The 288,358-nt window shown below is 42.8% G+C and overlaps 1 protein-coding gene across 2 annotated transcripts; it reads right to left on the reverse strand.

Annotated features, from left to right (window-relative positions):
• Positions 1-11,589: 11,589 nt before the first annotated feature.
• On the reverse strand, positions 11,590-127,621 carry PTCHD4 (patched domain containing 4; the record flags this gene model as incomplete). Of its 2 annotated transcripts, none has more annotated exons than XM_084622326.1 (3): positions 11,590-13,223; positions 86,575-87,055; positions 127,196-127,621. In XM_084622326.1, the coding sequence occupies 3 exons, from the start codon at positions 127,619-127,621 to the stop codon at positions 11,590-11,592; spliced, it is 2,541 nt and encodes an 846-aa protein (XP_084478452.1). The 2 variants fall into 2 exon arrangements, with proteins under 2 accessions (XP_084478452.1, XP_084478451.1); XM_084622325.1 differs by having other exon boundaries at positions 127,022-127,621.
• Between the last annotated feature and the right edge of the window lie 160,737 nt (positions 127,622-288,358).

Here is a 288,358-nt window from a genome sequence, read left to right on the forward strand (position 1 = left end):
TCCTCCTGGGGAGAGGATGAAGGAGAGAATGAATCGTACGAGGGCAGTATACGAACCTATATAGGATAGAATAGGAAGAGAGGTCCCTTCAGTCCCAATCCAGTGTCCTACCTCTCTTCAGTGGCTGTTTGTGGCTAGGAGACACTGTAAGATACATTCAAAGGTGCAAGATGGTTTCTGACATCATCCCATTTTCTGCATCACTGAAACTTCCCGGAACATTCATTCGGGGGGGGGGGGGGGGGGGGATTTTCCACACTGGTGTTCTGCTGGCAGCTGAATTTGTTTGCAAAAATTAAGGCAAAAATCACTTTGACCATTTTTGAGTTACCGGAGAATTAAAAAAAGTACTGCCCCATTATAAGACTATTCTGTCCACCATATTTACATATTTTGAACAAGGCAACAACAAAAATAGCTGAAGTCTGAAATTTGGGAAGGATACACAGCTCACTCCTGCTGCCTTTGAAGTCTATGGATGTTTTGATACTGACTTCAATAGAAGCAGTCAAACCCATATCCCATTTGTTTTAATGTTATATGCAATTGTATAAACACTTCTGAGCATGCTTATGAGGCCTCTGCTCAGATTGTTAATGGCAGCTAATGAAGCTCCTGTTCTTTGGTGATATCTCAGTGCACATCCAGCAGGGGTTGTCAAACACAGGAGTTACTGTCAGGATAGTTTACTTTAGGGTGATTGTAAATGTTTCATAGAAACTTACACAGAAAAATCCTCCAAGCCTCTTTGCTCCCTTGGCATCAAGGAAAAGAGAAAATAATTCATCCCATGATTTTGGGGATTATTTTTTTCTGGATCCTAGAATATTGCAAACTTTTTCAACTTTCATTTTAAAAAAAAAATTATTTTCCATTGCAGAAATACAGCTCTCACTGTGGGCCCAATTTGACCATCCTTACCAATGGGATTACTCATGGAGTAAGATATTTTATACACCTTATCAACAAAGATCATGTTACCTTGTCCATCCCATCTGATAGAAAACCATTTCAAGTTAAACAACAAGAGTATCAAGGGCAGAAACTTTGGCCCACCACCTCATTGACTTCTGCTGAAGTGTGAATTTTGTAACCTAATTAAGAGCATGCAAATGCCAACATTAATAAGCACTGGACATTTCTTTCACCTTCAAAAATACATTAAATTCAAAAAATGAAGTTAATGAAAGTGTATATTTTTTGTCTGCTCAGTTAGAATCCATTTTGCTCTCCTGCCCAAAATCAGGAAAAGCAAAAATTAAGGTTCCAAAACCAATATTAAGGAAGATGCAGGCCAAAATCTTCAAACTTAAGGTCTAAACATGCCTATTATTAATGCTTTTAATTCAAATAAAAAGGTTATTTTGAAAGAAATGAACCTTCCTCTGCCATGTTTGCAACCAATAATATTTTGCAGAATTGTGGGAGTACATGAAAACCTAAAAGTGCAGCTGCCTCCAGAGAAAAATGAGTTTCACTTGCTAGGTTTTCTTCTCCTTGCCCAAACTGATGGGACTGCTAAAATGAACAGACAGCATGGATAGTGAGAAGAAAACCAGATGTTTAACACAAATGGTTGCAAATGTAGTTATGTTGGCCGATCCTACGCTTACTGAAAACAACGATCAGGTCCGCATCTTCAAAGGTATTTAGGTGGGAGTTAGTGGCCTAAATGCCTTTGAAAATCTGGGCCCCCACTGCAGGATCAATGCCTAATTGTTCATGCATTTGTTATTCGTAACTTCACTGGAAATTTGGAGGACCAGTTTTCAGTTTATGGGAAATAATTTGTTTGTGTATTTGTTTCTTAAGGTGCTTTATTGGTCACCACAGTCACATGGTAATGTTTTTTGGTCCCTGATAGATGACACAACAGTAGTACAACTAATAACTGATAACAACTACACAGAGGAGTGTATGAACACGGCTGAATGATTTTGACAAAACACTGCAGATTAAGGTGTTTATGTCCATCTATTTGTAACATAGACAAGGTCCTTTTGTTTTTGTTTTTTAAAAAAAGCATATAATTTTCACCCTTTCTGTGTCCCTTTAATTTTCATTATTTTATTTAATGTTAGTTTGTGTGAATTTAACGTTAGATGTTGTTAATTAATAGAATTGTTTAGGCTACAGGCAGTTTTACCATGCTGTGAATAAACACCTCACATCATAACTGTTCTTCTTTTTGCCCCATCAAACTGCCTCGTTCCTGAAATCTGATTATTTTTTCTGAAATTATATCATAAGAATAACTGAGTTACAATGTAACAGAGTGCTCGGAGGTAGCAGGTAAGCCAGCACTTTGGTACCAATCAGTTTCTCTGGGGAAGGCTGACTGGGGATATGCAGCTAATTAGCTGATCAGGCTGGGTGGGCTGATGAACCGAGTAGCCTTCAGATGAGGGATATAAAAGAAAGCACAGGAAGGAAATGAGAGGGGAGGCTCTGGGTTAGCTGAGCCCCTATATGTTCTGAGGTCTTAAGGATGAGAGACGATTCCTTTCTGGTTCTGTGGGAGAAAAGTAAAGAGCAAGGAACATTGTAAAAACTTTACTGCACAAGACTATATAGGTGTTGGTGATGGGAATATAAATAAAGTCACATGAAGTTGCCACTTGCTGGAGAATCTGAGAGGTTTCTGGGGTACCAGTGGATGGGGATCGTATGTACCCCCTTACATACGATCTTTTACTGAACCTGAAATTCTGTACCAAATGTACTATGCTATTCAGTAAAAAGATATATTAATATTTGAATTCTCCCTTTCTTCAAATAGAAAGACACCTTATATTAACATACATTCCAGTTCTATTTGTGTCAGTGAGTGTCCTGTCCATATTTAATTTCTGCATGAATGAATGATTTCTCTACATTCTTAAAAGAAAACACAATTCACATTTTTTTGAAGGCAAATGTAGATCTCAGACTTAGGCAATGCAGAGAACTGAAACCTCCTCCCACACAACCTATCTGGTGAAGAGGGCATGTCAGGAACTGGAAGGGGCAAGTTTGGGTTAAGGAGGAATGTGCAAAGGGACTGTCTGAAATGCAATGTGCTCCGGCGATCTCCAGCTGCCATATGGTGCCGAGGAGACTATAGCCAGCAGGCCCAGTTTAGTTTGCTATATTCAGCCAGAATCTCTGCTGATGTAAATTTGAAGTCAATGCAACTGTGCCGGTTTACAGCAGCAGAACATTTGGCTCATTGACCAATAGGATATTTTAACAGCTCAAGGACAATTTTTAATATGCTAAGTAGTTTCTTTTTTTAAAATGTGAAATTATAGCTCCCACTCAGCAGGAAATGAAATCAAATTGATCAATTGAATGTTATATCATCATCAAATGCTAGGCTTACACCAAGGGGCACTGTTTTTTTCTTTTGGACTAAGATAAAGACCTTCTTCTTTTACAATTATTCCTATTAAAATGTCCATGCAGAGATTTAAATAGATATATCTACAGAGGCAGTTAATAATTTTTTATAGTTTGTCTCAAATGGCTCATACTAACTAGCTCTCAGTGCTTTTCCTCAGCAGTTCTCAAAACAATATACAATGGAGGTTAGTATCATTATCCCCATTTTACAGCTGGGAAAACTGGGGCATAGAGAGGGGAAATGACTTGCCCAGGGTCACCCAGCAGGACAGGTCTCCTGAATTCTAGTCTAGTAGCCTATTCACTAAGTCAGATTTCCCCTTCTGGACCAGCATACCTGTTATTAATGTTATCTCACAAAACCCATGCTAATCTTGTCATTGCGTTAGTACACCCTGGCCCAATACAAGTCCAGCAAGGATACATTATGCTGCACACTTAGTACTGCCTAGGAGCTATTGAAGACGCATCTTACAAATAATGGGGACATCATTATAAGTCACCTTTTATAAAGCACTGCCTTGGGCAGACGCGGGGGGGGGGTGTCAACGTTAAAAAGCCTGTTGTGGAGGTGGCATTCATGCTTCTGTAGTTAAAGCGGTGTCTGCATTTCCATGACAAACCTCTACTTCTAGAAATGCATAAATCAGCTGTAAAAATGGGCTCAGGCTTGAAACTTGGCACCAAATGTCCTAGCTGGCTGCAATTACTTTTGAGAAATTCGAAGAAAAAGTCGTTGTTTTTTTCTCTGAGGTATAAAGACGCAGAAAGAATGGAAGTTTGGGGGTTGCTGAACATTTTTCTGTGCTTTTTAAAAACAAAACCCATTTCTGTTTGAAGGGAATTTTGTAGCCTATTGGACACTGGGGTGAGAGAGCCTGGATTTGTGCTGGAAATGGCCCACCTTGATTATCATACACATTGTGTAGAGAGTGGTCACTTTGGATGGGCTATTACCAGCAGGAGAGTGAGTTTGTGTGTGGGGGGGCGGAGGATGAGCAAACCTGGATTTGTGCTGGAAATGGCCCAACTTGATTATCATACACATTGTAAGGAGAGTGATCACTTTAGATAAGCTATTACCAGCAGGAGAGTGGGGTGGGAGGAGGTATTGTTTCATGGTCTCTGTGTATATAATGTCTTCTGTAGTTTCCACAGTATGCATCCGATGAAGTGAGCTGTAGCTCACGAAAGCTTATGCTCAAATAAATTGGTTAGTCTCTAAGGTGCCACAAGTACTCCTTTTCTTTTTGCGAATACAGACTAACACGGCTGTTACTCTGAAACCTATGATGTGAGCTAGTGACTTTGGGCCACATTTCTGCCCTTTGCTGGATCCACGCTCCCTCATTTACTTTCGTGGGGCTGGGAATAGGAGAATTTAGCTCATTATTATTATTTGAATGACCGTAGTACCTAGGTACCTTAGTCATGGACCACATGCTAGGCACTGTACCAATACAGAACAAAAAAGACTCCCCGGCAGGGAGAGAGGTGGACTGAGAGCTCGGGGAAGGCAGCCGTGCTTCCAGCGGGGTGTGGAGGGGACAGCTGTGCTCCCAGCAGGGTACTGAGAACCCGGGGGGACAGCCCCTGTGCTTCCAGCAGGAAGCCAAGAGCCTTGGGGGCAGCACCCAGGCTTCTGGCAGGGAGTCTAGTTGCAGCCGGGCTTCCAGCAGGAAATGGGGAGCCGGGAACCAAAGGGGTAGCCTGGCTGGGAGTGGGGAGTTGGGCAGGCGCAGCCCGGCTCTGAGCGGGGAGCTGAGAGCCTAAAGGCAATTCAGCTCCTGGGGGGAGCTGTACGCAGAGCTGAAGGCTCAGGCTCTCAACCTCCTCCCCCTTTAAGTTGGTGGAAGTGCTCCTGGTGAGGATGTGCACCACCCACAGAAGAAGGGCAGTGTGGCCATGAACCACCACAGTAATTACTGCCATGGCTGTAAGTTGACCTAACATAGGTCGACTTAACTTTTGAGTGTAGGCGTGTCCTTAATGTTTTGAAATCTGAACTGGAGAGGTGGGGGGAAGGGAAAGGGGCATGGCAGGGGAAAGAAGCCTAGCCTTAAAGGGCAAATGGCCTCAGGGAGAGGCCAGTAAAAACTTCTGCTCCTCCACTGGGGTGGCAGAGAGAAAATGGGAACACTTCTATATACATGTTACTAGGGGGAGTTGGTTTTCGCACAGGGGAGAACAAAGAAAGAGAGCAAAGATGAACTCCAGCACTCCACCTTGACCGGGGCCGGCTTCAGGTACCAGCGTTCCAAGCAGGTGCTTGGGGCGGCCCTGTGAAAGGGGCGGCAGAGTTTCCACGGCAGCGGCAATTCGGCGGCAGCTTCTCCCTCTCTTGCCGTCCGCGGCGGCAATCAGCGGTGACTGTTTATTTCACTGCTTGGGGAGGCAAAAACGGTCGAGCCGGCCCTGTCCTGGACTGCTAGATTTAGGCAGAACACCCAGTTAGACTGTTGGCCAGAGCAGAAGATCTGTACATTGGAACTAAAATAAGGTTGACACTGTGGTCTATGGCAGCACTGTGCGCTGCTCCATGGGGAATGTAAATCTGGGTCTTGAGTTTGGTTCTTTGCTTCCTACTCCAGGAAGGGCAAGGGGTGTGTGTATCATGAACAGGGGCACTAGGGGACAGTATGCTTAGCCTCTGGGGGGGGAGGGGAGACTTTCCCAGGGCTTCCCAGAACCTCCTTCCAACTGACTGAAGTTTCAGAACCAAGAGGCTCTGGGAAAAGCTGTAGCCAGCCCTGTTTCTGTCAGGAGGGGTGGGATGTATAGGGGCTCTGATGTGGGAAATAGAAGACATCTTGAAGGACATGCCTAAAAAATCCCAAAGACCCCCCCCCCCTTGTGAAGTGCTGAATGCATCCTGTGAGCTGCTAAGTGCTCTGCGCTCCCAGTAACTTCAATGGGAGTTGCAGACACTCAGCACCTTGTACTTATTTTTCAGCACCCAAAAGCGTTTATGATGATGGTGCTTAACATGGGGATTTGCTGGATACAAATGCAGCATTTTCTAGTCTGCACACTCAGTTTAATGTGTATTCCATATGGACCCTTCTTAATACAGGGAGAAATGCTGGCTGTCCTTTCCAAGAGTGTGTGCAGTCCAAGATAGAGCTATAATGACATGTTCCTGTTCCAAAGGGAGACTAGGTTGCAGAGAGCCTGCATGGGGTGGGGGACTCTGTCACCCCTTGTTCTGAAGTGTTCCTCTATCTAGGGCAATTGTGTGGGTATTTTGGGTGATGGATGAGCTGGGGGGAAAGGACAAGATGCTTCTGTTCTCCCAAAAAGCTTGCATAGCTCCTCTCTGCAAAATCCTCTTACTGGGTGAGATGGGATAGATCAGGATTTAGCCTTAAAGTGGCCATATTCCCATTATATGATGGCATTGCAGGACCTAGGTTATATGTCACATGACATGCTTCACACATGTTCTAGTTCTCCCTTAACTCTGAATTTCCTCCCTAGTGATATTTTATTGTTTTGTGTCAGAGCCTTAACTTTCTTCCCATACATTTGGTTTTGGGTAGATGAAGAATAATTTTCCCCTCTCATCATGTTGTGGTGCCTTTTCCTAGCACTGCTTCCCTAGCTTTGCTCACGAGGGGCCGAACCTTAGTTGGCCTTAGTACCCACAGGGACATCAGTGGGAACTAGAAGCACTCAGGACCTTGCTCTGTTTTGAATCTGTATAACCTAAAAACAATTAAGCAGTAAACCAAACAACATAATATTATAATTAATAGTAATGTACTAAATTGAATAGTTCAGGAAATATATAGAGATTATATCAAACAGATTTTGTGTTGTACCTCCTTAAAGACAATGGGATCTTAGTTCAATATGGAGTAACTCCACTGAAGTTGATGAAGTTACTAGGGTTGCCAGGTGTCCGATTTTAAGGGGACCTGTACAGTCTCTGGTCGGAAGTATTGACTGGACACCAGAAGTCTGGTTACCACAATTCTGATGTTGCCCCCCGCCCCCCCCCACACACTCAGCCAGCCCAAAGCCCCTTTAAAACCCGAGCACTGGTCCCAGAGCTGGAGGGACCCCAGCTGTTAGTCCTGGCTGGGTTGCGGAAAAGACACATCCTTTTCCCCTACATGGGCCGCTCCCAGGGCTGGGTCAGACCCACCTCCGGGAACCTCCCCCTGCTGCAGAAAGCTCCGCCCCCTGCTTCCTGCCCTCATCACTCCTTGCAAACTCTTTGCCTCTGAGCCGCTGCTGGACAGAGCAGGAGAGACATGGTCTTCCTCTTCTCTTTTTGGTGAGTTGAGCCTTTGGTTGGGGGTGGTTCAAGGAAAGAGCAAACGTAACAGCCCCTCATGTGCTGGGAAACTCCCCTTGCTAGTCCCAGCAGCTCACAGTTGTTTTGCTTTGCTGGGGGGGGGTGGATTGTTAAAGGAAGCCTCTGAACTTTCAATGTGAAGCCATTCTATCAAAGTGGCATTTCAGGGCAGGATATTGTGGAAAATGAAGGGCTGGAGCCCCTTCCAGGTGCTTGGGCTCTGCCCTGGAACACAAGTGCTGCTAAAAATGGAAGGGTTTGTTTGGTCTGAAGCGTACGCCAACAATGGCAAGTCAAAACCAGTTTCCCTTCTCCCCATGGCCCCCCTCATCCATCCCATTTGTAATTGTCTCTTGCTAGTATCTCCACTGCGGCTGGCAAGTCCATGTTGTGCCTGTTTGACAATGTATATGCTGGTAAGTATTTGGGGAAGAAAATTTTGACCACAGCTGTAGTGTCCAGTTTTGAGAGATTGGAAAGTTAGCAACCCTAGGAGTTACACCTGAGTCACACTGTGTAATTTAAGAACAGAATATGGTACTGAGATGGAAAAATAGCTGATCAAATGATACTGAACTACTGTATTGCATATACATTCCTATTTTTCCCCACTAAAGAAAATGTAAGCGTCTGGGATGCACATATAAACCCGGATAAGCATAAAAGGTTGGTGGGTAATTTCCTAAAGAGAAATAGTATGGAATAAAAAGATGAGAATAATAACCCTGAAAACAGTATCTTGAAAATCTATTTAGTATCAATAAAATTATGCATGCAAAATGCCATGCATTCATACCTATTTTGGCCCTAAAAATTTTTACTCTATCAAGTAATAATTTATGAAATACCCAGTTCTGGACCTAGGGTTAATCCCGTAGTTCAAACATAAGTGATCAAGGATTAGATTAGCTGGAATGGGAAAGTGCAAGGGGTAATTACAAAATGAAAAATGTCCTCATCACAACCTCCCGAACAGTTCTGCATAAAGGCAGCAAAATGTTAAAGGCCAAAGTCTGATCTTAGCTACGCTGGAGAATTTGGCTCTATGTTTAAATGGTGGAAAGACAAATTTCCAAAGTTTTCTCCTTTTCTCTTCCACAAGGTACCTAGAAATGTTTATGAGAATGCAAAATGTTGTTCACTTTAATACAATTAATGCCTTTTTTAAAAGGAGGGAATAATTAGGACACTCTTCCTGACAGAAGGGATGAACACTTGCAGTTTTCACAGTGAGAGACCTGCATTTTTGGAGGGAACATCCAAAAATGTCCCCCAAATGTCACACTTGTTCCTTAGAGGTTCAGGTTTAGTGGGGAAAGACTGCCAGGTACTGGTGAATTTTCTTTTAAGGACTGGAAACTACACATCTTAAAGGTACAGACTGAAGTCAGTAATGCCCTGCAATTAAAGATGGGTCCAAACCAAAACCTAATATTCCCACCATCCAAACTTTAGTAGAGGTTTTTATCTGGATCTCAACTTGTGCAGATGGCCCCAATGTCTTTATATCTTGGGCCAAACCATGGGTCTAGGTGCTCCTGAACTTTGCATATGATCTCATTTGCAATTTGGACCCATCTCTTTTTTGTACCATAAGGCCCACGATTCCTCAAGTCCTGCTGCAGGCAAGAACTGGTATTGTTTTAATGGGAGTTTTGCCTATGTATAGAATATAGAGGTTGGGCCAATGTTTAGCAAATGGTAATGGAAACCTCAGAAAAACAAAGAGGGGAAGGGAAAATTGCATTCCCTGGCCAGAGATGCAGTTAATGAACTTTCAGAACCAGGGAACAGATGGCTTTTTGAGGGTAAGTGGAATTTCCCAGATTCCCTCTAAACATAAATCAGTGCAGGAAGGGAAGACAGGCATCAGGGAACAGAGAATAAGCTTCTTGTAGAAAGCCTTCTAGAGAAATATGTGAACACATGCTCATCAGTAACTCTCTTTGCAGATCGACACTAAAATCTAGAGTAAGCCAACCATGAACACAAATATGTGCAAGTGTATCACAGTTCCAGAGGTAAACAGCTCAGACATCTTTTAAAGGAATCCTAAAGTGGACATAACAAACATTCCCTATAAACATTTCATCTATATACTGTCCAGACAGATCCCATATATTCAGGAAGCCGTCACTCATTGATGAGACAAGGTGGATGAGGTAATATCTTTTATTGAACCAACTTCTGTTGGTGAGAGAGACAGGCTTTCAAGCTTACACAGAGCTCTTAAGCTTGTCACTCTCACCAACAGAAGTTTGTTCCAACAAAGGATAGTACCTCATCACCTTGACTCTCTAATATCCTGGGACTGACACAGCTACAACAACACCGTATATCACTCCTTGACGTGAAGCTAGATTGCATTTAAGAGCGTATAAAACAAGCCCTTTTAAAACACTATTTGAGATGGGAGACATACATGACATAACTGGGTTCAGAATTTGGCCTTAAGTGTTAACTTAATAACTGGCTAAGTCTCTTTTCGTTCTTTTTCTTGAGCTTCTAAGCTGTATAGTTTACAAAGCAGGGAAGGTCATACTGTAATACTTTATGGCATAATTCTAGTGTCATGCATTAAGTGCAGATTTACTACCTTCTATTAAATTTCAACAGCCATAACAAAGCCTTATGTTGCAGACATTCAATCAGACACACAAATATTTAGTAATAATAATAATCAACACTCCCCCAAGGGGCTGATCTGGCTCTTTACAGCTAGAAGTTCATTCAGTCTCACTCAAACATTAAAACATTCTTTTTTGAAGATTGTAAAAAGCATAGTCTACTGATCATTTTACTAACGGAAGTAGAGAACCCCATATTGCAGAGACCAGCAAATAGGTACCTTTGGACCTTGAACCAAATATAGAAGCCAATATAGTGCATGCTCCAGAACTGATTCAGCCACAGCATGATCACATCACTGAGTCTACAGTATGTGGTCTGTCATTACATCTAAAGCTCCTGCTTGATTAATATTTGGCATTTAATGTTAACACTGAGAACTTAGGAATCTAGAGGCTAACACTGCAGTAATTTCAATTACCATTGTAGTGGTAATGGCCTGGGTTAGTTTTACAAGATCTGTTAATGGAAGGGGAATTCCAGAATTCACAGGTATCAAAATATATTTATACTAATAACCATCAGTTATGAGGTCCTTGATAACCACATTGGGAGAAAGGTCAAATGTCAGTTTTCAAGAAACCAAGCTTTGAGTTTCCAAATGGCCTACACTTATTTCCTCTTCCATATACCCATATATCCAGTACCTGTATCACATGGCAGTATAGCTTTACCATCGGAATTAATGATAATGTTTTAACTGTGGTATATAGTTACACATTGTATATGCAAGTTGGGAAGTACTTTGGCTGAGACTGATTTAAATATCTACTTCCCAAGTGCATAGGTTTACTTTAACCAACCCGCTTAAGAAAAGCAATACGAAAAATATGGCATTTTTACTCTCCCCTACATTTCTTCTTTATTTTTTCTTGTTTGAAACCCTTGTTGCTTTTTGCGGGGCAACTTTATCAAACCATCCTAGCATACACTATTTTCTTCTTGATAACTCTTCCCCTCCCCAACTTCAGTGTTACACGGGGCAGATTGAACAATTCACATTTAGAGATAGAGTTTTAAATTCAAGACCACTTGAAGGCCCATAGACTCTTCCTTAGTGGAGAATGAGAATTCAAAGACATTTTTTTAGATTATTTTCACTTTTGCTAGTTTGTTTAAACGAGTTCACCTTGATGTGTCATGAAATACCCCTTCTTGGTCTTCGTTTTCCTTGTTATACCTGGCCAGCGCAAGCAGCTGAGATCTTTTCTCTACTTTCCCTGCATCTCTGTGCAACGCTTTGTAATATATCTCTATCTGTATTATTTTTTCTAAGCCTTTCAGACTGCTGTTACATGATCAGGATTCTCCTGAATTTCTATGCATTCAATCTCTTCCCGCTCCTTCCTTTTGGCCCGTTTCTTTTTCTTGTGGTGCTTTTTGGAGGGTGGGAAAAAAGTTAGGAAGACGGGTAAAATAACAAAACAGTGCAGTAGTGTGCAACTGCTGGTGAGCAGCAAGCATTTGAACAGTGTGAAGGTCAAGTTTGAAGGCACAAAGAGAAGGGGGACCAACCCAATAAGAAAAGAAGTAACATTTTGCAAAATGGCTGTCCCGTGCTCTTGGAGGGAGTTTTTTATACACTGAGTTCGGGTGTGCTCAGTTGCTAGTACAAATGTGTAAAGCAGGGGTGCACAGTGATCTATGGCAAAATTCAAAGTGTAGATAAGGCACAGTATAGAAATACAATCCATGTCTACATTCCATAAAGTCATCAAGCCTAGGACACCCAACTCTATTGAGGTGACACTGAGAATTAACCAGAAGTTTCCCAAAGGATGAATAACCAGGAAAAAGGTCAGTATTAACACCAGCAGGATGCCGAAGCCAGAAATCAGGACAGGCATAGTTACTGATAAACCATAGTGGTCCATGAAAACAAAGGTAGGATTGAACACGATGAATTTGATGCTCTGTATTAGAGATAGTGGCCTTAACTTCTCCAGCAATTCCACCACCTCCCTTTGTGTGTTTTCACTAGTCCTGGCCACCAGATACATGCGGGAAGCAATGATGTTGTTCTCGTCTCCAGCCTTGGAGAAAATTATGTCATTTTTGAAGTGCTGGAATTCGGATTTTTTTAAAAAGGAGCTCTGGAGGATGCTGATAAAGTCACTTTTGTTGGTGGTGCTGATGTTGCCAACTCTCAGGTACTGATAGTATTGTTCAATCCAGGACACTGTATTGAAACCATGGCTCAGTGTTTTTAAGTCTTCTTGCACAGTGCCATTCCAATATTCAAGAGGTTCATAGATGTAGAATCCTATCACAGGACTGTAGTTGCTGAAATACTTCTGCTGAATGAGGGCATAGGAGACGCTTGGAGACTCACTGGCTAGGAGGTTGATGATGTTGGCCCCCTCACTGATCTGTAAGCACCCCATAAAGGAGAAAGAGGCATAAATGAGATACAGTATCACTACAAATGGCTTGACGTAGATGTTAGTAATCCATTCATTGTAATGCTCTCGTAGGAAATGCTGGATGAAGTGATTCTGGTAGGGGTCAGTCTCATGATGAGAAGTGTGCTGATGGCCGTCGCTCATCATGGTTTGGAACCACATAGGTTTCCTTTCCAGGTATTCTGCTGAAGGGATTTTACAACAGAAGATACTGTGGTAACGGTTCTGCTCCAACTGCCCAGCAAAGACCAAGCAAGAGCCAAAGAAGGAGAAGATATAGAAGTAGTTCAACAGGATGGAGATGCACATGTTCTGGCAGAAAACTTTCACAGCCTCGATGTTGGTGAAAGGACTGGCACCCATGCCAAAGGCTATGAAATACAAGGAACTCGTCATTGTATAGGAGACCATGACATCGGAATAGGTATCTGCTACCCTATCCTTGAATGGAAGGTTCTCTCTGGTTCTGCGCCATCCTGAAAGAAGTTCAAACACTCCCTTGGTTCCATGACCTAAAACAATAACAATAACAACGTATAAACACAGGGTTCCACTTTTCATTCTGCAACGTTCATGTGAACTTTTGGCAACTACGTTTTAGTAAACAGACTTTTAAAAAAAACATTTGTATCATTTTACTAGTTAAATACAAATAAAATTTTCAGATCTGTAGGTCCAAAGTTAGACACTTTAATCATAGTTAGGTACCTAAATAAGCTGTCTGATATTCAGAGGGGCTGCTTGCCCAGCACCTCAGATAGGAGCTGATCCAATGCCCTTTGCAGAGAATGCAAAGACTTGGGCTCAAAACAAAGTGAATTGTTTAGCTGCCTAAATATGGATTTAGGTTGCCTATCTTGAAGTGTCAGAGCTTAAAAATGTTTTTTCAAATAATTATATATATATATACATGCACATACATTTTCTCCTTGTCTACACTTCTTTCTTTCTCTCTCTCTGCTATTAGGGACTGACCCTGTCAGGTAACGAGTGCCCTCAGTTCACACAGTAGGAGGTGCTCCAAACCTCACAAGAACAGGTTCTTATTTATTGTTTAATCATGGGATGCATTTTGGGGTACATTTTGTATTGAACATGGAAGGTCATTCCAGCTATGCTCCTGGCAACCTTGGTTACTGAATATCGTCAGAGTTCTGGGATTCCCCAGCTATCAAATTTTGGCACAAATTGTTTGGCTAAGATTTAATTATTGTTTTTAAATGACATCTTTAGTGAATCAGGTTAGAAAAAGTTTTTTTTCTCTGTGGAAATTGTCAACATTTTGTTCAAAAAAGCAAAAACCTGAATGCAAATGGTTTCTTTTCTTTTCTTTTTCTTTTTTGGATGAAAAGTGATAAAAATTCCAGAGAATGTCTGAAATAAAATGTCAATTTTGGAGCTTTTGGTTTTCCAGAATTAATTAACATTTTTGGGGGAAAGCAGACACTTATTGTGAACATTTTAGTTCAGTCAAAAACTCAATATTCTGCTGAAAACAATTTTGATGGAAAATTTTTGACCAGCCCTAAATCTTTAGCTGTCACTGTAGTGAAGAGAAACTTCCACACACAAATTGAATGTGCCATTTTGAGACTGTGGAATTAACTCCCACCAGTACTGAGGACTATCACAAACCTCACCACCTTCTGCTCCAAGTGCAAGGTGGACTTCTTCAACCAGCCTTCTCTCACATAAACATACAGCAGTGTGTTAGAAAAATAACAACACAGACAAAATCAAAGTGCTATGAAAACAAAACAGTCCACTGCACACACAATTGTCCTTTGGGGAGAGCAGGAGAGAGAGAATGAATCACATGTGACAAATGTGTAATTGTAGCATAATGCACCGCTGGAAGGTGCTCAGATATTATGGTTATGAAAGCAGTGTAAGAAATTATATAGAATAGAATGTAACCCATATGGTCTCCTTGAGTCTGAAAAAACCCTAAAATAATGAATGAGCCATGTTATGATCTCACAAAACATTGGTTTCACAGCATTGTTGTGCTATTTTAGTGATTATTCAGCAAAAAACATTCACTTTGGTCAAAAAGCCACTTTTCTTTGAACTAAGATTTAGATGAACATTTTTTGACTGGTTCAAGTGTTTGCTAAGTGCTAAACCAGTGATGCCGCACCTTTTCCATAATTTGGCCTCCTGTTACAGCACACAAATATTTTGGGACTGTCTTATAACTAGTCATAAAGAAAGGGATGGTAGTTGCAACTCTGTTATGACTCGCCCCCACTCCCAGTTGAGAAGCCATGTTCTAAACTATCTTACATCAAAGCCCTAAGCCAGTGTCTGCTGATGTCAATGGAAAGTCTGTCATTGAATTTATGGGGCTTTGAATCAGTAGACTAAAGAGAATTGCAGACCACGGAAGCAGACATACCACTGGACAGAGAGAGAAAGGTGGAAATTGGAAACCAGTAGAAATAGAATGTTGATATATATATATATATATATATATATATATTCACTGAGCATAGCAAAGGAATTATAAACAGCAAGACAGGAGGAAAAGCCCTTGTAATTGTATCAGAAACACGATGATAGGGAGACCCGCAGTTGGTGACTGGATAACGAAGTGTGCTGAAAAGTCTGTTGGGTTTATATTTTTATTTACTTTTTTCTTATCCACACACTACTTCTGGTGCCAAAAGCAGACCCTTGACAGCTGTTCCGGGCAGGGAAAATTACAGCATAAAATGTCAGGTGCTGTGAATGTTCCCTGTTTTACTGGGGTGCACTGTAAATCAGTGTCCCCCAGCGATATGTAAACATTTGGCCTCACAGAAATTTTCTAGTTAACAAAAAATCTTAATCGAAATGCTCCCCTCCTGTTAACTTAATTTTGATAACTGGTGACTTTTACATTCCTGGGTAAGTTCATGATGAGCCAGGTCAAAGTCGCAGGCTACTTATTGCACATTATCACACAACATTCCTGGGGAATTAAAAATCCTGTGCACGATATTTTAAAATTCTGCATATTTTCTTTGTCAGAATAACACAGAATAATCACACCAGTTTCAATTATTTTTGGTAATTTATTTCACAATACCCATCAGCAGGTATGTCTGTAACAATACAGACAACAACAAAAATTCAAGAAATGCTTTTTGACAAATAGATTCCTTACTAGGCAAATTAATACGGAACTCTGAGTAATAATTCATTTAAACTACAATACAGAACCATATTTCCCACACCCCCTCAGAAGCAGTGCAAAGGCTTGGGGGAATCAGGGGTAACAGCGGAGCTGAGGGAGAGGGACATAAATTGCTGGGAACTTGGGAGCCTGGGTGGGACATCCCACATGTTTTTCCCTGCCTCACGACTACCTTTACCCCCTTATCTTTGGTACTTGATTTCTGCTATTTTCCTGATGACTAAATATGCTAATTTTATTTCCCATATGCTATCTAGCAACTATCATTTTCTGCAACACATACTTTGGACTATTCCGGTTCTTATTGCTTTCTCGCTGCTCAACTGGGGCATCATCTATACTTTATGAGATGGGTAAATGAAGCTTGACTTCTCATCAGGTGACATAGCAGAGCTAGGAGGCAAATGAGTGCGTGAGAGCTAAGATCTTTGTTAGAGCAAACATTTTGTTGTTTTGTGTGAAAACAACCAGCAAACCTTTTTCAGAGTCAATTCTTCTCTGGATTGAATCCCCCATCGTATATGTGTAACCTATATTCTTTGTTCCAAGAAGTATACATGTTTGCCTTTTCATGTCACAAAACGTGAAATTTTGATGAAATGGCTATTTTCCCATCAAAAGCAACCCCTCCCCCCCCCCAAAAAAATCCTATACTGGCTAATTTCCACATGTCATTGACACGGACCTGTGGTGGTCCAATCAGCCTCTATTATTTTTTTCTGTAAAATGGTTCATTGCCTTCCCCTGCACTTAGCAAACAGAGTCATTTTCACACACACACGTGAGTGAAAGTTCAGATGATACGAATGGCATCTGGAATTCGTAACAACATGATTCACAGCACAAATATTTCACCCTGCTCCCATAAGCCCTCCCAACTCTTTCCCCCTGCCAACTCCCAGTAGAACACTGAGAACTCATTTATGGATTCAATCCTGCAAGGTGCTGAGCACTCTGGCCTGATTCAGCAAAATACTTAAGCACACACTTATCTTTCACAGATTAATAGATTCCAGGACCAGAAGGGATCACTGTGATCTTTCTAGTCTGATCGCCTGTATAAAACAGGCCATAGAACTTCTCCAAAATAATTTGTAGGGCATATCTTTTAGAAAAGCATCCAATCTTGATTTAAAAATTGTCAGTGATGGAGAATCCGCTATGGCCTTGGTAAGTTGTTCGAATGGTTAATTATTCTCACTGTTAAAAATTTACAACTCATTTCCAGTCTGAATTTGTCTAGCTTCAACTTCTAGACATTGGATTGGGTTATATTTTTCTCTGCTGGATTAAAAGACCATTATTAAATATTTGTTCCCCATTTAGGTACTTATAGACTGTAACCAAAGCACCCCTTTCCCTTTGCTTTTTTAAGCTAACTAGGTTGCTCTTCTTGAGTCTAACACTATAAGGCATGATTTCTAATCCCTTAATCATTCTTATGGCTCTTCTCTGAACCTTCTCCAATTTACCAGCCTCCTTCTTGACACCAGAACTGGACATAGTATTCCACAGATGGTCAAACCTTGCCAAATACAGAGTAAAGTAATCTTTCTATTCCTACTTGAGCATCTCCTGTTTATGCATCCAAGAATCTCATTCGCCCTTTTGGGCACAGCATAGTACCGGAAGCTCATGGCTAGCTGATTATCCATCACAACCAGCAAACCTTTTTCAGAGTCAATTCTTCTCTGGATTGAATCCCCCATCGTATATGTGTGACCTATATTCTTTGTTCCAAGAAGTATAAATGTGCTTTTAGCTATGTTAAAATGCATATTGTTTGCTTGAGCCCAGTTTACCAAGCAATCCAGATCACTCTCTATCAGTGACCTGTCCTCTTCCTTATTTACCGCTCCCCCCATTTTTTGTGTCATCTGCAAAGTTTATCAGTGATGATTTTATCTTATCTTCTGTGTCATTGAAAAAATGTTCAGTAGCCAAGAACCAATCCCTATGGGACCCCACTAGAAAAACATCCATCTGATGATGATTCCTGGTTTGCCATTTCATTTTGAGCCCTAACAGTTAGTCAGTTTTTACTCCATTTAATGTATGGCATGTTAATTTTAAATCTTTTTAGTTTTTTTAATCAACATGTCATGTGGCACCAAGTCAAATGCCTTACAGGAGTCTACGTGTATTACATCAACACTATTACCTTTATCAACCAAACTTGTAACCTCATAATAAAAAGATATAGTTAGGCTGACAGGATATATTTTCCATAAACTCATGGTGACTGGCATTAACTAAATTATCATCCTTTGATTCTTTATTAATTGAATCACATATCAGCTGCTCCATTATCTTGTCCGGGATCAATGCCAGACTTACAGGACTATAATTACCCCGGTCATCTTGTTTACCCTTTTGAAACATGGGCAAATTTATCTTTCTTCAAGTTTTCTGGGACTTCCTTAGGGTTCCAAGTTTTATTGAAAATCAATATTATTGGTCCAGCAAGCTCCTCAGTCAGCTGTTTTGAAACTCTTGGATGCAAGTTATCTGGACTTGCTAATTTAAAAATGTCTAACTTTAGTAGCTTCTATTTAACATTCTCCTGACATACCAGTGGAATGGAAAGAGTATTATCATATGATTTGACTACATCATTGTTTTTTTCCCCAAATACAGAACAGAAATATTTATTGAACACTCCGGTTCCTATCTTTTCTACATTATTATTGATAATTCTGCCATTTCTATCTAGTAATAAACTAATATCATTGTTGTCATTCTTTTTGTTCCTAATATACTTTAGAAACTCAATCGTATTGTCCTTAAATCTGCTGCCCATAGATTTCGCCTTGTGTCCCTTTGCTTCTAATTTATATTCATTACTATCAACTTCCCCTTTCTTCCATTTCTTTTCTGTATATTTTATAGTTACCTTCACTTCCTCTCTAAACCAGGTATGCCTTTCTTCTTCAGTTGTGGCTTTTGGGGCATCACATATTTGGGGCATCACATTTTTCTTCTTAAATTCTTCCTCTCAGCTTCTTTGGCTCATATTTTCTTTTGTTTTGTGACACTGGCCCTGTTAACGTATATATTTCAGTGGTCCGAGCTATATTCTCTTTGCACATTATAAATATGATAAAATCCGGATCACTTGGACTTAAGGTACGATTACATTTTAGTTATGTGATCAGTTCCTCTTTATCTGTCAAGACAAGGTCTAATATAGAATCCCACAGTGTTGGCTGCAATACTTTTTGAGTTAGGAAATTGTCATCTATCATATTTTGAAATTCCAGTGATGTTTTAATACATGAGACATCCAGCATATAGTATTCATATTGAAATCCCTCATGATCATACCACTTTTCCCCCTACATACTATAGAAGAAGCTATACCAGCAAAAGTTACTTGTATAGACCTGCCTTTAAGGGCTCACTTTACTATACAATCCTCTCCACTACCTATCCCCATTCCAGTGATTCTATCCCAGTTCTGCCTGGGCGGGGGTGGGGAGGGGAATGTTTTCTACATTGTGCATCCTTTTAATACTCCTTTTCCGGAAACTATGCAATTCTCAGAGCCTCAGGTGTCAACTGATTGCTAAGTGGCTAATCATTCTTTTACATTTGCAGCATTTAAGACCATTTCCCTCTGTTTAAGCAGTCGCACAGACACAGCTCTTGAATACATTTCTGCATAGGTCATAACACCTCTCAGCAGACATGTCCAGGGTTTTCATCTGATAAGAAGAATTTTGTACTTATAATAGCAATTTTCAGCTCTATAATGCTTTGCAAATATAAATCCTGTAAGCCCCTTAGACCCTCCGGTTGGATAAGTATTAGTATCCTCATTTTACACGTGGGGATACTCAGGCAAGTCACTTAACCTTTGCCTCAAGTCATACAGTGAGAAAGAGGCATTGATGGGAATAAAGCCCCAAACCCACTCTGCCATAGAGTAGCTACAGGACAGGTGACATATGACATATATAGTAGTAGTGTGAGACTGGGGCCTTACAATGCTAAGCACCGTACAAACGCATAGTAAAAGACAGTCCCTGACCTTAGACTATGAATGAAAAATGAAGGTAGGCGAATGGACACATTTCTATTACCCCACCCCCATTTTACAGTTGGGAAACTGAAGCCCATTGGACTGAAGTGACTGGGGCAAGGTCACAAAGGCAGCAGTAGCTGTGAACCACAATATGCGGAAGAGTGAGGAATTGAACCTGGTTCTCCTAGAGCCATAGTGCAGTGCTTTAATCACAAGCTCAGCCTTCCTCTCTAAAGAGGGATCCTGCGCCCCGCACTGGAAACACCCACTAGCGAGTGCAGTAAAACACCTCCGTTTTATGAATGTAACGAAGGAGACATTTCGAACCACACACACACCTGGAATCATATGCGACAATATGTAAAATCCAGCCAGAGGCCCAGTGACAGCACCCTGCTGAAATCATCATCACACTATGGACACTTTCCTTTCTCTCATTTGAGATTGCTCCAGATCCTCAAAGGTATTTAGTCTCTTAATGTCCTTCGGTTTCAGTGGAATTTAGCAGCTTTTGAGGAATGGGGCCTTTGTGACACTTTCAGGACTGAATATATGCAATACTTTAAAAATACGATGAAATAGACTTGCAGGTGCATTGCCCTCTTGATGGCATTGCGTGTAGGATAACACCCACTAATGCTGATTGGATTTATACAGACACACTGAGAAAGGTGCTTGTACCCTGCTGTGTCTCTCTTTCTTGAAAAGTATGCAGTACAGAATTGCTCTTTTAAGTCACACATCCCTCTAATAATAAAATGGCTAGTTAAAAAAGCTGGCTTCTATAGCAGGAATGTTAAATGAAGCGTAGTGAAATATCATCCAGCAGAACTGCACATCTTTACTGAAGTGGCCCTGCAGGGAAATCTGTCTCAGGACATTGGTTTTTCTATAGTTTAGCACTTTGAGCAAAAAACCCCCCACCCTGAACACATTTATGCCTAAAAGGTTTTTCTCTGCCTTAACATACCTGTGCCAGCCTAATGATATTTTGCATGCCTGAATGGATGGTTTCCAGCTCCTGCATTGTATTCCACTTCCCATGTGAACCCCAATTAGAAAAAATCCTGGAATGAATTGCTTTGCACTCTCTGACAGAGGTGAGCAGTAGGGCTAGTGCTGTCATCTTTGTTTTAAATGTTTGCATTTATTTCTATTAGTGTTGATGTTTCCTGAGGTCTTTTGAATACCCCTCAGAGCCATGGAGGGGCCCAAAATCATGCAGGTCTCTTCACTGCATTTTAGGAGTTCTTCACTGATAGAGATACCATGAGCAATTCAAGTTTTAGTCCTTGGGCCAAATTCAGAAGATGGAGTAAGCTAGACTCCCCCTTACACTCACTTGAGGGTGAGATTTTCACAATTGCTCTGCTGTCGTTGGGAATTTCACTATTAGAGAGTCAGGTCAACAATGAATACTTCCAAAGAGCCTACTCTCAGTTTCCATTAAACTTATTTAAACCCAGTCTACCGCTGTGTAAGGAAGGCTGAGCTCCCACACTGAGGAGCTGGAAGAAGATGTAAGTTAAAAGAGCCCTCATGCTAATTTTACTTTCACCTACCTATGGATCCCTGGTATGTAAATTACACCCCCTCACACTGCCAGATATATCAGTAAGGCAGGTGACAAGCAGTGAGTGTCACTCTTCCCCTTCTTCCCATTTCCTGCTCTCTTACTTTCACCAGCTCCCTTTTCTTGCCAGTCCCTCCATCCTGGTTTTACCGCCAATTAAAAATAGCAACAACAAAAAAAAACTACCAACTACAAAACGTGTGACTAAGAAAACGATGCCAATCACCACCATGTCCATTTGCTTCGGTGTTACAGCCGTGCCCCCAACCTTCCATTTGTTTGTGTTTCTCAGACTGTGTGCCCGCCAGGGGAAGGACTGTTTATATGTGTATCTGCACAGAGACAACACAATGGGGCCTTGATCCTGATTGAATAATAATAGCAATAATACACAGAGACTGGGAGTGGCTGGGTCATTACACATATTGAATCTATTTCCCCATGTTAAGTATCCTCACACCTTCCTGTCAACTGTCTAAATGGGCCATCTTGATTATCACTACAAAAGTTGTTTTTCTCCTGCTGATAATAGCTCATCTTAATTAATTAGTCTCTTACAGTTTGTATGGCTACTTCCACCTTTTCATGTTCTCTGTATGTATATATACATATCTTCTTACTATATGTTCCATTCTATGCATCCTATGAAATGGGCTGTAGCCCACGAAAGCTTATGCTCAAATAAATTTGTTCATCTCTAAGGTGCCACAAATACTCCTGTTCTTATAATGAATAAAGGAGGCCATGTCATATTAAAAACAGTTGAAATATTTACTGTAGATGTTAAAAAGCAAATGTTAAATCAAAATCTTCAAAGTCAAACCCAGCCAAGGCTTGAATGGGAAAAGCATGCAAGGAATCAAAGTGTACAAAATCTTTATGTCTTTGCAGGTAGCACAAGACTCTAGACGATAATTTAGCAACTTCGATTTCAAATCTTTCCCTAGTTATAGCATCTACAACCACTTTTTGGAACTGCACTGCCATTGGTATTGGGTATGAGATCAGGCTTTAGCGCTGGATTTGAACCAATGACCCTGCAGAGAATGTGTTACTAACAGAACCATGCTGGCATTTTTCTGTATTCAAGGTTAGCCTGGCACTTTTTGTTTTAAAGTCACATTTTGCAACCTCACAGATTTTGGATGTTCTTTCTTTCTTTGTTCAAGGAGTACTAAAATACCTAATCATAAAAACCACTCTGAGTTGGAGTAGATCGAAATGTAGAGTACAGATGCAGATGGATTTGTTTAACAATTACCTTGTCATGTGATTTACGTTTGAATTAATACATACAGCTTGAAAATTGTATATATCCCCGAATACCACTTATTTTTCTGCTGTGCCTTAGCAATGATTAAAATCCTTTTTTTCTTTTTCTTATCTATGCCTCTAGATTAACTTTGTAAATAGCGATTATACAAACAGAAATTGTCATCAGATGATGCAGCTTTAAGTGACACATAAAGAAACCTGAGATGAATTTAGATCAAATTACTAATGAATTAATTATTTATTCATTTATGCCAATACCACTGGACAGATTTGTGAAGCTGATTAGAAGACTGAAGCTGCTAGGTACAAAATGGATCTATAACTAGAAAGATCAGGAGGAAGATTGGGAATTTGAGATTACCAATGGGGTCACAGGAAATGGAAGCATTTAAGTATCAAATTGGTTAGTCCATGTAAAATAATGTGATGCAATCTATAAACTCTGATCATAATTGAAGCAGTGAGTTTGGCTATTTACTGTTCTTCAGTTCTAGTAGGCGGTAGGAAAATTTGTGGTATTCAAAGAAAAGCAACAAAAATTATCAAGGGGCAGGAGGAGAGATTAAAAAGAGCAAGTCTGTAGAGCTTGGCTGAAGGATGACTGAGATATTTGTGAGTGTGACAGGAAGGAGAACAGTCCATACATTTTTGAAGGATGTATTCACAATGGAAGGGGAAGAACTGTTTAGAGCAGTAGTTCTCAACCAGGGGTATGCAAATGCCTAGGGGTACACAGAGGTCTTCCACAAGGTACATCAACTCATCTAGATATTTGCCTAGCTTTACAACAGGCTACATAAAAAGTACTAGCAAAGTCAGTACAAACTAAAATTTCATACAGACAATGACTTTTTATACTGCTCTATATATTAGACACTGAAATGTAAGTACAATATTTATATTCCAATTGATTTATTGTATAATTATATGGTAAAAATGAGCAAGTCAGCAATTTGTCAGTAACAGTGTGCTGTGACACTTGTGTATTTTTATATCTGGTTTTGTAAACAAGTAGTTTTTAAGTGAGGTGAAACTTGTGGTATGCAAGACAAATCAGACTCCTGAAAGGGGCACAGTAGTCTGGAAAGGTTGAGAACCACTGGTTTAGAGGTATCCAAAGAGGAAGGGTATAACTAGGAGCAATGGGATAAAATTAAGGGAAATGTTAACTGCTATTCAGATTAAACTTTCCAGTAATGAGATCCATTAGTCTGTGAAATAGTCTCCCTCGGGAGGCTGAGGTTATCCCATTGCTTGAATAATTTAAAGCTAGACTGATAAAGCGTTGTAGGGAACAATCTCCCATTGGCAGGGAGCTAGGTTTCCAGCTCTGACTTCTATGAGCCAGATCCTCAGCTGGTGTAAATCAGCATACCACCCTGGAGATCAATGGAGCCATGCTGATATATACCAGCTGAGGATCCGGCCCTATGACTCTATAATCATCTTGTTTTTGTGGCTTTCATAATATACCAACTAGTCTAATGAAGGCTGTCTTTGGTGCATAAAATTGGTGTGTTCTTACAATGAGATGGCCAGTTCAAGATAGCTCTCTCAATGTAAAATCCTACTGGACACAGGGCACCAGTAGTTGTTACTCCCTTGATCCAGCTAGTCAAATCAACCTCATACCCCTCACCTGGAGTCCACCTCAGGTAGCGACACTGATGTAAAATCTCCAGTGCCTTGTTTCACACTGAGATATCTATCCTGAAGTAAAACCACTCCCCCCTGTGACCCCATATGCCAAGTTGCAATGCTCAGAGTGGAGAGCTGGGTCCAGCCCCATGAGGCAGGAGCTGCCGGCAGTGGGGGGTGGGCTTGCTCTCCAGCTCACAACCAATGACCCATCACCCCCCACCACCCTCCAATGCAAAACCTGGCTCCACCACTGAGTGCACCCCAGAGTAGGTGAGCTTTTCTGGGCAGCCTGGAAAGTGAGGTAATAGTTTTTGAAGTTTTAAATGATTATTTGTATTATGGGAGTGCCTATAGGCAACCACCATCAGGGACCCATTGTGCTAAGGGCTGTATATATGTAAAGCAACAGGCAGTCCTTGACTTGAAGAGTTCTAAATTGACAAGACAGACAAAGGAAAAGAAGGGAAACTGAGTCAAAGACACTCTCCCCATAGCAGAGTCAGGACTAGAACACCGCTCAGTTCAGTCCCCGCTCCACTAGACCATTATGCCTCACTAAAACACATGTACATAAATAATCATAATACTGTAGTATACATGGTATACTGAAGATTTCACCTTGATGGGTCTCAAAGTGTCATAGTACCGTGCATTACAGATAGCACAAGTAGTCAAGGGGATGGGGGACTGGGACAACTAGCTGAGTGGGAAGGTTGGGATGGATGTCTGAAGGAGGCAGGCATCCTATGGAAAAATAATATGTGATCATGTTATTAAAGACTGTATCATAATGCATATGCAAAATGCCAGAATTAAGGTCATACAGACAACCTTAAGTCTGGCATTTCCTAACTTCTGAACGCTTGATTAGCAACTTTAGTAATGTATTTTTAATGGAAGTTTTATGAGTATCCTCCTCATTCAATGTGTGGCCCTAAGTGTTATTTATTGCACACCGTTCAAATCCTGCACTCGACACAGAATTATTAATAGTCCCCTTGGTGATTCTAAGGTGGTCTCACCACGGTGTCTGTGTGCATTGCATACATCAACGAGTTTATCTTCACAATATTCCTGTGAGATTAAGTAATATGATCCTCCCCATTTTACAGCATGGGAACTGAGGCACTGAGAGATTAAGGCTAAAATTGTCAAATATCCACTAATTCTGGGAACCCAACTTGAGACATCTATGCTGTTATTTTCCAGAGTAATTAGCATTTTTATAGCACTTGATATGCTCAAAGCACAGCGCCAATCAACTTCAGCTGCAGCTTTGAGTGCTCAACCCTGTCAGGTGTCTCACCCTGGGCACCCAGAAAATGAGAAAGACACAATTAGTGACCACGTGGGAACATTTTGATTTAAGTGACTTGCCCAGCATCACACAGGAACTCTATGGCAGAGGCATGGATAGAATCTTAGCCATGAGACCATCCTATCTCTTTTTGCAAGCCTGTGCCCCATACATTACACATCTTCCAGCTTCTGCAACGAATGAGGCAGGGGTCCTACAAGTAAGAGCCTCTTTCACTACACAACCCTAAATAATCTCCAGATGACTGTTGAGTGTGCCTGGTGCAGAGCTTGGAATTATATTGAGGAGTTCCTTCCTGGAGAGTAGTCCCATGTTCAGTCCCCTGGACTCATCACGCAGCTTGATCAAATCCTCCTATGTAATATCAGTTGCATAAAACGGGCTAGTTTAGCATATACTGCAGGGCAAAACTCCCATGGATTTCAGTCATGTGCGGTGTTGGCTTTATAACCATGAGCTGTGTTGGCTTGTGTAAACCTTGAAAATCACCAGCCCTTCCCCACGCCACACACACGCTGCAGTTAGCAGCATTTAGCAGCTTATTGATAGCTTATTAATATGAATGAAACCTGACCATTAGCAGTGTGTCCCAACAGGAGATAATTAAGTTTTTGGCAGCATTCTAATAGCATCTGAAAACTGCTTCCATTTTCTCTGTGGCCTCCCTCGTTAGGGCAGTGCGTTAGGGCAGTGTCAGTCTGATGAGTTGTCCACCATTCTTACATTTTATTTTGAATGTGTCCTTTCCTTCTGAGAAACATAAGCTGGGGGTGGGGGGGGTGGGGAAATGAGGGAATAAGGATTGGAGTGGGAACCCTGTCTCTGTTGCTCTGTGTTTCACAACAACCTGCAATAGAGATTCCTAAGGGCTGGTTTACACACACGTTTTGGACCAGTATAACTATTTTGGTTAGAGGTGTGACTTTTTACTGACATAATATACTGGTACAAACCTAGTGTGGATGTATTATACCAATATAAAGGTGCCTTATAGCAGTATAGCTTATTGCCCTTCCTGTACAGGAATAGCTATGTCAATATAAAACATCTTTATATTGATATAACTGTGTTCCCACTGGAGGTGCTGGTATCATTAAAAAAGTATAGTTTTCTAGCATAGGCGAAGCTTTAGGTTTAAATAATATTAAAAAATACTGACAGTTTTGCAAGCTGAACAATTGATTTTTGCTTGGGCTTGTAATATTTGAGGATGTTTGGGTCTGGAATTTTGATTCAGGCTCATCTCTTTCTTCCATTTAAAGAAACTGTCAAGCAGGAGATTTTTCCCTGTAAAAAACCCTGTACAATGAAAAAAAATGAGGGGAATAAGGAAATTGATGGACTCATAGGCTTATACACTTTATGGCCAGAAGGGACCATCATGATCATCTGGTCTGGCCTCCTGCACATTGCAGGCCACAGAACCTCACCCACCTAATCCTGCAGTAAGTCCATAACCTCTGGCTGAGTTACTCCACAAATCTTGATTTAAAGACTTCAAGTTACAGAGATCCGCCATTTACTCTAGTTAAAACCAGCAAGTGACCCATGTCCCAAGTTGCAGAGGAAGGCAACCCCTCTGCCCCCAAGGTATCTGCCAATCTGACCTAAGGGAAAATTACTTCCCAATCCCAAATATGGCAGTTAGACCCTTCGCATGTGCTGAGACCCATCACCCAGACACCTGGTAAAGAATTTTCTGTAGTAATTCAGAGCTCTCCTCATCTAGTGTCCCATCTCCTGCCATTGGAAATGTTTGCAGATGCAGATGGGCTATATGCCATTGTAGGCATCCTCGTCATACTGTCCCCTTCATAAATGTATCAAGCTCAGTCTTGAAACAAGTTAGGTTTGTTTGCCCCCATTACTCCCCTTGGAAGGCTGTCCTAGAACTTCACTCTTCTGATGGTTAGAAACCATTATCTAATTTCAAGCCTAAACTTGTTGATGGCCATTTTGTACCCATTTGTTCTTGTGCCAACATTGACCCTTAACATAAATAACTCCTCTGCATCCCTGTTTGTCCTTCTAATGTATTTATATAGATCTATCATATCTCCCCTTGGCCTTCATTTTGTTAGGTTAAACAAGCCAAGCTCCTTAAGTCTCCTCTCATAAGGCAAGTTCTCCATTCCTCTGATTATCCCAGTAGCCCTTCTGTTCACCTGTTCCAGTTTGCATTCATCTTAAGCATGGGAAACCAGAACTACACACAACATTCTAAATGCGGTCTCACCAGTGCCCTGTACAATGGTAATAAAACTTCCTATCACTACTGGAAATACCGCGCCTGATACATCCTAGGATTTCATTAGCTTTTTCCCAGCTGCATCTCAATGGCAACTCATAGTCATCCTGTGATTGACCAATAGTCTTTCTCCTCTTTCGTTGCTTCCAACTGGTAAATGCCCCACATATAGCAAAATCTCTTGTTCTTAGTCCCTAAATGCATCACCTTGCACTTTCCACGATTAAATTTCATCCCATTTCTATTACTCGAGTTTACAAGGTCATCAACATCTTCTATAATATTTCAGTCCTGCTCCATATTAGCAATACCTTCCAACTTTTATCATATAGATTTTATTAGCACACTCCCACTTTTTGTGCCATCATTAAAATGTTAAATAAAATCTGTCCCAAGGCCAATCCTTGAGGAACTCCTCTAATTACCTCCCTCTAGCCTGACACTTCACCTTTCAATATGACCCATTATACTCTCCCCTTTAGTCTTCCATTCTCATGTTAATCCCCATCTTCTCCAGTTTAACTAATGATTTCCCATCTGGCACTGTATCAAAAGCTTTACTGAAATCCAGCTAGATTAGATCTACTGCATTTCCTTTATCTAGAGAATCAGTTATCTTCTCAAAGAAAAAGATCAGTTTGGTCTGGCATGATCTACCTTTTGTAAAACCATGATGTATTTCATTCCAATTACAATTTAACTCTATACCTTTAAGTACTCTTTCAAGATTAGTTTCAAGACCTTGCATACAACTGAGGTCAAACTAACAGGCCTGTAGTTTCCCAGATCATTTTTTCCCCATTTTCTCTGCAACCTTTCCCTACAATTTTTTCTCCTTGCTTGTGATGCAGGGTTCAGATTGTTTCTGCAACTTGGACTTAAAATAATTCAAAGCCTCCTCCACGTTCAGATTCTTGAGTTCTTCAGTCTAGTCAACTTCCCTAACTAATTCTCTTAAATTTGTAAAGGTTGCCCTTTTGAAATCAGGGACCCTTATTGTAGACCTATTTTTGTTTATCCTTCTATTTAATTTAAGCTGAATTAACTCATGATCACTAGAACCAAAGTTGTCCTCTACAGCCAGTTCTTCTATAGGTCCTCGCTACTTACCAATACTTAATCTAAAATGGCATCACCTCTTGTTGGTTAGGTGACTGTCTGGTGAAGAAATCTGTCATCTCTCACATCCAGGAATATCTGGGCCCTCTCATTATCAGTAGCATTTGTCCGCCAGTCTATATCTGGGAAATTAAAGTCTCCCATAACCACACAATTCCCAGTATCATTTATTTAATTAAAATATAAGAGGTCTATATCCATTTCCAAATCAGATCCTAGGGTTCTGTAGCAAACCCCAAGCAGTATCGCAGTGGAGCTTCTGTTACCTTTCTTCCCCAAAGTGATTTAGACCGAAACAGATTCCACGTTATCCATTCTGTCACTTCATATTTATTTACAGTATGCCTCATCATTAATATACAATACTATTCCATCACCTTTCCTTTCTTTCTGTCTTTCCTGAACAGCACACACTCTTCTTTACCAGTATTCCAGTCAGGACTATTATTCCACCATGTTTCCCTTATCATATAATATCTGGTTTCACTTCCTGCACCAGTAGTTCGAGTTCCTCCATGTGGTTACCTAGGCTTCCTGCACTGGTATACACACATCTTAGTTATTTCCTCTTGGCCTCACCCAGGGTCATAGAATCATAGAATCATAGAATAACAGAGTTGGAAGGGACCTCTGGAGGCCATCTAGTCCAGCCCCCTGCCCAGAGCAGGACCAATCCCAACTACATCATCCCAGCCAGGGCTTTGTCAAGCCTGACCTTAAAAACTTCTAAGGAAGGGGATTCCACCACCTCCCTAGGTAACGCATTCCAGTCTTTCACCACCCTCTTAGTGAAAAAGTTTTTCCTAATATCCAACCTAAACCTCCCCCACTGCAACTTGAGACCATTACTCCTTGTCCTGTCATCTGCTATCATTGAGAATAGTCTAGATCCATCCTCTTTGGATCCACCTTTCAGGTAGTTAAAAGCAGCTATCAAATCCCCCCTCATTCTTCTCTTCTGTAGACTAAACAATCCCAGTTCCCTCAGCCTCTCCTCATAAGTCGTGTGTTCCAGTCCCCTAATCATTTTTGTTGCCCTTCGCTGGACTCTCTCCAATTTTTCCACATCCTTCTTGTAGTGTGGGGCCCAAAACTGGACACAGTACTCCAGATGAGGCCTCACCAATGTTGAATAGAGGGAAACGATCACATCCCTCGATCTGCTGGTAATGCCCCTACTTATACACCCCAAAATGCCATTGGCTTTCTTGGCAACAAGGGCACACTGTTGACTCATATCCAACTTCTCGTCCACTGTCACCCCTAGGTCCTTCTCTGCAGAACTGCTGCCTAGCCATTCAGTCTCTAGTCTGTAGTGGTGCATGGGATTCTTCCGTCCTAAGTGCAGGACTCTGCACTTGTCCTTGTTGAACCTCATCAGATTTCTTTTGGCCCAATCCTCCAATTTGTCTAGGTCCCTCTGTATCCTATCCCTACCCTCCAGCGTATCTAGCACTCCTCCCAGTTTAGTGTCATCCGCAAACTTGCTGAGGGTTCAATCCACACCATCCTCCAGATCATTAATGAAGATATTGAACAAAACTGGCCCCAGGACAGACCCTTGGGGCACTCCGCTAGATACCGGCTGCCAATCTGACATGGAGCCATTGATCACTACCCGTTGAGCCTGACAATCTAGCCAACTTTCTACCCACCTTGTAGTGCATCCATCCAGCCCATACTTCTTTAACTTGCTGACAAGAATACTGTGGGAGACCGTGTCAAAAGCTTTGCTAAAGTCAAGGAATAACACGTCTACTGCTTTCCCTTTATCCACAGAATCAGTTATCTCATCATAGAAGGCAATTAGATTAGTCAGACATGACTTTCCCTTGGTGAATCCATGCTGACTGTTCCTGATCACTTTCATCTCCTCTAAGTGCTTCAGAACTGATTCCTTGAGGACATGCTCCATGATTTTTCTGGGGACTGAGGTGAGGCTGACCGGCCTGTAGTTCCCAGGATCATCCTTCTTCCGTTTTTTAAAGATGGGCACTACATTAGCCTTTTTCCAATCTTCCGGGACTTCCCCCGATTGCCATGAGTTTTCAAAGATAATGGCCAATGGCTCTGCAATCACATCCGCCAATTCCTTTAGCACTCTCGGATGCAACGCATCCGGCCCCATGGACTTGTGCACGTCCAGTTTTTCTAAATAGTCCTGAACCACTTCTTCCTTCACAGAGGGCTGGCCACCTCCTCCCCATGCTGTGTTGCCCAGTGCAGTAGTCTGGGAGCTGACCTTGTTCGTGAAGACAGAGGCAAAAAAAGCATTGAGTATGTTAGCTTTTTCCACATCCTCTGTCACTAGGTTGCCTCCCTCATTTGGTAAGGGGCCCACACTTTCCTTGGCTTTCTTCTTTTTGCCAACATACCTGAAGAAACCCTTCTTGTTACTCTTAACATCCCTCGCTAGCTGCAACTCCAGGTGTGATTTAGCCTTCCTGATTCCATTCCTACATGCCCGAGCAATATTTATATACTCCTCCGTGGTCATTTGTCCAATCTTCCACTTCTTGTAAGCCTCTTTTTTGTGTTTAAGAGCAGCAAGGATTTCACTGTTAAGCCAAGCTGGTCGCCTGCCATATTTACTATTCTTTCTACACATCGGGATGGTTTGTCCCTGTAACCTCAATAAGGATTCTTTAAAATACAGCCAGCTCTCCTGGACTCCTTTCCCCCTCATGTTATTCTCCCAGGGGATCTTGCCCATCAGTTCCCTGAGGGAGTCAAAGTCTGCTTTTCTGAAGTCCAGGGTCCATATTCTCCTGCTTTCCTTTCTTCCTTGTGTCAGGATCCTGAACTCGACCATTTCATGGTCACTGCCTCCCAGATTCCCATCCACTTTTGCTTCCCCTACTAATTCTTCCCAGTTTGTGAGCAGCAGGTCAAGAAGAGCTCCACCCCTAGTTGGTTCCTCCAGCACTTGCACCAGGAAATTGTCCCCTACAGTTTCCAAAAACTTCCTGGATTGTCTGTGCACCGCTGTATTGCTCTCCCAGAAGATATCAGGATGATTGAAGTCGCCCATGAGAACCCGGGTGTGCAATCTAGTAGCTTCTGCGACTTGCTGGAAGAAAGCCTCGTCCACCTCATCCCCCTGGTCCGGTGATCTATAGCAGACTCCCACCACGACATCACCCTTGTTGCTCAGGCTTCTGAACTTAATCCAGAAACTCTCAGGTTTTTCTGCAGTTTCATACTTGAGCTCTGAGCAGTCATACTGCTCCCTTACATACAGTGCAACTTCCCCACCTTTTCTGCCCTGCCTGTCCTTTCTGAACAGTTTATACCCATCCATGACAGTACTTCAGTCATGCGAGTTATCCCACCAAGTCTCCATTATTCCAATCACATCATAATTCCCTGACTTTGCCAGGACCTCCAGTTCTCCCTGCTTGTTTCCCAGGCTTTGTGCATTTGTATATAGGCACTTGAGATAACCCGCTGATAGCCCCTTGTTCTCAGTATGAGGCAGGAGCCCTCCCCTCTCACACGCTCCTGCTTGTGCTTCCTCCCGGTATCCCGCTTCCCCACTTACCTCAGGGCTTTGGTCTCCTTCCCCCGGTGAACCTAGTTTAAAGCCCTCCTCACTTGGTTAGCCAACCTGCTCGCGAAGATGCTCTTCCCTCTCTTTGTTAAGTGGAGCCTGTCTCTGCCTAGCACTCCTCCTTCTTGGAACACCATTCCATGGTCGAAGAATCCAAAGCCTTCTCTCCGACACCACCTGCGTAGCCATTCATTGACTTCCACGATTCGACGATCCCTACCCCAGCCTTTTCCTTCCACAGGGAGGATGGACGAGAACACCACTTGCGCCTCATACTCCTTTATCCTCCTTCCCAGAGCCACGTAGTCCGCAGTGATCCGCTCAAGGTCATTCTTGGCAGTATCATTGGTGCCCATGTGGAAAAGCAGGAAGGGATAGCGGTCCGAGGGTTTGATGAGTCTCGGCAGACTCTCCGTCACATCGCGAATCTTAGCCCCTGGCAAGCAGCAGACTTCTCTGTTTTCCCGGTCAGGGCGGCAGATAGATGACTCAGTCCCCCTGAGGAGAGAGTCCCCGACCACCACCACCCGCCTCCTTCTATTGGGAGTGGTGGTCGTGGAACCTCCAACCTTAGCACAGTGCATCTCATGCCTTTCAACTGGTGGAGTCTCCTTCTGCTCCCTTCCCCCAGACATATCATGTGGGCCACTCCCCGCAATGGTACCTGTGGAGAGAACATGAAAATGATTACTTACTTGTGTCTGCGTTGCTGGTACATGGACGTTCCCCCTTCTTCTTCTGGAGGTCACATGTTGCCAGATTTCTTCACTGTCCTCCTGTCCGTGCTGCGCAGCCTGCTCTGAATCTTCAGAACCTTGTGCCTGTAGAAGCATATCCTGACGTCTGTCCAGGAAATCTTCAGTTTCTCTTATGCAACGCAGGGTCGATACCTGTTGCTCCAGACCTTGAACCTTCTCTTCCAATATGGAGACCAGCTTGCACTTTGTACAGACAAAGTCGCTTCTGTTCTCTGGAAGAAAGACAAACATGGCACATCCAGTGCAGGTCACAACAGTTGAACACTCCATATTACCTTCCTACTATGAGCTTCCTCAGGAGATGCAGTAATTACTCAGAGAAGTCATTAGGGTGTAAGCCTCAGTGGGCTCACTCCAGGCGAACTCCCAGGTCCTTGCCTGATTAGGTACAGTCATTTTACTGCCAGTGTCATCGTACCTCTTGTTTGCCATTCTCCTATCTGCTATCATTCCTTTCTCCATTGCTGTATCCTCTTTTACTTGATTTTCCTCCTGCCCAATATTAGAATCAGACATAGAGATTACAAGGGCTTTTCCCAACTATCTCCCCTAAATTACTAGTTTAAAGCTCTTTTAATCAGTTGTGCAAAGCTCAATCCCAGAAATCTATTTCCTTCCCTATTCAACTGGAGTCCATCCCGTGAGAACAGTCCTCTGCCTGTGAATGTTTCCCAGTGGAAACATCCCAAAGCCCTCCTTCTAGCACCATTGCCTGAACCATTTGTTGATCATCATAACTTCGTCTTGCCTTTGCTCTCCTCCCCTAGAAACAGGTAGAATCCCACTGAAAATCATCTGAGCCTCCATTTCTTTAAGCATCTTCCCCAGCCTGGTGTAGTCTTCTTTGATGCCGTCCAATAAGAATCTACCAGTATCATTTGTTCCCACTTGAATGACAATCAGTGGATTATTTCCTGCTCCCATTAGGATCCTCTTCAGCCTTAGGTCCACATCCTGTATCTTAGCTCCCAACTAAGCTACAAAGTTAGCTTCTGTTCTCTGAATCAGTTCTGGTGACAGGCCTGTCTGGTCTTCTTAGTAGGGACTCTAAAGTTATATAGATCTGCCTCTTCCTGGTGTTGGTGCAATTCTGCAGCCTCCCCTCTTCTGTTCTTCTTACTGGCTACAAGTCGTCTCGTCTTCTGTTCTCACATGAAATCTCCTGTGAGTCATCCTCTGTCCCCCTGGGTTCCAAACTCTGGGTATCTCCTTTGTCTCTGCTCTTCTTCTTATAGGACTAGCCACTCTTCTCTTCTTCCTTTTCTTCCCATCTTTCATTACTGCCTGCCTTTCCCTTTCAACTGTTAAAATTCCAAATGCTTTGACTGTTCTTTCTCTTTCCATGTGTTTAATACAGGTTAAAACATATTTAATGATGGTTACAATGGGAGCGAGCCAGTGATAATTTGAGGCCAAACTCCTGAGTAGAGCTGTCTGAATAAAAAGATTTATCAGTTCGTTGGCAATTCTGAACAACTGAAAGAAAAAAAATTGTTTCAAGTTGAACCAAAACCAAAATTTTTGAAAAATTCTCAGCAAATCACAAAGGAATAAGAAATTTGTTTTGGGTCAAATGAAAAATTTCATTCAACCAAAAATGAAATGTTTTGTTTTGATTTTGAGCTTTTTTTTTTTTTTAACATTTGTGAATTATTTTTTAAAGAAAATTGAAGGAAATTTTAAAACAAAGAATTGTTTTGAACCAAAAAACCTTACATTTAAAAAATTTTTGAAATAGTTTCCCCCCCCAAACTTGAACAATTAGGCAAAATCAATACAAATTCACAAAATATTTTGGTATTGCTAAATCTACATTTTCTGCACAAAAAAATTTCAGCTGAATAATTTTGCCCAGCTCCACTGAGTACATTAACTGTTTGATGGCAAAGCAGTAAATAATAATTTTAAAATACTTGGGTCAGAGAACCCACTAGCTAATAATGGCTTTACTTCTGGAAGTACGCTAGGTTCAGAAGAAAGAAAATGTCAATTCACACTGAAAGCAAGGTATTGATTACCCGTATTGATCATAAACCAAGGGCATACTTCACTTTATATTACATTATGCCAGCAAACCCTTATGAGTGGTGCTTAGCAGTGTGCATTCATTGTATTGAATTTGCTCTGAAAGTTAATAATAATAAATATGAAATAAACATATGTATAAAACACCACAATTTAGATGTTTAATACACAACAAACTTGTATGTTGTTTAAAAAAAGAAATTTTAAGCTTGTCTGCCTTCTAATAGTGCCTGTATACTGGTTTATTTTAGATGATTGATTCTAAGAATACTATTTATTCATCCGAAATATTACATTGTAACAGTTTTCTTTCAATTTTAAGGAACTAAATGATGTTCAGATTTTGTCATGAGTTACCATTATGAGACTGAACCAGATATCCATATGGGTTCAATCCATACCTTTTTAAACTGGAAGATTATTATGCCAAAAGCATTTTTCATTCATAAGGATCTCATAACACTTTACAAACTTATAGTGATACTAATTGCAAAGCACCAATGTTAAAAGAACATTATGGGTAAGGTTAAAATTTTTACAAAACTCGAAATATTAAAATTCAGGTTCTTATTGTAATATTAACTCAGTCATATTACACATTCTTTCTGTTTTATGGTATACATTTTTCAACAGAAGCACTGATATATTAATATGCAAATGTAACCAGAAAAACAGAAATAGAAAATATTGCATATGTACAAAGCAGCTGAATTAATATTGCTCTGGGAATCTGATTTACATACAACTTTATTCTTGCATTAACATACATTACATTAATTTGTTTTGTAAAATAAAAGGAGAAAAACAAGAAACTTGATGTGATTAATAATGTTCTCATTTAAACCCTAGGTATTATATACTGTTTTGCAGTTGCAATATTTTATTTAGAAACAGCCTTGTCTACTCTTGCAATTTTATGACAAGTCTCTTTAAATAAGGCACTTTTCTTAAAGCTCCATCTCTGGAACTCATGTGAGGATCTCTGCTTTCATTTAGAAACAAAAAATAAATTTCTAGCTCTCATGATTGTGGAGAGAAACATCTAAAAGTATGAACCTTAAGGACTCAAAAATTAGACGGCAAATAGAAGAACCCACATTTATAGTTTTCAGAAATCTCCTTATTTTTAAGCCAATCTCATCATTTTGGGGGGCCCGACTCATGATTTTTGAATGCTAGAGGTTGGCAATACTGGGAAGGCCATGTGGAGTATAAAATAAATCCTAGTGTTATTCTTTTAAAATGTACTTTAAAAATAGCCTCTTTTTCACCAAATGCCTATTGCTACTGCGAGGTTGCAGTCAGATAGCTCTATCCAATGCTGACGACTCTGGAACAGCAGCATAGAGAATAACTACAAATTCTGTCTTCTGCACTGGCCAGAAAGTTTTGCTGAAAGTTAGTTTCAGTTGCACTGAATTTTATATTCACTCACACAATTGTTTTTGCCCTTGGCTTGCATGCTTATCCAGTGGGGGGAATAGAAGCAGACAGTATGATTTCATCTCACCAGTCAGAACTCAGTTTAAACTGAGGTCTACCCAGTGCAATGGTCTCTGACCATTCCTAGCCTGCATCATTGTGTGTTAAGTGTCTCAAGGGTTCACAGGCTTCTGATAGGTGTGTGCATAATCTGGAAATATAGTTTGGAATAATTTGTATAGAAATATAGTTTGTATAGAAATATATAGTTACAAATTACTGGACTCCATACACATCCTTTGGTGTGGGCATTTCCTTAACAGCCCTCAGTTTCTCTGGATCTGTCTGGAGTCCAACAGATGTATGATATAGAGAACTTCACAAAAAGAAAAGGAGGACTTGTGGCACCTTAGAGACTAACCAATTTATTAGAGCATAAGCTTTCGTGAGCTACAGCTCACTTCCTCATGTAGCTCACGAAAGCTTATGCTCTAATAAATTGGTTAGTCTCTAAGGTGCCACAAGTCCTCCTTTTCTTTTTGCGAATACAGACTAACACGGCTGCTACTCTGAAACCTGTCATAGAGAACTTCAGTTCTTCTCAGCTTCAGCTTGTCTGCATTCAGCCTACTATTCTGTTCTCAGCACCTGCTTAGCAGTTGTTGCAGCTTGATATCATTGTCCTGAATTGCTGTTTTTCTTGACATCTCCTCCTACAATAAGAATGTCATCAGCTACAGTATTTTAGCCTGGAAATTCTTCTAGTGTCTGGTTCAGTGTAGACTGGAACATATCTGTGATGGGCTAATGCGCATAGGCATCTGTACCCAGCAATATCTGAGAAAAGATGTGGCAAAGGTTGCCATGTGGCTGGATAACTCAACTTGCTTTATGCGCCAGAACCCATTCGTGATATCACAGACACTGAACACTTTTGCCATAGATAAATCAGGTAGTATGTCCTCAATTGTTGGTAATGGGTAGTGACTTCTTTTCAATGCTCTGTTAAGTGGCTTTGGATCAGTGCAGATTCCCAGTTCATCTGACAGTTTTCTTATCACTACTAGGCTGTTGATCCACTCTCTACCAGTTTTAGCATGTGTAATGATACCTCTTTTGTGCACAGTTGCCAATTTCTTCTTCTGTGGCTCCACTAGGGTTAATGGAATTCTACAACTCATTAGCTTCACATGGGGGGGGGAGTCTATTTCTAACCTCAGCTTGCCCTCTAGGTATCCATCTCCTTGAAATATGTCCTTCTATACTGTTAGAATGCTGGAGAGGCCCTATCATGACTGTTCTTCCACTTGTCTCACATTGAGGATATTCTGGTGTTCTACTGAAATCGAATCTGTTGCTTGCAGTGCCCTGCTACCCAGCAGTCTTTGGTACTCCTGTGTACTTGTTCTGCACTAGTGGCTGTCATTGTTTTGATCCTTTCCCTGCACAGTTCGGCTGCCCTAGCTGTTTGGGAGGCATTTCTTTAGGGCTAGATCTGCTTCTCTAAACAGGTTGTCCTCTAAGTTGGAAACCCATGCCTCAGAAATGATCCTGTCTCCAACTAGCAAATCTTTAAAGTCTTCAAAGTTACAGGTGGATGCCAGAGTTCTCAGCTCTGTAATGTAAGTGCTTCTTAGATGCTGGGTTTTTTTGCCCAGAACCATCTATAGTCTGTCTCTTTAGTCATGGTACTCATCAGACTCTTTTATCAGCTGTTCCAGTGTTACAGGCATAATTCCCTGCCACAGTGCCTCAATCGCTTCTCATCCTTTTTCCCCAATGAAAGAGTAAAACTATCTTTACCTTCATTTTCTCATCTTTATCCGCTATGGTCATCTCTGTATATAGATTCAGTCCTTGCTTCCATGCTTGTGCAAACTTTTTGTTTGGAAATCTAGCATTCCCAGTGGTCTGAGTCCCTCCATGCAGCCTGCCTGCTCTGTCTCTAGATGCCGCTTTGTTTTCCAGTTAATCACGCTCTCTTTGTTGCTGGAGGTCTCATTAGACTTACCACTGCCATCACATGGCATGTGCCACATGCTGGGTAGTAACATAGAGGATGCTATGTTATAAAAGTAAACACAACTGAAGTTAGCATTCAAATCATGTGCACCTCAACGGACTTCGTGGTGCCTCCTCCAAACTCTTCCCTCCTTCAACTTGTGCTCCTTCCTACAAGTTCCACGCAGGTTGCTACAGTTGCCACAGTGTCATGGTACTTATTTTGATATATAGAGAACTGTGGGTTCACTGATGTCTGTTCTGCTCAGTTGATTGTACGGGGCAATCTAACTCTATTTATCTCTTCCTTTCTGCAGACTCCATCATAAGAGGCAAAGAAGAGGCATTAGGGTGGGGAGGAGAGGAAGAGGTAGCCTCACAGGAGATGGAAACAGGACAAGGAAGGAAAAGAAGGGGAATCCCCACAAGGAGGTAGAGGGACCCATTAAAGATGGGACGGGAGAATAGAAGAGGCCACTGTAGAGAGGGATTTGGGAGGAGGGGGACTGAGTGGGGGGAATAGATCCCACGGAATGGGGCTAGCAGGCCACTAGCCACACTGCTATCAACATGACTCAGTAGGGCACAACTGAGCCATGAAAATGACAAAGGGGAGAGGGAAGGCAGGGAGAGTTTGTGGCTTGGGGAGCATCGTGAAGCCTCACGGTCATCTTCATAGATATCTGATTTCAAAGCAGTGTTGCCACAAATCATGAGCTTTTGAAGACTGTGGAGCCAAGAAGTTCCAGCCATCACAACACAGACAGCCAAGGGGAAAGAACAGCCAATCACAGCTGCTGCAGGAGGTGGCAGAACTCTTCCCTCTCCTTTCAGGAGCTGCAAGAAGTTTTGTGGACTGTGTGTGTGTGTGTGGGGGGGGGGGCGTGTGCAAGAGGGAGCAGCCAAAATGATTTTTACAAGAGGGAAGGGAAGCAGGGAGCAGAAAGAATCCAGCAATACAGGGCAGCCCGGGTCCCTCCTCCCTGTGTGCCCTCCTGTGAAAAATGGCTTGGAGAGATCTTTTTTGCTCCTTCCCCTTCTGCTCTCTAATGCTTCACCACCGGGCCTGGGAAGGTGGAGAGGAAAACTCCCGATGAGCCATTCTCCCCTCAGGCAGGGGTTTGTGTGTGTGAAGATCCCGTTGGAGCTGCCAGGCCTGGGAAGAGGTGCAGGTGAAGGAGATATGGGCTTGGGTGGGAGGAGCAAGGGGAAGATCTAGGGCTGATGGTGTATGGGGAAGAGGTGTACAATTATTGTATGGCTGGGTGTGTAGATTTGATGTGGGACTAGGGCAGATGTGGGGGCTGGGGCACAAACTTAATTTATTATTATTTCTCCCCCTTTCCTGGAGTAGTTGCAGCAGAGAGACAAAGTGATTTTTCCCCACAGCCCTGGCACCGTTGCCCATAGGCTGGGCTTTTTTCTTTCTGTCCCTCATGTCGAGCCTTCAAAATGAAAAGATGTTACTTAGCACAATATTATTTTATTGGGATTATACAGCAGCTAAACCTGAACTTCTATTATTACTGAACAGCAGAAAAAGCACGTTTCTTTTTCTAAGTATGTCCATTGATTATGATCAGTTTTTTGGGGGGGAGGTTGTCTCCTGTTTCCTTCCTTCCTTTCTTTTGATAGTTTCCTGAGAATCTGATACATGAGGGCTAAATTGTGCCCTTGTGTCTGAAGAAGTGGGGGAGTAGGTAGCCTACCCAACCCTCTGCTTAGCTGAATAGGACCCACCGTGACTTTGGGTCTGGGTCTGGAGCCTGGGCCAAAGCCCACTGAAGTCAATGGGCTTTGGAGAAGGCCTCTCCTCTTCTCTGGATATTGCTTCTCCAAGCAAGTGGATGGGGAATGGGTGGGAAAAGCCTGGGCTCCACCTCTCCCATTAGATGGACAGAGCTGAGGCCAGGCATGAAGGCAAGGAAGCTGTATCCTCTCAAGGGATGAAGTGACCTACAAGCAATTTAAGCCCATTGCTTCTCATCCTATCCTCAGAGATTAAGAAGAACAATTTTTCTCCCTCCTCCTTGTAACAACATTTTATGTACTTGAAGACTGTTATCATGTCTCCTCTCAGTCTTCTCTTCTCCAGACTAAACAAACCCAATTTTTTCAATCTTCCCTCACAGGTCATGTTTTTTAGACCTTTTATCATTTTTGTCACTCTTCTCTGGACTTTCTCCAATTTGTCCACATCCGTCCTGAAATGTGGTGCCCAGAACTGGACACAATACTCCAGCAGGAGCCTAATTAGCAGAGAATAGAGCAGAAGAATTACTTCTGGTGTCTTGCTTACAATATTCCTGCTAATAGATCCCAGAATAACGTTTGCTTTTTTTTGCAACAGTGTTACACTGTTGACTCATATTTAGCTTGTGATTCACTATGATCCCCAGATCCCTTTCCGCAGTAGTCCTTCCTTGGTGGTCATTTCCCATTTTGTATGTGTGCAACTGATTGTTCCTTCCTAAATGGAGTACTTTGACTTTATCCTTATTGAATTTTATCCAATTTACTTCAGACCATTTCTTCAATTTGTCCAGATCATTTTGAATTTTAATCCTATCCACCAAAGCTCTTGCAACCCCTACCAGCTTGGTATCATCCGCAAACTTTATAAGTGTACTCTCTATGCCATTATCTAAATCATTGATGAAGATATTGAACAGAATATTGTGTTTATAGTTTGTTTTTAATGAATATATGATTTCCAATGGGACTTAAGGGGTATAAGGGATTTAGGCCAGATTATTAAAGGTATATAGGTGCCTAAAGATGCAGAGAAGAGGCTAGTGGGATTTTAAAAAGTACCTACATGCCTAAAGCCCATTGATATCAAAAGCAGTTCGGTACCTAGGTGCTTTTGAAAATCCCACTAGGTGTCTGTCTTCATCTTTAGGTACCTAAATACCTTTGTAAATCTGTCTCTTAGACACTTTGAAAATGGGACTTAGGCTCCTAAGTCAGTGAAGCATTTTTTGGAAATGATACCCTGAGAACTTTTGTCAGAGTAAAAGCTGAGAAGGTGATAGGAATCCATATGCTGACTAAAAAGAATATGCCAAAAAAGTTCCCAGCAGTTAATATTTCCATATCTTCCTAGCTGCTGAGTTTCTCACTGGAAGCCTGATTGTAATTCAGTGCGGGCTTCATCTAATGAAGAACTCCTGCTTAGGACAGTGATTAACAGTCCATATTGAAAAGTCCACAGTGATAATTCTGTGGCAAAAACTAATCAAAGGCCATAGAGTTTTATCTCATACACTTTTTAAAAGAAATGCATTAAGAATGTAGCCTAAGGCTCTTGGAATACTAGTCAATATGGATTTGAAAGTTAGTATTGAATCTTAAGGGCCCTCTCTATGCTATAAAATGTAGCCAATGTTCTTTCTATTAACTGAGAGAGCCTGATTCATTTCTTACTTATATCTGTGTAACTCAGAAATTCTCCTGAGGTCAATGGAGTTTCATTGACCGGTATAATCAGGCCAGGATGCTGATTTGGAGTGCAATTAAAAACTAAATATCTGCCATGGAGTAGACACATGTGGCAGGGCGAATCTCTCAAGGATGCAAGCAAATTCTCATGTTGAGAAAATATGCAATACTTTAACCATACATTTTGAAGAAGGCTCATTGGCACTGAACATCACATATCCTTTTTTTTTTTTTTTTTTATGCCGAGGCAAGACAGTTACTGGAGAGTGATAACTAAGGGTGTGACATCTTTCCAGGAAAAGTACCGTGTGTTAAAGAGAAGTACTATATCACCATGTGTAAGACATAAAAAAAAACAATCTATGCAGATAGGCTAATCACCTGCCTTAGACATCCATTACCTATGGGGAAGTGAAAGTAAAAATAAGAGGCATCAGATAGAAATCACTCTAACGACCTTGTATTTTCTTCCGCTCATTAAAATTTGCATTTCTACCATAGGGGGAAATTCACTTCTGTGTTACAGCCCAGCACAATGACTCTGCACCACCTAGTTACCACTTAAGCCCTATCTTGGGGGCTTGCAGAGAACTTGCAAGGTGCATAGGCCCTCTGCCTAAGGGTTAATGTCCAACATAATCAGCATCTTCAAAGGGGTTTCTGAAAGATGAGGAGGCCAAGTCCTCAGTAAGGAAAGACCTATTTAGTCCTTTAACCCTTGCTCTGACACCTCAGAATTATTCCCTACAGAACATTATCTCATGCTTCTCCAGTCTCCTTTTAAATGCCTAAAATAATGTATCTTTCCCTATATATCTTGGCACAGTCAACCTAAATTTACCTTTATTTAATTTTATCCCATCCATTATATCATCGGTATGGTAGAAGAACCTACACAGAACAGAATAGGTATGAGTGATTACTTTTTAACTATGAGTTACGCCTTTTACCACAGTAAACAATTCCTCTCTCTCCTTGGTGTTTACATCCTAAATGTGTGTTTCATTCTGTTTTTAATTTTACTTTTGATTACAGATGGCCTAGTAGTTTGCAGAGGATGGAGATGAGCCAGTACTTTTGGTCTATGTCAAAATCAATCTCAGACATAAACAGACTAGTGATTCGTGTATTTGTAGATTTTAAGGCAAGAAGAGACCATTAGAACATCTAGCCTGACGTCCTGTATAATTTAGGTCATAGAAGTTCACCTACTGATTCCTATATTGAGCCCAATAACTTGTGTTTTGCTAAAACACATCATCTAGAATGTCATCCAGCCTTGACTTGAAGGGTTCAAGAGATGGCGAATCCACCAATTTCCTTGGTATTGTGTTCCAGTGGTTAATCACCTCACTGTTAAAAATGTGTGCCTTTTTTCTCATTTGAATTTATTTGGCTTCAACTTCCAGCCTTTGGTTCTTGTGGCTTTTCACCCTACATTAAATTGCCTTTTAGTAGCTGATATTTTCTCCCTTGGATGATATTTGGACACTGGAGTCTAATCTGTAAAGTTCTGCAACCAAGCAAACACAGGTAGCATAGGGAAAACTATGGTGATAAAATCTATGAAATATTTCTGCTGATCAACTTGATGCAAGTGTAGTCCAATGGGTAAGGCACAGGTCTGAGTCTCTGAAGACCTGAGTGCTATATCTAGCTCCATCACAGTCCTGCTGTGTGACCTTGGGCAAATTATTTCAGATCCCCATGCCTTTGTCTTGTGTAATTAGATCGTAAACTCTAAGACTGTCTCTTAGTAGGAGCTTTTACAGTGCCTGGCAAAATGGGACCGTGATCTGGGGGCCTCTGGGTGTTACTATAATGTAAATAATAATAGGGTATACCGTGGTAGGGAAAAAGCTGTATGGATGAACATTGTTGCAGACAGGTTTGAGAGGCACTCTTAGTTTGAGAGGCACAACTGTTTCCTTGTGGAACAGATGGGACTTATAGAGCTCAGATGGGATACATCAAACCAAAAGCAACATCAAAGTTCTGGCTGAGTTGCATAAGAGCTAGAGTATGTTATTATTTTTTATGAGCTCTTTATGGTCATGGTAACAATTTGTTCAATGAAGTGAGATGAGAAGGTGAAGTGGGTGGTTGGTGATGTTAAATATCATCCCTCTGTGCTCTTGGTGGAGGTATGCCATTACCCCCCATTAATGCTACCGCACATCACTAGTTTCCAGAGTCTGGCAATCACTACCTCCTCCTTGCTCACCCAGGAAGACATTTACTTCTCAGTGCAGTGTTCTTCCGCATACACCATTTAAGCCCAAACTTATATCAAAGAAAGCAGCCAGTTTGGTCTGGCCTGAGCTGTCATTCGTTGGGAGCTCACGCTGTCCCTGTGCTGTTCTCTCCTACATTATATACTTTCAGAGGGATTCTTTTATTATTTGTGGTCATATTTTTTCCAGTTTTGGGCCCGATGATGTACTCATTCCATATATACAGCTTGCATTGAGATCAATGGCAGTTGTCAGGATAGATTGATTATGGGATCAGGCCCATTGACTTTCAACTACATGATGATATTGCATGGAAATCCATTTTTTAAAAACTATATTTACTCTTTAAATGAAGACTACACGCTGTTAGTTCAGACACAAATTGTTGGGATTGATGCAGGAATTACTGGGTGAAATTGTATGGCCTGTATTATGTAGGAGAATAGAATAAATGATCATAGTGGTCAGGCTTTTAAATCCATTCACTTACTCTTTTTTAGTCATCTGAGACCTCATCTGTTCTCCTTCTTACTGGTTCTTTAAATTCCCCTGCCAATGGATTATATCTCATGCACACACATATGCTCAGGTTATCCAGGTACTCTGTCTGCAACCAACTGTCATTCATTCACTCTATTATCCTATCCCTCCTTAGCTTGCAGCTTTCTCCTTACATTTTGTTGAAAATCGAGACAAAGCAACAAGGGGCCTAATCCAAACCTCACAGAAATCAGTAGGTAGAAGCTTTCCATTGACTTCAATGAGCTTTGGGCCAGGCCCCAAGATACGACTGTTTGTTCTCCTTCCTGATTGTGTAGTGATCCTTCCTTTTCCCTGGTATCCTAGCTCTAGTGCATTTATAAAACTTCTTGTTTCCTTTGACTTCTTTAACTCATCCTACAGTATTACCATTTCGCCTCTCTAAATTGGTCTCCACAAAGCTTTCAATGACACCAAATCCTCAGCTGTTATAAGCTGGTGTAACTGTCTGAAAGCCAATGGAGCTACACCAGCAGAGGATCTGGCCCAGCTAGTCATTTTGCTTTGTCATGCTGATACATGCTACATCCTGTATAATTCTCTTTTGCCCCTCTTTTATTATACATAGTCCTTCAAATAGTCACCTTAGTTTGTTGTTGTTCCTTGTGTTTTTCTGCTGCAGTGGAATTGATTTCTGTTGTGCATCTTTTATATTATACCTTGGAAACCTTCCTCTACATTTTTGCTCTCTTAATAATTTTATACTTAGGAACCTGTCTATTGGTTCTCTGTCTCTGGCAGATTGTCCTTTTGGTGCAACTGAGTACTAATAAACCTCCCTTTTGAATTTACTACACAATCATATGTTAATGATCACTCCCTCCAAGTTTCCGTTCACCTCCAAGCTCTTAATTACTTCCTCCCAATTAGTCAATAACAGCTCCAAAATTGTCTCAAGTCATCTGCTTGCTCAATTTGTTGAAACAAGTAATTAGCAAAGTTTGGTAATTTTCTTTGATTGACTGAATTTCAATGTATTTTTTCTCCCAACAACTGTCTGTGTAATTGAAATTTCTTGTGACTTCCTCATCTCTGATCATATTTTCCAGTACAAACTGAGCAGTACCTTCATTCTGACTTTCAGGTCTGGAAAATATGTTGTCTTTATTTGTATGTTGCCTAATGGAAAAACAGTAGCTAGGTTGCAGGCTTTAAGAAGGTTTCTGGGCAGAGTTCAAAAGTCTAGTAAACTTTTTTGCAAAGATGTTATAGCACTAGATGTTTGGTTGCAGGAAGGGATTTCACGGCATTATGCTTATGGGACTGCTGCTCAACTTTGCCCTGAGTTGAAATAAAAGACATACGCAGAGAGAGAGACTATCTTTTTTTTCTTTTAGGGAGGAAGGATGGTTCTGTGGTTAAAGCACTGAACTGCAACTTTGGTGATCTAGCAAATCAGCTAGATCAATCAGCAGCTCTGACAACAACTGCCTGTGTGACCTAGTGTCCTGTTTGAAAGGGGACTATGTTAATGCCCCAACTAGGTACCTTGTAGTTCATGCTAGCAGTGTTTACATGAGACAGTGGCAGCACAAGAGTTTATTGCACACTGCAACTCACACCTCCTTGGTCTGCAGTGTGGGGGCCATGGAGACAAGCCCTTAATCTCTATGCAGTAACAGAGAAGAATATTGGAACATGTGGGGCTTCTGGTGAGTGGTTGCAAGTTCAAATTCCCATCTAATGTGTCACACAGATGGTGAATATTCTCTTCTCTTTGAGTACCTCTGTAGGACACTGGACTTCTAGAGCAGGGAGGATATTTTTAAAGGTTGTAGGTCTGAGTCTCTCTTACAGTCAAGGAAGGAGAATTCCCTTGGCCTAGGAAAGGCGGTGGGAGTCAGAGGAAAACATGAGTACTTGTCTCTGCTCTTCGTCACCCAAGGAAGCACAATGAATAGACAGTACCATTGTGATGACTCTTGAAGCACCTTTGTATCTAAAGAAAAGTAGTTGAAGAATGTACCCGCGTACGCTGAGTGCATATTGTACAAATATGCTCAATAGCATGTAGAAAGTGACAAGCTGTTTTGAATACCTAACTCCAAATCGTGCACACATTGTAATGATCAGAGCCTAATTGCTGTGGTAGCTTGTGTGAATTTGGGAACAGAAGTTAGGATGGCCCTTCCCATCAAACATTACTGATGATAGTCCAAACATCATTATTCAGATTTTAAGATCCTCACGGCAGGAACTATCATTCTGTGTATTATGTGCAGGGCTAAGCACACTATCCAGGGGTAACATGTAATAATGTGGTTAAGAAATATAGTCAAAGATGAGACAAGAAGTAAATCTCATGTTAAGAAAACATGGACCAAAGGCCCATAATCTACTGGTTGACTACTGCTAGGAATTCACTCTCGTTAGAATTAGCAGACAACAGTGAGTTCTACTGCTGAATTTCTGATTGGCCTTCTAAAACATTGCGTTACACTTTTTTTTCTTGTGTAACACATTCTTTTCTTGTGTTATACTTTTTTTCTTGTGTACACTGATGTGAATCTGCAGAAACCAATGGAATCATGCTGGTGTAAAATCAGAATAGCGCATTAGCAAATTAGGCCCATTTTTCTCAAAATCCAACTAGGAATTTCCCATTACTTCTGTTTTTCTGGATCTTACCTTGAAGCTTGCATAATTAAGTTATTGTAGTGCAGTACTGAATCTCCCTAGGTGATTGGTTTTTTTACAAGCTTTGTATACATTATTATAAAAATTACCTCTCTCCTAACTGAAATGACTGGAAGCCAAGTTTTTCAATCAATATTAAGCAAGCATTTTCCTGAGAGTTCAGTGGACATTGACAGCAACTTGCACAGAACAGGAATATCAGGAAGAATAAAAATGAACGGAAAAGTTTAACTCAACAAACTTGGATGTGCTTTGATTTGTAACCGATGAAAAAGAACTATAGAGGCTCCCCCGTCCCCCCTCCCCCGACCCATTCTTTCCAATTATGAGATGAGAGAGAAGACCGAATGTAGTTTTTTCACCTCCTTGGTCAGCATTTCCTTCGCTCTAATTCTGTAGCTCAGCAGAAATACAGATTTGTAGCATCTCCTACCCTTTGTATATTTAGAATGCATACAAGTCACGAAATATTGCCAAAGCACTTTTAAAAGAGGACCTATGTAAAATGAATGTCTCAATATTGGACTTTATACCAGAAAAATACATCGTAAATAGTGAGGACTGGTCTAGAAAACCTGCATTTTAGATTTAAATCTCTCTCTCTTTTACTGCACATATCAACGGTAATACAGAAGCCCTTAAGAGGCAAATCATGTTCCATAATACTGTCTTGTGATGCTGAAATCCACAGAAGAGAACATTCCTATTCCAATTCTTCTTTCTCCTGTTGAAGTTTTTCTACTGAATAATATTAAATGATGTTCTAATTATGCATAGACTTAATATAAGAGGTTAAATCACCATATGTGTCATTTTTAACATAATGGAAGCGTAGCTTTCACAAGTGACCTGGCAATAATTCTTATTTAATATTTATATTAAAGTGGTGTCTAGAGAACCTAATTAGGATAGGCGCCCCATCATGTTAGGTGCTGTACAGACATATATGAAGGCAAGGGTCCCACGCTGAAGAGCTTACAGTGAATTAAAATCTTTTTTTGCATACATGGAGAAAAATAAAGCATTTGACCTAGTAAATGAAGCCACTGACAGAGAAGAAAAAGGCTACGTCTACGCCTATGGTAGCCTACAGAGTACAGACGCTACATGTTTACTAGCTATATCCTACAGTGAAAGGCTCTGGCAGCGGGGAGGCCACAGGGAAAGTCTCCAGCAGCTCCACCTTTCCTCACTGCCAGAGCCTTTCCATACAGCCGGAGCCTTTCACTACAGGGGAAAGGCTCTGGCAGCGGGTAGGCAGCAAGACACAATATTGCTCAAACAGCATTGTAGACATGGGAGGCACTGCTGGGGTGTGTAGAGAGCCTGTGTAGGGTATATACACCTAGGGGTTCAGACGTGTGGGGCACTCTATTCTAATCACCTGAGCCGTTCTTCACTGTCTACCCATGATAGCTTGGCAGGCAGTGGGTGTACTCTATATGTCACCATAAGTTTAGATGTACCTAAAGAGATACTTGCATCACAACAATGAGTTGAATAGGCTCTAAAGTGCATGAAAAGGTGCAAAGTTACAAGAAGGGAAGAGATTACTTTATATGACCTGGAGGATGGCATGGGCTGCACCCTCAGCAAGTTTGCAGATGATACTAAACTGGGACGAGTGGTAGATATGCTGGAGGGTAGGGATAGGATACAGGAGGGCCCTAGACAAATTAGAGGATTGGGCCAAAAGAAATCTGATAAGGTTCAACAAAGACAAGTGCAGAATCCTGTACTTAGGACGGAAGAATCCCATGCACCGCTACAGACTAGGGACCGAATGGCTAGGCAGCAGTTCTTCAGAAAAGGACCTAGGGGTTACAGTGGATGAGAAGCTGGATATGAGTCAACAGTGTGCCCTTGCTGCCAGGAAAGCTAACGGCATTTTGGGCTGTATAAGTAGGGGCATTGCCAGCAGATCGAGGGAAGTGATCGTTCCCCTCTATTCAACATTGCTGAGGCCTCACCTGGAGTACTGTGCTCAGTTTTGGGCCCCACAAGAAGGATGTGGAAAAATTGGAAAGTGTCCAGCGGAGGGCAACAAAAATAATTAGGGGACTGGAATGAGGAGAGGCTGAGGGAACTGGGATTGTTTAGGCTGCAGAAGAGAAGAATGAGGGGGGATGTGATAGCTGCTTTCAACTACCTGAAAGGGGGTTCCAAAGACAATGGATCTAGACTGTTCTCAGTGGTACCAGATGACAGAACAAGGAGTAATGGTCTCAAGTTGCAATGGCGTAAGTTTAGGTTGGATATTAGGAAAAACTTTTTCACGACGAGGGTGATGAAGCACTGGAATGCGTTACCTAGAGAGATGGTGGAATCTCCTTTCTTTGAGATTTTTAAGGTCAGGCTTGACAAAGCCCTGGCTGGGATGATTTAGTTGGGGATTGGTCCTGCTTTGAGCAGGGGGTTGGACTAGGTGACCTCCTGAGGTCCCTTCCAACCCTTATATTCTATGCTTCTATGATATGCAAAAGGCCTAAACAAAAAATCCAATGTGAAAACATCTCACTAAGTTCACAAGTTTCCCCTGCAATACTAGAGTATTGGTATCAATTCATAGGCAAGAAAATGCACAGGACATCAAGAGCTAGAGAATCATCACCCTGTTTTCAGCCTTACACAAGATAGTCAAAAGAGTTGGTCAAGTTATTACAGATATTTCTCAACAACTCACCATACGTGCACAATAAATTACATCTTAATAAGACTGAATACTTCAAGACAATGTGGATGGTTTTATGGGCTATGACAGGAAAAAGGAGAGTTCAAGGTCTGGACTAGATGGGGTATTTCCAACTGAAAATTTCCAACTGAAATTTTTTAAAAATTCATTTTTGTTGAATTTTGCAGCAGAAAATTTTGACTTTTTTAGAAAAATTACTCACTGAATATTTTCATTTTTTGGCAACTGAAAACCAAAGACTCATGCCAAAACCCAGAAAATTTTGGCCTAAAAATTGTGATCATTTGAGAGTGAAATTTCTTTTTCTTTTTTTGAAGAAAATTTCACAAAATTCTCGAGAAATCAGACACTTTCCACACAACATTTTCATTTAATTGAAGGTGCAATTTTCCATTGAAAAACACTTTCAGCAGACAATTTTTGACGAGCCCTAGCCTGGAATGAGAAGGCGAGGAACTGTAAAATCCACAAAACACATATGTCTGAATAATTGAATGAGGAGTGGTTTAAACAGCAAACTTCACGGTAGTATCCAAACTCATAGATGAACAGCAGTTTCATAAGCTGGGAGCCTCAAAATTCCTTTCTGCCAAATGGCATCAGCCTGCTTGCAGAAAACCATTCACTAGATTAGGAATCCAATTTAAAGGAGGGCTGCAACCTGAATATTGCATTTGTGTAATACTGATGTTTGCACGTGCAAATTACATTTGTGAGTGTGGGAAATGGGAACATATGCAAAAACTGCATGTGTAAGAGAACAAGCAAACGAAGAACCAAGTTCAACTCTTGGGCTTTGCCAGCGTAAAGTGATGGACCCGAGGCTACACTCATAGTTATTCCTGCAATAACAGAAGTAATTGCACAATCACGACAAAAGGAAACCAAAAAAATAAAGTAAAAGCAAGCAAAACTAACAAAAGCCTCTGAGAAAAGAGTTGCCTAACCTTGGAGAGATGAAGAGCAGAGACCACTATCAAATACTCTACAGACATCTCTTTTGTGAATCTTACTTCTTCATGTGTCACTCAGCTATAACTGTAATGAGCATCCTAGTTATCCCATAGGGATAAGACAGACATAATAGACAGTTTTGCCTTGCAGAATCTATGCTGGTTTGACATTGTTTGGCTGGTTATTGGACCAAATTTTGGTGTAAATCTAGAGATATCAATGGATTCCTAAAAAAGAGCAATAGCTCCTTCCCTTCTCCACTCCCAATGACTGATTTAAAAAAAATTAGTCTATGACGGTGATCGAACGAAGAGCAATTTGTGTATGTAACCCTTCTACTCGTCAGAGTTGGCAGCAACAAGGGCCGGGTTCAGTGTCTAGGGGTTCCATTCCAATAACATAATGTAAAACTGGTTCGAGCCCCCACCCAGTGACCTGGGACAAATATATACCACCCCCACTGGGCGCCTCTAAGAGGCAATACTTCCCCTCTCGCAAACACAGAGTCTGAGTGTAGCAAAAGCCTTTTAATAACAGAGAGAAACAATGTGGTATTACATTGGGGGAACACCACCAACAGGATTCATAACACAACCCATGAGCAAAAACCCATCCCAAGCAAATTGGGCTGTGTCCTTTCCCTTTGGTTCTTGAGACCAGCAACCCAAAAGTCACCCAAAGTCCCAGAAGTCCAACAACGCAAAAGTCTCTGCCCCTGGTCAGTGCAGCCCCGGAGTTCGAAAATTTATCTGCAGAGTTTTACCTCCCAACCTGGGTGGAGGTGGGAGGGTTAAGGGGCACGTTACATGGTCCGAAGCCAATTGCCTCTCCATGGGGCTCCGCTCTACCAGCCATCACACGAATTGCTCTGCTCTGCCAGCCCCCACCCATGAGCTGTTCCAGCCATCCCGCAAACTGCTCCACTCCACTCTGTCAGCTGCCCCAGAAACTGCTCCACAACATATCTTCAGGCTCCCCCACTACTTAACACAACACTCAGTGATTTCAGCTTGTAGGAGGGGAGCTTCAGTGCTGGTGTACTATTAGCCCAAAGTGAATTCAGCTCAACAGCCTGTAACTAGACTCCTAATGGAATCAAAATTAGCTCTGACTTTCTACAGTGGAGGGAAAAGGCAATACAATTAGGATGTGAGGCCCTCACCACAAGTCCATCCCACCATGTACTAATACCTACCCCAGCCTCTCTCAGTTTTGGAACCCATGTCCTTTGCCTAGCAAGTGCTACTTAGTTGATGGCGAGTCCCTCCATCATAACAAAAGCCAAGTACAGTTCCACTGTCCTTGATTCACATAATCAGGATAATAACAATTTATTCTTCCTGCCATGATAACAGAGAAACTGGGGATCCCACAGCAGCCAAAGTGACCATTTGGGCAGCTATGGGCTCATGCTAGGTGGGGTGGGTGTGCCTATGCAAATGAGATCAACCCATGAAGTTCTTTTCCACAACTTACCACCAGATGTCAGGGTGGAGCTCATCCTGACTCTGCTTACATGTATGAAACCTGAAATTTCTGTTGTGAATTTTATACTAGAATGTTCCAGAAAAAAATTAGACAAAGAGTGCTAAATTTCAATGGAGAGTGATTTTTAATTGTTTAGAACAGGAACAATATTGACTAACTCAGCGGTTCGCAAACAGTGAGTCGGGAGCCCCCAAAGTGGGTCAAACCCTATTTTAATGGGGTCGCCAGGGCTAGCTGAGACTTGCCGGGGCCTAGGACCAAAGCCCAAGCCCAAGCCTCACCAACCAGGGTTGAAGCTGAAGCCTGAGGGCTTCAGCCCTGGGCATTGAGGCTCAGATTACAGGCCCCCCTGCCAGGGACTGAAGCCTTTGGGCTTTGACTTTGGACTTCCACCCGGGCGGGTGGGGGCCTCTGGCTTTGGTCTCCACACCTGGGGTCATGTCCTAATTTTTGTTGTCAGAAGGGAGTGGCAGTGCAATGAAGTTTGAGAACCCCTGAACTGAATCTAATAATTGTGTAAGAAAAATTCAGTCTGGAGTGGCTGAGTGTTGTAAACTTGGTGATGAAATATATTAATTTCCATGAGAAAATGAAGGAATTTAAATCTCATTTTGAGTGAAAAAACTACTTCCATAATAATCTATATAGCTGTTAAAACATCATCCATTCCATTCGGTTAAGTTTACCGGTACAATTGTCCATTAAGTGCACATCTTAACATTTGAAGATTGGGCTAGATTCTGCTCTTGGACCCAAGTTCAGGAAAGCATCCCTATACAAGAAAGCACTTAAACATGTAGTGCTTAAAGTTAAGCTAAAGAGCTTCCCTGAACAGGGATGGAGTTAAGACTGTGCCTAAGTGCTTCCCTAAATTGAGATTTAGGTTACACTGGCCAAAAGCCAGAGTAAATCTTCTGAAATCAATGGAGTTAATCTGGATTTACACCAGTGTAAATGAGAACAGAAACTGGCTGCATGGATCCAGCTTTATACCTGGTGTCAATCCTTTGTTGTCAAAGGGGATGTCTATACTGCAAAGAAAAACCTGCAGCACTAAGTCTCAGAGTCTGAATCAACTGACTTGGGCTGACGGGGCTTGGGCTGTGGAGTGAAAATAGTAGTGTAGAAGTTCAGGCTCAGGCTAGAGTCTGGGTTTTGAGACCTTCACCTCTTTGCCTAGCTGCAAAGCCGAGGCTGCAGCCCAAACCCAACATCCACACTGCTGTTGTTAGCCCCTCAACCCATCAATTTACTCGGGTTCTGAGACTCAGTGTCATGGGTCTTTTATTTCAGTGTAGACATACCCAAGAAGCTATACCAGGGTTGGAATTGGCTCATGGTCTTTGAAGGGCTGAGAGAGATTCACTGTTTTGCTGAAAATGCTTTTTCCTCCACTGTTCCAGTAAAATTAAACATAGTCACTTTTATTAAGAATTCATAGAATTCTTCATGCATTTCTTTGGTGAAGGCCTGAAGTAAAACATTTATGAGCACTATTTAGAGACCTAAAGTGATTTTCAAACATCTGAAATCACTGGGAATCAAGTCAGTATCCTTAAGTTACATGGTTTGACTACTGGAAGAATTTTTCCTTTTCCTTTGCAAGTATATTGAATTTAGTGTACTTATAAAATGTTTATTAGGTTCCTTGCTGTTCTTTTCAGTCTTTTGGGACTTTAATATCTTCTTAAGATGTGCCACCTGCCAGATACATCCATTGTTTGTAAAATTTATGCATTTCTTTCTTCCTGGGAAGCATAAAAACATGTTGAATTTACAGCAACTATTAAAGATATTTCTGCATTTGAAGATGTTGCTTTCTTTTCTTCTTGGCTCCTCCTCCTTCATTAAGATTTAGAAAGAAGACAAGTCCTCACTCACATGGACAAGGAGAAATTTGATTGTAAAGGTAATTGAGGCAGCACTGTCACTAGTTTATGGCTTTTTCTTTAAAGTCGGAAACAGGTGGGTTTTCTGTTTGACAGCTCAAAGAACTCAGAAAGGTATAAATGCAGCAAGTAAAGAAACTAGATCTTCTCAGCTGAAGAAGGGATGGTAATGCCATTTGATTAGTTTATATCAAAATGCTAATATTGTTTAGTACTAGAATTAAGTTCCATCTAGAAGTAAATCTTTGGCCAATTCATTGTATACAACATGGAGCTCAGACATGCTGAAAAAATTCTCATTTTTAATCACTTTTATATAGTCTACTGAATAGGAACATAGGGCCAAATTCACCACTTCTTCTTATTATTATTAACAATTTGTATTATTCTACCACCTAGGAGCCTTAGTCATGGTCCAGGACTCCTTTGTGCTAGGTGCTATAAAACACAGAACAAAAAGACAGTCCCTGCCCCCAAAAGCTTACAACTTAAGTATAAGACAAGAGACAACAGATGGATGCAGACAGATGGGGAAGCACCAGGAAACAAAGACACAATAAATGTGTATAAATGGCCATGGCCCTATTGATTCCGGTGGAGTTGTACCTGTCCATGCCAGTGGAAAATCTGACCTATAAATTCTTCCTTCTGTCATCAAATGACATTAAATTAATAGATCTAAGAAGCAAGCCATCGGATGTTCCCCAATAGAGCTGAATGTTCAGTGCAATGACAGGAAGATATGGATGCAGCTACCAAAAAATGGTCTATTACAATACTTGTATGGGCTTTTGTTCTGGGATTTTAGCCCTGGATTTTCAAACTTGGGTGCCTAAAGTTGTGCACATGAACCAGTAATTAGGAACTTAATCCGTCCCTGAGCACTATTTAACTTCACTGGAATTGGTGAGCGCTCAGCACCTTTTAAAAATCAGGATATTTGTTTTTAACTTGTGTTCACTTCAGTAAAAGGGAATTATGCCCTCAACCTACTTAACTGTCAAAAACTTTTGTAAAAACCCAGCTCAATTACTATCAGTGGTAGCAGGAAAGTAAAGAAGCATTTTTTTTCCAGCTAAATCTTCATGCTCATGAAACTGAGCTACTGATAACAACAGGAGAAATAATTGGACTCCCACATATTCAATGAGAGAGAGAAATCTGAGAAATGGAAACGGTGAAAGGGACCTAAGGGTGATAAGAGAAAGCAAAGCAAGCAGGCATTTGTAGTATGATATGGCTGCAAACAAGGTAAATGCCATTTTGGGTTGCATATGCAAAAGCTCCAGAGTGCCTAGATCCCCTTTGAAAATGAGACTTAGGCTCCTAAATCATTTAGGCATTGTGATGCTGCAGGCAGCAACCTCTATATACCTTACCAATCTTGGCCCAAGTGATGGGACAAGGAAGTAATACTCTGTCTGGTGAGATTGCACCTGCAATATGGCATTCAGCTCTAGACACGGCATTATCAGAAAAAAAGAAACCAGTTGGAGGGAGTTCAGAAAAAAAGCATCACCAGACAGAGGGACTGACTGATGAGTAAACATTAAGTTTGAGATTTCTATAGGGGCCCACTCAATTGAAGATGCATGCCTAACTTCCTTAAGTCCCCTGGGAAATCCCAGTCTAAAAGTAAGTATGTGTAGCATGCTTAAGAGAAAACAAGGGTGAGGTGTGGAGGGGGGTGGTTTTAGAAAAGCAGCCTATAGATATCTGAATGGCATAAACACCAAGGAGAGAGCAGGACCCAATTATGCAATCCTGACATTGGAGTAATCCCATGAATTTCTACCCCATGTTTCAATGGAATATTTGTGCTTTTCAGTTTAAGGGCTGCACAGACAGGCCTAGAGTGGATGTAACTCAGAGAAACGGGGTGACGTTATGAAAGGAAGGGGACAAAGCTTCCTGGCAGTAAGCTGTAGTATGCTATAATTCTATGGTGGCACTTAGCCAGACCCACACACAGAGCTGTGTTATAGGGCATTGGAGCCCTCGCAAGAATCGGCCACTCATTATGCACCAAAAGGGCTGCAGGAGAAGGCCTCGATAATAAAAACTGTTATGATAATAATGGCATGTCTTGCTTGGGGTGGTTGTAGAAACACCTACTTGAAGCATGGAAATACCTGGAAAGGACCCATTTTGAGATTATTATTATTTGAAAAGTGGTTTGTTTGTTTTAAAAGGGTTTTAGGAATAAGAAGAGTATGGCCTGAATTTTCTAAAATGTTCACTGATTTTTGCTTGCTTGCCCTGAGACACCTTGGACCCGACTTTCAGAGGTGCTCAGTGCCTGCACCTCCCATTGAAGTCAATGGAGTTACACCAAAGGAAGATCGGACCCATTATGTTTCTAGTTCTTTTCTTGTATCATTGAGATGGTGCCATGAACTCGGGAAAGTTCTATGGCCGTGTAATGCAGGAAGTCAGACTAGATCATCTCAATCTTAAAATCTATGTATAATATTTTCCGAAAAAGCCCACAGTTTCTGCAGCTTTTCTTTGGCAGCCCGTGGAAACGACCATTTTCAATTCTCTTCTCAACACATCATCCAAAACTGTAAAACATTATAACCTTCACAGATGAAACAAACCCAAACAAAGCTAAACCAAATTAATTCTATCACCCCGTGCTGTGCAGTTTTGCAGATTAATGCTTCTGGATGCTAGAATTTATAGGTGCTGTTGTGCAGCTTAGTTAGTGTTGTTACCCCAGAGAACTTGCTCCAACTTTACCTGATCTCATATTCAACCACTGGGAAAACTGCAGTGTTCTTCAAATGAGACAATATATTCCACTGAATAGTGAGAAATGTATTTTTTATTGTGTTTTTAAAATTGTTTTGCCTTCTTATTTGGTAGGGTAACTATATACAAGCCTGCGTGTGGAGTGTAAATTATCCATGTCTAGCTGCACTAAGTGTGTAAAGTTTATTGCTGTTTGAAAGGAACTGAACTGTTTTGCTATCAAGCAGAACTCAAATTCAGGGACACCCAGGATAGTATTCCCAGTGGTGACTTTTACAGTAAATTTAAGATTCATAGATTCCAAGGCCGGAAGGGACCAGAGTGATCATCTAGTCTGACTTCCTGTGTCACATAGAAAATAGAACTTCCCCAAAAAAATTCCTAAAGCAGATTTTCTAGCAAAACATAATTTAAAAAATTGTCAGTGACTAAGAATTCACCATGACCCTTAGTAAATTGTTCCAGTGGTTAATTACGCTCACTGTTAAAAATGTATACCTTATTTCCAGTCTGAATTTGTCTAGCTTTAATTTCTAGCCAGTGAAAGATGTTTTTCTGACACAAAACCATTAAACAAACAAAAAAGTGCAATGGCTGAACATATATTTTGTGTGTGTTTACCAATGGTAATCCTCATAACACACCCAGCTCATTATCTGCAAAGTACAAGGCACAAAATAACAGCTTGCCTGCCACCTGCCTTTTCTAGGACATTTGCTGATGTCACTGTCCAAAATTAAACCCATCAATACTGAGAGATCATGGGCCAGGGTCCCTGACTGTGTAAAATGACATAGCTCCATCATTAACTTCAGTGGAGTGACGATTTATACCACCTGTGCATCTGGCCCTAAGGTGCTACTCTAATAGACTGGAGGATTTATGTCATTCATCATCATAATCATCAGGGATTTCAGTTTGGAAGGAGTGTCTGAACAAAACCCAAAATAAATCTGGCAGGGGAGCAGACTTTTGACTCCCAAATCCCCATCATTGGCTGGGGAGAGGGAGGGGAGAAGGCACATGACCATGTTTTATTTTCTTTTTATTCTTGACCTAATTCTTCTTCGTTATTTATGTGACTGCCCAAACAGTTTGACTCAGAGTCTGAAAGCTGAGGGCTAGATTCACAAAGAAATGTAGGTGTGCCAATGCTCTGAGTCACCACACCTAAACTTTCACTTTTCAACTTTTCAGGTAGAAAAATCACTGGGATTCACAAAGCCTGAGTTCACCACTAAGGGCTTGTCTACATTGCTGAGCGTGGGGTCGATCTAAGATACACAACTTCAACTATGTGAATAGCGCAGCTGAAGTCGACGTACTTAGATCTACTCACCGCGGTGTCTTCACTGCAGTAAGTCGACAGCTGACGCTCTCCGGTCGACTCCACTTGCCCTTCTCGTTCTGGTGGAGTACCGGAGTCAATGGGAGAGCTCTCAGCGGTCGATTTATTGCATCTAGTCTAGATAAATCGACCCCCGCTGGATCGATCGCTGCCTGCCAATCCAGCGGGTAGTGTAGACAAGCCCTCAGGCTCTCTCTATACTAACTGGGGGGAGACAGGCACCTTAGAATGGGAGCCACAAAAGCCAGAATACAGGTAGCTCCTCACCTAAAATAGCCAATGGGATTTGCCAAGCCAAGGGTTTTGTCCTAAGTCCTGCCCCTCTCCTGGAGATAGGCACCTAATGGTAAACTGCAGGGAGGTGGCTCCCATGGGCGGCCAGTGACCCAATTACTGGGGAACGCTAGCCCCTGGCCCCTCCCCTTGTGCCTAAGGCCCCTCCCCTCTCCCTTCCCTTGTGCCCTCCCTCCCCCGCAGGAGCCTAGAGCACCCCCACCATGGCCCACAGCCCCAGCCCCAGCACACCAGGCAGCATGGCTGTAGTGTCCCCAGTGCTGGTGTACTAGGCAGCACGCCCTGGAGCGCCAGGCAGCTGGGCAGCACGGTCTGAGTGCCAGGCATGCAGCACGGTCCAAGTCTCCGCAGCAGACCCCCCAGCCCCAGCCAGCCTGGGCCAGCAGAGCTCAGGGAACTGCAGGAGGGGGACTGGGAGTGGAGTGTGGGCAGGGCCACACCAGGCTGTTTGGGGAGGCACAGCCTCCCCCAGCCTATGATACCCACCACCCATGGCATCTCCCTCTTATATGGATTCTCAGTTACAAACCCTATCTTGGCATCTATGCTCCCTCATATCTTTTAGCCCTATGGATAGGGTACTCACCTGGAAATTGGGAGATTCCCTGGTTCAAGTCCCCCTTCCACCTGAGGTAGAGAAGGGATGTGAACTGGGATCTGCCACTTCTGAGGTTTGTGTTCAAGCCACTGGGCTATGGGACAGTCTGATAGGGGCTGGGCTGGGGGGGTCCCTGAATCTGTCCTGTTGAAGCTGTTCCACTGTGTGTAAGTAGTTGAGAAAAAGCCATTGACATAGGAGTACTGGATCCTGGGTCTTCTGCCCTTGAGGTAGGTTCTCTAACACTGGGCTACAGAGCCGTTCTCATGCTTCTGCTCTTCCTTTCTCTCTCCCCCATCTCCACTCAATGATTGTTTTATTATTAAACCCACATTGCAACAGTTTCAACAGGAGGGACTGAGGGAGTCCACATCAGAATAGCCCAAAGGTTAGGGCACGCCCATAAGAGGCAGCAGATCCCAGCTCAGATCCCTTTCCCCTGTCAGGCAAAACAGGGACTTGAACTGTGTGGTCTCCCTGTCTCCTGCCGAGTACCCAAACCACTGGCTAAAAGTTATGAGGAAAGGCCTCGTCCCCTCCTCACATGCTGTTTTGTATAAACTCACCTATAGGCACATGCCCTGCAGGTGAGTTAGGTGAGGAATGCCCATCTTCCGCTTCTTTGTGGATCACACTAGGGCTTAGGCATCCAGATGCCTGGCATGGGGCTGCAGGGTGCATGCTCAGAGGCAGAAACTTAGATGCCTAGAGAACTTTCACTGCAAAACCTTAGGTACCAAGTGAATTTAGCCACCTAAAGCGCTTGGGGGCGGCTGTGCTGTGGTTTTTGTGAATCCAGGCGAGGCCTGTGTCTGGGATTTCGGCATTAAAGTGGCAGTTAGGCGCCTAAGCCCTTTGGTGACTCTAGCCCCAGGTGACGACAGCTATTACTGAACGGAAGATGGCATTTAAAAAAATAGGCAAAGGTGGTGATTATGCTTCAAACTGAGTCAGGCCCTTTCTTGTGCTGGTCTCGTGCAATGTAGGCAGACAGCATTTGTCCTCCCTGACCCTGTGCTAGCGGGACGAAGGCTTCTGGTACATCCGTCATTGGAAGCTGACAATATTTAGGACCACTTCTGGAAGTTTCTTTCTTATAAATTACATACCATCACCTGTACGTTGTATGGCATAGGAATATTAGTTCATTAACCTGAGTGCTACAACAATCTTATATTGTAATCACAGACATCCTAGGTTAATAATGACCTTGCCTTTGCCAGATTATCTAGTTTCTGTCCCTGCCAATAGCAACCAAGGGTTAAAACATGTTTATGACACATAGTTAAAATATTGTGGGGAGGGAATGTGTTCATCCAGACAACATAGAAAAGGTACAAGCAAAAGGTAGACAGTTGGAGTACTGTGACTGCTACTTATTAAACTGGGCAAAATCCATTCATTGTTACTTTGTCCTTCCCCTAAGACTCTCAGAGTGTTGTATCCATGTGCCATCCTAGAGGCCTCTATTCAGTAAGAGACTTAAGTATATGCTTAACTCCATTCCTATTCAGGAAAGCACTTAAAGGCATACTTAACTTTAAGCATGTGGTTATATCCCCTTGACTTCAGTGCATAAAGTTACACATGTGCTTAAGTGTTTTCCTGAATAGAGATGCTTTCCTCAATGGAACCCATACTTAGGGCCTGATCCAACATACACTAAAGTCAATAGTAGCCTTTCCACTGATGTCAATAGGCATTGGATCAGGCACTTCGATTGTAAGCTATTTGGGGCCAAGACTGTCCTTTTAATTACGTTACATTTATGTTGACCTACACAGCAGGGCTCTGATTCATGACTGCAGCCACCAGCGGATACTACAATACAAAGAAATAATAAATAATAATAATAATACAAGTTATACAAACATTCATTCTTAAAGTCATAGGGTGAAATCTCTACTCCACTGACTCTCTCAGACTTCCCGTGTAATACAGGTTATGTTTGTATTGTGGAAAGTGCTTTAGTCTCCCATCCTGGGTCACACACAGTGATGCATATGTACCCACTTCTTCCGTAAAAGCCCAGGTGTACTCCTCTTCCAGCTTTGCTGCTATTGGTCGTGAGAGCTGCAGAGTATAGGAGCAAGAGTGAGCTATGTCAAACCAAGCAGGATGCACCCTTTGGTTTCCCTCATTGTGTAAGTTATGTCCAGGTCAAGTGGCAAATTGAGAAAATGCAAGCTGTTTTTGTTGATAAAACAAAACGGAACCAGCAAGAGGCGAAGGCCTGAATGGTTTTCCTTCTCCTTTCACAAATCTGTTTTTTTTTTAAAAAAGAGACAAGCTTCGCTAATTTTGCTTTATGTGCAAAACTTTTCACACAGAAATGCTGGTGACTCGGAACCTAAATCACCACATTCCAGTACATGACCACAGATAATCAGCAAAAAAAATTTTTAGGTGGTTGTTACTTTTTATGCAGTATTTGACTCTCTAAGGATAGTAATTTATCCTAAATGTTAAGAATCTGCCCCTAAATTTGTTTTCCAGTATTAAACGTATCACAGAGCAGAGTGCTCTCATGAAACAGCACATATTGAATGAAAAGCTCTTTAGAGAGTTTCCCCATCCTGCAAATCTCCTGCACTTTCAGATGTTTGTATTTTAAGAGCTACTTTATTTAATGAGCCTCTGTTTTTAATGATGCTTGCTTTATACTGGCATAGAGTATATGTGGAAGGTTTTTCAAAACTGCCTAACTGACTTAAGACAACAAGTCAAGGAAATGTGCTCCTAAATCCTTTAGACACCTTTGAAAGTCTCTCCCTACGTGGCCAAGACAGACCCTCTGATACATGTGAACGAGCAGCTCCTCATAGAAACTTTATGAACCTAGCCAAGGTGAAAATGAAGCATATATAAGGAAATCTTGTCCCATCCCAACACATGCTGCCTCTCCATGGATGAAGAGGTTTCCAGATGCACTGGACTAGTGTAACTCCTCTACAGAAGCATGGAAAGATATCAGGATATAGAGCATGGCTAGGCACAGATAACTCTTGCCGCACTAGGGGCAGTGATGAGCCATGAGAAAAATGGGAGGGGGGAAGGAAGCATGGATCTGCAACTGTAGATACATGTAATTATTTCATCTCTACAACAATTTGTGGGCCAACCCAGACAATCTGAAAAGTTAATTGGTTCATCGAAAGTGTACTAGAAGCTTTTCTCCTAAGTTCATACCCAGGTCTATTTGGACACAAAACATTATACTAGGTTATTATTAAGTTTTACTTTGTTTATAGATACATGAACAGTGCAACAAGAGTTTTCCTACATTCTGACTGTGCATGTCTCCAAAAATAAATAGGACCTTTTGCCAGTGATTACAGAAACACAGAGCACAGAAAACATAGATGGAATTAAGTTAAATTTGCTTGTTCTTATCAGGGCGGGTACCCTACGTTCCCCATCCCATTTGGTTTCAATTAGATCGTAATAGTAATGTTCCTTTTCTAAGTCAAGTAAGACCGTGATTCAGTAAAATGGTTCAAGAGACACTCATAGAATCATAGAATCATAGAATCATAGAATGTCAGGGTTGGAAGGGACCCCAGAAGGTCATCTAGTCCAACCCCCTGCTCGAAGCAGGACCAATTCCCAGTTAAATCATCCCAGCCAGGGCTTTGTCAAGCCTGACCTTAAAAACCTCTAAGGAAGGAGATTCTACCACCTCCCTAGGTAACGCATTCCAGTGTTTCACCACCCTCTTAGTGAAAAAGTTTTTCCTAATATCCAATCTAAACCTCCCCCACTGCAACTTGAGACCATTACTCCTCGTTCTGTCATCTGCAAACGTTGAGAACAGTCTAGAGCCATCCTCTTTGGAACCCCCTTCCAGGTAGTTGAAAGCAGCTATCAAATCCCCCCTCATTCTTCTCTTCTGCAGGCTAAACAATCCCAGCTCCCTCAGCCTCTCCTCATAAGTCATGTGTTCTAGACCCCTAATCATTTTTGTTGCCCTTCACTGGACTCTCTCCAAATTATCCACATCCTTCTTGAAGTGTGGGGCCCAAAACTGGACACAGTACTCCAGATGAGGCCTCACCAATGTTGAATAGAGGGGAACGATCACGTCCCTCGATCTGCTCGCTATGCCCCTACTTATACATCCCAAAATGCCATTGGCCTTCTTGGCAACAAGGGCACACTGCTGACTCATATCCAGCTTCTCGTCCACTGTCACCCCTAGGTCTTTTTCCGCAGAACTGCTGCCTAGCCATTCGGTCCCTAGTCTGTAGCTGTGCATTGGGTTCTTCTGTCCTAAGTGCAGGACCCTGCACTTATCCTTATTGAACCTCATCAGATTTCTTTTGGCCCAATCCTCCAATTTGTCTAGGTCCTTCTGTATCCTATCCCTCCCCTCCAGCGTATCTACCACTCCTCCCAGTTTAGTATCATCCACACCTTACATTTAGTATCATCCACACCTTACATTTGTTTCTGGTGTTACAGGTATTTATGGGCATGTTAAAATAGCAGGGAATTAGGATTGAGATTACTTTTTAAAATCAGGCCAACAGATTGGTCTAGACGGCCTATCATTATTTGTAAAATGTATGATTTTTAAAACCAAAAATCTCATAATGTCAGCAAAGCTGTGGCCAATGAGTGAAAGAAGTAGCTTCTTTGGAAGAGTTGATATCCTGATTGAATGATAATCTGGCAAAACTTTGGGAAATATCTATCTTCTTTCTCATACCATGCCTACCGCCATGATAATATACATAATTAAAGGTGTAATTAGAGAGAAATATCACTATTTCCATATAATTAAAGTTTATGTGATAAGGTTGTGTACTAGTTACATGTAGCAAACAGTGTAACTTCAGTTATTACAGTGAAATCTATTAAGTATGAATCAAGAGGGGTAATGATTAATTATTCAGTCACATAGTTGACCTTCCAGTTTTGTGAAATAGTGGTAACAGGAAGGTAAAGATAACCACAGTGTAGTTACATTAATGTTCCAGCAGAATTACAATGTAATTACAGTAATTGTTTTATAAAGTGTAAATCTTTTCCAGTCTTAGGGACTTTACGTTTTCTTCGTTATGAGCTGGGGTTTATGGTATTGGAAGAATTTCTGGAAATGAAAAAGAAAAGGAGTACTTGTGGCACCTTAGAGACTAACCAATTTATTTGAGCATAAGCTTTCGTGAGCTACAGCTCAGCTTATGCTCAAATAAATTGGTTAGTCTCTAAGGTGCCACAAGTACTCCTTTTCTTTTTGGGGATACAGACTAACACGGCTGCTACTCTGAAACCTGGAAATGAAAAGAAACTAACATGAGGAAGAACTATAAATACATTTAATTACACAGAAGTAGAGTCAGCATTGATATTACTTTTTTTCTGCATTTGTTTCATTTTCAAGGGCTCCCTTTGATCTCTATTTATCCCTCACCCCCATTTTCTCTACACTAGATGAATGTTCCATTTAAGTCCCGGTAGATATTATTGGCAGAGCCATTTAAAGCTGCTTACTGCTGCTTCTTCTATTCCAAGCTTGGTTTTCAGATCAAAGAACGTTTGGTCAGTATTTTTCCAAGGTTAAACCTTCATACCTATTCAGCCAAAAATGTTTAAAGGAGAAAATCTGTTTTAAAGTAATCTATATTTTAATGGTAGATCATTGTTTTTGCTTACTAATACACAACAGTGCAGGCGCCAAATTGGATAAAGCCGTATTAAAAGCCATTCAAACACTGTTGCTGCATACATCTATACAAGATGGGCTTGCAGCCATTGCGACAAAAGATATGAAGGGCTCTTAAAAAGTAAGTGACAAAACCCAGTAACAGTTGTGTCAAACTGCCTGGTAATGTTTGGGGAAGGAGGGCCTTATTTTCTGGTGTAAAAGTGCATGAGAACTGTAATATTTATTAAACAAGCACTCAGGAGTCAGTTTAATTGAAGAGAAACCACGGCACATTTATTAACCATGAAAGCACTCCACTCAGTCTAATCCTGCTCAGGAATCTAGTTCATTCTGGCTATGCTCAGGAGCTTGACAAAGAGATCAGCATACTCCTTTCCATACTAGCAAATTGATGCCTAGCCCTTTTGTCCTGCTTTTTAACTACTTTAATTCCCCTAAAATGACACAATTAATTTTGAAATAATATAGCACAGAATGGTCAACAGATCTTGAAATGATTTTCAAAGCGGTATTTATAGGCATTGTATTTTATTTCAGTGCTGGTTTCCCCAGGACACTGCCTCTAACATATCAGAGTCAAGGCTAATTATGCTGAAGCTTTAGTTGGGGGTTATTTAAACAGGATGGGGCAGTGCTGAGCATCAGAACATAGGACTGGAAGGGACCTCTTGGTTCATCAAGTCCTGTCTCCTACTATCTAAGGCAACCCCATCATATAATCCCATTCATAATCTGCAATATATTAGAGCTAGGTGTTGATATTGTTTACTATTACTGTACTGCTTTAAGGGGGATACTAATGCTTGTAGCAACTGGCACGGATACCTATGCTCTTGTTCCTGTATCTTTTCATTGAGCAATGGAATTTTCATCTTGCCTCCTGTATCAGTCTGTGGCTGGGATGTTGGAGGTCTTTCAAGGGAACATCTGACCTTCCATTTCCACAATATGGTCATGGCTCCGCTATGGGGATGGTGCCTCTTGCTGCCTTCCAGCTGTTATCACAAGCTGGGCATGTTGGGATGGGGAAGTGGCAGGTCAATGGCCCCACGCAGCTTTGTGCAGAAGCTAGCACCTGTAGGGAAGCCTTGCACAGCGGGTTGGTGCTCTCCTCAGTGTTCCAAAAGCCACTAGTATACCGGCTGCTGTCCTGTGATGGCATTGTGCAGCCAGCTTACCCCCCCGCCCCGGGGAGCGATGTACATCCTCCCATTGCAAAGTGGTACCAGCTGTCGGAGCTATAAGAAAGCCCTTCTTAAGCAAATCACTAGCTAGCCAGTTGTCCTTGAGTTTGGTTGTATCCATCATAAACGAGGACTGTGTAGTGAACTATGGTATTTTAATCATTGAAAATGTCCACAGAAAACGGCAGGAACAGCACATCTTACAAAGCCAGTTTTAACTTCCCCTCCGCACAGAGCCTGGGAGCCCCTGCCCCACTTCCCAGGCAGAACACTGGCCTCTCTACTCCACCTCTACATTCCACTTCATGTTAAATCAGTTATCTATCAGACAAGTAGTATGGGCTAGCAGCTAGGCCTCTGGACTAGGATCTCAGTTTTATTCCCAACTCTTATATTTGACATTGGGCAAGTTACCTCTTGGTGCCCCTGTTTCCTTTCCCTTCCTGCCTATTTGAACTGTAAGTTCTTCAGGGCAGATATTGTCTTCTACTATGCATTTATACAGCACCTAGCACAATAGGGCCTTAATTTTGTACTGTAATAAAAATAAAAGCAATACAGAACAACAGTATATCTGCTGTAAATAATCCAGGCCAATTTTGCCCCTGGTACAATTCCACTAACTATGGTAGGCTTCTCCCAGTGATAAATTTGGTCCATGGGGTTTTAGTTTCTATCATTTATAAAAACAATAAGGAGATGCATCTGAAGAAGTGAGGTTTTTACTCACAAAAGGTTATGCTCAAATAAATCTGTTAGTCTTTAAGGTGCCACCGGACTCCTTGTTGTTTTTGTGGATACAGACTAACACAGCTACCCCCTGATACTTATCATTTACAAAGGGTTAATTGAAAAGGTTTCTGGAAAAAAGGATCACACACATAGAGATTTCTCTCTGTTGACAAGCAATATGTCTCATCACAAAGCCATTATTATCTTTTCTAACATAGAGAAATATAGATACCTCTCAGCCATGCATTCAGAAATGTAAGGGGCAAGAATCTCAGAGAGTTCTTCTGTATTTCTGTTAGGACCAAATTGCTGAGTCTATCAAGATCCAGACAGCACATGGCAAAAATGGTGTGTGCATCATCAAAACATTCACAGAACCTAAAGCTTAATCCAAAGCCCAGTGAAGTCAGTGAAGATCTTGGCTATAGTTGTTTCACTACTTGTTAGAGGCCTAGTGCTGTACTGCTGGTACAGAGGGATAAATAATATCCAAGGGCCATGTCATACCCTCAATGCACATGTAACACCCATTAAGTCAATGACAATGGCACCTGTGTTTCCAATGGCAGAATCTGACTCATAGGAATTAGAATCATCTCATCAAGGTCCTTACTCATCGCGGTCTTACCAATGCAGTATCGTTCCCTGCAGTACAGCAGATGACGTCAGAAGCTGGAGAACTCTGAAGGAGCTGTCAAGGCACTGGAAGTGCTGAAGTTCTGCTCCAGCGGGTTCTACTTCTACTTCTTGTCCATCCTGGGGAACTGGAACCTTTAATAAGCCACCCCTATGGCAAAGCTGTGCTCCTCCAGATGGTGAGGGACAGTGGGAAAGAGGAAGCAGGAAGCTTATTTAGTGGGGGTAGAGGTTAGGAATATGGGAGGAGAGAGATGGTATGCCCCGTCCATCCTGTTTTTGAGTGCTGATTGGATACTGCTGCATCTCCTGTGGGAGCAGCTGAGGCCTTAGTTGTCATTTAGAAGATTATTTGTGTTTGACTGTTTAAAGAACAGGATTAGCAAATGCAAAGAGGCAACCAGGAGAGTATGAATTATGACTGAACAATGTCACCTCATTTGGTGATTCTCTACACACGGCATTTCTATAGGAACATGATGCACAAAGAAATTTACAAAAACACCATCTCTAATAAGAGAGAGTAATGGGAAACTCTATTATCCTGGGCACCTTGGCAATTAAAGGGGATATTTTCAAAGTGAGAGGTGCAGTGAGAAACCACAAGGCTTCTACTGATGGAAATGGGAGTTGTGCGGCTAAAACACCACCCTGTGCTTTGAAATTAGAGAAACAGCTAAGAAACGAGAAAATTCTTCAGATTTTGCCAGTGGAATCAGACACTGAACTGAAATTTATGCTCCACATCTTTCTTCCTTTAATGTTAATCCTTTGTCTTTTCCTTCCATTACAACCAGCCTTTACTACCTCCTTGTTATGAGCAAGACTGTAACCTTCTAATATGCCCTGAGTAAAGAGCAGTGCATAGCTGCCCCATCCCCGGAATACAGCAAGAACAGATTGTAACTCACAGCATTACAGGACTGATAAATAAAAGATATATATGTATGTAGTAGTTAATAACTGTTCTCAAGTGTGGCACCAACGGACACACAAGAATATGTAGCATTGTTCATAAAGTAGAATGTCTAATAAAGTTGTTTTTATGAACTACAAATGGCTTCCTAAGTGTAGCTCTTAACACAGGCATGTTCCTTCCCTCACACACACAGAGGGGTGGAGAGGAGACACTGAGATAGACCAAGTTAGAAAAGATCATGCTGAAGATGAGCATGGACAGAGGAAAAAAGACGTATACAGAAACACATTAGAAGGGCTGTAAAGTAGTCTGAAGTAAACATGGTGCAGAAGGAATAGGAAGAAAATGAAGGCCATCAGCCTTGGCAAGACTGAATTTGAAATGGCAAAGAGCTCACCCTGAGAGAGGGTTCATAGTGTGAGAATGAGCAAAGAGAGAGAGGCTGGGCTGGAGGCAGATTTTGGAATCAGCTGCATAAAAATAACAGTTGAAATCATTGGCAAGGACGAATTTGCCCAGGGCAATGTACCGAAACCAGAGGCCTGCGGGACAGAGGCATACAAGGTAGGGAGAGAGGGAAGAGGATTATCCAAAAAAGATGGGGGAACGATTATCCAGCAAGGCAGGAGGGGAATCCAAGAAGCAAAGAAATGGAGGCGGGAATGATGAGATGTATTAAAGGCAGCAGAGAAAATTAGCTAAGCTGAGCTGTGACTTAGGGCATGTCTACACTAGAAAGGTACGTCGACTTACTGTGGTGACTGATTTCCACACTACCCTCTTGTTGGTGGTGCGCATCGTCACCAGGAATGCTCCCACTGACTTAAAAGGGGCAATGTGGGGGGGGGGGGCTCAGAGCCCAGGCTCTCAGCTCCACACACAGCTCCCTGTCAGGAGCCTGGCTGCCCCCCGGATGCTCAGCTCCCGGCTCCACATGGGTGGCCTAGTGGCTGCCCTGAAACTCCTGATTTCCCACTCCCTTCGGGGGGGCAGCAGGGATCCCGGCAGTGTAGAGCGGGAAACTGAGAGCCTGGGGAGGGGTTGCGGGGGCAGTCAGGGAATTATAATGATGAATGGACTTACTGAATCACTGCCAGTTCTGAAAAAGTCATGGAGAAATGGGGAGGTCAGAAAACTGGGGAGAGAGGGAGAAAGGAAATGTGATGAGGATTTAAAAAAGAGAGAGAGAGGGAATTACCGACTCCCTAAATCTAACTTCAATGTCCAGACAAAGGGAAGGGTATAATATTAAGGGGGAAAATCATTAGACAGCTAGAAGATAAGGGAACTGGGTAGAATTCATCCCTATGCAGAGACACAACACAGGGCCCATATCCCACTCAAGTCCTCAAACTAGGCTTAAGTGATGCATAGGCCTTTTGCTGGCTCCCTGCATAGGGGCGAATTTCACCAACCATGATCTACAAATAGCATGGGTTTATAAAAGGGAAATCATGCTAAACATGATGTCTCTTTTGATGCAATTACAAAATTAAGAGAACAAAGTAGCTAATAATAGCAGATCCAATATGTCTTGATTTGAGTAAAGCACACAATGAGATGTCTTGCACCATCTTACTGCACTGATGAGTGCAAATTGGCTTGGGTGTGCATCACCAGGAGTGAAATCCAGCTGAAGGAAAAGGGATAATCAAATGCCAATGACTCACATGGCCAATGATTAATTATTTATACACAATAGCGCTGAAAGTGAACACAGAACTGTAGATCAAGGAGGCTGTGCCTGATGAACCACAGTTGCTCTGGAGGGCTTAAACACTCGGGGTACTACAGGAAAATGGACCAAAATAATACGGAAGTGCTCACTGGAGTTGGAATGCAGCTGAGAACACCTGGGGTTTGAGGAGGGATAACTCAGTGATTTGAGCATTGGCCTGTTAAACCCATGGTTGTGAGTTCAATCCTTGAGGGGCTGATCTGGGGCAGAAATCGGGGATTGGGTCCTGCTTTGAGCAGGGGGCTGGACTAGATGACCTCCTGAGGTCCCTTCCAACCTGGAGATCCTATGAATCTTAGGAGGAGTGTGAGAGAGTTTCTTGTACATTGCCGGGAGGCTATTCCAGGGCAACATTAAACCACAGGCACTTTTTATCTGCAGAGATTTGTACAAACGTTAACTACTTAAACACTCACTGGGACCCCCTTGGAGGATAGGAATTGCACAAGGGGGGGATTAAATAGCAATAATAGTATGAAACTGAGCGGAGGGAAATTGAGGCTGAGTCTCACGGCAGCGCGAGCAAAGCTATTCATCTGACCCTTCACTGAGAGGAACGAGAGAAAATTTACCCCTTTTGTTTTTCCATAGCCCAAAGGTTCATGAAGTCATAGAGTTTAAGGCCAGAAGGAATCATAGGCTTATGTTGTTTGATCTCTGATATAACACAGGCCAAAGAACATCACCCAGTAATTTCTGCACCAAGCCCATAACTTCTGTTTGACCTATAGCATATCTTTAGAAAGACATCCAAACTTAATCTGAAGACTTCATAGTACAGAAATCCACCATGTCCTTAGGTAAATTGTTCTAATGATTAGTTACCTGCAAACTATTAAACATTTCCTTTACGTCTGGTCTGAATTTATTTAGCTTCAGCTTCCAACCATTGGATCTTGTTATTCCTTTTCCTGCTAGATTAAAGAGCTGTTGACTATCATAGATCTCTTCCTAAGTGTTTGTAGACTGAGCTCAAGTAATCTCTTAACCTTCTCGTGGATAAACTAAGTAGATTGAGCTGTAAGGCAGGGTTTCCAGACATCACGTCATTTTTGTCATCCTTTTCTGAATCCTTTCCAATTCGTCAATATCTTTTTGAATTGTAGACACCAGAAGTAGACATAGTATTTCAGTAATAGTCTCACCAATGCCATATACAGAGCTAATACACGCCCTACTCATCAGGAGTTGTATTTGCCCCCTGAGCTAAAGCATCAAATCACACTGGAAGCTCATGTTCAATTGGTTATCTACTATGACCCCAAAGCCCTTTTTAGAGCCACTGTTTTCCCAGATACAGTCCCCCATCTTTTAAGATCTACATTCCTTGTTCCTAGATCTATGATCTAGCATGTTAAAACACATGTAGTTTGAAATGGGCGATACCAAGGGATCCAGGTCAACCTCTCCTCATATTATTTACCACTCAACCAATTTTTGTATCATCTCCACATTTTACAAGAAATGATTTTATATTGTCTGCCCAATTCTTGATAAAGATATTGAATAGCACGGGATCAGAACAGATTCCTGCTGGACCCCAATAGAAAAATCCCCACTGGATGATTCCCCATTTACAATTACTGTTTTTAATCCATTTAATAGGGGCTTCATTGATTTTGTATAATGATAATATTTTTTATCAGAATACCATGCAGGCCTAAGCCAAATCTCTTACAGAAGTTAAAATATATTATGTCAACACAGTTACTTTTATCATCAAATTTGGGATCTCATTAAAAATATCAGATTTGTCTGACTTATTTTCCATAAAAGCATGGTGATCCGCATTGATTATCCTGCCATCTTTTAATTCTTCACTGAAAGCATCCCAGATCAACCTTTCCATGATTTTGCCTGGGATTGATATCAGTCTAACCAGCTTAGAGTTTCCCAGGTCATCTGGTTTACCCTTTCTAAGTATGTGCACAGCACTGGTTTTTTCCAGTCTTCTGGAACATCCCCCGAGTTGTTAAAAATCCGCATTGATGGTTCAGAGCACTTTTCAGCCAATTCCTTTCATACTCCTGGGTGCAAGATGTCTGGTCCTGCAGACTTAAAAATGTAGAAATGTAATAGTTCCTGTTTAACATCCTCCCTTGTTACTGGTGGAATAGAAAATATTTCATTATCACTGTACAGTGTGAATAAATCAGCCTGCTTCTTTCCGCATACTGAATAGAAATATTTGTCCAGTACATTTTCTACGTCATAAGAGAGAATGTTATCATTCTTGTCTAGTATCAGTCGTAGTCGACTCCGAGGGTTTTGTTTGTTCCTGATATAGTTCAAACATTCCTTCATATTGTCCTTAACTCGCCATCAAGAAGGCGAATAGTAGTCCTCAAATGGCTAAATCAACTCCCAGTTCTCAGTGAATTCAAAATGAAGTTCCTGAGGTCCAGGGTCAGCCACAGTGGAGACTGGAGAATTTCTAATGTTGAATGATCCTCACAAGGTCATTCTCCAGTCTCACCAGCAGTACTTGAACATAGAAATTCACACCCACTACTGTAGTCCCCCCTCTCCTTCAGCCTGGATTTAGTCCCATATCACACTCATTATTCCATATTGACCAAGAATATGGTCCCTTTCCTCCCTCTTTTCATCCTCCAAGAAAATACTGCATTGCAGCTTCTGTAGCAATTAGTCAATCTGCAGCTGTGGCTCTGAGGAACCATACTTTCTCTTAGCCTAGCAAGGCATTGCACACTGCTAATTAGTGCCCATTGGTCCAGACTTTTGAATGGATCAGGAACACACGGAGCCCTTTACTCTACTTTTAGCTCAGATATGGATGCCATCCTGAGCTGTTAGTTATCTCCACTGGATTGGACTGATGGTTGAAAAGTTTAATTAAGTTAATAAATGTTAGGCCAGAAGGGATCATCAGATCATCCAGTCTGACCCCCTGTATTAAGCCCATTAAAGATCACCCAGTTGCCCCAGTATTAAGCCCAATAACTCATGTTTGTCTTCCAGAAAGGCATCTTATCTCAAGACAAAGTTAGGCTGAGTCTTCTGTGGAAGAACATAACTGATTATTCCTGCTTAAATCGTGCCACTAAGGGAAACTTTAGTTTCAGCTGACAAGCCCATCGGCCTATAGAAGTGATCAATGGAGGCCCAATGATCCACACTGGTAAATGGAAAGGTCATGCATAAATTTGATTTATAGTTAAGGAGAATCTCTCTCTTTCATCCCCACTTTCTATTATTCTTATTTTCACAATACTGCCAGACCGAATGCTCCCACTTTCAATTGTAAAATGTGCAGTATGTCCCCCATACACTGCAATACTAAATGGTGGCAAATGTTGCTTTATGCCATCAATGAAGGAAGCCAAAGACACTGATCTTTTCGCATGTTCATTGAGTAAACTCCAAGGAAGTGGTAGCAGTAGCTAAAATAAAATATCTTAGGGGACTGAATTGTTTAGATGAGTGTTATTCAACCAGTAGGCTGTGGCCCCCACAGGGGCCACCAAGGACAATCGGGGAAGTTGGAAGGCAGTGAAAAATTTTATCACAAATCTAAAGTAAAGAAAGTAAAATTTCCAGAATAACTTCAGGGTGGCCAAAACCTTCAGAGTTAATGAAGTCAACTGTAGAGATATAGTAGTTGTTTTCTGACAGGTTTCAGAGGAGTAGCCATGTCTGTATCCGCAAAAAGAAAAGGAGGACTTGTGGCACCTTAGAGACTAACAAATGTATTTGAGCATAAACTTTTGTGAGCTACAGCTCACTTCATCGGATGCATGTAGTGGAAAATACAGTGGGGAGATTTTATATACACAGAGAACATGAAACAATGGGTGTTACCGTACACACTGTAACAAGAGTGATCAGGTAAGGTGAGCTATTACTAGCAGGAGAGCGGGGGGGGAAAACATTTTGTAGTGATAATCAAGGTGGGCCATTTCCAGCAGTTGACAAGAACATGTGAGGAACAGTGTGTGTGTGGGGGGGGGGAGAAATAAACATGGGGAAATAGTTTTACTTTGTGTAATGACACATCCACTCCCAGTCTTTATTCAAGCCTAATTTAATGGTGTCCAGTTTGCAAATTAATTCCAATTTAGCAGTCTCTCATTGGAGTCTGTTTTTGAAGTTTTTTTGTTGTAATATTGCAACTTTTAGGTCTGTAATCAAGTGACCAGAGAGATTGAAGTGTTCTCCAACTGGTTTTTGAATGTTATAATTCTGGATGTCTGATTTGTGTCCATTTATTCTTTACGTAGAGACTGTCCAGTTTGGCCAATATACATGGCAGAGGAGCATTGCTGGTACATGATGGCACATCCTTGCTTACAGACAGCCCCCCAACCTGAAGCAAATACTCACCAGCATCCACATTCCACACAACAAAAACATTAACCCAGGAACCTGTCCTTACAACAAAGCCCGTTGCCAACTGTGTCCACGTATTTATTCAGGGGACACCATCATAGGGCCTAATCACATAAGCCACACTATCAGAGGCTCGTTCACCTGCACATCTACCAATGTAATATATGCCATCATGTGCCAGCAATGCCCCTCTGCCATGTACTTTGGCCAAACCGGACAGTCTCTACCTAAAAGAAAAACTTCAAAAACAGACTCCAATGAGAAACTGCTAAATTGGAATTAATTTGCAAACTGGACACCATAAACTTAGGCTTGAATAAATACTGGGATTGGATGTGTCTTTACATAAAGTAAAACTATTTCCCCATGTATATTCCCCCCCACACACACACACACACTGTTCCTCACACGTTCTTGTCAACTGCTGGAAATGGCCCACCTTGATTATCACTACAAAAGTTTTTTTTTTTTCTCTCCTGCTGGTAATAGCTCACCTTACCTGATCACTCTTGTTACAGTGTATATGATAACACCCATTGTTTCATGTTTTCTGTGTATATAAAATCTCCCCACTTTATTTTCTACTGCATGCATCTGATAAAGTGAGCTGTAGCTCACGAAAGCTTATGGTCAAATAAATTTGTTAGTCTCTACGGTGCCGCAAGTACTCCTTTTCTTTTTACAAATATTTTTTACTTCAAATAAGGGTCACCAACCCAAGAAACACTGGTTTAAGTGACTGGTAAAGCCCTCAGACTCTTTACCTCTGCACAACAAGGTAAGCCAGGTAGTTCATAAAGATAGTGCATCCAACTGAAACTGCAGGGGGAATTGGAGGTAGCGGGAATGCATTTGTCCAAACTGGAATTTGGCCAAGACACTGAGGGTAAGAGCTATTCTTGCAAAAAAGTGAAATGGTTCAGATCTGACTCAGAGGGAGGACTACAACTTTATGAATCATCAAATGGCATTTCCCGCCGCACCTAGGAAACCCAGCCAACTACCAACAATACCTGACCATGCTTAGCTTACAAAATCTACCAGGATTGCAGCAGAGCATTTCATGACTGCAGCAGTCAAGTACTTTTGCTTAGAAACAGAGAGGTTTTGTAACACAGAGCTACCACAGCAATATGGAGGGACATGGGAAGAACCACTCAGTACTGCAGATGGCTAATATTACTGCCAAGTGTCCATGACAGGTCAACTAAATGCACTTGGAGCCAGTTTGGCTCCAGCATGCACTATATTAATGCAGGCTGTTATCCCACCAGCGAATGGACGTCAATGCACAGGAAAGAAATGGAGTGAAAAAAGGTTGGAAATGGAAAGATTCAGTTGAATTATTAGAAAATCCCACTGGCTTGTGGTTGAACAGAGGCAAGATGTCATAGAGTTTAAAGCCAGAAGGGACCACTAGATTATCTACTCTGAGCTCCTGTATGGCTCAGGCCACCAACTGCAACCAGAACCCGCACCCTAATCCAGCAACTGAAGTGAGCCCAAAGTATTCTAACCCACAGGAGACTAGACTGTTGTGTGTCACAAGCCAAGAAAGGAGGGCCAAGGTGCACCAGTGTCTGAGGCCACCACAATGCCAGGGAAATGATCAAGTGAGATGTACTCAGATAATCCTGGCAAGTGACCTGCACCTGGTGCTGCAGAGGAAAAGGGGGGGGAGGTCACTCCCAATATAAAATACTCCAATTTCAAGGCATGGAAAAACCTGCCCACAAGGGAATTTTTTTTCCTAACCATTTTAGAAGCTGACTTATGCTCTGAAGCATGAGTTGATATCCCTGCCTAACTGGTGGATTTTACTTTTGTAATCTTATCCAATATGAAAACATGCTCATTTATTATCTATGAAAATGCCCAAACCCTTTTTGATTTCTGCTAAGCTTGTGACATAATGATATCTTGTGGCAGTGAGTTCCGCGGGCTATTTCTTTTTATTATTAATACATTTCCTGCTTTTCAGTTTAATCAAAAGCCAAAGGCAGAAAGCACAAAATCCCTCCCAGCCTCTGCTTTTCTTGTATAAAAACTAAGGACAATCACAGTTTCTGTGCTTGACAGAGTACAGGCTTGTTTAAGCCACTCATCTCCCAGGGCACTATTTACCTGAGAGGTGGCATGGAGGAATCCAGACCATCGCCCCACCTTGCTTTCAACAGCAGCATACAGAGGAATGTTGCGAAGCTGCACATTCCCTTCATGTGCTGAGGAGGAAAGGACATGATCTTTTGAGGCACAATCCCTCCCAGTACTCCCCTTGGGGAAGGATGGTGCAGCTCTGCACTGCCCCCACACATGACAGAAGCTAGATGCCACAATCTAGCCCCAAATCTAGATGGAGTTAAGAAGAGAGTATGAAATACACTAAAGGAGGTGGAAAATGAGATCTGTATGGAAAGGTTAAGCAAAATGCACCAGGCAACTTGTGGAACTCCTTGCCAGAGGATGTTGTGAAGGCCAAGACTATAACAGAGTTCAAAAAAGAACTAGGTAAGTTCATGGAGGGTAGGTCCATCAATGTCTATTAGCCAGGATGGGCAAGGATGGTATTCCTAGCCTCTGATTGCCAGAAGCTGGGAATGGGCAACAGGGTTGGATCACTTGATGAGTACCTGTTCTGTTCATTCCCTCTGGGGCACCTGGCGTTGGCCACTGTCAGAAGACAGTATACTGGGCTAGATGGACCTTTAGTCTGACCCAGTATGGCCGTTCTTACATTCAGTCCACATATAAAATTCTCCATAAATGTCTTCAAATACATACAGAGATGTTCTAAAGAGAACAGGGAACAGTTAATCTCTTTAGTCAAGCCACACAGATCCTGAAATTATTTGGGCAGAAGCTGCAGCAGGGAAAATATTAGGAAACATTTAAAAATGTAAGGACATTTAGGCACTGGAACAAGCTGTCAGTGCAGTTTGTGGAATCACCAGCGATGAAGCTATTCATGCTGGATTTGACATCCTTCTATTAGAGATGATATATACGGAGTTAAATCATTCCTGCCATGATGCAACTTTCTCCTACCCCAAATGAGCCCATGTTAAATGTGATGTTTAACCAAGTGACACACTTTGTAACTTAAAACAATATATACTGTAGTATAACTGGTAAGGCATCCTAAAACAGACATGCCAAAGACCATTGCTAGCATGGGAGAAAAAGTATCTCTGAGTAACCTAAGCAGACAACAGTGATAAGCGCCTGCATAACAAAGCAAGCTCAGACAATAAATATTGTCTTTCATGTAGTCCCTTTCATTATGAATCATCCCAAAGCCCTCTGCAAACTGATATGCATGCTATACACAGAGATCACCACATTCACCACTAAAAAGCAGCTGCTGAAAAGTCAATGGGAGTTCATTGCCTAACTGCCCTTTGTGCCTTTAAAAACCAGCCCCTCAGACCCACCTCACAGAGAGAAGTAACTGGATCTCTGAGCTGATTAAAAACAAGGGGCTGTGAGGAGAAGCAGAGCTGGTCTCCACTTGCTAAGAACTGAAGTAGGCTTCACGACTCTAGAATCCTCTTCTGTGGGAATGGGAAGGCCCAATGGACCCAGGCAGCAGTGTACCCTCCAGATATATATATAACAGTGGAGCCTCCAGGCCCTGCTCTCTCTCCTTGTGCAGGACCCCTGAGTATGACTGCCCCAGGACTGCCTACAGAGACAAGCTGCATGGTAGAATGTCACTGCCAGACTCCTCATATACTGCCCACATGCATCCAACTGAGTTGCTTTCAGTTAGTCCACATAGGCCATACAAATACATTCTGATGCCCTTTAATCCTGCTGAAGAGCACCTCACTCTGCAATAGGGTTGCCAGGTGTCCAGTTTTCGACCGGAACGCCTGGTCAAAAAGGGACCGTGGTGGCTCCCGTCAGCACTTCTGTTAAAAGTCCGGTCAATGGCGCAGCGGGGCTAAGGCGGGCTCCTTCCCTGCCATGGCTCTGAGCAGCGGCATATCCCCCCTCCAACTCCTACACCTAGGCGCAGCCAGGGGGGCTCTTCATGCTGCCCCCACCCCAAGTGCCAGTTCAGCAGCTCCCATTGGCCAGGAACCATGGCCAAAGGGAGCTGTGGATGCAGCGCCTGCAGATGGGGCGGCACCTGAGGTCGAGGCGGCGTGCAGAGCTGCCTGACCGTGCCTCTGCATAGGAGCCGGAGCATGGACATGCTGCTGCTTCCAGGAGCTGCTTGAGGTAAGCGCCACCCAGAGCAAGGACCCCTGACCCCTTTCTGCGCTCCAACCCCCCAACCCAGCCCTGATCCCCCTCCCACCTCCAAACCCCTTGGACCCAGCCTGTAGCTCCTCTTGCACCCCAAACCCCTCATCCCTAGCCCCACCCCAGAGTCTGCACCCTGAGCTAGAGCCCCCCTCCCCTGCACCCCAGCCCCCTGCCTCAGCACTGATCCCCTCCAGCCCTCCAAACCCCTCAGCCCCAGCCTGGAGCCCCCTCCTTCAGCCCAACCCCCTCATTCATGGCTCTATCCCAGAGCCTATATCCCCAGATGGCACACTCACTCCTCCCGCACCCCAAACCCCTGCTCCAGCCTGCTCCTGTACCCCAAATCCCTCATCCTCAGCCCCACACCAGAGCCCACACCTCCAGCTGGAACCCTCACTCCCCCATGCACAGCAACTCCCTGTCCCAGCCCGGAGCCCCCCCTCTGCACCCTGAACCCCTCATTTCTGGCCCCACCCTGGAACCTGCACCCACAGCCCAGAACCCGTGCCCCCTCCCACACCCCAACCCCCTGCCTCAGTCTGGAGCCCCCTCCCGTACTCCAAACTCCTCAGCTCCACCCCCCAGCTCCACCCTCCTACACCCCAAGTCCCTCCTCTCCAGGCCCACCCCAGAGTCTGCACCTCCAGCTGGAGCCCTCAAAACGCCCCACACCCCAGCCACCTGCCCCAGCCCAGAGCCCCCTCCTGCACTCCGAACCCCATTGGGTTGAAAAAGTCCAAAGTGGACAGACATGCTGCTAGCCACGTCACTCCCTTGTGTGCCATTGGCTACAGAAACTGACGTGCCTTAACTACATCAGCCTGATGAACCGAATGCAGTTCAGTGTGGTCTTCAACACTGCCTAAGAACCAGTGATACTTTCTAGTACAGTGAGTGTAATTACACTTTCTACAAGCCATTACCCTCTGATCCCACTGAGGGTTACCAAAAGAAAATACACCATTTGCTCAAGAAAATCCCTGAAAAAGCACAAGAACAAATCTGCACAGACACACCCCTGGAACCCCAACCTGAGGTATTCTTGCTACCCAAGATTTGTATCTGGAAATCATCTCAGGCATTGGCACCCTGACAGCAGGATTGTCTGGCTATGTAGACTCCCTTCTCAGGCCCTATGCTACCAGCACTCCCAGCTATCTTCGAGACACCACTGACTTTCTGAGGAAACTACAATCCACCCTGAAAACACCATCCTGGCCACTATGGATGTAGAAGCCCTCTACACCAACATTCCACACAAAGATGGACTACAAGCTGTCAGGAACAGTATCCCCGATAATGTCACTGCAAACATGGTGGCTGAACTTTGTGACTTTGTCCTCACTCATAACTATTTCACATTTGGGGACAATGCATACCTTCAAATCAGTGGCACTGCTATGGATACCCACATGGCCCCACAGTATGCCAACATTTTTATGGCTGACTTTGAACAACGCTTCCTCAGCTCTTGTCCCCTAATACCCCTACTCTACTTGCACTACATTGATGACATCTTTATCATCTGGACCCATGGAAAAGAAGCCCTTGAGGAATTCCACCATGATTTCAAAAATTTCCATCCCACCATCAGCCTCAGCCTGGACCAGTTCACACAAGAGATCCACTTCCTGGACACTATGGTGCTAATAAGCGATGGGTCACATAAACACCACCCTATACCGGAAACCTACTGACCGCTATTCCTACCTACATGCCTCCAGCTTTCATCCAGACCACACCGCATGATCCATTGTCTACAGCCAAGCTCGACGATACAATCACATTTGCTCCAACCCCTCAGACAGAGACAAACACCTACGAGATCTCTATCAAGCTTTCTTACAACTACAATACCCACCTGCTGAAGTGAAGAAACAGACTGACAGAGCCAGAAGATTACCCAGAAGTAACCTACTACAGGACAGGCCCAACAAAGAAAATAACAGAACGCCACTAGCCATCACCTTCAGTCCTCAACTAAAACCTCTCCAGCGCATCATCAAGGATCTACAACCTATCCTGAAGGATGACCCATCACTCTCACAAATCTTGGGAGACAGGCCAGTCCTTGCTTACAGACAGCCCCCCAACCTGAAGCAAATACTCACCAGCAACCACACACCACACAACAAAAACATTAATCCAGGAACCTATCCTTGCAACAAAGCCCATTGCCAACTGTGTCCACATATCTATTCAGGGGCCACCATCATAGGGTCTAATCACATCAGCCACACTATGAGAGGCTCGTTCACCTGCACATCTACCAGTGTGATATATGCCATCATGTGCCAGCAATGCCCCTCTGCCATGTACATTGGTCAAACTGGACAGTCTCTACGTAAAAGAATAAATGGACACAAATCAAATGTCAAGAATTATAACATTCAAAAACCAGTTAGAGAACACTTCAATCTCTTTGGTCACTCGATTACAGACTTAAAAGTTGCAATGCTTCAACAAAAAAATTTCGAAAACAGACTCCAACAAGAGACTGCTGAATTGGAATTAATTTGCAAACTGGATACAATTAACTTAGGCTTGAATAGAGACTGGGAGTGGATGGGTCATTACATAGAGTAAAACTATTTCCCCATGTTTATTCCTCCCCGCCACTGTTCCTCAGATGTTCTTGTGAACTGCTGGAAATGACCCACCTTGATTATCACTACAAAAGGTTTCCCCTCCCCACCCACCCCCTTGCTGGTAATAGCTCACCTTAAGTGATCACTCTCGTTATAGTGTGTATGGTAACACCCATTGTTTCATGTTCTCTATGTATATAAATCTCCCCACTGTATTTTCCACTGAATGCATCCGATGAAGTGAGCTGTAGCTCATGAAAGCTTATGCTCATATAAATTTGTTAGTCTCTAAGGTGCACAAGTACTCCTTTTCTTTTTGAGAATACAGACTAGCACGGCGGCTATTCTGAAACTGTTATTACATTGCAGTTATAGGTTTTGATACCTATAATTGCCAATAATCCATATAACACTATATGACTGAGAATAAGTACCCTGTAAAACAATACAGTTAATATATGTGAATTTCAAAAATACAGGGTGAAATCCGGAGCTGCCGCAAATTGGTATAGCTTCGTTAGAGCAATCTGGTCCATATGCATTAAGACCAACAAGAGGGAGGTAAAATGACTCAATCGTGTCCTTAACCATCTGGTTATGTTAATTAGTGATAATTAGACGTGGAAAAGAATACCTCTGGCATGCATATAACAATTCTGAAATTGTGTTGTGAGTTATGACCCTAAATCCTAAAAGGAAAATATGAAAAGCTAACTGAACATTTTTTAGGCACACCGATGTTTTGACTACCTAGCCCTAAATACCCATCTATTAGGGATTTTCTGGTGCAACGGTCCATAACAAAATCAGCCTCATGACAAGCTATACTCCAGATTTGTAGAAAATTGATAAAATGAGAGACAATCCAGAATCCTGACTATTGGGAAAGCTCTTCTGGTGCCTTCTCCCCAAGAGTTCAACATTCAGTCAAACTTCTGCTAGTCCCCTGCAGAACCAGTAATTGATTGTCCCAAAAGTCAAGTCTTAATCACATCCAAGGCAGAACTGTCCCAAATTCTGGATTCACAAAACTGTGTGTTTCTGGTGGTACAGCAGTTAACAAAACCCAGTGAACATCAACAACAACAAAAGAGCTCTCACCCTGGGGATGTCTGTCCAATAAACCCAATATTTTAGCAGTGCCTTTTTGTTATAGGGGGAGCTGGTGGTGACTCCTCTATCTAGGTTGCCTACCACTTTCCGTTACAAGGGTCTTGCAATGCTTTTTGCAATGCTCACTAAACACAAACATTCTAAAGAGTCCGGTCTAGGCTGCCTCCGAAGAAGCAGCAGCAGATACTGCCCAGATGGCAGGAAGTGCTGGGGGGAAGAGTCAGGCTGTACAGGGCTTCTTCCATCAGACCTGTCATATGGCCCCAATGTCCCAATTTCCTCCCCTGATGGCTTGGGGAAGGAGCTGCCCACCTCCAGGGGGAGTGAAGAAGAGAGCCAGGCTGGACCAGCCCTCCACTCCCATCACTTGGACACTACATGTGGCCTCAATGGCACATTCCCCCCTCCAGGATAACAACCATTCCTGCTAACCATTAATGTTGGTAGTCCTGCAGCTCAAGTGACGGTCTGTTCTGCAGGTTCAGGGCTGAAACCTTGCAGATGGTGCAGTATATACATAATATAATTTCTTTGTACCTTTTTCCTTTAAAAACATCTTAGTAAATTGCATTTAAAAGATCTGTTCATAAAATATTATCTAACTGACACAGTGAAACCCTTAAACATTAAGAAATGTCATGCAACCTTTAATTCAGCCCCCTTGTGATTAATTACATGTTCACATGCCTTTATAAATATATATCAACATACAGGACCCTGGCCTCATTCAGTGCACAAGGTAGATGAGTGAGGGGTGCAAATGAAAGTTTTACAGGGAAGCATAAATCCAGCATTCCTGAATTCTCAAATCCTTGACTTTGCAACCTGAATAACATTATTTTCATGTAGCTGTTTGTCTGTATTATTCATTTGTATTATGTTAGCACCCAAAGGCTCCAATCTGGAGCAAGAGCCTATTATGTTGGGTGCTGTTCAAACAATACGATAGAGGACCGTTCCTCTCCCAAGGAATTTACAGTCTAAGTGCTTGACCCAAACCCACTGTAATCAATGGGAGTGTTTCCATACCAGTGGGCTTCAGATATGGCTCTTAATAGGTGAATGCAGAACACAACAGAAAAGGAGGAGGGCATGAGGAGGCAAAATTGATGGTAGGAGCTGCTAGTAGTGAGAACAGGAGCATCCTGAAGTGGCCAAAGCACAGGCAGGACTAATGCTCTGTACAGACATACAGCTCTGTGGAAGCACAATTTGGGACACTCTTCTACCTAAGAGACCATATAGGACCAGATCTAAATGGTTAGAGCTCAGGACTGTGAACTGCAATTGCTGGGTTCTGTTCAAAGCTCTGCTATTGGTTTATTATGTGCCCAATCCTGTGTGGTCCTGGGTACCTGATGACAAGTATTTTGTATCATCAACTGGCACTGTTATTAATGGGAGTAGAAGGCACCTGACTGCAGGAGAAGGCCTCCATGTGTCCTTGGGTAAGTCACAATTCTTGTCTTTCAGTTTATCCCTCTGGAAAAAATAAAACTTACCTACTATAGCTCTCGGGGACATGTGAACATTCATCTAATCATGTCTACAAATCAGTTGGAAATTATTGGATGAAATATACATAAAAAGGTTATTTATTTAGTTCCTCCAAACCCAAAGCAAGTACAATGTAATCCTATGGAATATTTCCTTGCAATTTCATAAAGAGCCCTTTTCTGGTAGATGTGAGCTCCAGAAAACTGCAAATAAACATAAAATTACATTTAATCTCTGGCTAGCAAACTAACAGAGTTCTGTCCTCCACCCTAAATGGTAAACTAAGGCACCCCAATCCATTTTATAACACAGTTTCATTCCAGTGTCAGACTCTGTCCCCCTCTTGTGGCTGCATCATGTAAAGCAACGTATGAGCCCGCCTAAAGCTCAAGCAGTCTCTTGGTTTTAGATCCAGAGAGCTACCAGGCACCTCAAATTCCTGTACGTGCCTTGACGCGTGTTATGATTCCTTGGGCAGGCCCATTGCCAGGACCGAGCCTGGGAGCTCTACATCAAAAGCATGAATGCAGGACCGAAGAGCTCTGGAGCTATGGATGGGGAAATTGGCAGAATAGTAAAAAACTGCAGGGAGGTGCCTTTCAACCCCCCGGTGGATGCACACTGTGGATGTAGCTAACCCTAACCCTCTGTTATCTGCCTCTTGATTTTGAGTACAGACACGCAAACAGCATAAGATGATGTAGTCTGTCAGCAGTTCTTATCCTCTTCCCTCCCCTCTGGCTCTGCACTTGTTCCCCCCGCCAGCTCAGCCTCCCACCCTCACTCCACAGACAATCACAGACATGATTGTCTCTCTCATAACGCTGCCCCTTCTGTGTTGGTCCTCTCCTGGCTCCCCGCCCCCCTCCCAGTTCTACACTCTCTCCACCCAAAAGTCTACTCCAATTCCCCTGTCAAGCAGCCTTGACTCTGTCCCACCTCCCACACACATCCCTAAGTCACTCTCCTGATCCTGTCTCTTCTGCTCTCCCCCTCCGACAGGAATGCAATGGGGGAAGAACTTTGCCTATGCTGTAGGGCTACACTCACACTGCACAGCAGTTGGGTGACCAGGAAAAACCGCATGGCTTCCCCTCCCACTGGGTCCCTCTAGTCTGTGATGTGTCCACACATGGACTTTCACCCAGAGGAGCACTGGGTGCTCAGACAACATCAGAATGGGCACAGCTTAAGAAACTAACAGGAAGAGAATGGGACAGAGCATTCTGCCCACAGGCAAGATTTCCTTCAGATCCAAAAGGCAGAATGGAGCCTTTCAAGTTGGGCCGCTCTCCTTCCACTGAGACCTAGGATGAATGGGAACACAAATGTTCAAAGGTACTGTGCAGTGGGACTACAATGTTTCACCTTGTTGACTGCACAGAGAAATGAGGTGGCAGCATCTTTGTGGATACTGCTTTATCTCCCTCTTCAGCTTACTTCCCTCGCCTGGAATCTTGCAATCAAAGAGTTAAACGAATGCAATTGAGATACGCTTAAAATACTGCACTAAAACAAACAATTTCCTTCAAAAATGGGTCCAGACATTTGCTCTTTAGCTGAAACTTCTGCCTCATGGTGTGTCGCAAGCAAATCACTGCAGAGGGTCTCTAAATTTCACAAGCCAGGGGATTATGCTCTACAGACAGTGACAGGCCCTGTGCTTACAGCCAGGCAGACACGAGGGCTGTCATCGCCTCTCTCTCAATCCCACTCATGAACCAAACTATTCCTCCACCGCCCACACAAATGAAAGAGAAAGCCTCACCAAAGAGGATGCTACATATTATTTTCTCTGCCACTCCCTACAGTCGCTTCTTACTCTTCCCACTGGCCCTCCGTCAAACACACATCAACAAATATCCATTTTCTATGCTGAGCTGACAAGTTTTTAATAACAAGGTCCCCCTTTGTTTTGTAACAGGGATTGATACAACTGCTGCTCTCCTATTGGCTGAGGTTCCAACAATGTCATTCACTCTTTTTTTTTTTTGTCTGTTACTTTGTTTTGTTTGGGATTTTCATTTAATTTTTAATTGTTTTGGTAAGGGATGGGTCAGTTTAACAAGGTGAAAAGGACCTGGACTTTCACTGAAGGTGAATTCTGCACTTTATACCCTGGGATGTAATTTACAATCCTCTCATTAAATTGCATTAATCCCATTATTATGAAGATAAAGAATTACCCATAGCGAAGAAGGGGATTCCCAGCAGGGTAGAGTTATATTTTCCGTCAGTAATGAAAAATATCCCTGCCGCAGTGACGCTGGAGATGCAGATTGTCAGTACCCCCAGTAGTCCCAGGAAAGGTTTGCCGCGCAGGCAGTCCTTCATGGAGCTCGAGAGTGTAGCAGTCAGTAGCATGAGCATCAGGCTCACCAAGATCTTGCCCCTGGCCAGGAGGCTGGTCTTGTGGAAGTCCTTCCAGAGACTAAAGGATGCCAGCGAGTAGAGCTGCAGATCTTGGTGATCCAGCTGCAGCTTGCGCATCAGTTTACAGAATTCACTCTCCCATTTTTCACCAATGAGGCCCTGGGTGACAGAGCCATAGGTCTGGAGGTAGTAGGTGATCTGGATGGCTCTGGCTGTCTTCACTCTCTGGTCCTTGCTGTTTGGCACCTCCATGACCCCTCCAAGCTGGTGTCCAATAAAACTGCTCCTTCCATCCTGAAGAGAAAAGTGAAAGAGAAGTATGTGGTTATTAAGAGCTAAAGGGACATCTTTTTTTCTTGGTTTTATAAATATACACACTGAGGGCCAGAACAAAGCCCATTTAAGTCAATAGGAGGCTCTCCATTTGCTTCATTGGGCTTTGGGTCAGGCCCCTGCTCTCTGCAACGACTCTATGTTATTTAATTTTAGTAGACCCATTTGCTATTCCATGCAGCCATTAAGGGGCTGCCAGAATATTCATCAGAGACTCAGATATTTGAGGACTAAAATGTAACATGCAAGCTCCTCACTCACTGAAGCTGATGATAGCTTTTCCAGATTTAAAACAACCAGGGGCGGCTCTATCAATTTTGCCGCCCCAAGCAGTCGCCGCCGAATTGCCACGGCCGTTGAATTGCTGCCGAGGGAAATGGACAGCCGCCCCAATCTGAATGCCGCCCCAAGCACCTGCTTGGAAAGCTGGACCCTGGAGACGGCCCTGAAAACAACCAACAACTAAATTTCCAGTCACTGGAGTATGACAAATTTGAACAGTTAAACTTCTGGGACCTTTGTGATGTCCTGCTACTGTGACATTGCTTTTAAAAAATAAATAGAAATGTTTACAGAAAATTAGGTCCTGATTCTGATCTTAGTTACCCAGATGTACATCTGGAGTGCCTCCACTGAGCTTAGTACAATTACTCTAGGTTTACACTCATGTAATTGCGATCAGAATCTGTGAATTGATCTACATCGGTGTAACCCAAATCAGAATCTCGGCTTTAGTCCATAATGTTGGAGATTCTCCTTTTGTGTTTTGTAGGAATGGGCCTTATTCTGGTCTCTTATTCCAGTGTAAATCAGGTCAGTGGAGTCACAGTACTGTAAAACTGGTGTAAGTGTGATCAGAATTAGGTCCCATGTATTGAAAACTGATTTATTTCATCAAGCTTGCCAAGCTCAAATGCTTCAATTCTTAGCATCAAAGACTTTTGAAAGATCTCTAGTGGTGGGTAATTCCAAAGGTCCCTCTTCCTGCACAATGGGAAACTTCCATTGACTTCACTGGGGAATGGATACAGTCCTAAATGCAGACTCAGGATGCATCAGAAGGGTGGATTTAAAAAGGTCCCAGCATTAATAACCTAGTTAATCAAGAAGACGCTAAATTGCTGCTAGGTACCAAATAACACTTTTTAAAAAGTGCCGACACATTTATAAACTGAGTGAGAGATTTTTAATTTTGTTTCTATCATATCTAAAACAAATATAAAAATCTAAAGCCACTCAGATACAAGACAAGTTAGAATTATAGCAGTCAGAACTGCAAGCTATATAACTATTATCTGGATGCTTCAGAGCATGAACTGATCAATAGCTTAATTTAGGAATCTACTCCTTCCCACCCACCTATGCAGCAGCAAATGGCCAGGTACATTCTGAGGGATTTTCAGCTTCTAAAGCATCCAATAGAAGCCACTTCCAGAAGCAATTGGGCGACATAGAGGAGTCACTGAGTGAGATTCTGTGGCCTGTTCTATGCAGAAGGGCAGACTAGATTAGCATAATAGTTGTTTCTGTCCCTTATAAAAATCAATCACTGAAGAAAGAGAGCAGACTTTCTGAACCAAAGGTGTGTTCCAGGATGGCTGCTCCCACGTTCAATAAATATCAGGAACTCAGAGATAAGGCTGAAACTCAGCTTCTTTTGCCTGTGGTCTGCAGAGGACGTAGTCCTGCAGCAGAGAACCTCTTACAGGGCGTGGCCAGGTGGCAGGGACTCAAATTGCAATCACCAGCCAGCTTTTAAAATCACCCAAGGCCATCCTTACAAATGTCACATGAGCAGGGATGGCAGGACACGAAGGAGCAAGATAAGGCAGCTGTTTCAGTCTTGACTCTGAACATCGTTGTTCGTATCATTTCAGATCAAATGTTTAATGCTATTTTACTTTTACTTTTTTGAGGCAGATGATACTCAGTACTCACAAACAACCACATTGGGTAAAAAGAAAAGGAGGACTTGTGGCACCTTAGAGACTAACAAATTTATTTGAGCATAAGCTTTCGTGAGCTGTAGCTACAAATAAATTTGTTTGTCTCTAAGGTGCCACAAGTCCTCCTGTTCTTTTTGCGGTTCCAGACTAACACGGCTGTTACTCTGAAACACATTGGGTAAGTTTCCAAAGTGATATTTAAGGAGTTAGCAAAGCAGATCCCATTAACATCAGATGGGCCAGAACACTTAAAATCTTTCTTGCACCACTTAAAAAAAATTGGGACAAATGTCATACATGATCATGTATATGCTGTGTTGATAGCCAAATGTTTTCTGTCACAGCAGGACACTCCAGCAGCACAGCCTAAAACAGCTACCAAAGACAGTGTATTGTAATTCAGATTCCATTGATTTACTATGCAGAATGCACTGCAAGGTTACTGGAAACTTTTGGATAGCCATCTTTCAGTGAAAGGTAGCATTTTGAAAGAAGAAACAGAACAGGCACAAATATATCATGCTGTACAGTATCTTCCATAAAATGGAAGATAATGGCTATTTGTTACATTAATGTACTATAGGATATCCCAGCCCTTATGTCATCAAAATATAGTGAGATCCTTCAGACAGAATCATAGAAATTAGAGATGGTGAACACCTTTAAAGGCATCTTGTCCACCTCCTCCTTGACAATGCAAGACTGTTTCATACAGAATCAAGTGTTTGACCCTGTCTACTTTTAAACAATGCAAACAATGAGGCTTCCATCATTGCCCTTGGGAAATGGTTCCATAATTTAATACACTTCATTATTATTATTTATTTGTATTCTGGTACTGCCTACATGCTCCAGGTGAGATCAGGGTTCCATCGAGCTAGGCACTGTTTGAACACATAGTAAGAGAGAGTCACTGCTTACAGTCTCAAGCAAAGGTGGGTGGAGGGGGAAGGCAATATTGTTATCCCCATTTTACAGATGGTGAACAGAGGCATAGAGTTTAAGCGACTCGCCCAAATTTATACAGGAAGTATAAGTATATGGCAAAGATAGGTCTTGAACCCAGGTCTCTTGAGTCTCACACCAATTCTTTAACCAAAAGACCATCCTTCCAAAAGCCATTGCTATTATATATTTCTGACATGCAACTACATTATGCTATTCCTAATTTCATACCAGCTGTTTCTAGTTTCAGACTATAATTCCCCCCACATAGATTATATTACATTTATCAGGACACAGTTAATTGCTATTTCTTGCTCATGTTTCTCATGAAAATAAAAATAATACTAAGTGGTTGTGTAGCACTTTCTACCCAGGGATCTCCAAGTGCTTTACAGAGGGACATAAGTATTATTAGCCCTGCTTTACTGACGGGGAAAGAGGCACAGAGGTTCAGCGTGTCTTTCCCAAGATCACTGGCAGGGCTAGAAATAGAACTCAGATCTCCTGACTCCCAGGGCAGGGCCCTGTCCACTTTCCTCTGATCTTTTGACCTTCTTTAGGCATTGTTTCCACTTTCTCCTCTGAAGCCCTTCTGAAGCTGAGGAGGGGGAACGCTGGAGGAGTGAGACAGGGGTGATGGACACATTCTCTGGCTTTGTCCCCCTCCACCTCCAAACCCATGGGACTTTAGCCGGTAGGTTTATGCTGATCCTGTCTCAGAAGTGTCTGTGGGTCAGAACTCCCTGCTTGATCTTCGGGGGAAATCACTCATGCCCCTAAAGCAAGAATTCAAAGGAAACTCCACAAATACAATGAGAGAGATAATGGAGCATTTTGTAAGTAATTAAAATATAGGATGGGCTCAAGAATTATTTTAAATGATTTCACTGTTATCTTCTATGTAGGTCATGTTGTCTGTGTTGAAGTTTTGAAGAGAAACCAGTTCAGGGCATCTTTTATAAATTTATTAAAAAGACTAAGTAAGCAGTTCTAGAACAAGCAAAATAGGTCACTAGCTAATCTAACAGTTTTCCTAACCTAATTTACAATGGCACAATGCAACAGTCAAATTAAGGTTTAATTAAAATACAATCAATAAGTCAATGGTTCAATTTATCTGTCTCACCAATTACTACAATTAGTAACTAAATCAAATTATAATGAACAAGTTAAGAAAACCAATTCTCTTAAGGTCTTACAGGAATGCTAAGGGGAAAAGCATTTCCCTTTGATTTAAGCTATTTAGCTACGAGTCTTGTTAAATGCAGATGCTATTCCTTGCCTTAGCTTTGGGGAATCACAGCTCTGAAAATGATTTCCTGGTAACTTCCTCCTCTAGCTGATTTGTCCCATTAAGCTCACCAGTCACAGAAATCACATGAAAGTTTTGTTTATCTAGCCCAGTGGTTCTCAACCATGGGTACGTGAACCCCTTGAGGTATGCAGAGGTCTTCCAGGCGGTACATCAACTCATCTAGATATTTGCCTAGTTTTACAACAGACCACATAAAAACCACTAGTGAAGTCAGTAGAAACTATAATTTCATATGGACAATGACTTGTTTATACCGCTCTATATACTATCCACTGAAATGTAAGTACAATATTTATATTCCAATTGATTTATTTTATAATTATATGGTAAAAATGAGAAAGTCAGCAATTTTTCAGTAATAGTGTGCTGTGACACTTCTGTATTTTTGTGTCTGATTTTTTAAGCAAGGAGTTTTTGAGTGAAGTGAAACTTGGGTTATGCAAAACAAATCAGACTCCTGAAAGGGGAACAGTAGCCTGGAAAGGCTGATCTACTGATCTAGCCTATTCCCTCTCCACAATTTAACACAGTGACTGCATCTTTCTGGCAGTCTGGCATAGACACCGAATGATTTCTAGAGTCCTACACTTTTAGCAGCTTTAGAATGACACTGCTTTAACACAGAGATCTCTTCCTGTTCACAGACTTAGGGGTTTTAGTGTCAACTCTGAGAAGCACTTAGTGTGACACAGAAAGACATACAACACACATGCACACACACTAGTGGACACTGGAGTGATCTGATCCTTACACTGCTCTACAAAGGGATTTTCACATCTTCTTCTCAAAGTTTTAAGTTTATCTGACTGGCCTTGGAAGTAGATTGATATTTACCATTATCATTATTGATAAGATGTAGTTTGGAGCTGTTGCACATGTGGTGGGGAAAAGTTCAGCTTTTTCCTCTCTCTTTGTTATAGGCTCCAGGCTTGGCTTTGCCAGTCATCAGAGTCTTTCATATCTCCTTCTCTGGATGGCCAGTCCAAGGAAGAGAGCAGGACACAACTTCAGGTTGATGCGAAAGAGTCTCCCCACACGCTTCCCTTCCTTCTTGCACAGTTGGCATCTTTGGTAGGAATCAGTGACTCCTCTGCTCCACCCCAGGGGACCCTTGTCCAGTTAGGGGTTCCAGCATGTTGCCTACAGTTCAGTGTGGACCAATGACTTGGCATCTGGACCTTGAAGTCATATTGAAGATTCCAGGTTAGAATGTACATGTCTGAGAGCAGTTTACTGCGAAGGGCAACCAAAAACAGGATGCAAGAAGATACCATGTAATAAGGAGATGGTAGGCAAACTTCCGCTTAGGCCCAAGACATAAATGTCTTCATTGTTTAAATATAACTAATGACTGTTCGCATTCCACATTCACTCATTCCCACACGCCCTCGTAACAGTGAGTTAAGTACAAAACTGGGGAAGAAACTCAGAGGCAGGGGCAGAGTCTAGGGCCAGTAAGTGACCTTACCCTAACACCCATTTTACTATAAGCCAGAAAGCTGCTCTGGACATCTCCTAGTTTCTAAATGCAACTTTCAGATACTTTTGGCCAACTACAGTGACTCAGGCCTAAATCCAAATACGACCTATGTTCCCTACAACAATCTCATAGTGTTTCCTGTCTCCTTACCTGTGAGCAGCCTCTGTAATAGACAATATGGACCTTAATATACTTTTTAATCCTCTGTTCAGTAAAATGTACTGCACATCTATTTAAAAGACACCTGACCCTATAGAAAATACATATTAGAAATGCTTCAGAAATAACCTTGCAACTTTTTATCTTGTTAGTCAGTGTTTTTCTCAGCCATCTCCTGTGTTTCTTTAACTGAGTCAGTATTTCTTCCTTTGAGGCAGATATTTTTACATACCTAGTGTACGTTTCTACATGTGCTGAGCTTTGGAGTTTGAGCCAGCAGAGAACAGCTATGGTGGGTTCCAGCATAAACCCAACACATAAAAGCGATGAGCAACACAAGGAGCCCAGAGACACTCAATCCTGCATTAATGGCATTTGCTGCTCCACAGATACCAAATGCTAAATTCACAAAGAAACATAGGTGTGGCATCAGCTACAACTAACTTTTAGGCACCTAGAAAAAATCCCTGGGATTCAAATAGCCCGGGGTAGATGCCTAAGCTTCCTGTACAATGAATGGGGAGAGACAAGCACCTCAGAATGGAATTCACAAAAGGGGATTCACAAAAGCCACGATGCTATCCGGCTCCCTGCCCAAGCTAGCCAATAGGAGATGCCAGCTAGAAGAGTGGATGCTAAGCCCCACTCTCTCAGAGAGTTTGGCACCTAAATCCAGGCTGCATGGAGGTGCCGCCTTCTTCTTGGGATTCTCAGCTGCAAACCCTCTCTTGGCACTAAGCACCTATGCCACTTTCACAATAAGCTAGGGGGTTGTTAAGGGAAGCTTCAGCAGCAGCTCCTTAATAACTTATCCCAGTGAGTAGGATATTCAGCTGGGATGTGGCACACCTCTGCTTCCAAGTCTCTCTTCTTCAGGCAACAGGGTTTGAACAGGGATCTGCCACCTCTCAGGTGATTGCTCTAACCACAGGAGCCCCTACTCCCATTGCCTGTGCTAGCCCTCAGGCTACGGAGTCATTCTCATTCTTGTGCTCTCTCCCTCTCTCTCCAGCCCAATGACTTTTGCAATTATTTATCCGCAGTGGAACAGCTTCCACAGGAGAGACTGAGGAAGGCTCCAGACTAGAACGTCCTGTAGGTCAGCCATCAGAGTACTTGCCTGAGAGGTCGCAAATGCCTGTTCAAGTTCCTTCTCAGATGGAGGCGGGACTTGAACCAGGGATCTCACACACACCACAGGACACTAAGTGCTAGGATAAAAGTGACAAGGGAGGTCCAGCTGCTGTGCATGAGTTTGCACGTGGGGTCCAGTCTGGTTCTGAGTTCTGAGCATGTTTACCAGGTCAGGCCCCATAGGCAGAAGAATGCAGAACTTCCCCTAGTTGGTGCATCACTCTAGGACTTAAATAACCAGATGCAGTGCACATGCTCAGAGGCAGAAACAGGTGCCTAGGGAACCTTTACTGCAAAACCTTAAGCGTTGGGTGAGATTAGGAACCTGCATGGTTCAGCAGCAGCTGACGTGGGATTTGTGAACCCCAGTAGGGCCTGAGTCTGGGATTTAGGCCTCTAACTGTGACAGGTACTTAAAACTTTTTGTGAATCTAGCCCCAAGTTACCCCTGCTTAATAGTGGGAGAGGTAAGGTCTAAGAGGAGAACTTGTAACCAAGTCCCATTGGCTTGCTCAAGACCCTGCTTACACCCCAGTGACACCTGATCCTTTATTACCCTAAACTCTTGAAAGTAAAGGAGAGTCCAAGCAAAGGGCTCACCATAGACATCTACATCTGGGGAGCTGTGACTTCTCAAAGCTGCCTGTGGAATTTGGATGGACAATTCCCATTGAAATCTCAGTCTTGGTACCTCCACTCATGCTTGCAACCCTGGGCTGCCTGCTGTGGCCTGTGTTAGTGCGATGTCTATCATCTTAGCCAACACATGCGGATTGAACTGAGGACTTCAAGTTAAAACGCACAAGCTGCTACAGCTTGAGCTAAAGCATCCAGGTGCCCTATCTAGGGCTGTAAGAGACTCAAAACCTCTGAGGAATGAGCAAATAGGGGGCCTTGTCTCACACACATTCACCAGTGGATTCCACTAGGATCAAGATCTCTGTGCTTTCTTAACGATGCAGCATTACAGTTTGAATCATGAGACTGCACCTATATCAGCAGCACTAACTTCTAGTGGTCAATATCAGCTTGCCCTATTCTTCCCTCAGTGGAAGTCCCCCAGGGACAGTATGATCACTTTCAGCCTTTAGTGGGTCTGTTTTGCCTTCCTCCCTGTTAGATGACACCAGCCTCCACTGGTTTCCATCTCAAGGAAATGCCAGAAGATTCAACCTATTTTCAAGCAATGTAAAAAAAAAAAAAGAAAAAAAAAAGAAAGAAAGGAAAAGAATCAATCTTGTCTGCAACCTTTTTGTCATCCACGTCACTGAAACCAAGAGGTTGCAAGATGTTCAAGATTCACTTCAGTTTCCTGACAGAAGAAAGAGAACCCCTTGGAATCACAATTATCTGCAAAGAGAATACAAACATATCCCGGGAAACTTTGTAAGCACTGTGGACTTTTTGTAAAGTATCAGCCAGAGTGAAAGTTAAGATCAGGCAGCATCACTGACAGGATGATATAAAGCATGTGATTCTTGGTAAAAAATATTACAAAAGGTAGACCAGATTGTCTGCTAAATATATTAAGCGAGAGACATTTTAATGAGATTACTTCAGTTATTTTTATCACCATCACAAAGACATACCAAATTAAGCTAGTGTTCAGTGTTAGGCTAAAGTCAACAAAAAGAGAAAATACACAGTAAAGGTGAAGTAACTGGTTTGAGCTCATCTCAATTTTTTTTTGTGCTTGAAACTAGCAATAACAACAGACCCATCTTCACCCATCACTTGAAACAGATTTTTAGGCTCAAACTGTGACCTTTTTTTCTCCCTTTTAGCCTAACCACCCTCATTTTTGGGTGCTTATCCGAACTGAACTGAATCTCCAAACCTCTTGTGGGTTCCCCATCACTAGATAAATCACCAAAGGCCTCCTAGGAGTCTATCCGCATTACAAAGCCAACCATGATTTTGTAACCTGTTCACAGCGTGGCTGTCATATATATAAAGGGAAGGATAAACACCTTTAAATCCCTCCTGGCCAGAGGAAAAACCCTTTCACCTGTAAAGGGTTAAAAAGCTAAGATAACCTTGCTGGCACCTGACCAAAATGACCAATGAGGAGACAAGATACTTTCAAAGCTGGAGCGGGGGAAACAAAGGGTCCTCTCTGTCTGTGTGATGCTTTTGCTGGGACCAGAGCAGGAATCCAGGTCAGAACTCCTGTAAAGAGTTACTAAGCAATCTAGTTAGATATGCGTTAGATTCTGTTTTGTTTAAATGGCTGATAAAATAAGTTGTGCTGAATGGAATGTATATTCCTGTTTTTGTGTCTTTTTGTAACTTAAGGTTTTGCCAAGAGGGATTCTCTATGTTTTGAATCTGATTACCCTGTAAGGTATTTACCATCCTGATTTTACAGAGGTGATTCTTTTACTTTTTCTTTAGTTAAAATTCTTCTTTTAAGAACCTGATTGCTTTTTTCATTGTTCTTAAGATCCAAGGGTTTGGGTCTGTGGTCACCTATGCAAATTGGTGAGGATTTTTATCAAGCCTTCCCCAGGAAAGGGGGTGTAGTGCTTGGAGGGATATTTGGGGTGGGGGGGAAGACATTTCCAAGTGGGCACTTCCCCTGTTCTTTGTGTAACACTTTGGTGGTGGCAGCTTTTAACCTAAGCTGGTAAGAATAAGCTTAGGGGGTCTTTCATTCAGGTCCCCACATCTGTACCCTAGAGTTCAGAGTGCGAAGGAACCTTGACAGTGGCCATTTTGCAAGCACCACTGTTTGATCTATGTCCGCAGAACAGCTTTCCTGCCATTCAGACCATGTGGATGCAGCCACACTGTTTACCTGTATTTTATCAGTGCATTCTAGGAAAATCTACATTCATTCTGCATTGCCTCCTCAGGGGATAGAGCGTTCAGAGGACACGTACACAGAGCAGCATTAGCAGCACATTCTGGGATATCGTGCCACACAGAACTGAGAGGTTAAACCAGTTATACAGGAATGACCATGGGTCTGGTTATTATAGGGCATGGCTGCCCCCTAGTTGCTCATGCTATCCAAACTTGGCAAAGCTGGCACCTCCTGCCACAGTTTCCTTCCTGGAAGTTGGTCCTCTCAACTTTCTAGACATCAGTCTGTGCTGGAGATGTGGCTAAGCCTTAGGGCCAAGTGCTAAACACACATAACCAAAAACCCTTTTGGGAGGAGCAAAAGTCCAACTAAGGCATCCCAAACAAACCAAAAGGTTCTTCTGCCCTTTTATAGTGTTTCTTCAGCCTGCCCTCTGGGCCCTGTTCCCAGCCTTTGCTGGGCTGCCTTTGAGACTCTTTTCCTTGTTCTGGTGTAGTCCTCAAGCTGGTTCTACAGAGCCCTAGCTCAGGGCCTTCCACAGGACCCTACCTACTCTCTGTGGTTCCATACCCAGACTGATCTCTCTGTCCTTGTATAAGGCCCAGCTGTCCATTAAGGTATCACCTGACCCTCCTAAGTCCAGTCCCCTCAGCTGGAACCAGCTACTTAATTATGGCACAGGTGTGGCTGGACCCATCTCCAGCACTTATATTTGGAAAGCTAGTCCATGCTGCAGGCCTCTGATATAACCAAGCAGCTACAGCCAAGTGCTACCCATCCTGCGTGCAGGCAAAAGCCATGTCTAGAGCCAACCATGGCAGCAACTATTACAAACTTAAGCAAAAATTGGAGTGTGAACAGGCCCTTAAAGAGCATCTTCTTATTGTTACTACCTAAGCACTTCTGGTGGAGTCCCTCTCTGAAGATGTGAGACTGAGTACCCTGGTAAATAACAGGTGGAGACCCAAAAAGTTCATATTCAGATCCAAACTTTCCTGAAGTCTGGGGGTGTTTAAATCAAGGATTTTGGTTTGGCCAATTATAGAGACAGGAAATAGCTTCAAAGTTCAGATCCAGATCCAAATTTTCTCCAACATCACAAGTGTTCCATTCTGGAGTTTGGGTTCAGGCCAATCAAAGTTTCAAAATTTTCCAGTGGCAAAAGTGGACAATATTTCATGAAAGCTTTTGCAAAGAATGTTCCTGTGCTTCCACCAACTCTATCCAGGGTTGGAATTCCAAACCTGAAGAAGGGAGCTAGCCATTGAAATGAATGGCAGTTATGTTGCTAAATCCACTAGGCAGCTTTGAAAAACAAAATCTCAGCCAGGAATTGTATGTGCTCGGATAAGGATGATTTTTTAAAAACAAAACAAGCAAAATCAGCCACAAGCTCAAGTGGCCATCACTCTCTCTAGGAGCTACAAGAGTCCCATTAGAATGAAAAGGAGTACTTGTGGCACCTTAGAGACTAACAAATTTATTTGAGCATAAGCTTTCGCGAGCTACAGCTCACTTCATCGGATGCATGTAGTGGAAAATACAGTGGGGAGATTTATATACACAGAGAACATGAAACAATGGGTGTTACCGTACACACTGTAACGAGAGTGATCAGGTAAGGTAAGCTATTACCAGCAGGAGAGAAAAAAAACCTTTTGTAGTGATAATCAAGGTGGGCCATTTCCAGCAGTTGACAAGAACATGTGAGGAACAGTAGGGGCAAAAATAAACACGGGGAAATAGTTTTACTTTGTGTAATGACACATCCACTCCCAAGCCTAATTTAATGGTGTCCAGTTTGCAAATTAATTCCAATTCAGCAGTCTCTCCTTGGAGTCTGTTTTTGAAGTTTTTTTGTTGAAGAATTGCTACTTTTAGGTCTGTAATCGAGTAAACAGAGAGACTGAAGTGTTCTCCGACTGGTTTTTGAATGTTATAATTCTTGACATCTGATTTGTGTCCATTTATTCTTTTGCGTAGAGACTGTCCAGTTTGGCCAATGTACATGGCAGAGGGGCATTGCTGGCACATGATGGCATATATCACATTGGTAGAGGCACAGGTGAACGAGCCTCTGATAGTGTGGCTGATGTGATTAGACTCTATGATGGTGTCCCCTGAATAGATATGTGGAGACAGTTGGCAATGGGCTCCCAAGGATTTACTGGCTCCCTGTACAGGAAAGACAGGAAGTATGGCAAAAGATGACCTTGGCTTAACCGGGAGATCTTCAATGATCTGAAACTCAAAAAAGAGTCCTACAAAAAGTGGAAACTAAGTCAAATTATGAAGGAACTGAATATAAATAAATAACACAAGCATGTAGGGATAAAATTAGAAAGGCCAAGGCACTAAATGGGATTAAACTAGCTAGAGACATAAAGAGTAACCAGAAAACTTTCTTCAAATACATTAGAAGCAAGAGGAAGGCCAAGGACAGCATTAGCCCTTTACTCAATGAGAGGGCAAAGACAATAACAGAAAATGTGGAAATGGCATACTTTTTTGTTTGTTTTCACCAAAGAGGTTAGAAGCAATCAGATGTCTAACAGCAAATGCCGGTGAAAATCAAGTAGGATCTGAGGCTAAAATAGGGAGAGAACAAGTTATAAATTACTTAGACAAGTTAGATGTCTTCAAGTCAGCAGGGCCTCAAGAAATACCTACTAACACGCTCTAAGAGCTGTCTGAGCAGATATCTGAGCCATTAGCGATTATCTTCAAAAAATCATGGAAGACAGAAGAGATTACAGAAGACTGGCATTATATTTGCCCTCTTCCAATTTATAAAAAGGGAAATAAGGCGTATTACAGACCAGTCAATTTAACTTCAGTACCCAGAAAGAAAATGTAGCAAATAACCGGGCAATCAGTTGGCAAACACCAAGAAGATGATAAGGTGATAAGTAAGAGTCAACATGCATTTGTCAAGAACAAATCATGTCAAACCAACCTAATAGCTTTCTTTGACAGAGAAACCAGACTTGAGAATGGGGGAAGCAGTAGATGTGGTGTATCTTGATTTTAGTAAGGCTTTTGATACTTTCTCGCATGACATTCTCATAAACAAACTAGGGAAACATAGCTTGGATGGAACTACTATAAGGTGGGTGCACAACTGATTGGAAAACTGTTTCCAGAGAGTAGTTATCAGTGGTTCACAGTCAAGCTGGAAAGGCATAACGAGTGGGGTCCCACAGGGACAGGTCCTGGGTCTGGTTCTGTTCTATATCTTCATCAATGCTTTAGATAAAATGTATAAAGGGCACACTTATAAAGTTTGTGGACGATACCAAGCTGGGAGGGGTTGCAAGTGGTTTGGAGGATAAGATTAAAATTCAAAATGATCTGGACAAACTGGAGAAATGGTCTGAAGTAAATAGGATGAAATTCAATAAGGAAAAATGTGGAGTACTACACTTAGGAAGAAACAATCAAATGTGAAATGAACTGCCTAGGAAGGAGTACTGCAGAAAGGGATCTGGGGGTCATAGTGGATCCAAGCTAAATATGAGTCAACAGTGTAACACTGGAACTAGAATGGGAACTGGAAATTTGCTGGTGTCTCTCAGCAATATAATTCAGGAGTGGCTGACTGGAGCACTCATATAACTCAGCTTACTTTCTAAAGTCTATGTGTGAGCAGACCAGGAGTGGTTGCTCTGACAGTGAAGCGTGTAAAAGGCACCTTAGGTTGGAGAATTGAGGGGACACAGCTGTGCAGTAGTCTAGATTGTACACTGGACAACGTCACACCGCCACTGGAGGTTTTTAAGAACAGGATAGACAAGCACCTTTCAGGAATGGTCTAGTTATTACTTAGTCCTGCCTTGAGCGCAGGAGACTAGACGAGATCACCTCTTGAGGACTCTTCCAGTCCTGCACTTCTTTGTCTCATTACTTTGGGGGCTCTGGTGCGCCACCAGAGGATTAAAACAGAATTGGAACAGGAGTGATACACGTCCAGGTAGAGAGGGACTTGCTCCTGAATATTTATCTACCTTCGGGACAGAGAGAAACGTTTCTCACTCAGGCCATCCTCCAAATCAAACAAGGTATCAGCGTGTTCACTGTCCACTCCTGTGCCATAGCTGAGTGAAATGCAATCATTCCTATTGTTCTTTGTGGAGAGGCCTCAGTGCACATGACCCTGTACACAACGCAGGCAGAGGCCCAGCATTCTATATGCCAGACATATAGGACTCCCAGTGGGCAGGGTCTTTACCTCTTTGGGACACCCTGTCCTCCCCGAGGGTGACCAGATTTTTAAAGGAGACAGGGGATGGCTTTGGAGGTTGGGTTAGGGAGGTGGGGAAGGGAGGGAGGAGAGGAAAAAGAAAAGGGTCCCCCTCCTGCCTCTTCCCCTCCTTAGCCAAGCAAAACCCCACCCCCTTTTATAATTAGAAAACAGGACATATTAGTTTCCCCCTTCCCACCCCTTTCCCAGACCCTTCCCCCACAATGCCAGATTTTTCTTTCTATCCTGCAGCTGCAGTTCCCGCTCCTTTTCAGTTCCTCTGCTCCATGTCCTATCTTTCTCCATGCACTCCTGCTTTTGTCCCTGCAGTTTCTTCCCCTCCTTGTCCCTGGGGTTTTCTGTCCACATTCAGTCTCACCCTTCCTATCACACTCACTCACCCACCCCCTGAGTCTTTGGGCCAGTTCAGAGTCCATCACAGGCACCCAGCTTTGGGGCTATCCCTCCACCTGATTCTGGGGCTGCTGCAGGCCAGGCGAGTCCCCAGCACTGCTTCGAGCAGCCTTAAATTGCACACAGGTCCCTGAGGCCCCAGTGGTCCTTGTGGCAGCTGGGGAATAGCCAGGCAGGTATGACCACACCCCCCCCCCCCATCTGACATGTCCCCTGTACTGGGCACTCTTGTGTGATGGGGCTGGGGATTACAGAATTGGTTCCAAGAGGGCTTCTAGCACCAGGAGTATTGCCCGGGGGGGGGGGGGGGCACAATGCAACTGTGAATTGACCCTCTGACCTTTGTGTCCACTTCCTCTCTCCCCAAAACAGGCTCTTCTACTCCCTCCATACTCTGCCACACTCTGGCACTTCCCTCTGCTGCAGGACAGTGAGGTGTAGCGGTCATTGGCCAAGGCCAGAGCAGTGGCCATCTGCACATGGTGGCAATGCTTGCTGACCTGGCTGTCACACCACTGCCTGGAGGGACAGTGATTCCCTGGTACCCCCTGGAGCTGGGTGAACATGTGGGGCAGAGCAGAGGCATGGGGGAAGACAGGAAGCTTTGCTGGACAGACAGTAGGCTTCATCGAGGCCACACTCCTGATTTACAAGGACATACAGCCACTCTGTCCTGCATCCCGCCCCACCGCGGTCTGTTGTGCTTCGATGGTGAGTTCTGTCTAAGTTCGGATTGTCGGCCCTTTGTGGCAGAGACCTTGGCTTGGGTTGTCCACCCTGTGACACCAATGTAACTGCACAGGTGTTACAGAGTGGATGATCAGGCCCCTTCTCTTTATCTTTGCCCGTGAAGCAAGAGGCACATTTATGACACTCTAGAAATAATCACCAGAAAGGGGTGGAGGTGCCCCCCCCACTACAGATGCACCCACACTCACTTGTCTCTGAGGAATATGCTCAGTGGATCAGGTGTCTTTTGAGGAGGGATTTGAGCAGAGGGAGGATAGTTGCCAGGTGTGAAAGAGGAAGGGAGTCCCGACCACAAGGGGTGGTGTGGGAAAGGCGGCACACCGAGGAGAATGCAAGAGGAGATAGGAAGAGTGTTGGAGCAGGAACATACATGAAGGGTGGGGGGGGGGGGAGAGAAGGCAACAAGGGCTGCAATAATCATTGCAATAGGCTCTGAAAGTCCTGAGACACCTGTGGAAGCGATGAGGTGGGCGGTGATGAAAAGTTGTAGGGAAGAACATTAAGTTGCTTATATTTCCTCCTGCAAATAAAAGGACCCCCCACCCCCTCTGGTTCTTGCGGCAGCTGTGCTGGGCAGATAGGAACCACACTAGCACAATCCTGCTAACGAGCTCACTGTGGTGCAGTCAGTGCTCCCTCTCTCCCCTCCCGCAACAGCCTAGGGCTCACTTCTCACCACCTCCCAGAAGCTGCTGGGGTCCAATTCCCCAAGAAGCCAGCACCAGATGGAATTACAGGAACTAAGAGCCAGGTTAGCCTCTTCTGTATGTGTTACTGAGCCCTTGCCCTTGGGCGGGAGGGAGGGAGGAGGCATTTAAGGCAGCTAGCATTAAGTTTCAGTCCCTTCAGGCTTTTCCCTATCTATGAGTGGCATATATTTCCCTGCTGCCTGTAATTTACCTGCTCACAGATCTCTGGCTTCCAGTCCATTAACACCATGTACCCCATCCCTCCATAGCAATGGTAAACCTGCTAGTATCAGCCCTGCAACCTACTGTGTACAATGTGTACACGGCAGGGTGTGTACCCCAGATGTACTGGTTGTATAAGCCTGTCACCTGAACCCACACAGGAGGGAGTTGGAGAAGGATGTAGGCAGAAGCTTTACAGTGGAACAAAAAATGGGACAGAGTGGCTTTAGGGATAATACTGTTTTCCTTATTCTAATGCAGTTCCTTTAGTCAATATTAGAAGAAAGTGACTTTCTATGATTCGTTACCAGGGTGAGTGGATTTCAGCAAGGACTTTCCCTCCATCACAACATTCACACACTTCCAAATGCCCAAGGTAACAAGAAATTCTCACCCAAATACTATGGGTTTGTGCTAGTTTTTTTATTCCTGTGCATTCACATCCTTATTACACTGTTTGTGCAAAATCATGAAAACCCAGCTCCCAGCTACACCCAAGCCCCCAAATAAAAAAAGTTTATTCTTCCAGCCTCTTACATATGTAATTCCCCCTGACGTCCAGGGGACTTTGTTTATTTGGCTAAGAATATAGGATGACATCTCTAAAAGGGGTGATTATAACACTGGCTTTGTCTACACAGGGTAGAATCCTGGCCCCAACTGGAATCAATGGGAGTTCTGTCATTTAAAATTTGATCCCCAGAGTGAAGATGTAAGATTGTAACTCATTTGTGTAGGTATGTTTACCTGCTTTAACCCCATCAATAACTTTCATTCCCTTTTCCTATTTAATAAATCTTTAGTTTATGATAGGATTGTCTCTGGTGTGAGATCTAAATTGCAATTGACGTGGGGTAAGTGACTGGTCTTTTGGTACTGAGAGTAACCTGTGGATTGCTCTCATGCATGGTGTAAGGGACCATCTGTCACAAAGATTGGCTTACCTGGGTGGCGAGATAGACCGGGGTATCCAAGGGGACTGTCTGTGACTCCACGTTAAGACTGTGATAGTACCTGAAGAGTTTATACTTGATAACTGGTTAGTGAAGTCTAAATATAGAACTCACAACCAGTTTGGCATGTGTGCCCTGCTTCCGAAGAGTCTGCACTGAGGTTGATACTCATGCTTTCTTGGGCCACTGCAGGACAACTTGACACTGGCATAGTTGGCAGGATTTGCATACGACAAGTCAATTAAGTTTATAGAGCACAACCCCAGTGCTGTTAAAGTTCAAACTTGATACTGAGAGTTTTAAAGGTTAAGAGTGAACCACGGTCGTACAATGATTTTGTGAGACAAGACCTTGAAGAGTTATGTCTGCACAGGGGAATATCCTGTGAAAGAAAGCCGCACTTCAGGAGCTGAGAGCTTTGCTCATACGTTCTGATCAGGTGCCAAGGGAAGGAGGGAACCCTCCTGCCCCAGACACCACAAAGGAACTGGCCCGACTGTAGCACTAAAAGGCCAGGAAAAACATAAGCCCCAGAGACTGAAGGCAGAACTGCAGACCAGGGAGGCTGACACAGCCCAGGCTGTAGTCAAGACCAATGAAGAAGCGGAGGAGAGAGCTCACTAAAGATGCATGGAACAGACAGCAGCAGTCAAGGCCAATGAAGAAGCTGAGAGGAAGGCACACAGGAGGCAGATGGAAGCTCAAACGCTGCAGCTTAAATTACTGGAGCAGCAAATTAAATTACATGGAGCTACACCCCTCAAAACCCAAGGGAGTGGAGAAAGTCTGTCCAATTTGTAAAGAAACTGCCTGTAGAAAAGAGTTCCTGTCCACCTTTGAGAGACTATGTGGGAAGCACAATATTACAGCCACTAAATGGGTGACTATCCTCTTCACCACATTAAGGGGGAGAGCCAGAGAAGTTTTTAATGATATGGAGAAGGGTGATGCTAAGGTGTATAAAAAAACTAAAGAAAATGTATAGCAAAGATTTAAGATAACCCTGAGCCCTGTCAACTGAAGTACAGAAAGCTCAGAATGTCTGACAGTGTCACTCATGTTGAATATTTAACTAGAAATATGTAATTTTTTTGAGAAAACAGATAATGGGGGTGGGGTGGGCGGGCTGAAGGTGATTATGAAAAACTGTTTGATCTGATGGCTCAAGAGCAATTATGGATAGTTACAGATGAGGTAAAGGCAGCCATTTGTGACAGAAAACCTTCCACAGTTTTAGAGGCTGCAGAAATTGCTGATGAATATGTTGAATCCAGGGTGGCGCAAATCCCAGGGGAAGGGAAATCCCCATGTCACCCAGGTGAAGAGGGAAGAGGGGACTGGAAATAAACCTATCCCCAACTTTGATAGAAAACCCAAATGGAACCTAGGTTCTAAAACTCCCTTCCAAAAGGGAAGGGAAGGAACCTGATATCCCTGTGGGGCTCGCAGCCATATAAAATCAAATTGCCCAAAACTTAAGGTAACCCACTATCCACACCCACACCTGCCACCATGAATGTCACTACCATTGCTCCAGAGGCAGTGACAGGGCTGGAGAAAACCCTAGTAAACTATATCAGGACTGACTCTTGAGATGGTAATGAAGAATGTATTAAAAATGCTAAGGAAAATGGCACAGATTGTAGGGGCTGGAGAAACACAGGGTCCCAAGTCTCTTTGGTCAAGGAAAGTTTTGTAAGGGAAGAGGACAGACTTCCTAATAAAAGCCTAAATAAATTAGCTTTGGCCAAATTCCCTGTAACTAATCAAGGTGTGAGGCTTTCAAAGAAGATATTGTTTTGGGCATTAGGAATCTCCTTCCCATTGATGTTTTAATAGGTAATAATATCTAAGCAGGTTAATTTTATAACCTGTAGCCAGAAAGAGTATGGCTCTGCTGCACCTGGTTTGTCTATAAACAGCCAGGAGCATTGCAATGGAGGGGGAGAGGGGAATGCCCTCAGTCCTTTGTCAGCTGAAAGTAACAGTTTGTCCCCAGAGGAGGGGTTTGGAGATTCCATTGCTGTGCTAATGTCTGCTCCTAAGTGAGACTCAAATCACATTTATTGAGGTTCAACAGGCTGATCATTCCCTAGACCAGTGGTTTTCAAACTTTGGGTCATGGAATGCAAGGCACTGGGTCACCCTGCGCAGCATCCAGGGAGCCTGGCGGCTGGCCAGTAAACTCTAGTAGTCCCTACCTTTTCTGACACTGTGCTGCACCCCAGAAGCAGCCAGCAGCAGGTCCGGCTCTTAGGTGGGGGGCCCACGGGGTTCCGCACGCTGCCCCCACCCCGAGCACTGGCTCTGCACTCCCATTGGCTGAGAACCGACCAATGGGAGGTAGGGGGGCCGTGCCTGTGAGCGAGAGCCACGCAGAGCCACTTGTGCACCTCTGCCTAGGAGCCAGACCTGTTGCTGGCCACTTCTGGGGCACAGAGCGGTCTGCGGTTCCAGGACAGGCGGGAAGCCTGCCTCTGCACCCTGGCTGTGCTGCTGACTGGGAGCCACCGGAGGTAACCCTGTGCCCCAATCCCCAGTCCTGAGCCCCCCCAAACCCAGAGCCCGCTCCTGCACCTCAAACCCCTTATCCCCGGCCCCACTCCAGAGCCCTCACCCCCACACTCTAACTCTCTGCCCCAGCCCTGAGCCCCCTCCCAGACCCCAAACCCCTCATCCCCAGCTCCATTGAATCGTAGGCATCAACAATTTTCTTCAACTGGGTCACCGGAAAAAAAGTTTGAAAACCACTGCCCTAATAATACCCTGGCTGGGGAAGGAAAGGGAAGATTTTTTCTAGAAGGAGGTTTGTTGTACAGGGAGGCTCCCACAGGGAAAAAGAGGCACCTTTATGAGGTTTGCAAGCAGGTGCTGATGCCTGATAAGTACAGGAGAGAGTTGCTGCAGATTGCTCTTGATTGTCCCCTTGCTGGACATGTAGCAATGGAGAGAACCTGTGATAGGGCCAAACAGAATTTCTCTTGGCCTCACATGTTTGAGGCAGGAAAGAAATACTGTGAGAGCTGTGTCTTATGCCAGAAGCCTAAGAAGTGAAAGGGACATTTGAAAGGCAGCTTTGCAGCCATTGCCCATCATTAAGGAGGTGTTTGCCAAGTGCATACAGCAACTGTGAGACCCCTACTTAGACCTTCTAGAAACTGAAAGAAGTATATACTGGGTGTGGTGGAGTCTGTCACCAGGTACCCTGAGGCCAATGCTCTGTCTAATATTGAAGCTGAAACTGTGGCTACTGTCCTAATTACCATTTTTAGCAAAGTAGGTTTTCCTAGGAAAATCTTGTCAGACCGTGGTGCAAACTTCATGCAGAGCCTCTTTCTAGAGGCATATGCCATGGCAATAGTCCATTTCAAGCAAAAAGAAAATGTAGTGTCATATCCCTTATCAAGAATAGGAAACCCTGAGGTAAATTCAGGAGGGTTGGGGACACCCCTTCCTACACCATGTTTGTACTGGGGCTGTGATGCTGCCAGACCAGGTGCCAGCTCTGTCTCACTGAACACTGTCCCTCTGTCTCAACTGAACACTGACAACTGCATGTCAGGAATCAGTCTGGCTCACCTGTGTATTGTTAAAATAGTTATCAATTCTAAGACTGTTTAGACTTCATTAATCTCACCTATGGCATCTGTGCCCTCTATTTTAAGGTAATATTTAAGCATTTGTATTGAAAGCCTCTGTCACTGTGTAATTCACGAGCCAGGAATGAGTTTGAAATTTAAGATTGTAATTCATTTGTGTACATGTTTACCTGCTTTAACCTAGTAAATAACTCTTGTTGCCTTTTTCTATTTAATAAATCTGCATCTAGCTTACTATAGGATTGGCTACAAGTGTTGTCTTTGGTGTGAGTTCTAAAGTGCATTTGACCTGGGGTAAGTGACTGGTCTTTTGGGCCCAGGAGTAACCTGAGTATTCCTGTGATTCTTGGTGTAAAGGACCACCTATCACATAGGTATGCTCGCCTGGTTGGCAAGACAGACTGGAGTACCCAAGGGGGCTGTCTGTGACTCTGTGTTAAGGCTGTTTAGTACCTGAGGAGTTTATACTTGATAATTGGTCGGTGAAATTTAAGTATAGCACTCACAACTAGTTTGGGGGTTGTGCCCTGCTTTCCAACAGTCTGACCTGAAGTTGGTACTCATGCTCTTGGGCCACTGCAGGACAGCTCGACACGTAGTTCCACCAGAAATCTATTTCTTGTGATGTCGAAGCTCTCCAGATGCCCACAGAGTTAGGAGCTAAACAAGATCCAAATTTCTGCTATAAAACCTCTTTGCAAGACTTCTTGAAATATCACAAAGGAGAAAAAGGCATGACCCTATTTTTTAAACTTTCCAGTTTATCTTTAAATCCCAGATGAAGTTATAGGGGTGGGGTGAGAGTAGGGGAAGGAAGTATACAAATCTTTGTCTACATATTAAAGATGTTCTCTTTTTAAATTATTATAAGTAAGTAAACTTGGTTTAATTGAAAGGTTTTCCTGCAGTTCAGTGAAGCCAAACAAGCCCAAGAACCGGGAAGAAAAATGTACCAGAAACAAAAGGGAAATAGGCCCCTGGTTTTATTACTCAGTCCCAGTGAAATGTAAAAGTAAACAAAAGGAGAGTAAATGATGACGAATATATTAGATTGATAATCATTTCAGTTCTTCCAGTCTAAGGTATCAATAACACAGGGAACCACTTCTTTTTAAAATTGTGTTTTATGTTGGCATGTGTCCCCTCAATTTTCACTTGGCTCTGCTCTTCCTGGTTTCTCCTGGAAGCTGAAGCAGAAATACTAAAATACCATGATAATGCTTTATCAAAAGGTGAGAAAAAAACCAAGGAAATACTGAGAGTCAGGCAGGAAAGCATAATACGTAAGATTTCCAGAAAAAAGAGGTTTTGAGGTTAACTTTCAGCTAAGCATTGGAAAGTGTAGATGCTTATCCAAACCCAACCTTTGAACCCTCACTATAGACTCTGTTAGCCTGTACTTTTTGCAGGGAGCCATCTTTTTCATGTTACCTCAGAAAGCAGCAACAGGAAATGGGCAAGGCAGCTATAATTAAGGCTGTTAACACTTCCAGCAGAAAATCTCTTTTTTAGGGGATAATTAATCAGCTGTTCATTTTCTTCTTCTATTTTTTTGGTCTCAAACTTGGCATAGCAATACGGGTTCTCTACCCAGGAGTATTCCCCGTCCCCACACACACTGGTTTTTAATGAGTTTGGCCACTTTATAATCAGAGATAGCCAAATAAAAGTCTCATTTCAGATGCCTGTTTTCACTTTCTTAACATGTATCTTGAACATTTTGGGGGGGCATTTAGACAAGTTATGGATTGTCAGAAATGTAACCAAGGCCTGATCCTGCAGTTGGATCACCACTGCTACTCTTGCAAAGCCCTCTTAAATTCATTGAGGTCTGTGTGTATGCAAAGGTCCCTCATGTGACTCTGATTTCAGGCTTGGGGCTTTTGCTTGTACATAACCTCTTTTCAGATCACTTTTTAAGGACACACACCCTCTCTTATAAAGCCAACTATCAGCATTGTCCCTAAGGTCTGAATGGGGTGTTGTGTATCATTCTTCTACTACGTGTTTTGTGTTTGTAACCAAACAACTCACAATGTCACCCCCACCTCTGAATTTCTGAGCATTTCCCATCTTTTCTCTGGATCAAATCCTGGCTCCAACAGGAGTTTTTCCATTCACTAAACAGAGCAGGATTTCACCCTGTATCTTTCTTGTAGTGTGTAAGCTCTTTGGAGCAGGGGCCATCTTTAGTTTTGTGTCTGAGCACTGAACACGTTGCTGGTGATGAATGGTGAATGATAACATTCATTGTGTCAGGGATGGGCTCCCAAATGGAAAAGTGTGGATTGGATCTATATCCTACAGTCTATGAAATGTTCCAATCTGGAAGTTTTGTTTCAGCCCATCTCTAAGGGCCAATGCTCCGTAGGACTCAATGCACACAGGGTGATTTTGACTCCTGTAAAACAGCCAGCACAAGATCTATGCACCGCTTAAAGAAAGAGTTTTCTAGTGTTAAGGCACGACTATAGGACACAGGAGACCTGGCTTTAACACCTGCTCTTCCACAGACTTCCTGAGTGATGTGGGGAAAACCACATAGGGCCAGCTGTTTAGGTGCCTAACTTCCAACGAATCAATGGGAGTTCGGCACCGACAGACCTTTGAGGATTTGGGCCTTAACCTCTCAGTGCCTCAGTTCTCCATGTGTAAAAGGGGAATGTAAGATGGGAGCCTTTCTCTGTTAGCGCCTCCCCTTGTGATGAGGTGGAGCCACACCATCCCCTTGAGTCCAGATTCTGAGTTTGTCCAGTCCTTGTTCTGACCCAAGCCCTTCTGGCTCCATGGATTCTATGATAGCTTATATTATTAGAGTGCTAGGCACTGCACAGAGACTAAATAAGAGACACTCCCTGCCCCAAAGTTCTCACATTCTAAACAGACAAAGGAGGATGGAAGCAGAAACAGAAAAGTGAAGTGGTCTGGGTCCACAGCACTCCTGTGTCAGAGTCCAAAACAGAACCAAGGTCTCCTTGTCATAGTCCCAAGCCTAATCCACTGGACTACAGCATTTTAGCTTTAATATAGATTCTCTTGCTGTCCTTTGTCAAGTTACCGACACTTTCTGTTGTGGTTTCTCCATCTGAATAATTGGGATAATACTACTCTGCTTCACAGTGGGGTTGTGAAGACTAACTCGTTAAAAGAAAAGTTGTTCCCTCTTGCCACAGAGGGCAGGACAAGAGGCAGGGGGCTCAAACTACAGCATAGGAGATTTAGATTCAATCTCAGGAAAAACTTCCTAACTGTAAGAACAGTAGGACAATGAAACACACTGCCTTGGGAAGGTGTGGAAGCTCCTTCAGTGGAGGATTTCAAAAAGAGGTTGGATAGCCATATGTTTTGGATAGTTTAGACACAACAAATCCTGACCCTTGCGGTCCCTTCTAACCCTATAGTTCTAGGATAATGTTTGGTGAGAGCTCTGTCAGAGCAAACACTCACCAGTGGGCAGACAAAGCCCTTCAGTGAATTTTGTTATTTTCTGTCCAGGTTCCTAATCACTCCAAGCTCCTTTGTATAAGTTCTCTGACCCAGCTGGTGTTCCCAACTCCTCCCATTTTAATGCCATCTGTTAATTTCATTAATGTGCTATTCACTTCCACTTCCAGATAATCAATGAAGATATTAAATACGACCAGACATAACACGGATCCCTTAGGTACCCCGCTAGATCATAGAATCATAGAATATCAGGGTTGGAAGGGACCTCAGGAGGTCACCTAGTCCAACCCCCTGCTCAAAGCAGGACCAATCCCCACAAACTCCCCACAAACTTGATCCAGTGCCCTTTATCATGATTCTTTGTTTAGGAGTCTTTTATCCAGTTTCCAATCCACATGACAGGCTTCCTGTGCAAGCCAATTTGAATTAATTTTTCAATTAGGATTTCCTCGCAGTTTTGTATTGGCTAGGGAACTTCGTAGGCCTTTTATGTCTCTGACTTCTTTGGTGATATGATAAAAAGGCAGGAGATGGTAATTGAAAACAGAAAAAATCTGGAACCCACTAGGACTGGATTTATCAAGCTTTTCCAGAACATTCCTCCTTCAAGTTAGGAGAATACATCCAGTGCTCCCCTTAAGAGGAACAAAGAAATTGCCTTACATTATTTTTTAAGAGTTATTTTGTTTTCAGAGTAAACAAGTGGGGCCAATTCCTGACTCCCTGGAGGTTCTCCCTTAACTGTTGCTTTCACAGATTAATTTTGCATCCATATCCTGGCAGGCTACAGAACCTCCATGCACCCCCACCTACTTACTCAGGATGATTAATGTACTCTGCCAGGATCAGGAGTAATCAGCATGAGGGAAGGGTGCATGTGGATCACAGGCAGAATAGGAAGGTCCATTCTAAAACCCATACACCACATCTTCTGACCCTAAACCCCACTATCGGGCTCCCCTCCACAGCTCAATACGTGCAATGACTGTTGTTCCTCAACTCCATGGGGTATGCAGGAGCCCTGCTGCATACATGTTTCCCCCCACATGGGTACAGAGAAGAGACAGGTGGAATTGGCCCCACAGACAGGATAGTTTAAGGATGTAAGCCAAGATCCAGTTCACCTCAAAGGATCCCTGGAAATATGTGTTAACTACTTATGCTAAACAATCTGTTCCACCCTTGTATTTAGCTGTGACACTGAGTTAGTTTCCCACACCTGAAGAAGAGCTCCATGTAAGCTCAAAAGCTTGTCTCTCTCACTAACAGAAGTTGTGCCAATAAAAAATATTACCTCACCTACCTTTCTCTCTCAGATCCTCAAAGGTTTTTATGTGTGCAGCTCCCTTTGAAATCAATTGATTTCTCAAGCTTTGCCACTCTACAAAGTTAAGAGAATGTGTTCTCCTGAGCCATACTTCATTGCACAAATTTCAGCAAAAGCAAAATCATCAACTGTCCATTCTGGGCCATTTGCTACATCCTATTTGACCATAATGCAGCAAGAGAAAATGTGTTCCCTGTTCCATATCTATTTTCCCTTCGCTTGTTATTGCCTCCTCAGGGAAAGGTTGGGGCCTCCACAAAGAAGCCAGACTCACAGTTTAAGAATGACAATTCTAAGTATATTCAGGGCTGGTAAGAAATGACAAAAGACTCATTTCAGCCATCCTTTCTCAATGAACCTGCTGTGACAAGAACATTATGCCTATGCAATTATAAGATTTGGAATTTACACAACACTTTTTACCTTCTGGGATCCCCTCCCTCAGATGAAGAAAATGCACACAAAGAGAAAAGGTGGTAGAAGTTATAATGTAACAAACCTGATTCTCCTAGGAGAAGTGTCTATAATTACATTCCCTTTGAAAGTGAAACATAATGTAATAGCTGAGGACAGTGGGGCATCCTAAGCTTGGAAAACGCCTGAATTTTCTGTGATAAATGTAAAGCTTAATGCTTGAACTAATCTTGGAGCCTAGGGAAAGAACGGGCCAGGGAGACATTCGTAAATAACCTGAAATGTTCTTGTCTCTATGCTTCTGATGGCAGCTTCTGATGTAATTTACAATGCTAAATCTGTTGTGTTCCAACTGATTCACTAGTTCCTATGTGATAGACGGAGAATCAGTAACATACAGGAATATTAATGCTAGTGAAGGAATAAATACCAGTGGGGAAACATTAATGCTCCCAAAGAATAACACACAAATATTCCTAACAAGCAACAGCTTTTCCATATGGACACAAAAGCATGATGTGAACAACCGTTCCTGAGCATATTTCATATTTATGATCCTTTTGCCTTTTGTGAATGTCCTTCGGAACAAAATTTCACTCAGCAGAACGTTTGTGAATGAAGGAAGTCGAGGACACAAGCAAAGCCAATTATGGCTTCTATTAGCAAAACTATAAATGAATGTTCTGTGCGCTGCTGCTCAGCTCTCCTTTGATAAAGTATTTAATTAATCAGTCACAACTCACTCTAAGAAACCATTCTGGAAAATGAAGACATGCTACGGACTTACTGCCATTAATACTTCGTTGCTAAGTGACCAGTTGAGGTTATTTGGGGTGCAGGAAAGGGTGCTGTAGGGTGAAGTCTCTGGCACCTTCCTGCCTGGGGAAGTTGGATAATGAGAATGAAATGACATTAACAGCACCTTTTGTCTCAAAGGGACTACAGAGTGCTTTACAACCATTAATTCATACAGAAACTATATGCTGGGATCACACAGCACAACAGGAAATGCAGCCACCTTTTTTGGAGGGAAAACAATAATAATATGCAACTGATAGCATGGTCCAGAGGCCAGGTTGTTCGAGTCTGAGGCACGAGTCTCAGGTTCCATTCTTGGCTCTAGTATGTGGAGCGGGGCAAGACCCTTCACTTCTCTGCACTCTTGTTTCCCCTTTTATCTGTCTTGTCTATTTATACTGTTAAGTTGTTCAGGGCAGGGATGGACTCTTACACTGTGTTTGCACAGCTCCTAGCTGTGCAAACACCTCTAGGCAGCCCTGTAATTAGAGCTGGGCAGAGGATAGAAATTCTGTTTGCTGAAGGATTTTGAAATTTGGCTTCATTTCGAATCAGAGCATTTCAAAATTCTCCACAAGGGAAAATGCTGGAAAACAACATACATTTCTGATCCATCAACATGTTTCAGTTTAGACTTTTTTATTAGGGCTGTCGATTAATCACAGTTTTGATCGTACTGTTAAACAATACAATACCAATTGAAATGTATTCAATATTTTGGACCGTTTCTTTTCCATTTTCATATATATTGTATTCTGTGTTGTAACTGAAATCAAAGTGTATATTATTTTTGCTTACAAATATTTGCACTGTAAAAATGATAAACAAAAGAAATAGCTTTCAGAGTAGCAGCCGTATTAGTCTGTATCCGTAAAAAGAAAAGGAGGACTTGTGGCACCTTAGAATCATAGACTATCAGGGTTGGAAAGGACCTCAAGAGGTCATCTAGTCCAACCCCCTGCTCAAAGCAGGACCAATCCCCAATTTTTGCCCCAGATCCCTAAATGGCCCCCTCAAGGATTGAGCTCACAACCCTGGGTTTAGCAGACCAATGCTCAAACCACTGAGCTATCCCTCCCCTTAGCAACTAACAAATTTATTTGAGCATAAGCCTTCGTGAGCTACAGCTCACTTCATTGGACGCATACAGTGGAAAAATACAGTGGGGAGATTTTATATACACAGAGAACATGAAACAATGAGTGTTACCATACAGACTGTAATGAGAGTGATCAGGAAAGGTGAGCTATTGCCAGCAGGAGAGCGGGGGTTAGGGTGGCAGGGAACCTTTTGTAGTGATAATCAAGGTGGGCCATTTCCAGCACTTTATAAGAATAGTGGGAGGGAAAATAAACAAGGGGAAATAGTTTTACTTTGTGTAATGACACATCCACTCCCAGTCTTTATTCAAGCCTAAGTTAATTGTATCCAGTTTGCAAATTAGTTCCAATTCAGCAGTCTCTCCTTGGAGTCTGTTTCTGAAGTTTTTGTTGAAGAATTGCCACTTTAAGGTCTGTAATCGAGTGACCAAAGAGATGCCCCATCATCTCAGGTATTGGCACCCTGACAGCAGGATTGTCTGGCTATGTAGACTCCCTCCTCAGGCCCTACGCTACCAGCACTCCCAGCTATCTTCGAGATGCCACTGACTTTCTGAGGAAACTACAATCCATCGGAGATCTTCCTGAAAACACCATCCTAGCCACTATGGATGTAGAAGCCCTCTACACCACTATGGCTGTAGAAGCCCTCTAGAAGACAAAGATGGACTACAAGCTGCCAGGAACAGTATCCCCAATAATGTCACTGCAAACATGGTGGCTGAACTTTGTGACTTTGTCCTCACCCATAACTATTTCACATTTGGGGACAATGTATACCTTCAAATCAGCGGCACTGCTATGGGTACCCACATGGCCCCACAGTCAATTTTTCCACTGTATGCATCCAATGAAGTGAGCTGTAGCTCACGAAAGCTTATGCTCTAATAAATTTGTTAGTCTCTAAGGTGCCACAAGTACTCCTTTTCTTTTTAAAAGAAATAGTATTTTTCAATCCACCTCATACAAGTACTGTTGTGCAATCTCTTTGTCCTGAAAGTGCAACTTACAAATGTAGATTTTTTTGTTACATGACTGCATTCTAAAACAAAACAATGTAAAACTTCAGAGCCTACAAGTCTACTCAGTCCTTCTTCTTGTTCAGCCAGTCGCTAAGACAAACAAGTTTGTTTACATTTAAGGGAGATAATGCTGCCCTCCTCTTATTTACAATGTCACCAGAAAGTGAGAACAGGCATTTTCATGGCACTTTTATAGCCAGCATTGCAAAGTATTTACTTGCCAGATATGCTAAACATTCCTATGCCCCTTCATGCTTTGGCCACCATTCCAGAGGACATGCTTCCATGCTGATGACTCTCATTAAAAAAAAGTGTTAATTAAATTTCAGACTGAATGCCTTGGGGGAGAATTGTATGTCCCCTGCTCTGTTTTACCTGCATTCTGGTATATATTTCCTGTTATAGCAGTCTCGGATGATGACTCAGCACATTGTTCATTTTAAGAACACTTTCACTGAAGATTTGACAAAATGCAAAGGAGGTACCAATGTGAGATTTCTAAAGATAGCTACAGCACTCGACCCAAGGTTTAAAAATCTTAAGTGCCTTCCAAAATCTGAGAGGGATGAGGTGTGGAGCAGGCTTTCTGAAGTCTTAAAAGAGCAACACTCTAATGCAGAAACTACAGAACCTGAACCACCAAAAAAGAAAATCAACCTTCTGCTGGTGGCATCTGACTCAGATAATGAAAAGGAACATGCAGCGGGCTGCACTGCTTTGGATTGTTATCAAGCAGAATCCGTCATCAGCATGGACGCATATCTTCTGGAATGGTGGTTGAAGCATGAAGGGACATGTGAATCTTTAGCGCATCTGGCAGGTAAACATCTTGCGATGCCGGCTACAACAGTGCCATGAGAACACCTGTTCTCACTTTCATGTGACCTTGTAAACAAGAAGCGGGTAGCATTGTCTCCTGAAAATGTAAACAAACTTGTTTGTCTGAGCATTTAGCTGAACAAGAAGTAGGACTGAGTGAACTTGCAGGCTCTAAAATTTTACATTGTTTTATTTTTGAATGCAAGTTTTTTTGTACATAATTCTACATTTGTAAGTTCAACTTTCATGATAAAGAGATTGCGCTACAGTACTCATATTAGGTGAATTGAAAAATACTACTTCTTCTGGTTTTTTTTACAGTGCAGATACTTGTAATCAAACATAAATATTAAGTGAGCACTGTACACTTTGTATTCTGTGTTGTAATTGAAATAAATATATTTCAAAATGTAGAAAACATCCAAAAATATTTAAATAAATGATACTCTATTATTGTTTAACAGTGCGATTAATCACGATTAATTTTTTTAATTGCGCAGTTAATCATGATTGATTTTTTAATTGCTTGACAGCGATAATTTTTATACTACATTATCAGATATAATATGAAACTACATTTCAAAAATCTAAATGAGACATCATTGGAAATTAAACAATGACAATGTTTCTTTCATAAAATGTTCAAATGGGATGTTTTGACATTGTCAAAACTTTTCTGAGGTAGAAGGGGTGGTTCTGCTAAAACAAAATGTGGGCATAAATTGACATGATTTCACGAAGAGTTTCAAGTTCAGCAGAACTGAATTTTCTGACAGAAAATGTTTTTGCCCAAGTGTTTCTGACCAGCTCTATCAGTAATATAAATATAGCATGGTCCAGTCTTCAATGTTCCAGCCAATGCCCTTCCCAATCACAGCCTCCCACATACCAGCCATTACTAATGCTCTCTAGCTTTACACCCTGCACACTAGATATCTTTATATTGCTTTGGGGGAGGCTTACCCTTTTGTACCCATCTCATTCACAGGCATTTTCTGGTTCTCATTTGTATTTGTGCAGCATTACGGAGAACTTGGGCTGGCTGCATTTGTTAATCTCCGCTACGAGTACAAAGACATTTTTCTTTGTAATTCACGCAACTGCATAGCCTCAGTGTGAGTGGAGCTGCAAGCTAACCCCCTTGAGCCACTCCTGAGCTGGTTCCTCAACAGGGCGTGCTCTCTGAGGTCCCATTTTGGGATGAGATGTAAAATTGATGTCCTGATGCCTCAGTATCATTAAAGACCTCGAAGCACTTTTCATGAGGCACCTAGTCCTGTTCCCCAATGTCCTAATCCGATATTAACTTGAGGGTCATTCAGGCCTAGTAGACATTGGCCTGCATTGGGACCACTTCAGAGACACCTCACCTCAGGAACATGTCAAAAAGAAATTCTGCAAGCTAGAGTTCCTTAGGGCTCAGGCACAGTGCTTTCCCTGCTCCCTCCTCAGCATGCTGAATTCCACCCCCACATGCCTGCCCAGATGCTTCTTCCTTGTCCATGATCCTCATGGTGTGAGCCTTGCACACCAGAGTGCAATAAGAAGGAGAACACAGGGGACTTCAATAGTGTCTAGCTGCTAGGCAGAGATATAAGGGGAGCAGGAACTTCTTAGTCATAGAATTTAAGGCTAGAAGGGACCAGTAGATCATCTACTCTGACCTCCTGTATATCACAGACCACCAATACCATCCTCCCAGGAAGTGACCCGTCCATTTGTACTCTCCCTGTCTACATAAGCTCCTCCTTTCATTTCTGTTACACATGGCACTTTCACTTCATGTCCGAAGCTGTTGTGTAGCTTTTTGCTATCTGTTGTTTAAAACAAGAGCTGCTTTTCAGCCCTGAAGGTGCAACCTTTCTGAAGTGCACAGAGTGACTCTCGCTGTTCGCTCAATTGGTGTGCACGGGGGTTTGGGATTCATTGGGATAAAAGGTGCTGTGTACAAATGCAAGACCATGGTCTGAAATGAGCTTTTTCCTCCTCTAAGAAAAACAGATGTTGGGCTCATTCTCTTCCACTTCTGCAACTGTAATGGTGCAGTGCCTCTCTCTTACTACATGGTAAGACAGGTTTCAGAGTAGCAGCCGTGTTAGTCTGTATTCGCAAAAAGAAAAGGAGGACTTGTGGCACCTTAGAGACTAACCAATTCGCAAAAAGAAAAGGAGTACTTGTGGCACCGGTTAGTCTCTAAGGTGCCACAAGAACTCCTTTTCTAGATGGTAAGACTAATGCATCTTTTGTTCTTAGCACAGTACTTTTTAAATGCCCGGCACACATCATAGAGCGAGACAGGTGGGTGAGGGCATATCTTTTATTGGCCCAACTCAAAGCGGAACCAGATCCTACCAGAACAACAGATGCAAAACCTGCAGCCATATCTCCACAGCTGTAATGATCAACGTCCCCGGGAGCTCCCCGTCGACAATGAGTGGGGGTAGGTCTCCCACTGACAGAGCACTGTGCACACTACCACTTATGCCAGCAAAATGTATGTCGCTCAGGGGTGTGTTTTTTCACACCCTTGAGTGATGTAAGTTTTGCCAACATAAGTGACAGTGTCAACATGGCCTGACTTAGCTCCCCAGACTTGAAAGAGAGCTCTGTGTAAGCTGAACTGCTTGTCTCTCTTACCAACAGAAGTTGGGCCAATAAAAGGTATCACCTCACCCACTTTATCGCTCTAATATCCTGGGAGCAACATGGCTACCACAACACTGCATACGGCCCATGGCTTATCAACTATTTCATTTTCTTATTTCTTAATTAAGCAAGATGCGCATGATCTCACATGCACACACAGAATAATCAGAAACAGAAGACTATTTATATGAGTATTCTTTTTTTTTTTCTAGCTTCCTTCCCCCAGCTGCCCCTTATCCCCTCAGCGTACACACCATACATCCAAGTATCAGCTAATGTCCATTTTCCACGCTCGCGGTCAACTCTTCTTATCCTTGGTCTGAGCTGCTAAAGCACCTTTCCTCTGGCTGGCAGGTTCAGACACATGGCCTCCACTAAGACTCATGGTTAGTGTTTTCTATAGATTTACCAGCAAGGTGTTTTTTGGAATCAGTTCTCAGTCCCACCACCAGAGAGCAAATCCATCAACTCCGTAGTGTGTCCCACCTCCACCCGCATAGAAAAGGGAATCCTGGAGCTTTCACTCTTCTGCATGGCAACACCATGCACTCCGCTCCTGGATGATTAACCCAGACACCACTAGGCAGGACTTTGAAATGGATTTGAAATACTGGTATATACCACACCCATGCTTACACAGTAACACATCTGCCTTCCTTTCAGCCTGACAATGGTTTTACCTTGCCAATAGCTTACCAGAGCACATACTTTTTATGCTTAAAGGCAGGGTAAGGAGAACTATAACCCTATAAGTATAAGCAGAGTTACTCTCATACTTATAGAGTGTACAAGTCACTAGGCTAATGCTTGCATTACCAATGCCCAATGTGAAACAGCTCTTTGCAGAATCCTGAGCAGGATCAAACCAAGCACTTAAATCTGGTGTTTACTAAACATTACAGACAAGAGTCTACTGTCTATGGAGGAGCAGTGGGACCAGGGATCTAGTCATGTGCACACAGCTTTCCATTTCTAGTCACTGGCTCAAATCCAGCCCAGTCCGGGTTGTTGTTCCTTTTTTGTAACCTGTGGCACTCATTATTATAGCATATTATTATGAATAATAATACCTGGCTCTTATATGGTACTTTTCATCAGTAGCTCTCAAAGCAGGTCACTATCATTATCCCTATTTTACAGATAGGGAAAGTGAGACACTGAACAGTGAAGTGACTTTCCCAAGGTCACTCAGCAGGCTAGTGGATGAGCTAGGATGAGAACTGAGGTCTCCTGAATCCCAATCTAGTACTTTATCCACTAGGCCACACTCCCTCCCCATTACAGACCCTCCCTGCCACAAAGAGATTACTGGCTAAAGAGATAATACAATAGATGGAAAGGGAAACTGAGGCCTAAAGAGGTGAAGTAACTTGCCCAAGGTCACATAATAAGTCAGTGGCAGAGATGGGACTTGAACACGTCTCCAAGGCCAGTGGCCAAACCACTAGAGCACACAGCCTTGCACTGCCCGGTGCTATATTATTTGTCAGATACCAGTAAGACCTTTGAGACAAGGTCCTTTTTTCCTACATACCTGCAAAGCACATATTGTATTTAAAAAACAATAATAAGGTGAACTATTGTCATAATATATTTGGCATCAGTTAGCATCCTGGTTGCCAGACACAGAAAGACCAAGGACTGAGTCAACATGAAGACTAAAATGGTCCCAAAAGTTTGTCCTTCCAGAACAGGGCTAACGTATTCCAGCAGGTCTTGCATTGCCACAACCCATGCTATCAATAAACAGAGAATTTTAGTCTTCACAGCTGTCACTCTAGCAACTAATTTGAACTTTAAAAGGAAAGAAATGAGTCATAAATACACGGAGCAGGTGAAATACGGCCATGGTATGACAACAATGAAATTCACTCCAGAGATGTGATGGAAACAACATGTTTGTAACAAAACAGTTCTGTCTGGAAAAAGCTCTGGTTAAAAGAAAACGCTGGAAACTACGCTCCACTCTGTGTGTTTCTCTCTAGTACAACAGTGCTACTTTATTTTGTACAGCTCCTTTCGTACACTACTAAGCAGTGACAATTAATGCAATCAAGACACGGGAACGCTCATTATCCAGTACACAGAGTTATGAGCAAGAAAAGCACTTGCTAAAGCACTTAGAGTGTGAGTATCAAAATGCCACATCCTCCCTCGCACTGAATTTGATAAAAATACTAAAATTATGGGCCTAATTCTTGGGTCCATTTCAGTGGCTTAACCAGTTTCTTCAGGATTCCCTATGCATAAAGGGGAACCCTGGGTGGTGCACTACCAGTGTAGGGTCTCTATGGCATCCCTCCTCCTGGCCCCTGGCATAGGTGGCCTCCCTGAGAGAAAGGGGGTATGTCTGGAGCATCCCTTTACCCCAAAAATGGAACAGCCCCTTGGAGTCTCATTTAGAGCAGCCCCGGGATTGCCGGAGCACAATTGTTACCTTTGATCCAGGTTACATTTCTCCATGTTGGATCTCAGTCAGCATTGCGTATCTGGTCTCTCTCTCTTCTAGGGCATGAAGCTGGACTAACCTACCCAAGAAAAAGGCCCGGCCTAATCTATGATCCTGTGATGTCTTGAAACAGGTAGGGAATTTCATAAATTAGGGGTTTGTTACAGGAGTTGGTGGGTGAGATTCCATGGCCTGCGTTGTGCAGGAGGTCAGACTAGACAATCATAATGGTCCCTTCTGACCTTAAAGTCTATGATTCTATGATTCATCTTTGTATCTGTTTTGTTGCACAGACTGACCCCTATCCTATCCTCCCCGGCTTCCCCCCAGAAATGCTTATTACCTGAATCCAGCAGTAAGGCTGCTTGACCATTTGGCACTATTGCACTCCAGGATTTGTAACTGCCGTAGCATCTACCAACAGGGGCAGAATTAACCTGCTACAGACACCACCACTGCCAAACTGAGCTGCCCTCACATGCCAGCAGGTTCTAACATTGTGGGAAGTGTGGACATTCTCAGCCTCTTTGATCAAATACCGGAGGGGTTAAAGTTAGTGCTGCAAACATGCCGAAAGGCAGGTTGAAGAGCAGGTGTGGGGTTTTTTTAAGTTTTCCCAATCTCTAGAGTCTAAGGAGAACTTAAGTGAAGTTACTTGCTGTTGCCAGCAAACGGTCCACCTCCCACTTTCATGCCCTTCCTCAAAACACCTTGATCCAAAAGGATGAGATTAAAACTGTCCCCTGCCTCTGTCCTTCCTCTTCTGAGCCCAGGATCCCCTCCCAACTCAGATTTTGTTGTGATGATTTGATTTATACAGCAGCTGCCACGAGCCTCAAAGCATTCGAAGGTGTGGGGCTCAGCTGAGCCTGAGGGTACCAGGCACACTATGCAGCTGCACTGCCCCAGGGGAACTGTTGGGGGAGGGACAGTGCCTTGGGGAAGCCCAATGCTTGGAGCTCCCAGGCAACCAGGAGAAGCCTGCAAGTTGTACCATTCCTTAGGATGGAGCAACGTATTCAGCTCTTTTTGCCTGGGGCCATGCTCTCCTCTCCACCCCTTCGCAGTGGCTTGGGCCCCCGGAATCACAGGAAGTCCTTGGGAAACAGCAGGCAAGGGAGATTCCTGGTACACAGTTGGAGCTGAGCTCTTTACACAGGATGGCGATTAGCGGTGCCTCGGGAGCTGCTGAGTGCTGAGCATGTGGAAATCTGGCTCCACAGCAGGACCCGTAGCATTTTGAAACCATTTAGGGTTATGAAGTGAGCACTGTCTTGAGCAATGGAGGAGATAGGGATGTTGAACACAATCTCCCATACAACACTCCACTTAACTGAGTTTACAGTTATCAGAATGGCTGCTTTATGGGGAACTAATCTAGCCTAGTGTTCAGAAATGACTAATACATAACTGAGGGCAGGGTTGCCAAAAATCTGTTTAATGAGGAACCATTTGACCAGTGCCAAGTAGTTAAATGATGTTTAATCTGGTGTTAAATAGGTAAGAAATTCTAAGACAGAGTCTTTTGATAGAGAAATTGGAAAACAAAGATACAAAGAAAACAACGAAGTAACATTCCATGCTTGTATTTCTATCCAGTTTAATATTTTATTTCATTTTAAATATTCTCATTTTTAATTGCTCCTTCTCCTAATTGGGAAAGGAAGTTAATTGGGACAATGGAAGCTTACTGTGGGAGTCAGGGGATCCAGGTTGGATTTCCTGCTCTGCCACAGAGTTCCTGTGTGAGCTTGGGCAACTCACTTATACCCAGATCCTCAAAGGGATGTAGGCACCCAAGTCCCACTGGGACCTGGGCCTTAGTCTCTCAGTGACTCCGTTCTCCCTTTGTAAAATGGGGATGATAGCACTGCCCTATCTGCCAGAAGTGTTGTGAAGAGAATAAATATGGTAAAGAATGTGAAGCCCTCAAATACTACAGTAGGGGTGTGGACACGTAAAAACGACTTCATGCAAGTGACTGAATAGGAAAATCCCAGCTCTTTGGTTGTACCTCCCAGGCTGCCTGGTGCTGCTTCTTAACAATTTTACCCAGCTGCTTCCAGAACAGACAGACAATACCACTGAGACTGTTCACTGAAATGGAGCAAAATCCCGCTCAAATTATTCACACAAAACGACCACTGAAGCCCATGGATTTGGCAAGAGTTGACTCATTGTCAACCCTTAACTCAGACTGAAAAAGCAAGGCCCGCTGGTGGCTGGACTCATCAGTAGAAAGGGATGGAAATTTGTGCTGTTCACAAGGGTCTGTTTGACAGAGATTACAGGGACCACTGACAAAACCAAACCCTGCTTGCATCTGAGGAAGATCATCATTCAAGTTCTCAGGCAAACTCGGGCTGGCACACACCTATTGGCCGCAACAGAATAAAGACACTGGGGACATCTTTCCAGTTCACAGACAAGTGGTATAATTTTTACAAGCATTCTGGCCAATCTGAGGAGTGATCACAGAGCCCTACCTGTAATCACTGCCCAGGGAAAAGTCCATTGGCACAAACAGGCTAAAACCTAATGTCCTTTCTCCGGTTGGCTTCAGCTTCGTTGGCTGCCCTGGAGGTTTACAGGAGTAGGAGGCTGGCCTGTGAGTACAACAGGGGAGCAGGATCCAGTTTGGTGTGGGGGGTTTAGCTCTCCATTGTTCAGTATTCGGTAAGCTGGGTCACATCACAGCCTGCTTACTTCACTGTTTCATTGAAAAGCAAAAAAAAAATAGAAACCCCCCCAGCCCTCTGACAATGTGCTAGATAATCACGTTGGGACCAGGCTCCTCGGGCGTTGTTCTCCCATGCTGAACATCCAGGCAGTGATCTAGCTAAGTGGACAAGTATACAAAGTGTTTGTTTGTAAACACACACTGACCACTCAAGAGCTATCCTCACAGGGCTAGATTGTCCCAGCCCTTCCTCCTATGTGCCCGGGAGTCTGAGGAAGCAAAGGCACTGCTGGTCCCAAATCAGCCTTGCTCAGATTGTGACTCTGGGGCAGCAGTGGCTACTCAGTCCATACTCTCCCACTGCAAGCCAGTGAGTAGGGAGGGTGGAAAGGAGGCAGAGGGAGTAGCAGCTGGCTTTTCTCCCATCTTACCAGCAGGCCAAAGTAACTGGGCAGCCAGTCGTAGAGTCAGTTGCTCCATGAAAGGGGGTGAAGTGCCTACTATAGAACAAGGTGGCAGAGGAAGAATTATGGCTCTGAGTCCACCAGCTCCCTAGTTTGCTCCTGGGATGGCACAGCGATGCAGCACCCATCACTCAGGGCAGGCTGGCAGTTACAACCCAGCCCTTGATGAGAAAGAGAACCAGCACCGACAAACTGCACTTCTGAGGGACCATGAACTTTGCCCACGAAGGATTGTTTAAAGCTGTCTCAGAAACACTAGGAACACTCTTCTTCCACAGTAGTTAGCCCAGTGGGTTTTTTCAGCGTTTCATTAATACAAATAACAAGCAATTACAATAATTAATTCACTTTATTCTAATACAATCAGTCAGGGATTCTGGTTTCTCACAGCCAAGTACTGACGAGTGAATAGAAAGCTCCTGCCCCCTGCCCTGTCCAAGTTTAAAGCTAGAGACTAAGGAGCATAAATTCCTTCTCCTGAGAAATGCTGAGCACCTGGCAACTTCCTTGGAGTTAAAGATGCTTGGCAGGTAGGGAGCGTCTCTCAGGGTCAGGCCTTTCGGCTCTGCGAAAGTCCTTACCAGTGTTTAGAATTCATTCATTACATGTATTTGGCTCAGTCACTAGCAGATGGCAATTTTTATTTTTTTCCTTATTTATTTTTAGAGCAGGAACTCTGGACATCTTCTGGGAAAGAGAGACAGCAGATCACCCTGACCTCCTTTTGCCAAGCTCAGTTAGATATCCCTAGGGTTCTCTCAGAGCAGCGCTTACACAAATAAGGACATTTTTTCAACTTCACACAACCCTAATTCAACTCCAGCGACCACCTCTCTCCTGTTACGAAACGGTTTTTTGACACAGGAGACAGTGTTGAACCAAATTCTTAGATAGTTTTTACTGAAACAAAACACCCAATAAGGTACTCTCTTTCAGACTGTAAACTCTTTGGGGCAAGGACTGGTCTTACCTTGGTGTCTTGTATAGTTATCAATAATTAAGAAATAAAAAGTAAGGGCAGAGTAATAACTTCAGGGTCTGGCCAGTAGTTACAAAAATCTCTACCATCCTCCACACCCCAGGATGCGTGTCTTCCAACGAAAGGCAGAAACAAAAATCCACTAGAAGCCTCAACGTCTTAGAAGAAAGACTGTAAGACATTTTTTTCCCTTTGTGGGATTACACCTGACCCATGAGTAACTATGCGCTAGGTAATTCTGTGACACTTGACGAGGTAACTCCTGCAGATAATGCAATGCCTCCTGGAGGAGTCACATTGGCAGTAATCCCTGAAACTTCTCTCACCAGCCTCCTGAAGACCTTACGTCTTATTTGCTCTGAGCAGACAAGTTCTACTAATCAACAACCAACCTAGAAAACCCACCAGAGGTGAAAACACTATGTAGGGGGAGGTAGCGTTAAAATGGGCAGGTGTTTTGGGCTGAGTGTATATTACTTCCATTGGCGAGACTGAAACTTAGTTAGCCTTTTGCCTTGTTTTGCCTTTGCTGGAAACCTCTTGTTGATGGGATCCGTCCAGTACTCCAGCCCAGCAGTCAGTGGCAGTGCTAATTATTTTCACACTGGGAGAAAATGTCCACCCCCTCCTATGCATGCAGGTAAAGAAGAAAAAGAAAAGCCAGGGCACCTGGAATCAATACAGTACAAATCCTCTGCTGTTCCTACCACACCTTCAGAGTCAGTGAGAGACAAGAGCTTACTATGTATTTGAGGAAACCCTTCTCTGGCCATGTTAAAGGTGGATGATTCTGGCATGCCAGCTGGGGACTGTAGATAGGGAATCAAGATACATTTGCACCCCAGCTCTCAATGATCAATCCCCACAAACTGTGATCGATCTCCCATCCCCCCACACACCCCATCCCCTGCTCTGATGGATTAACCCTTAAAGATACTAGGGCAGGGTCTCACGCTGGTTCCTTCCTTGAATGCTTCTCATCATTAGTTCCCCTCAACCCACAGCCTCCCCGCCCCTGAAAGGAAATGCATCCCTTTTAATGCTTCATATTTTGGTTCCCTGGTTGCTGTTTAGGACAAGAAATGAACTGCTGCCTCTTTAATTGGCAAAAGCATGCAGCAAGAGCATACCTTTAATTTAGTGTTGGGATAGCTCACTTGCACCCTGGCTGTTGTCTTATTGGAGAGGGCAGCCTGCCTCAGATCCTCTAGCACTGAAATAATATCATCCAGCACGCATTTCTTATCCTGATTGCTCAACACACACAGATGGGGAAAAGTATAATTATAGCCTTTGTAGTTCACCTTCATTTCCAGCACGGCTCGGTGGATCTGCAGGATCACATCAGCCTGATGCAAAATATTGCCTCCTGGTTTGGAGAGGAGGATCACCCTGCCATACCTCCCCGGGGTGTGCAAGTCCGAATAGAGCTGGCTTTTGGACTGCTCCAGGGGGAAAAGGCTACTGGCTAAGCTCCGCTCGATCTTGGCCAGGCTGTGGCTGGGGGCTACCAGCGTCTCCAGGTCCCTTTCCGCCTGGAAGCGGTTGAGCAGGCTGAAGCCGAAGATGATGGTCAGGACTGCGGGCAGGGTGAGGAAAAACACCGGGTGCCTGCTCACGAACAAGCCCAGCTTGTAGCAAAACGACTGAAGCCCTCTGTGGATCACCTGCCGCAGCATCCTCCACCACATCCAGCTTGCAGATGCTCCCGGGCGCCTTCGAAAGCACATGTGACATGTGTGGCTCCTTGCCCCCCCTTCCCGCCCGGTTCCCCCTTCCTCCCCCTCCCGCCCCCCACTCCCACTACTCCTTTGCAGGACTGCAGCAAGGCAGCCCGCGATCGATCCGTGGGGCGCGCGCGCGCGCGCGTGGAGGGGCGCGGGGGGGGGGGGGTGGCAGGGTGGCGCCCGGGTTATTTCCCCCCTCTCGCTCCCCCAGCTAAGCAGCATCGCCCCCCTTCCCGGCCCCCTTCTCGCCACGGAGGCTCTGGCATTGTGCTGGGGTCGGCGCTGGCTCTGCAGTACCGGAGCGCTCCCCTCCACCCCGAGGGAGAGCCTCGCTCGCCATGTGCCCCGGCGGTGGAACTGGGGGGGGGAATGGCTGCGGGCGGGCGGGGAGGGGGGGGGGGTCTATTTTTAGTGCGTTTTCCAGCAGGGTCACACGAGGCAGGGGGCTGGGGGGGGGGGTGAGAGAGAGAGAGAGAGAGCGGGAGGGATCCCAGGGAAATGAATGATCCTCGGGAATTAATAGCAGAGGGGGGAGGGCGTAGGGGGGGTGCCTGGGATCCCCCATTCACCTCTAGGGAATTGCGCTCTGGTGGCAAGAGGCGGCTGCGGCTGCATTTGAAGGTCTCCCGGGCCACGCCAGGCTGGGGGGCACGCTCCGCTTCTCGCCCCGCGGCTTGCCGGGGATGCGGTGCCGGGGAGCCGCAGCTGCGGGCTGGCTGCCGGGACTTCTGCTTGGGACAGCGGGGCCTCCCTGGGGGACACGGCGAGCGGAGAGGGCGAGGTCCGAGGGGCTCCGGGTTCCCAGTTTGGGAAGTGATGGCGGGGGCATGCCCCGCCCTGCCCATTGTGCCCGGTGAAAGCCGGTCCCATCGCTGCTCTGTCCCGCAACACCCTGCGCTCGAACCCTGACCCGCAGTTGCTTTGTTTCCAATGTGTGTGTGTGTGTGTGTGGGGGGGTGTTAAACAGAGTATCTCCCCCCCCCCTCGCCATTTGCACTAATATAAATGTAGCTTCCCAAGCAGGGGCTGCCCCACAGATCAGCTGAGGAAAGCCACAACTGGGGGAGAGGGGAAACAGATCCCGGCTGCAATCACCTGAAACAGAGCGCACGAGTGCAGTGTTTGTCAACCTCGGCGATACCAGGGACTGGCTTGCAGCCTTCCTAAACTCTGTCAGGGACCAGCGCAGGTCCATCGACCGGTTGTTGAGAGACACTGGACTAGAAGATCCATACACCTAACAAGGGAATTTCCTAAAACTAGACACTAATTACCAGCCCCTTCAAGAATAACAACCCAACCGAGGCTATAGGAAGGACAATACCCCAGAAAAAAAACTCTCCAAAATATAGCCACAGACAAGACATTGCATAAGAGCAGAGGATTCGTTTATCCTGTTTCTGAGGCCAAGAGAAAGGTGCCTAATATCCAGGTGGTTGTTTGAGGACAAGAGTTCTCTGGCTCATCCTCTGAGTGAAAGTTTCTAAGCAGGAGGAATTGTTTTTAGGGTGCTTTAGCCAGGGATGCTTGGGACAGCAGGTCTTCAGTGTTAGCAGTGGTGATAACACCTGACAGAAGAGAGGAAGGATTTCCCCTCTAGTATAATCTAAACCATAGGTTTATTGATCTCTAATTTAAGTCTTAAGGGGAAAAACAAAACAAAACCCAGAATAGCTACTTAATGGATTAACACCTTAAAAATTCCAATAGACTGTATAGCCAGTTTTGTCAACAAAAGCTGATTGATCCTGGTAGGGTATCGGTGACATTGTGAAAAGCTTAGCATATTGTGAGTTGCTTTCGTAACAAGCTAATGTTGCAACACAAGGAGATCAAGAGAGAAAAAAACAAAAAAAAAACAAAAAAACAGAAAGCTTGAGCCCATTGGTTAAGAGATTTGACTCACACCAAGAATTACTAACAGGGGCTAGACAGAGCTTCCTCATTCATCCAAATAATATACCACAGACCTTGCAGAGAAGAGGTGTCACTGAATTATCCCTAAGCACTCAGGAGACTTGCAGTTATGGATCTTGCATGGCATTGCAACAGCTAATCACTTTGTGAGCCACATCCCCCCAGGTGTCTGCACAGTGACCATTTTGTCTGGCCTCAGATAGGGGGGTTCAATTTTTCCCCCATTTGATTCCTCTTTTTGATTTTTTGTGGCAGCTATTCATTGCCTTCTGCAGGGTTTTCTCCAGGCCCCAGTATTCTGGCAGGGACATACAGTGTTTGCCCACAGCCTGGCTTCTGCTTGACCAATTTTTTTACCTAGGCAGGCTAAACTGGCAGTTTTGAAATCTCACAAGCACAGAGTGGAGGGGCAGAAGGGAATGGTGCGCTGGGGCTGTTCCACACATCGATTGGGGCCTGGCTGCAGATTGACTATTCCCTTTCATAAACTGACAATCTGGATGTGTTTCAGCTGACCTGATACATTGTTACTGTTTTGGGTGAACTTGATGATGGTGACGCCTTAGTGATCTATGTGCATAACAGTTAATATTTTTATAACACAGGTCTATGTTTTATATGTAATTTCACAGTGTATAAAGGTGTTTTTCCCATCACTAAATTCTCTCTCTCTCTCTCTCTCTCACACACACACACTTACTTTCCAATCTGATTGGACACACAAAAGGGGGTTTGTCAGAATCTTTGCAATTGTTCTTTGTTATAGTTATTGCTTTTACTTCTATATCTGACAACACAGATCACAGACATGAGGTTACTGTGGTTTTGAAGGAGACAGACATCTGACTCTGACATAAGGGAAGAAAAGGCAGGAATGCAAACCCAAATTTGTGCAGCTAGGTGCCTGAGTTAGCTTCCTCAATCTACATTTAGGTGTTGCATTATGTTTAGGTACCTAAAGATAAATGGCCTGATTTTCAAAAGCTCTGATCAATGAGTGCTGCAGGTGCTCAGTGTCCTTAAAAAAATAATCAGGCTCTTTTTAGATCAGTGCCTAAATATGGATTTAGAAGCCTATATTCAGGCACCTGCATTTGTAAATACTGGGCATAGTCCTTACGGGGAAGGGTACTAACATGGGTACTCAAAGAAAAGCAACAAAATCACGATACCAGATTCTCTGCGCTGGGAATTAGCCTCAATTTCAGCTATCGGCATTGCTGTACCATTGCAAACTGAGTGCTGGAAAGGAAAGGAAGTTTAATCCTTTCTTGGTTCCAGGCAGGGTTAAACTCCACCAGTGCAAAGTGCGGCTTTCCTTGTTCACTGTACCAACAACTGAAATCAGGTCTAATACCCACTTGGGTCAAGGTCTAAATGTAAAGGTCCTTCTGTCATCTTCTGAACTTACACATGAGCTGGTCTTCTACATGTCATAATCTATCTCCATGTTATTACAGAGGTGAGTACATAATGACATGGGGGCCTTGAGCACTGGTGCACCGTGGTCCCTCCTATTCTCTGCCTGTGGCACAGAACAGTCTAGTCTCCTGTGGGCTGTAATACTTCGGTCATCTCATTTCGGTTGTTGGATTTAGTGTGTGGGTGTTGGTGGCCTGCAGTATACAAGAGGTCAGACTAGATGATCTAGTTGGTCCTTCTGGCCTTAAACTCTATGACATAGAGGAGAAGTTCACATCAGAGTATGTTTTACTCTGTAATGTTTCCTTCAGTGAGGGAAAGGTGAACACACACACATATCCCATTCACTATACACAGGTTGTAGCTCTGATAAATGTTGTATTTCACAGTACCTGGCATGTGGCAGTGTGCCATTGGAAGCGGTCAGCCATGTATGAATGAGGCATGAAAGTGCCTTTCATTCTGAGGCATTCAGAGTAAAAAAAAAAAACCCCAAGATTGTACACAGAGGTACTTTTTGAGCCTGACAGTTCTTTGCCTTGCATCTCATTTGGTCATTTACAGCAGTACAAAGTCACTGCAAAAAAGGTGTAAATGCCCTCCCTCCACAAATTCGGGTAATGTTTTACACTGAATTTGCACATGTGTAAGTTACTCCACAACATGTAAGGTAATTAACAGCAGGGCTCATTTGAATCTTGCTGTAACCCATGGCATGTGGTTCCCTGATGTGATTCACCAGTGACGCATTGCAATGAATATTGCCTGTACTGGGACCAGTGCTATTCAACATACTCAAATGATCTAGAAAGGGTAAGTAGTGAGGTGGCAAAGTTTGCAGATGATAAAAAATGACTCAAGATAGTTAAGTCCAAAGCAGACTGTGAAGAGTAAAAAGGGATCTCACAAAACTGGGCAACAAAATGGCAGATGAAATTCAATGTTGATAAATGCAAAGTAATGCACATTGGAAAACATAATCCCAACTATACATATGAAATGATGGGGCGTAAATTAGCTGTTACCACTCAAGAAAGTGATCTTGGAGTCATTGTGGATAGTTCTCTGAAAACATCTGCTCAATGTGCAGCGGCAGTCAAAAAAGTTACAGAATGTTAGGAATCATTTCCAAAGGAAAAGATAATAAGACAGGAACTATCACAATGTCGCTATACAAATCCATGGTACACCCACATGGAATCATAGAACTGGAAGGAACGTCGAGAGGTCATCTAGTCCAGTCCCCTGCTCTCAAGGCAGGACTAAGTATTATCTTGAATGTTGCCCACAGTTCTAGTTGGCCCATCTCAAAGAAGATATATTAGAATTGCAAAAGATATGGAGAAGGGTAACAAAAATGATTAGGGGTATGGAACACCATCCAAATAAGGGGAGATTAAGACAACAGACTATCCAGCTTGGAAAAGAGATGAGTAAGAGGGGAAATGATAGAGGTCTATAAAATCATGACTGGTGTGGAGAAAGTGAATAGAGAAGTGTTATTTTCTCCTTCATATAACTCAAGAACCGGGGGACACCCAATTAAATTAATAGACTATAGGTTTAAAAACAAACAAAAAAAAGTATTCACACAATGCACAGTCAACCTGTGGAACTCATTGCCAGGGGATGTTGTGAAGGTCAGAAGTATAACTGGGTTCAAAAAATAAGTTCATGAAGGCTGGGTCCATCAATGGCTATCAGCCAGGATGACTAATCCTCTGACTGTCAGATGCTAGGACTGGACAATAGCATATAAATCACTTAATAATTGCCCTGTTCTGTTCATTCCCCCTGAAGCATCTGGCATTAACCACTGTCAGAAGAAAGGACACAGGGCTAGATTGAGCACCGGTATGACCCAATATGGCCATTCTTATGCTTATGTGATTTATTTATTTTTCATTATCACATTTCAGGGTGCATGGAAAAGCAACATGGCACTGGACTGTGAGTCAGGAGAGCTGGATTGTATTCCTACCCATGCCATTGTCTTGCTACATGACCTAACTCAACCTCTTTGTTGCTTAGTCTCCCAGTTGTTACAATGGAGCTAATACGTACCCACCTTTGTAAAATTCGTTGAGATGTATGGATAAAAATTGTTGTTTACATGGTCAGTAAAATTGTTAAGAATTTCTGAATCCTTGAATGTACAGAAATCATGGAATTAGGATTCAGTGAGTCCAGAGGAAAGTCAGGGACAGGGGGATGTCTTTTGAAAATGCAATGTAGCCTTCTAAATCATTTAGGTGCTTTCCAAAATTGAGTCAGGCACTTTGGGCCAGATTTTAGGTACCTAAAGATGTAGATACGATTTTTTTTTAAATCCAACTAATAAAATACTTAGCTCTTATATAATGCTAGGCACCTGCGTGCATCGCTAAGTACCTAAAGATGCCTTTACATATCTGACCCTTTGGAGCCCGTCTCACTAATGTTCCTAAGTTAAGTTTGAAAATGGGCTTTAGGCTCCTAAGTCACTGAGGTATTTTTGAAAATTTTACCCCTCCCTGTTCCTTTTGGCCAGATCATTCTATGTACATTTTCTATCCCTTTCTTGGAATTCACCTTCCCTGCCCCATTTCTTCACCTAATTAGAGCCACATTACTCACTTCAGTCCCAGAGCTCTATGAAAATACCTACCGCACACTGGATAACTGATATTTTCATTAGTGCTTGTACATTTCATCCAGGGGAAAATGTTCCACCAGGAAATGCAGTCTTCCCACTGTTATTTGCAAAGTTCAGCTTCTCAGATCGAAATCATGACTGTTTGTGAATTTGCCGTTTTTACAATGTAAACAGATTTTTCTGGGGAAAATGAGCCTCACACTGCCTGAAGCATTTCAGACTACCATTGGAACCCCACCAAGAGGAATCCATTTTTGTTTGACCAAACTTGATACAGTATATTGGGACCCTGAAGGGGTTACATCTAAGTAGCTGTTCTGCTTTTTCAAAACCCTTCACTTTATGGGGGAAAGAGATGAAAATGAAACAAACAAAAAAATTTTTAAACAAAAAAAAATGTGATTTTGCTGGGGTTCCATAAAGCACTGAGAATTTTCATACAGCTTCAGTGAATCACTTATGTAACAAAAAATCAAAGACACGTGGTGCTTGTATAATGGAAAATTATGGCCAAAAGAAAAGTATCTGCTCCTTAGCACACAGCTTGTTCTTTTATCAAAATCAGGCAGCTGTCGCTTGTCTTGCCTTTCTGGGTCATGTTGTTGTAGCTGTGTTGATCCCAGGACACTAGAGACACAGGGTGGGGGAGGTAATATCTTTTATTGGATCAGCATCTGTGGGTGAGAGACAAGCTTTCGAGCTTGGGAGCTCGGAAGGGATAGAGCTTAAGATATTAAATAAAAGATAAAATAAAATCTTCAATAAAAGATATCACCTCACATGTCTTTCCGGGTCAGGTTATTAAGACATTGGTAGCAAAGCAAACTCCAGCAACAGCTGATCTAAGGTAATGTCCCACATTCTTCCTAAGCAGTTTTCCGACCAGGGAACAGCAAGCAATGGGTGCTGGTAGTGCAGATGGATTATTATTTAACGTTTTCTTGTGGTGGACCAAGAGGCCTTAAGCAGGTCAGGACTGCATTGCGCTAGGTGCTGTACTCTCATATAGTAAATGACAATCCTTGTCCCCCAAAGAGCGTGTATTCTGAAAGGCAAGACATAGCAGATGGTTGAGACAAATGCAGACTAAGGGAAGACAGAACAACAAAAACAGGATATTGTCATAAATTCTTGAAGGCCAGGAAGGGCCATTAGACCATCTCATCTGACCTCCTGCATGACACAAGCCATAGAATTTCACCCAGTTACTCCTGTATTGAATCAAATAAGTTGAATTTCACTAAAGTATGTCTTCCAAAAAGGAATCTAGTTCTGATTTTAGCACACACTAGCTATATAAAATAATAGCTAGCCAATCAGGTGCAGTCACCATAACTTGCCACAGCCTAGTGGTTATCAGCTTGCAGTTTCCTTACTGCAGAGATGAGTTTTGAGGAGACACTTGAAGGAGGATGAGATGTTGTTGCCCTTATAGATGGATTAGGTTTCCTTATACATATGGAGAGAGGACAAATGGCTATTCTGATAATATTAAAGTTATCATCGACCTACAGTACTTGGAGTGCAGGGGACAGAGTCACATTACATTGGCTGCATACATTCTTCTCTGAGAATTCCCACAAGATTAAGATAGGCAGTTCCTCCTCCTTGTCCTCACTGGTGGAGCCCTGAAGAGCCTAGGCCTATGCCAGTACTCTTGATCAGTGTATATACTAGACCACTAGAAAGACTGAGAAATGCTACAGGTAACAGTGCCAATAATGCACTGACAACACCCAGCTCTGTCTCACAAAACTCTATCAGCATTGACATGGAAGCTAGGTAGGATGGATGGCCCACTGATTAGAGCACTAACCTAGTGCCTTGGAGACTGTGTTCAATGGCCTGCAGGTTCAATTTCCTGTGTGATTTTGGGCAAGTCACTTAGTCTCTCTCCACCTTAGCTCCCCACAGTAAAATGGGATAAGAACATAAGAATCATAGAATCATAGAATCATAGAATATCAGGGTTGGAAGGGACCCCAGAAGGTCATCTAGTCCAACCCCCTGCTCAAAGCAGGACCAATTCCCAGTTAAATCATCCCAGCCAGGGCTTTGTCAAGCCTGACCTTAAAAACCTCTAAGGAAGGAGATTCTACCACCTCCCTAGGTAACGCATTCCAGTGTTTCACCACCCTCTCAGTGAAAAAGTTTTTCCTAATATCCAATCTAAACCTCCCCCACTGCAACTTGAGACCATTACTCCTCGTTCTGTCATCTGCTACCATTGAGAACAGTCTAGAGCCATCCTCTTTGGAACCCCCTTTCAGGTAGTTGAAAGCAGCTATCAAATCCCCCCTCATTCTTCTCTTCTGCAGGCTAAACAATCCCAGCTCCCTCAGCCTCTCCTCATAACTCATGTGTTCCAGTCCCCTAATCATTTTTGTTGCCCTTCGCTGGACTCTCTCCAATTTATCCACATCCTTCTTGAAGTGTGGGGCCCAAAACTGGACACAGTACTCCAGATGAGGCCTCACCAATGTCGAATAGAGGGGAACGATCACGTCCCTCGATCTGCTCGCTATGCCCCTACTTATACATCCCAAAATGCCATTGGCCTTCTTGGCAACAAGGGCACACTGCTGACTCATATCCAGCTTCTCGTCCACTGTCACCCCTAGGTCCTTTTCCGCAGAACTGCTGCCTAGCCATTCGGTCCCTAGTCTGTAGCTGTGCATTGTGCAATCCCTACTTTGCAGTGGTTGTGAGGGTAAGTTTATTAAAGATTGTGAGGCACTCAGATACAGTAGTAAGGGGGCCAGGCAAGTAAGTAAAATACAATAGATACTGATGAAAATATGCATATTTAGAGACATGGCTCATCACACATTAATTCCCCCCCAGTGTAGAAAAATAGAGAAGATGGAAAAGAGCTTGCTTATTATCTATGTAATACCCGATAGTGGAGTGAAAAAGTTGTACTAGTGTGAGTCACATTACTCACACATCACATTGCCACACGTGAATTATACAAGGCATCTCAAATGACAAAAAGCAGATAAGGCTTTAGAAGTCAATATTAACAATATGAATGAAGTGCTCCAAAGAGTGAATAAGGGGTCAATATTTTGAACCCAGTGAAGTAATATGTTCCCTGTGGTTAATACCAATGAATGGCATCAGCGGCGTCATTTAATGATTCCATCGAGATGTTAATGAAATTTGCTGAGGAAGAAAAAAATGCCAAATGCAGACCCGCAAAGCAACGTATGACAGCGCACAGCAGATTAGATGGGAGTTTGAAAGAAGATCTGGCAGCAGCAAAAGGCAATACAGCGCTGGGTTGCTTACACAGAGATCTCGTATCATGAAACAGCAGAGTAATAGCCTCTCTCTCTCTATTTCTGATGTGTCTGCACCTGGACTAGTGTGTTCAGTTCTGGGCATCCATTGTATCAGAAAGATATTAGAACACTGTAGAGAGTATAGCAAGAATTATCAGGGGGCTGCATGGCCTGGCTTATCTGGAATGACTAAAAAGGGCTGGAAAAAAGTCGAGTTTGGCTCTAAGTGATGTCTAAGGGCCAGACTGCCATATGCGTATTCACAAGGATAGTACCATAAATAGCGTTGTAGACTTCAGAGTGACTAGTCAATGAGAATGAGGGTATCACAGTCTGGCCTTTGGGTGGACATAACAGTTAATAACTATTTAAAGACTATTACAGCAAGGAGGGAGAGTTGTTATTTAGGGTGGCCATAGAGGATGTAACTAGAGACCTGTCTATATGAGAAAGTTGCACCAATTTAACTTGGGCCTGGTCTACGCTACATGTTTAGGTCAACATAAGCTGCCTTGCATTGACCTATCTGTGGAAGTATCTTCACTTAATTTGGCTCCCACCAATGTAAGTGCCGTTCTATGCTGATTTAGTAACACCCCCTCCTCAAGCAGCGTAGAGTCACAGTCAATGTAATTAGGTTGGCTGTAATTGGCTGTTACTCTGAAACCTGTAATTAGGTTGAGGCAATGCCAGTGTAGACACTGCATTGCTTACATCGACTGTTACTGGCTTTCAGGAGCCATTCCACAAAGCCCCACACTGACAATACAATCGATACAAACACGCCGGGTGAGGACACGCACCGTGGACACAAAAAGCCGAGTGTGCACACACAGAAGCAATTTAATAACCACAGTGGCTGTATGCCAACAAAAATTAGGTTGACGTAATATTGTAGAGTAGACATGGGCTTAGTGCAGTGGACGGGGAGCCAGGGGCCATTGTCGGTGGCCGGGGCCAGGAACAGAACCATGAGCTAGGGACCAAGGCCATGTCTGGGGCCGGGAGCAGAACTGCAGCTTAGGCCGGGAGTGGAGCTGTGGCCCAAGCTGCGGCTGGGGGCAGGAGTAGGGCCGTGGCCCGAGCTGGGGGCAGAGTGGGGCTGGGTGGCACTCCCTCCCCACTTCCCCATTGGGGCTGTCCCAGGCCCCTATCCGTGCCCCCACAACATTCCTTTGTGCCCCCCCAAGGGGGACACACCCTACAGTTTGGGGGCCACTGCGTTAGTGTGTGATTTTGAAACTGATATAATTAAACTGGTGCAAAAAGTCTGTGCTGACACTTCTTTTAAATTATGCTTATTTTGTCTTAGTTTAAACTGATGTGGAGTAGGTTTAGTTTAAACTAATATAAGACACTTCTAAAAAGAAATATGAGCACTCACAAAGCCTTTTGTACTGTTTCACTAAAAATCAGTATAAAAAAGTCAGTATAAAATCCCCACTTAATTTAAACCAATGCATGTTCCTTGTGTAAATAAGATCTATGTGCATTGGAATGAAATTAAGTAAGGGAAAAATTAGGGTGAATGAGGAAAAGCTTCCTAATAATGAGTTCTTTGAGACAGTGGACTAGTCCTCTTTGCAAATGGCGGGACCCCTGAGATGTGGACGTTGGCAGGGTAGATGGGAACGATGGATATTTTCTTACCCGTTGTTAAGCATGAAGGTGCTATATTAATTGGGGTGCCAGCATATTTAAAGAAAAAATTGCCAAGCTTTATAAATCTAATACATTTTGTTTGTTATCAATCCCATTAGGGTTTAGCACATGGGTACTATCACTACAACATGGGGTTCTTCTCTTTAATGTTTTCTGAAGGGAAAAGTCATTCTTTATAGAGGAGACTTTACACCCGATTGCTGTAAATTGGGGGCAGCACTACTGAAGTCAGCAGAACTAGACTCATTTTCAGCCCTTTGAGGATTGTCTTTCCCAGCTCAGGGTCAGATTCTCAAGTCTTTTTCTGTCCCCTTTGCACCACCCAAACATTACAAAGGTGCTGCAATCTTGCTGTCACTGCAAAATTATGAGGAAAATTCTTGATGAAATTCAATAAAGTCGAGCGTAAAGTACTTCACTTAGGAAGGAAAAATCAAAATGGGGAATAATGAGCTGCTGAAAAGGATGTGGGGGTTAGAATGGATCACAAATTGGATATAAGTCAACAATGTGATGCAGTTGCAAAAAAAAAAGTCTAATATTGTGGGGTGTATTAACAGGAATTCTGCATGTAAGACATGCGAGTTAATTGTCCCACTCTGCTCAGCACTGGAATACTGTGTCCAATTCTGTGCACCACACTTTAGGACAGATGTGGACAAATCGGAAAGAGTCCAGAGGAGAGCAACAAAAATGATAAAAGGTTTAGAAAACTGGACCTATGATGAAAGGTTAAAAAACCTGGGCATGTTTAGTCTTGAGAAAAGGAGACTGAGGGGGGACCCGATAACATTCTTCAAATATGTTAATAGCTGTTATAAAGAGGAGAGCGGTCAATTGTTCTCCATATCAGCTGAAGGTAGGACAAGAAGTAATGGTCTTAATCTGCAGCAAGGGAGATCTAGGTTAGATATTAGGAAAAACTTTCTTACTATAAGGATAGCTAGGCTCTGGAATAGTCTTCTAAGGGAGGTTGTGGAATCCTCATCATTGGAGGTTTTCACAAACAGGTTGGACAAACACCTGTCAGGGATGATCTAGGTTTACTTGGTTCTGCCTCAGTTCAGACGGCTGGACCTGATAACTTCTCAAGGTCCCTTCCAGCTCTACATTTCTATGAGTCTTCTGGGAGAATTCATAGTTTTCATAGAGAAGGATTCTCAGCTATCTCCTATGCCAACCACCTAAGGGGATGTAGGGTATATGTTGGGGGAGGGGATAGGGCATGACATGGGCAAGGAGGGGTAAGGAAGGAACTATAGCTGGTTGGGAACTAGAATGTCCATTCTTCAGGAAATTTCAACATTAAAGAAGTCATTCTGAATCAGAACAAAAAGCTAAAAATTCAAAAAATTTCCCTGAAAATGAAAATTCTGGAAAAAAAAATTGATTCAGGACCATTCAAATATTTTGTTTCCAGTGTCAAAAAGTTTCATTTCAACAGTGTTGATTCAATTAATTTCATTTTGTGTTCTAACTTATAGTGAACTATTATCTATATAATATTGTCACACGGCTCACCGCTAGCAATGCCTCCTGCTGGCCATTCTGGGAATCAGCTCTTCCAGGCTTGTGCTCTCGCTCTGGTGATGTCTTCCCCCATCCTGTCTCACTCTGCGGCCCAGCTTACTCTCAGATCTGCAGTCTCTCCTTCATGGCTTGGCCCTCCAGCCAGGTCACTAAGGTCCTCTCCTTCCAGAGAATCTAAAGTCCTTCCAGCCCCACTGGCTGGCTGGCATCTCCAACACCTTGCCACTTCCAAGTGGCTGGCAGGGGAACCCTGACCTACCCTCTACACTGGGTTCCAGCCCAGGGACCCTATAACAAGCAGCAAAGATCTCTGCACAGTTTGACCCCTTTGCTGCTGTTTCCCTGGGCTTTTTCCTATTTATCTAGTTTCCTCCCTCTCTGGGCTTGCCAGCCTCCCTATTTCCTCCACTCAGGAAGTAACTACAGCCTGCCTTCCTACCTTGCTTCGCACTGCTCCTGGGCTTTATACTGGCTCCGCCTATTCCTGCCCAGCTGAGCCTACTTCTAATTAGTGGCATACGCCCTGGCTCCTCCTCCAGGTGCACCTGTGCAGTTAATTGGCCCATCTGGCCACCTTATCCCCTTTCAACTCTGTATGGAGCAGATTCCCCATTACAAATATACATAATCTTATATATAAACTATATACAATTTAAATTAGTTTCAATGTGATATAAAAGTCAAACCAAAATGAATCAAAACAATGATTTGGGGGGAGGGATAGGTCAGTGGTTTGAGCATTGGCTCAACCCAGGGTTGTGAGTTCAATCCTTGAGGGGGTCATTTAGGGATCTGGGGCAAATATTGGGGATTGGTCCTGCTTTGAGCAGGGGGTTGGACTAGGTGACCTCCTGAGGTCCCTTCCAACCCTGACATTCTATGATTCTATGAATGCTATTGAAAGGCAACATTTTGACTTTTTCCTGTTGAAAAATTTCACCAAAATTGACATGTCCCCGTGAAACTCTTCCATTTCAGTGAAATTGAATATTCTGATGCAAAAATAGTCCACATCCAGGGACAGTGTGGAATGACATCAATTCCCAGCTGTTATACAGTCCCTTTTAGCGACCATAACTAGTTGACATAAGACTAAGGGCTGCTCTACCTTATGTCAGAGCTGGGCCAGGGCCTTTTGTTGTTTGCAGAATTCTCTGTGATATTTTTAACCACAACTTTCTACCAAAAATAAACTTTCTGAAAAATTCATCAGTCTATTTGGTTCAGATGAAAAATGGCCATCTTAACAATTTGCATTTCATTCAACATTTCCAGGTTTTTCTTTTTTGTTTGTTTTACAAAAAAAAAATGAACATTTTGGGTTTTCAGAAAAACCTGAATATTTTCTCTGTTTTCAAAAACCAGGGTTTCAGTTTTTCATAATAAAAAACTGGGAAGTCTCTGAAAAATTTAGAAAAAAAGAAAAAGTTCTCATTTCTTTCCTTTTTTTTTTTTTTTACAATTTTCCAATCAACTCTAGTTATTACGCCCTATAATACACCCTGTGTAATAAAAGCCTGGTTCTTTTTCTGAGTTGTTGAGAATGATGTGTGATATTTGTGACAAATATATTTCCTGAAAGGATTAAGGAATGAAACATTAAAAGAACATGACTTGCAAAGATCAACTGTGGGAGCAGCGTGCAGTAAAACTCTTAAGTAATATGTGTGTGTGTGTTTGGGGGTGGGGGGTAGTTTAAGTTCAGGGTTTGATTTCTTTCCAAATGAGAAAATATCGATTCAGCTGAAAAAAGTAGAAATGACTGAGGAAGCCATTTCAGATGAGCGAAAATCAAACAAAGCCTCTCCCGCACCATGTGTTTATCGCTTCTGCAAAAATTAAAACTCATCTCTTCAGCTGTTGTTACTGTGCTTCTGATTGCTATAAAAGACCAACTGTGAACTTTCCGTTCTTCAAACGTGTCTTTATTTTGAGTTCCTGCATATTCTGAAAATAGAAGCATGTTGCACTCTCAAAATACGGTTTTCTGTAATAACACACTCTTTGATGCAAAGCTACAGAATTGTAAATTAAAACCGGTTATAATGGTGCTTGCTATGGGCCCCACCCAAAGCCTTTGGAAGTCCATTGGAATCTTTCCATTTAATTCAATGAGCTTTAGATGATGCACTCTGACAGTATTACATTATGTTTTTTAAAGCATATAGACCCAGAAAAAGGTGGGTGAAAAAGGCCTGGTGTAGTGGTCGGAGCAAACGAATGACTGTCAGAACTGGTTCAGACCCAGTATACCTGCATCAAAGAGTTCACTTGGAGGGGTGGAAATGGGGGAAATAATGGTTCTGAGTACATAAATTTTAGCCTACCATGCTGTAGGCATATAAAAGGTTAAATTAGGTTGGTTAAACATGTGCTTTGAAGTTTAAATAAAATGTAGGTGGTTAGGAAAATGTACTGAGGCCTTGAAAAATAGGTTCAGGAGGTATGTGGCATCTAGCAAGACAAGTTTTGGGAGGATGCTAAGCTTGAAATGTGGATAATAAGATAAACAGAAGGTTTCTGGGAAGAGAGGCCTCTAAAATTTTGAAGAACCATTACATACTTGTTCTAACTGACAAAGGTGTGACACACTTATAGTGACCTAACATATCTATGTTATATTGGAAAAGGGCTCCCTTGTTTACTTCAGCCCAAAGTAAAGGGTCAATCTCAGACTACCCTAGACTGTTTCTTAGCTGAAGTCAGCAACTGGCAATGATATCACTTATTTATTAATGGGTATAAGAAGGTGAGCTCTTAGAGAGTTCATTACTAGAACCTGCCTGTACAAATGGGAGCACCCCAGTCTAGTTCATTGGTAAGTATTTTGATCAAATACTTTTGAAAGTTGGTTCATGTATGGATGTAGTAACTGCTTATATTTTAGGCTTTTTTAGACATATTTAGAGCAACTGTACAAATATCTTATGGCCTTTGGATTTAATAAAGGAATTTATGGTGAATTGGTGTCATGGTAATACCACGTATTAATTATAAGAATTGCAACATATGCAATCCAAATTCACACACACATGCACATACTCATAATTACACAAAGGGAGCTGAACAATGTCTATATATCATGGAAGCTCCAGAACAAACTGTACTGACAGAATGGCAGAATGATATGGCAATCTGGAGCATTTGTGCCTTTTCACCCTAGATATTACCTTTTCAGGCTAAGGGACATTAAAAAAATCAATGTGCAGTTTTATTATTAACTTTGTGAGAACAATGTAACATTGTTACATTCTCTTTTCATTTGCTCTTGCTGATCAGCCTTGCTGTATGTTGGCCTATAAACAGGTTTTAAAATATTTCAGAACTCCTGTAAAAAGTTAGTAAGCGATCGAGCTAGAAATGCATTAGATTTTTTTTTGTTTAATGGCTGATAAAATAGCTGTGCTGAATGGAATGTATATTCCTGGTTTTGTGTCTTTTTGTGACTTAAGGTTTTGCCTAGAGAGATTCTCTGTGTTTTGAATCGGATTACCCTGTATGGTATTTACCATCCTGATGTTACAGAGGTGATTATTTTACTTTTTCTTTAATTAAAATTCTTCTTTTAAGAACCTGATTGTTTTTTCATTGTTCTTAAGATCCAAGGGTGTGGGTTTGTATTCACCTTGGTGAATTGGTGAGGATTTTTATCAAGCCTTCCCCAGGAAAGGGAGTGTAGGGCTTGGGGGGATATTTTGGGGGAAGATGTCTCCAAGTGGGCTCTTTCCCTGTTCTTTGTTTAACACGCTTGGTGGTGGCAGCATAGGGTTCAAGGACAAGGCAAAGTTTGTACCTTGAGGAAGATTTTAACCTACGCTGGTAAAAATAAGCTTAGGGGGTCTTTCATTCAGGTCCCCACATCTGGAACCTAGAGTTCAGGGAAGGAACCTTGACACCGGAAACCTACTGACCGCTATGCCTACCTACATGCCTCCAGCTTGCATCCAGACCACACCACACGATCCATTGTCTACAGCCAAGCTCTACGATACAACCACATTTGCTCCAACCCCTCAGACAGAGACAAACACCTACAAGATCTCTATCAAGCATTCTTACAACTATAAAACCCACCTGCTGAAGTGAAAGAAACAGATTGACAGAGCCAGAAGAGTACCCAGAAGTTACCTACTAAAGGACAGGCCCAACAAAGAAAATAACAGAATGCCACTAGCCATCACGTTCAGTCCCCAACTAAAACCTCTCCAGTGCATCATCAAGGATCTACAATCTATCCTGAAGGACGACCCATCACTCTCACAGATCTTGGGAGACAGGCCACTCCTTGCCTACAGACAGCCCCCCAACCTGAAGCAAATACTCACCAGCAACCACACACCACACAACAAAAACACTAACCCAGGAACCTATCCTTGCAATAAAACCCGTTGCCAACTGTGTCCACATATCTATTCAGGGGACACCATCATAGGGCCTAATCACATCAGCCACACTATCAGAGGCTCGTTCACCTGCACATCTACCAATGTGATATATGCCATCATGTGCCAGCAATGCCCCTCTGCCATGTACATTGGCCAAACTGGACAGTCTCTACGTAAAAGAATAAATGGACACAAATCAGACGTCAAGAATTATAACATTCAAAAACCAGTTGGAGAACACTTCAATCTCTTTGGTCACTCGATTACAGACCTAAAAGTGGCAATTCTTCAACAAAAAACCTTCAAAAACAGACTCCAACGAGAGACTGCTGAATTGGAATTAATTTGCAAACTGGATACAATTAACTTAGGCTTGAATAAAGACTGGGAGTGGATGTGTCATCACACAAAGTGAAACTATTTCCCCATTTTTATCCCCCCCGCCCGTTCCTCAAACGTTCTTGTCAACTGCTTGAAATGGCCCACCTTGATTATCACTACAAAAGTTTTTTTTCTCTCCTGCTGGTAATAGCTCACCTTAAGTGATCACTCTCATTACAGTGTGTATGGTAACACCCATTGTCTCATGTTCTCTGTGTATATAAATCTCTCCACTGTATTTTCCACTGAATGCATCCGATGAAGTGAGCTGTAGCTCACGAAAGCTTACGCACAAATAAATTTGTTAGTCTCTAAGGTGCCACAAATATTTCCTTTTTTTTTGTAGTTTAAGACTGTTCCTTTGCTGCTGAACAATAATTTGTAAGATCGAGCAGTAAGCCAGGTCTGGCAATCTGATCTAACAGACTTGATTTCCATCTTCCCAGAAGAATACTTATCTAGGAGGATCATTTAGATAAGTGTAATCTGAGTCTATTTTCATATAGCTGAGAACGGTCATAAAAGGGATTTACCTGAGTACAACACCAGAAACTTGGTTAATAATAGTCGAGGTTGCCCTTTACCAGCACAGAAATTGTCCTACTGGATCAGAGTTCTGGTCCATTGAAGCAAGTATCCTGTTTCGAACAATGATCATGCCCAGGCATTTCAGAAGAAGGTGTAAAGAAACCCTGTAATGGATCATTCTGGAATGATTTAGCTGAAGTGGAATTTTGTTCCCAACCCCTGTCGGTTCATGGTTGGCTTGAGCCTTTAAAACCTTCATAGAATATTACAGGCCATGTCTATACCACATTCCAGTCACAGAACTAGCTTTATTATCTGGCTAGCTCAGGTACTCGAGCTAGCCACATGAATAATTACCCAGAGGTTAAGGTGGACTTATACAGCCCATACTGAAGCAGGTGCTGCCTTGGCCTCAAGAGTACTGAAGGAACGTAAATGTGAAATTGCAGAACTACTAACTAAGGTATGTAACTTATCATTTAAATCAGCTTCTGTACCAGATGACTGGAGGATAACTAATGTGACACCAATTTTTAAAAAAAGGTTCTAGAGAAGATTCTGGCAATTACAGACTGATAAGCCTAACTTCAGTACCAGTCAAATTGGTTGAAACTAGAGTAAAAAACAGAATTATCAGACACACAGATAAACATGATATGCTGGGGAAGAGTCAAAACGGCTCTTGTAAAGTGAAATAATACCTCACCAAACAATTAGAATTCTCTGAAGGGGTCAACAAACATGTGGACAAGGCTGATCCAGTGGATATGGTGTACTTGGACTTTCAGAAAGCCTTTGATGAGGTCTCTCACCAAAGGCTCTTAAGCAAAGTAAGCAGCCATGGAATAAGAGAGAAGATCCCCTCAGGGACCAGTAGCTGGAAAAAAGACAGGAAACAAAGGGTAGAAATAAAGGGTCAGTTTTCACAGTGGATAGCGGTAAAGAGCGGAGTCCCCAGAGATCTGTACTGGGGCCAGTGCTGTTCAACATATTCATAAATGATCTGGGAAAGGGGTAAACAATGAGGTGGCAAAATTTGCAGATGATACAAAACTACTCAAGATAGTTAAGTCCAAAGCTGACTGTGAAGAGTTACGAAAGGATCTCACAAAACTGGGTGACTGGGCAACAAAATTGCAGAGTAAACTCAATGCTGATAGATGGATAGTAATGCACATTGTAAAACATAACCCCAACTGTACATACAAAATGATGGGGTTTAAATTAGCTGTTATCGCTCAAGCAAGACATCTCGGAGTCATTGTGGATAGTTCTCCGAAAACATCTTCTCAATGTGCGGCGGCAGTCAAAAAAGCTACAGAATGTTACGAATCATTAGGAAAGGGATAGATAAGAAGACATAAAATATCATAATGCCACGATATAAATCCGTGGTATGCCACTTTCTGAATACTGCATGCAGTTCTGGTCACCCATCTCAAAAAAGATATATTAGAATTGGAAAAGGTATAGAGAAGAGTAACAAAAATGATATGAGGTATGGAACAGCTTCCGTATGAGGAGAGATTAAAAAGACTGGGACTGTTCAGCTTGGAAAAGAGACTACTGAGGGGGGTTTGCTAGAGGTCTATAAAATCATGAATTGTATGGAGAAAATAAATAAGGAAGTGTTATTTACCCCTTCATATAACATGAGAACCAGGGGACACCCGATGAAATTAATAGACTATAGGTTTAAAACAAACAAAAGAAAGTATTCACACAATGTACAGTCAACCTGTGGAACTCATTGCCAGGGGATGTTGTGAAAGCCAAAAGTATAACTGGGTTCAAAAAATAAATTAGATAAATTCATGCAGCTATTAGCCAAGATGGTCAGGGATACAACCCCATGCTAGGGGTGTCCCTAAAGCTCCAACTGCCCGAAGCTGGGACTGGATTACAGGAAATTCGATAGGTCATGTAGTCTTGTCCCCTGCACTGAGGCAGGACTAAGTATTATCTAGACCATCCCTGACAGGTGTTTGTCTAATCTGTTCTTAAAAACCTCCAATGACAGAGATTCCACAACCGCCCTTGGTAATTTGTTTCAGTGCTTAACTACCCTTATACTTAAGAAGCTTTTCGTAATATCTAACTTAAATCTCCCTTACTGCAATTTAAACACATTATTTCTTGTCCTGTCCTCAGTGGTTAAGGAAAACAATTTATCACCCTCCTCTTTATAACAACCTTTAACGTACTTGAAGATTGTTATGTCCATCCTCAGTCTTCTCTTCTCTATACTAAACAAACCTATTTTTTCAATCTTTTCTCATAGGTCATGTTTTCTAGCCCTTTAATAATATTTGTTGCTGTCCTCTGGACTTTCTCCAATTTGTCAACATCTGTCCTGAATGTGATGCCCAAAACTGGACACAATACTCCAGTTGAGTTCTTATCAGTGCTTAAAAGAGTGGAAAAATTACTTGTCTTAGAATCATAGAATCATAGAATATCAGGGTTGGAAGGGACCTCAGGAGGTCATCTAGTCCAACCCCCTGCTCAAAGCAGGACCAATCCCCAACTAAATCATCCCAGACAGGGCTTTGTCAAGCCTGACCTTAAAAACTTCTAAGGAAGGAGATTCCACCACCTCTCTAGGTAATGCATTCCAGTGTTTCACCACCCTCCTAGTGAAAAAGTTTTTCCTAATATCCAACCTAAACCTCCCCCACTGCAACTTGAGACCATTACTCCTTGTTCTGTCATCTGCTACCACTGAGAACAGTCTAGAGCCATCCTCTTTGGAACCCCCTTTCAGGTAGTTGAAAGCAGTTATCAAATCCCCCCTCATACTTCTCTTCCGCAGACTAAACAATGCCAGTTCCCTCAGCCTCTCCTCATAAGTCATGTGTTCCAGTCCCCTAATCATTTTTGTTGCCCTCCATTGGATGTTTTCCAATTTTTCCACATCCTTCTTGTAGTGTGGCGCCCAAAACTGGACACAGTACTCCAGATGAGGCCTCACCAATGTCGAATAGAGGGGAACGATCACATCCCTGGATCTGCTCGCAATGACCCTACTTATACATCCCAAAATGCCATTGGCCTTCTTGGCAACAAGGGCACACTGTTGACTCATATCCAGCTTCTCGTCCACTGTAACCCAATTTTTCCACATCCTTCTTGCTTTGAAGACTCCTGCTAATATATCCCAGAATGATGTTTGTGTTTTTGCAACAGAGTTACATTGCTTACTCATACTTAGTTTGTGATCTATTATAACCCCCAGATCCTTTTCTGCAGTACTCTTTTCTAGGCAGTCATTTGCCATTTTGTATGTGTGCTACTGATTGTTCCTTCCTAAGTGTAGTACTTTGCATTTGCCCTTATTGAATTTCATCTTATTTACTTCAGACAATTTCTCCACTTTATGAAGATCATTTTGAATTCCAGTCCTATCCTCCAACGCACTTGCAACCCCTCCCAGCTGGTATTATCTACAAACTTTATAAGTATATTCTTTATGCCATTATCCAAATCATTTATTAAGATATTGAATAGAATTGGACACAGGACAAATCTCCGTGGGACCCCACTCAATATGCCCTTCCAGCTTGACTGTGAACCATTGATAACTACTCTCCAAGTCTGGTTTTCCAACCAGATGTACACCCTCCATATAGTAGGCTATATTTCCCTAATTTATTTATGAGAATGTCATATGAGACTACAGTTAGGAAGGAAAAATCAAATGCCCAACTACAAAATGTGGAATAGCTGGCTAGGCAGTAGTATTGCTGAAAAGGATCGGGGGGTTATAATGGGTCACAAATTGAATATGAGTCAACAATGTGATGCAGTTGCTGAAACAGCTAATATCATTCTTTGGTGTAAAAAGAAAAGGAGTACTTGTGGCACTTTAGAGACTAACCAATTTATTTGAGCATAAGCTTTCGTGAGCTACAGCTCACTTCATCAGATGCATTACATTTTGTTTGTAACCCTTTCATATCTCTTTCATTCTAGCTTGAAATGATTTAAATCTATGTTCTTTGTTAATACACTTATTCTTGGTTTTACTACAAACCATCTCAGTGCTGTGTATGAAGGTGGGGTGTTTTACCCCAGCTCAGCTAACAAACTGTTGTGTATATTGGCAATTTGGAGGAGTGAACTTGGTGTTACCTCTCTGAGTGTCCAGTACGAGGAACTGGACACTGCAGAAAAGGTGGTATTTGGGACATGAAGGGGTTTTGGGGTCACTCTGTACAGAGTAACAAGGCTGGTGGAAGCCAGGATGAGACCATCATGCTGTGAGCAGGTTGCTGGTGTCAGGGCTCTGAGCCAAAGCTGCACAGCACAGAGACACCCAGGATTACAGGGCAAGTAGTGACAGAACTCCTTACTGGTCTGGGTGAAATCCCAGACCATCACATTGGTGTAGGGTTTACAGAGAGCTTGCTGTTTGACTAAGGTTTACACATCAAACACTTGTATACTAGATTTTTAAGTGATTCTTACACGAGAAGGCTGGGAACAGTCAAAGGAAGGTTACACTTTTATTTATTTTCTGGTTATTTGGGGTAAGTGAAATAGCACACAAGGACGTGTAGAAATGAGCAGACAGACTCAAGTAATAAAAGAAACCGAGGGCAAAGACATTGCCCACAGCGAGGCAGGCAGCCATGCAACTCAAGAGGTACAGAAGCTGGAGAGAGCAGAGCTGACCTTCTGGGCCCCCATGGGGTCAATGATACAGAGTCCTGCACTGTTGACTTCCCCCAGACAGCTGAAGGGAATGGGGGTATCATGAGCCCCCAATCACCATGGCAATCCTCCTTCTTCAACCAGTGGGAAGACAACAGCAGTCACCAGCAGCCAATCAGAGAGCAGAAGAGAGCTGGGAAGCATTGCAAGTAGTATCTGATCCTGCGAAACAGCCCCTGATGCCTGGGAAAGCAGGAAGGAAGGCTGTGAATAGCCCTACTTTGCCTCCACATGGCATTGACTAGCTGGGGAGCAGAGAGGGAAGGTCTGCCTAAAACCTGACCACATGGCATTTTCAGGCCCTACACCTGGCCTAACTGCAGTACTTCCAAGCCCAGCAAATGGCATGTCTTTTCCCTCAGCCTGCCAAAAAGCCACAGTAGGAAACAATCCATTTCTCCTGCAGCCTGCCTGCCAGAAACAGGAGGAGACAACACTTCCCTTTTGCCATCACCTGCAGTCTGCTTACCTTGCAGCCAGCATACACCAGATTCTGGACCCAGAGATTCTGACCTGTTTGTATCTGAACCCGCAGGTTCCATTCTTTGAAGACTGTCAGCACAGTTACAGAAGGGAACAGATGGTTAATCTCTGTCCAACAATACCGAGGGAGGACCTGCTTCCTTGTGCCAGTCTCCTGGTCACCTCAGCCAGAAAAGGAACCTGAGTGAGTATCCTGTATTATACTTAGAAAGTCAGCGGTTCAGTTTGGATTATTAAGGCACATTGCATCTGTGCAAGGGCTTTCAGCCACCTGGATCATCAAGACCTGTGTTTTCAGTTCCCAGTATAATAAAGTGTGTTTCTAGAAGCGTCTCCTTACAAGCCTGCGTTGTATCTCCATGTGCACCACCCAAGTACCTAAGATGTGGGGGAGAGATGGAACTGAGCGGGGGGGAGACACTTTTGTTTAAGAATACCAGGGAGCATGTGGATACAGGGTCTCGTGTGCGTGTGCCAACATAGATTTTGGTAAAAAAAAAAAAAAAGAAAAAGGTAGTATTAATATCTCCAATTATTTTAATCATTTATTCTTATTGGGTGTATATTTTTTCCGTAATCAAATCTTCATATAAAGTTTACAGCTACTGTTTTAAATTGTTTGTTTGGGTGAGCCTTGAATTATGTGTGAGTTCAAGTGCGGTAGCCAGTGCATTAGTGTGGTTAAGCCCTTGTCTTACTGGAACCACGGCCAAATAGATTTATTCTTTAGCACAGCAGGAGAAGGAATTGGGCACCTACCAGCAGCACCACGAAACCAGCACTGGTGACAGAAACTTTGGAACCATTCAAAGACTGTGCAGGTTCCCCTCTTCTGTTTGCACATCATACAAGTACTAGGCCAGAGTCGAAAGGGGGATTCAGGTGTATTAATAGGAGTGTCACCTGTAAGACATGGGAGGTCATTGTTCTACTCTACTACTCAGCACTGGTGAGGCCTCAGCTAAATTATTGTGTCCAGTTCTGTGTGCCACACTTTAGGAATGATTTGGGGAACTGGAGGGAGTCCAGAGGATAGCAACAAAAATGGTAAATGGGTTAGAAAACCTGACCTGTGATGAAAGGTTAAAAAATTGGGTACATTTAGTCTTGAGGAAAGAAAACGGAGGTGGGACCCATTAGTCTTCAAATGTATTAAGGGCTGTTATAGAGAGGATGGTTCTCTATGTCCAGTGAAGGTAGGACGGCTTAATCAGCAGTAAGAGAAATGTAGGTCTGATATTAGGAAAAACTTCCTAACTATAAGGGTAGTTTAGTAGCATAGATTTGAAGGGAGGTTGTGGAATCCCAATCACTGGCGGTGTTTAAGAACAGGTAGACAAACACCTGTCAGGGATAGTGTAGGTATACTTTGCCCTGCCTCAGTACAGGGGGGCTGGACTAGAGGATCTCTCAAGGTTCCTTCCAGCTCTACGTTTCTATTGTACTGTTAAGCACCATTCTTGTCCAATGAATATCAATATTTCACATAGTTATGAAGTACATTTATATTTATAGTAATATACATACATATAGTTATGAAGTACTGAATGTATAGATCTCCAGTTTTATGTCACTTATCACCATTCCCTTCAGTCACTGTCACAAGCAAATCCATAGTTGCACCATGGATGGAATCCAAGTTGAGAAGGATATGGTCATATCCTGGTAATAACTTCCATATCATGGCTCTGACTCGGAGCTGGGGAACCTTTCACAATTCTGTCCCTCTTTGTGTTAATTAAGCATTATATTATGGGTAGCTGGCTTTATAGGTCATTGGCACACACAGTGATCCAGTGAGACAGCAATGGATGGCCAAAGGAATCTACTAATGAGCTACAATTAGGCCCCATACCAGAGGATAGTCCTCAAATGGGCACCGTTAGCACAGCCTCATCCTCACAAGTTGGCTTTTCTACTGGTAGCTGACCACAGCAATCTGGTGTGCAGAAATTAGAGTGTATTTTGCACACTTTGACTGAGGAAAGCAAACAGTCAGGGACTTGGGGTTTTCCTGTTGGTTGCATAAGACACGGCACAGGCTGATATCCAGAGATTAGATCAGTGCATCTAGAGAGGAGTTTTCACCTGTGGAGGATACATGTCTTGGCTATACTTCTAACAGGAAAGAAGAGAACTACACAGATGTTAACATAGTGCCATTCCCCTTTGAGGAGGAAGGGACTGAGGACTGTGATAGGGAAAAGCAGGTCCTAGAAGAGTAAGACAAGATGGAGGGACTCCCAATATGCTCCATGCAGAAAACTTGCCAGCAGTTGTTTTATTTACATAAAAAGTGCACGCTGCCCATTTTCTGGAGGACATTTGACTTCAGTTAGTTGATGAATGGGGTGGGGCTCCACAGTGAGATAAACAAAGTCTGAATGAGGCTAAGCATATCCTCAGTATCCCCCTGTCATGGTGATCTCTGTGCCGTCTTCCACGATGTTTCTGGAATGCCTTCCCTATCTAAGTACAGCTGCAGCAACCTTCTCCTCTTGCCAGTCCATTCTCAAGACACACCTCTTCTGTATAGCCTGTCAGTGCTAGTCCACTGACTACACAAGTTGAATCCGTTAAATACCACAGTGAATAAAAAACAAAACAAAACCCCTCTGCGACAGTTTGTGTTGTTTCATCTCCTGACATTCCAGTACTTTATGGGAGATCTCTATTTTCGAGGCTGTAAGGTCCTCAAGCAAGGACCATCCTTTCCACTCGGTCTTGCTCAGTGCCAGGCATGCTGTTGTCACTCAAAAAATAATGCATGAATTCCTCTCTTCCTTTGTGGGGGGAAATATTGAGAGATTGAAGGGGGTGTGGAATCTACTTCTAACTCACAAGCAAAAATCAGCTCCGGCCTCAGCTCATTCCATTCACGGTTATTTGTGGCCATTTATCTGAATAAACATACACCCAATTGGCCATGCCCACAACTCATTTCCCTCTGCCCCTACACACATTTTTTATGATAATTTCTGCTGAACAGAGATTCTAACTTTGCCACGTAGAGGGGATGCAGAAGCCTTTTGCTTACCCACTCCACACATCAGTGAAATTATGGCATTTCTTCTACACTGAGAGCCTTCCTTGCCCCCTATTATCATAGGGAATTCCATCTGAAATGGTGTGTTGGGGTATTCACCCCACACTTGCCTTGAAGGGATTAGTGTAGGCTAAGAAGGGGGCCATTTAACCAGACAGGCCACAGCTGAGGGGAATCAGGTGGCTTACATAATCCCGTGACTCACTAATGAGGGAGTCTAGCTGAAGAGGAAGGAGCTAAATTTATAAAGCCAGGAAGTTGGCAGCAGAGAGGGGGCTGCAGAGAAGGCAGGAGAGTTTGGGGGCTACAGAGTCAAGACAGCCTACATTTACTCCCCGGGAAGGGGGTGGGAGCCAGAATGTTACAAAAGGCTCAGGGAAAAGGCAATAAGGTCCAGAATGGAACAGATCTTGGCTGCTGGTTAGAGGGTCCCTGAGTTGGAACCTGGAATAAAGGGTGGGCCTGGGTTCCTCTACCAGCCACTAGGGAAGTGGCAGCAGCTGGGCTGCAAACAGAGACTTCCTGAGCCTACTCATAAGAAAAGCCTTTCATACCTTGGAAGGGGAGGACACATGTGACTTGGCTGGAGGCTAAGCCATGAACACACAGCATCTTGCCACACTGAGAGCCAGGAAGAGAAGGCAGGTGTACAGTGACAGGTGGAAGGGAGGTGTTGGACCTGGAATCAGCTATTCCTCAGAGTAACCAGGAGGAGGTGCACTAGTGGTGAGCTGACCCTGTGACAAATGGATAAAGTGGTTTCTGCTTGTCTAAAGCAGTGTTTCTCAATGGCCGGTCTGTGGATTGGCGCCCGTCACTGAGACCTCTCTGACACAGTTTAGGAAGGCAGCAAGCTGGTCCCTGGTATCAAAAAGGTGAGAAACTCTGGTCTAAAGCACCTCCCAAGTCTGTTCTGCCAGTGAGCTGAAATAATGCAGCTTTTCAGTGAAGAGATATACTAAAGTAAGCTTCAGCATCAGTGCGCCCATCAGACTGATCTGGCTTCTGATTGGTTAACTGGATCTCTCCTTTTTTCCCCCATTCTTGGTATAATGGAAGTAAAAAAAACTGGAAAAGGAGAATCTGACAGGATAATAGGCTTATGCTACCCTGAGACTAAATGTCTGCCTCCATCTTAACATTTATTTTCTATAAACTTCTCAGCTTCTTGTTGGCTTTTTTATTGCAGCAGTAGACCATTATCCTGTCATGGGATTATATTGCATTGACATGATCTTGTAAGCAAATACCGTTATTGAATTTATTGTTGTATGGGCATTTCCAGAATTGCACAACTAAAGACTGGAAGCCACATACTATTTTGGCCTAAGAGCAGGTGACCAGAAACAGTGTTCCAAGAACACTTCATTGGACTGAGGTTCATCCATACCAAGCAGATGCAAATAATTCTTGTATGATGTCTGGGAACACTGCTAGGGAACACATTATTATTGTATCCAGTTCTGGGTGCCACACTTTGTGAAAGATGTGCACAAATTGGAGAAAGTCCAGAGGAGAGCAACAAAAATGATTAAAGGTCTAGAAAACATGACGTATGAGGAAAGATTGAAAAAAAATGGGTTTGGTTAGTTTGGAGAAGAGAAAACTAAGGGGAGACATAACAGTTTTCAAGTACATAAAAGGATGTTACAAGGAGGAGGGTAAAAATTGTTCTCTTAGCTTCTAAGGACAGGACAAGAAGCAATGGGCTTAAATTTCAGACAAGGAAGGTTTAGGTTAGCCATTAGGAAAACTTCCTATCAGGGTAGTTAAGCACTGGAACAAATTGCCCAGGGACCTGGTGGAATCTCCATCATTGTAGGTTTTTAAGAACAGGCTGGACAAACATCTATCAAGAATGGCCTAGTTATTACTTAGTCCTGCCTCGAGTTCAGGGGACTGGACTAGATCACTTACTGAGGCCCCTTCCAGTTCTAAACTTATATGAATCTATTAGCTGGCTCTATGACTTAAGCTTATTGTATCATTTGGTTGGCTAGTAGCAATAGCCATACTAGTGATTATCATCATAGGCGTGTGTGCAATAATGCAGCACAAAAAGGATGCAATCAAAAATCAGTTAGCTTAGACAAACCAATACATAAAGAGACAATATTTAATATTAGCCAGGGAGCCAACTGCAATTCAGGCAAACCCTAAACCTAAATAGATCACTGCAATGAAGATAGTATGCTGTTGCTGATCGAAGTAGCCCAGTGCAACATGCAAATAATGGTCATGTTGACATATTCAAAACTACCAGAGCATAATGTCTTGTAGCTTTGTTGAGCTTTAGGTCATCACACTAAGACTTTTGCCCTGGCTTGTGGAAAATGGTGTCGGAAGTCTGATAGCAACATATGTTTGCATTAGTGAACCTTAATCAGACCATCAGTGATATTTTATCTTTGTTCGTATGCCAGGTGAAGCCAGGGGAGAACCTCTTAGCTCTTTTTGGAACCCAAGAAAGCAACGCCAGGATTTGGATATGGATGTCTGTGCACAGCAAAACAAGTGGCCATATGTGAGTGGCAGAGTAGCCATACTACCCCCATTTCATTTCAGATGGGAAAAAATGAAATCCTTTGCATCTATGCATTTAGACTGTGAATCTATGCACAAGCCCAATCTATGCACAAGACGTCAGCCTGCTAAGTCTCTAGACCCTACTCCAGCATATTTATGTGTTTCCCAGCAGAACTGACAGACATTTTCTAGCATAATGGCATCTCAAAGACCCAACACTTCAAGAGACGTAGGATATGTCCCCTATGACCTAGGGGTGTGACTCCCTTGTTTGTAAAGTGTAATAACACATATCAGTGAACAACAATAATCACAAATAGATGCAACCAGTTAATAAAATACATGAATTGGGTCATCTAAGATAGATGCCTGGATATAAGATCTGAACCCTCTGACAGTGAGTCTTCTTAGCGTTAAAGGCCAGAAGGGACCATTGTGACCATCTAGTCTAGCCTCAGATATAATACAGCCCCTCGCTTTCATACAGTGATTTCTGCCTCTTATTAGACTCTACCAATAGCAATCTCTGTTCTCAGAACAGTTCCTTCTTTGGTGGCCTATTCAACTACCAATAGGTATATCTCATCTGAAACCTGTGTTTGCTGCTCCTGGTGTTTTTTGTTATTCATGCTTGGTGGGCCTATGATACTTTGGCCAGAACGTGACCACTGCTATTAGCATTCTGGATCAAGAAACCTAGTCACCATCGTCCTTGGTTTTAGTTAATGTCTTCTATTCCTCCTGTAAGACTGATCCTCATGCGTGGTTATGATGAATGACCTTGGAGAGGACGTGACAGTTGTGAACTTGGCAGCTTGCCAGACACCTTTTCTTTAGAACCTAATATTCAGTCTTGCACTAAGGGTAAACCTGGCATTCTTGCCTTAGTACTTTGCTTTAGTTTCCCAGCTCTTATGTAACTACTGCAGGATTAATTATCTTTGGCTCAAAAATCTTTGTTAGATGCCGGCACTAAGGTTTTTGTACTTCCTGCCCATATGAGTAATGGACTATCATCTATTATTAACTCACCTGGAATACCATGGTAAGCAAATCATGACTTACAATATTTTATTATATTGCTACTTGACAGTGTGCAACAGCTCAGCTTCAAATAGATGTGTGTTGTAGTCCACTAATAAGAGATAATCCTTCCCATTTAATTTAAATAATCTGTACCAAACACAGAGCATGGATGATCAAGAATCTCATGGAGTGTCAATTCACGTTTACATTCTATTTTCTGGTTTTACTGCAGATTTCACACTTGGGTATGATATCTTTGATGGCACATTTATGCCTGGCCTGTATAGGATACCTCAAGCTCTGTCCTTACACTATTCAATAACCAGATGGGCATTGTCCATTATATTTAGCATTCTGACCTGTAACTGTGACCTTTGTATAGAATATCATGACATGCGGCAATTTCATCTCTCTCTCTCTCTATTTAGAGATGTTGGGTTTTTTCAGTTGGCTGTCCATTTAGAATTTCTCTTTAAAACTGTTGTAAGCTTAGATTATTTTATGAGCTCACCTGACCTTGTTAAAGTTTTGCAAATGGTTAGTCATATTTACATCAAACTACTTTTTGTGCAGGGTCCTTGCTTTTACTATTAATAGGCACTCTTGAAATATGGCTAAAAGAAGAAGCAATTTATCAGTCTTGTATTCACATTAAGAATATACTTTTGCAATTTCATGGTCATTTTCTGAAGTCTAGGAAGTGCTTTGTCCCAACGATGTCTGTAATATGGCTTCCAATTTGTATGATGTTTCTATGTCGACTGATTCTGCCCAGAAACATTCATGAAATGGCTCACAACTAAAAATTAATTGCCAACGTTGGCATAGTTTTTATGTTTCTATCAATGCTTTGGAAGCATATAATACTAAGCGATCATCTTGCAGAAGACAGCTCACAGTCCACGTGACCTTTCATCTACTGAGATCTCATGTTTTCTGTTGGTCTCAAAATATTTCAATACCAGTGCTTTGGTGAAAATGTTTTTAATTCAGAAGTTTCTCTCTTATCAGTTTTTCAATTATCTCAATGCCATTCTGTACTATCAAGCAGCATTCTGAGTGGAGTACTTAAGCTGTGACAAGTTAGGATTTTATTGGATATGTTAATGAATATCCTAATAAGGCCTTCATGTTTTGTGGTCTCTTGATTTTGTACAGTTACTTCCACCGTTCTTCTGTCTGATTTTCCTTGACGCTGATTTTGTATCCTGCATAACTAATCTAATATTTGTTTTTAGTGTAAGATTATTTTCTTTAGCAAGTTGCAGAATGTTAAACAGTCTCTCATTGTGTAATTGATCATTTCTGGACGAATCAGCAGGTCACCAACACTTTCTTCCACCCCATCCAAATCCTCAAAGATCAGTCAACCTGTGGTGAACTCTTTGCTTTGTTGAAGCCAATGGGAGTTTTGCCATTGACTTCAGTGAGCCAAGATTTCACCCCTGATGTTTTAGTATACTGCCGATACTCAAAGGGATGTTGCTTAAACATATGTCTATGAAAAAGCAGGTGAAGGTGCAGTTTTTCTCTCTTTCTTTGTAGATTCAGACATGCCAAAAAAACTTTGGGTTGCATCTAAAACAGAAAACACTCTCCCCCCCGCCCTTCTTTCCTATGACATTAAGGATTATATGCGTAAAAAAACCAAACCCACTAACTAATGCAAAGTACTGCAGTGGATGAAGGCAAAAGAGAACAACTTTGCATCAAACTGCCGAACTCTGCTTTCTTATGAGGCACTCTGTGATCACAGTGGAGTCTGGCATAAATAGCTAGTTTGAGAGACATATAAATGTCAAAGCAAAAGATGCAAAAATCATGGGGAATATTTTCAACAAAAATATAAAATAAACCCAGGTGAGAAATGTGTTCATGCATTAGTAGTGGGAATGACTGTGACAAATTACATGTGTTTGGCTTACCATGGTAAGCAAGGAGTGTGTGTGCGTGTGTGTAAGACAGAGGTTTAGTGAGGCATAATTGCTGCATTAAATGTGTACTGAGTCAGTTCCTTAATTCTCTTCTAAACAAATAGGTTTATAAGAAGCTCACTTTATAAGTTAAAGGTGGCCAGGTGCTTTTCATAGGTTATGAAGTTCATGGAAAGCTAAATATTTTGTTATGCCTATAGGTCATATCTATTGTTCTCATGTGAATAGTATTTGAATGATAAAGGAAATGAACAATTTACCCTAAGTAGTGTCCAAAAAATTGAAAAAGGAAATATATTTTTGTAGCTCAATAGTAGAGCTGGTCAAAATTTTTGATGGATATTTTCCCATCAGAACATATGGGTTTTGTCAAAATCAACATATAATCAAATTAAATCAGTGTTTGGCTAGAGCCCCACTGGTGTGCATTTCAGTGAGGCAAAGCATTCTTTACTGACAATTTTATTCTCTTGAAGACCTTGCAGAGTTTCTAAGTTCTTGAGGAAAAAAGGTCCCTCCCACGTCTCACCTCCGTAGGAGGAAGCTTTTCTACAGGTTCCATCCATATAAGGATATACAGTCTGAGCAACAGCAAATTGTGGTGCTTAATAGTTTCACTGGCAAAGATGGCTGAGCTGATAAACTCTGCACACCCAACAAACGGTTCAAGTGTAAGAAGCTTCTCAAGCATAATAGTTCTGTGGTTACTTTATTTTTTTCCTAATGAAACAAAAAACAGGGACATTACAATATTAATTATTATTAATGTCAATTTAATGAACTTAAATGTTCAAAAATAGGAAATGAACAAGCGAAAGTTCTTAACCTTTTTTCCCAAGCTCTACCTTACCAGTGCGAATGAATGCCTCTCCATCATAAACCAGTGCAAATCTTGCTCTTGTAGGCAGCAGCATTAAAAATGTTATCATGCTGAAATCTTCATTCTAAGACTTTCTGCAACAGCCAAGAACAATATAATGTATGCATTTTTAACTGTCATACACAGTAGGCTGCCAGAGCTCCGTGTGCCAACTTCCTCCTTCATGACTGGAAATAACCTCATCCTTGGTTCACATCACTCTTACATATACAGATAATAAAGTAGGATCGTAAGGTGCACATGCATCAGAGATACAGATGAATGGCTTTTATAAGACTAGAGACCAGGGGTGGCCATCCTATGGCTCCAGAGCCACATGCGGCTCTTCAGAAGTTAATAGGCGGCTCCTTGTACAGACAGCGACTCTGGGGCTGGAGCTACGGGCGCCAACTTTCCAATGTGCCAGGGGGTGCTCACTGCTCAACCCCTGGCTCTGCCCCAGGCCCTGCCCCCACTCCACCCCTTCCCAGGCCCTCCCCTGAGCCTGCCGTGCCCTCGCTCCTTCCCCTTCCAGAGCCTCTGTTCTGATAACACTTGGCAGCGTAAGCATAAGTAGAACTGCTCATATGTAAGAAATTGCAGAGTAATCATGTTTGTGATAAAAAGAAAAGATGAAGTAACTACAAAGCTAGAAAAGGCCAGTTTGAACTAACACTAAACCTGTACTGACGGGGAGGAGAGTTAACATGGGAATGAGAGACTAACACATATAAGAAAAATTAACAAACTTATAAATAATCTGTGTAACAAAGGAATGTGGAAGCTGTATTATCCAATGCAGGGCAGAACTGTGGTGAGATCGCCCTGGTGAGCTTCACACTTTAAGTAACTGATCACTACTTGCTGAGAGATTTGCCTTCATCCCTATTTGTTAGATCCATCTGCTGAGTAAGTGAATCTCGATCCAACAAAGATGACCTTGGCAGCAGCGTTCTGAGGGGATCTGAAGGGAGCAATGAGTGTCAGGAAGGCCATTGAAGAGAGCAGAATAGTCCAGATTGGAGATAAAGTGAAGGAGGAGAATTTTGGCTGTGTGGACAGAGAAAATGTCAGATTCTAGAAAGATCATTAAGGAAGCAGCAGCGGGATTCAGATACAGTGTGGATGTGTAGATATAGAAAGAGGGTGGAACAACCATTAAATGACACCCAGGTCACAGTCCGGAAAGAGATGGGCAGATGGTTTACTTTGATTGTAAGCTCTTTGGAGCAGGAACTATCTTAGCATTCTGTGTTTGCACAGGGCCTAGCACAAAGGGGTCCTGGTCCACGACTGTGGCTCATAGGTGCAGTACAAAATAATCCTCATTATGCTGTCAAAGTGAGAACTGGGGCACAGGGGAGGGCTTGAGATTACAATGCAGAGAAAGGGAGAGAAGAGAGTGACAGGTAAATAGTGGCTGGCCATGAGTAAGGTGGTGATAAATTTTGCAAATAATCAGTGAAGATGATGCAGGAATAATGAGGGGAGTAAACAATAATTTGAATCAATTTTGTAGCAAATTAATTATGGAGCAAGGCAGACAAATAATAATGGAGCAAATCAGTTCTACAGGAAATTAATTACACAGTGAATCAATTCTTATGGAAAAGAAACTTCACTGTGCAAAGACTTAACTAAAGAGAGAATCAATTATGCAGAGGGCCGGTAGGGGAGTGGGGGCGTAGCCAATCGGAAAGCTCAAAGCACCAGGCCTATAAGAGTGTGTGACATAAAAGGTGTGACCTGAGAGTCCCTGCTTTCACTGAGATGCATTGCCAGATTACCACAGGTAAGCAAGAGTTGGGGGTGATGCTGTGAGTTTGGAGGTGAGGGGAAGGAGGCTAAGGTCCACATTCTCAAACATGCTTGATTTCACTGGAAGTTAGGAGCCTAACTACATTTGAGGTGTGGGCCTCAGTTCCCGCCCACTGAAGCCTTGATACTGCCCACCAGTGGGCAGCTGTACTAACAGTGTTCAGATTCAGTTCAGCAGTCTTGGGTACAACTGGCATTGGTGGGCTGCTGTTTCCTCAGTAACTGGTTTGCTCAGCCCTACCCCAAAAAAACTCTTTGTAATGGAGCGATCTCACTGAACATGCAGATGTACAAATTGCCCAGAGCAATCAAAATGGCCTCAGTGGCTTAAAGGAATAAAAATAAGTGCTGGAAGAAGCATCTGGTATATGGAACCCTGCGAAGGAACTGGAACTGCCCTCACAAACTGAAATCAACAAAGTTATTAATATTTTGTCTCTTGGCTCCCTTCTGATGCAGAGCTCTAACGAAGTAAGATTCCAGGTTTTGAAACTACCAAACCCAAAGTGACCTGGTATGTTGATTAGGTTACTCTCCAAGCTCTTTTGGCTCCAGCCACCTTGGCTATTTATATAAAGCATCTTCAAAAATGTGAAAGACTCCATGTGTTTAGGATGAATGCTGCTGTTTGAAAGACCGCTAAGAATACCACACATATTTTTGAGTGTTTCTATGTGTAATGCCGACAGACCCCGGTGATAGGTGGTCGGGATCGAACCTGGGACCTCTGGAGCTTAGTGCATGAGCTAAAAGCCACGTGGCCCTTAGCTAAGGCTGTAGAGAAGACTCATTACTGTCTCTCTCTCAGTGCCTCTAGATGGGACAGATCACCACACCCAGGCGGTGTGTGGGTTACATATGCACAAAAAGGAACCAGAGACCCTCAGAAAGGAGGTCTATTGTGTTAGACTGAGAGAATAACATAACCCAAGCAAAGTTTCCATGAGACAGTACTCTGTGTGTGTGTGTGTTTTTGTGCATGTGCCCTCTTGCAGACTACATCAGGAAACAAAATGGCTTCTGCCTCTGAAGCAAGGACAGGGACTTCTTTCCATTTAGAGCTCAGTGCATGGAAAAGTCACAACAGATACACATAAATACCTAACAAGGCTGAGAAATGAAAGAATAAACTATTGAGCAGCTGTAGCAGACTCAGTCAGGACTTGACAATGTCTTAAGTGGATTTGCTTCACTCCTGCCATGGAGGGGGAGACTAATGATATATTATGTGAAGCGCAGTGGCCGTGAGAGGTGCAACCAAAGGAGTGGAGAGTCATTGGGTATGGGGAGAAGAGACAGAGTGGCTTACATGGGAAAAAGGGCACAAATCATGTGGAGGGAGACCCAGTGAATGAGGAGGGAGAGGAAACAAAGGAAAGAAAAGTGAGGGAACAAAAAATGAGACAACAGGGAACAAAAAGGAAAGGTGTTTATGGTTAGATATTGGGTGAAATCCTGGTCCTACTGAAGTCTATGGGAGTTTTGCCATTAATTTCAATAGGGCCAGGATTTCATCCATGATTCCAAATGCCTGCAGAGCCTAGTAATGTAATATACAACAAGATAAGTAATTTCATATACAATATATGTATGCTTTAGGTGTTTTATAAATAAGTATGTGGTGTGGAGAAACAGAGGTCTTCTTTACTCAAAGCTTACTAACACCCATAGCTCTTGATTTAACTTCAGGAGTGTGATATGATATTTAATCAAACACAAGCTCTGCATGTTGGTGGATGTCATGACTCAGACAAACAAAATAGCTCAAGGCTATTCATAACCAGTTGTTCACTATACAAATAAACAGGATCCCAGTATATAGATCTGTCATTCACAACATCTCCTTCTCACTTGGGGGATTGAGTCAGACCTACTTCCTATTGGGGGTACTTTTCTCTAGTGAATTGTAGATGGAAGCCTGTTTACCCAAACTAATAAATGTGCCCTTTCTGCTTATAGATAACAAACAGCAATATGAAGATCATTCCTCATGAGCAATTATAATAAAGCCTTATATTTGTGTCATTACAAGTCACCAAGACAAAAAATCAGTGGGTAGGGAAACACGCACACACACACACATACACAGATGGAAGAGAGTCATGGCTGAATTTTTGATTGCTTGTAATATATTTGTGTGGTGTGTGCTTTCATCAACTGTAATCTTTGCAATTACACTTTAATAAATTCAAAAATTACTCCCTTTTCTGTACACACAATAAATGTCTGTTACTTAATGCTAACTTCTAAAAAAGACTTCCCACCACAATCATAGTTCTCTCTAAGATCCACCAATTTCATCACATGGATGATTAAAATAAATTATTGTTATTTATTATTTGTATTGCCATAATATCTACAGGCACCACACGATATGGTGTGAAACATTGTACAAAAGCATATAATGAGTTTACTATCTAATAGACGAAGGATAGGAGGAGGAATCAAGAGATGAAGTGACTTAACCTATTGAGTGATCTTGGGGTATTAGCAAAGCCAGAAATACAACACAAGTTTCCTAACTCGCTGTCCAGACCTCCACCCACTAGATTACACTGTCATATAATAGCTTCCGGAAGGTGCTTCACTAGGCAAACCTTATTACTTCACACATGCAGTAAAGCCTGAGAACAGTGGTGGAAGAAAAAGTGTGAATTTGGAAGCCATTCCCCTGTGAATGTTTCCTGTGAATTACAGTTACAGAAATACTAAAAAAGAGAGAAGGCTCCGTATATTGTTTTCTTCCAGTACAACTCCATTTAGGTATACTTGGCCCTGCCTCAGCCCGAGGGGATGGACTTTAGGCCTTGTCTACACTATGCATGAAAGTCGATCTAAGTTATGCAATTATGATTATGTTAATAGTGTAACTCAGGTAGATGTAACTTAGATCTACTTACCCCACTATGTGATGCCAACACTATGTGATGTCAACTGGAGACACTCTCCAGGAGTACAGGAGTCAACGGGAGAGTGATCGGCGGTCAATTTAGCAGGTCTTCATTAGACCCACTAAATCAATTGCCAATGCAACGATCGCCACAGCATCAATCCTCCGGTAAGTGTAGACAATTCCTAAATGAACTTTTGAGGTCCCTGCCAGCTCTACATTTCTATGAGTCTATGTTTTTAATAACAATTGTAATAATGGAATTATTACTAATACAAATATTTATAATAGTATCCAGCTGGGAATGATTTAAGCAATCAATACCAAAAAAATGAAATTTACAAATGGTAATTTATGCCTATTTTCATTGCCAATAACACTCGAGTCACACTTAAATCGAGCAGCATATCAAGTGACAATAGATGTTACACTACCACACACCACTGCTTTGCTTATTCAAGTATGTAAAATCCACACACATGTATGGTCAAGCTTGTCTAAATGGCATAGCATTGTACTTGTACACAGATTGTTATTAGAAGATTTTAACTCCATTCTGAAGAACAATCAAGGTGGAAAAAGCAGTAAATGTTAAATGCCATAAAGATGAAGGGCGAAAAAAACCCTTTAGCACTTAAAATGTATGCAACTGAATCTTTCCCATCAGAATCAATCCCCAGGTCTTCAGCTTTATCTTGATTGAACAGACAGTCAGATAACGATCTTCACGAAAAGATATCGGATTGCTTTCAATAGATTACTCTCAGTTTGACTGAAAAAAACTTAGTTGTTGGAGTTTTTTCAACAGGCATCACTTTTCAAAAAACTGCTAATTCCCAGGGCACTTCAGTGATTGGGCTTAGAGCTTGAGAAATTAGAATATGGTTCATTTATAGAACAACTTCTCTCTCTTTTCCACTTAAATGAGCAGATCCTTTTCTATCATGAAAGTCTCCAGAATTCAGCTTACATTTCAAGAACAGTCTCTGATTTTAGATGCATCAAACATTTTGGGGGCCCAAATTAAGACACCTGGTGCTTGATTTCTAGTTACTGAGCACTTGCAGGTCCCATTGACTTCAGTTGGATTTGTGGACACTTAATTGTTCTGAAAATTAGGTCCTAGCTGTCTGATGTTGGGCACTCAGAAGCATGGCCACTTCTGGAAAATTTAGCCCAAGTGATTTGCCATGCCGAAACAGCGAGAGTGAGTCGGTGCAAAGCTAGGTCTTGAAATCAGCCACTCCTGGCTAATAAGTCTGTACCACTAGATAGGGCTTTTCCTCTCGATAAGATCACATGGGAAATCCCAAAGGTTCATCCTGCCATCTCAGAGGTGGCATGCACAGACATTATCATAAGACTAAAACCTAAACAAAAAAGTATTTTCTGGCTTTCTCATCATCTTTCTTCACTCAAAAGATTCTAGTTTCTAGCCTCATGACCAGTCCATTAAAATCACACTGCCTCTCAATTTTCCATATGTACAAATGGACCAAAGTACTTCATTAACAACCCAGCAAACTGGGTTTTTAGACCAGTAGAGTACAATACCATTTTTAAAAGGTACGTATGAACCCTAATAGTCACTAATTTTATTCCTTTTCTTTAAACGACCAATTTCAGCTCATAAAGGAAAACATCTTTCTCTCTAACTCACTCAGGAAGCAGCTTTCTGTTGAGGTACTTTAAATGTACTGTCATAAATTATCATATCCACTAAAGATTAGGATGCTAAGGGGTGAAGCAAGGTAAATGTTGACTTGGATTATCTTATCCATTTACCCCATCAGCTGCAGGAAACTGATGAAATACAATCACCCATCCTTCTGTGTGTAATCATTAAAGAGACATACTGTATTTTGCATACAATGCAATATAACATGGCACAACTGACACACAACAAGGCAAGATACTGTAATGGCTAAAAGGTTGAGACCACACTTATTTTCTCTCAGATGCTAGTTATTCAGGAGAAATTTGAATATAGCTAAAGGCAGCACTTAATACTGAAGAACCTCCTACCAGCCCACACACCAGAATACGGCCATGTGACAGTGGTGAGGAATTGCAGAAAGACTCACTTTCTTCTAACACTGAACAAGGAAATTAGAATAAGGAAAACAGTACTACAGCTACTCTCTATTTCACTGCAGAACTACCTAGAACGTTTCCTAGCCCCTTTCTGCTTGGCTTCCTGCTACAGCTGTACAGAAACAGCTATATACATCTTCACATCTTCCTCAGACTCTAGCTGAATGGCTTAACCTTTCCAGTTCCAGAAGATTCTACTATCAAGACGACTCTTTGCTTTAGCAATTGCAGCCCTGGCACTCATAAAACACAATAACCCACAAGTACCAGACAAACATAGGAAGGCAGAATCCACTTTATAAAATACCTGGACCTTTGTTTCAGAGTCACAGGAATAAAACAGGACTTCCTGCTTGGCTAATCCCTCCTTGGAATGGGCAAGGGAATTGGCATAGTCTTGGGTTCATCTTTCTCCGTCTCTCACTTGTGTCAAGTGTATAGGCCAGCACCTGGGAACAAGTAGAGGGGGAACTGGGACTCATAGGAGTGACTCTTACGCAGGGCTGTAGCTAAAGTCAGAATATCGACAAAAAGTTTCTTTTTCCTTTGAGCTCATTATCGGGCTTGCTTTTGTTTTTCCTCGGTACTACTTTCCTCTCATTCTATTACACATTGTTCCCCCATGAATTTGCTTAGCCTGTATGGCGGCTCTTTCCTCTGAGGTGTACAATACTGACCTGTACCGTGTTCAGTAAAGGGGGATGACTCATGCTCTGTGTTGCTCTTATTGGATCATCCTCCCAGAGAGCAGTGTCAGCACCTTGTTGAAGTATGGTTTCAATTTTCCCTTTAAAATATGGATCCAGCAACGCTGCCAACAGACATTTATCTCTGTCAATGGAGTCTGTATGGATGGTTTAACAGCGATTCCTCCTCACGGGTACTGCAGCCTGGCTTCCTTTACTTTCATGTCAGATTTCTCATTGTTCCAGCAAATAGAGTGTATAGGTCTAGTTATCAGCTATGTGACAGAGGCAAGGGATGAGGAGAGTGGCAAGAAATTCTAGTGACAGGAGCCCAGGCCTACATATTTCTTATTCAGTCAGGTCCAGTTTTCTGTTATGCCAGGTCTGGATAAATCACTTGAAAACAAAAGCAGCAGAGATCCAACCGGCTGAAATTGCCTCTTTAGCTGGTGTTTCATTGCGTTGTTTTCCCATTCCAGCGCAGGCAGTATTTTTCTGGACTAGGCAGAAATATTAAAGGGGCCACAAATGTTATGGGACACCAGTAACAAAGACTGAAGACCTTATGGTGGAATACGTTATCCCAAGCTTAAACAGCATATACAGCGCAGGAGGTTGCATGTCGGCTGATGCCATCTGTAACAGCATAGAGATCAGCAGAAACGTTGTCACATACGGTTCATGTTCAACCCCTACACCTACAGGGAACAGGGCGAGCATACTTGGTGAAGGGAGACCTGGAAACTGAGACAAAGAGCTCTAAAATAAATTAAGGCCAAATGTGCTTTCGTCCTTATATAATATATGTTGGGCCATTCCTGCAAACATTACAATTGCATGTGGACTTAATCCAACAAATAGGCCCATTGGCTTCATAACTGCACATGGCAGTAAGCATTAGTGGGATCGGGCCCTTTAAAATATGTTGGGCTTTTGCCTCAGGATGAAAGGAAGCTGGCTGAGACTCAGTCAAGACAAGAAGAAAAGGAGCACTTGTGGTACCTTAGAGACTAACCAATTTATTTGAGCATAAGCTTTCGTGAGCTATAGCTTACTTCATCGGATGCATAAAAGTGGAAAATGCAGTGAGGATGTTTTTATACACACAGACCGTAAAAAAATCACTCTCACAAATCTTGGGAGACAGGCCAGTCCTTGCCTACAGACAGCCCCCCAACCTGAAGCAAATACTCATCAGCAACTACATACCACACAACAGAACCACTAACCCAGGAACCTAACCTTGCAACAAAGCCCGTTGCCAACTGTGCCCACATATCTATTCAGGGGACACCATCACAGGGCCTAATCACATCAGCCACACTATCAGAGGCTCGTTCACCTGCACATCCACCAATGTGATATATGTCATCATGTGCCAGTAATGCCCCTCTGCCATGTACATTGGTCAAACTGGACAGTCTCTGCGTAAAAGAATAAATGGACACAAATCAGATGTAAAATTATAACATTCATAAACCAGTCAGAGAACACTTCAATCTCTCTGTTCATGCGATTACAGACATGAAAGTTGCGATATTACAACAGAAAAACTTCAAAATCAGACTCCAGCGAGAGACTGCTGAATTGGAATTCATTTTCAAATTGGATACAATTAACTTAGGCTTGAATAGAGACTGGGAGTGGCTAAGTCATTATGCAAGGTAACCTATTTCCCCTTGTTTTTTCCTACCTCCCCCACCCCCCCATTCCTCACACGTTCTTGTTAAACCCTGGATTTGTGCTGGAAATGGCCCACCTTGATTATCATACACATTGTAAGGAGAGTGATCACTTTAGATAAGCTATTACCAGCAGGAGAGTGGGGTGGGGGGAGAGAAAACCTTTTGAAGTGATAAACACCCATTTTTTCACGGTCTGTGTGTATAAAAACATCCTCACTGCATTTTCCACTTTTATGCATCCAATGAAGTGAGCTGTAGCTCACGAAAGCTTATGCTCAAATAAATTGGTTAGTCTCTAAGGTGCCACAAGTACTCCTTTTCTTTTTGCGAATACAGACTAACACAGCTGCTATTCTGAAACCAGTCAAGACAAGGTGGTTGGTGTTGCTGCTGGTTTAGGGAACACAGCTGGAAGGTGGCAAATCCCCCTTTTACCGAGGGATTTAAAAATTGTCCAGCATTCCTGGTTCAGGGTCAAGGCCGGTGGTGTGCTGACAAGATATGCATTTAATTGTATTTGATAAGGATAAAGATTCAACAGCCCCTCCCCCCCCAATCAACTAAGGAATGAAAGCTAAGAATACATATCCTCAGAGACCAGCAAGAAATCATCCAGCCAAACCAGGAAAGGCCACAGTTGACATTCCCTGTACAGTGAAGTTAAAACAACTGCCAGGAAAAAAAAAGAAACTCAACACCTGTAAGAAAAGAAAATCTGTATACATAAGAAAGAAAGAAAGAAAGAAAGAAAGAAAGAAAGAAAGAAAGAAAGAAAGAAAGAAAGAAAGAAAGAAAGAAAGAAAGAAAGAAAGAAAGAAAGAAAGAAAAAGAAGACACAAGCCCAGTGACAAAAATATCCTGTGTAGGTCACCTTTTTAAATTGGAACATCCCAGGGTCTGGAAAGAGAATTTACCAGGAGAAGAAAAGAATCAATAAGTTAGAGACATATTGAAAGAAAAGCAATATGTAGAGCCAAAGAAGAAGAATAGAATTAAAATGACAGGAACATGGTAATTGCATTGCTTGAACTCCCAGCATTTAATATCTTTGAGGATAGGGCTCAGGGATGGCAGAGGTGGACAAGCAGATTGAGAAATCTGTTGGACGCGCTTGATGTTGAAAATCTAAAACGGCAAGTCACACCTTCTGCTACACCATGTGGGCAAGATAGTAATTGACATTTACGATTCATGGTTGAACAAAATGCATGGTGGAGATGAGGATCTCCTGGAAAAATTTCACACAATTATGATAAGAAGCAGGTGAGATCCTGACCAGTGTCTATAGCAGATTCTGGCAACTAACACCTACAGGCAAACTTGATTATTTGGATCATGGGATCAAGATGCAAATTTGCAAAACATTAGTTAACAACCAGATTCCAAGGAAAGCACTTAGTAGGACAGAGCTGCCATTGGACAGTTTGCCCGGAGGAAAAGTTGCACAAAAATTACACAAAATTAAGAAAGTCTGTTGATGATTAAATGCCTCTGGGTCATAGCAGTTCACTGACATCTTTATACCACTGTAGATAAAAATGAGACAGGAGCCTACAGAATGTGACCACAGTACAGTGTCTGTGCTTTTTATGAACAACGTTATAGATGTTTATGTTTGATAGCCTTTAGTGTTTTTTTAATGCACTGATGGGGTGGAGTGGTGTATCCCTTTAAGACCACCATACTGCTGAAACATGAGAACCTGAATACTACCAGTAGCCAGTTTAGTGCAAGAGAGGATCGACTGTGCAGCAGGTTGGTGGAGCTCTACTAAGCAACAATAATAAACCTGCACGTGTGCTTGGATTCAGCTTCCAATGGACATTACACCATCCTCCCTCCTGCTATGTTTATTTGGGATAAAAGCTTGACCTTGCTTCCCAAATGCTTGGGTGGAAAGATGGAGGCATACCTGTGCAGGACAGGTTGGCTCTGGGGGCCATGACCTCTGTAGCACTCCTTACTGCTGCTCCCATAAGTCCTCCACTCAGTACCTACTGCCCATCATTACAGGCATGCAAGGAAACAGGGGCCTGACTATGTTTTTTTAGTGCCATCGAGTGCCACTGGCTCAAAGAGGCATTAATGTATATCATGCCCTGTTCTGTCATGGGTATGCAACACAAGATGGGGCAAGACTTTGCTCTTTGCTGATAGACTGGAACAACCGTGGCAGCCTAAACCCAGTGAGGTATCTGTCTAAGAGTTAAAGGTGTCTGAGTGTCTAATACGCATACCAGGTTATAGCTAATATCACCTCAATATGTGAAATGGTATCATCATTCTATGTCAACGTATTGTTTGCTCTTATACTAATGCTCAGACAGACATATTTTAGAGTATTAACATGGTGCTGTATCACTAATTAAGATTAAGGCACCCTGTTGACAATGCACTGATGCACAATTAACTTGCCTCTATTCAGTTCTGGATTCAGAGTTTGCATCATAAATGGGACAGAATTCCCCTTATAATTTATTGAAATCCTCATTATGATTAATAGAACTATATATATATTCGTCTCCTAGGGAATATTCTGGCTCAGACGATTTCTTCTTGAGCAAGTTTCAGCACAACTTGCCTGGTTTCAAGCTTCAGTATAAAAGTTTTAGGCAGCTCTAATTCTCACTAAGGTTGAGCAACTGACACGTCTTTTTGTATCTATTTTCCATATGCCTTTAAATGTTCTTCACAGATATTCTAGGGCCAAGATCCTCAGCTGGTATAATCAACATCAATTGCCTGACGTCTGCATACATTCAGCCTAGAAACTGCACTTTCTTGATACACTAGAATTTTAGGAGCATCTTGATCTGCCAGTGACAAGCCAATGGAGCTACACCAATTTACACTGACTCACAATCTGGCCCTAAGAGTATATCTACATTACAAATAGCAGTAGTGAGTCTCAGGGCTCAGATCAACTAACTCAGCCTTGGGGGACTTATGCTATGGGGCACAATGTAGACACTTCAGGCTCTGAGACCTAGGGTCTCAGACTAAGGCTCTAGCCCAAGCTGGAGTGTAATTAGGTTGCACTGTAACTAGGTTTTCTTCCTCTGAACAGACTGACTAGATAACCATAAAAAGAAATTTTAATGGTTCCAGCCTGAGCAGGAACATTTACATTGCCATCCTTAGCCCCATAGCACGAGCCAAAGTCGGTTGGCCCAGGTTCTGAGACTCACTGCCATGGTTTTGGTTTTTGGTTTGGAGTTTTTTTGCAGTGTAGACATACCCTAAGTCTCCGTTTCGTAGTGCATATCACTTTAACCGTGTGTATTCAGGATCACGGCAGCTGCATAAGTATATGGTTTGATAGGCTGAACTCTTGCATTCAAAATTCTATTAAAATTTATTTCGATGGTTATCTACTGAGATAAGGTGAGTGAGGTGATATCTTTAATTGGATCAACTTCTGTTCATGAAAGAGACAAGCTTTCAAGCTTACACAGAGTTCTTCTTTAGGTCTGGGAAAGGTACTCAGAGTGACACAGCTAAATACAAAATAGAACAGATTGTTTAGCATAAGTTATTTAGTGAGTCTGTTCAGAGGAACAACACCTAATTCCAGTGCAATCGCCTTACTTGTGTGGTTATACAATACCTGATGTGATTCCCTTTATCTGTGTTGTTGGCATACTTAGAATATCATCTCTGAGTTAAAATGAAAAAAAGAGAGTAGTTTGAGTAGGGTTGCCAGGTGTCCAGTTTTCGACCGAACACCTGGTTGAAAAGGGACCCTGACGGTTCCGGTCAGCACCCCTGACAGGGCCATTAAAAGTCCGGTTGGTGGTGCTGCAGAGCTAAGGCAGGTTAGTCTCTAGCTGTTCTGGCACTGTGCTGTGCCCCAGAAGTGGCGAGCAGGTCCAGCTCCTAGGTGTGTGTGTGTGGGGGGGGTCACAGGGATCCACACGCTGCTCCCACCCTGAGCACCAGCTCCGCACTCCCATTGGCTGGGAGTTGCCAATGGCAGCTGTGGGGTGGGGCGATGCCTGCGGGGGAGAGCAGTGCACGGAGCCTCCTGGTCCCCCACCAAGGAGCTGGACGTGCTGACCGCTTTCGGGGTGCAGTGTGGAGCCAGGACAGGCAGGGAGCCTTCCTTAGCCCTACAGTGCCACTGACTGGGAGCTGCCCGAGGTAAGCCCGTGCCCCAAACCCTAACCCCAACCCCCTGCCCCAGCCCTGAGACTCCCCAAACCTGGAGCCCCCTCATCCCTGGCTCCATCCCAGAGCCCACACACCCAGCCCAGAGCCCACACCCCCTCCTGCACCCCAACCCCCTGCCTCAACCCACAGCTCCCTCCCACATTCTGAATCCCTCAGCCCCACCCCCCAGCCTGGAGCCCTTTCCTGCATCCCAAACCCCTCATCACCAGCCCCACCTCAGAGCACAGGGCATAGAATTTTCCCAAAATAATTCCTAGAGCAGCTCTTTTAGAAAAACATCCAATCTTGACTTTAATATTGACAGTGATGGAGAATGCACCACAACCCGGGGAATTTGTCCCAATAGTTAATTATGCTCACTGTCAAAAATATACACCTTATTTCCAGTCTGAATTTGTCTAGTTTCAACTGCCAACTGTTAGATTGTGTTATAGCTTTCTCTGCTAGATTGAAGAGACTATTATTAAATATTTGTTCCCAATATAGATACTTGCGGACTAATCAAGACATCCTTTAATCTTTTCTTTGTTAAGCTAAATAGATTGAGCTCCTTGAGTCTATCACTATAAAGCATGTTTTCTAATCTCTTAATCATTCTCGTGGCTTTAGGTCTAAACAAGAATCCTCTGTGTTGGCTGCAATACTTTTTGAGTTAAGAACCTGTCATCTATAATGTTGAGAAATTCCAAGGATATTTTAGTACTGGCAGCATGACACCTCCAGCATATGTCACTCAAATTGAAGTCCCCCATGATCACATAGTTTTTTTTTCCTCATTACACATTGTAGATAGGTGCACAATGAGGCAATCATCCTATTCCACAGTGTGATTTGGTGGCCTGTAGCAGACCCCAACTAATACCCCATCTTGTGCTTTATCTATTAGAACATTGATCCATAGGCATTCGAGAACATTTTCTTCCAAATTATCAGTGACTTGGTAATGCCACTTTTGACAGTGTCACTCTCCCTCCCCTTTTGCCATTCAATCCTTCCTAAATAGGTTATAACCATTGATTCTTAACATTCCAATTGTGTGACTCACCACACCAGGTTTCAGTAATACCAACTTAGATTATATTTATGCTCATAAATGAGCAATTCCAATTCCTCTTATTTGTTACCCCGAATCTTAGCATTGGTGTATGGGCAATTCAAGAATTTCTTCTCTTCATGTCCTTTGGTTCCTTGATTTATTTTATCGACATCTTTAAAGTTGGCTAACTGAGTGATCATCTCTTCCCTCTTTTTACCCTCTCCTTTTGTTATTAGTTTATCTCCCTCCTGACTACTCTAGCCAGCCTGTCCCTGAGGAGATTGGTCCCCCCACCCTTTTTTTTTTTACTGAGGTGGAGGCAATCTGAACTATACAGTGTACTTGCCCCATAGAAGGTAGACCAACATTCCACAAAACCCTCTACCCTGCACCCCTTACCTAATCAGCAATTTACTTTCAGAATCATCACTCTGTCTTACTTTGCTTGTGGGAAAGGATCTCAAAGAAGATTGTTTGGATATTCTTCTTCGTCAGCATGCTTCTGATTTCCCTGAAGTCATTGACTATCTGCAAGATATCTTGCGCTTAGTGTCATTAGTGCTGATATGAACCATCACCAGTGGATCCTTGCCCATTGACTTCAGAAGCCTAACCAGTCTCAGAGTGATATTTTGTGTCTTGGCTCTGGGAAGGCAGCAAACTGTCCTGTTGTGTTCGGACCCTGGCAGAATGTTCTTTCAATTATTCTGAGTACTGAATCTCCAACAACAATCATCTGTCTTCCTTGGATGGCTGGAGAACTCTTTGTGAGCAAGCTGAATTTTCTTACAGGTTGGGCTGAGCTGCCATCCAGATGTGTGTTGCGTACATCTCTCTATTAACATTGGACCTGCTAGATTTGGGAGGTATCTTCCAAAGTTCCCATTTTGGGGACCTGGGGTTGATTGGAAACTTCCAGCTGTGTGGAATTCCTCCCAATCCTCTTCTCTCCGGTTGCCACAGCCTGCCGATCCTCATCTATTTCCATCCATGTAGAATGCCACTGAGATCACCTGCCTCTGGTGATTACGAACCACTAAGCCTCCTCTCTGACTTCCTCTCTCCCTGATTCCCTGGTGGCCAGCTCCATTCTTCCTTGAACCTGGGGTACTGACCTTTCCCAGAACTGCCTATCTAGGAACTCCTTAGCTTCCCTGATGCAAGTTGCCCCTCCAATCCAAGAATTTTTTCCTCCAGCACAGCCACCATTATGCACGTGAAATCCCTTCTGTATTCAGGCACAAAAGAGAAGATGGCACATCCACTGCAGGTCACCACCACTGGTCCATTGCTGGCCATTTTGATATCACACATAGTGCTGTACCTGGAAGGAAAGCCTCTCACACTCCCTCTCTTCGCTGCTCTTGAGTTCATCTAGCCATAGGCTGAAGAACCCACAGAAAGAAAAGGGGGTGCTGAGCACTCACCAGCCACAGCTGTTTGGCGGCTGTCTGCGCTTCTGGGAGGGGGGAGAGCAGCAAGCAGTGCGTGAGACGGAGGCCTAGGGGAGGGGATGGAGTGGGGGCAGGAAGAGGCAGAGCGAGGGCAGGGCCCTGGGGGGGGCAGAGTGGGGGTGAAGCACCCACCGGGAAAAATAAAAGTCAGCACTTGTGCATCTAGCAAGATTTTTTATACCAAGTTTTCCCTGCTTAGCTCAGCTCAGTTCCACCTCTCACCAACAGGGAGTGATTAACCAGAGACTTCAAATAGATGGGCTGATCAAAGTTCCAAGGGCTACAGCCTTGCAGCCTTTAGCAAGGTACACTGCTTACTCAGGGGCCCACAGTCCAGCTACGCAACACATACACAGAGAACAAACAACCAGCCAGCAAAACAACCCACAGGCAGACCAGATGCACCACTCACCAAGTCCCACTACCTCCAAGTACGGAGTCTGCAGCTACAGCTCTGCCCTTTGAAATACACACCCAACCTCTAACAAAAAGGAATCTGTTAAGTTTGCATGACTCCTGCAGAACCATCTCCTTTGTCCTCTGAAAAATCCTAGGAACCAGTAGGTGGGATAGGATGAACTTAAAAGAAAAAAAACAACTTGGAGGATCGGGGGTGGGAAATCATGACAGTGTGATACACTAGACCACACTGCCTGAAGCAGTAGATAAAGCATTTCCGTGGGACAAGTATGCACTGGCAGAGCTGAATGAGCTAACAGTTCTTTTCCCATCTTTAGCTTTTCCGATGTAGGCTTGATTCTAATCTCATCTACACTCGTGTAAAACCAGGATCAACTCCATAAATGGAGTTTCCCTGGTGTGACGCTAGAATCAGGCCCTGTAGCTATGGTTATTCATAAAACTGTCTAACGAGGATTCCCACTGATAGACCAACGCTCCATTACCCAACTCTTCTAGAGAGAGAGCATACTAATGGCTTAATGGAACCCCTCACTTCCTGGGTGACTGAATTCAACCTCATGCCTCATAACACACCTGAGGGATGTGAATATCTGATGCCTCTACAGACACTTTATAGTGTGCAACTGCTTCCATAGTGCAGTAAACAATTACAAGCAGGACAGCAGCTTGAGTATTTAGGTGTTTTAACAGAGGGTTTGAGTGTGTGTAGAAAGAAGTCACACTGAGCTGTGGAAGGGAGGGTGTTGTCTCAGTTGGTCCTTGCTCATTTTCATTCACTTTCCTACATCCCTTCCTTTTTCTCTCTTTCTAACCTCTTAGCCTCTAAGTAGGGGTCTTAGAGGCATCTGAACCATCAGAAACTCCGCAAATGAAATAAGTAAAAAGTAAAAATAGCTTTTACTCTGCTCTATTTATGACAAAGGCCTTTTCTGATGTTGGCTCGAGTTATGTTTGTCTCTTGTGCTTCCTCATCTGACTCCAATGACATTAAACACTGAAAAATTTAAAGTTTCTTTTCAACTCTTTTTTCCCATTCCCATCTCTATCTGCCACTTGTACTGAGGCCGGTAGCCCATGTTACCATGTGTGCTGCTATGGCTTCACTGCTATTTTTAGCTTGATCAAAGCTAGCTCAGGTATGCTTACACATCAATGTGATTTCAGTGTAGACATACCCTGAGTGACATGCACAAGGTCCCACACCATGTGAATGGCAGAGCTGGGAATAAGCCCCACCTTTCCTGTCTCCTTGTCTGGTTCCCTAACCATACAACCATCGTTTATAACACCCATCCTCAGTAATGTATTCAGGAACCTGTCATCTAAAAAGGAGGAACAAATAAATAGATTAAAACATAATAATTATATAAGCTAACATTAAATTAGCCAAAAGCCAGCCATTATTAAAATTACCTCCTGACCGTACAACTTAGCTGCATGGTAGTGATTTGGCAGGTCTCAGAAATGTGAAGTGGAGTTGATTGCCTGAGTATGAATGACTGATGTCTTGATGCTGCAAATTTTGCTACAGCAATTATTTCATTTTATTTGGCATTGCAAGCCACCTGCACAGCCAATGAATTGAATACATTTCTATTTATAAATGCGCCTTCATTTTGCATAGGCACGTGAATGGGTAAGGCACGTGTAAAAAGAATAACTCCAAAAATGAAAGAAAAATCAGCTACAGTGTGCAATGTATGCACCTTTTGCTGTTGGGTGGAATTTCCAACAAATCTAATGTATTGATTGAGTTTGTCTAGAAGAGCAGCTGTAAAAATAATTACAGGCAGGACCAGTGACTCACTGGCTAATATCTCCTCCAGTGTCCTGAAAAGAGTCTATAACCAAAACCTTATTGCTAATATCCCTCTGACTTTTCATTAGTGTTTGCAAAGTGCTTTGAAGATTAATAACATTGCAGTGTAAGTTCTAACCATTAGTATCATTTACTTCATCTGACTTTCTAAACCTTGGGAAGAGGTTTTCCAAATTGTGGGGCATGCCCCTGAAGGATTGCCTGGAGGCAGTGGGATACCGAGAGACATCCAAATTTTATTCCAGGGTCTCAGCTTTCATTTAAAAAAAAATAAAGTCTCTAGCTATTATGTTTGTGCAGAAAACCTTTGATATATGGCCTGCGTGCAATGATGAAGAGACCCCGACCTGAAACAATAGCTGTGAATTAAGAACTGTCCCATTTGTTTCAATGGATGCTAACTTTGAAGCCAGTGATAATGCTTGAAAAATGTCACCATTAAATTATTAACCATTTTGCTTCTCCTCAGAAGCACGTTAGAAAGGAGGGAAAGATTCAGATTATAGAAATCTACACTAGCACTTCCTAAACTTTGTGGTGGGGAGGGGCTGGCAGGAAACACTAGCTGGAGAGGCATGAAAGATTTATAAACAAAGAAGAGGAGGATTCTAACAACACATGCAGGTGGGCAATGTGGGGACATGCAATTAGTTTCATTTTCTTAAAGGGTGCTCAGCTTTCAGATTTCTAGGAAACAGCGGAACAAACATTTAAAACTCGACAAGAGAAGCCACTAGGAAATTTACTGTCTGGTGATCATAAACCTACAGAAAGTTTGCCAGATGTTACAAAAAATATTTTCTAGGCCAGTCTAATGAGAGATGTTAATCACCTCACTCAGAGCACCATTGGTAGGTGCTTAAATACCAGTGACGGGCACGCTGTTGGTACCTGACCATAACAGATTGGAATTCATTCCTAGGGATATTGCTTGCATCTTCCAGTTATGACCTTTTTTGTGTCCTCAGTCACCAGAAAAGCATATTGGATTCGGTAAAATTCCTCAATGATTCTAACCAGGACTTCTATATTTGTAGTAGAGCTGAGTAAATAACTCAAAGGAATTAACATATTTTAAGAATTCGGTCTCTTTTTCTGCTGGCGAAGTGTCCATAAGCAGATTGCAGCTTCCACAGTGTTTTATTTGAATTCCCCTGATCTTTTGAAATTTGAGCTGCATTTAGTTGTGATTGGTCAGTCAGGCTTGTTTCTATTTCCTGACTGGATGATTGTAACCTTTATCACCCAGAAGCTGGCATGAAGAAGCCACTTGGTGTTTGATTCCACACATTCAGAGAGATGAAGCAGACAGACAGGGTTAAGGGATTTTAAGAAAATATAAACCTTTTCATTTCTGGGATGCACAGGTCTTTGTTGAATCATCAGTCCTCTAAAAGATTAGGTGACTGCACATTTGACAGCTGGATGAATAGTGCAAGTTGTTAATTTTTTCTTGTCACATTCAAATACAGTAATTGAGTGCACCTGCAAAAGCCTAGTCACCAACAGCACAGATGGATTCATTGCTTATTTCACTGCCTATCTTCCAGGGTTCCAATGAGGGACCTGGGAGCCCAGTCCTGTCACTCTATTGAGCCGGTTCTTACTGCTCAGTAACATGACAAGTTCTTCCCAGTGGAGAACCACACCAGAAGCATTGGTGGCATGTAGTCATTGGCAGCCTTCTCAAAACCAAAAAACTGAGAGTGAAGGAGGTGCAATAGTTCAGTAACTTGTTGAAATATCACCTGAGACAAGAAGTCGCAGCTCCATGGACCTTTAGATATTTTATGTTCAAGTGATTCTTAAAAGCAGTTCTTCAAGAGCTCAGAGGGATGGGAAGGAGAGAAAAAGATCTTGCTCTGGCTCTACTCTATTGATATGCAACAGGCAGTTCTGGCTGACTTTTATCTAGTCACTTGAGATGCTCAGTTGGGAAGTCAAGCGAATGACACACTCGAGATACTTCACAGATAAAGTGCAACTACATCTCCACCACAACTCTGTTTTACAAAATAACCTCTTGCTTCTGATAGTTTAAAGTGTGGATAGGAGGATTCATAGGCGTTTGGATGAATTTATTTCACTGTCAACTGATAATATTATAACAGCTAGGCAAGTAGAAGGCTGGTGAGGATTGCTAATATTGGTGTTGCATAAACTTAGAAGCATCAAGCTGTGCATATAGCTAGCCAAGATAACCAGGTGTTCTAATGATTGTCACCCTCCCATCTGCCTTGTCTACCCTCCTATTGGTCAGACTACATCTCCCATAATGGAGCTCTATTTCATTATAGGAGATGCAGTCTGCAAGCAGCCCAGCTGTTGGTACCTGAATGGGGGCTCAAACTATAACTTCCATAATGCAATAGAGAAATGCAGTTTAATGTTTTACTGAGCTGATTCAAAATCAAATATTTTGGGTGACTTCAAGAAATTAAGTATTCAGATTTGGGTCAAACAGGCCCAAAATAACGCATTTCATTTAGATTTCCCCATGGAAAAATATATGTGGTAAAAAAAATCCTCTAGAACATTTCAGTTGCTGATACTGCATTTTCTGCGAAAATATCATTCCAATTAAACCACAACCACTGGGAGCTGCGGGCAGCCATGCAAATGTAAACAAACAGTCTGGCGACCCGCCAGCGGATTACCCTGACGGGCCGCGTGTGACCCGCTGGCTGCAGGTTGCCCACCACTGGACTAGATAATCAGGTCCTCGGAGTTATTCTGCCAGTCCAGGATCATTGGGGCACGACATTTTCTGACCATGCCTCATCTTGCCCCTGGCAATCTTATTACACCAGGAAAGCCAGGAATGGGTGGGGCAAAGCCTACTATAGCAACTTTACCCAACCACACATTTTTTCCCATGTAGCCAGTTTTCTGATAGTTTTTTTTTCTAAACAGTGAGATTTCTTGGGGCTCTATCCTTGTTCCCATGGGTAGATTTAAATCTGATCACCCATTGTGCTGCCAAAATGCTTCAGAATTTCTGTTCCACAAATAATTTCAATGTTTTTTTCCTCACTTCATGACAAAATCAAATGTTGAGATGTCAGAATTTCCCACAGTACGTAAATACCAAAGTTACTTCATCTCTACTGGTGACTTTATCAAGGATCTCATATTTGGTGCTTTTCTTTAAAGCGCCAGTTCCCACACTTATGGGATTATGTAAAATCTCACTTGTACAAATAAATAAAAGCTAAAGTTCTAGCCCTCTTTGTTGTGAAGAGAAATCTAAAAATGTAAAGGCTACGACACCATAAGACAAATAAAAAGACCTAAAATGGCCTTTAAAAATGTCATGATTTTTGAAAACTTGCGTGTCAAGACGGAGTCCCAAATTCTGCTGAGTTCAGGTGCTGCTAAACGGGAACTCTAACAAATGCAGGGGGTTTTTTTTCAGTGAGGTAAATAGGGAAAAGAGTAGGCAAAAAAGCCCTTTGTATATGGATATCCTTAAATTTCTGAACTGAAAAAAATTATGCACCTACTTATTTTTGTATAGCTCATTTACCGTTGCTGAGGATCTGACCCAATGTTTCAACACTTATTGTAGTGTATTATTATTATTATTCAACACTACACCTATTAATTATTATTAATTAATAATTATTATTATTATTCAACACTACACCGGTAGTGTAGCAGGCAATCTAGTCCATGGTTGCTTGATCCAGCTCAGGATTTGGGCAGAGCCTGCAGGGTAGTTCTCCATTGAACTAGCTATCTTTCTAAGCTAGAAAACCAGGTAACTACAGAACCTGTTTATGTTCACCTTTAATAAAAAATCCTCTGTGTGTTAACTACACCTGGGTGCTCTCTCTCTCCCCCATTACAGAGACACAACAACCTATGCCCCAACCAAAAATCCATTTAGATTTGCTTGCATTAGGCATTAGGTATTAGCTGTTCATGGGCATTCAATGCATCTGCATTACCTTTATAATGAATATGGCCAGATGGGAAAACAAAACAAACAAATCTGACCAAATCTTGTCCCTCACGGGCCAATTTTAGCAAGATTTTCCTTAATTTCAGTCAACAGGTAAATTCTATTTTGGATTTATTTTTCTTCTAGGTCCTTCTAGAGCAGCCTAACTATACCATATAAAATGCAGGTATAGCAAGAGTAACATCCACTTGTAGACTCAGATGGGTCTCCCCTCCCCACCACCATATAATTTAAAGTTTTCTTTCACACTTCGCAAATCTCTCAACTGAGGCTCCAATCAACATTTTTCTTGGGTCCCTGCACATCAGTTACTAGAAAGACCCAGGAGGAGAGAAACAGCTTTCTACCAGCAGACAAATGATGTCTTACCTCAGTCCCTCGACATTAGTCACTCAGGCAAAAACTACATTAAAAGGAGTGAGGAAAGTCACAGCTTTCATAACAGCTTCTTCATAGCTCAGACACAACAGTGCAACAGGCCTGTATTTTGTATTACTCCTTTTGGGCAGATTATATCCAAAGCACTTTGCAGAGTTAGATAATTACAAACCATAATAGCAAGAGAAAGAGGGTGGCACGGAGAGATGAGGGGGGCAGGGAAAGAGATGTTTGCTGCAGAGATATGAAAAGAGATGAGAAATCAGTGAGGTGGAAAGATGCAAAGGAGACAATGCTAAGTTTGTGGGTTTTGCATCCACACTGTCTCCATGTACTTGGTAGGCTTATGTGCTTCAGGCTGCAAACTGATATCATAAAGATCAAAATGCTAAAGAAAGTGTAGACAGAAAAAGATGTATTAAATCAAATCTCCAGGCCTAGTCCACTGTGAGGAGAGAATGTGGTCTCATGATAGAGGAGGTATCCACTGGTTGTATTCATGTGCCTGAGTATGACCAGGGTTGGGATCTAATTCTGTTCTGGTATGTTTCCAGTTGGCTAGCCTTGTGGTTAAGGTATGTGGGCTCACACTTGGGACATCTGACTTCAGTTCTTGGCTCTCCGGTGTGATTTTGGGCAAATCACTGAATATCTCTGTTTAGTTTTGCAAGCTCATGTGGGCAGAGTCTTGTGTACGTGGCCTATCAGAACGTAATAAGAGATCATGGTTGCAGTCCCTGGGCACCACCATAATTGATTACTGCCAACCACAAACACTCAAAAATAATGAAATTATCTTTAAAATAGTGGTTTTTAAATAATAAATTTGGCATTTATTTGCTTTCTGGTTTTTGAATTGTTAGTGTTCATGTTTTCAAGCATTTCTCCACAGTCATGAGGGCTAAAACAAGAACTTTTTGTCTGTTTTAAAATGAAAGCTGGGATTCTTATTTAATCACCTCACTCCAGGGGCTTTAAGAAAAACACCAGCTATCATGAGACTCTGATAAAATGATGAAAGTTGACAACACTGAATAATGCAAACCAATGATAAAAGTAACGTTCACTTCATTGCATAACTTTGATATCAAAATGATCTCCTATGTTTCTTTTTAAAATTAAAGCTCATATAGCAATTGGAAAACAATAAGCCTGTGCCATCATAGTGTGGGGTTGTAGCAATAGTTGGCATTTCCCAGGGATGGAGATAGGTAGGTAGATAGTTGGATCCATCAGATGATCTTGCAGTGATTGGGAAATTCCCTCACATCTCCATGGCACACACCTTCCACAGTAAGTCTTAGAGTGTGGCAGCTAATGGCTTTTTTCAGCAAATGTCCACTGTATTCCACATCAGTTTGTCTTCCAGAGCATTGCCGAGATTTTTATACATCAGGGGAAAAGTGGTTAATGAATGGTAGAAAAGCATTATTTATCCTAATAAAACTGTCCTTGTTTGCAGTTTCAGTACTTTGTTAGGTCTCATTGGTGCAGAAATAAATATTGATAAATATTTAGCCTGTAGTCACAGATATTGTGAGATGCTCAAGTGGTTAAAGGAGACGTATAACTATAGAATCTGATCCTGAAGCCAGCTATCAAAAGGTGCTGATCACTCACCCTAGAGTGCTGACAATTATCTTTAAATACAGAGACCACTGTGGACTGCTAACTTAGGCGCTCATCTTGCAATGGATAGCATGCGGATTGAATGCTGTGGATCAACCCACCTAGAACCCTATTGGCTTCAATAAGGTCTGTGCAGGCGCAGCAGTCCACCTATGTGTTATCATTGCAGAATTGGGACTCATGCAAATACACCTGTCTCTGCTGCTACCTTGTCCTCCTGCCCTTCACCCTATCTGTCTGCGTTTTCACCTCTTGTGCAGTGCCTGAATCCTAGATAATGAACTGTCCACATTAGAGCTTGTCCGCGCAATGTGTGTTTGTATAGTGTCTAGTATAATGGGGCAGTGATCCATGTTTGAGGTCTTTAATTCTACTGTGGTAGACCCTACTCCTGAAAATGAGCAGAAGCATGCTAAGGGGTCTCTGAACTTTCCTCTCAGTATCCAGGGACTTCCAGAAATTAAGCTTTCTCCCATCTCATTGACTTGGCTATTTTATACCTTTCTGCATGTTAAATGGAGTAGATTAATATTGCAGACAAAAAACTTTGGTTAAGATAGAGTTAGCATGGTAAATAAATCTCTGATCAATTCAAAACATAAGGATGTTTTTCTAAGAAACAAGTATTTGTATTTACTCGACTGATCCTGAAATGGAGGATCCATGAAGTCATATAACTGACGTCAGAGTTGTTCTCTATGGAGCTTACAAATAGTTGTAGGCTTGTAAGAATTATGAAGAGTCCCTACTAGTTGTCATGGAGCTTACAACCTGCAGACATTGCAAATTCCTTCGCACTATGCACAGAGTTCCACAAAATGTGTCTCCTGACCTTGTTAAAAATGGGCTGGAACGTCTGACTTTGTGAGCTCCAAAGGCAACATCTTCAGTCCTCCTACCTTCCATAGCAGTAATTGTGGAGTTCATAAGATGGGCAGCTGCAGCTGCTGACCTTGAAAGCCACATGGGCCATGACTTTGTAACAGAGAGGCTCTACATTTTAGGAACAGGAACTATTTGGCTCCCAGAGCTTACCATCCTTACTTGCTTCACCAGCAGAAATTGTAAGGTCACCAATCCAAAGCTATTAGGCCCGTAGAACCTGCATATGACAAAACCCCAGAGCTATTTGGCTTCACACCTCTTTAGCCCAGCTGTCCTCCATGGAGGCCTTCTTAATATAGCCTTGATTAAGGTGAAGTTCAGCTAGGCAAATAAAGTGCTTACAGTACTTTAATCCCTTAAAGTGGTTTAAGCGGATGAATCATAGAATCATAGAATATCAGGGTTGGAAGAGACCTCAGGAGGTCATCTAGTCCAACCCCCTGCTCAAAGCAGGACCGATCCCCAATTAAATCATCCCAGCCAGGGCTTTGTCAAGCCTGACCTTAAAAACTTCTAAGGAAGGAGATTCCACCACCTCCCTAGGTAACGCATTCCAGTGTTTCACCACCCTCCTAGTGAAAAAGTTTTTCCTAATATCCAACCTAAATCTCCCCCACTGCAACTTGAGACCATTACTCCTTATTCTGTCATCAGTGACCACTGAGAACAGTCTAGAGCCATCCTCTTTGGAACCCCCTTTCAGGTAGTTGAAAGCAGCTATCAAATCCCCCCTCATTCTTCTCTTCCGTAGACTAAACATCCCCAGTTCCCTCAGCCTCTCCTCATAAGTCATGCATTCCAGTCCCCTAATCATTTTTGTTGCCCTCCGCTGGACTCTTTCCAATTTTTCCACATCCTTCTTGTAGTGTGGGGCCCAAAACTGGACACAGTACTCCAGATGAGGCCTCACCAGTATCGAATAGAGGGGAATGATCATGTCCCTCGATCTGCTGGCAATGCTCCTACGTATACATCCCCAAATGCCATTGGCCTTCTTGGCAACAAGGGCACACTGCTGACTCATATCCAGCTTCTCGTCCACTGTCACCCCTAGGTCCTTTTCTGCCTAGCCATTCGGTCCCTAGTCTGTAGTGGTGCATTGGATTCTTCCGTCCTAAGTGAAGTCCTCAGAGCCACTTGTGCAGTTTAAGCTGCTTTAAACCCTTAGAGCAGTTTTCTTTATTACGATCAAAAAAATGAGCTGGAAACTTCCATATAATTAAAAAATCAGATATAAAAACTGGAAGTAACTGTTCTAAAATTCCAATATGTATGCCATTTGTGGTATCACATGCTATAGTGCATAGTCACATAGCATGTCAAGTTCAGTACCCCACCCCACTCTCCCACTTGTGATGCAGGATGTTTCCCTGTTGTCTGCCCTTTGAATTCCCAGATATGAATGGTTTCAGAGGGGTAGTCGTGTTAGTCTGTATCAGCAAAAACAACAAGGAATCCTTGTGGCACCTTAGAGTTTTTTTCAGGGGACACCATCATAGGACCTAATCACATCAGCCACACTATCAGAGGCTCGTTCACCTGCACATCCACCAATGTGATATATGCCATCATGTGCCAGCAATGCCCCTCTGCCATGTACATTGGCCAAACCGGACAGTCTCTACGTAAAAGAATAAATGGACACAAATCAGACGTCAAGAATTATAACATTCAAAAACCAGTCGGAGAACACTTCAATCTCTCTGGTCACTCGATTACAGACCTAAAAGTTGCAATATTACAACAAAAAAAACTTCAAAAAGAGACTCCAGTGAGAGAGTGCTGAATTGGAATTAATTTGCAAACTGGATACAATTAACTTAGGCTTGAATAAAGACTGGGAGTGGATGTGTCATTACACAAAGTAAAACTATTTCCCCATGTTTATATTTCCCGCCTACTGTTCCTCACACTTTTTTGTCAACTGCTGGAAATGGCCCACCTTGATTATCACTACAAAAGGTTTTTTTTCTCTCCTGCTGGTAATAGCTCACCTTAACTGATCACTCGTATTATAGTGTGTATGGTAACACCCATTGTTTCATGTTCTCTGTGTATATAAAATCTTCCTACTGTATTTTCCACTGAATGCATACAATGAAGTGGGCTTTAGCCCACGAATGCTTATGCTCAACAAATTTGTTAGCCTCTAAGGTGCCACAGGTACTCCTATTCTTTTTGTGAATTGTGTTAGAAACTTTCATTTAGACAAGTTGCAAGAACAGAAACAGGATTTGTGTTTTCGTTTCTCAATAGTTTTTCTTTAAATGATGTTAAATGACCCATGAGATTGATTAAATTGAAAAATTAATTCACTGACTCTTTGAGTGCCTTATTTTTTATGATTTATATTTTTTTCTTGTTTCAGCTGTATTGGATGTCTTCTTATTCTGAGGACACCATGACCTTCCAAATTCTAGAACTAAGTTTTTTAAAAAAGACTTTGGTATCTTTCTATAGAAACAAGCTTAGCACAGAGTTGGCCCTCTTCCTAAATCTAAGATTTTCAGGAACAATTTTTTTCCCATTCAACATAACAGTAAGACTTTTGTTTATCCAGGTTTCAGAAAATATTGTCTGTAGTATTGGTCAAACCAGTACTGTCCAGTGCTCCATTGATCAGGCAGATGATATCCAAGACCTCAGCGGAGAAGCAGATGCGAAGTTCAGAACCATCACTGATATTGGCATCAACACCGGTTTTACCAGATAAATTTCCCAAACTTCATTTTGTATCCCTAGCTTCCATTTTGAATAAGCAAGAGTCACTTCACCATCAGATGGAAGCTGCAGGTCACATGGCACTAAAAATAGAATTGGTGGGGGAAAGGGTGGCAATGGCAGGTCATAACACTGAGGAAAATAACGGTTGCAGGCTAAAAATAGAACTGGCAGTTATAACGTTGGCATGTGTCCAAGAAAGATCTGACAGAAATATATTAGCAGAAGTGTCTAGAAAATTCCGACAGAATGGTATAAAGGTCAGTGTGTCAGTTGTCAGGTGACAGGGAGAGCAGCTGAGGTGGAGAGAGATGGTGAAGAGAGAGAGAGAACAGATGCAGCAGTGACTGAGAACAGCAGCAGCAGAGGGAGTCCTGTCACTATAGTAGAGGGAGAAGAGACAGAGAGCGTGCTGGAGAGACAGTGCAGTGAACTCAGTAGACAGAGTAAGCTTGTCAGTTATAGTATAGTATAGTGAATGTATGTGTTAATAAAGATGTATGTGTGTGTGTTGTGTGAAAGGAATTTATATATGTAAAACCTAAAGAATATTTTAAAACCGCTATCAGCAACCTGTGAAGGATTGATCACCATAAGCAGGGCACATCACTTAGGGTCATCTCAGCTGTATGTTATTGTGTTTTGGGAAGCTCTTTAACTTGTTGCAAGGGATTTGTGGGTTAGATTAGATTATCATTGTATCAGGGACTGTTGTTTGCATCAATAAAAAGTTTCCTTGTTTTGGAAAGAACACTACTTGTGTCATTCATTTATTTATCAGAAGGCTGTATCTGTGTCTTCAAAGTATATCTTTAGCCACCCCAGAGACTCATACCTAATGAGAACAGATTAGTTATATTCTGGGAGTACCCTAAATCTGTTTTTGGGGTAACACCAGCACCAATCCCAAGTGGAGCACCAAACCAACCAAGACCTTAAATGTCAAGGCAATGCCTCAGGCATCAAAGCAGGGTAATGAACAGGGCTGCCCAGAATATCAGGTAAAGAGCTTGAGAAAGAGTGCTCTTACACACAGAGGGAGGTAGGAAGTCAGTGAGGGACAAACTTTCCAAACCTCATCTGGCATCAAAGCAAAGGAGCAGAGCAGACTCCATTGCTACCAGGATTGGTACTGAAGGCACCCTGCTGACATCAACCCCAGCACTGAGGGCAGCAGTCATGGACTACACAAGAACTCTCTGCAGGACAGAGACTTCCACTGGTATTGGCACAACCTTTGGCACCAATGCTGCCCCACCCATTGGTGCCATTCATGGAGAAGACATACTCCTCATCATCAGTGGGACACACTTCTTGCCAGCATCAAAAAGAGACCCATCCCCCATAAAGTCCATGAGTATTTCCTTTGAGAGACCCATATGGGATATGGCATATGGGATACCACCTTGGCCTTCTGAGGGTACTAGAATCTGCCTTCCTAGGCTTCAAGGAGCTGGTCGTGTCCATCAAGGAAGAGTAAAAGATCTCCCTTTCCAGGAGTATCTCTGGATTGACCACAAACATCAAAGTACCAGGAAGAGCAAGACCCAGAAACACAAACACACCAGTGTTCCACCCCACCTCCCAAAGACCTCTCCTTCCTTTCACCTAACCAAGGCAGTCATTTCAGCACTGTTACTGCTGCCAGGTGATTTTGAGACATTTCAAGAGCTCCTGGAATTGGTCGCTGTTGCACTGGAGACTGGGATTTTTCAGATACACATGAAATCTCAAAAACTGCTATTTTATCCGCTGTGGGACCTGCCAGATTTGTCCTCTCCATAAACAAGGAACTGTGACAATCACCAAGAGCTCAGTGGCAAATGCTGGCAACTATAGCATGAACAGTGAAAATGTATAGAAAAAAATTAAAGATACCATGTGCCACTTTTGGGGTTCAAGTACTTTTATTTAGACCCTAAACCCAGATCTTTAGTGGTTTTGGCTGTCAAAGGGAAGTCCTGTTTGACAAGAACACAAAGAAAGGATCCCAAATGACTGGATGTATTTGAGAGAATGTCAGAATCTTCATCATTGCTCCATCTATTGAGTGGCTAAATGTCAGGCTCTCTGCCAAATATGACTTTATAACTCCCTCATGAGAGCAGAGAGAAACTCAAGGACATTGTTAAAGAGGGCCAACTGGTTGCAAAAACTGCCCTATAAGCTAAAATGGTTAGGTCTCTGGCCACTGAACTGACTCCGTGGAGGACATTCTGCTTCCAGGCTTCAAGCATTCCTGCTGAGGCAGAAGTCATTTGAAGGATATGATATATTTATCGAGAAAATTAGACATGCAGGAACACAAGGAGACTCAAGGCGCATATGCAACCCAAGGGACACTGAGAGCTAAAAGTATCGAGCCTCCTACGCATGAGAATCTACAATGAGATCCACATTAATGACAACATCTTGAAGAACCACAGTTATTGTGGGGTAAGTAACTGTTCTATCCCAAAACTGCTTTTGACACACGTGAGTGTGGGTGAGTATCAATATGGTTCCACATGATGGAACTTTCAGTTAAAAATGTAATTTCTGATGTTAGAAGAATATTAAGGTAGTAAAGTCAAGCACTCAAAAGTGAAGAAACGCCTGAATCAATGCCTGTGCAACCTTGATTTGGCCCCTTGTCTGCATGCAGTATGTCTTTAATTACATGAGCACATACTAATTTTAACACAGGACCCCTGCCTCGTTCAATACATAAGGTCAGCTGTACTCACTGAACTGGTAGCTATTCAGTATTTCTTTTCATTCACATTGTTCAATGTTTGACCCCAGGCATTGTTTGCTGAACTTTATTTGAACCCAGCTCTGAAGACAGAATTATTAATTTACTCATGAGTTTTTCTATGGTGCTTATTACTATCATGTTTCTGTAAAGCACTAATAGTGAACCTTTATAACACCAGGGTGGCAAGGTGATATTGTTTTCCCCATTTTACATATGGGTGGACTTAGGCACAGAAATTAAGGCTAAAATTGTCAGAAGTGTTAACTTATTTTGGGTGTCCAACTTGAGAAAACTAGGGTCTCATTTTCCAAAGTATAGATCATTATATATCCATTTGTATGTTCTGAGCAGAAAGCCCGTTGTCTTCAGATGCACCTGTGAGTGCTTAGCACTTCTCCAAACAGACTCTAGGTTTCTCGGATCAGGCACTCAGAAAACAAAGAACACAGTGACCAAGTGTGAAAAAGTTTTATTTATGTGGCTTTCCCGGCATCACACAGGAATTCTGTGGCTGGGGCAGGAATGGAATCCAGTTCTCCTGAGCAGCATTCAGCTGTCTTAACCATGAGATCATTTTTTCTCTTCTTGTAGTTCCCTGGCTCATTCACTACGCAGCACCCAACTTCTACAACAAATAAAGCAGTAATCCTACAGGCAACAGCCTTCTTCACTACACAACCCTGATTCGTCCCCAGCAAAAGTGTATCGTGCACACTGAATGAGGCAGGGGTCCTGTGAAAAAAACAACTACTATGTGATCATGCAATTATAGACTATCACAATGCATATGCACAAGGGGGCTAAATTAAGATTGCATGGATGACTTTAATTTAGTCTTTTTTAACTTGAGTGTTTGACTTCTCAATCTGACATTTATTTTTAGAAAATGTAATATAACTACAAGAGATTTTTGCTTCTTCTAGGGACGCTACCCAGGATGTACCTTAGCTGTCACTGTAGCATAAATGGGGACTAATAGACTTCAAGCCTTAATTAGCTCCTTTTCAAAAATCAAACAGCAATCAGTACAAATTATGGACTAAGTGCCTTTGCTCCTCTTACACAAGAATCCATCTGAAATCAGCAATATTCATTTCTCTTTTTATACCTCCTCTAAAAACAAACTACACAATCAAGTAGTCAAAGTAAAACAATCAGGAAACAAAGTAAAGCATCATCTCTTAGAGAAATATTCTCTCCCCTTTCACATTTAGCCGATTGGCCTGGGCCTAGCTTATTTCAACGGTGGCTGGCACCTCTTCAGCAGTCTGTAGGAAATGAGTCAGTGACCTCCAACTAGATTCTAATGGGACAGTGTCCATGCCAAATAAAATCCCAAGTTGGTGCCAGTGATGAATCTCATTATCTATCTAGACTCTTACATGCGTCCATCCCTTTGGTATTTGAGAACCTACCATTATCCCTCCGAAAGTGACCCTTCTCAGTCAAAATTGAGGCATAAAATTAAGCTGGTGCCAGCAAGTTTGCACTGCTGTTGCCTTTGTTTTGCTCCTCACAACAAAGAATATTGGTTTCTAGTGCTGTCCATACAGGATCCTTTCATCAGCACACCAGGGAATGCCTACACTTGGAGCTGGGGGTGTGATTCCCAGTTTGCATAGACATACTCACACTCACTCTCAGTGAGCTACCAGCTAAATATAGTGTCGCTGAGGGTGCATGGGCAGCAGCAGCAAGCAGCGGCACAGGCTAGCGGTGCTGAGTGCAAATCCCCTAAATCCCATGGGTACATAGTCAACGCAACTCACCCACGCCGTCACTTGCTACTGCCCACGCTACCCTGGCTACAGTACTATTTTTAGAGCAGAAGTTTGACAGGACTGAGCGCAAGTATATCTGTGTTAAGTTGATGTCACACCCTTCGCTCCAAGTGTAGACATAGCCTCAGTATGTATCTGGGTGCAAATCACTTCTATACAGAAAGCCAGCACAAAGTCTATACATCTGTGAGGTCCCACTTAAGCTCTATTTCGTGGACTTAAATGGTGCATCGGCCTTTTGCTGGCTTTCTGCATGGGGTGAATTTCACCCTCTCTAAGATCCTGTGTGCTGCGTTTCAGCCCAGAACAAAATATTGTCTTACCAATTTACAACGCAGTAATAATTTCTGAGAACCGAGAGATGAGTCTATTCCTTGCTCAGTTTGTATGCATAGCTCCCACTAGTATTGATGGGAATTTTGAAAACAGTGAGGGAACCATATATGTTCTTTATTGTGGCTAAATGCTCACTAATATGGTAGCTACAACACAAACCATGTACTAAAACACTTTATGCGAAAAACACTGGTTTCCAAGAGAAGAGTAAAGATTAGAAAATTAGATTTATAACCAGCATACACTAGTGATAGAAAGCCACACAATTCTGCCCAATTGTATACATTTGGAAGGTGAAGTGCTGTTTTGTCTACTGATGTACTTTCCCCTCCTTCATTGTGATGCCTTTTGCAACTGTCTTCATGACAAATGTAATCTGAGTTTGGAATAGTCCCACTGGGAATGTAGACATTAACTAAGAACCATATTGAATGAATTGCAGCATGTACTAACTTAAAGAGAATAATAGCCTTATGATGGCTGTATGCGTTACTGATGCAAATAGGTCTTTGGTACAGTATACTTAACCCCCCTCCCACTATGAAGTAAATCACGTATTCTGGCTGCCAGCTATGCCACCTCAGCTGTGATGTTGTTACATTTCACAGGATAAAGAGGACTGTTCAGTGATTTCCCATCCAAGTACTAACACCCTCAGTACTTTGGTGTGACTCAGTAATGCACACATGGCTTGAACAAGAATGTATTTTATTCCTGATTTTTTCCAGGAACAAGGAGGACCGGCGTGGGACTGGGATGGTGCATCTGAGTCCATAGGGGTTCGTCAGCTGGAGCAGAAGTCAAGTGGGAAAGTCAGGTAAGGAGGAGACCCCTGGGGAGAGAGCCATACAGGTGAGTGAGGGAACATCGTGGTACAGTGGTATCCAACAGGCAAGGCTGGGGAGCTGAAAGTGTTTGCAAACAGGTCTGTGTGGTGCCCATGATGCTGCAGCTGTGCCAAGCAGCTGACAAGGTTGCACCATAGTATTGGCTGGAATGTAAGAGGAGAAGATTGAAGAGCTGAATCTAGGATGTGGGGAAGGAGGAGTAGGATCATGGGGGTGGGTGGAGGGAATGCAGAGCTGTTTGAGAAGAGCCAGGTCTTTACAGAATTGGGGTTGTAGCCTGGTGAAAATTCAGATTAACAGCACAGAGCACTCCTTTGGTGCTATATATATGAAATGGGACTTAGTGAAAGAAACTGTCCCTGGGTTTGACAAATCCAAATTCTGGCCAATAAGGTTTTGCAAAACCAAGATCATCCCTGATTTGTCTCCTTCTATTTCCATTCTAATTATGGGATAAACCCAGAACCATTGATTTTACCATTCTCTCAAGAGAAGGATCAGAATCACCCCTTTAATTGGTGATTGGTGGTTGGAATTAAACAACAAAATCCTCTTGATGAAGTTTTGCCCAAATCAAACTGAACACCACCTTTTGGTTTGCACAGAAGTCTTATGAGAAACCTGAGCAACAGCAGACAGTCTCTAAAACAAACAAAAAGTCGATCTTTTAAGTACTGAAAATTGGGTGATATAATTTGATACGAATATCTTGGTATGTGCTATAACACTGTCTGTTGTTCAGTGTTCGTACACTGCCTAGCACAACAGGGTCCTGGTCCATGACTGGGGTTCCTAGGCACTATGATAATATAAATAAATCACATCAGTTATGAGTGCTCTTTAGAACTCACTGAATAATTTACAGTTATCTGCTCAAAGAAGGTTCCCTCAGTTTGTGAATGGACCATGAACACATTGTCATTTTCCTCAAATTTAGCCATCATTTAAATTAGTCACCAAATAATTTGTTCAAGTTATTTCTCATCTCCAGATTGGGTATTCAGAATTCAAGATCTCTTGTCTAGATGTAGGTCACATGTTTCTGTTAGAAGATGGGTCAGTGTAACTCCTAGAATCAGGATTCCACAGCAAATACCAGCAGTAATGAATTTAAAAATGGCTTTTCATGAATATTCTGCAATAGTTCTTTAAAAAGATGTTGTTTTCACATATCAAATACATTACGTCCCAGTCAATAAACAAACCATATCAACCAGAGCTGTTAAGATTGTGTAAAAACTTTGCATATATAAATCTAAAATATAAGTTTATAATTTCCATAATGTGCCTTCTAGATCACAGTTAACATACAACTTCCTTGCTTGAGGAGTAACATTTTGAGCTAATCTTTTATCCATGTTTTTATATACCGATGAAGAAGACAGGGACAAATTCACCCTGGGTGCAAATGGATGCAGCTCCCACTGACTAAAACAAGGGCAGAATTTGTCCAAAACATTTCATCCTGAACAATCCCATGGAGTTTCATAAACAAACTATACATAGGACTCACTTCATTCACCCCTGAAATTGCATTGACCTCACAGGTGAATCACAGAAACTGCTTAACAGCATGCAGCAATGCCAGAGCAGGTTGAGACACGAATAATGATTTATGCAGCTGAAGTTGCAATGGGACTTGGGGTTGTGGACAGGCAAACTGAAAGTAACAGAACTGGAAGCTGGCCAGAATGCCAATGTTCTTCATTACCCACCCCCACCCACACACCCACACCCACCCACACACGCTCAGAAATTCCATGAGACTTTTATGGGCCACAAGCACAATGGCCCTTGCAATGCAGAGTGAGCACGGCTTCTATGCCACTCAAGAAGAAGGTGCACAGCTTGTGTTCCTCCACCTTGGGCAGGGCCAGCCAACGTGCAGGAAACTTGCTCTCTCTGGGTGGAAAGTCAGTAGTGGTGCTGGACATGATCATGAAGGGAACACCAGGACGAAGATTGTGCCTGGCTCCTGTACATAGAAAGGTACTTCTTGCACCCTGATCGTTCCAGCAGGAACAGAGCACATCTGAGCCATTTACATTCTAGGGTTTGTAATGGAGTTTAATTATAATTTTACTCTTTGTTGGGTTCTAGCTATGCTCAGAGATGCATGTAATGTACATTGGTGCCTGCTCCAAGTCACTTTCCCTCTAATTCAGATATTTAGATATTCCCTGGCCAAAACTCATGGAAATAAAGTACAACCCTTCCATTGACCTGAATGGGCTTTGGATCAGGCCCGTACAATAGGGCTCAAGCTAATGACACATTTTTCTCCGTTTCAAAATCGAAGAGAGTCACTTAGAGACAAGCTCTACATTAGCAGAACAGTTGGGATTGTAGCCAAAAGTAGGACAAGGAAGAAAGTTCTCAGTTTTAAGTGAAGTGCACCATATGTGCTCCCGTATTTGGACTCAACATGGAAGACAAATCTGGGGGGGGGTGCATGTGGGGTTTGTGCCCCCTTTTCCCACTCCACCCCTCCACATCACCTCTGGTAGAATCAGAGTTGACATGGCCAGCCTAAGAGAAGAGAGGGACCTGTGGTCCACCAGCCCTCGCGGCTTCACCAAAACCTTTCACCAAGAGTTTTCCTCCCCCCCACCCCCCGCTCAAAGCATGAGAGTTACAGGCATAAAGAAAGGGAGCAAAGAGTTGCTTCTGTTAGGCCTCAGCGGTTGTACGCTTGGTATCTGCTTTCCTAGCTCTGCAGCCGGCCAGGGAGTCTGCCAGCAATCAGAGCCAGCTAGGAAGGGAATTTCTGCGAGCAGGAGAGAAGTTGAATTAAATCCAGGCCTTCTTGCTGAGGCAAGATGAAGACAGGGTGGGGGGACAGGGTGGGAAGGATCCAATAGGGTCACCATGATCATTCTGCTTGTGTGTTGTATCCCCTTCTTCCATTCCATTGTTTGTCCCTTTTCCTGGTCTGATATAGATCGTGAGCCCTCCGGGCAGGAATCATGTCTTCTTGTGTGTTTGTACAGTGCCCAGCACAATGAAACCCCAATCCTGACTGGGGCCTTTGGGTGCTACCGCTGTCCACAATACAAATAATGAATAGCTTCACTAACATGACGAAACTCATTCCCCCTGCAGTCTTTGTATAAGCAAAGTTCTTATCTCAGCAACTCAGGCAAGCTTCACTGCTGTGCTCTAAAACGCCTTCCTTTGTACAGACGAGCTCAGTGGGCTGACTCTCTCCAAGTCTAAAAGAGTGATGCTCAGCCTCAGGGAGCTGCAAAGCCAGGGAGGTCCTGACATGCTGTTGTGATGATGGTGCATCATCACATAGTGATGCAGCTGTAGCAGCTGAAATGGGCAGCTCCCTTTACTAACTATTTATGTTTTTAGTTTGAGTCCCATATAGTTCAGGATCACTACTGGCCACAGCAGATGTCTGAGGTGAATGTGTTTATGGGCAATCCATTTGCATTGAGGTTCCAATTTATAGAACAGGCATCTAGTGACCAGAATGGGCCCCTGTCATTACATCTGAAGAATTCGTGAAGAAATAAAACATTACGTGAAGAAATAAAACAGGCATAGGGCCTGTACATTTCAGCAAAATAAGAGAGGAAGTGGCTAAGGCACTGAATGGAGACTCAGGAATTTTGAGTTCAGTTCCTGGCTCTGTCATGGACTTCTTGGGTGACCTAGATCCAGGCATGTAACCTCTCTCTGCTTCCATCCCCAATCTGTAAAATGGGGATAATGCTTGCTTTCTCTATTCATATTCTAAGCTCTTTGAAACAGGGATCATATCATATTAAGTCTGTACAGTACCTAGCACAATGGGATCCTGATCTCAGCTGGGATCTGTAGGCATTACTGTAGTACAAATAAAAATAATTTCAGAGTCACACAGAAGGTGTATTCAGAAGGCAAATTTAAATCTCCAACGTACTTTTAAATGTGGTCTTAGACTCAACGACAAAGAAACAATTAGATACCTGGCCTATTAGGTGTAACATCAAGCATTCAGCTTTCAGCAGATCTAGCCTAGAGGCAGTATTTTGCATTTAACAGAATAACTGGCAGATTGCCTAATACTTTTCAGGTAACTGCACTGAACCTTCGTGGATCTTGTGGGTAGTAAACATTTTTCTCTTCCTTTAATTAAACTTCAGTTGTAATGAAGAGCTGCCTTTATTGCTAGGAGAGATTTGTTTTGAGGTCCAGGCTATTCACCTCTCAGCTACTTCAGAAGACTGTAAGTATAGGTCTTTGGTATAGTTACATAAACATTCATTTGTTACCAGGCAACTTTTGTAATCAATTTCCCTTTTGTTAGCACAAGAAATATCACCACTGAAGCCTGGAAAAGGCCAATATCTGCCCACAAGATTCAGGAGGGAAATTTTGCCCTGTTCATAACCCTACTCAGATCATTATTGGTCAGGGACTGGTTTTTTGTTCTGTATTTGTACAGTGCCTAGCACAGTGGTTCTCCAACGAATTGTTGCAAATTCACATTGGACGCAGATTTGACAGTTAAAATAGTAGAATAGTGACTGGTCACGTGGTTATTTGGAAGTGTCACAGAAATAAAATACAATCTTGTCAATGTAAAGATTGTTATATTAATAATACCATCAAAGTTACATGGTTACTAACTATAGCAATTTAAAAAGAAAATGTTTGTGGTGACAAAATTTCTCACAATGAATCCCTGGTAGCCACATGTCCCTCAAAAAGTTGTGGTGGCTGCACATGACATCCTGCTGGCCTCAACTGAGAATCTCTGGCCTAACACAATTGGTCATAATAACAGTGACCATTTGCATGATTGTAGCACCCATGAGATCACAAGATATCACGATTAATGGTCAAGTTGTAGAAGGAGTAGATTAATTCAATTATCTGGGATCATATATATCCAACCAAGGAGGGTGTCCCAAAGAAATTAGGAGAAGACTAGAAATGGCTCACTTACCCATGGCTTCTGTTATGAAAAAACTTTGCAATAATTGTGGCATCTCAGAATGTACAAAGGTGAAAACCTTAATTTTTCCATAGCGACTTATGGACATGAATTGTGAGAAATGAATGCTGCTGACAAGAAGAGAATTGATGCCTTTGAGATGTGGTGCTGCTGAAGACTGCTGGTCAGAAGAGACACCAAATGCTTATGTTAGAAATATTGGAGACAAGTAGACTCTACTGTTGGAAATCAACAGGCACGCACTTATTTACCTTGAGAAAGTTACCATGGAAGGAATGGTGGTGGCTTATTGTAGCAGGAGATGACCAGCAAAGAGATGGCTAGATGTGTGTGGCAGATGACTGGGAGATCAGCTGTATAGTGTTCGAAGCTAGCGATGGATTGAGAAGTCTTCTGAAAATTCTGCTGGGATACCACCAATATCCAGACGAATAAATGAGTTTTCTTTTACATAGCTCCCAAAGGACCCACACTAGATGGGTACCCAGATTTTGGGTCCAGGCACGTAGGAGTAAGCGGGGCTACTTGACTGCTTACTCCATCCCTACTTGCTGTCTGTGGTACTATAGACATTGATTTGCCACTGCTATATGTCACTAATAAAATTACTGTATTTCCCATGCCAACTGAGGAGCAAGGGGAAGGTAGGGGAGTAATCATTCTCAGATGCATTTACTGTTAGGGGTCACTCCGAGTAGTGTCTACTTTCTCTATCACCCCTTGCTCAGGGTTCTGCCTAAAAAGCACAATCAGGCCTCATTCTATAATTATATGATATTCATTAAATTTCTAGCACTACGTTAGGCAGGGTTGCTGCCTTCTGATTCGTGATCCTTGAGCAGCTGAAAGGGGCGCTGTCAACTTCATCACTCTTTAATTTTTACAAGTGAGTTTTCAGGTACAATACTTTCCTCCACAACCTCCCTGAGAAATGTTTGTGGTTTTATTGTTTGGCTCAGAAAGGCGCAGGACGATCTGACTAGAGTGAAATAGGGGAAATGGCTATACAAAAGAGTACTGCTGTCTAGTGTGATCAAAGTAAAGCCACTGAAAAGAGAAAGTATTTTTCTTCTAATCTTAACTGTTCTCTGTCAGAACCTCAGGCAATGTCAGTTGGACGTGTGTTTAAATGGTCAGTGTCCCTTTAATAAAAAGTAGTCACCCTTCTGGCAGCATGATAGATCAGAGCTCATCCCAATATCAGAGCTCAAAATATAGCCATTGCAGGGGAATTGCCTGTCTCGCCTGTAACCTTAGCACAGAGTTATACAAAAGGCAGCTGTTCAGCAGGGCTATGCCGGCACTCTCCAATCAACAGGCAGGAGACACAGCAAAGGGGTAAGCAGCTGTGAATTACAAGGCTATAAATAGCCCATCAAGGGCTTGCACTGAAAGGATGATAAAACAAGGGTCAAAGTTAAGTGTCTGTGAAGTCACTCAAACCCCAGCCATGTATTTATTGCTTCTTTCACACTTGTCCTATTTTTAACTCCAATATGTGTAGAATAAAGGACAGATTCATGCAAACTGAAAAGAACAGAAAGCATATGAGATGTTTTCTTCTATATCTCCGCTCTCTTTCTGGCTCTTAACTCTTCTGTCTAACTAAAGCTCCCCCCCAGTACTACCCTTCCTGTCCTCCGCATCTCCTCCAAGCTGCCTCTTCATTAGTTCTTTCATCTTCTTCGTTCTCCCAAACAAAGCCGCAAAGACAGCGTGTTTTTAAATACACTCCACTGCAGCTGCTGCTTTCAGTAACGTTGACAAGATGGCACTTGAACATTTCCTTTCAAATTAAAAAAATAAAAAGCTATTCACTGTGCTCATTATTCCCAACTTTTCGACAGACGGGATGGACCATCTGGTTGCGAGGACAATCAATGTGTTTTAAATGTGACAAAATTAGCCAATGTTCATGACTGTTAAGGACCAATAACTAGAGGCAGAGGCCAAGGCACAAGGTAGTGCGTGAAGATGTACCGCACACATATTTCCTTACGCAATTAGTCGAACTGTATCTGTGGAGATGCTACTTATCTATGCAGCGAGGCACCCAGCTGTTCTTTGGAATGCTCGTTTACCTGATTGAAATACACATTTGCAGGTCAATGTGGGCCAATTTTTGCACAAATGGAATTCCTATCAAATCAGGGAAGTCTTCAGGTTTCCATAGTGCTTATCACTAGAGTTGGGCAAATAATTGATTTCTTGGTTCAGTCAGCAACCCAAAGAATCTGGGATAACATTTGAGTTGGTTCCAAAAATATTGGAGTTGTCAGCAAATTGAAAGAGTCCATTTTGGGTCAACAAACAGACATGTGTATGAGCGTTTCTAACCTTGAACCCAGGGGTGAGCGTGCTTGTCTTGGACATAGGAGACCCAGATTTGAATGCCTGCCCTGGAGCAGGGATTTGAACTCAGATTGCTACCCCAGCCAGGCAAGCGCCCCGTCCATCAGGCTACTTGGGGGTGGGTTGTTTTCAAGCCTGCCTGTTGAAGTAGTTACAGAAAGCAAAACAGTTTATATATTTATTGAGCCAAATAGAGAGGCTGAGAACAGCTTTACAGCCTGGTGATTAAGGCATTCATCTGGGAGGTGGAGGACCTTCAGCACCCAGCTAGAGTCTCACGCTCTTTGTCCCAATGGATATTTACACAAATCTCAACAACTTCAGCAGGAAAACGTGAAAGTAACCTACAGCCTGGTGGGATGCTCGGGGGAAGCAAGACTTGAGGTCAAGTCCCTGCTCCAGAGAAGAGATTCAGACTTAGGTCTCCTGCATCCTAAGGCAAGTGCTCTATCCATAGGCCATAAGGTTAGAGAGAGGGACAGATTAGCACAGTTGGCGAGCCCTGAAAAACCTTTTCCCTGGCTGAAACGATTAGGTCAAATTTGCAAAGCTGCATTTTTCGGTAAATAAACTACGTGGTCGGAAAAATTTTGCCCAGCTCTACTTGTCAACATAGTATGTAAGCACAGACAGTGAGATTTGCAAAAGCACCTAACGGACTTGTGCGCTTAAGTCATTTAGGGAGGTGTCTGTGCTGCAGCTGGAAGATGTGATTCCCAGGGCGGGTAGACAGGCTCATGCAAGCTCAGCCCAAGGTAGTGTACTAAAAAGAGCAGTGTGGATGTTGCTCGAGCTGAGCTAGCACAAGTCTGTCTATCCAGGCTGAGAATCACACCTCCCCACTGCACATACCCATATGTGTTTTGAAAATCGCACCCTAAGACTTTTAAATATATTAAGTCATCCTGCACATTTTACATTAATATTATTTTACTCAAGAGGAAGACTTGATTTCAGGGATTAGACCTGAGTTCAGTTCCCTACTCTGCCACAGACTTCCTGTGTGACCTTGGCCAAGACACTTAGTTTCCCTGTGCCTCACTTCCCCATTTGTTCCCCATACTTCCTCGCCCCCATTTTTTGCCTTGTCTATTTAGATTGTAATTTCTTCAGGGTAAGGACTGCCTTTTACTCTGCGTGTATGACCAGCATTGTGCACAATGGGGTACTGATCTCAACTGAGGCCTCTAATAACTGTCTGCCCATCTATCCAGGTACTTATATGGTCCTCATCATACTATGTGGGTGTAATATTAAAAAAATAAAAAGCCTTGCAAAATTCCACTCACCCTGCATAAGAAACATTTTGGGGATGAGTGAATAGAGTGATAAAGGTGCAGATTTTGTGCAGGCACTGGTAATATTTGTGATTTATGGTAGGTGGCCTCAAATATGTAGACGTAACCTGGGCCAGAACCCCAGCCAGTGTAAATCACTGTGGTGTTATTTACTTCACTGGGGCCAATCTACAGCAACAGAAGATCTGGCCCCATGTTTACTTCTACTTTATGCATTCGTCTACATTAGGTCTGACTTCCACTGACTGCAATGGAAAAAGCCTTCCTCAGACCATATCCTAGCCAACCTCCACTCTCCCATAAAATTTCACTTCTTCCACCAACTCTCAACTTCATTTACAGCCTGCTGAATTTGAAATGTACTCTGTTAGACCCCGATTCAGGACTGCACTTAAACATGTGCTGAGAGTTAAACACCTACTTAAGTGCTAGCCTGATTGGGGATGACTGCCTGACCTGCAACCATGGCAAGTTTGTTCCTTTTTCCAGTTCTCATTGAAAAGATTACTTTATTGCTTTTTGGTGTCAGTTTGGAGTACAGAAAACTCCTTCCTTTCCCATTTGCAGTTGTTCAGTTTAAGTGGGCTGTTCCGTGCACTGTAAAACAACACAGTCCAAACTACACCGATCATGTTTCAGGCTTGGAGTAAGGGTGGAGAAAAACATCATTGGAAAGCTCATTTCAAAGTCACTAAGTGTTGCCTCGCAATGTGCAATTAGCCAAATCAGCGTGCAAAGAGAGAAATCCTGCGTTCACTGAGCCAGCCTCATTAAAGAGTTTGGAGTCTCGGAACTATTTTTACATCTCATCAATAGTACAGGGCCAGGGAGGATTAGGCAGCTCCAGCTGGATGGTTACCCGGTGAAAAGTATAATTAGAAGTGTTTTGCCTATGAGACACATCAGCATGGGAAAGAGTTCCTCAGAAACCAGTGAAATAGTTGGCCCTAACTACTCCAGTTGGTCAAGGTCAGGACACATTAAAGGAAGAGTGAAATAGGAAGAGTGGAAGTAGGAACATGGCTAATGGGTCCACTGAAGAGTCCTTTTACCTCTGTACTATAGTTATACTGTTGAGATTTGCATCAATGCAGCCAACACCCGGTCAGTGTTTCCATCACAATCAAGGTTTCAATGAGGGTGTTAAAATAATTTCTCTGCCTTGAAGTTTGGTATAAAAAGATATGGAGACTAGGTAACCATGGAGGTTACTGGACTTGTCTTTTCATCTCTTGAGATGCAGGACCAGCTGGTGCTCAGGAATGTGTTCTTGGGAGATTGTTAGTGTTGCAGCAGAAACTAGAGACCTCAGGTAAGATCAGGGCCCCATGATGCTAGGCACTGTACAGACACTTGGTAAGAGATGGTCCCTGCCTCACGACACTTCTTATCTGGATGGACAAGACCAACGAAGGAAGATTTATTTCTGTTTTAGAGATGGGGAACTGAGGCCTGAGCTATAAAATGACTTGCCTCAGGTGAGACAGGAAGTCTGTGACAGCCAGAATTAAGCACACATCGCACAAACGCCAAACCAGCTCCTTAACCACAAAACCATGCTTTCTTTCTGGGGGCTCTCTGTAATAGTCCAAACCCAAAACAAAGGTACTGCTGAGGGGCTTTCCCCTGCCACTGCACACATTTACTCTCTTTCTGCATGTGATAAAGCATCGCTGCCAGAGATGACTCAACCCTGGGGCTCATAAAATACTTCTGAAGATCAAATACTTTGCTTGTGGAATGGAGCAGATTGGACCAAGCATTTGGTGTTTAAACAGAGCAACCCACCCAGTCCTAGGACCTAGAGCTGGTCGGAAATATTCCGGTGAAGTGTTTCTTTGAAGTTGAGCATTTGTTGAAATACAAGTGTTTTGTGGAGTTGGTTTGGTTTCAGTTAAACCTGCCTAGTTTTGTGCCAGGTCACCTGCTTGGCTTCTAGCAACCCACCTGCCAGACTGGCTCAGAATCCAGGGCTCCATTCTTCATATTGAAATCCTCTGCAAAATAGAATTTCCTTCTCCACACAGCTCAATGAGGGACTGTATCTATTTCCTCCTACAAGGTTCTCTCTCCCCCTCTCCTCTTTCTATTTCTCTAAGTTGAATGCTGTGCTATCAACATACTCAGTATGTTTTGCACAACGTATAAACATTGCCAGTAACTACAGTTAATATACATTGATTTACCTGGTCATGTTACCTCTCTCTTCATTATGAGAAAGGCTTAAAATGGTATCTGAGGTACTGATATCTCCCCGCACACACACATACACCCTGCAAATCACCGTAGCATCTGAGTGCCTCACAATCTTCCATGTATTTAGGGTTTCTGCAGGCACTGTGTGTAATCGTGCCACGTCTGTCTTAAACAAGGGCCATCAGATCATCCTAACAATGTTCAGTTCACTTACAAGCGGTGTGCCAGTTTGTTTAATTGCGAAGTTACATGAGTACGACATAGAGAAAAAATGAATGACAGTTGAGGTTTCTCGACGTCTCTTTGTGCTCCTACTACTCAGACGTAAATGTGTTTTTAAGTTGAAAATGCACAGGCCATTAGTTTGCACTGTGGGCCATTGCCTTTGATCATGGGAATAAAAAATGTAAACTAAGCAAGTCATTTACTCTCTTGTAAATAGGCCATTGCAGATGCACAGGAGCTGCCCCCCCCCTCCACCCCTCCAGAATTCAGCTTAGCTCTCGGACTTAATGAGCATACACAGCAGCCATCCCAAGATGCCACAGCTATTGATCCACTAAATGTAGAGGATTCCAGTGACACGCTCTGGTGACAGCCCCATCAGAGCTATTTGTGGTCTACTGGGTTAATAACTGGCCTCATCTTTAGAAGGCTGGAAACCCATATTTACATGATAGATCACAAGGCTGTTTACTGAGAGTTAAATTGCACATGCTGCTGCTACGCCCCTTGCTAAGCAGTGTTTTGCTGAAGAGACATCACAGACAACTCCTGGAGGGAGACCAAATGTCCTGAGTGTATAGGGACAGTCCCGATTTTGCGGGCTTTTTCTTATATAGGCTCCTATTACCTCCCACCCCCGTCCCGATTTTTCCCACTTGCTAGTTGGTCACCCTATTATCACACCTCCATCAGGTTGCGGTGAGTCAGCCTCAGGGAAATGGCTCATGTTTATTCTCTCCAGGACAGTAGAGCAGGTTGGACCTCATTTTCTATCACCCCTTCCCCTGCCAGTTGCTTCATCTCCTAGACCCAGCTGCCATCTCCTGCTCTCCTCATAGAACTGAGGACAGGTTATATGTGCAAAAGCAGGCCATGAGCATGGTGCCTGAGCAGCCTTTCCCTCCGTGAGTGCCCCATGTAAGAGGCCAAGCAGAACGCACCATCCCTACTTCCCCAGGGGTGCACAGCTTTCCAGATAGGTGCCTGGGAGGAGGTGGGGGCTACAGTCCTACTCCCACTCATACATCTGCCTACAGAACAGGACAAGCAGCGATGGCTCCTGGTGCCCCACCTGCAGCAATGTATTCACTCCACTCCTTGCTTTCAACTGTGCCCCAACAGCACACGCAATCCCTTAGATTCTGTCATCCTGTACAAATATTATAGGGTAGAAGTCAGTTGATCTGGTGTGAAAAGTGATCTCGCAGGCTTTAAAGCCAAAATCTCCTTATGGTCTTGCAATGACTTTGCAGCCAGTAGGTTAAAGTGAACAGTGGTATAACTCACAGGAGATCAGACTGAAAACAAAAATAGAGGAAGCAGACAGGGGACCTTCTAGTATAATATAGAATTAAAGATACACAGAATCAGTTTTAGCCCGCAGTCCTGTTTATGACCATGAACCACAATATACATAATACTTCACTGCAGCAGTTGGGCTTTTCACCTAAAATTGGAAGAGAACAAGGCCAGTCACAACCCCTTCACTTTTAATTAAACACATGCACACCTATTCCCCAGCTTTCTATAACCTGGTAAGGGGACGAGCCAGAGACCAGGGATTTTGCTATTGCCAAGCTATTTCACTCAGAAGACACACCAGTCTATGGTGATGAGCAGCAGTACAAAGCCCTGAGATATAAGTTGTTAGTTGGGTAACAGCTGGGTAAAGTGAGTTGGTGAAAGAGACAGTTCTCAATACCCAGTCCAAGACTGTGGAATGACCATCCAGGGAAACTAAGAACAATCACAAGCTAGATCTGGCCAAAACTCAATTTCCAGTTCAAAGGACATTTCAGAAAAGTTTCCTGTGAACTGGAAATTAAAAAAAAAAAATACAGAAGCAGGGACATGGTGTTTCTGAAAGGAAATACACTCCCTGGGAACCAGCAGCTGCTGACTGAAATTGACATAATTCTAGTAAGTTTCAAAGCTGCCCACTATTGAATAGCAGCTATGAACCTGACAAGAATCATGTCAATTTCAGTCAGCAGCTGCCAGGTCTTCCAGGGCCTGCAGGTCCTGGGCTGCCAGGCCATGTGGACTGCCCCAGGCCCAGGAACCCAGGACTTCCAGACTCCCAGACCAGCTGGATCACCAGGATTTTGGGGCTGGGCAGCCAGCTGGCCTGGAAGTCTGGAAGCCCTGGAGTTCCCAGCTGGAGTAATTTGCTTGGCAGGACTGTATACCCTAGAAATCCATCCCAGGACTGCCCAGTTACACAGCAGGGCCTGAAAGTTCTGGGGGCCTTGGCTCCAGGGCGGACCTCATGGGAGGGGTGCCCCAGAGCTGTGGGGACCCTAAGAACCCCAGCTGACTGGAAACCTAACTGGTTTCCTATGGACACCTGCCTGTGGTCCACTGAAACCACTATGCTTCTGGGAAATGTTTTGGGTTGAACGGATCAACATTTTTGAATAAAAATTTTTGTCAGAAACCTCCCAACTTTCCACTCTGAGTGCAAGGGGCACATCTTCAATCTGCCTTCTCTAACATAAGAAGAACAGTGTGATCATAATCACACAACAAGAGACACCCCTGCTCAAAGAAACCCTAGCTAAACAAGACACTCCACTGCACACACTGTTTTCCCCTAGGGAGAAGATAAGGTAGAAAATGACCCACGTGACAGATGTTAGTCACATTGCTGAATGCACCACTGGAAGGCGCTCAGTGCTACTGCCTATATAGAACAGAACATGCAGAGCTTTGGCCATGGGACTAGGAAGTGTTCCATTGGAACCCTACTCTTCCTCTTTGCATTTGTTTGTGAGTGCATGAATTTAATATCCCCTCCCATCTGCAGGAGGTTCTCTTTCCCACCCAGTGTGAACTATTTCAATTAGAGCATAGAATCATAGAATCATAGAATATCAGGGTTGGAAGGGACCTCAGTAGGTCATCTAGTCCAACCCCCTGCTCAAAAGCAGGATCCATCCCCAATTAAATCATACCCAGCATACCCTGGGTACATCTCAAATGAAGTATTATTACATATGCATGTGTGGGGAGGGTGTCATAAATGTAAAGGGAAGGGTAAACCCCTTTAAAATCCCTCCTGGCCAGAGGAAAAATCTTCTTACCTGTCAAGGGTTAAGAAGCTAAAGGTAACCTCGTTGGCACCTGACCAAAATGACCAATGAGGAGACAAGATACTTTCAAAAGCTGGGAGGAGGGAGAAAAACAAAGGATCTGTGTCTGTCTGTGTGATGTTTTTGCCGGGGACAGAATGGGAATGGAGTCTTAGAACTTTTAGTAAGTAATCTAGCTAGGTATGTGTTAGATTATGATTTCTTTAAATGGCTGAGAAAATAGCTGTGCTGAATAGAATAAATATTCCTGTCTGTGTATCTTTTTTGTAACTTAAGGTTTTGCCTAGAGGGATTCTCTATGTTTTGAATCTAATTATCCTGTAAGGTATCTACCATCCTGATTTTACAGAGGTGATTCCTTTTTACTTCTATTAAAAGTCTTCTTGTAAGAAAACTGAATGCTTTTTCATTGTTCTAAGATCCAAGGGTTTGGGTTTGGGTTTGTGGTCACCTATGCAAATTGGTGAGGATTTTTACCAAACCTTCCCCAGGAAGTGGGGTGCAAGGGTTGGGAGGATTTTTGGGGGAAAGACGTGTCCAAACTACGTTTTTTCAGGAACCCAGATAAAGTTTGGTGGTGGCAGTGGAAGTCCAGGGGCAAAGAGTAAAATAGTTTGTACCTTGGGGAAGTTTTAACCTAAGCTGGTAAAAGTAAGCTTAGGAGGTTTTCATGCAGGTCCCCACATCTGTACCCTAGAGTTCAGAGTGGGGAAGGAACCTTGACAGAGGGAGAAAAGAGACGTGAAAGGCAGCTCTCTCACCAGTTGTATGCACAGATTAATGTATACATCAACAGATCTATTAGGTGATCTTGAAAAGTTTTGGAAGTGATCTTGTTTTGGAAACAAGCAGGGAGAACTGGAGGTCCTGGTGATGTCAAGGAACTATGACGTGATCGGAATAACAGAGACTTGGTGGGATAACTCATATGACTGGAGTACTGTCATGGATGGTTATAAACTGTTCAGGAAGGACAGGCAGGGCAGAAAAGGTGGGGGAGTAGCACTGTATGTAAGGGAGCAGTATGACTGCTCAGAGCTCCGGTACGAAACTGCAGAAAAACCTGAGTGTCTCTGGATTAAGTTTAGAAGCGTGTGCAACAAGAGTGATGTAGTGGTGGGAGTCTGCTATAGACCACCGGACCAGGGGGATGAGGTGGATGAGGCTTTCTTCCGGCAGCTCACGGAAGCTACTAGATCGCATGCCCTGATTCTCATGGGTGACTTTAATTTTCCTGATATCTGCTGGGAGAGCAATACAGCGGTGCATAGACAATCCAGGAAGTTTTTGGAAAGCGTAGGGGACAATTTCCTGGCGCAAGTGCTAGAGAAGCCAACTAGGGGGGGTGCTTTTCTTGACCTGCTGCTCACAAACCGGGTAGAATTAGTGGGGGAAGCAAAAGTGGATGGGAATCTGGGAGGCAGTGACCATGAGTTGGTTGAGTTCAGGATCCTGACGCAGGGAACAAAGGTAAGCAGCAGGATACGGACCCTGGACTTCAGGAAAGCAGACTTCGACTCCCTCAGGGAACAGATGGCCAGGATCCCCTGTGGGACTAACTTGAAGGGGAAAGGAGTCCAGGAGAGCTGGCTGTATTTCAAGAAATCCCTGTTGAGGTTACAGGGACAAACCATCCCGATGAGTCGAAAAAATAGTAAATATGGCAGGCGACCAGCTTGGCTGAATGGTGAAATCCTAGCGGATCTTAAACATAAAAAAGAAGCTTACAAGAAGTGGAAGGTTGGACATATGACCAGGGAAGAGTATAAAAATATTGCTCGGGCATGTAGGAATGTTATCAGGAGGGCCAAATCGCACCTGGAGCTGCAGCTAGCCAGAGATGTCAAGAGTAACAAGAAGGGTTTCTTCAGGTATGTTGGCAACAAGAAGAAAGCCAAGGAATGTGTGGGCCCCTTACTGAATGAGGGAGGCAACCTAGTGACAGAGGATGTGGAAAAAGCTAATGTACTCAATGCTTTTTTTGCCTCTGTTTTCACTAACAAGGTCAGCTCCCAGACTGCTGCGCTGGGCATCACAAAATGCGGAAGAGATGGCCAGCCCTCTGTGGAGATAGAGGCGGTTAGGGACTATTTAGAAAAGCTGGACGTGCACAAGTCCATGGGGCCGGACGAGTTGCATCCGAGAGTGCTGAAGGAATTGGCGGCTGTGATTGCAGAGCCACTGGCCATTATCTTTGAAAACTCGTGGCGAACCGGGGAAGTCCCGGATGACTGGAAAAAGGCTAATGTAGTGCCAATCTTTAAAAAAGGGAAGAAGGAAGATCCTGGGAACTACAGGCCAGTCAGCCTCACCTCAGTCCCTGGAAAAATCATGGAGCAGGTCCTCAAAGAATCAATCCTGAAGCACTTGCATGAGAGGAAAGTGATCAGGAACAGCCAGCATGGATTCACCAAGGGAAGGTCATGCCTGACTAATCTAATCGCCTTTTATGATGAGATTACTGGTTCTGTGGATGAAGGGAAAGCAGTGGATGTATTGTTTCTTGACTTTAGCAAAGCTTTTGACACGGTCTCCCATAGTATTCTTGTCAGCAAGTTAAGGAAGTATGGGCTGGATGAATGCACTATAAGGTGGGTAGAAAGCTGGCTAAATTGTCGGGCTCAACGGGTAGTGATCAATGGCTCCATGTCTAGTTGGCAGCCGGTATCAAGTGGAGTGCCCCAAGGGTCGGTCCTGGGGCCGGTTTTATTCAATATCTTCATAAATGATCTGGAGGATGGTGTGGATTGCACTCTCAGCAAATTTGCGGATGATACTAAACTGGGAGGAGTGGTAGATACGCTGGAGGGGAGGGATAGGATACAGAAGGACCTAGACCAATTGGAAGATTGGGCCAAAAAGAATCTGATGAGGTTCAATAAGGATAAGTGCAGGGTCCTGCACTTAGGACGGAAGAACCCAATGCACAGCTACAGACTAGGGACCGAATGGCTAGGCAGCAGTTCTGCAGAAAAGGACCTAGGGGTGACAGTGGACGAGAAGCTGGATATGAGTCAGCAGTGTGCCCTTGTTGCCAAAAAGGCCAATGGCATTTTGGGATGTATAAGTAGGGGCATAGCGAGCAGATCGAGGGACGTGATCGTTCCCCTCTATTCGACATTGGTGAGGCCTCATCTGGAGTACTGTGTCCAGTTTTGGGCCCCACACTTCAAGAAGGATGTGGATAAATTGGAGAGAGTCCAGCGAAGGGCAACAAAAATGATTAGGGGACTGGAACACATGAGTTATGAGGAGAGGCTGAGGGAGCTGGGATTGTTTAGCCTGCAGAAGAGAAGAATGAGGGGGGATTTGATAGCTGCTTTCAACTACCTGAAAGGGGGTTCCAAAGAGGATGGCTCTAGACTGTTCTCAATGGTAGCAGATGACAGAACGAGGAGTAATGGTCTCAAGTTGCAGTGGGGGAGGTTTAGATTGGATATTAGGAAAAACTTTTTCACTAAGAGGGTGGTGAAACACTGGAATGCGTTACCTAGGGAGGTGGTAGAATCTCCTTCCTTAGAGGTTTTTAAGGTCAGGCTTGACAAAGCCCTGGCTGGGATGATTTAACTGGGAATTGGTCCTGCTTTGAGCAGGGGGTTGGACTAGATGACCTTCTGGGGTCCCTTCCAACCCTGATATTCTATGATATTCTATGATCTGTGCTTTGTCACCGAAGTGTCCTCAGATAAAAACTATACAATGTATTAATACTGACAAGACTGTGTGTCTCAGCTACCAGGTACTCTCCTGCCCCGCTTCCCCCAACCCCTGCCCACACACTGTTTCCACAATGTAGCTTTAAATTCTAGATTATTACAGTGGAGAATTTGAGACCTACTCTTCAGTTCAAGTGTTTCCATCTAGTTGCAAATGATTATAGTGCATTACTGGGGTAGTTTTCTAATATTAAAAGCCTTTCACTAATACACACTAGCAGAACCCCACTGACTTAAAATGGAGTTGCTCCTGATTTACAGCAGTTTAACAACAGAATCGGTTCCATTAAGTTCAATGTTTATATTGATTGCAAAAAAGGGGAAAAAAAACTAAATATAATTTTAATTTTGGAGACTGCAAAAATAAGTGCAGAGATGGAAATAAGTGACTTCTGCATCCACAGGGCCTTATCTAGGATTACACTCCAATTTTGTAACACTGTAACTCCCCTGACATAAAAAAGGAGTTACTCCAGATTTACACTGGTATAACAGAGCAGAATCACTATAAATCCTTCAGCATTCTTTGGAATGAAAAGTATTAATGAATGTACAGTTAATTTAAAAAAAAAATCTGACTACAGAAGTCCTGCTATTGCAGAGTTAGGCTTCAATATTTCATTTCCAGAATTCATCACAGGAGGGTAGTATGAAGTACCGGTATGTTATTTACAGCAGTGACTAAAGGCCAGTCAAGGAGGGGTCCCATTGTGCTGTACAGATGCAAAATCCCTGCCCTGAAACATGTACAGTCTAAGCAAACAGGACAGACACAGGGATAGCACTCAATCAGAGTGAGCTATATGATGACTGCTAATATCATGTTAGTCCCATGTTTGTTTGCTGGCTTTTAATTGGGCGGGATATGGTTGGGAGGGGAATAGCTAAGTGGGAAGACAAAGGAAGGGAGAGGGGATGCTGAAGGGAAAGGAAGGAGTATATGGGGGCAAATGTGCAGTGGCAATAAGGTGAAGAGACTGGTGAGAGGGAATTTGGAGCTAATAGCCATTCAGCTCAATAGGCAGAGAGAGGGTAGACTCTCTTACTGGTATGAGCAAAATATCAAAATGGTTGGCCCTGCTGTGTCATAGTGAAGACACTATGCTGCTCTTATCACTAAATTTGTGCACATGAGGGGGTCACTACTGTACAAAGCATGGTGCATATTCCAACGAGCTTAAACTCTCAAGTTAGACAATACTATTTAGACTATTTGGCAACCTGAAGCCAATTTATTTTTATTCCTCAGGCGCATTCTACATTGTGAGGCCAGAAAGAGATGCCTCGTCAGCACTGGCATCTATTTAAAGTGTGCTGGCTCTTGTTGCTGCTGGCCTTTCCTTTATTAGAAAAGTGAAGAGGAAATATTTTAAGGCCCTTCAGTATCTGCTGCTGCTCTGCTAAAGGGAGACTTGCTACGACTTGGGGAGCAGGACAGATTTTCGCTTTTCTCCTAGTTCCAACTGGTGCTGCTTATGTTCTTCCACCTCAGCATGAGAGAAGGAGTCACTGGTCATCAGCATCTGACTTCCCAATAGATTCATACAGTTTTAAGGCCAGAAGGCACCATTATGTCACCTATTCTGACCTCCTGTATAACACAGGCCATAGAATTTCACTCAGTTACCACTAGGCTGGGCAGGTCTGGCTGCTGTTGCCAGCACATCCAGGCAGATTTAGTTATAGGAGGAAACTTGAAGAGGGAAGGAAACTGGTGCTGGATCTGCTGGCAGCCTTTCAAGCATTGCTAGCAGTCGAGCGGTTGGTGCCTCTGGGTTTTGCTCCACCTGACATTTTTCCCTGCTCCATGAGTATAGCCATCTCAGACTGGGGGCATTGATTACAACTGCATTTTACTGTTCTCCTCTCTTTGCAATCTCCAAAACTTCTCACTGTGCCAGGGTGAAAGGGTTCCACGGGGTCCCTGGTAATAAAAGGGTTAAGTTCAGCTCAGCTTCCTCCTGAGCTTTGGAGACAGAGTGGAAAGAACACATATAAGCAGATCAGGGTCGTTTCCCTTTCTGTCTACATTAAACGTATGTACATGCTTGTTATAAACTCTGCCCCTTGAGGACAAGACCGCGTCTGTGCCAAGTCTTTTCACTCGCCCCCCACGACCCCTCCATCTCTTCCCAACTCGCTACTGGGTACTATTAAAGGGAAGAACTACACACCTCCAGCACAGCCTCTCTCTCCAGTCAGAGTTATTCAGAAGCCAACCAAGGTTATACAGTCTAGTTGTAGCAATAAGACTTGCGCTTCTCCAGTCTCATTCCTCCAGGGATCTGAAAGCAATTTACAAAATGTTTAATTAATTAAGCAGCCTTGGTGCAGAGAGTAAGTTTCATAACACTCATCTTAAAGAGGCAAAAACTAGAGCAGCAAGAGTTTTGTTGCCCACGCTAGCTAATGTTAGAGGTATGAAGATCAGACGGGCAGACAGGATTCCTGGGTTATGTTCTAGCCACTGCACACCACTTCCTACTGCTTAAAATGAACATGTTTTTCTAGACCTTGGCCTCTTTTCTCCCACCCCTCTCACAACATTAACTCCAGGCCTGTTTCCCTTTTTATTTACAGTGCAGTTTTTAATAAGGCAGTGGCCACCACCTCCATACATGAAGAACATACTTGACCTAAATTTATGCTACTCTCACTTAATTTCTCTCCCTGCAACGCAATTTGCTAGTTATTGCAACAGCAATGAGGCCATTGGTACCAAGGCTGCTACAGGAACATAGGGAATTTTGTGCTCAGCACCAGAGTCAAGATAATGTGATGTCTCACAAACTTCAGACGCTCACTCTTACCAGATTCTTGTCTAGCAGCAAAAGGAGGAGAGTCAACATGTATCACACCCAACACCCTCCTCAAGGTGCTCCCTAGTCAATTACACTTATCACCTTAGTGATATGGCACTGACCTAAGCTAAATCTGACTCCATTAACACAAAAAAAAATTTTAAGGCCAAAATGCACAGAAACTGCAGTTACTAGATTCTAAGGCCAGAAGATCATTATGATCTAGTCCAGTGGCTCTCAACCTTTCTAGACTACTGTACTCCTTGCACTGATTTGTCTTGTGTATCCCCAAGTTTCATTTAACTTAAAAACTACTTGCTATTTGGACTATTGCTGGCGAGGACGTACCTATACCTCTTACACCTTATTTTTCTTTTCAATTAACTATATTCTCATATTTCTTTTCTATTAACTCTAGGCCTAGTTCTGCTACCCATGCTTACATCGAGTAGCACCTTACACTGCTAGTAGACCCATAAAAGTGATGAGGCTGTTTGTTTGCAGATGAAGGCACTCCTCACAAAGGGTCCACTTCTGCCATAGTTATGAGTAGTATCTGCATACTTTTTTTTGTGACTAAACTTTGCCCTTTTGATTCCACTTTGTATTTCCAGCTCCTACCAAATGTTCCCTAATGCATACAGTTCTATTGGATGCAAGTCACTCACAAGTACACTGTGCTTTCTATTTAAATACAGTTCATTTGAACTCCACCCCTTGCTGTTTTTAGCCCGTGTAGAAACGCTCCACTTGGGATTTTATGTAACGTCACCTTGAAATGTGATGTGTAGAATGGCTTGCTGTAATAAGCCTTTCCTCAGCTAACTCCTCAAAACAGCCACAAATTCCGACTGTGCTCGCTTTCTCTCTCTCTCTCTCTCTCTCTCTCCGTACAGGCATGCACTGGGGTACTTTTTTTACAGGCATGAATTTAAAATGGCAGCATTATTGACACATACCAGAGTCACAAGGGAGTTATTACCCCCAACACTCCGACCACACTTTTATTCTCTACTATCAAATACCACGAGTAAGCCACTTATTTTTTAAATGTTTAAGGCAGTTTTAGGGGCAGGGAGCGACGTTTATTACCTATTTGTACAGTACCTAGCACAGTGGGGTCCAGACCTGATTTGCGTCTAGGCGCTACCACAATAAGTGTTACAAAAAATAGCTCCACTACATTTTTTATTACCCCTCCACTTGTAAAGCCAAGTATCTTAGTTTTCAGAACTCCCACTGACTTCAAGGGAAGCAGGACTGAACAGTTTGTACGGGAGAGAGTCACTGAGAGAGGACAAAGGGTGGCCACACTATCTGCAGTAATGAATTCAGATAATTCATGAAGAGGAATGATACAGACTAATTTTCATAACTTGATTCATTATTCAGTGAATTGCTTATGTAAATACACATCTCAGCCCAAGAATCACCCACAAACTATCTGCTGCAACTACTGCCTTAAATTATTTACTCTACATAATTTGCTGTTCATAATGTAGGATTGGTCACTTCCACAAAGGTTTTCATGAAGAAACGACTGCATTCTGAAAATGCTTGTGGAAAGCCAACAAAGGCTGCAAGGATCACTGAAGTAAAGTTTGCAGGTTTGATGCAAACAAATGTTCTCATGCACTTTTCTTTTTGCAGTGCCTTCAGAGCCGGCTGAGTATGTGAGGAAAATGTGCAATGATTTAGAATTCACCAGTTTGCAAACATTGCTGGAAAAGTTGAGCAGTCGGTCTGAAAACTTCAGCAGCAATGACCTAGTTCAATCAACCATGAATTATTTCCCCACTGAAAGAATGTTAAGACCTGAACAACTTGAGGAGAAAGAGAAGTTTTTGGACAAACATTCTTAAAACACTGCATCTGGCTGGATTTACTGTGGAGGAGCAGAATACAGCACCCCACTGCAATAACTGGAACTCTTTGATAGGAACACTCTTTAGCCTCGTTGTGACAGGTACTATACTGTGACACTCTGTACCCCGTGTTCACCACTTTTATCCGGTTAGGTTATATTTTGTACAAAGTATGCCTTATGAGGTATCATTTGAAAACTCAGTCTGCTGAATATTATTATTCTGTTGAAATGTGTGTAACAACACAGTATGTAAAATTATGAGATTTTGCTACATGATTGTTACGGAAATATGTTGTATTTCTGGGGAAAACCCATAAACCAATTTCCGAGAGACAAAACTGGCATGCCAGCAAAGTGCTAAAGGTCCATTACTACTTAACTGGCTATTCACCAGCGAGGGGGAGGGAGAAGGCATAAACAAAGAATTTACATTTCATCTCAGAAACACGTCAAATCTCAGGTACACAGGAGACTGTTTGTCTGTATCTGTGTGTGTGTGTGTGGGGGGGTAATCCTCAAAGAGGGGAATGGGATATAAGAATGGGAGACAGTGACCTCCACCTCAAAGAAGCACCATGGAACTGGGGGAGCGCTCCTGGCCTGGAGGTTTTCAAGCCAGTACAGACTATAGTAGGCTCTTGGTGAGAAAAACTCTTTTCTTGCTTTTAACCTGTTAGCCTTGGTAAAGTTGAGGAGTTAGCTTGCATGTTTATCCTTTTATTTCGTTTGTAAGCCATCCTGACAAATGCAACTATACTTGTAATCACTTAAAATCTATCTTTCTCTAGTTAATACACTTGTTTATTGTTTAATCTAAACCGGTGTGCTTCGGCTGAAGTGCTTGGGAATCTCTATTTAGGTCAACAAGCCTGATGCACAATCATTTTCCTTTGCTGAAATGATGGACTATCTATGAGCTTACACTGTCCAGGAGGGCACTGGACAGTGTAAGATGCACATTTCTGGGGCAGCAAGCCTGAGACTGGGGATATGTGGGTGTCACTCTATATGTAATTCATAGATGGCTGGGCATAGCATTCAGGTACTCAGCTGGGAGTGACATTATGTGCTGCTGGCTATGAATGAGCAGAGCCTGGAGGGGTTTGCTGTTCACCAGCAAAGGCATCCCAGGCTGGAGAGCTAAGGGGATACAACAGTCCAGATTCCACCCTGGGGAATGTCACATATATGTACACCTAGTGAGAGGTTACCCTGCCGGGAAGAGCTTACAGTCCAAGGAGTGTAGCATGATTTACTGTATTCCTTTACTATGTTTACAAAATGCACATGACCTCTGTTCTCAGGAAAATGAGGGACTGTTAGAACCATGAAGCTGGCAATGAAGTTGGCCACCAAGATGTTTAGTAGTTTGCATTTGCTGGCAGTGATGAGCCTGTAATTTCCTGGCTCACATTGGTCCCCCCTTATGAAAGCTTTAAATGGGGTTTTGAATCTCAGTACATTTGTTTCACATCATCACAACCAGCACACGAGCTTTATGCAGAGTCTAAATAGTCAAATCCCCAATGGGCTTAGAGATATATTAGTTTTGACTAGCTCATTGTAGCCTCCAAATTTGATATTCCTGCGTGTACCCCAGAATTTGACAGGACCGCAGTCAGCCATTTTGTATGTTCAACCACTGCCAGCTGCAACCCAAACATCACATAGCTAGGGATAATCTTAGGCCCTGAGAGGCAAGGCCATGAAGCTGCACGTTTGCTGTTCTGCTAATCAGAATGAGAGGCTAGGACAGGGAGTTAAGGTTCCATGAAAATAAAAGGCATGTTTGGACAGCCAACCTTGGTTTTAGGTACCTCTAATATGTCAGTTTTTATTGTTGTTATGATTAGAAATGCTTTGCTGATAAGGAGAATAATGAATTGTTATTGGTTGTTGCTAGGGAAATGGTTAGCCTCTTGGGGCTATTATGAGTTAAGTGCTTTGTTTGGAGAAAATTTATAAAAAGTTGAGTCAGAAAGTGTGCTTTGGAGCAGTCCAAGGAAGCCTTCTTTGGGCAAGATCTGACACCTAAGTTCCCCAGCAGCTAGATGGAAGGAGCCCCTTCCCACTTCCCCCAGAAGCCTGGCTGCTAATTCCTCAAAACCATCTTAACTTTGGTAAATATAAAGGTTTAAGATGTGCTGAACCTACTGCTACACCATATGCGTGTGTGTGCTTGAGATCTAAAAAAAAGTAGTTTTACGTAAAAGCACCCTGGTTTGTATCAATCATATATAAGACGGAGAAACTGTATCCCCACTGATTTATTCCTGACCCCGCCTGTAGAGAAACAGTTAAGTTACCACTGCTTTGGGTTCTGAAAACCCTGCGTAACAAAATCTCACCTCTCCTTTAGAGGCACTAATAAGGACCTAATTCTGCCACCCTGAGTGAGCATTAGGCCAAAAATCACATTATAAAAGACTAATGTGCACTAGCTTGGTATGTATGAGAACATGTCTTCCCCCTATTTGCTGGCCCCCAATAACTAGCATCCTGCTACTTCCTAATAACGGAAGGAGTTCTTTTGCAGCTATAGAATTGGAATCCTGTAACTTTGGTAGTGAAGATTAGGGACCGAATGGCTCAGCAGCAGTTCTGCAGAAAAGGACCTAGGGGTTACAGTGGACGAGAAGCTGGATATGAGTCAACAGTGTGCCCTTGTTGCCAAGAAGGCCAATGGCATTTTGGGATGTATAAGTAGGGGCATTGCCAGCAGATCAAGGGACGTGACCGTTCCCCTCTATTTGACATTGGTGAGGCCTCATCTGAGTACTATGTCCAGTTTGGGGCCCCACACTACAAGAAGGATGTGGAAAAATTGGAAAGAGTCCAGCGGAGGGCAACAAAAGTGATTAAGGGACTGGAACACATGACTTATGAGGAGAGGCTGAGGGAACTGGGATTGTTTAGTCTGCGGAAGAGAAGAATGAGGGGGGATTTGATAGCTGCTTTCAACTACCTGAAAGGGGGTTCCAAAGAGGATGGCTCTAGACTGTTCTCAGTGGTAGCAGATGACAGAACGAGAAGTAATGGTCTCAAGTTGCAGTGGGGGAGGTTTAGGTTGGATATTAGGAAAATCTTTTTCACTAGGAGGGTGGTGAAGCACTGGAATGCGTTACCTAGGGAGCTGGTGGAATCTCCTTCCATAGAAGTTTTTAAGGTCAGGCTTGACAAAACCCTGTCTGGGATGATTTAGTTGGGGATTGGTCCTGCTTTGAGCAGGGGGTTGGACTAGATGACCTCCTGAGGTCCCTTCCAACCCTGATATTCTATGATTCTATGATTAAGATCCAGGATTTAATCCCTGATGAGACAGTTACGTACAACATGCAGCAAGCAAGGCTCATTAGAGAAACATTAGAAAAACAGTTTGTTTTAAAGCAACCATTATTTAATGATTTACCTATTAAAGGCTCTTGTATTTTATAACTTTTATTGCTAGTAAAATTTACATTTCCGAGGCCTGTGGACAAAGATATTTCTTAGAGAATTGGTTTGGGAAAAAAGGTCATCCAAAACCTTACTAATTAAAACATGACCAGCTTTATTACACTTACACAGTTAAACAGATAGAGGTGAAACACTGAGCTTTCGGTGTTATAGTGTGAGGAATTTAGAAGACCTTCTCTCTTTCCACAACCACCTCCCCTTAATGATGCAACTAAACTCCACATTGGAAGCAGGCAACAATTTTTTGCCACATAGTAAAATTTGCCAAATGTATTTTTTTTCAGGATAATGAAACCATTCACAAATTCAAGTCAAATTCAGCCAATAATTCTGGCCAAGAAACAAAAAGGAGTTTTGTTTTTATTTAAGCCAAAATGGTTCATTTCAACCATTATGAAAAAAACATTTTGACTTTTGAAATTTAACTATACTTATTTAATAGAATCATAGAAAACTAGGGTTGGAAGAGACCTCAGGAGGTCACCTAGTCCAATCCCCTGCTCAAAGCAGGACCAACCCCAGCATGTTTAGGCATCTACAGGATTTGGTGGATAACAGGGGAGCCAAAACTTGGTTTCAGTGTTTAAGTCTTGAATTTAGGCACCTAATAAAGGTGAAAGACCTAAAAACGGAACACAAAACGTTTCATTTTAGGTGTATTTTTAATCCAAAATGAATAGTTATTTCTTCATTTTTTTGTTTTCTTTGAAAAGATTCAGTTTCACTATGAAACTAACCAAATTTGGGGTCCAGGGAATTTTTCAGTTTGGTTCCCAAACCAAAACAAACACCAAAACCAAAACACCATAATTAGTTGCTCAGCTCTACTCTCTAAGAGCAACAAGTTACCCTCTAGCTCTCCCTAGTGGATCTTGAGCCAGCACATACTTTCAAAGGTGTAAAGATACCATGGATCACTTATTTCCTTTTTTGCGTACATTTCCATTTCTGTCATCAGCCAAAACGCCACTCAAGAGGGGATATTTTCCACAGTATCTCCCCACCAGCTTGAAACTGTGAATGGTTGGAAACTGCATGGGACAGATGGTTTGTCCCAACCTGCTCCTCTGCTGCCTTTATTCTGCAGCCTCTCATTCTGGGAGAGAGATTGTTCTCTAGGTGGACCTGATATTAGTTTCAGCAAGACAAATTACAGTAGCTTAAAAGGGGAAGTTGCCTCTTGGGCTTCACAAATTGTTCCTGTTCTGTGGTGTTGTTTTGGTAGTCAGTTGTTCACTTGCTGTTTTTTTGCTTCTATTTCAGGTCATTATATTAGATTCATAGCTTAAGGCCAGAAAGGACCATCTAGTCAGACATCCTGTCTAGCACACATGATTAAAATCTCACCTAGAAACCCTTGTAGAGAGCCCAATAACTTGTGTTTGGTTAAAGCATAATTTCCAGAAAGACAACCAGTTTTAATTTGAAGGCATAAAGAAATGGAGAATCCACCACTTCCCTGAGTTGTTTATTCCAATGGTTAATCATCCACATCTTTAAAAAGTCATGCCTTGTTTCTAATTTGAATTTGTCCAGCTTCTTCTTCCAGCCACCACTGGGTCTTGCTAAGCCCTTTCTCTGCTAGATTAAGGAGCCTGTTAGTATCCAGTATTTGATCCCCGTGAAGGTACTTATGTACTGTAATCCTTGTAGTTTATCAAAAAGACTGAACAGATTGAGCTCCTTAAGGGCTTGCCTACATGGTGCCATAGTGTGATCTACGGGGGTGTGAAGTGTAGAGCACTGTAATGTGTCACACTCTAGAAATCACACCCTTGTAGACTGCAATGCGCTGCCAGGCAGACAAGCCCCACATCTCTCACTGTACAGCATTTTCTCTAGCCCTCAAATATTTTTTTGCTCCCTCTCCAAGTTCTCAACATATTTTTAGATGTCAACCCCAGAACAGTCTGCAGTGTTTCTGGACTCCATTTCTTTTTATGTAAAAGGAGATGGATTTAGATGACAGCACTATTAAGAGACAGAATATCCCAAGGCAACATCATTTGCTGGAAGGACCAAGATCTGTTAAGACTTACTTCTTTCTGTCCCAAGTCTCATTTCACTTGGTAGTAGACAGTATGGCCAATTTTTTGCTTTCCATTATTTGCTGCTTTCTATTCTCTTCTACCTTTTCTTTATCCAAGTTTCTCCTTCCCTCTTCTGTCCACTCCTCACCATATTTTCATGTTATTCTCCACTCCTTGTTTTCTACTTTTGCCCCTCAGTTTTGCCCCTAGTTCAGTTTCATTTTCATGCTATGTTTTTTTCCCTGTAATATATAGGGTTGTACAACACTTTGTTGTGTGTTCAGTTTCCTTTTCCCCAATGGAGCAACAAACATAGGAAGAAGCCTTTGAAGGAGGAAGGAGCTTTGGGAGGGATCCACAAAGGGACTCAGGTATTACAGTGCTGCGCATCATGGCATTTCACTTTTAGGCACCTACAAAATCTAGGAACGCCACTGCAATCCACCAAGCCAAGTTACATGCCAAGGCTTCCTATACAATAAATATGGCAAGATAGGTGCCTGAGAATGTGTTTCACAAAAGCCCACTTGCTAGACAGCTCCCCACCTAAGCTAGCTGATGAGAGATGCCAACCAGAGAGGTATGTGCTAAACCCCACTCCTCTCTCAGAGATAGGCTCCTAAGTCCAGGCTGCAGGGAGGCATCTATCTGTTCAGTGATCCACAAATGGATTCCTGCTGCCTGGACTCAGACAGTTTAGGTGTCTAAGGTGTTTCTTGTGGGAATGAGTTAGGCACCCGCCTCACTCTACACAAAACAGCTGGAGGAGAACAGGGAGAGGGAGGAAGAGGAGGTGGTGGTGCCCAGCTTATAACTTTCAGCCCGCTAGTTAGATCAGTCACCTAGGATATGGGAGACCCCATATCCAGCAATTGAAGCAAGGGGACTCTCATTATTTATCCACAGTGGATCAGCTTCAACAGGAGAGACTGAGGGAGCCCCCCATCAGAATATCGCATAACTCAGGAGATAGAACACTTTGAGAGGTTGGAGACCCCTGTTTGAATCCTTTCTCCCCCTCTGGCAGAGAGGGTGAAAATTGAACCTGCATCTCCCACATCCCAGGCAAATGCTCTATCTGTTGGGCTATAACTTAGGGGGAAGGAAGAGGTAGTGGTGCTGGATTTTGAAGAGGATCTGACCTGGTAGGTACCCTCTGAGCACCCCTACCATATTGGGCCCCGTACATGACTTAGGTGGCCAAATGCCCTTCTTTTCCTGTGGGATCATATTTAGGCATCTCCAGGGTTTGGGTGGATCACAGTGGAGCCAAAACTGGGCTTAGGTGTTTAAGTCTTGGATTTAGACACCTAAGTACTTTTGTACTAAGTACATCCTTTCTCCCTATAAAGAACACTTTTTAGTCTAGCAGACGAGGCATAACAAGATTTTATGGTTGGAAGAAATAGATACATTCTGACTAGAAATAGGGTGAATTTTATATATAAACAGTGAAGTTAATTAGCTACTGGAACAAATTTATCTAGGGGTGTGGTGAATTCTCCATCATTTCACATCATTAAATCAAGATTAAAGGTCTTTGTAAAAGAAACACTCTAGTTCAACCAGACACCGTGATGGGCTTGACACTAGAACCACCTGGTGCAATTCTGTGGCCTGCGTTATGCAAGAGGTCAGACTAGGTGATCATATTGGTCCCTTTGGGCCTTAAAATATATCAGTCGATGATGCAAAGGGAACTTCAACGAGATCACAGCACTACTCTATATACGGAAGGGAAGCAAGGGCTCTGCTACCCTTTGTTTTCTCTGTCATATTGTTCCCACGGTGTCTGCAAAATATGTGGCCACTTTGTTGGGCTTTGGTGCAGAATGTCACTAGGTCATGGGTTGATGGCCCTAGACTGAAGGGAGGAACTGTCGATTTTGGTGTACGTACAATGTGCTCACATGGATTTGAGACAGGCCACCTTCTGAGGAACATGGAGCCTGATTTTTGAGCGCTCAAGGCTTAGCATATCAAACCACTCTCAAAATGGAGGCACCCAAAACTAGCCAATTTTCAAAAGTGTTGATTTTGGGGCCTGATTTTCAGAGAAGCTGAGGACCTGTAGCTCCTCAGGCTTCTACCTATCTCAGATTGAGTACCCCCAAGAAACACTAAGAGGTGTAGAATTAGAGACCACTTTTGACAATATGAGCCTAAGTGACTTGCGCAAGGAGACAGAGGGAGTCAGTGTCAGAGCCAAGATTAGAACTCATGAGTGCCTGATCAGTGCTCAGAGCACTGTACTGTGCCTCATTACAGACTTCACACAATGTCTTCTGCAGTATGCTAGTCTGAGAACAAACTCCACCCTTTCAGAAAAACGTCTGATTGAAATCTGAGGGGAAATAAAGCTGAGGTATGTCTTTTATATATTGCTCATTTCAGTGACCTTGGACTTTTGTCTTAAAAAAACCAAAGCTTTCCACACACAAACAAACACCTGCCTTCCCCCATTGCCTACTTTTTACTAGCTAACATTTTTCCCTCATAAGTACACTTTTTATTACGTAAAATCATAATGGCTCACCAATCTAGTATTTTTTACCTCAGCAAAAATTATTCTTCTCATATTTTAGTTTGATAGGTAACCAAAGCAGTCACAGACAGATACATAGAGAGTGACGCTGAAAGAATTTATGGGAAAAAGCAGGAAGGGTAAGTATTTGAAATACAAAAAGTAAAAAAAAAAAAAAACGCAATCTGTTCTATGGAACAGTGGTTACTCCTAACACCAAAAGAGGGCTGGATAATCATTGTATAGCTAAATTGACAAGGACACAAATTCTCTTAAAAACCACAGAGAAACTGCTTCAAATTTGCAACTGTTTTCCCCTGAACATGTAGCTATCAAGATCCTCATTCTCTCTCCCTGTGCCCCACCTCAAAAATGCTGAGCAGATCAAGGAAAAGCAAGGCCCACCTAGCTCTAGGTAATGCAAGTTACATACCCGCACCCCTACGAGAGACTAGATTGCCTAATTTCATTCTTAACAGTAGTGCATAAAATCTGAAATTTAGCTGGAATATATAAATATATATTTAACTAGATGAGCTGAGGTGCAATGAGACCTGAAAATTGGTTGTATTGTTCAAAATGGATGAAAGGTATCAAGAGTTCATCTGATCAGGTAAAGAAGCTAGTAAATCTCCCCCCTCCCCCTTACCCCCCGTTCCCTCCACACACACACTATGGGTACGAAAGAAAAAAATTCAAACTGGCTTTTGTTGTGCTTGAACTAAGACAAAAGCTCCTGGTGAGGTGATAGAATATATATATTTATATATTCCAGCTAAATTTCAGATTTTATGCACTACTGTTAAGAATGAAATTAGGCAATCTAGTCTCTCGTAGGGGTGCGGGTATGTAACTTGCATTACCTAGAGCTAGGTGGGCCTTGCTTTTCCTTGATCTGCTCAGCATTTTTGAGGTGGGGCACAGGGAGAGAGAATGAGGATCTTGATAGCTACATGTTCAGGGGAAAACAGTTGAACAGGAAGAAAGGTACTCTAGACATTTTGGAGCAGAGTGGCCAAGTATGGCCAGGACAGCAGGTGTTTGGATATAATGTGGTGGAGCCTTTTGTTTCAATCTTTTTCCTTTGACTTTAAAGTAAATCTGGAATATCTTTAAATTTTTGGTCAAACAAAATTTCTTGCTAAAATTAGAGTGGTAGCCAGAATTAAGCAGAGACTACTGCCTGCACATGGTATATATGCAGTGCAGTTGAATTATGGCTGCTGTCAGAAAACTAACTCCCTTGCTGGTCTGTCCATTTCCATCTGTTGTCTCTTGTCTTATACTTAGATTGTAAGCCCCTTGGGGCAGGGACTGTCTTTTTGTTCTGGGTTTGTACAGCACCTCACACACTGGGGTCCTACTCTGTGACTAGGCTCGTAGGTATTACCACCATACAAATAAATAACTTTGATTTTCCTTCCCCCCCCCCACATTTTGTCATAGAATAGTATTGACAGAGTATTTTTTCTATATTTATATTTATATATTATATTTATGAATTTTATACATACTGCAAATATCCACCAAGGATGCTGCAAGGAATTTTCTTTCCTTTTAGGTAATTAAACAACTTATCAATTCCCCTTAATATTTCAAGCTGAATATTGTATTTCTGACCATTATTACCACCACATGCATTGTATCTGGGAGCATTTGTATTAATTTTGTGAATGTTATCTGTATTTTTGCCTGCCCTTAAATGGCAGAAAAAACTTCAAAGACTATTATATCAAGATGGGCCAGATGCTGTGAGCCTATAGAATATTCATAGCCTTTGTATCAATAGGTATGGTCTGTATTTGTGTGTTCCTGGCTCACTGGGTGGGCTTCCTGTGGAATCTGGAATCATTCTGGAGGCTTGGAGATAAAGCAAGAGCTTGGGGTATAAAGAGCCTGTTTAAACCGACAGAGGGACGTTCATGTTGATTTGACAAATGGCCATCACCTTTCTTCTGGCAGGGGGTGTCAAACCCCACAGAAGGGTTGGAAGGACTGGAAGCTATTAGGATCTCCAAAGGGTTGATGGGGGAAATGAAGCTTATGTATGTGTTTTATTGTTTTATGTTTTCTCTGAAAGGCTTTTTATCCTAAATAAATGTGCTCTGTTTTTCCAAAGCAGTTTGACTACCTGTAACCACTACACACACTGGTCAGAGACCATGGAGAGAAAGCAAAGTGCAGGGGCTGGACTCATAGGCAGACCTGCTGGGATAAACACAGTGAATTCCAGGGGAGTTGCAGCTCCATGGTGAGAAAGGAGAGGGACACGGGTCTTTGCTCAGAGAGAAGGGACTGTGAGGATATGTCTACACAGCCAGCAGAAGCTCATGACAACCAGTCTCAGGTCTACAGACTCTGGCTCATGAGGCTCACGCTACGGTGCTAAAAATATCTGTGTAGACATTCAGGCTTAGGCTGGAGTGCCGGCTCTGAAGCCTAGGGTGGACTGTTGTGAAGCTGTATCCGTGGTGTTTGTCTACTCTGCATGAAAGACCCATGTCACAGCCACAGCTAGCCCAGATCAGCTGACTGGGGCTTGCAGGGCTTAGCCTGTGGGGCTATAAAATTGTAATGTAGATGTTCAGGCTCAGACTGGAGCCCGGGCTCTGAGACCCACCCCTCCCGTGGTTAAGGTGCCCTCATGCTCTTTCTTCTCCCCTGTGTATGCTGAAACACCGATTTGCTGTCTCAAGGACCCTGTTTACTACTTATATATGCACTGAGGTTAAACACACATTCCTTTGTTTAAGATAGACCTGCTTAACCACTCCAGCCTAATCAAGGCTATGTGAGTGTGAACGTGTGCTACCAATATCATCCAGGTGAATTCATAATGTTACATATATTGCTGCTTCATACCTTTCACCATGATAATATTGACCAGCGAGTTACTAGTTTTCAAAAGGTACTTCACCAGGCATATTTTGAACTATTACAGTAATGTGTCAGGTATGAATACAGGGTGCATTCAGTCACAGACCTATCCCCCGGCAATCTGATGAACACGTGTTACATAAATAAAGTCTGTATCATGGAAGGGAGGGAAAGAAAGGAAATATCTGTTGGAGGAGAGCACGAAAGCCAGGGCAGACAATCATAGTGTGTGGTTGTTATGAGCGTGAGTCATGGCATTCAAGGGCCTGAGGTGCAATTTCACATTGTGGTGTCCTTGCACACTCACTGTGCTGGATTGTGGGTGCCGGGATGTAGGTGACCATACCTTGGTTCTGCTCTGGGAATAACTTTAGCTGTTTCAGTGACATTGTTAACTCTTAGATTCCTCAGGGCAAGTCTATTGTCCTCACGAGGGAGCTAAGATGAGGGCCTGAACCCAAGTTTGCTAGTTAGCGCTTTACTTTCTCCTCTTCTCAGAGCATCAGCACTCTGTAACAGCCACCTCTTTTACCTCCTGGCAGGACTACAGCAACACACTGTACCTAGGCATGAAAGCTATAGCCATGAAGAAACTATATCTGATACAGAATGCAGCAGCAGCATGCCTTCTCAACAACCAGGGTAAGTGTGATCTCATCAGACCTGTCTTCTCTGCCCACCAAACTCCCATAGAATTACACCAAATTCAACATCTCAGGGCTCATCATAAATGCTCTTAATGTTGGGGAAGACAGGATATTTAAAAGATCACTCTAGAATCAAGATAGCAGTTGTTAGCTCCATTTGTCTTCCAAAATGGGGTTGTCTGTTGCTAGAGTCGTACCCGTAACTGGTTATTTGTACAGGGAGATGGAGCTCTGTCAAGGGCTCGCATAATACTGGGGAGCTCATCCCTGCAGCAACTAAGCACCAGCACAAACCTTGCCATTGTCCATTCCAAGTGCAAGAGGCACTTCTTTGACCTTGCCATCACCAACCAAAGCACATAGGGCTTCATAACAAACACCAGCAACAACCACCTATGTAAGCACTTCCCCGGGGGGAGAGGAGAGGATTTTATTCATGCTCCAGCAGGGCAGACCTTCTAACAGGGAATCGATAAATCTAATGGGGTAGATTAGGCAACAGAAGCACAGTCCTGAGCAGGTTGTGGTGTAGAGATGTAGGGAGGATCGGTGACTTGGAGAAAAGCTTTGACTCCTCCCCTTCCTCTTTGAAGTGCAGTTTACCCTCTAGAGTACATTACAGGAGTGTTCTCTAGCCCTTGTGGCCACCTCTTTCAACCCACACAAGAACTAGAAATATTCTAGCCCACAGTGCCCTTCTGTTATATCGAACGAAGCACACTACTCTAGCCTAACACTTACTGTCCTGTATCCTCTAAATCAAGCTTTTAAATATAGGGGAGGCATGTATTCTAGTTATTTCCTGATCCATTTTCCAGACTTTTTCTCATAAAGTCATCAGAAAAATGCTTTTTATGCTCTCCTGTATATATAGGCTCACAGCTTCCCTCACAAATTACAAGGCAGTTTTAGAATTTTACTTTCATGTCAGCATGATTTTTAGATTTTTTTTATTTTAAATTCTTGTCTACTGATATACAGCAGGTAGCCATCAGAGGAGGGTGACCCAATGGAAATATGCAGAGCCTTTCCTTTCCGATCAGTGAAATGATAAACTAACGCATTACAAGGTACTACAGTAGACAGGGAGTGTAACACGGGAAAGATTAATCTAGTGATTACACTAGTGCCAGGAATACCCTCATTCTGGTATAATAAACAGCCGATTTCTGTTGTCGCTTACACCGATGCACTCTATTGAAATTGGCAGAGGTAAACAGATGTAATTGGCTGAGGTTCTGCTCTTAGTCTTGTACATTCGGAGAAACAGGGTGCTACTGGGTGTAGCTCTATTCGTGTTGTCAGGATTGGACGGTAACTATTCACATAACTAGATGGGAGCAATTTTTTCTTTTTTTTTGCCAGTTTCATTTGCTTTGGATTGAATTTCAAGTTATATATACAGTTGAATTCCTCCCATCCAAACACTAAGCACTGGTTTACATTCATTTTAATCAAAACCTTATTTTTATCTAGAGACGGGTTTTCAAAAAGGTATAAATGGCAGTTTTGGCACCTAGGGTAAAACTTTTCAAATTGCCTAGAGTGAGTTAGGGGCTTAGGAGAACAATCAGATAGGACTGAAAGTTTTACCGTACCTACTCCAGGCAATTTGAAAATATTTACCCCTACCTCCTACTGAAAATCAATGGAAACTAGGGCCCAGATCCTCAAAGGTATTTAGGTGCCTAACTCCAATTGATTTGAATGGGAGCTAGGCACCTAAATGCTTGGAGGATTTAGGCCTAGGCAAATAAACCACCTGATTTTCAAAAATGCTGCGCACCCAGCAACTCCCACTAATGCCAATGGGAACTTCTGAGTGCTTGGGACTTTTGCAAACTCAGACTATTTATTTGGGTGATTAACTCCTATATTTGAAATTCTTGGCCCCAATCAATAAACACCAGCAGTGTTTTAAAAAAAGAAAAAGATTTTGGCTTTTTATAAGTAACTAAAAATTGTAATCCTAGAGCCGTGATCTGTAAGTAAGACTTCTTGTGGTGAGGCACCATAATCCAGCTGAGGAGGGCATTTTTTTCTGGGGTGCTATCTTCTTGCATATAGCATGATGATTTATAATTAATTTGTACACAGCATATGTTTTCTATTCCTCCTAGGCATTCTGGTAAGGGGGATGCAATATAATCTATTTTCTAATTTAAAACTTGAGTTTCCACGTTAACCATATTTAAGCACTGAAATAGTTATTCAAAACCATTTTGAATTAAGGAGTAAAAAACTAAACAGTGCATTAAAGAAACCCCAAGTTTAATGAAAGCATTTAGGGTATCAGTTTCTGCTCCAAAAGCTTTAAAAATATCTAAATAATGAGGCTAGAGGAAAAATTACAAAATTATTTTCCTGCTGTTCTTCCTATATCCCAAGGCAATACAGATGTCCTACCTTCTCCATTTCCCTGCTCCTTAAAATTATGCTCACATAAAAAGGCAAATGTCTACTTAATATTTATATAAAAAAAGACATTGACTTGAAACATCTCATCTAAAGTGTTCTGTCATTAGAGAAATTGCATCAGGATTTGAAAATCAAACACCATGGCACATAATGCCTTTGCAAACCTATCGAGGCCAGGAGCCTAATCAAATTAACAACACTTCACTGCTAATGAACATTGGTAGACATTCATTTTAAACAGCCCTTCTGAATAAATATAGTGTTAATACTGTGTTTTTTAACTTGATTACATATACAGCACTATCTACCTTCCATTGACCTTAAAAGTGACAGGATTGACCCCAGTAGTTAGCCAATTTGGGGGATCTAGTGGTTACTTCTGTCAGAAGGTGAAATCAATGACGGAGTCAGGTGTTTCTTTGATGCAGTCCTGTATATTAACAAAGAATGTACAAATGCCTGTTTCCCTTAATACAGCAGGAATCACACAGGGGACAGTTTCTTTGCTCACAGTTCTAAGCCTCTGTCAGCCTGCTGTCTCACAGCTTACACCCCCTCTTCCCCCGCCCCGCTGGTCACACTACTAGGGCTTCTTTGCTTCTTCTCTGCATCCTTCTCTGTGTTTCTACTCCTTCTCACTGTTTCACACTAGTCAGATAAAAATAATTAATCGAGAGTTCTAACAATCAGTATTAAAAATATCTATCAGCTTCTAGCCTTTTTTATGAAGTTTTAGCACCTTCCTTACCTCATTATCCTTTCACCGTGTATCAGAGATAAAAGCCATGTGCCAGAATTCTCTATCCAAACTGTATCTCTCATGGCACTCCTGGTAACATTGTACAGGCAGTGTCTACATCTGCCATGCTTTGTAAATATAGGCCTTATTATGTGGCAGTAACTAACCTGACCAGGAAGTGGTTGTTGCACATTGGGTGGCTGGGGCTCCCATGCTTTCTTTTTTAATAACTTCTTAGAGCAGATGTCCCCCGAGCCCTTTCAATCTGTTCAACTTCATGTGATGCTTTGTCTGAACAGCAGCACAATGTGGTCTAGTGGCACGTGCAGTGGACTGGAACCTAGAAGACCTGAGTCCTGTTCCTGACTTTACTGCTGAATGTCTATGTGACCTTGAGCAAGTCACTTTGTGTCTCTCATCTATTCAGACGAAGGATCTATGCTCTTGTTGTACAGCACCTAGTACAATGGGTCCCCAACCTGGGTTGGGGAATCTAGTTGTTACTGTAATACAGAAAAGAAAAGGACTGCATGATTACTGACTTTTGGATCAAGAGTGAAAAAACCTCACTCTGCAGTACAATAGTTTTTCTTTCCTTTTTCTCCTTGTTGTACAAGTTCCCCTATGAGTATGCGTTGAAGCTGCACAAAGAGATAATTGCATTCAAAGCAATACGTTGGCGTATTCAGTTCTTTGCCATCTTCAATTGGGAGAAAGAGTCTGTGCCATTTCCTCTGAAATGCAACTGTGATTTTGCAGAAGCAAAACCAGAATTTTTTACCATCAATCTGCTGCTCCCAATACAAAGCTGCTTCAGATTGTGTCGCCTCTTTATAAGAACTGTATCCCAAAAGACCAAAAAAGATCTAATTAATACAGTTATGGAGAGAAATCGCAGTTGAGGGGAAGGAAACAATGAAGTGTTTTAGACAAGGGACAAGAGATTGTTGTCAGCAGCTATTTGAGAAGTGAATGTAAGTCAGTGCGGGAGAGAGATACGGGGAGGCTGTGCCAGATGGCTGGAACTGCAGAGAAGGCGGCTCTCATATTAATAATTTCAATGATGGGTAGACGAGCACAGAGAAAGCTGGTAGAGGCAGGGAGGCGGGGGTGTGGGGACAGCAACAGAATATAGAAGGGTCCATGAGGCTGAGGGGGCAAACTCATGGATTGTTTCAAATACTAAGAAGGGCAATTTTGAATTGGATCCCGAATCAGTGGTATCATACTTCTTTCTATAGGAAAGCTGTAAAGGTGAGAGTAAAACAAAGTAGGGGCTCATGTCCTTTGGAGTGTTATTTCCCAATCTTGGCTCCTAACTTGCTTTTCTTAATGCCCAAATTCTTTAAGTTAGAGGAGTGTCCTGACAGCTGGTATTCTGCTATAACACACATATCAACAATCTATGCTAGGACTGCAACAATATTTCATCCAGCCACAGTTAAACTAAAACTTGATTAAATTAAGCTTATTGCTGCAGTGCACTAGTGACTATTGGGAAGTTTAGTACCATAAACTACACATTTCTATTTGGGCCATATAGCCAGCTCAAAGGATTCAAATGGAAATCTCAAAAGGCCACCAACAGGACCCAGAGACAGGCAAGACAATACCTAGTGGATCAGGCAAGATACCAGTTGTGTTTTGAAATAACTATTAATAAAAACCTGGTTCTTTCATTAACACAGGTTGAAACCAGAAGTAGTTCCGCTGAAGTCAATGGAGTTACACCGAGTGGAGAATTAGGCTCCATGAGCCCAGCAGTGAATTAGAAAGAGAAGCAGAGTTTATTAATACCACATGCAATTCAATTGAGGTTAATTGAAATTAGAATTGAAAGTGCAAAGTAATTCCAGTTCTACCTTGTTCATCATAAACTCAACCCCCACCAACGCTCTCTGGCAGCAAATCCAGTTATAAGATGTGCATCATCAGGACAAACTCTCCTTAGGCGATCATACCCAGAAGGCATGGCACTCTTTCTAGTTGAGCATTTTTTCCCTTTCAAATTAACCCTTTAACTGATGTCATACACAGCACAGCCCATCGGTTTCTATATACACATTTTACATATCCTTAAAATTTGGACATCACAGGTGAGGAAGAGACATGTTATCAGTGTGCAATTGTGACTTGTCAAACAACACACCGTGAACCATGAAACTACCTGTTTATAAGATATTTGCAAATAACATATCTTGGATATTTCTGAGATGCCCATTGCCTGGTGATTTAAGTGCTGGACACATACATACTACCGATACAGCCAAATATTTCAGAAGACAAAATGCAGTTCTGTGACATAGCAGGTGAACTGCACATCGTCTTATGCAAACAGCAAAGGATCCCCGCTTGTACTGACATCAGTTATCTAGACTCCTGGAGGTAAGCGCTTTGGGGCAAGGACCATATTTTTGTTCCGTGTTTGCACAGCCTCTAGCACAATGGAGTTCAGGCCCAGGACTAGGGCTCCTAGGAACTGCGGCAATACGAATGCCCCTACAAAACCACAATTCAGAATGATGAAGGACTAAATGCAATGGGTGGCGTAATACCACATTTATCTGCAGGTGAGTGAAACTTTAGCAAGTCTGACAGACTAGAAGGAGGCCTGGCAGCAGCTAATTCAGATCAGTGCTAGAATAAGTTGCAGCAAGAACTTCTTGGTTAGTTAGAATCAGGATGATTTTTAAGTTGAGTGGAACAGCTCAATTATTCATCTCCTTTATTTGCCTCTCATCAGAAAGTATTGATGTAATGGGTCAAAAGAAGAAATGATGGCCTTATTTAATGAAAGGCTCGTTAACGCATAAGAGGGTGAGAGCTTTAGAAGTATGTTACTAATTATTCATAGACTGGTCCCTTATGAAAGGCTCATCCTTAATGATAGTGAGAGCGATTTGCAAGAGCACCCTGTCCACTCACCACCTGTTTCTTCTTCAACTTTTCCTTTTGATGTTAGTTAAAAGTAACAGGATGCTTAACATTTTGGAAGTTATTAATGAGTTTTAAATCCAGACCTGCCAAATGTTATTTGTGCTCATCTGTTTTCTCCTTCTGTTCTTGCACAGCCCTTTGGGATGCAATCCTGCCCTAATGGACAGCAGCCGCACTGGGGGCGACAAGACAAATTTGGTGGGGAATGGAGCGGTACCAGCTTTACAGCAGTAAGTAGAGCTGTCTTACCTATTCAGGGTATCATGGCTCAGAATAGGCAGCTGCAACATTAATCTTGGAAGGGAGTGCTACAGACCTTGTATGCAACTACCAGGGCACAGAAAGAAGGGCACACAGTTTCATAGGAAGAAAACATTAATGCCAAGCCCAAGTGTTCAAAAAATCATGAGCCAGGCCCCCCCAAAATGAGATTGGCTTTAGATTTGTCAAGTTTTAAAGAAAAAAAATGGTGGGGTCTTATGTCTTCTGGTGTCAGAGCCTTTGGAGTTCACGTCTTCAAGCTCTTCTTCACCACAACGATGGCTTGAAACTTCTTTTGTCTAAAAGTGAAAGCTGAGATTCTCACATAGACACAGGCTGATAAAAATCACAAGAGCTGGCAATAAAGGGAGAATTGGAGGGTCCTGGGCTAGGACAACTGGGGATGCAACATCATTCCCAGCTCCATGTATCTCAGGTTTAGGATAGACACAAACTGCATCTCTGGAGGAATTGCATCTAGGTGGCCACAGAATACTGACTTAGAAATTCCAATGGAACTGCTAAGGGCCCCCTCAAAATCAGCATCAGCCTCCACTTATGTGCGGCTCTGGACGTGTGTAGCATGTCCATTATCTGATAGCCACATCAACTTATAATGGGCTGCATAAAACTGCAAATGCTTCAATGCTAGAGCTGAGTGGGAAACAGTTTTCCCATCCCTATAACATTTTGAAGATAAACAATTTTAAAAATTTCCAGTTCTGAATTGGGATGTAAGTAAAAGTGATATCACACACATTTTCCATTGACCAAAAATCCAAACTTTTGTGGTGTTCAGGGCAGTCAAAATATTTTGTTTTGATTTCAATCTTTTTTTTTTTAAGTCTTTGGGGGTTTTTTAGTGGAAATATATAAAACTTACAAACAAAAATTAATTTTGAAAATGTTGAAACAGGATGTTTCAACAATCGTGAAGCTACTCCCCACCCCCGAATATATATAGAGAAAGAGAGACAGAGAGACAGACAGAGAGTAAGGAACAGTTTTCCACAAACAGTTTCAGTTTCAAGAAATTGGCTTTTTTTTTTTTTTTTCCGCAAAAAGCCAAAATATCCCAACCAGCTCTGTTCAGGACACTTTAGAACAGTACTTATCCAAGTTAGGTTTACAAGTACAGCTGCATTAAAGCAGTGTATAATTCAGGTTTTGTAGGCAAATTTACTTTTACTTGGAGCATTAAGTTTTCAGATTACAGTGCCTACAATAGTAAGAAATATTAACACTGCAATGTGCTATCTTGTTTTATCAGCCACAGTGACACTTAACATCTGCATGTTCTCTACTGTAAACGTTCATCAAAGGTTAATTTAGGCCACAAGAAACTCAAATTGGAAAATAAAGAGGGAAAGGTTTTATTATTTTTTTAGGCCACAAGAAACTTAAGTCATTATTTGTTCAGGGAGTGAGTGGTCTGAACTATTTAGTTGGCCTTGAAGGTTTTTTATGTAATGACAGATAATTACTTGCAACCCTTTTATTTTTAACAGGCAGCTGGAGTACTAACAGCAAAACTGGAACACTTATCTAGATCCTGATCCAAAGCCCGTTTATATCAATGAGGCAAATCCAGAGGGCTGGGGCATTTGACATGGAAAGTTTGGGGTGCACAAGGAATGCAAAATCAGGTCCCTAAATCTTTGCAAATGTCAGAATGGGAATTTATCACTAGGCTAAGACGTGAACAGTTGTAGATCTCTATACACAAGGGGCCAAAGTTCAGCTGTCTGTTATCCTAGTATGCAGTGTCGTTCCCAGGATATTGGAGAGACAAGGTGGATGAGGTAATATCTTTTACTGGACCAACTTCTGTTGGTAAGAGAGACAAGCTGCATGCAGTGCTCCTCCACCCACCTTGTCACTCTAAGGGTATGTCAACACTACAAAATTAGGTCGAATTGATAGAAGTTGGTTTTGTAGAAAGCGTTTTTATACAGTTGATTGTGTGTGTCCCCACACAAGTGCTCTAAGTGCACGTAGTCGGCGGAGTGTGTCCGCAGTACCGAGGCAACCGTCGGCTTCCGGAGCATTGCACTGTGGGTGGCTATCCCACAGTTCCCGCAGTCTCTGCCGCCCATCTGAATTCCGGGTAGAAATCCCAGTGCCTGATGGGGCTAAAACATTGTCGCGGGTGGTTCTGGGTACATATCATCAGGCCCCCCTTCCCTCCCTCCTTCCGTGAAAGCAAGGGCAGACAATCGTTTTGCGCCTTTTTTCTTAAGTTACCTGCGCAGACGCCATACCACGGCAAGCATGGAGCCCGCTCAGGTAACCGTCACCGTATGTCTCCTGGGTGCTGGCAGACGTGGTACTGCATTGCTACACAGCAGCAGTTTATTGCCTTTTGGCAGCAGACAGTGCAGTATGACTGGTAGCCGTCGTCGCCGTAGTTCTGGGTGCTCTTTTAACCGACCTCAATGAGGTCAGGGGCGCCTGGGCAAACATGGGAGTGACTCAGCCAGGTCATTTCCCTTTTAAGTTTCGTGTCATGGCGATTGAGTCCTACCGGCAGTGCACTGTCTTTTAATCTGCAGCCAGCAGAAGAGGATGGCCAGTAGTCATACTGCACCGTCTTCTGCCGAGCACCCAGGAGATGACGATGGCTAGCAGTCGTACTGCACAGTCTGCTGCCAGCAAGATGTATAAAGATAGATGAAGTGGCTCAAAACAAGAAATAGACCTGATTTGTTTTGTATTCATTTCCTCCTCCCTCCCTCCGTGAAATCAATCGCCTGCTAAACCCAGTTTTGAGTTCTATCCTTGAGGTTTTGAGTTCTATCCTTGAGGGGGCCATTCCATTTCTCACAAAGCCACCCCCTTTGTTGATTTTAATTCCCTGTAAGCCAACCCTGTAAGCCATGTCGTCAGTTGCCCCTCCCTCCATCAGGACAACAGCAGACAGCATTCCGCGCCTTTTTTCTGTGCAGACGCCATACCATGGCAAGCATGGAGCCCGCTCAGATCACTTTGGCAATTAGGAGCACATTAAACACCTCGCACATTATCCAGCAGTATATTCAGCAGCAGAACCTGGCAAAGCGAAACCGGGCAAGTGGGCGATGTCGGCGCGGTGACGAGAGTCATGAGGACATGGACACAGACTTCTCTCAAAGCACGGGCCCTGGCAATGTGGGCATCATGGTGCTAATGGGGCAGGTTCGTGCGGTGGAACGCCGATTCTGGGCCCAGGAAACAAGCACAGACTGGTGGGACCGCATAGTGTTGCGGGTCTGGGATGTTTCCCAGTGGCTGAGAAACTTTTGCATGCATAAGGGCACTTTCATGGAACTTTGTGACTTGCTTTCCCCTGCCCCGAGGCGCAATAATACCAAGATGAGAGCAGCCCTCACAGTTGAGAAGCGAGTGGCGATAGCCCTATGGAAGCTTGCAATGCCAGACAGCTACCGGTCAGTCGGGAATCAATTTGGAGTGGGCAAATCTACTGTGGGGGCTGCTGTGATGCAAGTAGCCCACGCAATCAAAGATCTGCTGATATCAAGGGTAGTGACCCTGGGAAATGTGCAGGTCATAGTGGATGGCTTTGCTGCAATGGGATTCCCTAACTGTGGTGGGGCCATAGACGGAACCCATATCCCTATCTTGGCACTGGAGCACCAAGCTGGCGAGTACATAAACCACAAGGGGTACTTTTCGATAGTGCTGCAAGCTCTGGTGGATCACAAGGGACGTTTCACCAACATCAACGTGGGATGGCCGGGAGAGGTACCTGACACTCGCATCTTCAGGAACTCTGGTCTGTTTCAAAAGCTGCAGGAAGGGACTTTATTCCCAGACCAGAAAATAACCATTGGGGATGTTGAAATGCCTATAGTTATCCTTGGGGACCCAGCCTACCCCTTAATGCCATGGCTTATGAAGCCATACACAGGCAACCTGGACAGTAGTCAGGAGCTGTTCAACTACAGGCTGAGCAAGTGCAGAATGGTGGTAGAATGTGAATTTGGACGTTTAAAGGCGCGCTGGCGCAGTTTACTGACTCACTTAGACCTCAGCGAAACCAATATTCCCACTGTTATTACTGCTTGCTGTGCACTCCACAATATCTGTGAGAGTAAGGGGGAGATGTTTATGGTGGGGTGGGAGGTTGAGGCAAATCGCCTGGCTGCTGGTTACGCACAGCCAGACACCAGGGCACGGTGCGCATCAGAGAAGATTTGAAACCAGTTTCGTGACTGGCCAGGCTACGGTGTGAAAGTTCTGTTTGTTTCTCCTTGATGAAACCCCCCACCCCTTGGTTCACTCTGCTTCCCTGTAAGCTAACCACCCTCCCCTCCTCCCTTCGATCACTGCTTGCAGAGGCAATAAAGTCATTGTTGCTTCACATTCATGCATTCTTTATTCATTCATCACACAAATAGGGGGATAACTACCAACATAGCCCGGGAGGGGTGGTGGAGGAGAGAAGGACCAGGAGGGGTGGTGGAGGAGGGACGGACAAGGCCACACAGCACTTTAAAAGTTTAAAAGTTTAAAACTTATTGAATGCCAGCCTTCTGTTGCTTGGGCAATCCTCTGGGGTGGAGTGGCTGGGTGGCCGGAGGACCCCCCACCGCATTCTTGGGCGTCTGGGTGAGGAGGCTATGGAACTTGGGGAGGAGGGCGGTTGGTTACAAAGGGGCTGTAGCGGCGGTCTGTGCTCCTGCTGCCTTTCCTGCAGCTCAACCATACGCTGGAGCATATTGGTTTGATCCTCCAGCAGCCTCAGCATTGAATCCTGCCTCCTCTCATCACGCTGTCGCCACCTTTCAGCTTCAGCCCTCTCTTCAGCACACCACTTACTCTCTTCAGCTCACCACCTCTCCTCCTGGTCATTTTGTGCTTTCCTGCACTCTGACCTTGTCTGCCTCCACGCATTCGTCTGTGCTCTGTCAGTGTGGGAGGACACCATGAGCTCAGAGAACATTTCATCGCGAGTGCGTTTTTTCGCCTTCTAATCTTCGCTAACCTCTGGGACGGAGAAGATCCTGTGATCCTTGAAACACATGCAGCTGGTGGAGAAAGAAAAAAGGACAGTGGTATTTAAAAAGACACATTTTATAGAACAATGGGTACACTCTTTCATGGTAAACCTTGCTGTTAACATTACATACATAGCACTTGTGCTTTCGTTCCAAGATCACATTTTGCCTCCCCCCAGCACGTGGCTAGCACCTCCACCCTCCCCCTCTTCGTGGCTAACAGCGGGGAACATTTCTGTTCAGCCACAGGCAAACAGCCCAGCAGGAATGGGCACCTCTGAATGTCCCCTTAAGAAAAGCACCCTATTTCAACCAGGTTACCATGAATGATATCACTCTCCTGAGGATAACACAGATAAAGAACGGATGTTGTTTGAACGCCAGCAAACATACACTGCAATGCTTTGTTATACGATTCCCGAGTACATGCTACTGGCCTGGAGTGGTAAAGTGTCCTACCATGGTGGATGGAATAAGGCTGCCCTCCCCAGAAACCTTTTGCAAAGGCTTTGGGAGTACATCCAGGAGAGCAGCGAATGCCAGGGAAAATTAATGATTAAACATGCTTGCTTTTAAACCATGTATAGTATTTTAAAAGGTACACTCACCAGAGGTCCCTTCTCTACCTGGCGGGTCCGGGAGGCAGCCTTGGGTTGGTTCGGGGGGTACTGGCTCCAGGTCCAGGGTGAGAAACAGTTCCTGGATGTCGGGAAAACCGGTTTCTCCGCTTGCTTGCTGTGAACTATCTACAACCTCATCATCATCATCATCTTCCTCGTCCCCAAAACCTGCTTCCGTGTTGCCTTCATGTTCATTGAAGGAGTCAAACAACACGGCTGGGGTAGTGGTGGCTGAACCCCCTAAAATGGCATGCAGCTCATCATAGAAGCAGCATGTTTTGGGCTCTGACCCGGAGCAGCCGTTCGCCTCTCTGGTTTTCTGGTAGGCTTGCCTCAGCTCCTTAAATTTCACGTGGCACTGCTTCAGGTCCCTGTTATGGCCTCTGTCCTTCATGCCCTGGGAGATTTTGACAAATGTTTTGGCATTTCGAAAACTGGAACGTAGTTCGGATAGCACGGATTCCTATCCCCATACAGCGATCAGATCCCATACCTCCCGTTCCCTCCATGCTGGAGCTCTTTTGCGATTCTGGGACTCCATCATGAGCTGATGAGCTCTGCATGGTCACCCCTGCTGATGAGCTCTGCATGGTCACCTGCAGCTTGCCACGCTGGCCAAACAGGAAATTGAAATTCAAAAGTTCGCGGGCCTTTTCCTGTCTACCTGGCCAGTGCATATGAGTTGAGAGTGCTGTCCAGAGCGGTCATAATGGAGCACTCTGGGATAGCTCACGGAGGCCAATACCGTCTAATTGTGTCCACAGTACCCCAAATTCGACCCAGCAAGGCCAACTTCAGCACTAATCCCCTTGTCGGGGATGGAGTAAGGAAATCGATTTTAAGAACCCTTTAAGTCAAAAAAAAATTTGGGCTTTGTTGTGTGGACGGGTGCAGGGTTAAATCAATTTAATGCTGCTAAATTCGACCTCAACTCCCAGTGTAGACCAGGGCTAATATTCTAGGGTAAATCCAGAGTAACTCTGTTGTCATCTGTGGAGGTACTCCAGATTTACACAAGCTCAAAATTAGATCCTGGAACTGCAAAGTTTCCCCATATGACTGTAGTTAAAGTGACTTTTTTTAAGGGTTTTTTTTTTTTTTTTTTACTTTTAAAAGTCATTTGTCAGTCATCTGGATATTTGTGATTAATGATCCCACATATAAATCTGAATTTAAGCTGTTTTTCATTAACATATATGCCAATCATGTTTTCCTCATAAAACCAGATCTATTGCCTACTTTACTCATGTGTAGATTATACTCATCTCTGCCTTAATGCTCCTGGACAGTAGGGATTTCTGGTTCTTTGATACTTACTAAATGTAGACACCTCAATAAAAAGGGATTACTGAAATATATGTTTGAAGTGGTTCTTGCAGTGAATGTTGTTTTGTTGTAGGTATAGCTAGGTAGATCCTGATCCTTCTAAACCAGCCCTGTGCTGCATGGGTAAGTTGAGGGGAGTGGGGAAGGGGAGAGGGGGACATAATGAATATAGCTGGTCAAAAATAATGACTGGAATTTCCATCCTGAGGGAAACTTCAATACTTTCAAAATTGTTTTTTTGTTGTGAATCAGGATGAAAAAAGAAAATGTATATAAAAAAATACAGAATGTAAAATTCTGAAAAAATTCAATTCAGAACTATCAAAATGAAGTGTTTGGACATGTCCAATTGAAATGAAACTTTTTGAAATTCCTGAATTATTTTCTTTTAGTTTATTTAACCAACTGAAAACACTTCATTTTGAGTCAGTTTGACTTTAGTCAGCATCCTTCTGAGCTATCATGGGACTTCATAGGAGTTGTAGCTTGGGTGCCTCAGGTTCCTGTTCTCCTCTATGGGCTGGGCTCCCCCATCAGAATATATATCCCATGACGCACCACGATCATGCAACTCCCATGGTGCATCATGTAGATTCAACCAGAGATGACTGCAATATATCATGGGAGATGTAGTCCAGCTAAGTACCCACCTATAGAGGAGATGGCTACACGAAGCATCCAAACTACAACTCCCATGAGGCACCACGACAACTCAAGAGTACACAGCTTAATGTTGAACTTTGCCACAATGAAATGTTTCCATTTGTTTTGAAAACTAAAATATTTTAAATTGGGTCAACCTGATCCAAAATAAAATATTTCATTTCAGTTTTCCCAAACAAAAATCTAAAAATGTTGGCACTGTTTGTGGAAACTGCCCTTGTTTTTTAAAAATAAAAAAGGATCGAAAATTTCCCAACGAGCTTTAGCTAGTAGCTGCTTGAAGCTAGCATAAAAGCCACCAGAACACATGTTCTGCACATGTTACATATATCAAAGTCAAGGCAAATCAGAGCTTGTGGGGGCTGAGGAGGGAAGTGGTGGCAATTCCCATCAAAGGATGAAATATGGAAAACCAGGAGTACATGGCTGCTGCAGTGACTGAGTCTCAGACTCGTAACATTGTAGCTAAGTATTACAGCCTTTAAAAAAAGAGGTCAAAACAGTTTATACTCTGCACAATGTATTTTAAGGACCTAGAGGGAGCTTTTTTTTTGGGGGGGGGGAAGGTTCTGCCCACAGAAGCTACCCATAGATCCTACGAATGCAGGATAGCTGCTTTACACAGGGATTCTGCCTTAGTGAAGAAAAGCAATGAAGCAGAATTCAGTCAGATGAGTGTATGAGTCCCTTCAGCTGAGTTTATTGCAGAAGAAAATTCCCTTTTATTGCATTGAGTGCTCCTGATTGTTGTATACATGTTATGTCTGGTCTTACAAGCTTCTCAGGGCAGGAACTCTCCTTTTGTTCTGTATTTGGAATAGCACTTAGCACAATGGGTCCCTGGTGTATGACAGGGGCTCCTAGGTGCTACTACAATACAAATAAAAATACTGTATTAATTGGGCCCTATTGAAATCCTCAGAAAAGATTTTTTGTGCTGTTGCCTCAGACCTGAAACATTTGACTAATTGTCAGGTTTATCATCTGACCAGACAAACTGCAGGCAGCCAACTACCTCGATTCACACATCAGAGTTTTCCATTTGCTGACAAGGCATCTGGGTTTGAATATGCTTGGCCAGATTTCAGTTTTCACTGCAGCACTGTTTAGACAACTGAAGAATTCAGGTGATACTGCATCGCAGGACACATGCATAGATTAAAAATGGTCTCTAAAGATGATTAGAGGGCAAGAAGAGATGTGGATATTAACTAGAATAAAGGGATGTAAATGCTGTGCTGAACGCCCTACTTTGTGATACAAATCTTGCTTGTACTCCATTGGTGGCTCTGTGCAGGCAACAGCAGCACAGAAATTCTGGTTAGGAAGGATACCCAAGTAGTTTTACTACCCAATGGTAGCACTGGCCCTGGTTTACATTGAAAAATTCGATTGACCTAGCTATGTTGCTTAGGGATGTAAAAAAATGTACACGCGCAACTTAAGTCACCCTAACCCCTAGTAGAGAAGCAGCTAGGATGACAGAAGCTACCATGGCAAGCATCTCTCAGAGCAATGGATTAACTATAGCAATGGAAAAAACCCTTCTATTTGTGTAGGAAGCCTCTACATGGTGGTGCTATAGCAGCACAGCTGCGGCCCTGTAGCATTTATAGTGTAGACAAGCCCCTGATCAAAGAAATTCCAACAAAATATTTGTTTGTCAGAATTGGATGATGTGTAAAAAACAAAAACAAAAAAAAACCTATTCCACAGAAATGGAGTGATTTCAGCAAAGTTGTGCTGTTGTATTGTTCAAGAGATCAAGCGAAATGGGTCTCCCCAAAGTCTTTGTTCTGTTCATGAGACTTTTCCAACTTCTAGTTCTGGTGAGCCAATGAAGCAGCTCACGCTCATGGATCCATTGAACCTAAAATCTTGCCATGGATTCAGCAATGAGATTCAAACCTGAGAAAGCTGAATTCATTGAGATTACAGGCTTTCCAAACTTCAGAATCTACAAACAGACTCTTACATAGAAATTCACTAATCCCTTCCAAAAGGGAACATGCAACAGTCCGCAGAGCTGTACTAGACACACCCGTAGTACACTTTAATTCTTCACTCCCCCTTCCTGCCATGAATCAGTTTGTTACCAAGAGATTTAGAATTTCTTACCATCTGCAGTTTAACACTCAGTTTTGTCTATTGTGACAACACACTATTCATAGCAGAAAGAAAAGGAGGACTTGTGGCACCTTACAGACTAACCAATTTATTTGAGCATAAGCTTTTGTGAGCTACAGCTCACTTCATCGGATGCATTCAGTGGAAAATACAGTGGGGAGATTTATATACACAGAGAACATGAAACAATGGGTGTTATCATACACACTGTAACGAGAGTGATCAGGTAAGATGAGCTATTACAAGTACTCCTTTTCTTTTTGTGGATACAGACTAACATGGCTGCTACTCTGAAACCTATTCATAGCAGAGTACACTACCTGATTCTACAACTGACGTAACATTAATCTTTTTGTGGATACAGACTAACACGGCTGCTACTCTGAAACCTATTCATAGCAGAGTACACTACCTGATTCTACAACTGACGTAACATTAATCTTTTTGTGGATACAGACTAACACGGCTGCTACTCTGAAACCTATTCATAGCAGAGTACACTACCTGATTCTACAACTGACGTAACATTAATCTTTTTGTGGATACAGACTAACACGGCTGCTACTCTGAAACCTATTCATAGCAGAGTACACTACCTGATTCTACAACTGACGTAACATTAATCTAAAAATAAAAAACAAGTTACAAAGACTCAACACAGATGGAAGACAGAAAAGGAGGACTTGTGGCACCTTAGAGACGCTTTTTATGTAAGCGTTTATAATGATGAAAGATTGGCTGTGACACTCTGATTCTAAATAAAAATGACATCCCTTCTTAGCTTGCAGAATAATCCATGCACTTCGTTAAGAATATTTTTAAAATAGACTGAAATTTAACAAGCAAACAATAAAAATAAAAGAACAGTTAATTGCTGTTGTTTGTTGTCAAGCCTTAAGTAACAAGTATCCAAACTATATTGGTTCAGAATTATTTCAATCTGTATAAAGCCAAATTAAGCTAATTCAGAGTCAGCAGAACAAATTCACTGGTAATACTAAATTTATTTGATTTCAAAAGAATGATGTGTCTATCCAAGGTTCTTAGAGCCTGATCCAAATCCCACTGAAGTCAATGGGAAAAAATACAAAAAGTTCAGATTAAAGCAACGTCAGCATTACAATTCTAACAACCCACTGAAATTTAAACCTTCTCTCTCTGCTTATGCACCACATCTGGAGTGATCCTTAAGAAAAGCCTAGGGCAAGAAACAGTCTTTGCAACATGACCTGAGAGCCAACAAGTTCTGGGTCTGTAAGACAAAGAGCAGCACTAAGTTCCAGAGACTAACGCCTCCTACTAAGAATGGCCCGCCCCTCTCCCTCCGGGTGAGCATATCTATGGTCTTTAATCTGGAACATCCACATTTGCCTCAACTGCCAGGGCAAAACACAGGAGGAGAGGTGGGTTTTAGGGTGGCAAGTCCACAGAGACCTCAAGAACTTGGAAGATAGTACAGATGTAATGTGTTCCCTCAATGAAGCACCACATGGTTTATATAATGCTTTTCATCCATAGACCTCAAAGCGCTTTAAAAGGAGGTCAGTATTATTATCCTTATTTTACCAATGGGTAAAAATGAGGCACAGAAAGGTGAAATAATGTATCTAAGGTCACCCAGCATGTCAATGGGAGAGTTGGTAGTAAAACCCAGGACTCCTGAGTCCCAGTGCAATACCTTAGCCACTAGATCACACTGCTGGGAAGGAAGGCAGCCATGCTCTTTGAGAGATCTCCAGAGGAACCTCCATTATAGGTGTCTTGCAGTCTGGAGGTGATCAAGGCATTGAGCAATGTGGTAAGGTCCACTTCTAACAAAAAAGCTCACCATCTTTTTGCCATGCACAGATAAAAAGCGCTTTTAGGCACTGTTCTGATCTAGAGATCCAGGAGCAACCTAAGTTTCAAACAAAACCCCAAGTTGTGAATCCAAATGACAAAAGGTGGGCAGAGTCCCCGGATCCTACCGGCATGATCTCCGTTCTCTGGGCTGAGATTCAGCCAGCTAGCTGCAATATTCTCTCTGCCACCACTCTGTTACCACTTTTCAAATCATGTCACATTTCATAAAAAATTAATTTTTAATCTGTTTTTCCCTTAGATGTGCGACAAGGTCTTGGACTTTGTCACACTAAATACTTCTGTTTGTCTTGGATTATTCACAATATCTATAAATGAGCCATTACTGAATACCAGCATCATCTGTTAAAATGAAAGGCTGAGCACCCCAGAGCACCTGCACTTTATGAATAATAAAGATCAGAGTGTAAATCCTTCTCAGTGTCAAAAATTGAAACAAACCTATTCCAGCCATCATCTTTTATTTACTGAATTTGCCAGAAGACTCTCCAAATTAACTGTGTAACTGACTTTAAATGATGCCGCCAGCTGTATATCTATCCTTCCACCATCTAAACTGCCTTAATAACACAGCTTACTGTATGTATTTTGATTTATGAGAAGCACCCACATTTTTTAAATTATGGGCTCTTCCACATCAGTTAAATACACACTATAAAACATTTTGACATTTTTGAATCAATGAATTTTTGTTCTAAAAAAGTCACGATATTACAACTTTTCACCCCACTTCAGGATAAAACAGTCCCAATACTAGAATTTCAGCAGGAGATGGAGTTTCCATTTTATGATCAGCTGTAGGAGAAAGCAACTTCCAGAATAAGTAGTGAGGGCCACCGGACAGCGCACTGGACAGGGAGTCAGAAGATCTGGATTCTTGTTCCTGGCTTTGCCACTGGCCTGCTGGGTAACCTTAGGTAAGTCATTTCACTTTGTGCTTTGGGTTTCCTTTCCTGCCTGTCTATCTAGACTGTAATCTCTTCAGTGAAAGGTCGCTATACATCCCCACAGTGTCTAGTAAAATAGAGCTACTGTAAAACTAATGATAAGAAGGGGACTTCCTGGAAAATCACCTGCCAGCAGCTTCTTGTTTGAAGAGAGAAGACTCCGGCTAGCTTAAGCACCTTTGCTTATTGCAACCAGAAAAGGGGGGGCATCTCCGATATAGATACGCCACATAAGTCAGGGCTTTATAAGGTGCAAACATCCACATCACTTGGGGATGATCCAAAACTCACTGAGAGTCTCAATGGGAGACTTTGGATCAGGCCCTAGAGGAAAACTACTACAAGACTATTACTCACACCTTCTTGTCAACTGTTTGAAATGGATTCAAACTAGATTACATTGAACTCATTAGCACTACAAAAGTGATTTTCCTCCCTTCTTGTCAACTGTTGAGAATAGCCCACTTCCACTTAACTGAATTGTCTCGTTAGCACTGACCCCCCCCACCACTTGGTAAGGCAACTCCCATCTTTTCATATGATGTGTATTTATACCTCTCTACTGTATTTTCCACTCCATGCACCTGATGAGGTGGGTTTTAGCCCATGAAAGCTTATGCCCAAATAAATTTGTTAGTCTCTAAGGTGCCACAAGGACTCCTTGTTGTTTTTGCTGATACAGGCTAACACGGCTACCACTCTGAAACCTGTTACTACAAGTCTGAGAGTATGGTGATGTAGGTTCTATTTCTAGATTTGCCCTTAATTTATTGTTCAACTTCACGTCTTAGTGACGTGTCCTTTCAGCACATCAAATTCCCCACTTATAACATGAGGATACTACTGCAAAGTGATGGTTGGAGACTTAATTAACTCTTCTTTGCCTCGTGCTTCATGGTGTTTAGATTAAGGCTGTTATGCAAGTGGCAAGTAGGACTATTTCACCTAGGTCACTGGCAGTTTCCAGTCATGCTGAACCTGAGTTCTAATTGATTCAGTGAACCAGAGATGAATGAATTCTGGATCCTGGTACCAGCCTTCTGAACCATTCCATTCTCCCTTTGCTACTCCTTTAAATGTTGGTAAAGCCTCTGGCAGTTTAAAAAGCTTCCTGAGATGTCCAAGGGTTGCTGTCTTGCTCCTTTGTTCTGACTTGCCCCTTCTGAATGAGCGGCTATATTCCCCAACCCCTCACGCGTTAGGCCCTGTCGTGTAATAAATAAGATCAAGAAGAGGCACACTTGGCTTTTTGCCCAGGAGCTGCAATTAGTGAGAGGCAACATAGTGGGAGGGGGAAGAAAAATGGCCACAGGCTCTCAAACCCAGTGTTAGCAGCTCCTAGTTAATCCAATTAGTTACGTGAGATCAAAAAATGTACAAATCTTAACATTATTGACTCGAACGAGAGACGGCTAGGAAACATAACAGCAGGAAAGAAAGCACAGGGGAGAAGGCAAAGACCGAAAGCGAATAAAGGAAAATAGGCTAGGAATAAATTAGCATCTCAAATTCTGCTGAACTTAATCTATTAATAAACAGACAAATCTGTCAAATTTTCCCATTTGAATGGGTGTTTTATACTGTCTCAGCAGATATGAATATGGGGCATGCCAGGATAACAGCAGTGCCCAGTTATTCATTTATTCATCTATTAATAGCCCAGTTCAAATGGAATTGATAGTTCTATAGAAATTGCAGTTATGGCTACCCCTTCATTTGGTAGATTATGATGTGCACCAATATTGTGCACAATAGTTGTGTTTGGCCTTGGAATATACCATTCAGCTAAATTACGAGTTTTCCAAACTAGAACCTGGTCCCACAAAGACACATGCATTTGCTTACCTTGAAGCATGTGAGTAGCCCCACTGGTGTCATTGGGACTGAAGTTAAGCAAATGCAATGTTGCCAATTCTTGTGATTTTATTGTATTTGGTGTGTTCTTCTTAAAGGCCCAGCTCCTGGAGTCATGCAATTACACAAGAAGGTCAACTTTCATTAAAAACAAACACGCCACCACCACACACACACACACACACACACACTGGCCTTCGTGGTTGAAGAGAACAGTTTGAAAACAATAAGTCCTGTAAAGGCACAAAATTCAGAAGGCACAACTTAAAAACCCAAGTCCTAACTGATTTTTTTTTAAGTCTCCTGATGTGGGGGAAGGCTGAGTCATGATTTTTCAGTGCTCAGGGCTGGCTATAGTACACATGAGCAAGTCTTTGCAGGATCAGGGCCCTAATGAGTAGGCTCTTTGGGACAGGGATTTTCTCTTCATCTTCATTTTCAGAGAGGTTGGCCCAATAGGGTCCTGATCCTAAATAGGGCCTAAGGGTGGTACCATAATAAAGTAACTATTAACAGAATTTGGTAGTGGTTGTTATAGGGGGGAGAGTGACAACAATAAAGTTTATAACCAACATTTTAGGACTGGTGACAAAGGAAAAAACCTAAACCTTCTAAGGACTTCCCCCTGCATCAGTAATTTCTCCCAGCGCTATTAGTGCACATGGACATTTTGGAAATAACTTTCCAAATCCCCACTCTCGGAACTATTTATCTCCTGAGATTGTGAAATCAAATTGGCAATTGCCTTGTGTTCTGGATTTTAAGTATTCAGGCCTATTGTATCACTAGTTATCACTAATACCCCATTGTAACTCCAACCAAGAGACAGGCTGATAAGAGTCTCTACACTGGTTGCTCATTAATACAAGATCCAGTTTCCCCTCTATACTTGCAGCTGAGGCTGCGATTCCCAATCTGAGGAGACATACTGGGGCTAGCTGGGATTGTGCTATCATGCTAAAAACAGAGCACAGCTGTGGCAGGACAGGCAGCAGGAGGGGCTAGCCGCCCTGAGTATGTACCTATCTGAGACCATAGGCACATACTCAGGGCAACTAACCTGTCCTGCAATTTGCACTCTCGGTCAATCAGAGCCACCATGAGTGTATCTCCTCGAGCCAGAATCACACCTCAGCTCCAAGTGTAGGCTTAGCCATTATCCCACTCAAACCCTTTTAACTTTGGGCCAGATTTTGACATATTGGCTCGGGGAGTGGTCCCGCTAACACCAAGATTGAAGGTCTTTCTAGAAACATGCTCTAGCAGGCTAGATGTAGAAGTTACTGGATGAAATTCTCCAGACTATGTGACCAGAATGACCCTTGCAGTGTCTGACAGACAAGCAGACTGGTTTAAAGATAAACCATTTATTGTGAAGATAAGCAATTTACAGAAATAAGGTAAATGAACTCCCTATCTGCAGCCTGTGATAGCCCTGTCCTGGACGCCTTTCTTCTGTTCTCAGCTGGAAGCATGTCACAGGAAACTCAAAGGCTGCATGAAGAGTGTACAGGAAGCATGATATCTCTACACTTCCTGGAGGATTTAGTATATACCCCAGTCCCTTTCTGGCCTTAAAGTCTACAATTCCATGAAGCCATGTATTGCTTAGCATGAGTAAGGGTATCAGAACATAGCCCTTTGGGCTTAGCTGGACCTGCAATGTTTATAATTATTGCCAAAAATGGATAAGTCAGTGTCAGAGTAGAGTAAGAAATCACCCCCTAAGTATAATAGAGTACAACAATAGGAATATTAAGCCAGCTGGATATTCTGCTGAAATGTTACCCACCACTGGAATAGAATGTTCAAATGCAGACCAATCAGTCGGGAGCAAAATGTGTTTCATCTGATTCATAGAACTTAACACTGGAAGGGACCATCAGATCATCTAGTCTGACATCCTATAGATCATGGGCTATTAAATTTCACCCAGTTACCCTGTATCGAGCCCCCAAACTTTTGACTAAAGCCTAACCTGCGTCTAGGCTAGGCATATCTTCCAGAAAGGCATCCAGTCTTGATTTAAAGATATCAAGATAGAGGATCCACCCCATCCTTAGTTTGTTCCAATGGTTAATTACTCACACTGTTAAAAACTTGTGTCTCATTTCTAATTTGAATTCGCCTGGCCTTAGCTTCCAGCCATTGATTCTTGTTATACTTTTCTTTGCTAGATGAAAGAGCCCTTTCATACCCAGTTCTTTCTCCCCACAAAAGTACTACATATAAATATGTATGCATCCGATGAAGCGAGCTGTAGCTCACAAAAGCTTATGCTCAAATAAATTGGTTTGTCTCTAAGGTACCACAAGTACTCCTTTTCTTTTTACATATAAATACACTGTCAAGTCACCTCTCAATCTTCTTTTTGATAAACTAAACAAATCGAGCTCTTTAAGTCTCTCATGGTAAAATATTCTCTCCAGCCCTCAAACCTTTTTGTGGTTCTTTTCTGCACCCTCTCCAGTTTTCAACATCCCTTTTAAAAACGATGACACCAGAATTGTGTGCCATGTTCCAGTACTGGAATCACCAATGCCATGTACTTTCCTTGACTTTCTTCTTGTTGCTAACATACCTGAAGAAACCCTTCTTGTTACTCTTAACATCTCTTGCTAGCTGCAACTCCAAGTGTGATTTGGCCTTCCTGATTTCACTCCTGCATGCCTGAGCAATATTTTTATACTCCTCCCTGGTCATTTATCCATTCTTCCACTTCTTGTAAGCTTCTTTTTTGTGTTTAAGATCAGAAAGGATTTCACTGTTAAGCCAAGCTGGTCGCCTGCCATATTTACTATTCTTTCTACACATCGGGATGGTTTGTCCCTGTAACCTCAATAAGGATTCTTCAAAATACAGCCAGCTCTCCTGGTCTCCTTTCCCCCTCATGTTATTCTCCCAGGGGATCCTGCCCATCAGTTCCCGGAGGGAGTCAAAGTCTGCTTTTCTGAAGTCCAGGGTCCGTATTCTGCTGCTCTCCTTTCTTCCTTGTGTCAGGATCCTGAACTTGACCATCTCATGGTCACTGCCTCCCAGGTTCCCATCCACTTTTGCATCCCCTACTAATTCTTCCTGGTTTGTGAGCAGCAGGTCAAGAGCAGCTCTGTCCATAGTTGGTTCCTCCAGCACGTGCACCAGGAAATTGTCCCCTACATTTTCCAAAAACTTCCTGGATTGTCTGTGCACCTCTGTATTGCTCTCCCAGCAGATATCAGGGTGATTGAAGTCTCCCATGAGAACCAGGACTTGCGATCTAGGAACTTCCGTTAGTTGCCAGAAGAAAGCCTCGTACACCTCATCCCCCTGATCCGGTAGTCTATAGCAGATTCCCACCACGACATCACCCTTGTTGCTCACACTTCTAAACTTAATCCAGAGACTCTCAGGTTTTTCTGCAGCTTCATACCGGAGCTCTGAGCAGTCATACTGCTCTCTTACATACAGTGCAATTCCCCCACCTTTTCTGCCCTGCCTGTCCTTCCTGAACAGTTTATATCCATCCATGACAGTACTCCAGTCATGTGAGTTATCCCACCAAGTCTCAGTTATTCCAATCACATCATAATTCCTTGACTGTGCCAGGACATCCAGTTCTCCCTGCTTGTTTCTCAGGCTTCTTACATTTTTGTATAGGCATTTGAGATAACTCGCTGACCGTCCTCCTTTCTCAGTATGAGGCAGGAGCCCTCCCCTCTTGCGCTCTCCTGCTCGTGCTTCCTCCCGGTATCCCACTTCCCCACTTACCTCAGGGCTTTGATCTCCTTCCCCTGGTGAACCTAGTTTAAAGCCCAGTGTCCCTACTGTTGAGTTTTAAAAAGATCTTTTCCTAGTATTTTAGTATTCCAAATGAGTTCACAATGAAATACCAAACAATAGAGCTAGTCAGAGAACAGATTTTCCACTGCATGAAAAATTGATATTTCAAAAATGTTTTCACGAAGTGAAATTCTTTAAAAGAATTGTGTTAAAACATTTTATATAAAACAAACAGATTTAAATACTAAAAGACATACTGAAACAAAAACAGAAGCTTTTTTTCCAAAAAAATGTCAAAATGGGACATTTCATTTTGAAAAAGAAAGTTGCATATTTTTCTGAAAATGAAGTTTCATCAAAGTCAATAAGATTTTGCAAACGATTTTGGCTTTTAAAATGTATTTGCCAACAGAAAACTGTTTCAACTAATTCTACAGAACAAGTGTTTGAGCGAAAGAAAACTTTGATAGTCTGTGCTCATTCAGCTTTTCCTCTTCACTCATCACATTAGATGGTTTGTTCTTTATGAACAGAAAGCAAGCTCTGTTTGGTATAACAATATGATCAAACAAACATTTTGTAGTTAAAGAAGAATTAACACTGACTGATACAATTAAAAAAAAGTGATGATTTTCCTGGGATGCCTTATGATTAACTAAGACTTACGGGGTGAAATCCTATCTCCATTGAGGTCAACAGGGGTTTTGTCATTGACTTCTGTAAAGGGGGACACTCACCTCTTGAGAACCTCCTGCTGTTGCATGGAGTACTGCAGTCCTTTTCCTGCTCCTGGTGCCCACTGTAGGTTATCATCCTTGCTTGGCAGGTCTTCAGTGGCTCAGCCCTCCAGCCAGGTCACACATTCAAAATGGATCCCATTCCCTTCTGGTGTAGTACAGAGTCCAACAAACCTCTCTATCAACCCTCACCAGGGTCTTCAGCCCCTGCTCTGGGCTATTTAAATTCATCCCTTCACTCAGATTTCCAAACAAGCCTTGTCCCTTTCTTGGGGTTTATGTCATTTTGCTGGTGGCCAGTGGGGAAACCCAGGCTCACGCATTAGTCTTGGTTGCAACCCAGGGTCCCTATACCAGCAGCCACGTATTGCTCCTTTCAATCTGTTACTGCTACTTCCCTGGGCCTCTTCCCACCTTACACATTATTGTCACCCCTTCCCTTAGGGTTAACCTTCTCAGGTCCTCTCTCCCAGTTTAAACAAGTGCATCCAGAATCAAACTCTGGTTATCCCTCAAGCCCAGAGAGGAGCAACCCTTACTTGCCCTCTAGTCTCAGCCAGGAACTAACCTGCTAAGGCCCTGCAGCTCCTTTTATCTGAGCCTGCCGGAGTCTGACTGGCTGCTTCTGTGAGGCCTCTCTAGGCAGGCCTGGAGTACTCACCTTTGCTGCTCCTTTCCTGGTGCAGGGGTGCAACAGATTAGCAGGGCCTCCAGCAGGGGGCCACAAAGCCTGGTTCACCCGCTCACAACTTCCAATAGGGTCAGAATTCACTAGTTGTGGATTATTATGCTTTCATCTGACACATTTATAGTCATAGAATGTAGAGTGTGATATTAATATGATGCCTTTCATATAAAACACACAAGACAATATACTATTGAAATCACATGTTCTGCTGGCAGTCTGTAACCACCTTAAATCAAAGTGGCTTGTCAACATGGAATGAATTACTCTAAAATTAAACACCCACATTTCAAAATAGTATTCACAGACACTTGTTCCCATTGACGAGAAATGAAAAGAATACATTTTGTGTTCCTAGGTCAAGCCATTTTTGAGATTTGATTTTCCAAAATAATGTTAAGACTTTTTAGAAATCAGAAAGCCTCTTATTTATCTCAGTCTCATAATATACGTCAAACAAACAATTTGTTCTATTAATCTCAACAAGTTAAAATACTTTGGCAAACTGGAAGTCAGAGCAAGGTTTTGGGGCTTTGTCAAAACTGGGCTTGTGATAGAAAGAAGTCAAATTCTTATATCTTGAGGTACCACACGGGCTCCATAATACTTGCATAATTTCAACCCACTACTGAAATGAAGTGTCTGCAGTAGAACTAGGCTATTTAATGGTGCACAGCCAGCCCTGCTCTACAGAGCATGTGTTTAAGCAAATGGGGCTTAAGCATATGCTCATGTGTTTTGCTGCACTGCGGCCTCCATTAATCCTGTCCTTGTGGTAGAACGGTAGTTATGATTTTAAAATATTCACCAAATAGTTGATTTGAAAATTACTAATTGAATAAATGATTTAACAATTATTCAATGAGCTCAAATAGATTAATAGATTTTAAGGCCAGAAGGGATCATTGTGATCATCTAGGCTGACCTCCTGTGTAACACAGGCCATAGGACTCCCCCAAAATAATTGCTAGAACATATTTTAGAAAAACATCCAGTCTTGATTTTAAGATTTCAAGTCATGGATAATGCATCATGTCCCTAGGTATTTTGTCCCAATGGTACCCTTTGTTAGCCAATAAATTAGTATGTATTACACATACCATGTTGATGTGTGTTATGCTCTTCCAACAATTCCATTCACTTACGTTAAGATCCATATCCCACAACACTTTGCAAAGCTGAAGTCAGCTTTGGCTCTGACAGATACAAAGCCTGTGAAAAGCAAGATACAGGAATGGCATGTCCCAATTCAGGTTGGGATCTACTTCCATAGCCCAGCTAGTACTTGGAATGTGGTATCTAAAAGAAAAGATAAGGAAGGAAAAGGCTGATACAGAAAAACTAGGTAAAAAGCTGATTGGTGGATTTCAATCATAGGTGAGGTATAGAATGTGCTCTAACTTGTAAACAACCATACTACAAATATAGTTAGTTTGAATGCATACTTCAGAGCAAACCTTCTGTGTAGAGTGAACTGAACACTGAGAAAATAGTTTCCAAGAAGGATTGGTAATGTATTAACTCTTTCCTTTCTGTATTGTACTTCTTTGTCTTTGACAAATAAAAATTAGCTAAACTTGGTTAGTTGGTCTCTCAAAACATTCATATTAGCAAACCACAAAGGTAGTCAAGCAATTGGCTATACTTTAGACAAAACCTTATTGTTAAAATTATGACTTACTTCTAGTCTGAATTTGTCTAGTTTCAACTCCAGCGGCTGGCTCTTGTCACGCCTTTATCTGTTAGATTCAAGAACCGTCAACTATCAGAAATCTTCTCTCTATGTAGACACATAGACCATGATCACCTTGTAACCTTCACTTGGATAAACTAAATAAGATACTTATCAGTCCTAAATAGTGCTCCACAAATCTGTTTTTCCTTATAATGTACTTGTTGAATGGTTCATAAACTAATTGCTATCCATTCCTGATTTCTGTGAAAGTATTTGAACCTAAGACTCCTGTTTCAGTCCAGTGCCTATCCACTGTATAACACTGCCTAATAAGCCTGTAATTTAGTTTACCCTCCCCCAGTGGAAATTGTTATTGAATCTAATTAGAGATATTCTATATCTAATATACTGTGAAAGACCAAAGGGATATAAAGCAAAAAATTATTGGGCAGCTTCTTGATTTTGCAGCATGCTGCACTCTGCAGCAAATCTGCATGACAGTACATTTGCTTCTTGCAGACTCTGATATTGCAGCAGTCACAAGGACATTTCTATTAGCATTTCCACTAAGAGCAGAAAATTCCATATGACTCCTTGTTGTCCTTGTGCAAATATACCTATATCTTACCAAGATCCTACCAGCATATCCAGCCAAGCTGATTAGGCTCCACCAGAAGCAGATACTTAGGGAAGGAGGCTCTGCAAACTAATTGCTGGAAAAAAATTGAAGTGGAATGGTGACAAGATGCCCAGTGTCTTATTAGTAAGAAGGGTTTGAATAGAAGTCTCAGGGAGAGGAAAAACCAGAAAGTTACACATTCTAAGGTCCTGGTTCAGACAACCACTTTATGCATGTGTTTAACTCCCTGCTTAAAGTTAAGGAGCATAGGCTATGAACTTAAATCTCTCTCTTTAGCAAAATACTTAACTTTAAGTTCTTAAAGTTTAGCACATGCTTAAGTATCTGCTCAATGGCTTTGTAGAATAAGTGCCTGATAAGGGTGTTTGTACTCCTTTCTGCTACATGACTTTACAGTTTGATTTTACATCTCTTGAACAGTGACCGCAATTAAAAACGGCAAAATTTGATCTCTTCCACTTTTGTCTGCAGCGTTGTTGTAGCCATGCAGGTCCCAAGCTATGAGCGAGACACGGTGGGTGAGGTAATATCTTTTATTGGATTGTGACAGGGTGTATTTCACATTTGAGGCTCCCTTCTGGGGACACTGTGGCCCAATGGCACCCTGCCCCAAGAAAGAGGGAGCTGAGAGGAAAAGAGCAGTGAAGGAGGGACCTCCAAGCTCGCCTAGAGAGGACTCCCCAGAACAGCCATTTTGGAAGCCACAGAGACCTGTGGCTAGAGGGCCTAGCAACAGCCAAACAGAGCCCTGCTGGCTCAAATGAAAAAGAATTGCCTGGCCTTAGCAGTTTAGTTCTTGGCTGGGGCCTGAGGAGCGAAGAAGGGTGAGCCTCTCTGGCTAAAGTAGCCCAACAATTAGATAAAGTTTATGGCTGGCTGAATTTCCATAGCTGGGATTGTGGAGAGAGAAGAACCTGGGGATGTTGGCCCTAAGATAGGGCTGGAGATAAAAGGGCCTGGTAGGAAGAGGCTTGGGGGAATAGCAGCAAAGGATAGGAGTAAGCAGTCCGTGGCTGCTGTCTATAGGATCCCTGGGCTGGAACCTGGAATAGAGGGTGGGCTGGGTTCCCCTGCCAGCCACAGGTGAAGTGGCGTAAACCCCAGGAAGGGGCCAGGGGTTATTTGGGAGCCCAACATGAATTTACAGGGCCCAGAGCTGGAGATGAAGACCCTAGCGAGGGCAAATATATATAGTTTATCTACTGGACTCTTTCATACCCTGGAAGGGTTTCGTTGTGACTAGGCCGGAGGGCCAAGCCATTGAAGACCTGCCAAGGTCAGCCAGCAGCCTGCAGAGGGCGCAAGAGTGAGGAAAGGACTGTGCCACTGCACCATGCCACCTGGAGGAGCTCAAGACGTGAGTTTGCCCTTACATGGATCAACTCCTGTTGGTGGATGAGACAAGCTTTTGAGTGTCACAAAAGAAATCTTATCTACAGCCAGCCAGTCAGATACCACACAATATGCCAGGAAAAGTCTTGACACACACATTAATGCACTTAAAACCACCATCACCAAATAAAGGATAATCCATCAGAGAAGTAGACTGCATTATAGGTCAGGCCATCCAAATACCACAAGAGAACTTGGCTTCAATATAGGAAAACATACACCAACCGCACACCCCTAGTTGCCACCTACCACTTCACACTGGAATGCATACAGGGTATCAAATAGCTAAAACCACATCTTTAAAGAATTTTTTCCCCAGCCCCCTCTTCTGATCTTCAAACAATCCCGCTATCCTCACCGATCTCCTATCAGAAGCAACCTCCCCACACGCCAGAACAAACCAACTCACAGCTACACCAGATGCTGCCAGAACAAAAGATACAAAGCCTGCAGACATATCTCCCCTGCTGTGATGATCAATACTGCCCACAACACTCCTTTCAAAATCCATGGGTCCTACTCATGCCTACATGTGATATACCTCATTCAGTGCATCAAATGCCCCAGCAACAACTATGTGGGTGAAACCAGGAAATCACTACACTCTAGATTTGAACTCACACAGAAAAATGATAACACAAAAAACACCCTACCATCTATGGGCAAACAGTTTTCACAAAGCGATCGCTCCATATCTGACCTTTCAGTCCTTGTCTCCAAAGACACTTGCACAATGGACAAGCTTAGGAACTTAAATTCACAACTGGTTTTATGGCTCATTATAACATTTTTTTATATTACCTATTAATCCTCCTTTGTTCTGTGACTGCAGAGGTGTTAAAAGCCCACTTCATTTTAAGTGATTTCTTGCAACGTGTTAACCCCTTATGCTTAACAATCCGCCCCCACCACCTTGTACTTAGCTGTGACACTCTGGTTACTTTTTCCAGACCTGTAAAGTAACCCCATGAAGCTTGAAAACTTCTCTTCTCCACCAACAGAAGTTGGTCCAATAAAAGATATTACCCCACCCACCTTGTCTCTCATTAAAAATGGCAACATATACCCACATTTCCCACGCAGCTGTATCCGATTCCATGGTAGAGTATTTTTTTACACTTACAAAAGGCAAAACTTTCAGAATCTCGGCTATCAGAATAGCAGGTTTTGACCCTAACCTTTTTCCTCCTGAAATATCCCACTGTTGCTACAACCAGCTTAGCTCCAGCAGCAGTAACAACAGTGAGAGTGTAAACAAGGCACTGGAGGCTGCTGGCATTTTAAGTGCAATGCGCATAGCAACCTGAAGGATCCCAAAGCACAGATTGTAGGAAATACAGATAACAAAAACGATTAGGAGTCTGGAAGAGCTGACACACAGATACAGTTTTAAATATTTCACCAAACTTAGATTGGATAAATGTTCATGTATTTGAAGGATATAAACAGCAGGTTAGGAAGAAAATTATCTAGGCTGGTACATGGAGGTATAACTAGATGCAATGGGATGAAATGAAGAAAGGAAAGCTTACAGCAAGTATAAGGACAACAATTCTGGCAGCAAGTCTTTTGGAACAGTGTCTCAGGAGCAGTGCTGGGAGCTCCATTGTGTGGGACATTTAAAACAAAATTAGATGAGGTACTTCAAGGGACTGCTCTGTACTCTCAGGGAAGGGGCTAGGTCAGTGCTTCTCAGCTAGAGGAACATGTACCCCTGGGGGTACACCAAGCTCTTCCAGGGGGTACATCAACTCATGTGGATATTTGCCTAGTTTTACAACAGGCCACATGAAAAGCATGAGCGAAGTCAGTACAAACTAAAATTTCAAACAGGCAATGACTTGTTTATACTGCTCTATGTACTTTACACTGAAATGCAAGTACAATATTTATATTCCAATTGGTTTATTTTATAACTCTATGGTAAAAATGAGAAAGCAAACAATTTGTCAGTAATAGTGTACTGTGACACTTTTGTATGTTTATGTCTGAATTTATAAGCAAGTAATTTTTAAGTTAAATGAAACTTGGGAGTACCCAAGACAAATCAGACTCCTGAAAGCAGTACAGTAGTCTGAAAAGGTTGAGACCCACTGAGCTAGGTGACCTAATAAACAGTTTTCATGACTCGCATTTATTGTTACCTACATGTTGAGCTTGTCTACACAGAGACATCTAGGAAAATTAATCTGAATGAACTGCAAATGTGAATTTGAAGTGGATCAGTTAAACTGCATTAAACCCTGTATGAATACCTTAATCCAGAATTAAAGTGGCCTTAATTCAGTTTAGCACAAATCCTTTAAACTGCCTCTTCTGCCATCCCTCCCTTGTCTTCTCATCCTCAACAATCCTCATTCCTTCCTTTTTCCTCTTCCCTATTCCACCTAGACTTTCACACCTCTCCTCTGCTTCAACACCTCAATCTCACAAACTTCTCTTTATCAAGCCACCATACAATCTGTCCCTCCTTCCCTCAGACTCCGGCCCTTATTCCTTTAAAAGTCTCGTCATCTTCATCTTCTAATCATCTTGCCATCCCAAATTCACTTACAATCTACAACCCACTATCTTCTCATACAACCTAGGCTCTCAGCCCAGAATGCCACACCCCCCACAATCCATTCACCCCACATCCTCCTAAAACTAGTCCTGGCTTCTCAAAATGAGAGAGCATGTTTAAAAAGCTTGTGTTATGCTTCCTTATTGCTCCTAGTTTGACAGCTTCTTCACTTGTCCCCTTCAGGGCTTCAGAGGGTCTCTAAAAACAGGCTTTCCTGTCTGTCCCCAAGGAGGCCCAGTTCTATTCTTTCCCAGCACCTCAGTTTAGGCCAGTAGAGGAGAACTGGGATGGCAGGGATCTGTTTTGCTCCCCAGAAGAGAAAGTCAGAGCAATGGAGAGAAATCCTCTGCTCCCACTCACTTAGAGGAGAACTTGAGGAGAATTGCAGAGAAGGGAATATTTCACCTCTCATCATCAGGCATCTAGATAGCAGGCTGCCAGATCAGGAGACTTTTTCCTCTTCCTCCCTCCTCCAAATGATGGGGTGAAGGGACTTGGGCTGTTTGCCCTGGTGGTTGAAATATGGGTTGGAGAAACAGGCACATTGACCTGGGTTCTCTTTGATCCTTAAGTATTGCAACTAGTCTCAAGAAAGCAATCAGTGCAGGTTAGTACTCCCACTATAACGTATTTAATTAGGGTGAGGCCTGTGGTCCAGGCTTGGGACCAGTCCACCGGGCAAATTCACACTTCCTTGGCAGTTCAGTCATTGCCAGTCTTTGGAAGCTTCTGAACAGCTGGCTGTGGTATTTGCAGACATTCCTATAGTCATTTCCGAAACAAGACGAACTGTATTTCACTTTTTTCTGTGAAGCTGCCCAATCACAATAGAAGTGGGACCTGTTACATTATTTGACGATGCCATTCGTTCACGTGTATTCATAACTCGGTCTGAAAAGTGCTGAACTAGCAGCAAAGGCATCAGTTACTTTGAATCAGGTCTGATTCTTTGCATGTTGGCTTAAACACACACTAAGGTACATGGCTGTAGATTTTATGAGAACACAAAGAGAGAACTATGCTCTATTCCAGGGGTGGCCAACCTGTGGCTCCAGAACCACATGCGGCTCTTCAGAAGTTAATATGTGGCTCCTTGTACAAGTGCCAACCTACCTGGCAGGGGAGATACCATGATCACGAAGGTAGTTTTCCCAGGGTGAGGCTCATCCATTGCACTCTGCGATTTCCCCAAATGTGGGAAACTCAGCTGCATAATTTGTGGTAGTGGGGGACTGCGTTCGTGCTCTCCTCTGGCTTAAAAAAAACAAACAAAGAAAACAAAAAACCAATGACCCAGACACAGCTCACTCCTACCTCCCTCACAATGGGTCTCTTAAAGAGATATCTCCCTATTAGGCACATGGGTTACAACAGCACTTGGTAAATTGTTCCAGTGGTTAATTACAGTCACTGTTAATAATCTGCACCATATTTCTAGTCAGAATTATCTAGCTCCAATTTCAGCCATTGGATCTTGTTACTCCTTTTGTCTGCTAGATTAAATAACCCATTATCAAATATTTAACCTTCTCTTTATTAAACTATCTACCTATCAGGCATGTGTTCCAATCCTTTCATCATTCTCATGGTTTTTCTACCCTCTCTAAATTATAAACAATTTACCTTTAAGGCTCTTCACAACCTAGCTCTACCCTGCCAAGTTGATCTAGTTACCTATTGTGAAGCTGACCCCCCTGCCCCCCATCTTCATTCCACCAGCATTCCCAGCTTTTACTGCCCACCAATTGGCCTCTCTTTTAAAGAGACTCTCCTCTGCCATGATGCATACAAAACCCAGCCTTGCTGATCATGACAGATGGCAAGCGGCAGCAATTCCTCTTTCCGTTTTCTTGCACCCTACCTCTAACTCCAATAACAACAACAAAAGCCAACCTCCACATCCATTTAACTAGCATAGCTGTGCCAGTTCTTCATCATCATATTCATTTACTTGAATGCTGTCTCCCTGACCACTACCCTTTGTTGTAATTTAAGACTGCAAGGTCTACAGGGTAGTATAGTCTCTTACCTGTGTTTCTGCATTGCCTAGCAGAGTGGGACCCTCACGATAATATAAATATTTACTACTAACATCACAAGCAGACCAATTGAATAGAAAAATGAATATACCAGCCAGTACTCAGAACCACACACCTACCTACACAGACCCAGGATCTCAGCTCTCCCCAGAACCCTATCAGACATGTTTTGTGGGATTTTTATTCTTTAAACTTACTCATAGCCATGCTGCACAGACAATACTCCCTACCTCCTCATGCTCCTAGCAATGACAAGTTATCAAAATGAGGGGGGGGGGAGGCTGGGAGACAGTGCAGTCCAAGGAGCTTTACAAAAATTTTATCTTTCCCCTGACATGCATGAATTACAGACTAACAAGTGGGTATTTGGCAGTCACCTGCCAACTAACTTGCTGCAGTTGACTACTCTATTTGCTTTATAGCAACTCATGGGACACCTCTGGCTGAAAGATTGCCTGAATTTCTATTTTATTAACCTTCTTCTTTATCTAATGACAGTCTGTCATGTTCTAGGAAGCCAGAACAATATTTGTCTGATAAGATGTCTCTTGGGGAAAGCAGGCATTTTATAAGGGATAAAAGCATGCAAAAAAACCTAGCCAGCTTCAGCAAAAAAAATGCTGCCCTGTATACCTGACTTAGTTAATATATGCTCTACCTTTGGTGCACTCCTATAGCTGCAAATGCCATTATTTCCCTCTTATTAAAGATCCCTACAAAGGCAGAGACATTCTCCTTGAAATCTGCCCTTTTCTCTGTCTACCTAGATACCATGAAGGATAAAGCACTCATGGAGGAGGAGCAGAAGAAGGCTGAGAATAACTTTGTTGAACAGCTGTGGTTGCCAGTTGCTAATTCCACATATTTATTTGGGTAGCACACATTACACCATAACATTTCAGTACCAGAACTCTTATGAATGATCTGTCTTCATTTTGTATGAATGGGGAGATCTGTAACTTTTCATATGAATGGGGAGATCTGTAACTTTCATATCAATTCTCCACTTGCCATAATTCTCTTTCTTGGATTTTCTCATCAGATTTCCTTGCCATGAATTTTCTTTCAGTTCTCTGCAGTTCAGAATTGGAGTTATTTAGAACATGTAGTTCCCCCCACCAACTGCCTTTCTGTTTTACTGGATGGACCCTGTACCAACAAACAAAATTACATGGCCAATCAAAAGACTTTATAGACGCAACATTTGGAAAGACAGGTGTGAATTGCAATAAAGATTTCATCCATTTCAGTTTGGACAGGTTCCACTTCAGTAACTAGGCCAAGTTTTGCTCTCAGCCATGGAAATCTGGAATCTGTTTGACCAATTTGCCTGAGAACTTCCTGTGACTTAAAATATGACAGTGTTCTCTCTTTTTTCTTACCCTACCATTCGATGGGCTAGTCTACACTACCTCACCGATATAGCTGTGCCACCGCTTCCTGCAGCTCCCATTGGCCGGGAATGGTGAACTGAGGCCACTGGGAGCTGTGGGAAGCCATGCCTGCAGATGGTCAATGTAAGCAAACTGTCTCGCGGCCCGCCAGTGGGTTACCTTGATGGGCCGCATGCCAACAGTTGCCAACCCTTGCTATAGGTTTAATAACCTTAACTGTTTCACAAGAAAAGGTGTTTTGTCTATGAATGTCAATAAAGGGTACATTCATCTTCTGTACACAGTAAACATCACCACACTTTCTAACTTGCGACCATTAATCCTAGATGTTGATATGCCCTGACAACCAGCCATAATCTGGTGCAGTGTGTCCCACTCCTTCAGCAAAGGGAAAAATGAATATTTTTGTTTTAACTCAATAGACACTGGATACTGCCGGAAAGTGACACCCAGCAAATGTTACATATTATTTACCTTCACCTGGTACCAGCTCTTACGGATTCTACCAGGGTGCTGCCTTAGTGTAGCATGAACATGCAAACTACCTACAAATTCTGTGCTGCTAGAGAATCCATAGCTTTCCTGCCCATTCTACATCAAATTTTACTTCTTTTATTTCTATGGCAAGGATTTTTTCCCCCTAAAATCTAATATTCTCCCAACAGAACTGCTAACTGTGGTAAATAACCTATCATTTAAATCAGCTTCTGTACCAGATGACTGGAGGATAGCTAATGTGACACCAATTTTTAAAAAAGCTTCAGAGGCAATTCTAGCAATTACAGGCCAGTAAGACTAAATTCAGTATCAGGCAAATTGGTTGAAACTAGTAAAGAAGAGAATTATCAGACACATAGATGAACACAATTTGTTGGGGAAGAGTCAACATGGCTTTTGTAAAGGCAAATCATGCCTCATCAATCTACTAGAATTCTTTGAGGGGGGTCAACAAACATGTGAACAAAGCTGATCCGTGGATATAGTGTTGTCATAAACGTACAGCTAAGGGTAGCATAAAATCCCTCCTTTACCTGTCAAGGGTTAAGAAGGTCAGATAACCTGGTTGGCACCTGACCAAAAGGACCAATAAGGGGAGAAGATACTTTCAAATCTGTGGGGGAAGGTTTTTGTTTTGTGTTTCTTTGTGTTCTCTCCGGGACAGCAAGGAACCAGGGCAGGGAAAATACATCTCCTAAAGCCATATCTGAACTAAGCATCTAAGATTACAAATTGTAAGTAATAGGAAGGAAATGCGTTAGATTATCTTTTGTTTTAGCTTGTGAATTTTCCCTAGGCTAAGAGGGAGGTTTATTCCTGGTTTGTTTGTTTTTTTGTAACTTTAAAGTTTTGCCTAGAGGGGAATCCTCTGTGTTTTGAATCTGATGACCCTGTAAAATTACCTTCTGTCCTGATTTTACAGAGGTGCTTCTTTTACTTTTTCTGTATCATAAAGTTCTGCTTTTGAGAAACTGATTTTGTTTTTAATGTCCTAAAAACCCAAGGGGCTGGTCTGTGCTCACCTTGTTTACTGTCAAGCCGCCCCAGGAAAGGGGGAGAAGGAGCTTGGGGGTATATTTTGGGGAAACAGGAATGGTCCTTTTCCTGAATCTTTGTCTAACTCACTTGGTGGTGGCAGTGATACCTTTCCAAGGACAAGGAAGAATTTGTGCCTTGGGGAAGATTTTAACCTAAGCTGGTCGAGATAAGCTTAGAGGGTCTTTCATGAGGGTCCCCACATCTATACCCTAGAGTTCAAAGTGGGGAAGGAATCCTGACAAGTGTACTTGGACTTTCAGAAAGCCTTTCACAAGGCCCTCACTAAAGGCTCTTATGCAAAGTAAGCAGTCACAGGATAAGAGGGAAGGTCCTTCCATGGATAAGTAACAGATTAAAAGACAGAAAACAAAGGGTAGATATAAATGGTCAGTTTTCAGAAAGGAAAGAGGTAATAGTGGTGTCCTCCAGCGGTGTGAATTGGGATGAGCGCTGTTCAATATGTTCACAAATGCTCTGTAAAAAGGGGTAAACAGTGAGGTGGCAAAGTATGCAGATGATACAAAATTACACAAGATTGTTGAGTCCAAAACAGACTGCAAAGAGATACAAAGGGATCTTACAAAACCAGTGACTGGGCAACAGAATGGCAGATGTTGATAAATGCAAAGTACTACACATTGGAAAACATAATCCCAGCTATACATACAAAATGATGGGGTCTAAATGAGCCATTACCACTCGAGAAAGAGATCTTGGAGTCATTGTGGCTAGTTCTCTGAAAACATCCAATCAATGTGCAGCAGCAGTCAAAAAAGCTAACAGAATGTTAAGAACTATTAGGAAATGGATAGATAATCAGACAGAAAATAACACAATGCTAATGTATAAATCCATGGCACGCCACTATATGAATACTGCATTCAGTTCTGGTCGCCCATCTCCATAAAGATATATTAGAGTTGGAAAAGGACCAGAGAAAGGCAACAAAAATGATTAAGGGTATAGAACAGCTTCCATATGAGGAGATATTAAAAAGACTGGGACTGTTTAACTTGGAAAAGAGATAACTAAGAGGGGATATGATAGAGGTCTATAAAACTGTGATTGGCATGGAGAAAGTGAATAGGGGAGTGTTATTTATTCCTTCATCTAACACAAGAACCAGGGGTCCCCAATGAAATTAATAGGCAAGCAAGTTTAAAACAAACAAAAGGAAGTACTTTTTCACAGAACACAATGTCAACCTGTGAAACTTATCACCGGAGGATGTTGTGATGGTCAGAACTATAATAGGGTTCAAAAAAGAACTAGGTAAGAGGATAAGTCCATCAATAGCTATTAACCAAGATGGTCAGGGATGCAACCCCATGCTCTGAGTGTCCCTAACCTCTGTTTGCCAGAGGCTCGGAGTGGACAAGAGGAGATGGATCATTCGATGATTGCCTGTTCTGTTCATTCGCTCTAAAGCACCTGGCATTGGCCATTGTCAGAAGACAGGATACTGGGCTAGATGGACACAGTCTGACAGAGTATGGCCATTCTCATGTTCTTAACATAAGGATTTCCAAATAGGAATCTAAACATCTGAAGGTGAATATCTGCTTGTTTGGCCATCCCAGCTACATTAGTATCATGAACAGAACCTTAGTGTAAGAAATGTCTGTTCAGCAGAGCGTACGTACATAGAGATAAGACATCTCTAATTAAACACAATTAGATAACACAATGTCACATCACCAGTAATCTTCCCAGTCCATGGCCCAAGTGGTGTAACAAAAATCACAACAGTATCATATCCTTGAAGGCACAGTGATGAGATTTTACAGCTCATTATTTAAAAGAAGAAGAAATATCACGTTCAAGTAATCTGTTCACAGTTTAATTTCTCAACATAATGAGTTGTTCTTCCAAGGGTAGGTCTCTCTACCACATGTTCTTTGTATTGTTGTTAAACTATTCACTGAAGTAGCTCAGGTGGAAAGCTCAGCTAATTGTAAACAAATGAATACTAATGTTACTTTGTTAGAAATAAGGCTGAGTGACAGAGCTGGCATTTTAAACTGGGGGTACTTCTATCATCCTTTTTTAACTCAGAGGATAAATTATATCTCAGTTTGAATGTCTGTTCTTGGCTGCTGCTGCTTTTACAACAACATTGTGACGTTGCACTCCAAATGCTTTATGGAAATACGCTTATGAATGTGAATATGATGTAACTGGAATATGCTTTATGCAAAAGGTCTCTTGTAAGGTATCATTACAAAGCTTATAATCTACTGAGTGTGTTCATCCTATTTGTTGGCATGTATTATTTCTATGTCTGGAGTTAGGAGAATAAGATATAAACTTGTATCACTGATGTAAACATAGGTTTCAGAGGAGCAGCCGTGTTAGTCTGTATTGGCAAAAAGAAAAGGAGGACTTGTGGCACCTTAGAGACTAACAAATTTATTTGAGCGTAAGCTTTCGTGAGCTACAGCTCACTTCATCGGATGCATTCAGTGGAAAAAACATACTAAGTGGAAGCCATTAAGGGTGCTTCAGAATCAATGAACTGTAAATGGCTCTGTTTACTTGCAAGCCTTCCTGGGTATGTGCGAGCCAGCCCAGGAAGAATGGAGGCTGGGGTCTCACAGGACATTTGATCATGTCACCTGATACTAGAATCTATCTTAAATCTGTTACTTTTCCATTTAGAAGGAGGGGTGGGGACCCAGAGAGACAAAAGATTCCCTCCTTCTGCCAAAGCTATAAAAGGGGGTGGAGCAGGACAAAGGGGGCAGCCATGGGAAAACCCCTGCTTACCACCTGAGATGTCTGCTTGAGCTAACAAGGACTGTACCAGGGAAAGGATTGGGCCCAGACTAGGAAGGAGTCTAGTCTGTGAAAGAAGCTTATTGGAATATCTCTGAGGGTGAGATTTACCTATAATCAGTTTCTTAATGTATTAGGCTTAGACTTGCGTGTTTTGTTTTATTTTGTTTTGTGACTTACTTTGTTCTCTGTGTTATTACTTGAAACCACTTAAATCCTACTTTTTATACTTAACAAAATCATTTTTGTTTATTAATAAACAGGTGATGCATATCTGTGGGAGCAAACAGCTGTGCATATCTCTATCAGTGATATAGAGGGCAAACAATTTATGAATGTACCCTGTATAAGCTTTATACAGAGGAAAACAAATTTATTTGGGGTTGGGATCCCATTGGGAGCTGGGTGTCTGTGTGCTGGAGGCAGGTAACCTGCTAAGCTGTTTTCACTTAAATCCTGCAGTTTTGGTCGAGTGGTCCAGACACTGGATCTGTGTTGCAGCAGGCTAGCATGTCTGGCTCAACAAGGCAGGGTTCTGGAGTCCCCAGCTGGCAGGGAAAATGGGCTCAGAGGTAATTTCAGCACACCAGCTGACAGTCCCCAGGGGATCTCTGTGACCAAACCCATCACAATCATACACACAATTTATTGACAAAAAGCTTCATTAATGCAGAGTTGAGGTTGCCTGTGGTGTCTCATGCCCTTCCAGAATGCCAAGTTCAGGGACTACCAGGAATTGAAGAAACTATTCAGAAGAGACTTGTATATCTCCAAGTTTGTCCTTAAACTTTCCATCACTATAATTATTTAGAAATGATCAACAAGGGGACTTAATCTAATACCTTCTGGATATACACCTCTCTCTCTCTAGCTTGAGGCCTAGTGATACAGGAATTTTATATATTTTCTCAGGTTTAGCATAATACCAATGTTCCATTGAGGTCACTGAACCTATACCAGCTTACACCTGCTGTGACTATGGCTCCTTGAGAGAGTGTCTTAGGGCATGTCTACCCCACAGCACCCCCTTCTACTCAAGCATAGCACTCTCTGCCTCAGTTGCTTTCTCCAGGATGGGTCTCCTCAGCTTTCCTATGCAAGTCAGTTCTGGAGATGTAGCATGGCTCTCCAGTCAAGTCACAAAGAAACTTAATCCCTTCCAGGTTAACAAAAGTCCAACTAAAGAGTCTCAACAAACAAAAAGGTTCTTCAGACCTTTGTGGGCATCTCTTCAGCCCTTCTTCTGGGCCCTTGGCCCAGCCCCTTTCTAGACTACCTATGAGTTTTTCCCCCAGAGTACCATTCCCAACCCCTGCTGTGCATTATTCCTTGGATCCTCCCCTGCTCTGATATAGAGCACAGGTCCCCACAGGCTCCTTCCCCTGGAGTACTTAGCATCCTGCAAATCCTGGCTCAGGGTTTCCATAGGAACGTGCCCACTCGCTGCAGTTCCTCAACAAAGAATGATTGATCTCTTTTAACCCTTTTGTGAGGCTCAGTGTCCATTAAGCTATCACCTGACCTGCTTAGTCCCACCCTCTCAGGCTGGAAAGCAGCTAATTAGTTATGGCATAGTTGGGGGAGGCCCCGTATCTCCTTAAAGGGGCCAGTCAATGGGACACAAAATCCAGTGGTTAGAGACAGAGACTGGAAGTCAGAGTTCCTGGGTTCTCTTCTTGCCACTGAATCACTATTGTATGTAACTTTGGGCAACTCGTAACCTCTCCCTGTCTCAGTTTAACCATGTCATAAATATAAAGGGAAGGGTAAACACCTTTAAATTCCCTCCTGGCCAGAGGAAAAACCCTTTCACCTGTAAAGAGTTAAGAAGCTAGGATTACCTCGCTGGCACCTGACAAAAATGACCAATGAGGAGACAAGATACTTTCAAAAGCTGGGGGGAGGGAGAAACAAAGCCTCTCTCTCTGTCTGTGTGATGCTTTTGCCGGGGACAGAACAGGAATGGAGTCTTAGAACTTAGTAAGTAATCTAGCTAGATATGCGTTAGATTCTATTTGTTTAAATGGCTGAGAAAATAAGCTGTGCTGAATGGAATGGATATTCCTGTTTTTGTGTCTTTTTGTAACTTAAGGTTTTGCCTAGAGGGATTCTCTATGTTTTGAATCTAATTACCCTGTAAGGTATTTACCATCCTGATTTTACAGAGGTGATTCTTTTTACTGTTTCTTCTATTAAAATTCTTCTTTTAAGAAACTGAATGCTTTTTCATTGTTCTTAAGATCCAAGGGTTTGGGTCTGTGGTCACCTATGAAAATTGGTGAGGATTTTTATCAAATCTTCCCCAGGAAAGGGGGTGTAAGATTTGGGAGGATTTTGGGGGGAAAGACTGTAGGATTCATACAAGGTTCATGCACTTGGCAACATTCAGGGCACACCCGGAGTGTTGTATAGGAGCTGTGCACACACAGCTCTTCTCAAGGGCATGAACCTTGGAATCTCGCCCAGATGACATGAACTGTGGGAAGCCTCCCAGGACTGGGCTCAAGGCCCGAGAGCAAGGAATGCGGTAGATAGAAATTGGTAAATAAGAATGTTAAACAAAGCCAGTGTATTCCTTTTATCAGTTGGAGAATGTAATGTGCGGGGGAAGAGAAAGAATAAAGGGGAAGGTGGAAAGCTGACAGGCAGAAGTCGGTTGGCAGACCAGCTCGCTTGCTTGCTAAAAGCTCTGTGCTGTATTGTATTTAAACCGCCACAAAAGACATTTCCAAATGGACTCTTTTCTAATAATAATAATACTGCTTAGATGTTGTGTGGTGGCAGCGAAAGTCCAAGGGCAAAAGGTAAAATAGTTTGTACCTTGGGGAAGTTTTAACCTAAGCTGGTAAAAATAAGCTTAGGAGGTTTTCATGCAGGTCCCCACATCTGTACCCTACAGTTCAGAGTGGGGAAGGAACCTTGACAAACCATCTCTAAAATGTGGGAAATATTTATCTTTCAGCACTAGGGTCTGCAAGTATGAACACGCTGAAAAACATATTAGCTCTCTCTAGGCTTTTATATGGCACCCTTCACTGTAGTATCCTTGTTCACAGATAAACACTTAGAGGAAAAGCACATTATCACGTGAAAAGAGAAAGAAGTGTAGCCCCCTCTCCTGTTCATTGGCCCAGTATGAGATTGTTCAAGATACTGGAAGCCTGCCTTGAATCTTTTTACACAACTTTCGGAAACTAGGCCCAAGGCTCCTTTGTGCTCTGCATTGCGTGTCAGTGTTCACCTCAGACCAGACCCACTCCGACAAACCACGAGGAACAAGGCTTTATTCTGTAAAGAATATAGAACAGGATTACAATCCAGCAGCCTTCTCTCTGCTTACCTGCTACATGCTCCCAGCTCAGTCAGTGCTGAGACCTCCTGTGGGGGGCAGAGGGTACATCCTGGCAGGAACCAGGAAGTTCTCCCATGCTGTAGTTTGTAGCCCACAACTTGTAGTTCCCACGGTGGTTGTTGAAGCACACTGGACCATGGGCTACAGATGGAGGGACATTGTTATACTTATTAGATGAACTGTAGAACCTCTTTGTATATTTTACAATATTTTGACTGTTGAAAAACTTTGACAGAACCCTGGGTTATCTTGCCACAAGATGTTTCTTCTTTCTCAACATAGGCAAACATTCTGTACACATTTGTGTTTCCATCTTTCACACAAATAACGGAAATTATCCTAAAATTCCGGGGAAATTGTAAAGACAGAAGTAAAAAAAAGCAGACTGTCAATGACGGAATTGGAAAAACGTTGATCAGAACTAGATATTCTAACCCAAACTTGGAATAATGGTAACTCAAACAAAGAATGACTAGAAAACCTCACCATGGGCTTTTGCCTCTACATTTTAAAAAAGAATAAAAGCCAGACCAGTTAACAAGTGTAAATAGCTTAGTTTTATAACTACAAACTGAAGACAAATTAGTATTCCACCTTTCGAATCCAGAGGGTAGTAGCAGCAGTGCAGAAGCCATATTGGAGGTTAAAGAGAAAAACAAACATAAATAAAGCAATTTGGTCAATAACTATGTTGTTTGACCTTTATGAGCTAGCTTCAACAGTAGCAAAGCCTTAGTGAACAGTATAAGAACCAATATAAAATAAAACATACTGGCTTGCATTACCAAGGAACATTAATTTAAAGAAAATTAAAACAGCCTCAATAGAAGTCGGTATCTGCCCATTTGTCACCAAGGCCTAGGGTTGCCAACTTTCTAATTCCAGAAAACCGAACACCCTTGCCCCTGTCCCACACCTTCCCTGTGGCCCTGGCCCCTCCCCTGCCCCTTCCCGAGGCCCCACCCCATCCCTTCCCAAGACCCCCACTCACTCCATCCCTGCTCCCTCCATCGCTCGCTCTCCCCATCGCTCGCTCTCCCCCACCCTCACTCACTCGTTCATTTTCACTGCAAGGCCCAAACAGGCACCAGGAGACGGCCAGGAGCTGCAACAGTTTGAATGCAGGAGACGCACACACTTGCCTACACAGAGACTCTTTTTCATACACTTTCTTGGGGCCCTATGGGAGAGGAGGCGTTGGAGTCCCACAGGCCACAGGGCCCTGAGAGGGGCAGTCTCATGCCAGGGCCGGTCACTTTTTGGTGCCCCTGGCCCCCATGGGCATGGTGTGCCCCCACCCCCATTGTCCCCACCCCAATGGGCTCCCCACTCTCCTTTCGCCCCTAACCTCTGCATCCCCTTCTACCAACATGGGAAAACTGACCTGCATGCAGTGACAGAGCAGCTGGCATTGCTGCTCGCTTCCCAGCCCCGGACTGCTGCTCCTCTGTCCCGCTGCTGCACGCCCCTAGGGGGCTGTAAGGCGGGGAGCAAGGAGTGAGGTCGGGGCTCCCTGCATCCAGGTCACCTTCCCTGCCTGGGCTGCGTAAGGAGAGGGCAGGAGAGCAGCAGCTCCTGTTGCTCACCTCACAGCACAGCCCAGGTGGGGAAAGTGACCTGGATGCAGGGAGCCCTCGTGTGTGTGTTGGGAGAACTATGTGAGGGAGACTGTGTGTGTGAGAGAGAGAGGGAGTGAGTGTCTGTGTGTGTGCGTGTGTTGAGGGGAGTTTGTGTGTGCCTGAGTGAGTGTTGAGCACACTGTCTCTTTAAGAAAGCACTCAGGGTCAGGTGCCTGAAGGCTTGTTCAGGAGACACAAGCAGCTGCAGGCAGCTTCAGACCCAGAGAGGCAGCAGAACACACAGATTCCCCTCTGCTGTCACCCCAGCTCGGTGGAGACTGCGTACACGGGCAGGTAGACATCCCAGCACTCGGAGACAGGGATATGCAATGGGGCGACAGACCATGGGTCACCGCAGGGGCAGGGGCATGTGCCGCAGCTCAAGCCCAGCCACAGGAGGAGCATGAGGAGGAGAAGTGGGTCGGCAGCAGCGGCAGAGGTGCGTGCCATAACCCCTCAACAGCTGCCTGCTGAGCACTTGTGACTTGCGCTAGTTCATCCCATGGCCTGACCCGGCCCAGCTAAAGGGAGCTGCACTGGGGGCGGGCGCAGGACACGGAGCATGCGGAGCCCCCTGGCTGCCCCTAAGCCTAGGAGCCGGGCATGCTGGCTGCTTCCTAGGAACCGCGTGCCGTGGAGGCTAGCAGGGAGCCTGCCAGCCCCACTACTCAGTGCCACCAACCAAACATTCAACGGCCTGGTCAGCGGTGCTGACTGGAGCCGCCAGGATCCCTTTTCGATCAGGTGTTCCGGTAAAATACCAGACACCGGGTCACCCTACTAAGGCCATGATTCAGCAACCCATGATTTAGAGCTGTCCTGAATAGGGCTGGACTCAAGTACATGCCTAGGTGCTTTGCTAAATTGGGGCCTACTCAGTGCTTTCTTTATGAAATTGTGCACATTAGCAACGAAGCTAAGAACACTAACGGGTAAAAGAAAAGCATGTTTCTTTTGATGTGTTTTCAGAGGCATGCTGGAGGCAACAGAATTAAGAGCTCTAGCATTCCCCTCCCCTACCTCATCCGCAATTGCAAATTAATGTTTTGGGAGGTTAGACATCAAGTCGCCCCCCCCCACCCCAAGCTGTAACTCAAAGTGCTTCCCTCTGTATTTCTTTTCAAAGATTTAAGAGAGAAAGTGACAACAGAAGTCCATTGTTGATGGCTGAGCAAGCAGGCTGATGATTATCACTTCAATTAGCTTTTGAATATGAGTAAAAAGACTAATACTTTTTTAGAAAACCTATTATTGCTCTGAAGAAAGTTTGGATCAATGCACACTAGATAATAACATAGCTCTATGTAACTAAACTTTGGATCAATGAGGTTTGTTATTATGAGGTTAATCTGTGTCTGAAAGATAGCATTCATGTTATTGTTAGAAGAATTGTAGAATAGGTACATATTTGTATGTACACAAATACACACACACACTTATATGGAAGAGATAATCCACATGATAAATTACAGAAATGTGGCATCTGCCCACTGTTCACTAATCTATCTCTCTGGATGGATTTTAATTCATTCCAACCCCCTGAACAGCTTCAAATAGCTGACATTGTGTATACACACACACACATACACAAATTGAAGAGTTACGAGTTTCCAGTAGACAGACATCAACATTGAACTGCTAGATACAATTGTGCACATCTGCTAATTGCTGCTTTGGAGAAGCCTGCCGACTGAGCTGACCCAATTACCTCCCATGCCATAAAACATTTCTCCAGGAGGAGTTAGCTGAGGACTGTGTGTGGAAGCTCACATTGCAGCTCACTGACTGGACCAGGGTCTGTGGATGGAAGAGAGGATTAAGTGGAAGATTCAAATCCAGGCCAGTTGGATTGTTCAGTGGCAAAAAAGAGTTTGGTGACTCAGTCTTATTTCCAGGGAACAGATGTTGACCTCACAAAACCACTATCAAACTCCACATTAATTGGGATCCTTCGTAACAGTCTGAGAGAGGTAAACACTTACTGGATATGGAACCAGAACTACCTCCCAGCCAAGGTAGAGGTGCATTGTGGGGAAGTCTGTCCTGTCACTATGGATAGAGGACTTTGGTCTCTAGAGCTATTTCTATGTGGCACCCTTCAATCAGCACTACATCAACAAGAACAATTCAAAAGGAAGGAAAGGCTCTTATCACAGCCAGTCCAGTAACCTTCACAAATAAATGTAGACTAAAAGAAAAAAACGCATCACCACATGACAAATGCTGCAGAATGACAAATGATTCAACAGCTAAACTTTAGAGGACCACACTGATTTCTAGATGAGATAACTTGGATTCTTTCTGATGAAAGGGAATCCAATCAAAAATAGCCTGGGGACACCCAATTGGAGGAGATGTTATGGTGATGATGACTTCAACAACTCTAGCCAGTAAATGTCACCATTCGCTCAGAAACACACACATTTATTGCAGCTGCTCGGTTCCAGGCACTTTTTAAAGCATTTCCATTTAGCTGCTCCCCTCAGTCAGTGCTATACTCCGTTTGCACTTGCAACTGGACAATGTAAAGGGTAAGTCTGTGCAGCAACAACTCAGCAGCCTGATAACAGGTAAACAGTCACAGCACCAGAAAATGGGTAATTAAGAAAGCTTGGGAAATAGGCTCCGGATGCTGACCATTCAAAGTGAGCGTCTTTTTTGTTTTAAACTCAGGCATTTCTATCTGGTTTTGATTTGTTGGGAGGGATATGGCTTCAAAAGAGAGAAAGCCTTTTGCTTTGCTTTTGGAATCTACACTAGTTATGCTGCAATTTGGAATGCCTGCCCAGCAAGCAAGTTTGGGTGGTGGTCTTTTTGGAGAAGGTGATGATACAGCTCAAAATGGGATGGCTAATTGTAGCTGCTTGCCTTTGCTTTTGGAACAGTAAATTTATCAATGAAGGCAAGACCCCAGGCTTTCCTATTCAGCTGGCAGCTTTCTGTAAAATGTCTTCTACAATACAAGTCATACAAGTCTGGATAATGTTTATAAACTCAGTATTTTTCTATTGCATGAGTGGGCAGTTTTTAATTTATAAATACACATAATGTATTTGAGGCATCGGGTATTTTTTTTAAAAGATGTTTAGTTTACTTTTGTCCACAACTGCAGTCAATTCCAGGGGCAGCAGCCCTCGTTAGCCATCTTTGGTTGAGGATATCGTTGCAGACCTGGCTGTAAATCTTAGCTCCCATAACTGTCTGTCTCAAAGGGCTAGACTCTGCCCAGCCCATTTGCAGCCAGAACATGGGGGAAGTGTGTCACTTTCCAGCAGTACCCAGAGTTGGGAGGCACCTCTCTACCACCTGCCCTTAGTGTGAGGAAGCCAGCTCTGTGCCAGTTGGGGGTCAGCTCCCCAACCTGACCAGCCCCTGGAAAACTAAGTATTCCCCTCTAGGCCTCACAGGCTTTGGTGTTCTCTGGCAGGTTAGCGATAGGCACATTCCAACCCCTGAGCCCACCAAGGCTCTCCCTGGAGTGTCCAACATCTGTTCCACTGGGCACTTGCAGTATTCACTGATCTTCTGCTTCCAAAGAAGCAGTACACCCCTAACTCGCCAGTTCCACCTCAGCTCACGGGGCACCTGGAGCACCACCTCTGCCCTTCCACTGGCCAGGAACCACGGCCAATAGGATTTGGGAGAGGGGGTGCCTGTGGGTGAGAGCAGCGGGCAGAGCCTCCTGGACCTCCCGCCTACGAGCTGGACCTGGTGGTTGCTTCCGGGATGCAGCGCAGAGACAGGACAGGCAGGGAGCTTGCCTTAGCCCCGCTGCACCGCTGACTAGGAGCCACCCAAGGTAAGCCCACGCCCCAACCCTGAGCGCCAACCCCCTGCTCCAGCCCTGAGCCCCCCAAACCCAGAACCTCATCCTGCACCCCAAACACCTCATCCCTGGCCCCAGTCAGAGCCCGCACCACCAGCCCAGAGCCTTCACCCCTCCTTCCTGCACCCCAAACCCCTGCCTCAACTCGCAGCCCCCTCTCGCACTCCAAATCTCTCAGCCCACTCCCCAGCCTGGAGCCCCTCCTGCACCCCAAACCTCACATCCTCAACCCCACCCCAGAGCCCACACCCCCATCCAGAGCCCTCACCCCCACACACACACCCCAACTCCATGCCCTAGCCCAGAGCCTCCTCTTGCACCCTGAAACCTTCACCCGCACCCCCAGTTACAGACCGCACCCCCAATTACAGCCCTCAACCCCTCCCGCACCCCAACCCCCTGCCCCAGCCTAGTGAAAGTGAGTGAAGGTGGGGGAGAGCAAGCCACCCAGGGAGGCGGAATGTAGTTAACGGGGCGCGGGGCTGCAGGGAAGGGGCGGGGCTAGGGTATTCAATTTTGTGTGATTAGGAAGTTGGCACCCTAGATTTGTTTGAAGTGAAATCGAGTATAAGTTTATTTAACAATGCACAGAGATTCAAGTACTAGCAAGTGGAAGTATTGGAAACAAAGGGCTACGTATAAAACAAAATCATAACATGCAGTCTAGAGCCTAGACTTAATTAACCAGGCCTCACGTCTAATAAAGTATTGTTCATCCCAACTCCCTGCAGCTCTTTACACCCAGGCAGGCAGTGACCCTTCTTTCATGTGACAAACATTGTCAGTTTGCCTCCTCGGTGAAGGATTCAGTGTGTGACTTTGCTCTCTAAGATATACCACAGCAATCCTTTGCCCTTATCCATAAACAGGACACCCCTTTCTTCCTGTAGAATTCCTCTTTTAGATTTTGTAATCTCTCCATTGACACCTGGCTCAGTATGTAAGTGGTCATACAGTGTGAGGCAGTGTCATGGGGTGCACCACTCACTGCTCGTCTGGCACCTCCTCCTGGTCACTATGGGGATTAGCTCTTGAGGTCGGTGCCCCTTCTTGTGTTCACACAGCATCACTCAGTCAGGAGATTTCTTAGCTGCCTGATTCCTCTCAACTCTGTCCTGATGGGTTAATTAGCCCCCTTCTTTGTCTTCATTAACATTTTCAGGGCAAGTGTGGGGTGAACGCCCCATCAGACAATACACAAATGGCCAGATAGGGAGATAGGTGTCTGTTACCACCTGCCTGAGAGGAACCTCTCTGAAGTATGTCACCTCCTGGTGACCTGCCTTAACTCTGAGACCTTAGGAGGAGGTACAGGCCCTGGGCTACAGTGCCTATGCCATGATTGGGGGCTGGCCCTACCACAAGGGTCAGCTGAGATGGCACAAACTTGCCCTGAGTGATTTGTGGCTACTCTGTGTTGATTGATCATAAATTGTGTGTGACAGAGTGAGAGCAACCTAGGGCTATCTCACCACTCTGTGCACTTTGTACGCATCTGCGCATGGGCCAGACTGGGAAATAATTGATTAGGAGTGGGGGATTAACCAGTTAGCAAGGGGATTCAACTTGGCAGCTGGGGACTGCTAAATGTGAGATAGGGAGAGAGGGGAAGGCTGGAAGGAAGGGAAAAGGATCTTAGGCTCTCAGAGAAGTGCAACCCCAAGCTGTGCGTAGAAAAGAAAGCCTGGAAAGAACCTTATGATACTGGGACATGAAGCTGCATATGACATTGTAAATAAAGTATCCTGTGGTGAGTTTATGTAAGAGTCTAATGAGAAATCCAGTGGAAGGGGGAGTGCACCTTGAGACACTGTGTACTTGAAAAATGCAATGATCAGTATAAATGGTCTCTGTACTGAATGAGACTACCTTACCTGCTGACAATTATCTTTGAATTAAAACTCTATTAATGTTTCAATTAGATCACATGCTGCAATATGTAGTTAAATTATAAGCATGTCATTAATGATTTACAGGGCCATTTTTCCTTGCCTGCAAACTGTTATAAAATATGCAGTTATATGTTTCAGTGCTATAAATAAAAGATGTTTAAAGACACTTTCTAGAGGATAACAATCTGTGTTGTTGTCATAATAATCATAACAGGAGGCAAAGAAAGGCTTCATTGGTTCAGGTTGCTTACTGAAGTATTGGACTGACAGAAGAAGGCAAAAATACTGCCAATTGTAATTGTCAACCCCAAGCAATCAATTTTATTTTAAATGGGGTTTGTTTTCTGGGTTTTGAACTTTTAAGCCTTTAGATATCATGGGTTTTGAGTTTTTTTTCTCTGTAACTAGACAGGCTAGAAACTTACTTTACCTGGAAATCTCAATTTCCCTTTTTTAAAAAAAAATCTCCTGATTTCAGGCACTGGGATTTAAGAAAAAAAACAAAACAGACAGTATCATGAGACTCTCACAAATATCCTAGCAGTAGGCAACACCAGCTTAAATGCATGTATAGATTTTCTCATTTGAAAGCAGGAGGGTCTGGTCATGTGAGTGAAGTTCTGGATGTGTGTCAGTGTTCACAGGGTGGGATCCAGACTTTAGCACATGCAGCCGGAGCTCTGCATGGACACACACTAAACAAATCCAATCATTAATTTAACTAAAAGATCCAACTGATCCAGCTGAGACAAGCAGGTAATTATGTCAACAACATAACTTGCAAAATAAAGAGTCATAGCATTTGATGCCAATGGTAGTCAGCTAAGGACAACAGCAATCTAAGGCCAGGTCTACACTACCACTTATGTCGGCAAAACTTATGTTGCTCAGTGGTGTGAAGAAAACACTCCCCTGAGTGACATAAGTTTTGCTGGCATAAATGCTCTTGTGCACGGCACTATGTCGGTGGGAAGACGCTCTCCTGCTGACATAGCTACTGCCACTCATTTGGGTGGTTTTATGAGGAGAGCTCTCTCCTGTCGGCACAGGGCGGCTACACGCACGATCTTCCAGCAGCACAGCTGCATCGGTACAGCTGTGCTGCTGTAAGTGTGACATGGCCTAATATATAGAAGCAATATGTCACAGCCAGCAGTTAGATGGCAGGAAAATTACAGCAAGTTATGGTGGCGATGGGGCAAATACACTCCATCTCTAGGGGAGGGGAGAAGGGGCTAAAATCTGCTTGTCTATATGTGACAATCACCCTTGTTGAGTCACCACTGGGGACTGACTCCCAGCGGTTTAACTTCAAAGCACAACCCTTCACCAGCTGAGAGGAAGCACTATGTTGATTAGCCAGGAATGGTAGAAGGTGGCTGTCCCTATATAGGGACCCATTTGGTCAGTTGGTTACATATCTCCCTGCAAGAGAAAGCTTGTCCTGAGCACCAGAGATCTCCAGAGGTTCAAACCCCCATCAGGGCACCACTTACAACATCTGGGTTGTCGGTGAAAATTATAGCGAGACCTCTAGCCCCATATCACAGACCTCACTACCACCTGAGCTAAGTCCTTTAGCTCATATGGGTAGCAGGCAGCTCTTATACTCTGTGGATCAGTCTTCCGGGGAACACACACAGAGTTAACCATCATGTTAGATATAGAAGGAGCACAGCTGCTTGCCCATACTGTTCAGGATCTGCAGGGCCGATCAGTGGGAGGAAATGAATGGTTGCTTGCTTTTGAAGGAGACTAGCAGGAAACAGATGGGTTCTTAGGGGAGACTGAAGGATACTCCTAGACTGGGAGATCTGAAATGGACCAAGACCAAGCACCATCAGGTAGGCTGAGCTGAGACAGTCTGCTTTGCGCTTATGGTGTGTACAGTCATATTATTTGACTGAGACAGACAGGACACGCTGTGGTTTGTAGCAATATAACAACTGGTGTCTGAAGGGTCTTGTCCAGCTTTCCATTTTGTTTCCTGGTCTGAGCATCCCACATATGTCTTCCAAGAGGGATAATCTGAGATTTCCCTCTCAGCTGACCTGCATCCCAGTCCTCCCCCTATTCCCCTACTTCTGCTACCAAGCTTCCCTGCCACATGGAAAAAGTTATCAGCTAAATCCTCAGTACTTTTTCTGAAGTCAGAAAAATAATTCATGGGCTCAGATTTAAAAGCAAGAAGGAGCCGTTATGATCATCTAGTGATTTCTACTAATGAGGTTAATTAACCATAGGAACAATTTTCCTAGGGATGTGGTATATTCCCTGTGACTTAATGCCTTTAAATCAAGATCGGATGCCCATCTAAAAAAGATGCTCTCGCTCAACCAGAAGACTAGGCTCAATGCAGGAATCATTTGGTGCAATTCTCTGGCTTGTGCTATGCAGGAGGTCAACTAGATGATTTTAACCTTCCCGTCTGGCCTTCAAATCCATGACTATGGATCTAGTCTGACACTCTGCATAACACAGGCCACAGAATTTCACCCAGTGACTTGTACATTGAAGTCAACACAATGTTGCTAAAAACACACATTTATCAGCTCAGCTGGGCAATACTATGCATCACACTTTAAATAAAGGTAGGACTACTAAAGGTCTGCCTGACTGCCCCATCTCTGTATCCTGTTCATTGCCTCTTGTCGAGCTGTCCTGCAGCAGCTCAAGGGCATGGCTCAAGAGCGTGAGTACCAATCTCAGGGCAGACAGTTAAGAACCAGGGCACAAACCCTAAACATAGAATTCACTAACTAATTATCCAGTGTAAACGCCTCAGGCACTATAATGTTACCCAGGGTTCCTTGCCCGAAGAAAAGCTCCCTCAGACTGCTCCAAGTGTTGATTTTTACTTAACTTTTCAGAGCCATCCTGCATATGTCAGTCTTTTATATAGCATCACTCGTTTAGGCATACTCTGTATCATATGCATGTATATGTTTTATTATTATATGAGTCCAGTTATAGACCAGAGCCCTACTGTGCTAGGTGGTGTACAAACATATTTACATTGTAAGCTCTTAGAACCAGAGACTCTCTTCTTGCTAGTGTAAAAAAAACAACCAGGTAAGAGTGAGAAAATGATGATCAGCCTGGAAAAAAAAAAGTGGTCAGAGCATACCAGCTGCCTCACCATTGTGAAGAGTATATGTCACTTTCTATGTAGTGCCCTTATTTATTTAGGTTCTCTATTTAAAGATGACAAACTCAGAAGTATGAATCATCCATTGGGATGAACCAGTACAATTACTGCTGCATTGTATAGCACACAAGAGGCACGTATCTTTCTACAGTATTTAATTATATAGGTCTAATTTAAAAACAAAAATCTTTACACAGTACATTACTAGACCATTTAGATTTTTAGGATGGGATTTTCAGAAGTGCTTGGTTTTACCTGACCTCTATAGCCTCTGGAATCAAAAAGAGTAGAGATAGGCCAATGCCGGGGGCTTTTGAAAATACTACCCTTACATACTGTAATTAATACTTTAAATTGCGCACTGAAGTGAACTGGTAGCCAGTGCAGAACACACTTATATTCTCACACCTCTCTGTGCCCAAGAAACAAGCAGCTGCTTTTTCTTGTGCTGGCTGAAGTTTCCAGACACTGTGGAGAACACAGATGTTAACTTCAGTTTATTGTAATATGGACAGTGGGTCACTATGATTTTGACCTCAAACTATCAACCCATTTCATGTTGCCCATAAGTCATGCTCCACTCAGGGTTGTTCTGTGAACACTTCCCTGGGTTGGATGGTCACTTGGGGTTTGCTTGAATGGCCCCTGAAGTCAATGGGAGTCTATTGATTTCAGTGGGCTTTGGATGAGCCCTCTAAGGGAGGTCTGGTCCCCTGCACCAAGCAATCTAGTCGGAAGTGCCTTCTTTAACAAAGGGCTAGGTTGTGCTTTCAGTCATACCTGAGTAAGAGCAAAATTTGGCCCGGAATAACCAAGGCAAGATATTTCCCTTCAGTAGATTCTCACGTGTTGTTTTTTCTCTTCCAATCTTAAGTGAGCTGGACAATACTTCCCAGATACCACTGAATTACACAAACACTTTCTAACAAGTAAGATGGGATTTCCACCATCTACTTGAGAGGTTACAAAAAAACCCTCAAAAAGAAAACAAAACAGTGAATCAAGGAGTGCAACCATTTGGTTACCATGCAATATATTAATGAATGCTTCTACCACACTGGACTACCCAAACGTCCCTTTGCCTAGTGCAAAAATGATGTCCTGAGAAGTTGTTAAGTATGAGCTCTAATGGCTATTTTATGGTGCTTGTGACGGGGCTAAGCTCTCTCTCCCCTCCTGTTATCGCATTAACCATGTTTTTAGATCTGTCATCTTTCTTGATATAGCTTGTGCTTCACTGAGCAAGCTGCATAATAAGTAGCTATTGCATCTTTTGCAACTGGGAGCAGGGACTGAGTTAGGAAAAAAGAGGAGAGCTTGCTCTAACAACTGCATAGCATTTTATTGGGTTGTTGTTTTTTTTTTTGCTATATATATTAATCTATAGCAATAAAACTGCTGCAAGAAAGTTCACATTTGTTGCAGGGTGAAGGCTGCCATTCTCTCTCCTCAGGGAACTTTTAAAATGTCACATCAGTGCCACGGAGTATTTTTAATCTACTTATTAACTATAAGCACAGAGGTTTTCAAAGAGAAATTCCCTGCAATTGCAATGGTATTATTGTGCTACATTTGCTTTCTAAATGCCAACAAGAAACAATTAGGGAGCAGTACTTGTAACACATCATTTATATTCTGCAGGAATCTAGAGCAATTAGGCCCAGGGTGCAACATTACTTATTCATCACCATCTGGATCTTATAACTTTATAAACCCTGCTCTGGTTTATGTTTGTTTGGCAGAAATGGAAAGTTTAGCAGTTATGTCCTGAATTATGCTGCAGGAAATAAATATTTAATAGTATCCCAGCATAACGCAGCCTAGTTGTTTGAGAGGAACATGTGTGGTCAGAGCAGACATGTGCATTCAATACAAAGCATAAGAGAGAGAGCCTGTTCTTCTGAAAGAAAGGCTGTTCGGATTATTTCTAAATAAATCAAGAGTGATTTTTTTCTCCCAGTGTATCAATAAAAAGCTGTTGGACTGATTCCCTGAGCCAAAGGTTGAGCCACATACCAACAACTTGGAGCACCGATTCTGATTCTGTGAGGTATCAAGCAAGTATCTTCTGTGGCTCTTGACTGCGATGTGAAGGCGCACAGCACCAGTGCTGGCCCGGAATCTTATGACAAAATGTTTTTCATTGGAAAATGTGGATTCATGGAAATCAAAAGCGGTCTTGAGGAAAGGTGGGCTTTGATAAATTTCCCATTTTGAAACTAGTTTTTAAATGGTCAGAACACCCATTTTTAACATTTTCAAAATGTTTTTTAGGTTGACATTTTTTGAAACCTTTATATATATAATTTATAGTTAAAAGAAAAAAATTAAAAGGTTGAAATTGAAACAGTTGATTGACCTGATCTAAATTTTTTTTTCAGATTTTTTGTTCACGGAAAATTGAGATTTCAGCTTTTTTGTCAAGAATTAGAACATGAACAATTCTCAAAATATCAAAATAAATCCTTATGGGACAGGAAAACCAGCTCAACTCAGCACCTGACAGGACTTTTCTGGATTACGACTATGCAGAGCCATTAGTTCTAATGAGCATTCTGTGCAAAAGAATTAAGTTCTCCTATTACATGCCATGTTGGGCTGTGATTTTGTTAGATCTCAAGTTAGGCAGCTTAGGCCTGCTCTTGCACTGGCTAGGAGACCTCCAAAAACCAACACAAAGTGGTGTTGCATACAATGATGCTGGTGATTCAGTGTCACTCTCCTCTGTCTGAACTGAACCAGTGCTCCAGCTCACTTCTAAGGACTATTGCTCTTAGAGGCGCCTTCTTTCTAATTAGATGTAAGCCTGACACCCTCATTTCTTCTACAAGGCTGGGATGGAATGCTAGAACTATATTACAATGTTCAGTCACTAGCTTGTGCTGTGTATAACATACCTTACCTGAGCTGGTAACAGCCACGCCTGGCAGTGCAATAAAATCTCATAGACAGAACACATCTCTTGTGTCTCTCTCCATGATCAAAGCTCTGGGGCCAGTCCAAATCTGGTGCAGAAGCCTGAACTGCTAGCAGCAACCCTGCAGCCTACCATGTTCATGGAGTATGGGACAAAAACAATATGGGAGAGTCCAAGGCTCACCTACCAACACTGTTCTGCCATGCCAGTTGCAGCCATAACCTGTGACTACATAAGAACGGCCACACTGGGTCAGACCAAAGGTCCATCTAGCCCAGTATTCTGCCTTCCGACAGCGGCCAATGCCAGGTGCCCCAGAGGGAATGAACAGAACAGGTAATCATCAAGTGATACATCCCCTGTCACCGATTCCTAACTTCTGGCAAACAGAGGCTAGGGACACCATCCCTGCCCATCCTGGCTAATAGTCCATTTATGGACCTATCCTCCATGAACTTATCTAGTTCTTTTTTTAACCTTGTTATAGGCTTGGATTTCACATCCTCTGGAAAGGAGTTCCACAGGTTGACTGTGTTATGTGAAAAAATACTTCCTTTTGTTTGTTTTAAACCTGCTGCCTATTAACTTCATTTGGTGACCCGTGGTTCTTGTGTTTTGAGAAGGAGTAAATAACACTTCCCTATTTATTTTCTCCACACCAGTCATGATTTTATAGACCTCTCTCATATCCCCCCTTAGTCATCTCTTTTCCAAGCTAAAAAGTCCCAGTCTTATTTGTGATGGGTTGGGTCACAGAAACCCCCTTGGGAACTGCCACCTGATGTGCTGGAACTACCTGTAAGCCCACTTTCCCTGGCAGCTTGGGAGTTCAGTGCCCTGCCTGGTTGTGCCAGACACACTAGCCTGCTACAAACACAGACACAGGTCTGAACCACATCCCCCAAAAGCTGCAGGCTTAACTGAAAACAGCTTAAGAAGTGCTCCCCCTTCTCTAACATCCAGATACCCAGTTCCCAATGGGATCCAAACCCCAAATAAATCTGTTTTACTCTATATAAAGCTTATACAGGGTAAACTCATAAATTGTTCACCCTCTATAACACTGATAGAGAGATATGCACAGCTGTTTGCTCCCCCAAGTATTAATACTTGCTCTGGGTTAATTCATAAGTAAAAAGTTATTTTATTAAATATAAAAAGTAGGATTTAAGTGGTTCCAAGTAATGACAGACAGAACAAAGTAAATTACCAAGGAAAATAAAATAAAACATGCAAGTCTAAGCCTAATACAGTAAGAAACTAAATGCAGGTAAATCTCACACTCAGATATGTTCCAATAAGCTTCTTTTACAGAATAGACTTCCTCCTAGTCTGGGTCCAGCAATCACTCACACCCATGTAGTGACCATCCTTTGTTACAGTTTTTTTTTTATGCATCTCTTTGGGGTGGAGAGGCTATCCCTTGAGACTGCTGAAGACAAAATGGAGGGGTTTCCAGGGGCTTATATAGTCTCTCTCTTGTGGGTGGAAACCCCTCTCTCCCCCCATGTAGAATCACAGCTAAAAGATGGAGTTTTGGAGTCACATGGGCAAGTCACATGTCCATGCATGACTCAATTCTCTACAGGCCGAGCCATTGTCCACGTTAGCCTGAACACTCCCAAGAAAGCTCAGATGTGGATTGGCATCTAACAAGGTCCATTGTTAGCCAAGTACTTCCATTTACTTAAATAACCCCTTCACACTATGCTGACCAAATCTGCCTTAGGTGCTTTCTACAGCAAACACTTTAAATACAAGCACAGAGCCAATGCTCATAACTTCAGATATAAAAATGATACATGAATACAAATAGGATGAATATATGCAGTAGAACATAACCTTTGCAAAGATATGTTACATGGCATATCTAGCATAAAACATATTCCAGTTATGTCATATTTACACTCATAAGCATATTTCTATAAAGCATTATGGGGTGCCACATCACATTATTAATCCCTCCTCATATGGAAGCTGTTCCATATGCCTAATCATTTCTGAAACTTTTCCAATTCCAATATATCTTTTTTTGAGATGGGGCAACCACATCTGCACACACTATTCAAGATGTGGGCGTACCATGGCTTTATATAGAGACAATATGGTATTTTCTGCCTTCTTATCCATCCCTTTCTTAATGATTCCCAACATTCTGTTCACTCTTTTCACTGCCACTGCACATTGAGTGGATGTTTTCAGAGAACTATACACAATGACTGCAAGAGCTCTTTCCTGAGTGGTAACAGCTAATTTAGACCCCATCATTTTATATGTGTAGTTGGGATTATGTTTTCCAATGTGCATTACATTGCATTTATCAACATTGAATTTCATCTGCCATTTTGTTGCCTGGTCACCCAGTTTTATGAGCTTTTGTAGCTTTTCTCAAGGTAGTTAAGTCCCAAGCAGACTGTAGTTTTGAATCATCTGAAAATTTTGCCACCTCACTGTTTACCTCTTGTTCTAGATCATTTATGAAAATGTTGAATAGGACTGGTCCCAGTACAGACCCCTGGGGGCCAGAACTGTTTACCTCTCTCCATTCTGAAAACTGACCATTTATTCGTACCCTTTGTTTCCTAGCTTTCAACCAGTTACCAATCCATGAGCGGACCTTCCCTCTTATCCCATGACAGCTTACTTTGCTTAAGAGCCTTTGGTGAGGGACCTTGTTAAAAGCTTTCTGAAAATCTAGTACACTATATCCACTGGACCCCCCCGCCCCCATCTACATGCTTGTTGACCCTTCAAAAATTCTAGTACATTGGTGAGGAATGATTTCCCTTTACAAAAACCATGTTGACTCTTCCCCAACAAATTATATTCATCTATGTGTCTGACAATTTTGTTCTTTACTATAGTTTCAACCAGTCAGGCTTACTGGCCTGTAATTGCCGGGATCACCTCTGAAGTCCTTTTAAAAAATTGGCATCACGTTAGCTATCCTCCAGTCATTTGGTACAGAAGATGATTTAAATGATAGGTTACAAACTAGTTAGTAGTTCTGCAATTTCACATCTGAGTTCCTTCAGAACCCTTGGGTGAATACCGTCTGATCCTGGTGACTTATTACTGTTTAGTTTATCAATTTGTTCCAAAACCTCCCCTAATGGCACCTCAATCTGGGACAGTTCCTCAGATTTGTCACCTAAACAGAATGGCTCAGGTTTGGGAATCTCCCTCACATCCTCAACCATGAAGACCGATGCGGAGAATTCATTTAGTTTCTCCACAACGGCATTTATTGTCCTTGAGTGGTTCTTTAGCATCTCAATTGTCCAGTGGCCCCACTGGTTGTTTAGTAGGCTTCCTGCTACAAGTCATATTTGTATTGATTACTAGGATTCCTTATCAACCCTTCCTGCTGAGCTTTCCAAGAGCAGTCTATAAAAGGTATCCTGCTTCTCTAGAAAATCTCCAGAGCCCTACTGTCATCTCCAAGGCACCAAAGGCCCATCTTCACCTCTCCTACCCACCTAACCTCAGGTTTTTGGAGGGATTCTCATAGACTTTAAGGTCAGAAGGGACCATCATGATCATCTAGTCTGACCTCCTGCACATTGCAGTCCACAGAACCTCATCCATGGCTGTAATAGACCCCTAACCTCTGACTCAGTTAATGAAGTCCTCAAATCATGGTTTAAAGATATCAAGTTACAGAGAATTCACCATTTACACTAATTTAAAGTTGCAAAAAGAAAAGGAGTACTTGTGGCACCTTAGAGACTAATAAATTTATTAGAGCATAAGCTTTCATGAGCTACAGCTCACTTCATCGGATGCATTCAGTGGAAAATACAGTGGGGAGATTTATATACACAGAGAACATGAAACAATGGGTGTTATCATACACACTGCAATGAGAGTGATCAAGTAAGGTGAGCTATTACCAGCAGGAGAGCGGGGGGAAAAAAACCTTTTATAGTGATAATCAAGGTGGGCCATTTCAAGCAGTTGACAAGAACGTGAGGAACAGTGGGGGAGGGGGGAAATAAACATGGGGAAATAGTTTTACTTTGTGTAATGACACATCCACTCCCAGTCTTTATTCAAGCCTAAGTTAATTGTATCCAGTTTGCAAATTAATTCCAATTCAGCAGTCTTTCGTTGGAGTCTGTTTTTGAAGTTTTTTTGGTGAAGAATTGCCACTTTTAGGTCTGTAATCGAGTGACCAAAGAGATTGAAGTGTTCTCCAACTGGTTTTTGAATGTTATAATTCTTGACGTCTGATTTGTGTCCATTTATTCTTTTACATAGAGACTGTCCAGTTTGGCCAATGTACATGACAGAGGAGCATTGCCGGCACTGAATGCATCCGATGAAGT

Source organism: Lepidochelys olivacea (assembly GCF_965140295.1).
Source record: "Lepidochelys olivacea isolate rLepOli2 genome assembly, chromosome: 3".
NCBI lineage: Eukaryota > Metazoa > Chordata > Testudines > Cheloniidae > Lepidochelys > Lepidochelys olivacea.